The 288,358-nt window shown below is 37.8% G+C and overlaps 14 protein-coding genes, 2 long non-coding RNA genes and 1 pseudogene across 28 annotated transcripts in view; 7 read left to right on the plus strand and 10 right to left on the minus strand.

Moving 5' to 3' along the window:
- Nucleotides 1-2,501, plus strand: part of LOC144642406 (serine protease 27-like) — a 3,328-nt gene extending 827 nt beyond the window's left edge. Inside the window, exons 2-5 of the mRNA XM_078501365.1 lie at nt 736-824; nt 1,103-1,197; nt 2,150-2,192; nt 2,454-2,501. Of these exons, the coding sequence (XP_078357491.1) occupies nt 736-824; nt 1,103-1,197; nt 2,150-2,192; nt 2,454-2,501 (275 nt within the window). The remainder of the gene's footprint in view (nt 1-735; nt 825-1,102; nt 1,198-2,149; nt 2,193-2,453) is intronic.
- A 2,017-nt stretch (nt 2,502-4,518) lies between these two features.
- Nucleotides 4,519-8,520, plus strand: LOC144644833 (MAM domain-containing glycosylphosphatidylinositol anchor protein 1-like). The gene is made up of 4 exons (XM_078504389.1): nt 4,519-4,814; nt 6,237-6,478; nt 6,922-7,009; nt 8,278-8,520. Exons 2-4 carry the CDS (start codon nt 6,245-6,247, stop codon nt 8,283-8,285), a joined length of 330 nt encoding a protein of 109 aa, XP_078360515.1. The 5' UTR covers nt 4,519-4,814; nt 6,237-6,244; the 3' UTR covers nt 8,286-8,520.
- An 11,078-nt stretch (nt 8,521-19,598) lies between these two features.
- LOC144644781 (MAM and LDL-receptor class A domain-containing protein 1-like) lies at nt 19,599-42,521 on the plus strand. Its single transcript, XM_078504314.1, has 16 exons — nt 19,599-19,615; nt 19,719-19,782; nt 21,925-22,032; nt 22,335-22,466; nt 22,592-22,721; nt 23,789-23,880; nt 24,436-24,519; nt 24,669-24,805; nt 25,730-25,811; nt 27,650-27,784; nt 28,400-28,641; nt 36,576-36,663; nt 37,776-37,910; nt 39,366-39,607; nt 40,411-40,498; nt 42,279-42,521. The coding sequence occupies exons 3-16, from the start codon at nt 21,969-21,971 to the stop codon at nt 42,284-42,286; spliced, it is 1,659 nt and encodes a 552-aa protein (XP_078360440.1). The 5' UTR covers nt 19,599-19,615; nt 19,719-19,782; nt 21,925-21,968; the 3' UTR covers nt 42,287-42,521.
- Nucleotides 42,522-42,905: 384 nt separating this feature from the next.
- Nucleotides 42,906-43,582, plus strand: LOC144644846 (uncharacterized). The gene is made up of 2 exons (XR_013569202.1): nt 42,906-43,129; nt 43,188-43,582. It is a non-coding gene; the product is annotated as an uncharacterized LOC144644846 (long non-coding RNA).
- On the minus strand, nt 43,323-57,764 carry LOC144644777 (transmembrane protease serine 9-like). Of its 2 annotated transcripts, none has more exons than XM_078504308.1 (18): nt 57,674-57,764; nt 56,729-56,817; nt 56,214-56,308; nt 55,325-55,566; nt 54,617-54,724; nt 54,210-54,464; nt 53,499-53,552; nt 52,606-52,737; nt 51,998-52,239; nt 51,458-51,566; nt 51,072-51,116; nt 50,390-50,524; nt 48,356-48,597; nt 46,087-46,174; nt 45,507-45,551; nt 44,941-45,133; nt 44,159-44,308; nt 43,323-43,833 (listed from the first exon to the last, which is right to left on the minus strand). In XM_078504308.1, exons 1-18 carry the CDS (start codon nt 57,714-57,716, stop codon nt 43,440-43,442), a joined length of 2,661 nt encoding a protein of 886 aa, XP_078360434.1. In that variant the 5' UTR covers nt 57,717-57,764; the 3' UTR covers nt 43,323-43,439. The 2 variants fall into 2 exon arrangements, with proteins under 2 accessions (XP_078360434.1, XP_078360433.1); XM_078504307.1 differs by having other exon boundaries at nt 53,499-53,557; nt 54,209-54,464.
- Nucleotides 57,765-65,839: 8,075 nt separating this feature from the next.
- LOC144644783 (uncharacterized) lies at nt 65,840-91,572 on the minus strand. Of its 5 annotated transcripts, none has more exons than XM_078504321.1 (21): nt 91,437-91,572; nt 86,586-86,621; nt 84,825-84,950; nt 84,297-84,323; nt 83,983-84,009; nt 83,398-83,523; nt 83,109-83,135; nt 82,564-82,590; nt 80,420-80,545; nt 79,854-79,880; nt 79,321-79,347; nt 76,729-76,854; nt 76,188-76,214; nt 75,359-75,478; nt 75,048-75,080; nt 74,571-74,705; nt 72,546-72,587; nt 71,864-71,977; nt 68,500-68,520; nt 67,298-67,417; nt 65,840-66,084 (listed from the first exon to the last, which is right to left on the minus strand). In XM_078504321.1, the coding sequence occupies exons 1-21, from the start codon at nt 91,498-91,500 to the stop codon at nt 66,068-66,070; spliced, it is 1,395 nt and encodes a 464-aa protein (XP_078360447.1). In that variant the 5' UTR covers nt 91,501-91,572; the 3' UTR covers nt 65,840-66,067. The 5 variants fall into 5 exon arrangements, with proteins under 5 accessions (XP_078360447.1, XP_078360446.1, XP_078360448.1 ...); XM_078504320.1 differs by lacking the exon at nt 91,437-91,572 and adding an exon at nt 86,744-86,982; XM_078504322.1 differs by lacking the exons at nt 84,297-84,323; nt 91,437-91,572 and adding an exon at nt 86,744-86,982.
- Nucleotides 91,573-95,847: 4,275 nt separating this feature from the next.
- Nucleotides 95,848-109,405, minus strand: LOC144644823 (zinc metalloproteinase nas-15-like). Its single transcript, XM_078504377.1, has 8 exons — nt 109,262-109,405; nt 107,241-107,264; nt 106,741-106,875; nt 104,519-104,560; nt 103,325-103,438; nt 99,173-99,193; nt 98,566-98,685; nt 95,848-96,097 (listed from the first exon to the last, which is right to left on the minus strand). The coding sequence occupies exons 1-8, from the start codon at nt 109,317-109,319 to the stop codon at nt 96,081-96,083; spliced, it is 531 nt and encodes a 176-aa protein (XP_078360503.1). The 5' UTR covers nt 109,320-109,405; the 3' UTR covers nt 95,848-96,080.
- A 7,613-nt stretch (nt 109,406-117,018) lies between these two features.
- Nucleotides 117,019-132,222, minus strand: LOC144644779 (matrilin-1-like). 4 transcript variants are annotated; one of them, XM_078504310.1, is made up of 13 exons: nt 132,170-132,222; nt 130,234-130,362; nt 127,935-128,032; nt 127,482-127,517; nt 126,528-126,967; nt 125,347-125,509; nt 124,869-125,051; nt 123,528-123,710; nt 121,835-122,386; nt 120,674-120,706; nt 120,317-120,343; nt 119,114-119,245; nt 117,019-118,428 (listed from the first exon to the last, which is right to left on the minus strand). In XM_078504310.1, the coding sequence occupies exons 3-12, from the start codon at nt 127,993-127,995 to the stop codon at nt 119,115-119,117; spliced, it is 1,809 nt and encodes a 602-aa protein (XP_078360436.1). In that variant the 5' UTR covers nt 127,996-128,032; nt 130,234-130,362; nt 132,170-132,222; the 3' UTR covers nt 117,019-118,428; nt 119,114. The 4 variants fall into 4 exon arrangements, with proteins under 4 accessions (XP_078360436.1, XP_078360437.1, XP_078360439.1 ...); XM_078504311.1 differs by lacking the exon at nt 132,170-132,222 and having other exon boundaries at nt 119,114-119,239; nt 130,234-130,395; XM_078504313.1 differs by lacking the exons at nt 123,528-123,710; nt 132,170-132,222 and having other exon boundaries at nt 130,234-130,396.
- Nucleotides 132,223-141,982: 9,760 nt separating this feature from the next.
- LOC144642407 (uncharacterized) lies at nt 141,983-152,959 on the minus strand. The gene is made up of 10 exons (XM_078501366.1): nt 152,939-152,959; nt 151,916-152,549; nt 149,395-149,579; nt 148,567-148,729; nt 148,143-148,325; nt 147,805-147,987; nt 146,495-147,052; nt 144,467-144,493; nt 144,284-144,319; nt 141,983-142,551 (listed from the first exon to the last, which is right to left on the minus strand). The coding sequence occupies exons 1-10, from the start codon at nt 152,957-152,959 to the stop codon at nt 141,983-141,985; spliced, it is 2,559 nt and encodes an 852-aa protein (XP_078357492.1).
- Nucleotides 152,960-153,593: 634 nt separating this feature from the next.
- Nucleotides 153,594-206,134, minus strand: LOC144644782 (matrilin-1-like). 3 transcript variants are annotated; one of them, XM_078504317.1, is made up of 11 exons: nt 176,910-177,025; nt 167,290-167,404; nt 161,878-161,976; nt 161,457-161,492; nt 160,379-160,818; nt 159,542-159,704; nt 159,118-159,300; nt 156,936-157,484; nt 154,465-154,491; nt 154,186-154,317; nt 153,594-153,680 (listed from the first exon to the last, which is right to left on the minus strand). In XM_078504317.1, the coding sequence occupies exons 3-10, from the start codon at nt 161,936-161,938 to the stop codon at nt 154,187-154,189; spliced, it is 1,590 nt and encodes a 529-aa protein (XP_078360443.1). In that variant the 5' UTR covers nt 161,939-161,976; nt 167,290-167,404; nt 176,910-177,025; the 3' UTR covers nt 153,594-153,680; nt 154,186. The 3 variants fall into 3 exon arrangements, with proteins under 3 accessions (XP_078360443.1, XP_078360444.1, XP_078360445.1); XM_078504318.1 differs by lacking the exons at nt 167,290-167,404; nt 176,910-177,025 and adding an exon at nt 205,444-205,551; XM_078504319.1 differs by lacking the exons at nt 153,594-153,680; nt 154,186-154,317; nt 154,465-154,491; ... (6 more) ...; nt 167,290-167,404; nt 176,910-177,025 and adding exons at nt 197,967-200,881; nt 205,444-206,134.
- Nucleotides 206,135-209,662: 3,528 nt separating this feature from the next.
- LOC144642093 (microfibril-associated glycoprotein 4-like) lies at nt 209,663-212,062 on the minus strand (annotated as a pseudogene). Its single transcript, XR_013568698.1, has 3 exons — nt 211,546-212,062; nt 210,449-210,828; nt 209,663-210,013 (listed from the first exon to the last, which is right to left on the minus strand). The product of XR_013568698.1 is annotated as a microfibril-associated glycoprotein 4-like (transcript).
- Nucleotides 212,063-216,845: 4,783 nt separating this feature from the next.
- On the minus strand, nt 216,846-229,724 carry LOC144644788 (mothers against decapentaplegic homolog 3-like). The gene is made up of 5 exons (XM_078504333.1): nt 229,208-229,724; nt 223,671-223,805; nt 221,802-221,879; nt 220,744-220,779; nt 216,846-220,475 (listed from the first exon to the last, which is right to left on the minus strand). Exons 1-5 carry the CDS (start codon nt 229,599-229,601, stop codon nt 219,856-219,858), a joined length of 1,263 nt encoding a protein of 420 aa, XP_078360459.1. The 5' UTR covers nt 229,602-229,724; the 3' UTR covers nt 216,846-219,855.
- Nucleotides 229,725-241,352: 11,628 nt separating this feature from the next.
- LOC144644849 (mothers against decapentaplegic homolog 6-like) lies at nt 241,353-243,542 on the plus strand. The gene is made up of 4 exons (XM_078504395.1): nt 241,353-241,943; nt 242,118-242,183; nt 242,289-242,372; nt 242,600-243,542. Exons 1-4 carry the CDS (start codon nt 241,544-241,546, stop codon nt 243,187-243,189), a joined length of 1,140 nt encoding a protein of 379 aa, XP_078360521.1. The 5' UTR covers nt 241,353-241,543; the 3' UTR covers nt 243,190-243,542.
- A 4,489-nt stretch (nt 243,543-248,031) lies between these two features.
- Nucleotides 248,032-250,785, plus strand: LOC144642094 (uncharacterized). The gene is made up of 3 exons (XR_013568699.1): nt 248,032-248,323; nt 248,538-248,862; nt 250,417-250,785. It is a non-coding gene; the product is annotated as an uncharacterized LOC144642094 (long non-coding RNA).
- A 3,183-nt stretch (nt 250,786-253,968) lies between these two features.
- On the minus strand, nt 253,969-273,646 carry LOC144644850 (dymeclin-like). Its single transcript, XM_078504396.1, has 17 exons — nt 273,415-273,646; nt 271,992-272,044; nt 271,753-271,846; nt 271,343-271,524; nt 270,411-270,474; nt 268,677-268,802; nt 268,204-268,307; nt 266,313-266,486; nt 262,897-262,984; nt 262,671-262,773; nt 262,253-262,378; nt 261,418-261,531; nt 260,360-260,454; nt 259,862-259,967; nt 258,734-258,916; nt 257,977-258,093; nt 253,969-257,501 (listed from the first exon to the last, which is right to left on the minus strand). Exons 1-17 carry the CDS (start codon nt 273,552-273,554, stop codon nt 257,343-257,345), a joined length of 2,028 nt encoding a protein of 675 aa, XP_078360522.1. The 5' UTR covers nt 273,555-273,646; the 3' UTR covers nt 253,969-257,342.
- Nucleotides 273,647-273,675: 29 nt separating this feature from the next.
- LOC144644851 (uncharacterized) lies at nt 273,676-284,132 on the plus strand. Of its 2 annotated transcripts, none has more exons than XM_078504397.1 (13): nt 273,676-273,874; nt 274,905-274,958; nt 275,829-275,967; nt 276,104-276,178; nt 277,738-277,853; nt 278,528-278,671; nt 279,354-279,539; nt 279,693-279,748; nt 280,169-280,267; nt 280,883-280,956; nt 281,107-281,270; nt 282,219-282,305; nt 283,036-284,132. In XM_078504397.1, exons 1-13 carry the CDS (start codon nt 273,797-273,799, stop codon nt 283,189-283,191), a joined length of 1,428 nt encoding a protein of 475 aa, XP_078360523.1. In that variant the 5' UTR covers nt 273,676-273,796; the 3' UTR covers nt 283,192-284,132. The 2 variants fall into 2 exon arrangements, with proteins under 2 accessions (XP_078360523.1, XP_078360524.1); XM_078504398.1 differs by having other exon boundaries at nt 283,065-284,081.
- A 796-nt stretch (nt 284,133-284,928) lies between these two features.
- LOC144642408 (neuropeptide FF receptor 1-like) lies at nt 284,929-285,774 on the minus strand. Its single transcript, XM_078501367.1, has one exon. The coding sequence runs from the start codon at nt 285,772-285,774 to the stop codon at nt 284,929-284,931; it is 846 nt and encodes a 281-aa protein (XP_078357493.1).
- Nucleotides 285,775-288,358: the final 2,584 nt, after the last annotated feature.

Consider the following 288,358-nt stretch of genomic DNA (forward strand, 5'->3'; position numbering starts at 1 on the left):
TTTAACGAGGGTTGCACGTAACAGTCTTCGACTGACAAACCAGTGGCCCTCGGATTCCCGATCGAATTGGAATTTAGAAGTGTTGGTTTTTGTGGAGGGAGGAAAACCGGAGAACCCGGAGAAAAACCCTCGGAGCAAGGACGAGAACCAACAACAAACTCAACCCACATATGGTACCGGGCCGGAATCGAACCCGGACCACATTGGTGGGAGGCGAGCGCTCTCACCACTGCGCCATCCCTGCTCCCCGTGCTGCCATATACCGTAAAATTTCCCTATCCTCTCCCCCCCCCTCTTCCCGCTCATAAGCCAACACGGATTGAGGTCCATCTACATATATACAACCCCCCCCCCCCCCGCCGATATGATATAAGCCCCCTCTCCCAATATCGTTCCAAATATTGAAATGAATTTAATTTATTTTAATTTTCTTAAAGCTTAATCTCCCCCCCCCCCCCCTCAATACGTGCCCTCCCGTTAATAAGCTCATTCAAAAACCCCATACGAGGTTGTGGTAGCCCAGGGCTTATAAGCGGAATTTTACGGTATGGTTTTTTCCCCTGATTTCGGAGGAAAAACTACCACGTGTGCATCCAAATTATTGACACTCTCGTCTTACGCCTGGATTCAACCCCTTTTGGCGCGGAAATAATAGTTTAGAAACTTGTGTAAGTAGTAAACGGCAATATTTCATATTTTTAAAATTTAACTGAGTTTCCGTTCTTTCTATTGCAGGACAACAACTGCCTTGCGGCAGTACGCCCATCGCACAGTCACGTGTGATAGGAGGCCAGGATGCAAAGCCAGGGGCTTGGCCATGGCAGGTACTCATTGCCGTAGTTGTTATATTCCGGACTACTTCATGAAATTTAAACTTCAATGACTACGCAAGCAGTGAAGTTTGTAGTGGCTTCGAAAAACAGAGGCAATATCCATATATTTAAAAGAAAAACAATAAATGCTACCCTTGATTTTTTTTTCTGGCTTTCACTCTTGCTTCGTTTTTTCGTTTTCATGCCTCTTACTTTGTGCAATCGTGTCAAGTTTATGTGTCACGTTTATAGCAGACTTAGAAGTTATTGACATTGTATTTTTTCTACAGATTGCTCTGAAACGTAGTGGTCGTTTCATTTGTGGAGGATCGTTAATTTCTGCTACATGGGTAGTTACCGCTGCCCACTGTGTTGTTAGAAATTTGTAAGTGTTTGTATGTATGAGCAAAATATGTTATGTACTTGTTTTATACCATACTTACTTGTGAAGCTAATTTGTGCTAATTATTCTCTGCAATGAAAATAAATGGCATTTTATGTACTTGACCAATGTTGCAACTAAGACCTATTCTGGCTCGGGGTCGCAAGTGCAGGAGGAGACGGGGGTACCTTGGAATGTATCATAATAATAATAACAATCTTTTATTAAGAAGCTCCATCACTAAAAGTGGTTTACATAGAGGTCCTAACACTAGATAAATATTATATAATGATACAATTTAAATCTATAAATTAAAGCTAAAACCGAAATATATATAAATATTAAAAAAATACTTAATTAAAAAGCAGAAAAAATACACTTTTTAAAAATTGGCAAACTTGCCGAGGTTCTTACAGTTCTCTCAAACTCATTAAAGTCTTTGAAACAGTGGTACCGCGAACGATGTTTTCCCCAATTGTATTTGATTTTGGGGAGCTTTATAGTATCTTTATTGCGAGTATTGTAGGCGTGCATAAGGAATTACTTTAAACGTTTTTAATCATTTTAATCATTTTAATCGTTTTATCATAATTATTAAAAAATGTCACCAAACTTACCAACTCCAACTTAAATGTACGTGAAAGCAGTTTTGTATGACCTGTCATTTTTTTACAAACCTGATGTTTATAAGTTAACTATTTTACGACAGGTTAGTTTCATTTTTATTTAATGCGATTTAGGTATTTTTGAATCTCAAAAGGCCTTGCGAAAGCTACGGTGGGGTGCATTTTATGAATAAGGTGGTCTAGTTCTCTGCATTGTCAATTCGCTACGCAATTTAGAGTTTGTGATCGTTAGCTGTGCGAACAATGCTACATAATTAAGTTGTGTGACAAGTTGCAATACACCCATTGTGATAGTTAAGCTCAAAAGTGTTCATTTTCTTCTTTTAAAGAAATCCTGCTATTTATAAAGTTGTCGTGGGTGATCACACACACGTTTTCTATAAACGATGGTCAACTCGGCTGCGCCTCGTTGACTATTTGCTCATAGAAAACTCGGGCTCGTAGTCTAATTGTTAAATAGAACTCGAAAATCCATATGACAGTAAAGTATTGACACAAAGCAAGTAACATAAATGTTTTTCATATGCTACTTACAAGGCTAAAAAGGTAAAAAAAGTTAAAAATGTTTAGCCTTGTAAATAGCATACATTTTATCAAGCGAACATTATGGACATAAATGTTTTTCATTTATAGTTCTTGGCTTTAGGAGAACATGAGTTGATGCGTGCGTTTTGGAAATAGAAAAAGAAAGAAACTAGAATAAAAGGAATTTAAAAAGTGAATTTACACGAGAAACGCTGGGAAAGACATTGCTTTTGAACAAATAAAGTTTCAAGTGGCTTAATACTCAGTTATACTCGAGTTTTAAGCCAATGTACTTTCTTCTACTGCAATTTAAGGTGGCTGAACACAGTTTTCGCGCGCTCTCCCGATTCGAGTCGACCGTGCGCGTGCTCAACGCCGTGAGACAAACTAAATTTAAATGCTGCACGTGCGCAGTTGATCAAAAAGCTGCGACCGCCCGTTTTATTGTCTTTCCAGAAAGGCACAATTTCTAACAAACCCGTCATTAGGATTTTAAGAAATTTTGCCAGGCTGTACTTTAGAAAGCAAGAAAACCGTTGATATCAAAAAATCTGAAATTTAACAAAGGAATTTTAAAACATTGTAGGACATCACGATTAAACATAAAGCTGCGAAAAAAATCTCTCTGTCAAAACTTTGCTACTTCATGGTTAAAATCTCAGAAATTTCCCCACTGTGTTATACACAAACGATGAAAAATATCTAATGACTGAATTTTCTGTAATCGAGCTGAATTCAGCATATTTTGTTGGTTTTTTTATTATCTGGGTTGCCATGGTAACGCAACATGGTCTTACGCAACACGCAAAAATTACAAATGCAGTAGCTGATCGTATAAACTGCAAAATTTACCCTTGTCAACTGCAACGGTTTGGGCGTGAGAGCAATGTATAAGTTACGTACTTCAAAGATCGGAAAACTGTGTTCAGCCACCTAAACAGTGACCGTACAGTGTAAAATGCACGTGAAATGCCGGTGAATTTCTAAAAACAAGCATGCCTTATGTATTCTAATAATATACATCCAAAAGTTTCTCGAATCTGATTGGCTTAGAGAAATGCAGTTTTTAGGAAATTCGATGCAGAAATGACGAAATTCAGTGCAGAAATGGCGAAATTCAGTGCAAAAAAAAGAAACAAACGCGGCATCCGGATTGGTTAATAAACAAAGGCAGCCACAGGGGGCCAATCAAACGCTTCCACGCCATTTGAATGGCGCGAAGTTTGGATCTGCTTCGAGGGTCCTTCGAGATGCGAGTGAAAAAAAATGGCTGGCGTTTTGAGCACAGTAGAAGACCAGAAGACAGCTGTAAATGCCATAACACTGAAAAGCACTGGGTTTTCATTCTCGTTTTGGAACATTCTCGTTTTGGAATAACTGGTTTCCTAAGAAGGATAATTGCCGACGAAATCGAAATTACAAGCCGACTAAGCTTCATGCTTTGCTTGAGCAAATTTATTTACGCCGAATTCGCCAAATTCAAAAACAACAAACACATTTAAGATTATGGACCAGATAGCCTCAAAGTTATGCTCACATCGCTTGAAAGACACTGTACTTAGAGAAAAGAACTTATAGGCTTTCTATTGTACGAGACAGAGGATTGATTCGTCCAAGAAAATGTTGAAATGAAAAGCGAAACAGCTTCAATTGGCTGGCCGTGGAGTTGAAACCGCTCAAGCAAAGCTCGACAAGAAGAATGAGCAGAAGAAAATCTCGATCTGAAAGAGGAAAAACCCAGAATCTTTTATTCAGACAATTCGTTTGACTGTTTAGCCAGATTTTTCGACTAAAAAACTTTTAAAACATCGAGAAACCTGTACGTTGTTTGGGCTTTGACCTTAGCTTGTTTTGAATGAACGCGTGATGATATTTGCCGAGTTTGGATAAATTGTTTTTGTACGAGATTTGCGCATGTTATTTTCTCGCAATTTTTTCATGAATATTATTAATAAGTAATCACATGAGTTTTCTCGTGCAATTTGGGATAAATAAGCACTCGTAAATTTGTCAAAGGCTACAAATTGCACTCGCCCTACGGGCTCTTGCAATTTTGTTAGCCTTTGAAAAATTTACTCGTGCTTATTTATCCCTGCAATCGAAATCATGTGATTACCTATACATAAATCTGTACACATGCATGCATGCTTTTAGCAGGCGCCCGAGTATGTTAAATCTCGAATACTGTAAATGCCTTACATATTGTTTTTTCATTCAGTTGTCGTTCAATGTCCTTTCTTTTAAAGATAATCTAGACCCAAACGTAGACCTAGACACCGAACTAAATTTCCGGTCATCGTTATTTATTAACCCTTTATTTTTTATTGTTTTCAGCCGTTCGATGCAATTTCGACACATCGACGTGCGGCTTCGTTCAGGACAGTAATGATAAGTTTGACTGGACGCGAAATAAAGGAGGCACTCCGTCTTCACAGACAGGACCATCTGCTGACCACACCACTGGAAGAGGTATGGAATTTCAATTAAAAAAAAATCATTACATATGAATTTAATATCAGCGAAAAACTTAAGAACTTAACAATTAAAAAAAATATTTTAAAAAAGAGATGCAGTGCATTTTGCAATGCCAGAAACAACGGCAAGTTCGAAATTCCTCTTTTTTTGATCTGCTGCCGGTCAGCGGACATCTGTCTCCAGCAGTCCATTCTGGAATGACCTCCTAGATTTCCTTGCTGAAATAAGAGCCGCCCAACGTTTGAAAAAAAAAAACATTTTTAAAAGCCTTATGATGTAGGAAGGTTTTTTAATAAAGTTCAAGGAATTTTATGGTATGTCATAGCTGATTGAAAAGCCATATTTGAAATAATACTGAAATATTTAGCGAAGTTATAACAACGATTAAATGCCAACGCTACAACGTTTCGCTGAAGTTTTAAATGTTTTGTTCTCGTATACTATTCTAGGATATTACATGTACATAGAAACATCCAGTCCTCGACAGCCAGGTGACAATGCAAAACTCAACACCCCCAATCTGCAATTCAGCGGGAAAATGTGCCTTACGTTCTACTATCATACTCCGGCTTGCTAATGACGGGGATGATCGAAGGATTTTTGGGGGTTTGAAATTTTCGATTCCGAGATTTTTTTGGGTTGGAAAATTTGGCAAGTATTTTTTTTTTTGGGTGACTTGATTTAGATAGGAGATTTTTTGGGGTATTAAAAACGAACTAAAGTGCCTTGGCGTCTTTATGATATGATGAATAAACGAAACGAGCGTCCTTTGTGTTATGTTATTGCCCCTCCTGGCAATTTAGGGGAAATTTGACAAGGGATTTTTTGGGGGGTTAATTTTGGTCCAGGGATTTTTTGGGTAATGTCGGAAGACTTAGGGATTTTTTTGGGTCCTGAGTTTTGCCTCCATTCGATCATCCCCGTCATTTACAAGCCGGAGTACCCCCCCCCCCCCCCTGGGGACAGATTACCTTTTTGCAATTACAAGCATGATTGTTGCCGATCAACTGCTTCGGTTTTTGCAGCTAATTTCCATGGATTTTTTGTCTCGATTTCGTACATAACTAGTCGGTACTCCAGAGCTTAAAGTGTAAAAACTACTCAGCTGGACTGCAGTTGCAATTAACCAATCAAATTGAATGATTCAGGATCCAGACTACCAAGATGCTTAGGAAAAACATTCGCTTACATGCTCTTTCAATCAATCGATCAATCAAGAAATAAAAAAGACATTTTATTTTACAGTTTTTAATTATGTCGATTAATTAAGAAAAACATACTAAAAGGACGTCCAACTAACTATAGTTATAGGTTTTAATGCCGAAGATATAACAAAAATATGTATGCCTGATATCGTATTAATAGTTTTACAAATTGCTGAAGTTGTAAACATTTTCTACTTGTAAACCATTTTAGGATATTACATGTACATTGAAACATCCAGCCCTCGAAAGCAAGGTGACAATGCTAAACTGAACACCCCCAGTCTGCAATTCAGCGGGAAAATGTGCCTTAAGTTCTACTATCATATGTATGGTGCAAGCATGGGGACACTTAAAGTCATCATAAATGGAAATAACGTGTTCACTGCAAGTGGGAATAAAGGCAACTTGTGGTTCAAAGCAACTGTGGATGTCACTTTATCGGGAATGCACGCGGTAAGAAGATTTAAATGCCTTTTCCCAGCCTTGACAACGTTTATGATACTGTATTTTCTAGCTGCTGAATGAGCAAGGCGATATTTAGGTCATTTTAATTTAACGGTTGTCTCTTACCGTGCTATATCGGAGATCCAAGAAACTGATTCCCTGGCAATACACAATATAGCGGATTGCTCTTTTCAGGGATAATTTAAGTTAAAAGTGACTTCTTAATTAGACTATATTCTTTCGTTTAGTATGAGCGATTGTCAAGTCGGCTTCACCTCCATGGATGATTCTATAAATCGGTCCCTGATCGTTAAGTGTAGATCAGCTACAACTCGTTTGTTTTAGACACATTTACGGTCAAGCAGCCTGGCAATATGCAAAAATTTATTATTTAGGTCTTTGATTGTAACCCTGCTTCAGGTGCAAACTTTCATCTTTTGTACTGATTGCAGGTTACATTTGAAGGGATAACAGGAAGCAGTTACCAGGGTGACATCGCCATAGACGATTTCCTGTTGGTCTCGGGATCTTGTGCCTCGAGTAAGTACATACATGTACTTACACACATGTGACTTACTAGCGTACATAATAGCTGTGGTCACAACAAGGCAAATAGTTAAGTTAAAACAGTAATAACTCATATAGCTATTTAAGTAATGTGACCTCATCTCTGTTCACTACTGTTAATCTTTGATCTAACACAATATAAACTAACAAGCAGAATGCATCCGTTAGACTTACGTAACAAAGTGCAGCCACTCACAACCAGCTCTAAGACGTTACATTGGCCAACATCACTTGTTACGCTAAATTAACCGACAGCGACACTTACTGAAAAGAAATTAAAGCCGAAAAAACTTGCAAGTAACACAAATCTTTCTCTAGGAAAGAAAAATAAAAAAGTAACAAAACGAAATTTTTTGGAAAACGACGAAGTGAATAATACGGCTACAATGTGAGCTTCAATTATACAAAACCAAAAGCCACTACTAACACTGTTTAGTGTCTCACGTCATGTAACTAAAGACGTCATGACACTATCTTAAGTTTTCTAAGAGAGTTTTGGTCATTTTCTGGTAATTAAAATAAAATGGCCGTTCCAAGATTGTCGATTTTGACATTTAATAAATCATTCAGGTGGGATATATGTCTTTATGTATTTCACCGCTGTGGTTTCACAGACCATGTTTTCATTGGAAGTAAGGGCATGCACAAACGTGGACGCAAGAGAAGAACGAACACATTCATTCTTCTTGCGCTATTCTCACTAGAAATGAGTATAGGGGAATCTTTGTTTACAATATTTCCCTATTAGCACAAGCGCTTTTGCTTTTGTGCAAAGAATGTATAGGCTCATTAGCACCTTTGCCACCCAGAAAGTTGTCAGTTTTTGAAAGTAATATCTTCTTCAATACTTCACGTAAATGGATAACAATTTTGCTAATTGTTAAGTTTTAGTAGCTTCTTAAACTTCTGGAGTTTTTCTGGATATGGCCGAATGTCTTCTCTACGCAATGTCGTATGTTATAATTAATGATGCAAAATGTAAGCAATGGCGTCAGGAAACGAACAAGTAATTTGTTTTTCTGTGATTATGCTTATGCTTGCGCAATCTGTGTTTAGCAACATCAGAAAAAAAAACAATGTAATCCGTCTCTTACGCAAATTAAAAATACCTGATTAATCAAATATTTATTTTTATTCTTAAGTTAAACAAGATTTGTTTTACATGCTGTTATAATACACAGATGGCAAGTGTAGTGTAGTGCTTTAGTAGTTAACTTTCTTGCTTTTTTGTTGTATTACAGATCCATAGTTTTCTTGGGTGAGGAAGCATTGATGGCAATCATTGACAGACAAAACAACAGCAATCAACTATAAATTAAGTGTTCGCACCTTTGAAAAAGTATTATAAAGAGATTGTACGCATAAACAATGGTTTAATTCCTACTTTAGTTAATAGGAAGTTGTAAAGCTTTCAGGAGCTACATAATTCCACGAAAACCATTCATGATGTAAGGTAAAATTGAAATAAAGAGTGCGATAAATTACGAAGTGTTATCTTGAATACCTAATTCTGCAATTTCTGGGTTCAATGTCAATAATATTTATTTCATGAGCACGTAAGTTACTCAGAGTGAGTAACTAACTTACTCACTCTGACTTACACCATTCTGAGTTACTCAGAGTAACTCAGAATGAGTAAATGGGATGAAACTGATGACAGATACACACTTCAGCTTCTAGCATCTTTACTTCATTTTATTTTCTTCAACGCCGAGATGCCGGGCAAAAATTAATTAATTACTACCGGAAGTGCAAAATATTCACCCCTCCCCCGCTTAGAAGAGAGGTACCGGAGGTAATCGTATTTTTCTAGTCATCCCTGGCAAGGAAATTTTGAAGAGTTCTCCGCTTCAATTTTGCAATATTGACATCGCGAACTGAGATAAACCAAAATTAACGGAATTGGATATCACAGGTGGATTTCGAAAATCCAGTTTTTGATTTCTGATTTCTCAATTTTGAATTTCAGATTTTCTAAAATTTTCACTTCTGATTTCTGATTTCCGATTTCTGGTTTCTGATTTGTGAATTCTGAATTCTGGTTTCAGAATTCTGATTCCTGAATTCTAATATCGGGTTACCTATAGTCTGAAAATCAGATATTCTATAAGTAATATATCAAACACGAGACAGCGTTTTTCATCACATTTCCAAACACCGAGAAGAGAGTTGAAAGTACGACGCGCAGCGGAGTATTTTTGACAAACTTCGAGGTGTTTTGAAATGTGATGAAAAATGCTGTCGAGTGGTTGATATATCTTCTCAATCGAATCTAAAACTACAACAAAATCGGAAAAATAAAATCGTCAAAATCTATGCTAATTAAGATTAGATTTCCAAACTCCGTCACGGTTTTGATTTCCTTTGTTTTAACTAGATGAATTATTAATGAGTTTGAGAATTATCAATTGCGAACCAGAGCTGGTTTACTTCTATTTTATAGTTTTCTTGATTTTAGAATCTTGAAAACAGAATGGCCGCAAAGCATCCAGATTTTTCCTCCTTTTTTAGCTCGGAGAATTCCGAGTTTTGGTGAGGGGGCCGATTTCACTCCTTCCCTCCTTCCCTCCTTCCCTCGATTCCTGTAGACATTTTAATTGAATTAATTAATTAATATCAAATTGAATTAATCAATTAATCTTGTGAAGTGGGTGGGGGTTGGCTAAAATGCGAGCTTTATCTGTGTTACTATATGTGAAGTACACAAAGGCTATATATTTGTTTCTGAAAACCCAATGTTCTCCTTGTGGTATGGATTCTTCCAGGCGTAGACCCAAGCACACGGAATTTTGTGCTGAACGCATGCGCATATATGAAGTACACAAAGACTATATATTTTCAACAAATGTTACTGAGAACTGGTAAAAACTCAACAAAATTGGGGGCTCGATTTATCGCCGAGTATTTCCGAAAAAAAAAATTAGATGGTACTAGAAAAGAGTTCAATTTAAATGAAATATTCATCTATAAGCCGATCCGTCATCAACAAACGAAAATTAACAAGCGTTTGTATTTATTCTTGCTCATTACCTTTTATTTTAGTGGCGGCTCCTAAAATGCCATTTGGTTAATGACGCAACGTTAGGAATGAAGTTTTTATTCGACTTTTCTTCGCTATTTAGGCTGGAACTCGTTGTCCATCGGCTCGCTCTGGAATATTTTTTGTTTTGTCGGCGTACATGATCGTCTTTTGAACTGACGAGGGCATTCGAAATCCCGCATGTCTTAAACAATTTCCTCGCAATCTCTTCTACAATAATTATTTCTGCCTGAGACTGTTTCTGTTCCCTTCCTTCTGTCCTTTCTTTAAGTTTAGTTTATTTGCAGAATCACTGCTAACGTGACTTTTCAAGAGAAGAAGGGTCAAGAAGGAATCGATATGTTTGACTTGTTGTCGCGACACCAGAAACTGGCCAATCAGAAGCGGTCTTTCCCACGAGCTCGTAAACGTTGTAACACGATCTGACAGAAATCGGCTGCATGTAATATTTTTGTTCAAAAGCGAAAACTTAAAATGCCACGACTTCCCTGCTAAAAGAAACCACTTCAGAAGAGTTTGATTGGATTGAGGATACTCGACAAATACTGGTAACAGCACATGTTTCGTTTTGATGACATTTAAAGTTCACCCGCTTGATCTGCTTGATCTTTTCGCTAGCACCTTGGCGAATTGCGACGAACTGAAGATTCACTGAATCATCAGGAATCATCCCGTATTCTCTGGCGATTTTGCAGTTGTTCTGAACTGTCTTTACCTCGGCAACAACTTTCAATTTGAAGGTTTAGTTGTTTGAAAACCAGTAGCTATTCTATTTGCTGATGATACTAATCTTTTTTGTTCAGGTAAAGACCTAGAAGAACTACAATTGTTAATAAATGAGGAATTAGCTCATGTCCAAGAATGGCTAATGCTAAATAAACTAACTCTAAATGTAAAAAAATCAAATTTTATTATTTTCAAATCTCATAAAAGGAAACTGAAAAAACATATGAGTCTAAAATTAAACATCGAGATGCTACAGTGGGTTGAACACACCAAATTTCTGGGAATCATAATTGAGCAACACCTGACGTGGAAAAACCATATCAATTATGTCACTAAAAAGATCATTAGAACTACAGGTGTGCTTTATAGAATTCGCTTTTACATTAGTCAACCACTCCTGAGAATGTTGTACTATAGTTTAATATACCCATACCTTTATTATGGAAATATCGTATGGGCTAATACTTATCCAACGCGGTTGGAAAAGTTGTTTAAATTACAGAAGAAAATCTTAAGAATAATAACCTTTTCATCATACACTGCACCATCCCTTCAACTTTTTAAGAAACTAAATCTTTTAAATATACACCAAATAAATGATCTACTTATCGCCTCATTCAGTTTCAGCCTTACTAGCAAAGTACTTCCACCTTATTTTGAAGACTTCTGCATAGAGAACTCTAAAGTGCATAGCTATAATACTAGAGGATCAAAGCAGCTTCACAAGACATTTAAAAGAACAAACTATGGGAAATACTCCACTAGGGAAAAGATAATTAACATCTGGAATGAAATACCAAAGACTATCAAATGCTCTGCATCTTTAAAAACCTTTAAAACGAAAATGAAGCAATTCTTTTTGCAAAATTGATACTGAAATAGATCTTATTTTGTTAATCGACTACATAGCTTAGCTCAACATCATTTGCAATGGTTTGTTAATTTTTTTATATACTCCAATCTCGATAGCTAGATAGCTAGCGTACTTTTATAAGGGAGACTACTTTGTAAAAGCCCGCGAGGGTTTCCTTAGTCTTCCTCCCTAATGCAGATTGTAACAGACAAATATACATGCTGTATTATTCTATTATGGGAAATAAAGTCAGTCAGTCAGTCAGTCAGTCAGTAACTGCTTAATTCTTTAGAAGAATGCGTGATTGTTTGAGATGGGATTCTGAACTCAGGTGAATGTTTTGTCACGATCGTGTACGGTTCTATTCATAAATTCATTCTTTATCAGTGATTTGTTGTTTTTCAATTACATAGTTGTGATTTAACGAATATGTTGATTCGCTGCACGTGGATTGTTTTATAGTTTGAAGAAAAAATTGGGTCTCGGCTTATAGCCGAGTGATTTAGGTTTATTTTTTGTCAGAGTCTAACTGGTTCCAAAAACTAAAAGTCTAGGGTCTCGGCTTATAGCCGAATAAATACGGTGCATGCATGCTTAACTACTAGCCGAAATATTGTTTTAATGTCAGTTTTCTTGAAATAGACCAAAACTTTATTTTTCTAATGATATTATTATTTTGCCTAACATTCAAAAAACAAAAAGGAAAAATAAAAAGGAAGAAAACAATTTGCAACCGATGGGAACTCTATCACTTGCCCTTTCGGCCTGCTCTCAATGAGCAGCTAGATGACAATGAAACTAAGTGAAGTGAACTGAATTGTGGAAAGTTAAACATCATTTGTTTTAGCAAATCTCTGTTTGTCAGTTTGTTGTTTTCGATTCTTGTTTCATAATAAATTTTCCGAGTTTAGTGGCTCATAGCCACTTTGAATAGTTATTCTTCTGGTATTTAGATGTAATCTACAGCAAGAGCTCCCTGTTAAGATCATCCTGAACACTATATCTTCCAGATATCGAGTATATGGCGAATTTCAAATCCTATCGCTATCTTCATCGAAGCGTGCCGTCGACCAAGAAGGCAGATTCATATTTATTGCTTTATATCATGAAATGGATGTAATGCTTAAACAAATTTAATATATGTTACTGTTCTAAGGGATACACAGACAATATCTATCCCATAGTTTATATTTGATCTTCTTCGTGTCTGTGTTTTTTCTCCAGTAGTATAAATGTGGTGTCGAAAACAGGCAGTTCAGCAATTCGGTACGAATGTCGTATCTTAGCATACCAGTCGAAATAAAATGATAATAAACGCCTAAAATACCTTTTGAAAGACACCTTTATTCGTTTAAATTGTGTATGCTAATTTTTAGAATAATCTTTTGTGATCCTTTACGTTTTTAAATTCTCTGAAGTGACACAGCTTCACGACGGCGATCGAAAGATCTCGTATGGACGTTAACATAAAGCTTGTCAAAAACATCGATGGATTTCGGTTACTAGATTAAGCGATTTTGCAGTAGAAATATGTATTAATATTGTGCATACGAATTCCTGAAGTGCTCGATCGTAATCAAAAAAAGGTCAGAATGCTAACTTCCAAGTTGACATGCCAGAACTTTAGCATGATCGAGTAAATAAGTTACAAATTTTCAAAGGACCTTGCGAAAAGCGCCCTGTTCACAGGTTTGCAAAATTTGCAACCTGTGAAAAGAATGTTTTTCATGGGTAAATAAAAACTGTTGCACCCTCAATATTACAGTCGCTATCCGCTATCCGCGACCGACAACTAAAAAAAGACAAATTCTCCCTCCTCCACATGTTCAAACGTCACATCTTCACCCTCCTTTTCCTCAGATGCTTCTGTTAATGATTTAACGTGAAAATAATCCGTTGCGTCTATGGGCAAGTAGCTTCATATCGAGATCGGTGTCCGCCATATTGGTCAGGGAAAGGGAAAACCCTCAAACCCAGACTTCTGCATCAAGGCTTTTCCGCTCGAACCCGCTCGTTTCGACGCCCTCCCTCCTAACGCCCTGGCTTTTGCCACTGATGAAGGGACAGTAGTCTCGAAACGTCTGGAATGTTCAAAACATTTGGCGCTAGAAATCGAAGAACACGCAAAAAAATGCTCGGACTAAGAAAGGGAACCAACAACAAACTCAACCCACAAATAATCCTGAATCCAGGATTCGAACCAGGGCCACGATGGGACGCTGGGTCCAGGATTCGAACCCGAGACATGGGACCACTCCAGGAGAATGTCCACTTTTGGAAATGTGGAAAACAATAGCGTGACGTAACAACATGGCGGTTGTCAATTCTTCCCGAGTGGACTCCACTAGAATTTTATATTTGCCTTTTTTCAAGTTTTCCCTTGGTGCGTTTCCTGCCAGATGGTAACACAACACAAAGAAAGCATTGAAGAAGCGTTATGCGTGACAATTGTGTAAAATCACGGCGGATTGTGCACGGAGGTTAGAATTTACTTTCGATGCGTATGTTTGTTTTGGTTGTCTTTCGGGTTTTTTTTTATCTTTATTCCGTTTTTTTTTCTTTAAAAAATTTGGTTTTTTTTTTTTTTTTTTTTTAAAGGGGGGGGGCCATGGGGGGGGGGGCGCGCTGGAAGCCATCGTCTACGCAAAGTGAGACTGCTTACAACTAATCTTTTGGGCTTCTTTTGTTCCTTGTCGTTTTGTATTCGTCAACGAACATCTTAATTCTCCGGACCCCCAAATTTTTACGAAATTTAAAAAAGAAAAAAGGAAAAAAGGAAAAGGATGCGAGCGTTGTTTAATTTTTCTTTCTGGTTTCTTTGGACCGAAGGTCGACGTGCGGCTGAAAAGCGCAAAAGCACATTGAAATGTATTAAAAGGAAGGGTATCTGGCAAAAGAAACCAAGCACGGACTCGCCTGAAGCGAAGGAAATTATTTTCTCGATTAGATTCAATTTCTTGATAACCTGGAGTTAGAAAAACATGGAAGGAATGAGAACCCTGGCGAGCTGCGTGTTTGCGCCATGCCAGGGAACTGGCGAAGGAGACTTCAGTCAATGTATTTTCGTTCATTTCAGTGTAGTCAACTTAATTCTAACCAGCTAGGAGTTCTGACGGTCTTGTTGTTATGTTTATAAGGAGCTCCAAATGCCATGATGTTTTTAAATGATTGAGCTAACCTTCGAGTTGAGGTCATCGGTCTAATTGATTTCCTGGCCAGCTATTTTGCGAAGCAGAGTTTGACACCTTTTGACGCCTATTTGTTGATGAAATATATGTTAGAAAGGTTTGCTGTGACTCATTTTTATTGCAAGATAAAACTCAGTACAGCTCACTTTATGTTTTCACTACAAGACCAGCAGATTATGAGCTGCGCGAAGGATTTTTCTTTTCTAATATTTTTATTGTGTTGCCAAGCCAGGCTGTTTGATTTGCAGCAATGTAATGCCACTGTAATGTGTCGCTTCCTGCGACGCGTGTTCTGTTCTGGCACGATACCAACTGTAAACGTTTCATGTCAGTTTGCGACATCGCATTTAATTTTTGAATTCGAGACGCCGCCAAGCTAATGGCCGGGATAATTGTGAGAGTATCTTATCTGAAAATTGGAGTTCATAGCTCCTGTTAATTTACCAAACCAAGTGCTTAGTGTGTCACTGATATGTACATAGCGCGGACGGAAAACGTTCGTTTCCGCTTTACTCACTCTCGCCCAAGAGAGATACTGGCATATTTTTTTCTTTCTGCAAGCCGTGAATAAAGTTAGGCCCAGGATGCTTAAATCCTTGCATGATGTGGCGTAAACTGCGAGAGTATCTTATTTTAAAAGCGGAGTTCATAGCTCTGTTCTTTTAATTTACCAAAACCAAGTGCATAGTGTGGGCATAGCGCGCGACAGAAAAGCATTTAAAATGCAAGCGCTCGTCTCCGCTTTCCTTATTCCTGTCCAAGAGAGGTCAATGGCATATTTTCTTCTTTCTGTAAGCTGTGAATTTCCGCTTAGTTAATAGAACGAAGCTTGTTTCATTCGAATTCGAGTTCTGTACACTTCGCTGTTCTAGATTTCGATCGACAGAGCAGGAATATTTTATGTCAACAGACCTCGCATCATGTGACTCCAAATTCGAGCAATGATTGGATAACTGTTTGTTTTGATCTGCGGATCAAAACATTTCCAAAAGTGGACATTCGTCTGAACTGGGGACGCGAGGTGTGTGAGGCAGGACGAAAGGAAGACTCTCTTGGTATCCTCACTGATGCCCAATTTGTAAGATAAGGGAAAACCTATCCGATATTCTCACGAGTCACTTTACGTGCTGACTAGTAGCGTCAGTAAAAATAGTTGATGCTTTTCAATTATGATGTTATCATTTGCTGTTTTCGAGAATGTCAAAAAGGTCTGGGATAAAAGAATAACAGAAGCCATTTCAATGTAACCCATCACCCACGTCGATTTATCTTGTCTTTATCTTGTCTGTATTTCATCTCGTACGTATGTAAGTGTCATCAGCAACCCGAATAGAAAAACGCAAACACTTTTTTTAACATAACCCACCTCCTCACGTCAACTGGATTTTCAAATAAACCAGCGAACGTCTTAATAGGTTTCAATTTTGATTCTTTCTACTAAAAAAAACGACCGTCCGTTTATTTTTCTTATTTTGATGTAGCCATAAACCTTCGCTAAAAATATTATAGCGTGATTACCACACACGCAACCACATACGCAAAATACTTCAAAAAGTAAATCATGAATGACACCTATTTTGAAACATTTATCAAAAATACTGGCGGTTGCAAGTGAATTATTTTTAATTTCGCGTCTTGTATAGCCTCCTACGCAGACTTTCGTTTGGCTCGTCACGAAATCTGTCCTTTCGTTGAGAAGGAAATATTGTGTTACGAGCCTAAAGAATGTCTGCGTAGGAGGCTACGTCTTACAAGAAAGTAAAATTATTTTATTCTGCCACAATTTTAAATGTATAACTAAACTTCAGTCTCGCCCGCCTTTTTACGTGCTTGTGAAATTCAATACCGTCGCCATAGAAGCAAAGGTGAGTACGTACGCGTTCAGCGCAGAGGAAAAATTCTCATTCTACAAATATATATGTATATAACAACTTCTAAGTTCGAAGTAAAAGGGGACTGCGACCAGTACACAAGCTTTTAAAATGAATTCTGTAAGCCAGTTGCATGACTCTTAAGACGAAAATAGCTGTTTAAACCATAATTTGGAACACTTGACTTTTAAACATCTCGACAGAAAGCGCACTCAAACACTTATCACTAATGTACGTGAACAAAACTTGTACTGGTTACATTGGTAGTTTAACTGAGATCGCGTGCTGTTAGCTGCAATGCTTTATGTACATTTTTATTTCGGGTTGTATGGCTATATATGCTCCCCATCAGTATAAGCAATTTTTACTCGCCATCTGTATAACTTTATGTAGCCCATATAATTTTTGCTTACAGAAAGAATTACCGAAAACGCTCTGCCACAGCGGCGCTAGATTCCTGAGAGTTATGAAATCCACATTTGTATTGATTGAATGCCTGTCAGTGTATTTTATGAAGAACGGACGCCGTAAGACGAGAGATTAAAGGTGTTACCGAGTTACTAAAAACTCTTCTGACGATTGGCTTTTGGAAAAGATGAAAATACCAATAAATAAATAAAATAAAATAAGCAAATAAATCGACCTTGCGAGGGTTGCACTTTACCGTCTTGCGACTGGCAAACACATGACCCTCGGTTTCCCGATCGAATTGGACATCAAAAGCGTTGGTTGTGGAGGAAGGGAAACCGGAGAACCCGGAAGAAAGTCTTCGGAGCAAGGACGGAAACCAACAACAAACTCATGCCACTGGGCCACATTGGTGGGAAGCATGCGCTCTCACCACTGCGCTATCCCTGCTCCCCCTTATATAAAATGAACGGGCTTATACGTATATGTAGACTCAATACAGCAGAACAAATGTTTGAATGTCACCTATTTTTATATATCGGTTATCATGAATACTGATGGCTGCTTGTTTACTATGTTTCGTTTTTCCTAAAAAAATTCTTTATTTCACCACATGTATTTCAGAAAATGAGTTTCGCCTGCGTTAGTCTCGCCTGCTGGCAAAATTCCAATTTGAACTGCGATGTACTCACACTTTCTAACGAGCCCATGGGACTCTTGCTTGTTACTTGGGAAAATAAAATATAGTTAACATTACACTTTACAAATTACACTTTGCGTGCTTGAAACAGGATAACGTGTCAATACCTTAAATCATACACGCAAAATAAAATAAAATTCACAGTTTCAAAAATAGACCCAATACAACAAAAAAGTATGAATTGTGTATACATGTTTATTATGAATACTGGTGGCTGCTATTTAAGTATTTTTCGTATCTTGCATAAAAGTAAAATTTATTTATTTTTACCACGTATTTTCCACTTTTGTGGACACGCCCCAGCGCATCTTCCCACCCGAGAGACGCCCAGAATGATGATGAATACAAATGTATACAGTGCTAAATGATTTGAGAAAGCGTCACGACATAGAGAGTCCTCGCCTCGCATGACCCCGGAACGCTTGTTGACCGTGGAGAGGCCCCCGGAAGAAAACGGAGAGAGATCGAAGACTAAACAGACAAATTGCTCCCTGCGAGCGAGGATAGATGGGGGGACTGCGCGGGAGATGGAGAGACGGGAGAATGCGAGAGAATGGGCCGGGAGGAGCGGCCTGGGGCCCCCCTCTCGTGGATGGGGGTCGATGCGGGGGGTGTGGATGTTGTGGCAAGAAATTAAAAATATTAAAAAAAAAAAAAAAAAAAAAAAAAAAAAAAAAACGTATTATTCAGTATGGTAAGTATGGTCTTACTTCAGCCTCGCCTGTCTGCCTGTCTTTTTACATGCTTGTGGAATCATGGCCGTTGCCAAAGAATTTCACGCAACCGTAAAAACACACGCAAACACACACGCAAAATTAAATAAAGTTAACGGGCACGCAACAGACACAATACAGCAAAAAATATGAACAAAACCACATTTTTAAACATTCGGATCATAAAAACTGCTGGCTGCTATTTAGTATTTTTCGTATCTTACAACAAAGTTAAATTTATTTATTTTTACCACGTATAATTCAGAATAAGCATGGCCTTACTTCAGCCCCGCCTGTCTTTTTACATGCTTGTGGAATCATTGCCGTTGCCAAAGAATTTCACGCAACCGTAAAAACACACGCAAACACACACGCAAAATTAAATAAAGTTAACGGGCACGCAACAGACACAGTACAGCAAAAAATATGAACAAAACCACATTTTTAAACATTCGGATCATAAAAACTGCTGGCTGCTATTTAGTATTTTTCGTATCTTACAACAAAGTTAAATTTATTTATTTTTACCACGTATAATTCAGAATAAGCATGGCCTTACTTCAGCCCCGCCTGTCTTTTTACATGCTTGTGGAATCATTGCCGTTGCCAAAGAATTTAACGCAACCGTAAAAACACACGCAAAGACACACGCAAAATTAAATAATATTAACGGGTTAGCAACAGACACAATACGGCAAAAAATATGAATAAAACCCAATTTTTAAAAACTGCTGGCTGCTATTTAGTATTTTTCGGATCTTATTAAAATGTAACATTCTTTAATTTAACCACACACAATTTATGTGTATGACTGTTAACGTGCTTGTGAACTTCATACCGTTGCCAAAGGAGCGAAATTTTCGTGCACAAGGATATGAAAGAGTTTACGTGTATCCCTAGGCTAACAGAAGGACAGAAGTTGCCATTTCAAGGCAACCAATCCCAAAAGTCGAAGTGTAATCAGCAACCAATAGAAAAATGCGACAACGGTCTTAGCATATCCCACGTCGTCAATTGGGTTTTTAAATAAGCGTCCTTACTTTAGTCGGTTCAGACTGTGTGTTTCCCAGAGAAAGTCAGGTGAGATGCAATTAAGACTTAGCACTTTTTTCAAATTTTTTCATGTTCTTTCTTTGTATTACACTGCCGACTAAATCTGCGACCGTCCGTTTATGTTCTGAAGGTCAGCCGATCAATTGCTTCATCTGAGGTAAAATTTGGTAAAAATCATTCAGCAAATACCCAAGGTAGGTAAGATCTCAGTAGTCCCGACAAAAACTGCATAGATCGACGTGATGAATGGTCCTCAAAAAATGGGCGTCTCGTCGAGTTTTGGCCAATTTTCAGGGGTTTCGTTATTTCGAATTTTCCCCGACACACTCTCGGGTCGTCGGGCTCGCAGAAGAGATATCAGTAATCGCCGGCTCATAAAGTCTCGAGTTTACAATTGTTAAATTTTCAACTCTTTGTCAACTTATCATGTGCTTCCTTAGAGCTATGTTATGATGAAAGGCTATGAAAAGATAAACTTGTTTTGTTATGTGCAGGAAATGGAAGGCGCGGTCAAATTGCGAGTGCGCAGAGCTCAGAAACAATTCTCACTTCACCAATGGATCCTATGTATACATACAACAACTGCCCGTTGGTGCCAGATGCAGGAGCATGACGCTAAAAAAATAATAACATCACTTATGTATCAACAACTATTTGGAACACTCTCTTTTAAACATACGCGCACCGAAAGCACGCTTAAACACTTATCACCAGGGCACCGGTGAACTAAAAAGGGGCAGTTACACTAATTAAGGCACGCTGTATAAAGCGTAACAAGTTCAGCTGAAATGAAGCTAAAAAAGTGAAGTGATCGTTTTGAGCACAAACAACCTGCTTAATGTTGTATGTTATTTTATTTTCGGTTTGGTTTTTACTGCTGTACATGCAGACCAAATTCGCTGTTAGTATGATTTTGATGGAGCCATAAAAATGTCGTTAAACAAAGAATGACCGAAACACGCGCAATCTTAAACACATGCAAACTTAAACACGTAAAGTTAAAAACGCACGCAAATTTAAATACACCCAAACTTAAACACACACCAACTTAAAAACGCACGCAAACGCACGCAAGCTAAAAACGCACGCAAACTCATATGTTGTTGCCAAAATGCTCTTCATAGTTTTTCGACTAGCGCGCTTAATTTCCACGGGCAAAACTAACTTTTTAAATATGACAAAACTGAATCGCGATTGCTGTATTTTTCAAAGGGCTAAAAATAAGAAAACACTATTTAATTCGGGATGATATTTAGCTCGACAGAATCACTATAATGCAAATAACAAACGTTGTAAAAATGAAACGAAGGCAAGCTTTCTTCTTTCTATGCTGGCGTGTTACGCATGCATATGAGCGCGCTAATATGACGCCATGCGTCGCTTGCGATGAAGAACGACAAAATAATCGAATTAATTTGTCGATTTTTTTAGATATCTTTCATACTCGTCCACCTGGTTAAAGCTAAAAACCCCTTCCGTCGCCTCTTCAATGTTAAACTGAGCGTTTTCGTGGTCCTCTCCCAGTTTCTTAAAGGGAAGCAACTGATTTCTCTAAGTTATTGCCTAGAATTATCGAAAAATTTAAACTACTTTGTGTAAGAGAATTCCATACCACAGACGCACTCATTTCTGTCATTTTTGCAGTAAGGTGCTGAAAAGGGTGGTTGCAAAGTTGTTAGTACTGTAAGGCAATTACAAATCCCAGTGCGTTCTTTCGGAATTTGTAATCTATTATAAATCTACTTTGGCACGTATAATGCTTGTTTTGGAGGGCGGATCAAAAACGAAAAAAAGCAGTGCGTCTTTTCGAAACCCTAGTATGTGCCCGGAAAAATATTTGTTTTCCTACAGCGTTCCTACATAAAAAAAAAAACGAAAAAAAATATTTATTTTTGTTTTACGCCACAGTTGATACCTCGTCCATGTTAAAAGTAAGCCGGATACGTGTTTTTCTCACCGAGGGCGCAGCAAAAATGGTATAAAGGGTTTGCTTTACACATGAACTTACATCAAATTAAAATCATCAACTATTTCTTCGAACTAATTGAAAATTTTATAAACAACAGCCGTAAAAAAGGGAGTCTTTCTGCATAAATAGGCAACAATTCAAAACTCTTTACAACTAAATGGAGGCAATCAAAATTTTCGACTTACAAAATACATCAGTGGTGGTGGTGCATTCAAAACGTGATTAAAATTCCCTGTTGTTTGTGCGTGTAACACTAAATGCATGACACAAAAAAAAAACACGGTTCGGAATGCAAATATGGCTAATGGTTATTTTACACAACTAAACAGGTGTATAATAAATCGTAATTTACTCGTATCACCTCTAGGTATCACCAATCCCACTTCAGACGCGATCATCATCGAGTTCACGATGAGGACAATCTTGCTTCTCCTTTTTCTGTGGCTCGTTGCTGTATCCGCATCATCTCCCGAAGGTAGGGAAACTAGGCAAAGTTTAAACGTCCTTAAATGAAGTTCATTATTACGATTTTTCAAAGTCATCGTAAAACAAATGAGAAAGAATATTATACTAATGGTGTTACAATTTTCTTTTTTAATAATCCTTTAATGTTCTTGAAGTTTCATGTGAAATGGAATCGATATCAGAGGAAGGTGATCGAATGACTAAAACAATAAAAATGAGAAGAGTAAACGTTTGCTTTAACGTTGCTGTAATCCTTCAGAGATGTTTTATGCTTTATCTGATTAAAATAGTTTATCTTGCTTTTTTAATCAGAGAATCTGAACAGCAATGACAACGAATTGGTTGAAGGTGACATGAAGTTCTTACCTGGCCAGACGAGAGGTTCGGTTCCATTCAAACTTTGGCCTAACGGAGTGTTCGTCTATGACATTGAATCGTCTCTAAGTAAGTAAGAATACATGGAAAAGGTATTGTCTTATAGGAGGTGAATTGACCGTGACCTAACATACTAATAAATTTGTTTCTTTAAAGTGTAAATTTTTCAGTAGTTTTCACTGGTGTTTTTCCAGGTTCCCAGAGTAGCGCGATGCGAGTAATCAACAGTGCAATGAATGCTTGGAAAGTCAAAACCAATGGCTGCATAACATTTAAACGGCGGACAACGGAAACTGCTTACGTGTCGTTTTATAAAGGAAGCGGGTATGTTTGCTCCTATATGCTGTATTAGAGGGTTAGTGTTTATAATTTTTAGTGTTTGCTGTTACATTGGCCAATTTTTAAAGTGTTTACTGTTTCTGGAGAAAATAGTGTTAAGTGTTTAGAGGGTTTTTAGTGAAAAAGTTTAGCATTTTAAAACATACGTCGCAAGATCGTTCTCCGTGGCAGCCCCCACACTCTGGAATACTCTGCCTTCTGACATCAAGAACAGCTCCTCAGTGTCCGTTTTTAAACATAAACTTAAAACTTTTCTATTTAAAAAGCATTTTTATAACCTTTTATAGCGATTTTTTATTAGTCTTCAGATTTCAAGCATTTTCGCAACTTTTTAAAATATTGTTATATTTATTTTCAAAAGTGTTTTAACGTTACTCCTGTTAAGCGCTTTTGAGCTTTGAGGACATTAGCGCTGTATAAATATGTTATTATTATTATTATTATTATTATTATTATTATTATTATTAAAAAATTGGATGTTGATAGTGATCGCTTTCTTTCGCTTTTGTATAATATATGTTGCTCTTCATTTCAAGACTGTATTATAATAGAATCGTTTATTGTAAATTGTTTTGCGCCACAGAGAGTTATCTTAAATGTTGTTAATAAAGGATTGTTTTGTTATTAATATTATTATTATTATTATTATTATTATTATTATTATCATCATCATCATCATTATTATTATTATTATTATTATTATTATATCCTAATCTATTCTATTCTATTCTATTCTATTCTATTCTTTTATTATTTGATATTCAGTTTGATATTCAATTTTTACTCGAATTTTATTATTCAATTATTATTACAATGTTGAAATCGTTGCAGAGTTTTTGAAATTTAAACTTGTATCCAAAAATTATTTAGTAATAATATTATTGCAAAGACATTTCATTGACTTTTTTACAGCTGATTTTCAATTGTATCCTTTTTTATCGACGTGTGTACATTTTTATAAAAAAAAAATATTATTATTATTGTTATTATTATTATTATTTATTGATATATTTATTTGTTTATTTATTTTTCTGGCTGTTTACACAAAACAGTTGTTCGTCCTACGTGGGCAGAACTGGCAGCAAACAACGGCTGTCCCTTGCTTTTGGCTGCTGGAGACATGGAACCGTTGTTCATGAAATCGGTCAGTTAAAAAAAATATATATCCTTCATGTTTTTCACATTAATGAAGGGTAATCGTCTGTGCAACATTGTTGACACTTTATGATATTTGTTTTGTAAAGCATCAATGCTCACATTTACTTTCAAGTGTCACGCATCGCCAGAGACGTATTTCGTCCACTGATATGTTCCATGTAATTTTTACTTATTGTAGCCATATACAAAACTGCTTTTAAACTGAAATCTCAAAAAACATTTAACTTAAATAGGAAAATATTCCTTAGATAGCAGCCAAAGCTGGACCGGAAAAGCAAGGTTAAGATTTACATATGCTGAATGACAATGTGGGCTATAAGTTACCATGCAAGAGCTACAATGGAATAAATGAACACAGCTTCCCTTCTTTTTCTCCTTAGATGATATATAATCTGGTTGTTTTATTCCATTTTAAACCTGCTTTTTTCTAAAGGGATATATTTTCTGTTCCTTTATTCAACGATATCAACTATGAGAGATTTTATCTTTTTATCATTTAGATATTTTGCTACTGTGTTTTTTTTTTTTGCAATTTCGTTAGGACACGCTCTTGGATTTCTTCACGAGCAATCGCGTCCGGACAGAGACAAATACGTGGAAATCAAGTTCGAAAACATAAAGCCGGGTGGGTTTTTGTTATTATTGTCTTCTTTGAATAAAATATTAAGAAAATGACAGATGTAATATTAGGCAGTGAAATAATTAAAATCATTAAATTGATGTTCAAAACGTTTTAGAATTAGGAAGAGTAGATTTTTTTCTGTTTTCTTGAAGGCAAGGAAGGCAACTTTCGAAAGTCATACCGTGTGAACTCCCTGGGGACCCCTTATGATTATGGATCCATCATGCACTACGGGACGAAGTACTTTACCAAAAATGGAAAGCCGACTATTGTTCCAAAGAAACCAGGGGTAAGTAGAATTCTAATGCTACTTGAGATAAGTAACTACGTCACTGTCACTGTAAGTCAAGTGCTTCTTACAAGAAAAAACTCCAGCACAATTAGAATCTTGGGTTCTCGCAGCTCTAACTACAAACGTTCATCTCTTGGTTTTAAAACACTTAGAATTTCCCCGTTTAAGCTTAATTTACACATTTTGTTAGCATTTTTTAACTCCTGGGTACTTTTTAACCTGACAGAACACACAATAAGAGTCGAAATCAAGTATGCAAAACCGCCCGTAATGACTTGACCGAATGTGTGTGTTCTGGCAGCTATAAATCATACAAGACATTAATATGTAAATGGCAAAATTGTGAAATAGTCTTTCCTATAAGGTTCGACTGTGTTCTTCTCTTAGAAGTTTTAAGACAAACCTTTCAAAATTAAGGTTAGAAATACTTTACGTTTGGTCGGATGCTATTAAACGCTTCACAATTACCAACTCCAGTATGAAAGAGCACAAAATTAAATTTGCCGACTTGTTGTTGAATGATCCTAGCAATATGCAACAGGTTTGTCGTACACAAACCTGGTAAATCACCTACAATGCGGGTCACAAGTGTTGGGACAACAATGCTTGGAGAAGGGAGGCTAATAGATAAAAAAAGGAGTATGGAAAACCATTCTTTTACAGGGGGAGCAGTACACATTTGATATTTTAAAGGTTTCTCAATTACTTTTCGCCAAAATGATACCCTATTTAAGGACCGAGAACCTAAAAACCATACCCTGTCCCGCGGCACATACCCATATAGGCCATATATGGGAGTAACCCCCGGGCTTTTGACCTGTATTGTAGCTCGCCAGTAGTCTCCCTGCAGGTCAGTGACAAGGAAACCCAATTATTTTTTAACTATCATTAATTTTTTCACTGGCATTTAAATAATTTCAGGTAACTATTGGCCAGAGAGTGGGTCTAAGTGCAATTGATATACGGCAAATGATGCTGTTGTATAAGTGCAAAGTGCCAACAAGTAAGTAAGCTGTTGACGGTTTAAGGGTCGGTATTAATATTTTCTTGCTTTCAATTGTTTTTATTTATTGGTATTTTCTTCGGCACAGTTTTTCCCTATACGGACCTCCCAGCCGGCAAATAGTATGTCAAGAAGGGACAGTGGTCCTTACGATTCCCTATAAAATGAATACCTTTATTTTAAGCTCATTAGTCAGTTGTTATCTTTTTTTTTCTCATACACGTCTCGCGTTTCCACAACTGCTTCGCTTCTTTAATTCCGTGTACTTGGAAGGTTCGTGTTGTATAGCAATAAAGTATTTCGGCTACACCTGCTCATACTTGAAGGGGCAAACACATGAAAGCCACTGATAACGGTTCATTCACATCTTGGAGAATAAATTAATGGCTTTCTTCTGTTGTTCAAAGGTTATTTTGTTGATCACTAAGTAATAATAATCATAAAAACAGTGCTTAGCACGCACTTTACAAGTCTCAGTGCGTTTACAATTAAAATTAAATATATAGTTCACCTTCATAATGCTACCATAGCTTACACAAAAACTTAGACGATTTCTTGTGATACTGTCCGTTAAAGATAAAACGTGAAAAGTTACTGGTTGTACTTCCCTTGAATTAAATGTATAAGTTAGATGTGATTTCTGTCATATTTAGCTGTGAATTCCATGTGAAAACCGAGCGAGTACCATGCATATCACTTATTTACAGTCCTTTTTTTTTTATCGTGCGCGAGACATCCAGGAAATCTGGACCAAGACTTTGTGAACGAGGCTTTCAAAACCCTAACAGAAGTAAATGATATCGGTCTACCTCGAGTTTCAGTTTTTATACATTGGTCGTCGTGTTCTTCTATAAGTGGATAGGCATGGGCAGTTATGATTGCTTGTGTTTCAATTATTCTAGAAAGGAAAAATGTCAGGAAAGACCACCTAAAAACTGTAATAATTTTCACATATAATGGTATGTTATAAATAGAGAGGTATGATCCCTGTGGATCTTAATGGGAGGGCAGAGGAAGACCATGGAAACAGAAAGACCGGAAAAAAGTATTTAGATATCCTGGAAGGTCTTTTGTTAAAAACTGTAAAAATACCCAAAGACATATTAAGCTGGATTTTTACCAAAGAGTGTTCATGGGTAAAGGAATATATTTTCTTTTCTGCTAATCCCCTCCACCAACAACTCCTCAACTATCTGCTTTATGTACTAACCAAAATAAACATTTTACCTGGCTACAAATTTAATCTTGTCCTTCTAGAATAACTATCAAAAGCTGTATGTTAGAACAATCTCAAACTTAGTGACTTTATTTAAAAATTGAAATAGGAATGTCATGAAAACATGGCAACATAAAACACTAATCGGCCATGGCTCGATTAATTTTTAATTATTATTTTTTGGCCACTATGACAACATATAAAAGTATTTGATTTTATTTATTATAATTATTTTTTAAGTACTTTTAGACAGCCAATGGACTGTACCAGATTCACAATCTGTGGCCCGGCCCCGCGAGTCGTCCCCGTGGGCCGGGAGCACTGTTGTGATGTACCCCAGCGGCCACTATGACAACATATAAAAGTATTTGATTTTATTTATTATAATTATTTTTTAAGTACTTTTTAGACTAGTTAACCAACTGTGGACTGTACCAGATTTGTCACTATTACTTAATACTGTGGCTTCCTGGCAATTTATTTAGCTCATTTCATCTCACGCGAGTCGTCCCACATTATTACTTAACGTTGCATTAGATATAATTTGCAACTACATCTGGCAGGCAAAAAGGCAAGCTTATAACTGTTTTTAATGCTGATGTGACCTAATTTTCTATTACAGCCTTTTCCTGCGATTTCGATAAGGATGATTGTGGCTTTAAGCAAGGCCAAAACGACAAATTTGACTGGACAAGAAAACGTGGTGCTACATTTACTTTAGGCACGGGACCAACTGGCGACCACACTTCAGGAAAAGGTCTGCTATTTTCGCATAACAATAATAAATGATGATGATGATGATGATGATGATGATGATGACGATGATGATGATGATGATGATGATGATGAAACCGCTCGCAAGTCAACTGTGAAAAAAAATCTTATTGCCCGCTGATTACAACTATGTAGCTTTTTACAGCTCATTGCCCGCCTTTACGATATGGCCGTGTCTCACAAAGACTGAGAAATACTGATTCAACTCGCACGCAGTCAAAAAACCTATTAGAGATTAAATTGCGAAATATTTGCAAGGCAAGAAGTTAAAAGGAGTCAACACCAATAAAAGCGACTTTAACTACTGTCAGAATATTCTGCCAGTCAATGAAAGAGGCTAGAGAAATTGAAAGCATGCTTGTCGGAAACCTCGACCAAGCCCTGCCCTGCCAGACCTGCTTGTCCTGCTCGAAATTACGACGTTGCCATGGCAACTTTTATAAGCATGGTTACAGATTTAAAAGAATACCAAAATATTTGCCGGAGATATAACAAAAATGCCAAAATTCTTATTTGTAGTTTCTAAATTTCTGTCAAAATTTTCACACAACACGCTTCGCTAAAGTTGTAAACTTTTTCTACTTGTGTACCATTTTAGGATATTACATGTACATAGAAACATCCAAACCTCGACAGCCAGGTAACAATGCAAAACTCAACACCCCCAATCTGCAATTCAGCGGGAAAATGTGCCTTAAGTTCTACTATCACATGTATGGTGGAAGCACGGGGACACTGAAAGTGATGATAAATGGGAAGAACGTGTTCACCGCAAGTGGGAATAAAGGCAACAAGTGGCTGAAAGCGGCAGTAAATGTAAATTTATCGGGAAATTACGCGGTAAGAAAAATTTCTACTTTTTTAATTGTATTAAATAGCCGTATTAAATAGCACTATGTTTCACCTCTCCCCAGAGACCTCCATCAACTTAACCAAAATGAAAAACAAAGATTACTATCGGCTCCTCGTAAATAAAGAACAAATTGAACCGAAGGCTACCTCCAAATGGGAAAGAGACTTGCAAATTGGTCAAGCATCTCTACAACCTTTTTTTAGTCGCGTAAGAAACGTATGTAGAGATAATAAGCTTAGGGAATTTTATTTCAAACTCTTACACAGAATAGTAGTCACCAAAAAGGAATTATTTCTCTTTGGTGTGGCAGAGGACGCAAAGTGTCCATACTGTGATTTGAATGACTCCATAATTCACACTTTCTACAACTGTAATTGGAGCCAATTATTCTTCGCAGAGGTTATAAAATGGTTTAATAAAGAAAATGCCACCTCTCTTACCCTCTCTCCAACTGAATTAATTTTTGGTAAGGACAAGGATAACATAAACAAAGAAATAGATATCATTAGAAAGTTAAACTTCACCTTTTTATATGCAAAATATTATGTATACAATCAGAAATTATTGAATGGAAAGCTGTCATTAAATGAATTCTTAGCCAATGTAAAATTTAAATACATCTTCGAAAAATTTAATTGTAGTTAAAGCGAATTTTTTGAAATAAGAGTGTACTGTAGGATGAGTAATAGCGTGTATTAATATTGATGATGTATTGATGTATTGTAATTTCTAATTTAAGATCTAGTGTGCTAATAACTATATTATACTTGTAAGTTTTCTTTCTTTTTTTCAATTATTGTACTTATTTATTTTTACGTTATTCTGTGTGAATTTTTTTTTTCTATTGAAATGAATAAAAAAAAAAAAAAAAAAAAAAAAAAATAGCCGGAAAGGGTGGCAGTAAGATTTGTCAGCATGTTACCCGCTGTTTTTTTTTTTTTCGTAACGAACTAAATTAAAAGGTATAATACAAAATACATAACCTAGATCCGTAAATATTTAGCAACAAGACGCTTAAAGCTTAAAGCTTAAAGCTTAAAACCGGGCGGTTAATGTTTAACTACTTGATTAGGCAAGTACAGCAAAAACTTTTAAAATACCATTTATTTGAGTAACACGCAAGTCTGTGGATTGTTTGTCCATGCTTGGAGAAATTCCTACCTAATTTTTTTATTTTTTTCTGAATACTGAATAACCTAGGTATTGAAAACGTTTTGTGTGCAATCTTGAAAAAATGAACTCAAACCAGTTAAATGGCAGTACAAATGATCTCCGACAGAAACAGACAAACAATTAGAAATATTTCGTTAAAAACTAGGAAGCGTTTTAAAACATTTTTAAAAATGTACCACATCAAAAAATGGGAATAAGAAGAAGATTAGAAAGCTTTTTAGCTTTCAAAGGTGCAAGCTCTTCATGTCAATTTTGGGAAGCAGTCACGCAAACGCGAGTGCTTGATTGCGTGATTCATTGCAGGTCATTTCTCCATCGCCGTTCGGTTCCGACTGAAACTCAAAACCCTTGAATGAAAAACAAAAACTATATATTTATTTCTCGCTAAAAAGAGCGGAGTAACCAGAAAATTACAGTATAGGCTCCTGCTCGAATAAAACGAGTCACATAAATAATAAAAAAACGAATAAAACGAGTCAAATATCAAGAATAACAGAAAAACTTCTAAACTAGTAATAACGATACGTTAAGTAGTGCGACCATGTGTATTTTGTATAGAATTATCTTTTAAAAATGTTGTGAAAATGTTATGTTTTATGTGAATTATTGTTTTTCAATCCGGTCAGTGTAAAATGCAGACTGCAGACCAGGGGTAAAATACAGACCGAGGGAAAAGTAACGAAATATGAGTCACAAAGCCATTTTTCCCTGCCGACTAGCTGCTCCAAATTTCGAAGAAATGTACGCCAGACAACGTTTCACATGAGCTATCATGAAAATGAACTGGTGATAAATGTCATACAAAATAGATGATTTGATCAAAAGCTATCAAATTAACTTTTTGATACGTTTAAAAACCCGATTTAACTCATTTAATGGACGGTTTAAGGATAATTACTCCAACCGCAACAGATTAAAAGTTCCGCAGTAAAGTTATAAATAATGGCTTTGCTTCGCTGACCGTCGTAATAAAACACTATATAAAAAATAAAAGGTACAACACTTTTATGTTTATAGCGAGCGGTTAACTTGCTTGCTTGCGTTGCGAATTGCAGACGATCGAGGATTTCGTGACACGTCCGGCTGCAACACAAGGAGCGATAAACAAATGACTTGAGTTTCAATGAGTTCGTATGCGTAAAAAAATAATCTCGGAAAGGGCACAGCCTGAAACAGCTGAAAGGGCTGTTAACCGTTCAGTTTCATCCAGTTTACTGGTGACGAAGACTTGAAGTCTCAAAAGGTCAAGTCCGTATTAAAAGTAAAAAATTGAACACATTTTGTGTCGGCATATAAACATTTTAATACCGCCAGTCCATTCACGTGTTCGCTCATGCGAAACGTAATCTGACATACATTTCTTCGAACTTTGGAGTCGGCGGAAGGCTTTGTGACTCGTATTTCGTTACTTTACCCTCTGGCTGCATTTTTCTCCCGGTCTGCAGTCTTCATTTTACCCTCAATCTGCATTTTAGTCTTCGTTTTACACTTACCGCTCAGAAAACTCATGAGCGATGTGAAAACATGTTGACATCGTGGGCGCTTTCCATTCGACCAAAAATTACGGAAATGTCGGAACAAGGACGAATGGTATAGAAATTTCCTGGGAAAGTTTCCAGAAAATCCGGAAAGTGTTGACTTTCCGAAATGCGAACCATTCAACCGAAAACCCCGGAAATTCCAGAAGCAAAATCAAATGGATCTGAAAGTTCCCGGAAATTGTTTTCGAAAATTTGGGTCTACCTTGCGAGGTTGTCCTCTTTTCCGGAAATTTTGGAAAAAGCTACCATTTTACACTCAGCCTATGTTCAGGTGAACTCGGTTGTTTTTCGTTGATGTTTTGCAGGCGGCAGCAAAGAAATGTACAAATATTTATAACGCGCGTGTAGGCTTCGCCATTGTTTTGCTCATTAAACTTTTTGGGTTGGCGACGTTTTCGTTGCTTTTAGTGTGCCTTTTTAAAGGTCCCTGTATTTGTGGCCACGATGTCATTCATGGCGTTTATTTTCAGTGCTCGGAATGCTTTTTATTTGCAAAAATATCGAACTATATGTGCAGGAAACCGGCCACAAAGCATTAATTTAATGCACCGTAGAAATTTCCATATAAGACGCACAACCTCTTCATATGTAAATTTTGTTTTGCCTTCCGTGCAGTCAACCGGAAAAGTTGGAAAATCCTGTTCCATTTGCCACTGGAATTTTCCGGAAACTCAAACCAGAATTTTTGGTCGAATGGAAAGCGCCCCGTGACAACACGGGCACGTACGAACACGCCAAATAAGGAATATGGAATTATTGAACGCATGTTTCGCTGCACCAAATATGGATTAATTTAATTAAAATCATATGAGCAGGAACATTTGTTCACGTGCTAAATGCCAAATATAGCTCGAGAACAATACAAGCGCCCGCGAATTTTAGGAGTATATAACGCAACCGCTAGTCAGCGTCAAAGAAATCTTTCCTCACCAACATTAGAGTTGCTCCCAGCGAACTGCGCTGGTGCTTGTTCGCTGGTCGCAACAAAATTACAAAAGAAAATAAATAAACTAAAAAGGGCATGCATTAGATCACACGTATTAGATAACAGATGCTGTTTAAAATCCCAACTAAATGTGAAAAAAAGATTCAAGATGAGGCGAAGAAACATTTGAATTGTATTAAAAATTTTGAATCCTCAAAAGCCGTGAAAATAGCATGCCGTGATAAAATTTAATTAATTATCCGCGCCAAAGGGCGTCTATTATTTCACACGATGGCTTTACCGATTTAAATTTCATTCTACAGTAGTTTGAAGAAATTATTATGTTATTACTTTGCATTTTCATTTTGTTTTCTGAGCTCTTGAAAAGTGTACAAGTAAAATTTTTACATCAAGAACAAAATAAGGTTCTTTTGTTGTGTAAACATTCAATTCGTCTGTGACACACGACTTTGTCGGCCCAACTGTACACGGATGGAAATGGACAAAATGGACACAATTCTTGCTAAATGAAGAACATCTTCAAAGTATAGTCTGGCCCAAAAATGCTTTGGCTACCAGCCGTTTTTAAAAGCAGGAGCTTGCTGCAAAAACATTGCGTGACTGATGTAAAAAATCTTCGACCTGTCGAAACAATCACCGGTTTCGGACTCCAGTACTCGACGCTTGAGTCGAACGCTTGGATAAAAACACAAAAATATATCTTTCACGTTTAACAGAAATCGGGGTATTAGATAAAATTTTAAATAGGAGAGTTATCTAATTGCTCCTGCTGAGTAAATATCAAAAGTGCGGGATTTGAATCCTGGCCAAGAAAGCGGCCGAGTGAACTACTACGACAAACAACGCAAATATGTCTATAAAAAACATCACACGGTGCCTCAATTTATAAATAGATGCCGTGTTTGTTTCAAAAGCCTAAAAAGGCAACTAATATAAACGCGAAAAAATGAAGGAAACATGGAAAAATATGAATTTTTATTCAAAATGGGGTCAAGATCGAAACATTTTAAAAGGCAAAAAGATTAAGAAAATCTCAAAACCGTGAAATTTTGCATGCCGTGGTAGAATTCAATTACATGTATTAAATTACCCGCGCCAAGATTTCATTTTCATTTTGCAGACCATTTGTTTTACTTGCTGGCTTTACGGATCCTTTCACAAATACCATCATAGTTCGTAGAAATACTATACATTACAGGCGCGTAGCTGAGGTTTTTGGAAGGGTGTTCGTATGACAGGAATATTTTTTAGGGGGTTATTAAATACGAGCGCCGAAGGCGCGAGCCTCTAGGGGGGGTCTGGGGGCATGTCCCCCAGAATATTTTGAAATCTAGAGGCCCGGAAATGCTATTTTCAGCATTGTGCACGTCAATATTTCAAACTCAATGGAGTGTAAAATAACACTTATTTTTAGTCATAACAACAATATTTCCGGCGTTTTGTTAACTTGATTCATTCATACATACACACCGGCTTAGTACACTAAACGTTTTACAAAAGCTTGACTTGTGGTACAAAGGCATCTCAGGGTAAAAGCTTAAGCCCCCCAGACCCCGGCTCCACCGTCAATGTACTAAACGCAGCGTCAAAGCGTCAATATGCACTAAATACACGTATCAACTGGGTCCCCCGAAATTGTATTCCCCGCCTTTCGTCTATTGATACTCCATTTATCAAATCCCGAACGCCTGTTAAGGAAATATTTTTCAACGATGGGATTATTTTGACTACATATAATACTAGGTCACTAGGATATATTGAGGCCACTTACTTACTAATTCACTACAGGACTATTCGTAAAGCAAACTTGACAATTGCATTATCCTCGGGTGGAGGCCATGAGAGCCAGTGAGGAGAGCCCATTCTCCTAACAATTTAATACTTTCCCGATACTTTTTGCGTTTTCTTGCAGGGTAATTTAAAAGCTGCAACACTAAATGTTTGTTTTCCATTTTCCCACTATTTGCTAAAAGCTGAAAATCAACAGTTTGTGTTTTCAGTCCTCCATCATTGACCTCCAAAGGGGGTTCGTTCGAACCCCTCGAACCCCCCTTCCTACGCGCCTGCATTACCATTTTGTTTACTGAAGTCTTCGGAAGTGTGTAAGTAAAGCTTTTACATCAAGAACCAAAATAAGATTATTTGCTGTGCAAATATTCAATCGTCTCTGATACGCGACTTTGCCAGGTCAATTATGCATGGATGAAAATGGACATAATTCTTCAGTCCTATTAAATGGAAAGCATCTTCGAAGTCACTCACTCACTCACTGCCCATTGTGCCCACTGGCACGTAGGGCAGCAACAAAGGTCCTCCACTGCTGTCTGTCTTTGGCCAGCTGTTGGATGGTGTTCCAGCTTTGGTTTAAGCCCCTCAATTCTGTCTCTACTGTACGTCGCCATGTATTCTTGGGCCTGCCACGCTTGCGCTTTCCTTCGGGTGTCCAGTATAGTGCTGTCTTTGTGATGGATTCGTTTTCCTTTCGGATGACATGGCCAATCCACCTCCAGCGCCGTTGCATAATAATAGTACCCATGTCCTCCTGTTTGCACCGCAAAAGTAGATCCTTGTTGGAAATTGTTTGAGGCCAGAAGATGCGAAGTATTTTTCGCAGACTTTTGGTATGGAAGGTTGACAGCTTCTCTAGATCACTTTCTAACATTCGCCAACATTCTGACCCATACAAAAGGGTAGACAGGACACAGCTTTGATAGATCGTGAGCTTCGTATGTGTACTGAACTGTGACGACCGCCACACATTGCTCAGCATCCTGAAGGTGTTTCTGGCTTTGTTCAGCCGGCTCTGGATATCTATGCCTGCACCACCATCTTGCCTGACAATGCTGCCCAGATATTTAAACTGCTCGGTCCTTGGGAGGTTCTTCGAAGTATTCCGGCTCAAAAATGCTCTGGCCAGCGGGGGCGGGGGGGGGGGGGGGGGGGGGGGGGTACCAGCCGTTTTTTTTTTTAAAGCAGTTATGCGTAAAGCTTGCTGCAAAAACATTGCGTGACTGAAGTAGCGGTTTGGAGCTGTCAAAACAAACACCGGTTTCGCAATCCAAACGCTTGAATAACACAAAAATATATATTTCACGCTCAACAGAAATCTGGGTTTTAGATCAAATTTAAAATAGAAGAGTGATTTAATAGCCGGGTTTAATAGCTCCGGCCGAATAAATATCAAAAGTGCGTGATTTTAATCCTGGCCAAGGAAGCGGCCGAGCGGGTCTGGAACGATTTACCGACACGACAACTAAAAAATTCCGGGCGATTTATGAACCGGGCCGGCCCAGTCTCCGCCCGGTTAATTATTAGATGAGGCTGAGTATGATGTTATTATGCAGATCGGAGAGGGTGTTATCCGCCAAAACCCGCAGGCTGAGGCGGATAGCATCCTCCGAGATCTGCATAATTCTTCAGAGCTCCAAATGCACAAAATGAATTTAATAGAGTTTTGACAGGCAAAGTACACAATATACAACAACTTTCTTTTTTAAATTTAATTTTTAACTTCAAAATTCGGTTACCTTCATTCTTCATGTCGATTGAAGCCAAATATGATGGCACATAGCGACTTTTTCGGGTTCAGAATTCTATCGTTCTTGCTCACTTTGACGGAGAATTTTCGTAAAGCCGCTCCAAGTCCTCCGCTGTGGCTGAATCAGGGATTTTTTTCCTCTTGCAAATACGCTTTCAAAATCTACTGACTCCCTTTTGTTGCTTTTTCCGTGTTTTCTCTATCCTTGTCTTCTAATAACTTTTTTCCTCTTCGTTATACTCAAATTTACTCATACAGTGAGTGCCTTCTAGCCGTTCGGCATCAGAGCCCGCGTTGCCGTGTGACGTCAGCGATTCTTGGGAACGAGGTTGCGATCGGCTAACTTTTGATGTAGGACAATTGACGTCCTTAAGATGACGTCAATCGTCGTATAATAAATAGGACTTTCTTCCAAATATGGTCCGCGCTAGCCGGTTAGCTGGAATTTACCGGGCATTGAGAGCCAATCAAAAATGGAGAAATATTTTGAATGAATAATAACAACATTTTAAGACAATAGAATTAACTGACAGTTGAATATAAAAAGCTTTCAGCTGCAGGAAATGGATTATTGGACCTGCGCTGTAGAGGGGTGCCTGTTTAGTTAATCAAAGTTCCTCTACATTTGCTTAATTTTTACACATTTATGGTCAGAATATGATTACATTCAGATTATTTATAGTAGTTTTTACCACTCACTTTAATATTTTGGACTGATCGTAGGTTACATTTGAAGGAATAAGAGGAAGCAGTTATCTGGGTGACATCGCAATAGACGATTTCCTGTTGGCTCCAGGAGCTTGTCCCGCAAGTGAGTACACATAAGAATTAAATGATCATGGAATGACATGTGAAGAGAAGACATGTGAAGAGAGTCCACAAATGGGTTTTGAACCCACGACCTTCCGTACACTAGTCTGAGAACTCTAGGATGTGCAGTGGTCATTTGTGGGCTATGTGACACAACTATTGCATCACGCAATCACATTATGTCACGTAGGAAAGCAGATTGTTTCGCTTACGAAACTGCGTGCCGTCTCCCACGCATTTCAAATTTAGTTTTAGGAATTTTATTTCAAATTTTTCGCAAAAAGAGCTCAGCATTGAGTGGTTGTTATTAACAGATAGTAAGTCGAGAGTGTATATAATAATATGATTTGTTATTCATTTGATTTAATATTGTGATTCGTAAATTTTATTATTTACTACCTTTCACTATTACTCTGGAAATTTTATTATGTAAATATTGTAATTTTAAATTCATTTTTACTGTGTATTTTTTTTAATTTAGTTTAATAATAATTATTGTAATGCGCTTTTGAATATTTTTATAGAAAAAGCGCAATATAAGTATTAAATATTTTTATTATTATTATAAACTGGAAATAGAAGTCGAGAATCTGAGTTGTATGAGTTTCTCTGCTGCAAATGTAAAGATAGGCACGCTAAGCGTGCAGGAGTTGGTGGGGTAACTTCGGGTGAGACTGAGTGATTGTCCTGTAGAAGTGATTTATGTCATGGGTTGCGCTTTTTGTGTATGGTGGACTATTGTGCTAATAGTCGGGGAACGAGTGTAGGATAAAGTGCTGAATGTCTAAACAATTAAAATGTACGTAAGGTTTACGATCGGATCTTGTAAGTTGTCCCAATCTGATTAGTATGGCATACATGACTCATCGAATCATTCACGCACGCACTCACTCACACACTGACTACATCGTCCCTCACGACAACTAAGAGGTTTTTTTGCAAACATATTTGCTTGCGAACAAAACAATTGCCATGTGCACTTCCTTACATTCAATCAGTTGTTGTTCAGTGTCATTTCTCTTGGATGTACTATAAGCCCGAACCTCCCCCTCGTGTCCTGATCAAAGCTTCAGATTATTCTTATATTATCCTTCTATTTATTCTTGTTTCCAGCTTTTGCTTGCAATTTCGACACATCGATGTGCGGCTTCGTTCAGGACAGCAATGATAAGTTTGACTGGACGCGACGTAAGGGCAGTACTCCGTCTTCAAAGACGGGACCATCTGCTGACCACACCACCAGAAATGGTATGGAGATTTTGTTTTAATTTAGTTCAATTGAAATTTACTTTTACCCATTACAAATAAATTATATATTAGCGAAGAATATTACATAGACATCCCAGTCAGTTTTCGGCTTAATAGTAACCAGAGGATTAAAGTTAAATCGAAAGAAGGAATAATTAAATTTCATTAATAATAATTCATTTCTTAGATATTATTGTATATCGTAGGTTTTTTAGACTTTTTATTGCATAACTTAGTTTTTTAGATTTTTTAAATAATTGTAAATAGGAGGGCCACAGATTTATTAGCTTTATAGTTATTAAGTGCTACACTGTATAATTAAAGACGCTACTTACTTACTTACTTACTTACTTACTTACTTACTCACTCACTCACTCACTCATTCACTCACTTACTCACTCACTCACTCACTCATTCACACACTCTCTCACTCACTCACTCACTCACTCACTTACTTACTTACTTACTTACTTACTCACTTTCTTACTTTCGAACTTACTTACTTACTTAATTACTTACAAATAATTACGCACAAAGTTAAAACAGAAATAATAACTTAGATTAAATTATGTCATATACTGTTGTACAGTTGATGTGTATATTTTAACTTTTCTGTAAAAGGGAATAAATTAACGTCCTAAAGCTAATGAGGGAGATTTTTATAAAAGATCAGTTACAATAAAAGAAATAATTTGTTTACCGCTCTTTGTTTTGTACACTCATGATCAGTTCATACATTTTTTTTTCCCGGATTAGGTCCTGTATCTATTATTACTTTAACAAAAGGCAAAATGCCATAGTAACATGTTTAAGGTAGTTTTTATTTTTAAAATTTGTCCTTATTAAAGCATGTTTTTGTTTACCTACTTTTTTTTAAGCAACAAACTATTTGCAAACGTTTTAGTGCAACACGAAAAATCCTATTTCTACGATCACGATCGGTCTTATCAGCCTTATTTGCCCTATTCTTGAGAAAATATATTCTTGCATAATGTTACGATTCAATGATTTTTTTATTGTTTTCTGTAATAGATATTATTGCAGGAAACGCACAAAAAGTAAAATACAACTCCGTTTTGTCAAAAAAGGAAATGGTTGGCTAGTTAACCTTACAACATGTTTAATTCGACTGATAGTTACCCTTTTTTGCTTTTATAACCGTGACGGTTGCTAAGGAACTGTTTAGAAAGCGGGGAACAGTTGCTTAGCAGTTTAGAAAAACCAATCACTCGATCGCTCAATCATTCAATCAACTATGTTATCTGTTGATTTATTGCAATGAAACAACATACTTAAAGAATGTCCATCTCAGTTGACAACATAGTTATGGATTTAAAAGAATACCGAAATATTTGCCGAAGATATAACAAAAATATGAATGCCAAAACTCATATTCATAGTTTTAAAAATTGCTGTCAAAATTTTCACACATTTTCTACTTGTATACCATTCCAGGATATTACATGTACATAGAGACATCACGCCCTCGACGACAAGGTGACAATGCGAAACTGAAAACCCCCAGTCTGCAATTCAGCGGGAAAATATGCCTTAAGTTCTATTATCATATGTATGGTGCAAGCATGGGGACACTGAAAGTGATGATAAATGGAAATAACGTGTTCACGGCAAGTGGGAATAAAGGCAACTTGTGGTTCAAAGCGACGGTAGATGTCGCTTTATCGGGAATGTACGCGGTAAGAAAATTTAAATGCCTTCTCGCAGCCTCGAATATTTCATTTTTCAGCATTTGAATGAGCGGACGAGATTTATGTCATTTAAATTATAGAGTTGCCACTCAACGTGTTACATAGAAGATCCAAAACACTTATTTGCTGACAAAACACGATAGCGCGCATTGCTCTTGGATGGAAAATCAATGTGATTTTTTTTTCTCAACTAGACTTGACTTTTGTTTTCTATGAGCGATAGTCAACCGGCTGCACTCCCATGGCTTTCGCTCATAGAAACCTCGGGCTCGTAAGTTGCGTAATTTCATCTTTAATTTCAATTTCTACCAAAGATATTATCCGCCTTTTAAATGCGTATTAAAGACGGTTGAAACGCGTACCAAAGAGTGAACTATAATAATAACAACAACAACAATAATAATAATAATAATAATAATAATAATAATAATAATAATAATAATAATAATAGACAGATGATACATAGGTACGTAGTCGCTAATACCTGGTTTCCACTAGCGACGCAAGCACAAGCGCAATGATAAAAGCTTTCACTTCAACGTGAAAACGGCTTCGACACAAGTAAAAGCACAATTGAATTGTATTTTTCAGTGCTTGTGTTTGTGCTTGCCGCAAGCACAAGCAAAAGCAAAATTTGTCCTTTTTGCGTGATTGCCCTTGCGCTTGTGCTTGCGTCGCACAAAACCAGGCTTAAGTAAAGATCAACTGCGACTTATTTTAAGCGAAGTATTTAGATTTTTTATTGTTACACTGCTTCAGTTGCAAACTTTCATCTTTTTTAATGATTGTAGGTTACATTTGAAGGGATAAGAGGAAGCAATTGGCAGGGTGATATCGGAATAGACGATATCCTGTTGGTCTCGGGATCTTGTTCCTCGAGTAAGTACATACAGAAAACTAATGTGTGTTACAAATGAACTGGCAACAATTACTTTTACCATGAGACACTCAACTTTTCTGTATGTAAATCCAAACGTGCAATTTATTAAACTCTTGCCACAGAACGACGACGGTTGAACAAATGAAGGAATGACTGCTAAACTAATGGTACAAAACAAAATACCGATATGAAATTAATGCAGAAAAAAAACTGATTATCAAGCAACATGAAACTCATTGGTAATTTCTTCAGAAAAAGAAAACAAACGAACAAAGGAAACCAAAAATCTGCGGACGCGAAGAGCTGAATAAAGTGGTGGCAAGATTAACATCAAATATACAACACCAAAACTTATTTATGAACAGTCTGAACTAACTTTAGTTAACTGCGTCCATGTGACAGCAAGCAATGCGCGAGCCACATTCATGCATTTTTTACTAGATTTCACCTAAGAAACTTATTTGACATTTGTCAAGGCTAACGTCGAATTTATATGATTCAAATGAAAAGAAAGCAGAATGATTCAAATGAAAGAATGTAAAGAAAAAAATTCACTTTTTGCAGAAAATGCAATGAAATGTTACAGTTTTGTCTAAGGATGGCGGATACAATATGGTTGCTTTTGACATTATTATATAAATCCTTCAGCTCGGATATGCGTCGTTATAATTCGGTTGTCTTCAAAACACAATATTTTGTCCTGTTAACCCTATACAGATCGGGCTTTTTTGGACCTTCTCAGACCGGGGGGGACTTCGGAAGCCCCCCCCCCCCCTATGTAACTTCCAGAATATTTAAGCAATCACCATGAAACTTATAGGATGTATTGTACGTCCGAAACTCTTTCTTTTGGTATACGTCACGTGGGATGGTGACGTCACATCACGTGATAATTACATCATGATGTCAAAACAGCCGCCATCTTGGATCCGCCATCTTGGATTTCAAAATTTTTTCCAAAATGCCAGAAAACCACCCAAAATCATTGCAAAGTACTCAAAATGAATAAAAATGTGCTTTAAACCCGTAAAAATGTAAAAATAATGCCATTTAAGTTGATTATTATTAACAGAAACACGCAAAATTACAAATTTGGGAAAACATGCCTGTCAAAATGCCGTTGCCATGTTGATGTCAAGTTTCTGACACATCATCCAACCCTACCAATTTGTTGCCAGATAAATTTTAGGAAAACTCAGAAAGTTTGGCAGCGTTTGGTTAAATCCTAAAAAAGGTTATAAAAGTTCAAAGTCAGCGCGGGCCTCAAACCCCCCCCCCCCCCCTCGGGTCTGAATAGAGCTAAGGTTGGTTTTTTAGTGAGCATAAGCACAAAAATAAGTATAGACACACGAAAATGACAAAGACACTCATTCTTCTTGTCCTGTTCTCCCTTGAAATGAGTATACGGCATAAGCACAAAAAAAAAACGAACAACTTTGTTTATCCGTGATTATGCTTATGCTTGTGCAAACTGCGTTTATCACGTTAAAAAGGCCAGGGCCGTATTTAGGATTTCTGTCTGCGAGGGCTCGTTTTCCTGGTCGGGCAACTGGGGTTTTTTAGTTTAGCTTCACCCGTCTCTTACACAAAAATGCCTGATAACTCGACGATTTTTATCAGACGTTGAACAAGGTTGTGTTTTAGATACCGTCAGGTGTACTAAGGAGTACAAAGGATTTATCAACCGATGTTTTGTAGCAAAGTTATAATACAAAGATGTCAAGTGCAGTGTAGTAGTGCTTTAGTAGATAACTTTCTTGCTTTTTTGTTCTATTGCAGATCCATAGTTTTCTAAGGCAAGGAAACATTGATGGCAATTATTTACGGACGAAACGATAGCAAGCAACTATAAATTAAATGTTCGCACCTTTAAAAATAATATTAGTAAAGGGATTGCGATTATATAGGATGGTTTAATTTCTGCTTAAGTAAATGATCAGTTGTTTAGTTTTCAAGGGCCACTTAATTCCAAGAAAACCATTCATGATGTAAGGTAAAATTGAAATAAAGAGTGCGATAAATTACGAAGTGTTATCTTGAATACCTAATTCTGCAATTTGCACGTACTGGGTTCAGTGTCAATTATTTTTTTTATTTCAGAGAGGTAACGTCGATTTCAGAAGCCCAATCCTTTAATAGGTAGGAGGGAAAGGATAATAAATAGTTGATTACGAACATTTTCTGAATTTGCAGCTATAATTCATTAAGTTTTGCCAATGATTATGACTGTAATGATTTTTTGTGACAAAGCTACGCTAGCAGCTCAGAAGAAATGACTCAAAGATTCAAGACATAATGTTTGCGCACCTATATGGTTGTTGGTATGGCAACTGTGTGTTTTTCGTTCCTATCAACCCTCTCCCTCCACCATCCCCAGATCATTCCAAGAAAGTGTGCATGTAAGAAGACAAGCGTAGGGAAATATAGCTAACTTTCAATTTATTCCAACCCAACCAAAAATATCCTGGCAAAATCGAAAACAAATCTACCAACTAGTTTGCAGCAGAAGGGCTTTTATAGGCGTATAAGGTAGCGTGATGTTTCCCCGTGAAATGCATTTACAGGGTGGTCGTTACGGGGTCCTTTTTAATTTCTACATCATGTGTGAGGTAAATTGGCCTTAAAAGACAGTTCAAACATTGCTGCTAGTCGACGTGTTTCGTACTTAATTGCATATCATTTGTCGAGACTCTGAATTGATTTCTATATAGATGGCTGAATAACAGCGAGTAACGGCTTAAGAAGTGGTCACCTTCAAAGCAGGGAACATTACAGTTTACGACCCACTTAGCTGAGATTGTAATTAAGACTCACATAATTATCTTTTTAATGCTTTTATTGATATTTTGCCCACAATATTGTTTTATTTTCTTCCTCATTCAAGGAAGAATTAGGTTTTAATTTAATCACCACCAATAAACAATCACAGGTTAGTTTAAGCTAGTTCTTTGACATTTCGCCGTTGATCCAGCTCAACAAGAATTTCACCTTGGCGTAGACCCCAAACTTCCCAGGACTGGCACATCCGTAGCCCCAGCTGGTGGCGCCATGAACATAGAACTTCCCACCAGTTTCACACACCATCGGTCCACCACTATCACCCTGACAGGAGTCTATTCCACCCTGATCCAGTCCTGCGCAGACCATAGAGTCGTGGATCTTTCCTGGGTAGGATTTATCACAGCGGGCGCGACTAACCACTGGAACTTGGACCTGCTGAAGATAGTCTGGAGTGGCGCCTCCGGAAGCAAGTCGGCCCCAGCCCGTGATCCAGCATTTGGTACCATCAGTTGGTGCAGGCACGACTTGGGGAAGACACACCAGATTGACGTGCCTAGATGACGGAAAAAAAACTTAGGATAAAATATTTTCTTTATAAAAAATATTCCCACTTCGAGTAAGGCACGGTGGTCTGATGGTTTGTTAGTGTGTTGGGCTCACGATCGAGAGGTTTGGAGTTCGAGCGCTGACAAGACTACGTTAGGTTAATATCAGCTGTAATATCAAAAGCGATTTGTCTTTAAATTTGTCCTTTTCATGCTTTTATCACACTCCCTATAAAGAACTTCTTTTAAAACCACCTTTGTGCAAGATTTTAGGGGTGAGACGCAGGGGTTGCTGAACCAACAAAAGATTCCAAATTTAAGAAAGTTACTAACCTGTTAAGCTGAGCTGGTTTTTCCAGTTTGAGTAAGGCGATGTCATGACTGTAGGTTGTCGGCTTGTGGTATGATGGGTGAGTGATCACTTTGCTTACTTTGATGTCCTGTTCAGTGCCAACATTGCTAACACGTCTGTGGGCGCCAAGTCTTGAAGAAAAAAAAAGTGAAGTTTATTGGTTAATTGTTCCATAATTGACTTAATGATTTTTCATTATTTATGCTTGATTCCAACTTTCGGTCAGTCGGTCAGTCAGTAAGTTAGTCCTTCAGTCGGTCAGGTATTCATTCACTTATTTATTAATTTCTTGATCGTTGCCGTTCAGTGTGAGCCATTTTCGAACAAGGTGGAGCTTTAGGCGGAAAGTATAAGTCTCTTTCTCGTCTTCCTCTTTTAGTCTTACAAATTTACAGTAACGCAATGCAGTAGTTATTGTGCCCTTAAATAAGAAAAGCTCACTTTGTTCGCTCAAATCAACTCTCACTTCAAAATTACATTTCACTATGACTTTCGCTTCTACCTGAGCTGTATAAGCAAATAAGTTATCCTTAATCTAAAATGACCGCCATATAGGAAAAAAAATCAACATCAATGGTCTTATCCAGCCACGCAGGCCAGACGTTTTAACATTGCAATTATCGTAATTGAGCCACGAGAAAAAAACTGGAAAGTAGTGACTAATTTAGCAGCCATATATATTTTATTACCAAAGTTATAGACGTGACAGATATACAGTATTTAAGAAGAAACTTCATTCATTAAGTTAAAAAATTCGTATTACCTTATGACGATAGAGCTGGGTGATTTTCCGCGGACACAGTGAGTCGCTGTGAGTATCCACTGAGGAGCTACCAAGGAACCTCCGCAGTAAGGGAAACCGGAAGTGGTACGTAACTGAACTTGCCACGGCCAATCACCATGTTTGGCATTGACACCACCAACAATCCTGGTATGTGGACGGATGCCGCAGGAGCCTAAGGGAAAAAGCTAGCATTCATTCATTTTGAATTAACATATCTAAGCTTACTGTGTATATGTCACCCTTGTTTTCATTGCAGCACCTTACCTAATCAATGTGTTACTCTAACCATTGCAATTTAAATACCGTTTGGCTATTATATTTTTAGATGCACAACGTGAGGAATGTTTAGTCTCTGTGTGCGTCCTATGATAACCCCATAATATAGTTTTAAGATAAAAATGAAACCTATCTCACACGTGTGATGCCATATAGATATTCTATGTTGGTATAGGGCGTTATGTTAGGTCTATTTGACTTTGTCTTCATGATGCAGAAACCACAATGATGATGATGAAGTGTGAATGATCGGATGAGGAACTACCTACCTGGTGGGGGTGGCGGACCAGATGTTGTTGGAGGTGGCGGAGTTACTGCAAAATGAAAACCACACAAGAGCAATTCAGTTTTAAAATTGTTATTATTTTTCTTTTCATCAGCGTCGGTCTCGTCCTGCATTCTACTTTATCTATCCTGAATCTCAATTGGCATTGTTATCAAAAAATCAGCTTCGCTTTCGGCGTTGTAAAAATGTTTTGTAAATTTGAAGTAGAGTAGAACATTCAGTTAGTGTTCTGGTTGTAGCTGCAACTGTCGTCATCCTTGTTCCAATGTGTCCCATCATAGCTCAGTTGGTATAGCATCCACGAAAGTCACCTGATTTTCAGGTGACCTTTGACTGGGATAATCATTTCTTTCCTTTTTTTCTTTCACATGTATTTATTTGTGGCTTGTTTGTTTGTTTGCTTGTTTTTAATTTGCACCAGCCAGTTGCTAATTTAACAGAAGAATCATCAAATAAGCATCCATTATATTTAGCGTAAGTTTAAGTAAGTAATTGTAGAAGTTAAAATAAGTTAGCAGTATTACAAAAGCAGGGCGATCTAAGTTGACGGGATATTTACTTACTGGAGGAACAACTCCCTGGAGCCAGCATTAAATCGTCTATCGCGATGTCACCTTGGTAACTACTTCCCGTTATTCCTTCAAACGTCACCTTAAATGATTAAAAAAAATAATGGACAACGTTAGCGTATTACATAAGCAATTAAGCCATTTAACATTCCTTAACACTAGGTAAAAAAATGCCTATTCCTCTCAAAAACCGCCATATAAGTGCCCTTAATCTCAACAATCAATCAGTATTGGAGGTTCAAATGTATTCACGATCGATCTTTGTTGGTCTGGTTAGGTAAGAATTCTTCCTTTTTTAGGATGAAATCTAAAGCTATCTGTTCTGGCCCGCGAGAATTATACAACTTGTCACCAAATGACCGAGATCAACGCTGAGTAATACAAGACATGTTTTTTACGCTTTCAGTACCACGGGCAGGGGGGGGGGGGGGAGGTGATTCCATTGTTTCCAGTTGTTTATTCGTAACCAACTCATCACTTCCAGTATGGCGTCACATGGGCAACGAGAAAGCGATTACCTCGGTTTGATCAGATGAGCGGGATTAATCGTGAGTACGCCGCAACAGAGGTTTAAAAAGGCTTAAGTTTAGTGGTCATATCGCTTGTATGATCTGTTTTTCGTTTTATGCGCCCGTAATCCTGTAATTTGGGTACCTTTTTTATTCTTGAACGGGACAGAATGTGGGACCGCTATTTTGCTTTCGGAAAAAGCAACGTCCATCAAAAACTTCCACCTTTTCTCCCAAATATTTTTCTCAAATCGGCTTCATAATAGATTTTACTCCTTGATTATTAACGTTTAATCTCTGTGTCGTTCTGTCGTTAGGGACGGACCATTTGAAATAACCGGAGGGGGGGGGGGGTGACTTTTACCAAAAAAAAAAATCCTGCAAGGGAAACTTGTCGGGGAAAAAAATCCTGCAAGCGGTTGTGCCTGAAAAAAAATTCGTGCAACGGAATTTCCTGTAAGTGTTGTATGATGGCATCTATTAACGTCCATCAGAATGCCTAAAATAGCGTTTCTGAGCTTCTGAAAAATTAAAATTTTCCCGGGGGAGCATGCCCCCGGACCCCTCTAATTTGTCATGTACCGGGAGAACAGCATCAGCTCAATCCTATCAACTATTTGGTTGCAAACACACCTGACCCAACCTAACAATCGCGTCCCATCATTAAACAGTTAATCAAAAGCACAAACAGTATTATTATTAACACTTTAAACTGCAATTTTGTCTGAAATTCTAAAGTTTAGCTGTCATCTTTTTCATCTTTTTTGTTGAGGGAACAGGGTAAAAATTTCTAATAAGGGGGGAGGATTATATTAAACAAGCACTACCTATCAAATCCCTTCAGCCCCTCTACCCCATAAAAAGTGAACGGTCCCTAAATGTCGCTTAATTCAGAGAACAAATCTGAGAAATGAAACAATAATACTATTTAATAATGATAATTGTTGCGTAAATCTTAGATGCGTTACAAAAAAAGACCTGTATCTTTGGGCGAAAAAAAAAAAATCGTGCAAAGCTTCTGCCCCCCCCCCCCCCCCCAAAAAAAAAAATTCCTGCAGACAAGTAGGCCTTCAAAAAAAATTTCTGCACCGAAAATTTTTTACCCCCCCTCCGGTTATTTCTAATGGTCCGTCCCTTAGCTAAACTTCAAATCTTTCCGTTTGAGTGCAAATGTATTATTTTCATCCAGAATATGTCAACAGCTCGATCGCTTCTTCGCGATCTTATGCAGAAATTATTTTTCCATATCTTGTTTTAGGCGCATTCATTGGCTTATTATGATGTACTTTTGTTGGTATCTGTGCAGTTCTGTTGTATTTTGTGGCTTTCCTTGGGGTGGTGGCTCTTAAATTTCATTGATTGCATACCTCCTGAAGAAAAAAAACTGAAAAAGAATAGCTTACAACACGGGGTATTTCGAGCCGAGCACCAATCCGGTTGCATTCGCTGACATCTCTGCGTCATCGACTTGAGTAAATGAAGGAAGGAAACGGAGGAAAATGCCACATTCTTAACTCGTTTCTTGATTGACGCTTTGTCCGCCTTCTTTAATATCACTGTTGCGAAGCGTGACGCCTTATGGGCAGTGCTGATTGAACCAACATTTTCCTTAGAGACACCCCCCCCACCCCCCCCCCCTCCCCGTCAAAGGGTATTTTTGATAAATTAATTTCAGATCATTTTTAAGCCAAGATATGGAAGAACATAGAAGTCTCGTTTTCATTTTAAGAAGAAAGTTTGAAATCCTTACTTACCGCATACATTCCCGATAGGTTTACAGTTACAGCCGCTTCCAGCCATTTGTTGCCTTTATTCCCACCTGCACTGAACACAGTTTTTCCATTTAAGATCACATTCAGTGTCCCCATGCTTGCACCATACATGTGGTAGTAGAACTTCATGCACATGTTCCCGCTGAATTGTAGCTTGGGGGTGTTCAGTTTAGCATTGTCACCTTGTCGTCTAGGACTTGATGTTTCAATGTACATGTAATATCCTGTAAAGAAAAATAGTTAGGAAATGTGTTTAACTGTTACACTTTATTTGGAATACGCTTATCTTTAACTGTTTTTAGATCGGGCTTTTCTCAATCTTCTTGTGTTGCAGGGCGAAAAAGCTTTAACAGTATCACAATTGTGTCGCAACAGTTGTGACAATGACTACAGAAAGTCCAGAAATCCGACAAATCGGATTCATTGTTTAAATCTGCAACAATATAATACATGAATACATGTCTGATGCACGCAAAACCAGGCAATGCAATCTCGGTATCTTGGATGGTATCATCCAGCCATGTTTCCGATAATGTGAGAACATCAATGGTTTTGTTATCCAAACCTTCCAGGCGTATGGAGTCGGTCTTTTGTTGAAGACTGCGGATATTTAAATGTGCAATCTTGAGTCCTCGAGTTCTTCTGATATCGACTAGACTCCGATAACCTGGATTGATTTCCACATCGCCAGCCAGGGCTAACAGGACAAATGCTAAGGAAGCATGTTGAAACAGCTTACAGGCAATATATCCCTTCTGAAAACCACTAACTTCTTTATCTCCGTTACGCCCGTGACGTTTCACTGGGGCATGAACTGCTTGAATTTCCACCTTGGAAGCCAACTGGGAGGCGAAACAGACATCCCTGACTTTGCATACCGTATGGATTGAAGGAATTTCCAGGATAGAACTGTTGAAGATTAGAAATAGGCAGAGGAATATGCCAATTTTTAAGGACAGAGAGTTTACGCGTCCGGCCGCCATTTTGTTCACACCTCATTCGTATATATTGTTCACACCTTAAACCTGTTCACACCTGTATATATGTTTATAAGTGTATAAATGGACTTATGGATCACTCTATGGAGTTACTAGCCAACAGGGACATTCATAGCTATAACACAAGGAATAAAGACATGCTTAGGCTACCTCATGTAACCAAAAAATTGGGGAAAGCAGAGAGTGTGTTATCACTCTCTGAAAGACTGGAATAACCTAGACAGAGACACCAGAAATGCACTTGATTTTGTTAATTTTAAGCGTAGTTTTCTAAGTAGGTTTTTTAGTTAATTCTTTCTTCTTCTTCTTCTTTTTTTTTTTTTTTAATTTCAAATTAGTTTTTAATAATAGTTTTTAATTCTTAGGTATTTTTCGTTTTATTTTATATAGTCTTATTAAGTATTTTTAATCTTAGTTAGGACCTTTCTGAAAACCACTGTTTAGTGAATGAAGGATTCCTAATAAAAGACTATTATTATTAAGAAGTTTGAATATTTTATACAAAACAGAATAATATAAAAATGCACTGAAAATTAGTCAAAATAAATTCCCTTAAATATTCTCTTTTTGCCTTTGAACTTTCTTCCATTTGGTTTATGTAAGGAAACACAGCTTTTTTATTCAGTTTTAATTTATGAGCAAAGACCAACCGAATTGAAAAAATACTTAACACAGTGATCTAAATAAAACGTTTTGGGTTGGTTTAGCCGATCAACATGTTCAACAAGCATTTGCCTTTCGGTTGAATTGGTTAAATTCTCCCAATTGGAGAGCTTTCCAAACAAAATTCAACAATACCAAATGAACTATACCCAGCCAACTTAACAAAAATGATTTATCTTACTGCTGCCTTACAGCTGGAAAACGTTTGACGTTTAACAAACTAGACCTGTCCCAATAAAACCCGTTCATTGCATATTCGCAATGTTGTTACAATTATAGTAACTATTTCCTGTTATATGAGTCATACTAAATGGAAATTGAGAAGAGCGATGTAGTAAAGGAAGATATTTCATACCATTTCCAGTGGTGTGGTCGGCGGATGGTCCTGTCTGATAAGACCCAGTGCCTCCCTTATTTCGCGTCCAGTCAAACTTATCATTGCTATCCTGAACAAATCCGCAAACGTCATTGTCAAAGTTGCAACTGACGACTGGAAAAAATGAGACAATTATTACAGTTGACACAATGTTTCGTTTCATTATATCTCTCGGATGTACAAGCTAATTAATTGCAAACACAGTTTGGATACAGGGGACCACGCAACGAAGAACAAAAGTACTTGGCTTGTCTAATTTTTCACTTATGCACTTGGACCAGCCTTGAAACAATCTGGTTTTAATTTATAGCACCCCTAATGATTTCGTTCTAATAAGACCGATATCCTGCATTATGGAGATATCCCTTAGCTTGCATTTCAACAAAGTACAATTTTTGGTGGCTTTGTGGTCATGCGCCGTCGTTATATATCGCTCGTTAAGTCAGCCATCTTGCATCCTCCACCTTGAATTTCAAACTTTTGGGGGCGGGGGTAAGTCAGAAAGTGACACAGATTGACATAAAATAAGGCTAAAATGCTCACGTGCACTAGCACTGGATTATGCTGAGGAAAACGGAAAAAATGAAGAACTTGGTCGACTATAATTTGTTTGCTGTAAATGGCATTAAGTTAGCTATTGAACCAATCAACTTCTTCCTACCTGCAGGTGGTGGGGCTGCTGTAGCAGGGGGAGACACAGTTGAACCTAAAGTTGCGGTGAAAATTAATTAACAGAAGTTTTACAGGGCCATAGTAAATTCCAAGTAGTTTGCATCTGAAACTCTTATAATTTATCGCTCTCTAACAACATTTTGTTTTTGCACCTGCAGGCAAATGAGACGTCACTTATTATCAACATAGATCAAGCTAAATTAGCTTTTCTCAAGAGCTAGACCTTCTATAGTTAATCCATATGACCGTTATTAACTTTAAGTTGATGATTAACTACGATTTAAAATTATCAGCATTGGAATTGTTTTAAAGGTAAGTGGATTTGTCAATAAGTTAGTCATTTTTAAATAAATTGTACAACTTGCAATAACTAACCACATCCTCCTCCTCCACCTCCTCCACCTCCGCCTATTTCCTCCAGCTTCACATTGTCAATAGCAGCATCTCCAGTATAACTGCTTCCTCGTATTCCTTCGAATATCAGCTGAAGAAATATTGCACAACTCAGTTAATGGAAAACTTCATTTTGTGAAACGTGGAAGTACGAAAATTGATCTACATAGCTCATTTTAAAGAATGTGACAAGGAATATATCTACAAAGAATAGAGTAACGAAATGATGGTCACATCATATTTATCAAAAGGCAGCTCCCAAAAACCTTTGCAATGCATATTGTTGAGCAATAATTGTTAGCACATGGCGGGTGCACTTATTCTCAAAACTTCTTGTGAAACTTCTTATTCTTGAAACTTCTTGTATACCGCAGTTTACGCCTGAGATTTTTTTGCCACTTAAAACTGAAAACGTATACAGAAAGAAACCCAGTATTTTGAATGCTTGATATTTAATCATAAGATTAACTCTTCATAACTGATATAATGAAGCACGAACACTCTGTTGATGCTTATTTTTACCTCTGAAGCTCCCGGTTCAGTTACGTCAACCGATGCTTGATTCCACTGGTTTCCTTGGTTACCTGACTTGGTAAATATTTTCTTTTGCCCAACGTACACGTTCAGTGTTCCCATCGTGTTGCCGTACATATGATAGCTGAAGGACAATCGCATTTTATTGTTGAATGACAAACCGCTTTTCATAAGCTTTGCATTGTCTCCTTGGACTCTTGGAGATGAAGTTTCGATGTACATATAGCTTCCTGCCAAACGTCAGAATGCAACGAAGAAAGGAAGGTAAGAATAAATATATTACTTTTCACTAAAGTTTATTTAAAGCAATGAAGCCTGAAAAAATGGTAGACACATTGGGTACAGACTATGTTAACAAGATTTCCGTGGCTAATTTACTTGTCACAGTATCATTGTAATTCATTGCATTTTACGATTCTTAAAAGGTAAATGAATTCTTACATTCAAGCAAACCAAACTCTGCCATTCTGTATATTTGAATATTCAGGTCAGCACAAAAAAATGTGAAACCCATGCTTACTCTCCTCATTTTACATACTCAATTTGACAATTTCTCTGCAGGATACATGTACTACAATATTGACACAATAACTAACCTTGTCCAGAGACATCTCCACTTGGTCCAGTGCTAGAAGAGGATGTTCCTCCTGACTTACGAGTCCAGTCAAACTTGTCGCTCGACGATTGACTGAAGCCGCACAGATCTTTATCGAAGGAGCATTCAAAAGCTGCCGGGAAAGTTTACAAGAATACAAGTTGTAAACCTTATCCACGATAGCCGCCATATTTGTTTTCTTTTAGTATGCAAATTAGACACGTGATCTCATACCATGCTTTTGTTGAAGTATTGCGGTAAAAAATATATATGTTGAAAGTTTTACGCTGTTCCTGCGCTTTTATAAAAAGAAAACAGCTTGCGAAGTTAACAAATCGAGTTATCGAGCAACGTTTTCAAACAAACTTGGCTTAAAAATGAAGTTATTATTCTATAACTCGACTGCCAAATGTGATTTTTGAACAGATAGTCCACTAGTTAGACGACGATTTTTCAAAAAGCGGCATCATTTCAATATTTATCCCCTGGTAGTCAATTTGCATTTGCATTTTAAAAATAAAACCATCATGGCGGCTGTCATGAATTTGTTCTATTGACATGAAATGTAGATAACTTTTTCATGCACAAAAAGGACGATAATAATAAGCCATTATTAATAAACCATTATTACACTGTTTGACAATGAAAAACTGCCTTGCGTCGCATGACTAACAGCATTTCAGCATTCAAAAGCACTGCGCATACTTTTGATTGGCTTTTTAATTTGTTCAACACTATCAGTGGCTAACGTAAAATAACGTGACTCGTCAGAAAAAATTCTGCAAGCCTTAAATTTTACATTATGGTATTGGTTACCTTATATCCTTAGATTTGACTAATTTCAACTTAAATTTTAAATCACAAGGCTTACGTAGTTTGCAAATATTTCCTTACCAATTTTCCCAGGAGTCGTTGGCACTGGGGGTGAGGGAGGCGGTGGTGGCGAACCTCCTATTAATGCAAAGGAAAGACAACTTTAAAGTCACGATGAAAAAAGTTCTTTTTATATTATTGAGTGGAGCGACAACGTCTGTTATCTTGCTTAACGGAAGTTTTTTGTTGTTGTTCTTTCCGCTAAATGATCATTATTTCCGTCGTAACTACTATAACTAAAATAAAAAAAAAACCTGGATCAATGCTCGTTCCTGAAATGTGGTATTTATGGCAAAAACTTAATTGAATAGTTTTAGCACAACGCAGCCTCTTTATTTTGAGGTTCTAAGCTCTAGAGTGGTTTTCCAAGGGAGTGTCATAAGACCGAAAGCAATTGTAAGTAATTACAAAGGCCAGCGCAACAAGCGTAAACGACACAATGAACCAATGAGAGCTCAATGCAAAACCAGTGCCTATCGTAAGGCAATTCTGATTCTGATTGCAGATGATTCGGTGCATTTTTTCAAACATTACTCAATGCATTCATACAAGTTGAAAAACAGTTTTGTGCAATGTGCTGTTATCTACCATAAGGTAGATATTATCTCAGCAAATCAGAAACAAGCTAATCACAGCTGTAATTTGTATAGTTTCCCATTAATGCTGCTTTTTTGGATAAAACAAACTGCCCTGAATAACCAACAATTTTAATATTAAAAAGTGGTTCCACACCTCCTCCTCCTCCGCCGCCGCCTATTCCTGTGTGCTGTTTGATCCAAGCTCGGAACTGTGTCACTCGTGCAAACACTGTGAAGAGTTGCCTTGCATTGCATTGTCCAGAGCCCCAACTGACGGCACCGTGTAGGGTGTATGTTTTCCCGTCTGCATTAAGGCACACATACGGACCTCCACTGTCACCATGGCAACCGCTTAAAATGGTGTTCTCAACGCCCGCGCACAACATTTGTGGAGTTAAACTGATTGAAACTAATGAAGGAAGAAAACAAATATGTACATCATAATGCTGTGAACAGATAAATATAGAAAAAATCGCCAGCTATACTCAATTTGTTTTAGTGCTTAATCTCGACATTTAAAATGCTTTCTAAACTACCCTCGCAGGATACATGCTCGATTACCTCCAGATGCTTGAATCTTCTGTTTGCACTTGTTGTTGTCGATGACTGGCATCATGGCCTGTTGTAAAATGTGGTATGAGCTTCCCGGGTGTTTGATCTTTCCCCAGCCTGACAAAGCAATTGCGTAGTATAAATATACGAGTATGTGTATTGTAAAGGTAAAGGTTTTAAATCCTACTAGAGATTTTAGCAGTGCAGGAATTCAAATTCCTTTTTTGAAACAGCTCAATATTCATTTAATATTTCGTCTTGTTACACTACTTATGCTGAATAAAAAGACGTTTCTTGCAAGCGAGCATCAAGTTCGAGTTTTCTAGTTGTTAGCATGACTAATTACCAGCGGACTAATGACTAACAGCTTCAATGAATGAGAAACTGCACGCTGAAAACAGGGGGCTTTAAGTAAAATTTACAGTGAAAACACGAAAACCGTGGGCACCTTCATTATACTTTGAAAAAGCAAATAGAGGAAAAATTTTAAAAATTATTCACGAAAAATAAACTGTTGACTCCATCTCTGTCCATTTGTTTATATTTCCAGAAGTTTGAGTTATCATTCGATAGTTTACTGGAGAAATTCACATGTACAAGATAGAGAAAAAGTGTTCACGGTTTTCTAGTTCACACTGTTTTGACCTTGATATAAAAGCTAGCGTGTACATATTTGCAGAAGTGGTCGTAAACAGTGCTTCATGCAAAGCTGCTAACCCGTAATGAAGCATCTCGATCCTGTAGGAACATCGGAGTCATGAGATGGTATGCAGATAGGATTCACCCGCTGAGAAAGCTTTACAGGACTGGCTAGTTCAATCAAGGCGATGTCACTGCTGAGTCGTGGATTGTTGTAATTCGGATGAGAGATGATTCGTTTAGCATCAACAACTTCCTCTGTACCCTCGTTTGTGTTCCGGTTATGGTCGCCAACAACTACTTTATAATTAGCAGCATTTCTACACAAAGGAGAAAGAAAATTATATGACATGGTGTGTTATGTGTCTATTAATTTATCTAAACTCACTATTTTATTATCTATTGTCCTTGTAGCTAACAAGCAATGTTTTAAATCCTCTCATAACTCCTGGAATACCCTTGCCTTTGGCTCACCCCAATAAAAATGCTCTTACTTTACTCTCGTGGTCCTTCGAGACACGTGTTTCCAGCACTAATACATACATACATACTAATGGTGTTTTGCATGAACATTTATAAAGTCGGTTTGAATGTGCAAACTTTGTGTATTAAATCGGGAACGAAATACAACTAATAGTGTAGTCGTGCACTTTAATTGATTGTAAAATTAAGAATATAACACTTGTAAAAAATAAAGATGTCGACAAAAATGAATGTCATGAACTGCATGTCTTTAAATAAAATTTTGTTCGCGATCAGGTATCTACCATATTACTGACATAGCAATAAAATATTAAAACGGTTACATGCAGATGGTAACAGAGATGCATATTATCACGATCAGTCATGCATTTATTTGTAATGTTCGTAGTTATAGGATCAAGAGCCACTAGTTTTACTGTCAAGCGTTACTCTTGCTAAATAGAGTTGATTATAATTATTATAATTATTTCATTCAAGCACTTACGAACTTCCTGAAACACAGTGGGCAGCGGTAACTACCCATGTAGAAGAAATCAACGACCCTCCACAAATGAAACGACCAAAACGTTGCAAGGCAATCTGTAAAATAAACAACGTCAAATTCTTAATACTACACTGCATAAATAAAAAAATGGGTTTATGTGATATAATTATGTTATGTATATATATGACGCGTTGGCACAAAATCGGATGCGTGAATCCGATCCACACATTTGACAGGTCCACCGCCATTCTTGCTTGTCATGAACACTTTGAGCTACGCTTGGCAGATTAAAAAACTTCTTTAACGCATAAAGTTAGGTCAACAGGCAGGACAGGACAGTTTTTACCGCATGAAATAATTGTATGGTAACGCCAGGTTGACAGCCTGAAGTAAAGAGGAAATATGGAAGGTCATGGAAGAGATAGAGATAGATGAGGTAGGGCACAACAAGGCAAGTTTCAAAGCGGGCTTGCGCGTTGTTACTGTAATGCTAACTATTGTCATCTGTACCCTACCTGCCATGGCCAAGCCCCTGGCTTTGCATCCTGGCCTCCTATCACACGTGACTGTGCGATGGGAGTACTGCCGCAAGGCAGTTGTTGTCCTGCAATGAAAAGAGAGAAATTTCAATTACCCTCAACTATTAAAGTAGTAGAGACCCTACATATGGGAAGAAACGTTTATATGTATTTGGGCTTTAACGTTCGTTCCAGAAGAAAAAAAAAACCTTCCAAAGAATGGCAAGCTGCGTTAGCGGTGCTAAGTTAAGACAGTTAATACTGATTGTTGGGGATTGCGCTTTGACGCGGAGCGGAAAAAAAGAGTGAAGGATAATAAAAGGCAATAAAAAAGGAAACGATGTTCCTTTTATCCGAGGAAAACAAACTAACGAAAATATTAACATTAGTATACACTAGAAAATCAGCTTTTATGAGATTTTTTTCTTTTCATATCTATGACAACTTTGCGCGATTAATTCACGTAAAGGGACTTAAGGCAACCGATATCGTTACACAACTGAACAATACAATACATTACTTTTTTTAGCGTGGTCAGAACACTTAGCTAAAAAGCTAGTTTGCAGGTTCGCCACCAAAATAAGAATTAAATAGAAAAATAAAAACTTTTTGGAAGTGTAAAAATAAGCTAAGCTATTATTAAAAATGAATACGATTTAAAATATTTATGGTTACGGTATTTGTGTAATTAAGTATAAAATATAAAAATTGTAAAAGTAGCAAAGAGTAAAAATAGCAAAATTGTCACACATCTTGCTAACAGTCCCCAAGATTCAATGTTCGTAAATTGTTCTTCAAAAACCACTTATGTTTTTATCTTCCTTGATTCATCTGGTAAAGAATCCCACATGGTAGATGCAGTGTATCTACAGCATCGTAAGCCGTAACAAAACGTAACTACGCGATTTTTGTAAGAGTTTAAAAAATAAAACCTTCCCTTACCTGTGACAGTGCTTGCTAGTAGCAGTAACACCAGCAATATCATCTTGAGACGATCAAAGATGAATGTGAAAACTCTCTCTGTTAGGGCCGTATTTATGCTAGAGGATGTGAAGTAAGGCTCAGTCCATTAACAGATTAATTGTTCACTTTGCAAATAACAAATGGAACATTGCTAGAACACCCGCCCAAATATTTTCATTCCTAATTGTTGTTAACAAAAGCAAGGAATGGGAACGTTCTCCAAAATCAATAAGTTTGCTGAACTCTTAATTGAACCTGAAAACCATTTTCCAGATGCAACCAACATATAAGCTAAACAGCCGCTGGTTGAATCAAACAAATAGGAAGAGGTTCTTTTGTAATGAATGGAGTTGATGCTAAACAATTGTTGTAAAACTACTACAGTCTCTTTTTTATTTCTTTAGCTGTAGCTAGCATTATTTAATATTGCGAAAGACAGTCAAATATTTTAAATCAGTGGCGAATCGTGACAACACAAGGAGCGGGCAATTTCCAAACAACAATTAACTAACAAATTACAAAACAAATATGTTTTTTATTTAAGGTAGACTGATATTTGTGAACAGATTCACTGATCCAATAAGTCTCGGAAGGTAAATTTTAAATTGATTAATTGTCTTTGCTTTCTTTTATCAATCACTAATTGATCATTACAAAGAAAGGCTTGAAAAAAAATATGCACGAAGTGTTAAGATTTACCCAACTGGACAATCGTTATTTTGCCTGAAAACGTAAGAATTGCAGCTATTACCCCTTTACTAATTTACTCCTTAAAAGCTTTTGCCCAAATATGTAAAATATTCTGCCCTCATTTGTCCTCAAGTGCATTAGTTCTGTTAATACAGCTTACATCTAACTTAGGGGTTAGCTTGTTCTATGGACCCCACTTTCAACGATCTACGAATTTGATCATAATTTTAAAGAAAATACGAATATATTTGCAACTTAATAAGATAACCCTGACCGTACGGATGGCATGATTAAATGCAAGATCCAAAAATCACAAATTTATTATCCCAACAGCACGGACATCCTTTCTTGTTTGAGTGGGCGTTATACAATTTCTAAAAACACGCCGCGTAACAAAAAGCACTAAAAAATTGTTTCTAATTTAACGTTAACTGATTTTTGTGCTTTGAACACTGTTGGTAGATTCTTTAAATCGCAGAATCTATATCAGACATTCCGCATTGACAGAAAGGCTTGTCCTTATTTTCTTTTGTCCATTAACAATTAATCAACTCTAAGGAAAGCTTGAAAAAAAGCTGCACATAGTGTTAAGATTTACCCAACAACTGAACAATCATTACTTGACGTGGAAAATTTTGAATTGCAACTATTAATCTGAATTCAATCCTTGAAACGTTTTTATTTAATATCTCAAATTATTGACAATACATTTTTAATAACAATCGAATGTTGCTTTACTAGTCTCGAGTGCATTAGTTGAGTTAATACAGCCTTTACCAAATTTTATTTTAGATCACGTGTTCTTCTGCCCTCACTTTCAGTGAACTATTAATTTACAATTTTGACAAACCTACTAAAATAGTCTGCAACTATAACAATAAGGAAAATCGTGCAGTTGGGAAATAACTGTATTTTTTTTAATATCATCCCAGGCGAACGATCAACTTTTATCAGTTGATTGAATGATCTGGTACCTTTGTATTGTCTGTTGACCCTTGTAGAAATTTCAAGTGTTAAAAAAATGAAAATTTAAACCTCAATGGTTTTAATACGAAGGGATTACTTAACAGTTGCCTAAGCTTTCATGATAAAATAACATTAAAACGATCCTGGAAAACAACATGTTGTAATGAAATCTTGTTGCCCGCTTGATTTTTATTCCCTTTGTCTCATTTAATAGTTAACGTTTCTATATAATAAAGGTAGAATTGCAAAAGTTACATTCGTGACCGTTCGCTTTTAATCCACATGACCAAATGTAATGTTGATATTATCACTGAGCTTAATGATTTTTAAAATTTTAATTATTGTGTTAGGAACAGCACGCTTTTGCATTTTCAATCGCAAAACGTTTTATTCTTCGTTTTTTGTGGCCTCATTTTCTTTCCCCAGATTGGATAGAGCTTTATTTCCTCCTACAAACAGCCTGAACCATTAACTGTTATAAACAGGAAGCCATTTGAAGCTATGAAATGCACAGATTAGTTTTAGTCATAGTACGATATTTCCATGCTCCATTTGCAGTACTTAAGTAAAAGCCAAGTAAACAGCTGATGATAAACATCCGTTTTATATAAACAAAATTAACTTGTAAGAAAACGGCTTTTATCAAGGGTTTTAATTTTCAGTGAAATAAGCGGGTTTTGAATTAGGTGGCACAAATTCGGAATATTTAAATTTTTTTACAAGCGTGGTTTTTCGTTTTAAAAAATTACATTTATCGGTACATTAAAAAGAAAAGAAAAAAAAGTATGTCACTCATCCGTCTGGCGCTTCCATCCACAAAGTTACCTTTCAGGAGCAAACATAACACGGACATTTTAAAACCCGTGAGTTAACGATGGATGTAAAAATGATATTGGTATTGTTTTTTGTTTTGTTTTGTTTTTTATAAAAGAAGCTCTTCGGCAAAATAAAACGCTGTTTGCATGATCATCTCTATTTTAAGTATTTGCTTTTATGAAAGAAGAAGAGAAACTAGTAAAATCGGTCTAATTATTAGACCGATTTATTAATTATTTTAGACCGATAACTGATAACACAAATATACCGAGTTGTTACAATGACATGATCTGTCCATTCACTAACCCTCATCCATACGCTACAGCTTGTAGAGTACTACTATGCGGGAAAATTCAATAAACGGAATACCTTAAACAGAGGGTACAATATGTTTTGATTGTCCCCACAGTGGTGAGTGCAATGTATAAGTAAAAGGACCGGTAGTTATACGGCATGGTTTTAAGAAACTCGCTGCTATCCGTGTAAAAAACGTGTATAAAATATAACAGAATTTTATCATTTTCTAAAATAATAATGGCAAGTCTGTCACCCAATGAAAAATATTTTCTTATAGGCAGTGCTGTTTCTTTTATTAGAGAAAAAATACATATGGCGTCCAATCAGGTAATATTGTAGAAGGGAATATCCAAATAAATCAAGGTTAGTAACTAAATACTGGAAGGAATACATTAATTCTGCATAATTGAATTTCTCCAAAGAAAAGAAAAAGACATAAAACAGTTTGGATCCAAACACAAATTTGTCCTCTGAACCATTCTATAGGAATAATTTTTCCTTAGGTCATCCCAATAAAATGTTTAGTTTCTCATCGCCCGACCGACCCATTTTTTTTTTTAAATGTAAAAAAAATCCAGATTCACTAGTCAAAAAGGCAAGTACATTAACACGTCCAATCCGTATGTGAAAGGAGTGTCGGAGCGCGTTCGACGGGTTTTGAGCCGCGAAAACATCAAGACAGCGTTTAAACCAATACGAACGTTAGGAAATATCTTCAAAAAGCCCAAGGACCGACCGAATAAAGAACAGATGAAAGGAATCGTATACAAAGTGACTTGCAGGACATGTCCATTTGCATACGTTGGGGAAAGCAAAAGAAACTGGAAATCGCGAGGGGCCGAACACAAGCCCGGCCAAACGGAAATATCAACTCCGCGATTAAACATTATGCAGAAATCGGCCACGACATACATCCAAGTTACGCCGAAATTCTTGAAACAGGTGTAAGCAGCAAGAACAAAAGACTGTTTCTAAGTGGAATCTCTTTACATTCTTTCCTCGACAAAAACGCTATAAACGAAAGAGCGCCCTTTCCAAGGGTTTACACATCGCTAGTTGCTCCCCAGGGGGGCAACGAACAATAACGTCGATGCAACTTATTAGAATTCTGCGAACCTTGCAAAAATCCATCATTCTCTGAAGAAGACCGCAGAAGGCGATCGAAAATTTAGAGTATCCTTTTATATCTTTTTTAGATCTGTTTTAAACATTTTTATATTTTAAGCTATGACCACAGATCGCTCCAGCAGTTTTAAGCACACGATCTTGTTTTATTAACAACAATTGGCATGATGTGTTGTCCTTGCCTTTATTTAACATCGATACTAAGTTTTTCAAAGGCTGTTTCGCGCCAAGGGCATTAACGATTGTTCCAAAATTCTCAGCGAGATCGACTGAAACAAAATATTTCGGTTTGGCATCTCCCGGCTTCTTAATTTTAATGAAATTCTTCTATTTTGGACCAGTCTTATTATACTTTCTCTATCTTCAGTTTCATCTGACATTTTAAAACCAAATTTGGATATGTGAGAGACAAGACATAGAGCTATCTGTCAATCATCATATTTATTAATAAGTTACTTATTACTGATGCCTAACACGTGGTAAAACATTAAGTTACTGTCACGCAACATGATAACATCAATGTTTTTTAGTGCCCTGCACTCTTGATTTGGTCATGAAAATTACTACACATATCGAGATTGATAGCCAATTTATTGAATATTATTTTGATATCAAATTTGCTACCTTTGACTCGTTCAAAGCTACATTATGCCCTTAAAACATTATAGTTGAGTGTCACGACAAATAACTGAAAGCAACTTTTCGTACGAAAATGTTTTGCTGTTGCACTCTATCATGTCCTTTTCTCCCTAGCTACAAAAACGAATGCTTAGTAGCCTTCCTGGATCAGGAGAATCTTCATTGCATTCATAATCTTCAATATTATTACCACGAAGGTTAAAATCCTCTTGTTCTTCAACAGAATTATCATCCTTGGTGGAATAACTTCATAATTTTCATCCTTCTGATCCCTTTGACATCATAATTGAAACCATCGTCGGGTACATCGATCTATTCGTCGAGATAATCGCGAATTTCGTCCAAAATAAAACATCTCCTACCTCCAGATATGTCGGGCCATTAGAGGAAAACTTGTTCTCTTCATAAAAATCGAAAATTTTACCAAAAATCTCGCAGAAACTCGCTCGAAACGGCTCAAAATGGTGGAGAATTGTTCTTCCAGGCGTTTCAATGCAGGGGAAGACTGGGAACTAAATAGAGAGCGTCCGCTGGGCGGAATTGTGAGGCGTGCTTTCTATGGCCGATATATCGGCCATTAGGGCTTTCCACAAGTTGCTCGGCAACTTTTTGGCAACTTTTCAGGATTCGAGCAACTTTTTCCCCTTCGAGCAACTTTTTTCCTCTCGAGCAACTTGTTGCATTTTGGGTAATTTCCAGACCGAAGATCTCCGAAGGTTATCCGAGTGTTGTTCAAAGGCAATACGAACGTTTCCGAATATTTACGAAGCTTGCCGAAGACTTCCGAGGAACATCTGAAGACGTTTCAACTTTCTGCTCTTTCTGCATTAAAACAGTACCAAACTCGTCAGCAAACATGACGTCATCGATATCTTCACGATTTTTCTCAGTTAAAGAAATCCTTGTTATTTAACAAATTTCCCCCTTAATATGTTAATAAGATACTTCTTTTGCTGTAAAATTGTATAAAACTGCTTAGAAATCATACCCTCAAAGGGAAATTAGCATATATTTAGAGAAATTATCTTGATTAGATCAGCGTTTTGGAATTTTTTGGAGCAACTTTCGAGCAACTTTTATTATCAGAAGCAACTTTTTTGGATTTTTGGAGCAACTTTTGAGCAACTTTTTGAGAAATTACGGGCAACTTTTTGGGAAATCTCGAGCAACTTGTGGAAAGCCCTATCGGCCATTCGGTCACAAAGGGTTAAATGAACCCAGACCCCTAAAAGTGTTCATTCTTTTTTTTTGCCCGACTGACCGACCCACCATCACAAGAGACGGGGCGATTGGAAAAGAAACATTTTATTGGGATAGCCTTATTTTACTAAGACCATATTCTTTAAAATAAGGTTAATACATGTAAACCTCTAGGCAATAATACAACCTCCTCACTGACTGTGCAGTTGGTCGTAAAATCAAACAGAAATGAATTAGCTCATCACTGCACTTCATTTGGCTAAGTTCTACGTTTTTTCGAAAATAATTGCCTTCTTTTCAAATGCCACGAAAATGAGATTTTGTAAATTAAAGAACAAAGTGTTTATCATTTTAGCAATTAAAAACGACAACATTGAAAGCTTTTAAAAAAGAAAGAAAAATCGGTTTTGTTTGCCCAGGAATTTCTTTGTTTATTTTCTACACAAAGTGCATAATGGCTCAAAAACATTTGAAAGTAGTCGAGCGTTTGGTACTCTTGATTTTAAAATTCAACAAGTGCAATGTTTAAAGTGAAAATATAGCAAAATGGTGAGAATCCTTAGCAAATTCTTGGTATTGCCATGCCCTATTAATACACCTAGAGATTCCAATTTCTAGGAAAATAAAACCGAGAAATATCGGATTAGCAATTTTACTCGACATACTATATCAACAATCAGGTTAGAGAAAGGGAACGTTTGCCGACATGTACAATGAGAACTAATCTAAAAAAAGAACCGTTATTAAAAGATCATGATAATATATAGATTTAGTTAGGCCTTAACGCAGAGCAGCAAAGTTTGCTATAAAATGATCGAACTTATTCAATTTTGAATTAGCGACATTGCCGTGTCCTAATTTTCATTCTGTTTATTGGTTAAGGAATCGTAATTTGTAATTAATAGTGTTATGCTGAGTTGGATTTTTCCCGTACGGGCGAGTCGTCCTCGTTTTTGCCATATTTTTGTATAAAGCAACGGTTACTTTATACAAAATATTAAATTCGCCTCCAAATGAAAATGAAATGAAAAGGGAGCAGGATTAAGTCAGTTTAAAGCAGTGTGTAGCTTGTAGTATGCGAAGTGTAATCGTAGGGGGGAATTTTTTGCTAGCGAGGGAGGGGGTCGGTGAACCACTTTACCAAAATAAAATATCTCAAGTTGCCCAAATTTTTACGAAACAGTCAAAAAGAAACGAGGGTCATGCGATGCACTAAAAAGGGCCTACATATGAAGTAAAATATTCTTAATCTATAACTTCTTCCTTAGCCGGAGCACACTGAGCACTATTTTACATTTGAATCACCTCGATTTCTGACCTCTCCAGAGCAGTATCTGATGAATTCATTATATCTGTAGTGCTGTCATTCTGAAGATCTGAGCCAACGTTTCGGCGTTTTCAACGTTTTCGATTTTCCTGCATTTAAGCATATTGGTAATTGTTTCATCGCCGCCGGTAAAACCTAGTTGCGATTGATTTGGCGCAAAAGAAACAGTCAATTTAACTTGCTTGCTGATATACTTGGTTCTTGCAAGAGAGTCTGGATTCAACATCTCTAATATGGCACAAGGCGAGTTCTAAACAGAAAAACGCATGTAAGATGCGTATTTGTTTCCTCTATCGCGCAAATTTTTACGAAACAACGGACGTGAATTTCACTGGCTTTACGCACGTAAAGCTAGTGGTAAAGCCAGTTAAATTCACACTAGACCCATATCTTCTGAGAGTCTCCATCGATAATCTACGATATGATTCTAGAATGTTATGCCGAAATTGATTCTATTAAGTTCACGGCTGGAAATACCCCACACCAGCTAGTGCAGTGCAGTACAGTGCTCAACAATAAAAAAAATTACAAATATGTATATCAACATATGATCCTTTTCACTAGTAACAAGAAACTTATCACGTGGTAGGCAAACACTGTCTCGTGTGAAAAAGTTTTCCTGTGCTTATGTTTATGCTTATGATTTTTTTCAGTTTCCTAGTGAGGCCTAGGCAGAATCGGAAGAACATGAGTGTATGCCTAATAAAAATAATCCTATGCCTATTGCTTGTGGCTATGCCTTTATGGCTAGTGTTCTGAATTCTGACATAATACAACTTTCATAACCCTGGCCTATGCTTCGTTTGAATAAACGGTCCAAAAATGTTTGGGCCAGTTTTTTTTTTTTTTTTTTCATTTTTTAACTCCATTCTGTGCTAACACATGAAGAAATCAATCAGGTTATTAACAAGTTACTTAACAATATCCTGTGTGTTTTCCTTTCAGGGCAGTGTTGTGTTTCCACACTAAGGCATTGTCACCCAGAACCGCGCACTCCAGCTCAAGCTTCCCAAAGACCTTCTATACTGTGTTATTATTTTCTGCCAAATTATAAAATAAAACCACCAATGAAATACAAACATCACGTTTTTGCCTGAAATGCTTTATTGTACCCTATGTAACATACAAAACAGAGCCATCCCTTACATTTATAATTAAAGCTGAGCTGGAATTGTTATATTTAACTCTTGGGCAATTAATTTTATACTTATTAATCTAATACAGCTCATGTTTTAGTCCTTGCTTTTAAGTAGCGTCCCATCTAACTATGATACTGCACACGGGCAACATTTCTTTCTTCTTTGTACTGGGCGTCAAGGAGAGTCAGGAACTAAATCAGGGCACAGGAAAAAAGAAAACGTAAATCACAATACAATCTAGAGAGTAAGTGTTTGATTAATTGCAGATATTCTTTTGCAATATAATGTCAGGGGAACATGGCAGATAGAAGAGAAGGGGACGTTTAAAGTAGCGAGATTTATGTGTATCACAAATCAGCTATTAAATAAAAACAAATGTTCAATGTTACTTTAAGATCATTACCCTGAAATAGAACTGAACACAGATTTTTAACAAACTTCGCCTACTGGTTTATTACTTTAAGGGAACTTAAATTTTGAAATAAAAAAGGAGGGTCACCATATTCGTTTAGGAGCAGGAAGACCTTGTATATTCCATATAATTCCTTTATAATTCCTCTGCGAGTACTGGCAAAGTACACTTTTTTAGCGATTATTTATTTTTCAAACATAGGAATTGATCTGTTTTAATTTTAGAGAAAGAATTTGATCGCTTCACCCAAAATATGAGAAAAAATTGATAGGTCACCATACTCGTTTACGAGAAAGCGACTATTTACTTCTCTCGCGGAATAAGCCGCATAGAAAAAAGCCGCCATTTTGTTTATGTGCGCGCGCTCGCGTGCGCTAATTACGCATAAAATTCGGCGTAGTAAGGATGCGCAATGCAATACAGGGCAATGACCTTAAGTTTTTTCTTCCCAACAAACGTGTAACAATGAATAGTCAATTTATACACCCTATCACTCCCCCTCCTCCAAGAAGACAATAGATACCGCAAAATAGTCGTTTCCTGGTAATAGTTTTTTTTTTGTTACACCTAAATGCCAAACCAACGAGTTTCTGTAGCTAGGCACCAGAGGCTGAATTGGTAAAGAAACATTCAGCAAGTAAATCTATTTTGCGTGTATACAGTGTGGGGATAAGTTTCTCCTCCACAATATAAGGTCTGCGTCGAGCATAGTGGCCCATATAGGCCGGAGCTTATCCCGGTTTCTGTAGCATGAAGCGACTAGAAATATTTCTACTCCCCCTGGATGGGATGCTAGTCTACCACAGGGATGCCCCCAGCATTAGTTCGCCGGAACCCCTTTATACACCTGGGTGTAGAGAGGCACAGTGAGATTAAAGTATCTTGCCCAAGAACACAACACACTGACCGCCGCAAGGCTCGAACCCAGACCGCTTGATCCGGAGTACAGCGCGCTAACCATTGGGCCACCGCGCTTCCCATAATATGCTCACCACAAAACTCGCAGGTTTCCAAACAGTTTGTTTTCACTTCATACTCCATTGTAGGAACTGTTGATGCACAAAATCCAGCCTTCTTAAGGTCTTCGCAGTTCTCCTTTTTGTCGTAACACTCTGTTAACAAATATGAACACGATAAAATGTGTAATTCGTATGTGCTCATTTTCAGTTGTATAAAATTAACCAAATTTACATTAAATCTAATTATTTACTCTTCCTCCTTCTTTGTAAGTATCTGTAGTAAGGATTTTTGATAGACGGCGAATCGCATCAATTAACTGTCTATTCTAGACTGGCTGGATCATACCTTTTTGCACAAACTAGGCATCCCAGGCATAATAAAACGTACTAGAGACTCACATCGTAACTTGAGAATAACTGTAATTGCGTTTTATTTTCGTGAAAAGATAACCGGTTAACAGAAAGAAAATGTATTCTGCTGCAGGTGTAGTTTGCGCAGTTTTTAATACTTGTGTACTTCTTTTCATCACGGTTTATATGTCTTTCTTAATGAAGAATATTTCTAAGGTACATTGTATAAATAAAATTAGTATGTATCGAGCAAAAATACGGCGCAGTTGTAATATTGCCACTAACTATAGCATGATTTTCATCGAATATATATGAACTGGTGGGAGGCTGACTTGTTGGCTTGAAGGTTAAATTTAGGACCACCGGAAACAAATCCATGCAGTAGCAGTAAGGTGGATATTTGAACCCGACCACTAGGCCATGCCGCTTCGACTAAATATAAGGTAGCAACGTAGCAGCCAAAACGGTTCTATATGTAAGTAATGTTGCATTTTAATCGTCTATCATTAATACTTGGACGAAAATGTTAATCATGTAAGATGATAGAGCGGTTTTCACTTGAGTGTCGAAAGCAAATTGCGTTTGCTTTGGTTTTGAATTAACACACTTAGTGATTGGCTAAAAAATCACGCGCCACTTTCTCAGCCAATCAGAACTAAAACCAAAACCAATCGCGACTCGCTCGCGCACGTTTTCCCGCGCTTCTTGCCAGCTACATGTATTTGCTTTGAGTTTTGATTGGTTCACTGGATTGTCTGTGTCCTTTGTGATTGGCCAGAGTAATTACTTTGGTTTTGGTTTTACGACACTCAATTGAAAACTGCTCTAATATTGCTTTATCTAATTGCTCGTGCATGCATGTTACCAGCTGAGCTTCTGCTTACCGTCTGGATTAGGTGCCCTACCTGAAAACACAAATTATACAAAAACATGAGCAGATTCCGGTTGATTTTACAAATTTTGATTTCCGAGATGAAATTTTTCATAAAGACGGCCAAATTCTAAAATAACATTAATTTTGTATAAAAAGGTAATAATAATAATAATAATAATAATAATAATAATAATAATAATAATAATAATAATAATAATAATAACAGGTCTGCAATGCGAACATGTGTCTAGTGCAAGATGGATACTGGTAGTCGCGATCACACATGTAACTATAGTTGATATCCCTTCATCTCTCGAGTCCACCTGTGTTTGGTTTCTCCCGAGGGTTAGGATCTTGAGCCTAAAATCTATGCTTTAGCTCTTATTCTTTATGCTCTTTTATTATGGTCGATTTGTAATAATTCTGCAAAACATTGTGTTACTTCCGATTCCATCCAAATTTGGAGCACAGGAAGTCAATAGATTAGCGTGAAGACACTGCCATGTGGCCTACATAACGAGTTTATTGGCGTGGGATTCACACTATAAAATTTTTGGCGTAATCATGTGAGAGATCGCCGCTAGTTGATTGTTTTCATCCAGGAGAAATCCTAATCCTAATTTTAGATGAAGAAGAAGATCCTTGTGTTATTTCTAGTGGCGAAGAAAGCGGTTTAGGCCGGGAGCTCAACAAGGAATTTGCTACATTCCTCCACTAGACACAAAACACAGCTTTTCATACAAAAATAAAGTCAAAACAAGAAATTTGCTACATTCCACCAGATTCCCCTCTCCCCTCCACCAATCCCAATTCAAAGTTGTTTCTGAATTTTGGCAGCCTTCTAATGGCGGGCAATATAATAAACGGCACGCAGTGCATGCAGAGGGATGACGTTTCCTAACGGGATCTTAAATAAGGAAATTTGTCAAAAAAATTAACATACTAAATAAAAGTAGCTGACAACTTCTGTATTGAGTGACTGTTCAACAAAATCTAAACAAAATTTGCGTTGTCTTGTAGCGTGACATTTGGTAATCCATGATAAACAATACTTCTCTCCAGCGACAGAAGTCAAACGTGGTCTCGTAATTGTATTACACAGGCCAATTGTAGCTAACTGTAGAAGTTGTCTTTTTACTGAGTCATCCAATTCAATTTGTCTCCTCCGTTACATTTTGTATAAGTCCTTTTTAACTTTCAAGAAGAATTTTACTCTCATGGCGATTTCTTGTTGTGCTAAACTTAATCTCAGTTCGGCGTTCACGTGTAGTTAATTCGCAGTCCTATTTGGTCGGTCGATCGCTACAAAACCATTACATCAGACGAAAGACTTCACATCATCGCCCAACAAGAAGCCACTGAGTAGCTTGAAACCGGATGGTTAATGTTAAACCACTCTTTTGGCTAACAAGAAAGCCTAAGGCTTTTAGACGTACCCTGTCGCGTTTATATTTCCTTTTGTTCCTGTTCAACAAACAAGAAGTGTGTTATGTTGAAGCGTGACATGCGATATACGATACTTGGCCGTCAGTATTTAAGGTCAAAGGCGCTTTGATCGCTTTTGAAGACTTTGAAGGTAGAGATGTTTTTTTTTTCGTAGTACTTTTAAAACTCATAAAATATAACGTGACGCTTTCATTTATATCTCGTACTGGTCATTTCAAACTGAGCAGCAATTCTATTTTGCTCTGTGGTCTAAGCGATGATTGGTCATGATTTATTGTTGAGTTAAACGCATGGAAAACGCGTATCACGCACGTAATTTTTAATCCCTCAAGTGGCAAGTAATTTAAAACATTTCCTCCGTCCCATTCCCCTTCCCCTATTGAGTAGGTGATAAAAAATGACCAGTTTTAAGCATTTTTGTGCCGATTAAAAGGAGATAATCAAATTACTTCATTTATCTCGCAAGCACGCTTTTTCGCAATTCCGAAACAATACGTGCACGAACAAACTCTGCAAAGCCTAAAACGTTTTAGCCAAGTCTAAATTTATAAAGCGTGAGTAAAGTCAGCGCGCGTACATTCATGCGGCGAATCATTGATAATCACAGATAATCATTGATGCAATTCACCTTAAACCGGCTTTGGCGCGTTTTGCACGTAGTAGCGAGAGCAATAGAGGCGGCTGTAATCGCAGGCTACAACAATACAGTGCAACCTCAATATAACGAATCTCTATATAACGAAGTCCTCGATATAACAAACGACATTCTTCGTCCCAGTAATAGTAAAATGTATGAGAAAGTACCTCGATATAACGAAACCTCGTTATAGCGAACACATTTTGCCAGTCCCTTGGCCCTTAGTTATATCGAGGTTCCACTGTAGTCTAGTAGCGAAACATTTCAGTAGTAATTAGAGTTTTGAGTGTCAAAAAATTGGGGGGGAATTTGGAGGGCATTTGCACGCTTAACCCGAAAATTGTGTGATTTTTAAGTGGTAGATAAACTGCGTTTATAGAAGTGTCTTCAATTTCTCGTGCTTTTAAAGGCAACAGTCCCGTAAATTTCGAAGCTCTCACTTTATAAGCCGTAATCAGTAGACGTAAATAGTAAAATTGACCAACGCTTACATGATTTGCAAGTAGTTTACTACTTCTATTATTACTTTGTCCACATAAATACTCAGCAGCTTTTGCAGATGTTTGGTCAGTCACAGGTGTTTTCAGTCGGGCAGCTTCAGCGTTTTCTTGCTCTACGAAATACACTTATCAATAACTTCTCTGGGCTAGCTAGTTCCGCTGCAGTTCGCTACTAGAGGCAAATGCATTATCACTAAAATAGAGCATCGCAAACGTCGCGGAATATTCGTTCTCAAACTCAATTGGTCCCGAATATCCCTTTTGTGATCATTCTCGAATTCAATTGGCTCCGAATATCCTCCTTGTGCTCGTGCTTGATTTCAATTGGGTTCCGAACATCTCTTTGTACTCGAGTGATTGCGAAATGGTCACGATGATATATCGAGTGGTTACACTTTTTCTGAATGCCATCTTATCCTCATGTAAATGGTCACGGAACGGGAAACCCAGTGAAACTCTATGCGCATTACTTGATATCTTAGCTTACATGAAGTATTTATCTGAGTTTTTACCCCTTCTGCATAGGGTCTAGATGCTTCGCACTAGACACAATAATAATTCACTTCAATATGCTCTAATGCGCCATCAAAAAAATAAATACAAAATAATTACTATAAAATATACAAATGAAATTACAAGGTGCGTAATTATCAATTTGCGAAACTATACCATGCCAATCCTTTCCAATATACTTATTAGCTCCATTTGTCGTTGCATTATTCGAACAAACACATGATCAGTATCAATGGCTTTCGGGAACGAAACATGCACTAAAAACTCTTTATACTTACAGAAGTCACAAGTGACTCCACAGTATATGGCCATGTGTGACTCTTGTTGAGAATCGTCACACAATCCTAATGACTTCCACTTGTCGCAGTTTGCATCACGGTCACGACAGAATGCTGACAGACAAAGGAAAGATACAACAGAGAAAGCAACAAAACACACCTCAAGTTATAAAAAAAAATGGTTTGTAACTGCGTCTTTAACTATACGTTAAGGAAAACAAAGCAAACCAGAAAAATTATGCGATTATAACCATAAGGGAGAAAGCCAGAGCGCTCCTAATCAGGATCCAGCAGGTTTACATAACAACTAAGTAACAACTGGGTAACAACTGAAGCCACGTGAATTCTCATAAATTCCATCTAATTCTCGCTCATGACTTTGAAAATATTAAATTATAAGTTGAAATGAATGAGGTGTTAAATGTTGCTCTCTTTACTTAATGGTAATTAAGGCAACTAATGCACGTTTGTTAATCTTTTTATAGTTGGTAACACTGAGGATTCCGCGTCATCAAATATCATGCCCGTAAATAAACTTGTGACTAGGAAATTGGGGTTACGCTCCGTGGTCTGTTCACAGACCGAAATAGACGCCAGGCGGTCCTAATACCATCACTTATTGCACGGTAAAGAAACCAAGAGGTTTAAAAGCAATTGAGGTTGGTTATCTCTTGCAGTGTACCTGGAGGTGAAGGTGGCTTTGTGCTGGGAATCGGAGATGGCTCTGAAAGAAGAAAAGGAAAGTAGTTAAAATTCTGTCAGAAAAAGCCATTACTAGTAGCAGTGTATTTGTTACTTTACACTGGACGAGAATGAGTCGTCATTTGATCAAGACTTCATGTGGGGTAGATATGAGAGAATTATTTGTTAACAGTTTGCTCATGAATGATTATTAATGCATAATTACCTTTTTGTGAAAGCAGGCAATAGCTTGAACGTGTAAGGCTTTATTTACATTTGTAGTTTAGTTTTAAGGATAATTTTTTATGAGCGGTAGGTTAAAAGAAATACGTCTATAAAATCCTGTGCGCGAATGAAATAAATTACTATATTTAGAAAGGAAGCCACATCAGCGCTAGCTGGTTTTCATGCGGGTCATCTGTCCAGGTCGAATTGGAATTTGGAAATGTTGGTTTTTCAGGAGGGAGGAAAACCGGAGAACCCGGAGAAAAACCCTCGGAGCAAGGCGAGAACCAACAACAAACTCAACCCACATATGGCACCGGGTCGGAATCGAACCCGGGCCACATTGGTGGGAGGCGAGCGCTCTCGCCACTGCGCCATCCCTGCTCCCCGAAAGGAGAGCAGGAGGTCCTTTTGATTTCTGTCTGTCTGCTTGTTAAATGTTCGTTTGTTTATTTGTTGTTGTTGTTTTTCTTACAGTTCAAACGCATTATTAAAATAGTCTAAACATCCCCACTTAGAATTATATGCCAGGGATTAACTTAAAATACTTCAGATTTAATCTTTGTCAATACTTTTAGTATTTGGTGAGTCCTTTTAAACAGCCATCTTCACAGGGAGCAGAGGAACCAAATTCGACCTTTGTAAATATTAAAATGTTCGATCTATTTCGCAGCGCTTTTCACGCCCTGGTTGCTGGTTATCTGATCATTTTGTTTACGCGACGGGTAAACCAGCGGGAATCCTGTTGCGCTTGGCGTAGCCGCAGGCTCAATGACCGTGGGCGCGACAAGATCGTTACACACTAAGAAAAGAGACAAGTTGTCTCTTTTTCTTCTCGGCACTTCGTGCCTTGCTCGGAAAGCTTCGCTTTCCGTCCGTTGCCCTTCGGGCAACAAACGAACGGAAACCCGCTGCGATTACGCAACAGACTATTGAACGAGTTTCCCGCTGGCTTAACCGTCGCGTAAACAAAAAGATCGGATAACGTATGACAAGCGCTACGAAACAGATCGAACATTTTAATATTTACAATGGTCGAATTTGGCTCCTCTGCTCCCTGTGCCATCTTAGGTTCATCATCTTGGACTAAAAAATACTCATACATGTAACAAGAAGCATACGGTTTATGGGGAGCGAAACGCGAGAAAAACTAATAGCTTTAAAAGATGATAATGTCCAAGGACAATTTCCTTAGCATAATTTATATTAAAACCAAACGGAAACTATTGTGTCAATATTTCAAATTACTTAATAACACATTCAAGACCATTCTGTTTGGTATATTTTAAACCACAGACAAAAGTCTTGGGAAGGTTTGCACTTCTCTTCTTACTCGCCCCGCCTAGCAACCGTACTCACACAAAATTGTCATGTAAGATTCCAACATTAGTTGGTGGGGGGAGACTTCCTAGAACAGTTCAGAAAGTGTGGTATGATGGAATGACGGATTACAAACCTCACTGTAATCGGGTATATTTTTAAAACCTTCCCTACTACTTCTGTCTGTTGTTGTCGGCTCAGCTTTTAAATAATTCTATCCGAACGAAAAATGTACAACGAATTTTTTTTTAAAATTGATGTTATCGCTTGAGGTATACCTTCGAGCATTAGCCTGTTTGGGTAGAAGTACAACAAATTGCAGATTTAGTGATTGTGACCACTTCAACATACCCTTTTGTACCGCTGTGCTGCGGTACAAGAGGTTAAATACTAGTTTAAGTTAAATACTTGTTTTTTTTTAATAATCTAATGTCCGCGTTAAACAATTACCACGAACAGCCAGAAGAAATATAAATAGTACCTGGTTTGCAAGGAAGATTGCACGATTTTCTGCAATAATGTTCCATAAAAACTTGTTTCTCTCGATCGTTGCATTCTCCTGCCTCAGCCCATGTAGGACAAAAGGCAGCCCACTTAGGCAGATCTCCTTCACAAACTGTTATAAACAAACATGTGTTTTGTATACAACTTTGTAAATAATAATATAACATTTAGTCTCGGAATTCCTTCACGAACCATTTTATGTGACTTTTTTATTATGTTTTTTGTATTTTATTTGTTTTATTTTATTTTTATTTTATTTTATTTGTATTACTTTAATTTTTATTACATACTTTATGTATGTTTTGTATGTATGTCCCTTGTTCTTTTTACTTACATTTAATTTACGGTAAGTCCCTTTGTTTTTTACTTTATGTATATTACACCAATGTTGATTTTATTTTTATTCTTACTGAAGAAATGAAAAGGCTAAAACACTGCATATAGCTGTACATACTTTCTTCAATAGGGGCCTTGGTTATCGGCGATTCTGCAAATGTAACAGAAAAAAAAAGATGTTATAGAAGTACATGTACTTACATTAATTACCATCTACTTTATCAGCAACTGTGCCAAGAGCCGTATGTGATATTTGTCATTCAAAAATATTTATATTTTATTCACGTTTATTCTCATTCGAAACGAAAAAATGGGGTTGGCAGATACCGAAACAAACGTAGCATGTGTTGTCATTCTTTCGTGTAGTAAAGATAGATGCAACCAGTACTTTCTTTTTTTAACAGAAGCATATTTCCTTTCTCCACTCACCGCACCAGTCGCATGACAGTTGGCAATGCTTCTCAGTGAACTCTTTCTGCTCTTGACAGAAGCCTGGGGTCGCAGCTATGTCTTTACAGTCATTCTTATACTCTGGATCATCTTTACACTCTGTCAATTGCAACACAAATACAATATATGATAGGTTGTTAAAAAATACCATAAGATCGATAGGTTGTTAAATTAATAAATTGATCAATCGATGCATTTGTTCATTCATTTATTCATTCATTCATTCATTCGTTGTTATTTTCATTCGCAATTCATTATTAGAGTGTTTTAGGCAACCATTATATTAAAAAGTCACTTTCGAGATATTTTTAGTAAAAATATTAAGCAAGATTAGTCTTTAAATACTTTTGTACTGTGATTTCCGTTAATGTGATTCATGTTCCTTTTCGTTTCTTACAAAGAAACCTATATCGTATGACTTCGCGTAGGCATTTTTTCCCTCCGTGTGCAAACAAATTTTAACCACCGCATGCTTCCTTTTCATAAACGAAAAATATTAATTATTTTCAGTTATATTTGATATTCTCTCTTATGTGTATTGCGATGTGGATTTCGATATAAACTGTGGGTACATGACTGTATAGAAGGGAAGCACATCCAATGAAAGTTACCTTCATTTCGAGTAACGGAAAATTGTGAAATATAGCGGGGGGCTGGGGGACGATCGGCAGTCTACCTTTTTTGCTCTAGCTCAATATTTTCCTTTAGTAATGTTAACATTGCAGGCGATTATTAAATTATTAAGTTAATAATCTTATCAAATCTACAAAACCAATATTCTAAACGCAAGTAACATGATGCAACTAACCAACTGGAGACGGAGGCGGTGCTGTTCCTGAAAGATACAATCGTACAAACCAATCAATGCAACAGCATTTCACAAATTACGAAATCGCACAACTGTATGTTCCCCCTACATATTTCAACGTGGCGTATAATTTCGTAAAAATGTACTTTCTATTATTAGGGCGAAAAAAGAAACAATAAGCTGACGCCCTGCTTAGTATTACTTCAATGTTCTCTTAATCGTTTGTGTTTCTTGTAGGTTTGATAATAACTAACTAATTCAAGATAATAACGACGAAAAATTCCCTGCGTTTTTAAGTAGTTTAATGTATGACCTTCGAAACGCTTTTTGAAGAAAACGACATTATTTTGCATTTATTTTATTATACCACCTTCTGTGGAGGCGAACGAAATTCATAAAGATAAATTTGCCAATTATCCACAATTGTTTTTGTTTTGAATGACATCTCGACGCTCTTCACTTAAATGCTCTACTTAAAGAAACATAAGATCCTTTCTCAGTTATAATATAGCTACATAAGTGAAATAATTAAGCCTGTTACCTTCTGAACAGTACCCACAAGACTTCGGGCAGTTTTTTCTCATAAAGTCTTCTTGGTCTTTACAATAACCTTCAACGGCAGCCATCTCAGGGCAGCCATCTGCATAGTCCGGGTCATCTTCACATACTGTCAATTTTAAAAATCAAATGAATTCAGAGTTAGCTTATTGCCTTAACCCTATTCAGACCGGGGGGGGGGGCTTTTGAGGCCCGCGCTGACTTTGAACTCTTATAACTTTTTAAAGATTCAACCAAACGCTGCCAAACTTTCTGAGTTCCTAAAATTTATCTGGCAATAATTTGGTTGGGTTGGATGAGGTGTCAGGAACTTGACATAACCATGGCAACGACATTTTGACAGGCATTTCCCAAATTTGTAATTTTGTGTGTTTCTACTAATAAAATTAACTTATTGGAATTATTTTTACATTCTTACGGTTTTAAAGAACATTTTTATTGATTTTGAGTACTTTGCAGTAATTTTGGGTGGTTTTCTGGCATTTTGGAAAAATTTTGAAATCCAAGATGGCGGATCCAAGATGGCGGCTGTTTTGACATCAAGATGTAATTGTCACGTCACCATTCCACGTGACGTATACCAAAAGAGAGATGTTCGGTCAAACAATACATCCTATAAGTTCCATTGTGATTGCTTCAATATTCTGGAAGTTACCTTCTCAAACGCCCCCCCCCCCCCCCCCCCCACCACCCGTTTTGAGAAGGTCCAAAAAAGCCCGGTCTGAATAGGGTTAAAGTTTTTTTGAGTCTAATGCTTGCGTGCGCTTTGCGCATGCGCATTAGACTCTTTGTTATATGAAAAAAGCTGTTAGCAATCCCAAGGGAATGGTTCGGGATCGATAATCGTTCGCTGTAATGTAGAAAACAATGATCAGCTGCAAGAACGGACTCCGTACGGACACGCACGATTAGTTTCAATTAAAAACAGCCAATCAGCGACACGTGTTCCCACGCATAATTAAAAGTTCTTTCTCAAGTCACGATTATTCAACACTTGAACAGGACGAAATAATTTTCCAGTTAAGACATTTGTAAGCTTTTTGTGAAAATAAATCTTCGTTTTCAGTTCAGTTAAGCACTTGTGTTTTCGTCTTGCTTAAAAAGCAAGACGTCTTTGAGAAAAAAATATTTCGACGGCGACTCGCGTTTATTTACACAATGCGACCAAATATTTATTTTGTTTTAAAAAATAGAAAACTTTACCTCGGTTTTTGTATTTAAGTCATTCGAATTTTGACCAATTTTTTCTTTACAGTGCAAACAAAAACCTTCAAAAATAAAAGATGTACATGGATAAATGTAAATCAAGTTACGCGACTAAATCAAAATGCGTTTGTTTGGCCGCTTTGCAGTATTACACTGTCCCGGCCTTTGCCATACACTGAAATCGAATTTCATGCTTTTACGACTCTCAGAGATCTTAAGTTCTTCTTACAGCTAGAAAAATCATAAAATGGTTACATTGATATGGAAGTGATGATTCGCGAAATTTGTGCATCATGATAAACAGTCTTCGCTCCTGTGTATGGTAGCTCGATAATAATTGCCTAGTTTCCAGCGTTCAAAAGGTCATCATTATATTGACGTGAGCATTTACACCCGTTTTTAGGAAAATCTGTCACTAAGTGCTTACAGTACAATGGAGTAACAGTCACTATTTCAAGTGCTTTTATTGCAAAATCTGTTTCAAGAGTCATCATCAAAATGGTGAAAAATCTGAAAGAAAACGATGTGAAGTTCTTCAACCCTTGTTGTAATGAACATGCTTTTTGTAAATCGTCACGCAATCTTGTCAAAATGTTTAATCGTTTCTGCTTTTACGGACAATACGGAAGAAGTAACATCAACTCCTGTTCATACTTTAAATTTTGTGAAGCATATAACATTTATGACTGTTTCGTTTTCATCCATAATCATCCACGATGCCCCTAGCTTGCTATAAGCATTTTAAATTAAACTCCCGAACACAAACCTCTAACCAATTTTAACCGGCTTACGAAAACCGCGCAATCTGTATCACTATGCCATACGGCATTAGACTCATGTCACCCTTGGTGACCTATTTTTAATAATTACATATCATCACGTCAATATACTAGTATTTCGTATGATTTGTGAAAAGATTGTGGTATCTTACTGATTTCTAGTATAATTTATCAGTCCAAGTTCTATCAAAAATCATTACTTTTCGACTTACAGAGTAGGTAACTAACTTATTTAATGTGAATAACACGGAGAGTGCTTGTGCAATTTCTCGAACCAGAAGCTCAAGTTAAAAGTACTTGACAATATTAATTCAAGAGTATATTGGGTATCTGACACATCCATGTGTCCCATTATCTAATAAGGCGATTGTTATGTACGAAAGACGACCTTAAAAATGAATCAAAGCGCAGTTAAATCAATTTGTCAGAATAATGTCCTTATTCATTAGCAGTTATCATGTATAGCTCTTGCAACTCCTTGTTCTTTCTAAGAAGCCAATATGTATAGACGTGTGTATTCTATGCGTATATTTAAATAATAACATGATCGCTTATGAATCCAAAATAAAAGAGAAAATAAGAAATATTACCAACTGGCGCCGGAGGATTAACAGACTCTGAAATAAAGATATGCATAACAATTAGATCCTTGAATGATGAAAGAATAAACTTAATAATCATAGATAACATAAAGAAAGTAACGTCAAAAGTAACCCGGAACTGTTTTGTTTTAATTTTGCTTAACACCACTCTGTAAATGCCTTGAAAATCTCGCACCTTCCACTGAACTGAATCAGACACAAAACCAAACCCAATAGCTACTTCGTCGCATGAAAATTTCGAACTGCAACAGAAAGCAAAATGCACTGGAAGAAAGCACAGGGTTTTTCACATATTATTTTTTTCCTTTTAGATAGAGCTGTTTTCGCGTAACAAATCCAAGGCAATTACAATGTTTAATTACAAGAAACAAAAACAACGGAATAAAACCAACTTGTAAATAAAAGCAAACAGAACAAACCAAAGGCCTGGAGCAGTCTATTTATCTCAAAAAACTGAAGTACCATGTACGTCAACATAGAGAATATAATAAATCACCAACTAAGCTGGTCAAGTGACTTACCAGTCGTAACGGCAGGCTCCGTAGTTGCTGAGAAGATAGAAGGACAGACAGATAAAAAAAATACATTAGTAAAACATACAATAGCATTAAGAATACAATTAACCACTGCTTTGAAAGCTTCGTCAGCCCAAAGAACACCCATTTAAAATTTCAACTTTTTTAATGTGGTTTACGCATTTATTTCTTTTCCTTCCCCCAAACGGGTAAACTATTTCTTTTTTAAGATAAAAATTTAACCTGAAATCATTTGAACTCCTTGAACCCACTGTTAAACTTTTTTTTCTATTATTATTATTTCTTTTAACGTATTTTGAATAAAGATCTATTGAAGAACAGTACTCCTATTCAGACCATAGACATACCTTGAAACTTTACATGATAAATACATTATTTATTTCTGTGGAGTCGAACGCAAAGATAATCATAATGATAAAGATAATATCGTCGAACATTTTCGTTTTGAATGACAACTCGACATTCTTCACTTTAATGCTCTACCTAAAGAAAAATAAGATCCTTTCTCAGTTATAATATGGCTACATACGTGAAATAATTTAGCCAGTCACCTTCTGAACAGTACCCACAAGACTTCGGGCAGTTTTTCCTCATAAAGTCCTCATTATCTTTACAGTAACCTTCAACGGCAGCCATCTCAGGGCAGCCATCTGCATAGTCCGGGTCATCTTCGCAGACTGTCAATTTTACATATGAAAAAGACTCACTCGCGTTTTTGTTTAATGCTAGAATAAGAATGCTCGTCTGTGACGCCCAGAAAGTTTAACATTTTATTATACTTCTTAACTTCTGCTTCCGTAATCAGAAAAAAACGCTAAAGTTTCTATGACTTTTAAGAATGTTCGACAATTATTATAGATACATATTAAAATAAACATAATGGTGTTTAAAAATATATCATCTTAATATTTCTTTGGAAAAATCCCTTTGTAATATAATATCGAAAGCACGCTAAATTAATTACTTGGTTTGATTAAAGTTAAACATTTTTGCTCAATTCCCGATTTTAAGTGATAAGGCCGGTTAACACGTCACGATTTGTCGGCCCGGTTTGTTCCAAGCAAACTTACACGCATCAACGTACTCATCGGCCCGATTTTCTTTCCCTTGTAAGAATTTCAAGGGTGAAAATCGGGCTGATTTCTAGAATCTGTGGCACTGCAACAGATTTTTTTTTTTTAAAAAAACGGGCCTCATTCGGGCCGATTTTTAACTGCGCAGTCACTTTTCTTTCAAATATTGGTCAAATTGGGACTGAAATTGTCTTCTTCTGATTTGACAAACGAATTTTAACCGTATATGAGATGCACAACAAAAATGGAAAACCAACATGTCGTTAAACATTTAAAATAGGTCACCAAGGGTGACATGAGTCTAATGCCGTATGGCATAGTGATACAGATTGCGCGGTTTTCGTAAGCCGGTTAAAATTGGTTAGAGGTTTGTGTTCGGGAGTTTAATTTAAAATGCTTATAGCAAGCTAGGGGCATCGTGGATGATTATGGATGAAAACGAAACAGTCATAAATGTTATATGCTTCACAAAATTTAAAGTATGAACAGGAGTTGATGTTACTTCTTCCGTATTGTCCGTAAAAGCAGAAACGATTAAACATTTTGACAAGATTGCGTGACGATTTACAAAAAGCATGTTCATTACAACAAGGGTTGAAGAACTTCACATCGTTTTCTTTCAGATTTTTCACCATTTTGATGATGACTCTTGAAACAGATTTTGCAATAAAAGCACTTGAAATAGTGACTGTTACTCCATTGTACTGTAAGCACTTAGTGACAGATTTTCCTAAAAACGGGTGTAAATGCTCACGTCAATATAATGATGACCTTTTGAACGCTGGAAACTAGGCAATTATTATCGAGCTACCATACACAGGAGCGAAGACTGTTTATCATGATGTACAAATTTCGCGAATCATCACTTCCATATCAATGTAACCATTTTATGATTTTTCTAGCTGTAAGAAGAACTTAAGATCTCTGAGAGTCGTAAAAGCATGAAATTCGATTTCAGTGTATGGCAAAGGCCGGGACAGTGTAATACTGCAAAGCGGCCAAACAAACGCATTTTGATTTAGTCGCGTAACTTGATTTACATTTATCCATGTACATCTTTTATTTTTGAAGGTTTTTGTTTGCACTGTAAAGAAAAAATTGGTCAAAATTCGAATGACTTAAATACAAAATACGAGGTAAAGTTTTCTATTTTTTAAAACAAAATAAATATTTGGTCGCATTGTGTAAATAAACGCGAGTCGCCGTCGAAATATTTTTTCTCAAAGACGTCTTGCTTTTTAAGCAAGACGAAAACACAAGTGCTTAACTGAACTGAAAACGAAGATTTATTTTCACAAAAAGCTTACAAATGTCTTAACTGGAAAATTATTACGTCCTGTTCAAGTGTTGAATAATCGTGACTTGAGAAAGAACTTTTAATTATGCGTGGGAACACGTGTCGCTGATTGGCTGTTTTTAATTGAAACTAATCGTGCGTGTCCGTACGGAGTCCGTTCTTGCAGCTGATCATTGTTTTCTACATTACAGCGAACGATTATCGATCCCGAACCATTCCCTTGGGATTGCTAACAGCTTTTTTCATATAACAAAGAGTCTAATGCGCATGCGCAAAGCGCACGCAAGCATTAGACTCAAAAAATGGAAAACATAAAAAAAATTACCAGCTGGCGCCGGAGGCTTCACAGACTCTGCAAGAAAGATTTTATATTTAGCAATCAAGTTTTCAAAGGATTGACTGATAACAAATATATATTTAAAAGATAAAAATAAGAAAACGAAAAAACGGTAAAAAGTGATCATCATGATCTGTTCGTTTTTGTCTGTATTTGATCATGAGTTGGTAAGACGTTTGCTTAATCACGCAGCAGTGAATATGACAGTTATACATCATATACGAACATCCACGTTTTCCAAAACAGTGAGGTATGTTGCAACTCATTATTTAATAGATGTGGTCTCAGCTGCCTGCAATATACCCAATAATGCCGAAGTAATTATCTATTATATCTATTATATCTATTATCTATTATAATTAGTGACCCCCCTAAAACCCGTTTTTTTTCTACATTACATGAAAGATTTCAGTCGCTTCCACGCTGATGTTTAGTTTATGGCTGCAATATTCGATATATTTCAGAGAGATAACTATAGGATTTTTGTGGGTCAGTAATTATAAACTCTTCTCTAAGCTGAAATGGTAACTTACCAGTTGTAACAGCAGGTTGAGTGGTCGCTGAAAAGTTAAAGGAAAAGGCCTATAAAAAACATCAAAGCTTCCATTCTCTTGCATTACTCTTACTCCCGTGGTCCTCATTCTCATTTCCTTCAAAAATATTTTCAGTACCAAGGTTTTCCGCATATTTCCAAAGATCTACAATTGTTTTCGTTTTGAATGACGTCTCGACGCTCTTCACTTAAATGCTCTACCTAAAGAAACAAAAGATCCTTTCTCAGATATAATATGGCTACATACGTGAAATAATTAAGCCAATTACCTTCTGAACAGTACCCACAAGTCTTCGGGCAGTTTTTTCTCATAAAGTCTTCTTGGTCTTTACAATAACCTTCAACGGCAGCCATCTCAGGGCAACCATCTGCATAGTCCGGGTCATCTTCGCAAACTGTCAAATTAAATGTCATTAAAGATGTGAAAATTGTTCATCGTGGTTTAAAATAGAAATGAACGTTTATTCGTTTGTCTTACGATAGAATCGCTTTGAGATGTTGATCGCGACGTTCGACTGCAATACTGTTAGTCTTCATCAGGCCTGATGCAACTCGTCGGCCCGATTTTCTCTCTCTTGTTTGAATTAAGAGGATGAAGATCGGCCAGATTTCTAAAATCTGTGGCACAGCAACAATTTTTTAAAAAGTCGGGCCCATTTTTAATTCCGCACTCATTTTGCTATCAAATCTGGGCAGATCGAGCCGACAAAACGTACCATGTAAAGCGGCCATAGGCTTCTTTTGCTTTTAAAAATCGAAATCATGTTTTTAAACCATACATGGGATGCACAACAAAAAAGGCAAACCAACATGTCATAAAAAATATTAAAAGAATAAAAAATAAACAAAATTACCAGCTGGGGCCGGAGGCTTTAAAGACTCTGAAAGAAAGATATTATATTTAGCAATCAAGTTTTCAAAATAATAGACTGTTAACAAATATATAATTAACAGATACAAATAAGAAAATTAAAAACAAAAACGGTGAAAAGCGATACGTCATAATCTGTTTGTTTTTGTCTGTGTTTGATCATGAGTTGGTAAGACGCTTGCTTAATCACGCAGCAGTCAATAATACATCATATACGAACATCCACGTTTTCCAAAACAGTGAGGTGCCGATTGCAACTCAATATAAACTCTTCTCTAAGCTGAAGTGGTAACTTACCAGTTGTAACGGCAGGTTGAGTGGTCGCTGAAAAGTTTAAGGTAAAGGCCCATTAAAAACATAGACAAATCAAAACAACGCTTCCATTCTCTTCCATTCTTTCCGTGGTCCTCATTCTCATTTCCTTGAAAAATTATTTTCAGTACCAAGGTTTTCCCTTACTTTGGAAACGTTTTATTTGTGTTTTTAGATGATTTAATTTATTTCTGACATATAACGTTAATGAAGATAATCCACCCCTTCAATAATTGCTTGTCAACGTCCCAAATGTCTATATGTTATGCTTGTTTTATTTATTGTTCTACTGTAGTTGTCATGTGCAGTTCTTTGTTAATATTGTTATGGACATTTCGTTACTCTTACTTGAGGTAGAATATTGTCGACCTCGTGCTCGAAATGATTAAACGAGCTGAGATTTTCTGTTTCTCTTCGTCGTGATTAATTTGAAGATATTCTCGTCACCGCTCTACCTGCAGAAACACAACATTTTTTCCCAGGCATAAAACTAAAAACAATTTAGCCAGTCACCTTCTGCACAATATCCACACGACTTCGGGCAGTTTTTTCTCATAAAGTCCTCGTAATCTTTACAGTAACCTTCAATGGCGGCATAACCTGGACAGCCATCTGCATAGGCCGGATCATCTTCACAAACTGTCAATTCAACAAGCACTCAAAATAAAATATACATTTTAAAGGGTTTTTTTCTAATTGCAGATTCAAACGGTTATATGCAGTTTTCAAGTACTGGAAAAATGAAGCCCTGTAATAGCCAGAATGCCAAAATAAATATCGTTCTCTAGATTCCAGTTATTTTAACAAAGCGCAGTATTGTCAAACTAATAATTGCCACTTAAGAGCGAGATAAATAAAGGGTTGTATGATAAACAGCAATGTATTCACAATACGATTAAGGATAACTTTGAAATCATTAAAGGTCATAAGAAGCGTTCGTTTCGATTCGTTTCGTTTCTTTTTACTTACCAGTGTTTTAGTTTAGGATAATTCGTTCGGTTGAGATGGTGGCTAGTACGAATTAAATATAATTGCTAATTTGAAAATGTGTCAGTAAAACAGTGTCTCCTAAGATCCAACCCTTTAGAGCTGTTTTCACGTCTGAATAATAAAGATGTCACGGTTTTCCTGTGATATTTACAGTTGTAGAGCTAAATGCAATTTGACAAATCAGACAATTCTGTTAAAAAGAGCTAAAAGTCAGGGTAAAGTTAAATTCAGATGAACAATAAATGAACTTGGGTTTTATTGGACGTTAAATCAGCAGAGCGTAAAAATCCAGCAAAGTGACTCGCTCAACTGTGAAGGCAGCAAACGTTTTGATTCAGCAGAGTCTGCTGTTCACGAAACGTCTTCTTTCGATATAACTGAATGGAATCATTAATTCGAGACTGACAGCAGATTTAGCCTCCTTTTGTTGTGGTTTCGAATTAGCACCATCCTTGAAACATACCAGACTGCGCATAATTTATTTGCGCGGGATGTTCATATCGGCAATAATTTATGCAGGACTATTTTTAAATGAGTTTCTTATTGCCAACATTGTGATATACTCTTTCTTATTTCAGAGTCCACAATTTCATTTACGAAGATTTAAAAGGGCGATTTGTGATACCTTCAAACGTAAAGCAGAACTAATTTCTGGGCTAACTTGGCTATACGGGAGCTAGTCTGCAGAGTTTATGCGGTCAAATTATTATCGCCAAACATTGATTTGAAATAAGCTAATAATTAATGCTATCCCACAACAATTTTTTTAAATTTCAAATGGAGTGTTTTAATATCGTGCGTTTAATAGTAAGTAAGATTTCGAGTTTGTTAAATAATGCGTCAGGATATTTAAGTAACCTCAGTTGTAAAAAAATATAAGTCATGTTGATATTTGATAAATGCAGTTCAGTCAAGCTTAAAATGCGAGAGCCGGAATGAAACTACAATAATCCCCTGACTCGGTTGTTAATGATAAGAAACAGTTCGAAACTTAGTTATACGCGTATAACACTGGAAGGCATAGTGCATAAAAGTGTCCGGGATAACAATATAGTACCTTAGCGATATAAATGCATTTCAAAATTTGGCGGGAAAGACGTTAAATTTTCAAAATTCAACCTAATCCAGGTAAGCAAAGAAACAGCTGAAACATATGACAAATTTTAAAACTTGGTTCACCGTTAATAACGCTGTACACGCGCAAAAAAGTTCTATATACCTAACATTTTGAATAAATATCTACACTGCACTTATGCCAGTAGTAAGAAGCAATATCATACTCGCCTCCATCCAAGAATACGGAGTCTCTAAATGGTATACCTGTAAAAAATAAAAAAAAGTCGGTTGCAAAAACGTGGATATAATATACAAAACGTGGATAAGTTTAATGCTATGATTTGAAAAAAATATAGACATATTAGAAGTTAACCGTCGCCACCTACCAGGTTCGTATTCAACAACCCGTCCACTGAAATATCTCCCACAACAAATCTGAACACAGATGCAGAGAGCGAAAGCCAAGATTGCTTTCATTTTGTTCGTTAATGCACAAAACTCTGAATTTAAATTGCAGGAAGGTATGCTTCAACACTAGAGCCGCCCGAACGTAAACCGTTTGCGAGGGTCAGTTATACTGGAAAAAATGTCTGTGCATTTTAATAAGTTTTATAAGTGCCTCAATGTGAAAGCGTATCCAAACAAACGATGCGTGTATTAATTGTTGAATAACTAATCCATTAGAAAGTTGTTTATACGTATTACCATAATTAGCGACAGAGTTATCGTTGCATACAAATGTTTAGTATTGTGCATGCCGGATTTATGGCGAGAATGAAACATGTCGGACGTGTTATCACGCCCATTAATTGAATCAAAGTTTTGTTGAATTAAAATAGTTGAAAACGAGTATAGAGCCGCACTTCTCAGATGTGGACGCTGATAGACAATACATCAATCGTTTTATCTGAAAACATGTAAAGCCACAGCTAGTTTTGAACCATTAGATTTAAATTCATTATCAAACAAAGTTGTTGCAGAAGTGAATGATCAGTCGTATGAAGAATGCCCGGGACAAATCAAATAGAAATAAAAACGAAATTTTGTCAGTGATTTTTCCTCACGAAATTTAAATATCAGAAATATGGATTTTTTTAAAAAAATTGTTGAGTAAATATTTTCGTTTTGGGTGAATAATAAAAATAGTAGACTAATGAGTGTGTAAAAATTTAAAATATAGATGATCGGCAGCAGTGCAGGTAGCGAAGGTCAAGGGAAATTAACAATCAGGGATCTAGTGCAGGAGAACTTACCATACACTTACAAATAAGATTTGAACCGAACATTTCAACTACTTTATCATTTCTTGTCAACTGTCACCCGCAGGGTCCAATTTGAACGCTAACCGCCAAAATGCTATTTAGTACTGCCAACTGTCTAGCTTGTCCGCCTATCAAAGACCCACAAAACTACTTATTATATCACCCGACTGGTTGACAGGTCTAATTGCTGTTTTAATACATCATTTAAAAAAGTAAAATACCACTGTAGGTGTGAATGTTTAAATTTTCTGATCTTAACTAGCTACAATATTTCGAAAAATATTTTGCTAGAAATTTAGTTTATGACGTGAAGTTCTTAAGTGAATAATGTTAAACGTTGACAAATACTGACCCTCGCCAAAATGGGCACCAAACATACACATATCAAAAATAGCAATGATTCGCGATTGCGTAGAGTCCTTGCAGTTTAATGGTGGATTTTATAAGATCTATATTACTGTATTTGGATCGTCTCTGTCAGTTATGATATTTCAATACAAACCGCTTTTCGGAACGGACAAATATTGTTCCAATACATTATGCATTTTAAAAGTTAAACCAGTTTCGCAACAAGGACGCATTTCTACAAAACAAAACTCCGAATTTCGCTTTTGACTAATAACTTGTGTCATCGAATTACTCATATCTCATTCGCAAGATAGGAAGTAAGTTCATCGTCAAGTGATCATCGACTATAGTTCATGATAGCTGTGTCGATGGGCCTCGTACATTGGGATGATGGGATTTGTACAAGTAAAAGTAAAAAAGGATTTAATCAATTATTTACACAAAATTAAATTCCTTTTCGGAGTTCCTTGAGGTGCAAATACATAGTGTTTGTTCTGTTAAAATACCAATATTGTTATTTTATTTATTTATTATTGCATTACATTATTTTCTTGGAAACTATAAAACTTTCCGCTAGTAAAAATGTTATTACCACCTTTTTGTGCCCCCTAGTCCAGCCTTTCAATTACATTGTGTTGGGAGACGTGTGATGGATTAAAAACCGTGTAACACGTTCTCATATTCGTGCTATTTTCAGCGCGTACTCGCTTTCAAAAATGCTTTGTCGTACAATTCTCGCGGCTCGGCGTCTTTAACGCTGTTTAGCCATTAAGTTTTGTAATTTAAAACTGACAACTTTTTAATTACCAAGATACTTTCTTTTTTGTCATTTACCGCTAAAAAGAAGGCCCTTTGACACTCCGATCGTGACGCCTAGTTCCGAAAATGTTTGAACTTATGGATAGGTTTGTTTAGAACAAATGGCAACAGTGTGTTAATGACGAAGGAAACGTCAGTGTTGCCGATACAGGGAAGTAGATTTGAAAGAAAGCAACCGGTACTTAGCATGGCGTTACTTGGAGTATTACGGCATATGAAAGCATTTGAATTAAAATGACAAAATTAGGAAGTAATTAATAATATACGATTTAATTTCATGATACCTAGGTGTTATTGATATCGTGTCTGAGGTTTTTTTTTTTTAGTGTTTCAGCCAGATCAGGTGTGATCTACACGGTTACTTTCCCCTGTGGATGACGAAATTAACTTTTTCTTGGAAGGAACTCAAACGTTGGAGCCCATTGAGGCCTGCTTTGATTGTTGAGGATAAAATCTTTCGTCAGTCGCCGGCAGGCATTATTTTAAACTATGTCATTCAGAGAATGAAATTTGAAAGAGAAGGAACATCATGACACTTTTTGATTCATCTGATCCGCTTTACAACACTCTAGTTTAAGAGGGATAAATTATAATAGGTTGAAAAACGATATTTTACTCAATCCTGCATGTTACGAACAATATGTTAAAATTTTAAAAGCCTTACCGTAACTTCCGTATATAAAAAGACCAGCAAAGAACAAGAACAAACAAGTGAAGTTTCCCATATCGAAAAAAACCTTTTTTTCTCCTTGCTTTCAAACACAGATCTGAAAACTCGAGCTCACAACAGCTTCTAACGTCAGGATTATTTACTTGTTTGTATAAATATAGAATAGTTATGTTTATATATCCCATCTCAACAAAAACGCCGCGTATTTTCAATTACACGGCGTTTAAGTAAATTACGCCTAACATTGTCCAATGAATGGAGTATATGCTATTAAAAAACAACTAAACAGAGAAGGTTCATTTCTTAATTTTTTAAATTATTACAAAGTAAAAAATGTCTATCATAAAAGCAGATTGAAGCAACTTTGCAATCAACCGTAACCGACAGTTTCCAACTGTCAGAACGTCAAAAATAAATAAATAAAAGATACCACCAAATGAAATATTTCAAACCTTTCTTTTCCTGTTAATGCTGTTACATGACTTTCCTTATCAACCTGAATTTGGTATTACACATGTCGAAAAGAGCCTGCACTTTTTTGCACTATACGCGGCAACGTTTTAACGTTGAACATTTGTGAACACTTTGGCATCCCTTTTGGATCTGTTACAGGCCCGGGAAAAATAGTAACCTGTGCTTGAAGCTGGTTTACGGTCGCTTCACACCAGTGTGGCCTCGGTTCGTTTCCCGAACCCGGCGTCCTTAACGTGGGTTGAGTTTCTTTCTGGTTCTCGTCCTTTCTTACATTCTATGCAGATGCCATTGAGAGCCTCGATCAAAAACTATTAAAGCGAATTATAGTTTTTATTTCGATACAACGAACTTCACCATAGACGAATATCTAGAACTATAATCGTTTTGAAACTACAAGCTTCTTTGAACTTTAAAATGATAACTACAACATAAGCAAATTATTTTTGTTATATCAGTTTAAATTTCTACACCCTGCTTTCAAACACAGAAACGAAATGATTGAGCTTAATGTAAGTTTGAGAAGAACTTAAGTTATGCTCTTCAAGAGTTGTTTTTATTCGAACGTAACTTGTGCTCTCTGAAAATTGTTGCCCTTTATCCATTTCTTTTTCTACAAACACTATCCTGTCTTGGTTGAAAAAATAGTAGATCTAAAACAGTCGAGTTCTCAACAGCTTCCAAAAATTTTAGGGTATTTTAACTCGGTAAAAATATAAATAATATATTTTAGCTATATAATTATTTCAATTACCTTTTAATTAAATCACTAGCTTGACATAAAGTGAAATCGAATAGGTGTTCCCAAGCAAAGTCCATACTTAACAAAAATGTCTTTATTGCTTTTTTAAATAAAATTTTAACTTACCGTATGGAATTATGAAAGTTTCCCACCCAATCGAGCTTGTAAGGTCCGAGTTCCCACCCAACCTTTTTCGAGTGCGCACCTACCGTTCCCTTACAGTTCGTAGCCACTCTTTTCACACGCGTTAAAAACAAAGAATTATTCAGTTTTTCCCTCCCTAGATTTTTTTATTTCATTAATATACAGAAGGTAGCGAACTAGGTCGTACGTAGGAGCGAATTCGGTAGAACTTGGAAACGAAAGCGGAAAGTGTACTCTGAAAGGTGGATGCGAGCTCGGACGTTGCGAACTGGACTGGATTTGAAATATCCTGCTTCCACCGAATGTCTTCCATACACGCACCCAGCCTTGATGAAGGGTAGTAAAACTTTCCGGTTAAGCCTAAATTCAGGTCACTTTAATCGTATAGATTATGAAATTTAAAAGAGAAGGGACAGCAATCGATTTGCGAACTGAATTAAGAATAGCAATTCTCACGACTCAAAATTCAGTCGAGGACCTCACTCAATTGATGTATGAAACTTGCTTCAATATGTGGCTCGCTTACGAGGGATACTGTATTATATTAGAGTCAGAAAACCGTTTCGAATCTTCAATCGATCGCTAGAACTTAAAGCGAAAGTAATTAACATTACAAGCCTTACCACAACTTCCATAAGAGAGACAAACGAGGAGGACGAGCACTAAGGAACAAGTAAAGTTTCCCATGTCAGTTTAAACTTCTACTAACACCTTGCTGTCAAACACACGTCTGAAATAATTAAGCTCGCAATAGCTTTAACAGTCGGCGCTAGTTAGGCTATCCAAATATGAATATTTTATTTTCAGCAAATAAAGCACCGATTTTAATTGCGTATTAGCAGGAGGGAGGGGCGTCTCTAAGAAAATCATTAGTTCAACCATGGCTGCCTTTGTGCAGTCACGTTTCGTTTGGATGAAGTTCAACATGGCGCTCAAAGCCGAAGTCCAAAAGAAATGCAAGATTTTAATCGGATGGTCTGATCCATTTGTCCAGGTTTGCAAATTAAGTTAATTGTGAAACTGAAAAGCCTTTTTTGGTACTTCTTGTCAGCCAAAACATTCAAAAGTTGGATAATTTGAACGAAATGTTTCTTTCATCAAAGGAATTTGTCGAGCAGAAGTATTTGCGCTTGAACTTTCGAGGGTCAGTGCAGAGCGAGGCATTGCTTTTTTTGATACAATACTAAGAGGTTGCATACACAAATGGTATTCTAAACGCGCGTACATCGAGTTTCAGTTCTTCAGCGCTTGTCGTTTATCATATCAATTTGCAGTGTGAAAGGAGAAACTGTACACTTCCAAGGTTTAGTTTACAGCCAACTTTATTGCAGCTTCCATCATTGTTTGAGCATACATCTAAACTGATTCATGAAATATAAGTTATGAGGGAGTCTACAGAAAAGCAAAAAATGCTTGAATTTATAGATCCCTTGTTAGAAATGTGAGTATTGTTTGTTGCCCTATCCAATATGTCGATAAGATATCCCACAAAACAAAGCTTCAAAATCAATTGGTATAGTAAATAAGTGCAGCTCCTACCTACCGAAATCCTCTCTTCGCATATTGAACTGCTCTTTAATTTACCCATACTTTCATTATTGTATTATAATGTGGGCTTCAACATACAAAACAAACTTTCACCGTCTCGTTATTTTACAAAAACATGCTAGAGATTCATTAACAATTCAAGCTTTGATGCTCATACTGTTCCAATCTTTAAAGACTAAAAGGTTGACACTGGCTTAAAATGGACGTTTAGGTTACTCCTGTAACATTCATCATCATCATCACCTTCAATATGTAAATTGCAAAATGGCGTCCCTGGTGTTAAAAGAATAAACAACTTTAAAATGGTGACAATGACTGCTCTGACCAAAAAAAGGGGGTAGAGATGGAATTCTAAACGTGAGTTATAACAAAAGCGTAAAAAGGTTGACAAGTTCTTAAATTATTTAGGGTCTTATATATGTCCGTAGTCACTAAAAGAAGGAATGACCTTAAATGACCTAAAATGATCTAAAATGACCTAAAATGACTTACATTGAGATCTAAAATGATCTAAAATGACCTTAAATGACCTACAATGACCAACATTGAAATCTAAAATGTTCTCAAATGATGTGTCATGCGCCGTCAGTTTCTGACGGCAGAAGCGTTGCGTGATGTCCAACCCAAATAAGGTTATGCGGGTTTTCAGATGCCTGCTGCGGACAAGGCAATGAATGAGATATTATTAATAAATGAGATGTTGATGGATAACACTTGCCGTGTACAGAAGTTGACGCGAACGGAAGTAATTTCACGTGCTATCCCTCTTTCTCTCTCCTCCGCAGAGGTTCCCGATGGGTCTCCCGATGGGGCTTTCGTTATGAAAATCCGCTGGGCAAGGTAAGTGCAGGCGCATAAGAAGTGAGCCGCTCTTGCCGTTTAATTGCGCCTGCACTCACTTTGTACAGCGGACACTCCCCACCGAAAACCTCTCTGAGAGCATCTGCGGAGGAGAGAGCCCCTCTTCCTTTAGATAAATGAAATGTTTGTATCGGTTGTTGTTTTATCGTCACGCAATATTGTTTGACATTACTCAAATCATATCAATCAGCTTTGAGTCAATCCACTAGACGGCCGTACATATTGCCTTATGCGGCTCTTGAATTTTCTTTGGCGACCTCAGAAATTTATAGATTCCAGTAAAGGCAAGGAAAAATCTTTTGCGGTCTCTGCATTAAGCCACATACGAACGACATAGGTTTTAGGTCTTTTAGATCATTTTCGATCTCAATTTAGGTCATTTTAGATCATTGTAGGTCATTTTAGGTCATTCCTTCTTTTAGTGACTACGATATATGTCTGGGAATGATACGTGTTCATTAATTGATTGTTTATTCCGGAATGAGTGCCACGCATCGAGAAAGAGTCTTTGTTTCCTTGTTGACAAAGGGTCAATAATGTCATGGTGTTTTCTCAGAAAATCCTTTGGCGTACGGTAGAATAACCAATTCTCGCTGGTCAGCATCCTTAACACCTGTTTCTCGTTCGATCTGTATTAGACGGGTGACCATTACGAATAAAATGGGAATGATGGTCGTTAGCGGACAGAGCGTTTAACGCACACTTGGATTCTGATGATATTTTTTCCTCAGTATGGAATGTTCATGCGCGATCCACAAGAATGCGTACAACAGAGTGTTTTTGTGTTGGGTGGTGGTGTGATTTAAAGTCCAGATATCGGTCGGTATGGGTGGCTTTTCTGTAAACAGAATCGGCAATCGAACCATCTTCTTCTCTCTTTGTTTTTGTGGCTAGAAAAGCAATGGAACCTTCTGTTTCGTCCACTTCAATGGTAAATTTTAAGGTGAGGATTGATCGAGTTCATGTGTGAATGAAATTCATCTAGGCGTTCCTTTTTCAAGCACACACGACTACAAGGAACTTAAAAATGCAGAAAAGGTGACAATGAATTATCTAAGCAAACAAGAAGGAAAGTTGGAATTTTTTGGTATTTTTTTATCTCAGTTTTTTACTATACCTGGCTACAAACCAGTTATTTTTAAATTTACTCGTAGGAAGAACGGCAACGAAGTCTTAAGGTCTCCGCACACGTGGGGACTTGTCGCAGGGACACGTCTCAGTGACATGTAGCAGCGACAAAATCATGTGTTGTTCACACTGAGGGACCGTGGAGCGGGGACATGTAGCAGCAACCAAATAACAATTTAAAACACACGCAAGAAAATGTAGCGGGGACATGTTCCAGGGACATGTTGCAACGACGCGTCCGCTCGTGTGTGCTGATTGTTTTTGGCACGCGCAACAAGAACTTTAAAGTTGTTTTGTCCCTGCGACATGTTGCATGGAATTCAACTCGTTGAACTTCGTGCAACATGTCGCAGGGACAAAATGTTGCAGGAGTTTGTGTTACGCGTGCCAAAAATTATCAGCATATACGAGGGGACGTGTCGCTGCGACATGTCCCTGGGGCATGTCCTCGCTACAGTTTCTTGTGTGTGTACACATTTTGATTTTGTTGCTGCTGCATGTCCCCGCTACACGTCCTTGCTACATGTCCCCTCAGTGTAAACAACACATGATTTTGTCGCTGCTACATGCTGCTGCGACATGTCCCTGCATCTTGTCTTCACGTGTGCGGAGACCTTTAAAAGCTGCAAGAGCCCTCGGACGAAAAACACTTAACGTAACGACATTCAAAGATCAGCTTCACTTCAACCACTGACTAAAGGAAAACAACGCCTTGCCTAACAGTCTCCAGTTTAACCCGCCCATCAAGGGTAAAGGAGGCTGGAGTATTGCTAGAAAAACAGGCCAAGCCTACCTGAGGTTACGTATCTCAAATTCAGCAACGAACAAATCAATAAATACTGTCAGCTTTTGTCGCATAAAACACTTACAATCTTCAAGAGCTCATTAATCAAGAGACATTCAACACCCTTCTCCAACGCGTCAAACAAAGATCGTAATGGGAAGCGAAACATACTTCTTCTTCGAAGGCATTTTAGACTAAACTGTGCAAGATACCTTTTATGAAGAAGACGCTGAATCTGGAGCTGGGATTTCGTGACGCGTTGACAGGACATCTCAACGGGCAATTAACATAATTAACCTTGCAAAATCTTTATTGCGCAATAATTTCGCGCATAACTAAGATTTTTTGTGAACCTTTTTTGTAAAAGAACGCCCTTGAAGAGTTTTATCTGAACATCACAAAATCCCAAACTCAGAAAAATTGCACTTTTTAACGGTGGGTGATACCCTAAATTTAAGAGATTTGCATGGAGAAAGTCAGCCTGGCCTGCCAAGCCTCGTTTTCATGTTTTGAATAATATAAATATCGCTGTAACTTCCCATTATTTAATGTAAGAGTATTGCTTTGAAACTCTATAGACTTTTTTTTGACTTGATGTTTTAGGTATAGCAGTTTAATTATGTTGACAAATTATTATTCTGGGAGCCAAAACTCAATGGCAGCCATATTTAAATAGGGTCTTTGGCAACTATTAATAAATGAATACAAATATCGCTTGGACCTTCAGTGATTTATTGTAGTCTCAGTTACATAAATTTGAGCCATCCCTTACATTTATAATTACTGATGAGCTGTAATTGTTACATTAAACTCCTGATAACTACAATTACAATTGTTAATTATTTATCTGAGACAGCTCATGCAAGTCTTTATTCATAAGTAGTATCCCATGTTTAGATTAACACTGTCACAAGGGCAACGTTTTCCTCAATGTAGGTACTCAGCTTCATGGGAGGTCAGGAACTAAATAAGGACATAACAAAAAAAGTAAAACGCAATTAATGATGCAACACAGAAAACAAATCTTTATTAAACTGCAAATATTCCTTTACAAGATTTGTTGAAAGTGGGAAGTATTAGAGAGAGAAATTTGATATAAATAACAAATTCGTTTAATGGTGCATCCCGACATATAAGTAACGATAAAAAGTCACTTTGATGAAAAGATAACCCAAAAAAACTTAAAAATAATCTTTTTAATTTCACGTTGATTAATTTTCCTGGCTTTCCATCTAGGGAAGGAGAAAGGGAGGAGATTTCTCGTTAAACTGCACTTGTGAACTACCACAAAATTGTCGAGAAATTTAATCTGTTAAAGTTAATTGAAATTTTACGATTCGATATGCATAACTGGTTTAAAGACACTTAAGAGGCTGTATCTGTAATAGTGGTCTGCCCGATCTGGCTTGTTAAATAGATTTCGCTCTTTTCTAGTGTGTTGCAAGACTTTCATGTACTTATACTAAAAACACAATTCACTTGACCGGATCATTAATTTTTTTCGAGTTTTTAAGGATTTTCGGTTCACCCGAACGAGCACTTGTAACGACCACTGTCAAGGCTTAAATTTACCACAACTTTGAAAATTAATTAAAAAAGAACTAACAACTTCTGTACCAAACAAACACTACAGCCTGTTAAATTATGTCTTTTAAATTTATCACACCAACTTTCACGAACATTGAGCTCGAATCAAGCTGGCAGCAAAACATTAATGACACCCCCATCACACACCTTGATGAAACACTTGAAAACGGCCCAGATTCAAACTTTATTTTTGAAAAAGTGAGGCGGTCTACTTCAATCAAACCAACGCAGCCGAAAAGTAGATGTAATAGAAAATGTTCCTATCGAAAAAAACCTTTTGGTATCGTCTTAATGAAATATTTACAGCTGTGTAAACTTGCCCAATTTCGAAGATCTTCATGTTTGCAGCCATTTTGAGGGACTCGTCAGGACGAGGAGTTTCATCAACTGGCCTCGCAGACATACCTCACACCATCAGAAATAAACAAAGATTAGATATAAATGCAGTGCAGTTCAACTGAAAGAGAATAAATCGTGCTTAAAAATGGAAGCTCGACTTACATTTTGACTGTTACGGACGTCTACGGACGTACGGTTGTTACTATTGGAATTTCGCTCGATGATTCCACTAGAAATAACAATATTTGACATACAAACTTCGACTTAATGGAACCTATGAATCAGCTCAAGGCAGTAACTTTGTGCTTTTCCTTCCTTACTGGCGTACAGCAAAGATTTTCCATCGCAAAACCTTGAACGTCCGAAGAAACAGCTGAAGAAACGGCCTGTCGGTCACTACTTCATGTATGAGGCACTATACGGTACACATACGGTACACAACGGTACTCCATACATGAAGTATATAACCGACCAATCGATAAACATGTCAGTTTGGTCTTCTTTACCTGATGCTTGCTGTTTTGTCGTGAAAACAACTTCGCTGTACGCCGGCAAAGAAGGGAAAGCACGAGGTTACTACCTTTAACTGTTTCAAACGCTACATTCAGTCAAAGTCTGCGTGTCAAATATTGTTATTTGTTGTGGAATCATCAAGCGAAATTCGAACAAGAATGACCTTACGCCCGTAGAAATCGTTGAAATGTAAGTCGAGCTTCCATTTTTAAACACGATTTATTCTCTTTCAGTTGAACTGCAATGCATTTATATCTAATCTTTGTTTATTTCTGATGGTGTTAGGTATGTCTGTGAGGCCAGTTGATGAAACTCCTCGTCCTGACGAGTCCCTCAAAATGGCTGCAAACATGAAGATCTTCGAAATTGGGCAAGTTTACACAGCTGTAAATATTTCATTAAGACGATACCAAAAGGTTTTTTTCGATAGGAACATTTTCTATTACATCTACTTTTCGGCTGCGTTGGTTTGATTGAAGTAGACCGCCTCACTTTTTCAAAAATAAAGTTTGAATCTGAGCCGTTTTCAAGTGTTTCATCAAGGTGTGTGATAGGGGTGTCGTTAATGTTTTGCTGCTAGCTTGATTCGAGCTCAATGTTCGTGAAAGTTGGTGTGATAAATTTAAAAGACATAATTTAACAGGCTGTAGTGTTTGTTTGGTACAGAAGTTGTTAGTTCTTTTTTAATTAATTTTCAAAGTTGTGGTAAATTTAAGCCTTGACAGTGGTCGTTACAAGTGCTCGTTCGGGTGAACCGAAAATCCTTAAAAACTCGAAAAAAATTAATGATCCGGTCAAGTGAATTGTGTTTTTAGTATAAGTACATGAAAGTCTTGCAACACACTAGAAAAGAGCGAAATCTATTTAACAAGCCAGATCGGGCAGACCACTATTACAGATACAGCCTCTTAATGATTACATTAATCTAGTTTACAGTTTAATCTATTTTATGTGTGGATGATTTTTAAGTTCTTTTTTCATTATGTACTCACCACAAAACTCGCACGTTGCCAAACAGTTTGTTTTCACTTCGTACTCCATGGTGGGATTTGTTGCGGTGCAAAATCCAGCCTTCTTCAGGTCTTCACAATTCTGTTTTTTGTCAAAGCATTCTGTTGTAACAAAGTATGAAGACAAGAAAAGGTTTTTGTTTTGTTTAAGATATGTACTTTAATTAATTACTTTATTACATGGCAATCTCCACTTCTCCATGAAAGGTTCAGGGTTGAAATAGAATAACTTAAAGAGTTCGATTTCATGACTGACATTATGTTTTATTGCTATTTCGTAACCTTATATCTTCAGTTAATATATCTTCAGTTAGCGGAGCACCCGAGCGAGCCGAAGGCGCCCCATACCAAGAAAACTTGGTAAACCCATCGAGCTAAGAAAGTTTTGTTGTCAGGTGTACGAACGTACGGTACTAGAGATGACCTTCCGCACACTGGTCGGACGCTCTACCACTCGGGCGTACAGGAAAGGAGCTAGGTCATACAACCAGGTTTAAATGTGACAATCTCTCCATAGTCCTCGGCTTAGCGTTTTCGATGTGTAGAAAGAAGCTTAATTATGTCGGTTACCAGCGGAGCTTCTGCTTACCGTCAGGAGTAGGTGCCCTACCTAAAAACACAAAGAATAAGGGAAAAAATGAGAAAATTCAGGTTAAATTTAAACACCGATGTGTCTCTCTTATCTAAATCACAATAATTTCACCGTATAAAAATGTGCATGATTATTAAATTTGTGGAATTGACAAATATGCTGTAATGAATTTATTATTATTATTATTATTATTATTATTATTATTATTATTATCATCATTATTATTATCGTTATTATTATTATTATTTAAAAAAAAATAATAAAACGTTATTCAACACTCACAAAAATGACCTATGTACAATACTCCGTTAAAAAGAATTTTAAAAAACCAAACTCACACCTTTATAACTATTAGAAAGAAATTCTCAATATTCTCAACCGCCCGCCTAACTTAGTTTTATCGAATTTTCATATTTTTTTTGTTTTTATTTTCGATTATTTCTTTAGATTCATATTTCGCTATTATATATTATTAATTACTTAATTACTTAAGTCGTATTTGTAATGTATGCTCATTTGTAAATTTGTAAATACCCCTTTAACTGTAATGTATATAATCTTAATTGCGAATTTTTTATTTCAACTATACCCCTTTTTTCTGATTTTTTTTTTCTTTTTTCTTCTTTATTGTAAATATTTTTATCTTTTATCTTTTTAATTTCTGTATGGCGGAAGAGCCCCCAAGGGGGAGCTATGCAATAAAGTATGTATGTATGTATGTATGTATGTATGTATGTATACTTACCGTAATGATTCGATTTAGCGCCCTCCTTCAAATAAGCGCCCCCTTCCGAATAAACGCCCCTCTTCGAATGTGTTTTTGTAAATAAGGCGCCCCTATTCCAATAAGCGCCCCCATTCTAATTAGCGCCCCCGTTCTCATAAACACCCCTATTCTAATAAGTGCCCTTATTGTGGATAACTACCCATACCGAAGTCATTGACGTCAACTAGATAAACTCCTGACCGTTCGCCGTTCAGTTCATGTGTATATTTACTGCTAAAATGAACAATTCTTTAAAAAGTAACTGAACTTCAAACAATTTCTAACTGTTAAAGTTTCTGTTATTGTTAGATACATTTGGTTGTTTCTCAAGAAATTAAATAAGCGCCCTGTCCCGAATAAGCGCCCTGTCTCGAATAAGCGCCCTCCCTCGAGGTGCCAAAAGTAAATAAGCGCCCCGGGCGCTAAATCGAATCATTACGGTAAGTCAGAATGTATTTTTAGCCATTGTAAATATTTTAGAAATAGAGAAATAAAATTATGACTATTTTTTATTTAAAATTATTATTATTTACAACAACTTTTAGTTTGCAAGACATGTTTCGATCGTTCCAACGATCATCTTCAGTTGTGGGATCGTTTACAGTTGAAGTTGAATTTTTTTACAAGCAATGGCGTAACATGCGTGATACGCAACATTCTTGATACCTTTTAAATTTAACGTGCAGCATTTAAATGCGCGAGACATGGAACAATGCGCGCGAGTATAAATACACGGCAAAGAAATTAAACAGTAAAAATAACTTAGAAAATTACAATTATTACACAAAATGATGCAAAAAAAATAAATTAAATTAAACGACACTTATTTATAAGAAAATAACATAATACTAAAATGAAAGAGTTAAGTCAGCACGTTTGCGCTGCTTATTTAACGTGGGGTTTTCCCAGTGGAAATGTATTTAAAATGTATCACGAATGTTGCGTATCACGCATATTACGCCATTGCTTGTAAAAAATTCAACTTCAACTGTAAACGAACCCACAACTGAAGATGATCGTTGGAACGATCGAAACATGTCTTGCAAACTAAAAGTTGTTGTACATTTTTTAAAAATAGTAGTTTGTCTGCTTTTATCCAGAAAATTTTATTATTATTATTATTATTATTATTATTATTATTATTATTATTATTATTATTATTATTATTATTATTATTATTATTACTTAAGAGTTGCAAGTTTTTTTATTTATCCATTTTTTTTTTTTGTCTTTTTAATAGACCAACCGTAATTACTGCTTTTGTGTAAAAACTTTGAGCGTAGGCTATATGGAGGAAAGAAATCTCTGCTCTTTATTCCAGTCAATTTGAGTTATTTTTTTCAAACATAGCTCTTAGTCGGCGTGATGGGTCGTGTAGTCAGTGGATGGGTCAGTGAAGTATGTTTGTTTGTCACACCAATCAGATTTCAGGTACTATCGGAACCAATCAAATTGTAGTTTATAAAGGGGAGGCAATCTGACACAGTTGTAGTCAGCGATTTCGTTCGACGTTTTTAGATTAAAAGGAGGCGAGTTGTGAATTAACCCCTGGATCAAAAACGTTTTTCGTACGCTCGCCTGGTTACAACGCACACGCCGTGAGCAAAAGGCCCAACACTAACTTGTTATTCGTCTTGTTCGAGCGTTCGTTTGGAGAGGCTACCTTTCCTGACCGCAGTAAATATTACACGTAACATTTGCACAAAGTAGATTTGAGGAATAATGTTGTCATTACTTTTTCCGCCCGCTTTGCGAAGTTCGTTGGGAAATTGGAAAGTTTGTTACGAAGTTGCCAAATAGGTTGCGAGTTTGCGAATCAAATTGCGTGTGAGCTTCGATACAAAGTTCCCAACTTCAACCCGAATTTATTAAAACCTTCTGTAATTATGTTATCAAAAAAGGCTTTGCTACGCTAAACTGTTAGAAACAAATGTCATAAAAATAAAAAAACTTTAATGTTTAGCGAGCCGTAAACATTGTCTCGAACAAATTAGTCTTCCCTGTCGCGTCGCGTCGTCTTCGATTAAAATCAATTTTACATATGGGTAAACCATTCAGTTTCATCCGGTTTACAAACGCATAAGACTTGAAATTAAAGAAAGTGAAGATTATGCCTCGCAGAAATCGTTTAATATGTGTTTTCATACAAAAGTTAAAATTTGACCAAATTTCTACATGCATAAAATTTATTTATCGGCAAATCACTTGCGTGAGCGAAACGTTATCTTGCAATTCAGCTACTTCACCCTGACAAGTTCAAAATCTCGAGTTTAGAAATCGCCATGACTCGAGCAACATGTCTTGTTTCTCCTCATCACCAGATGGAAAGTTAGTGGGCCGAAGTGGGAACTGATCGAAGTTCGCAATGATGCAAACCGCAACGTAATTAGCAACTCATAACCAAGTCCAATTCCCAGCAAACCGCAACGCGGGCGGCCAAAGTAAACTGAAATCAACTGTAAAACATATCGTTCAAACATTTAATGAACCGGACAAGATTAACTTTGCTGTTAAAAGCAACTACGATCAATAGCAAAAACAGAATAAGAGCGTGCCATACCGTGACAATTTGATAACTCAATTAGTTCTTGTTTGTTGAATAGAATTTACGTTGTGAATGAACGAAAATCTTTGTTGAACAGTTCTGACAGGAAACAAATACTCCAGGTGTCCTGCGCTTTAAAGAACTTTCCCGAAGAGAGTGTTTTTTTATTTGATTCGTTTATTACTTCGTTTATTGTAGTACTTTTCGTTCAATGTCTATATGAGCTTATATGGAGTCGTGGCTTTTTCGAGAAAAACAAGAGTATCGTGTTACAAAAGAAAAACAACAGGATCATGTTACAGTGTTCGGCAAAAAGCCAAAAAGTATTCCGTAACAAACAAAAGTAACACGTTACGGTTGCTACAAAGCTAGCAACAAAATAACCACTTTAAACGGAATAAGAACGTGCAATAATGTGACATTTTGAGAGTTGAATTAATTTTTGTTTTTCAATTAAATGATGAAAATTTACGTATTGAATAAAACAGTTCTGATGTATCAAAATGCACGTAAAAATTATTTTGTTTGCAAGCAAATATTGTGCAAAAAAGTGACTCCGTGGGCCGCCATACACAAATAGCTCAACCCATGGCATAAACCTTCCCAACAGGACAATCACCCAGTTTCACCCCTAGCCACCCCATAAATTGAAAAAATAACTCCTGCACGCTTAGCGTGCCTATGTTTACATATTAGAAGTGATTTTTAAAGACGCTTTTCTCGCTTTTTTCTTATTTCGCATATGCACTTGCACTGCACTGCAGCCTACCAAACACTTGATCTGTACTCAGTGTTGTTTTCGGGAACAGAACATGCCCTTAAAATGCTTTATACTTACAAAGGTCACAAGTAACTCCACAGTAAATGGCCATGTTTAACTGGTTTTTAAGATTGTCACACATTCCCAATGACTTCCACTTGTCACAGTTTGGATCACGGTCACGACAAAATGCTGACAGACAAAGGAAAAACACAACAGATAAAACAGCAATAATGATAAATTATTACTATGATGTTCTCCTGAAATGAAATTTAGGGCTGACTTTCACTTTTTTATCGCATACTTTTTTGATTATTTCCAAATTCAGTGTTTGCTCCCCATTTAATTGGCAAAGAGAAACAACTTTGCCTACTTGTTGATAACCTCGAGGGAACTTGAATTTTCGTGAAATTCTGTTCGCCGAAGCCAAGAAAGTATTACTGAACATCATAATGACATGGGAAAATCTCATTTGCATTTATTTTCAACACACTTAATTAATGTACGCGAATGCTACCAACTGACGAGGTCTTCTGACGAAACTAGTTTTTAATTTGTAGTCGCGTATATTAATTAAGTGTGTTGAAAGTAAATGTATATGAGATTTTCCCATATCATTATGATGAACTTGAATTTTGAAATATTCAAATATTCATATTAGCTTAGGAGCACAAGGACTTTGTATATACCACATAACTCATTTATAGTTCCCTTACAAGTATTGGTAAAGCACGCATTTCCTGTGATAAGTTATTTTTCAAACATAGGAAATTTTGTTTTCGTTTTACAGTGAGAACTTGATCGCTACACCCAGAATATGACAAAAAATTGATAGGTCACCATACTCGTTTACGTGAAAGAGACGATTTATTTTTCTCGCGGATTAAGCCGCATAGAAAAAAGCCGCCATTTTGTTAATGTGCGCGCTAGTAACGCGTAAAAAGTTTGCGCAGAAAGGTTGCGCAGTGCAATACAGGGCAATGTCCTTAAGGGAGCTTTAGACAACAAGTACGTCACGGCGGCTTATTTTGAAAAATTGGCCAAATTATCAAGTTTACTGTCTGTAACCCGACTTTAAACTTCTCTCAGTCGCAACCTTCTACGGATTAATAATCATCATGACAACCTTCGCAAAACGGGCTTCTCGTTCACGCTCGTTACTTTTTAGTAACCGACAATCTATTTTTAGACCGAAATCGATTCCACTCGGCTTGTTAAAATAATTTATTGCACGACAAGTAATCAACAGTCTAGGTATTTCAGCCAGAGTACCTGGAGGTGAAGGTGGCTTCGTGTTGGGATTCGGAGATGGTTCTGAAAGTAAAATAAGAAGTTAATTAAAATCTGTCATAAAAAGTCAACACTTAAAGTATTTGTATTTGTTACCTAAGTCTGAAAAAACATAGGTCAGTGCATCAGAAATATAAAAGTGAAAAATGTGAGAGAATTAACTATTTGTTAAACAGACTGCTTTTCATTAGATTTCGTGACTTAAGGTGATTCCACGGTATTGCATTGCGCATCCTTTCTGCGCATAAGTTTTCGCGTCATTTAGCGCGCGCACGAGCGCGCGCGCACACAGAACACTACGAGATTTCCTTCAGGCTAAGCTCGGTAAGGAAATAAATGGTCATTTTCTCTTAAACGAGCACGGTGACCCCCATTTTTTAATACATTAATTTAAATGTCATACGGTTGTCTACAATTTATCGCGATTTTAAAAAAAGTTTAAAATTCTACATTGGGATATTTTAATTTTAATGCCGTAAAAAACACGTTTTTAGGTAGTGCCGTTAACGTGCGCACGAAGCAAAATCTTAAATTTCTTTCCTTATATTATTTCCTGTACAATAAGAATAGTTTTTAATAGAAGATCAAAGTCTATTTTGTCGAACTAGACTAGTTCTTTAATGCAAAATGTTTTTTCTGGAAATAATAGCGATCCCCATTTGGATTACTAGGGTTCCTAATATATATCTCGCGGGTCGTATATTTGCTATAATGTCCATCCATTTTACACAAAAACTAGCGCGGTGACCCCCATTTTTTATTTCATTTTTTTCATGCTCATAACATAATTGTAACCTGGACCAAGTTTCAGAAAATTTTTAATACTCCTTCTATTTCAGTGGAATCACCTTAAAAGACGATTTTCCCAATTTACACACCCGCTTCCGTCTTTGGTCATAACGGACAACAACTGCAACGCGTTATTCGTTTACTTACTTTTGTATATTTACTTTTATGAGCTCTAGAGTGCCACATTCCCCTTTTTTTTCAGATATCGTTAATTTTTCATTTATCTTTGTCTGAATGAAGCGAAGCGTAATGAAACAAAAGATTAATGGTTTCTTTAATTCCCAAGCACATGTGCATTTGTCAGAAGTATGTTGTAAGTGCCGGTACGAGATTATGCGAAGAAAGTGTGGAATGTAAAGTAGCTAGTATAAATACGCTAAACAGTAAACAAGTTTCATTGTGGATTTTCAACCTTAGCGGATTTGAAATCGCCTAAAGTCGCCTAAATTTAAATTTGTCTCCGTTACGATTTCAGTCTTTTATTTTCCTGATGATCGGCTCGTGTGAATTAGTGTATTTGTTTTTGTTTACTCATTTTCCTTGGCCGGGTCAGATGTATACAGGTTGGTTTTTTATTGTCCAAATGTAAACTATTGTTATTGTTTGTTTGCTGCCGTTTGTTGTATGCAAGGCTATGTGGGTTTGTTTTACAGTAAGTTGTTTTTTTTTTTTTCAATAAATGGGCTAAGAATTGTCTGCTTGTCCCACATTGAATTGTCTACTTTTCCCGCACCGCATTCTGTTTGTCAGTTTTTTGGGTGCAGGGAATTCAAGCCTTCTTTATGTTCCCGCTGTTTTTTCGTGTCTAATAGACAAAATTGTCTAGTAAATAAATCAAACCGCGCTCCTACAAATTTGAACACGAAACGCCATTTATCCCGGAATTGGAAACAGCTACGCATGGGCAGAATATAATTTATAACAAAATTACTGTCAGTCACTGGTGCGCAGGAGCAGACCGTTATTTGTAGGTAGTTCTTGACAGCTCACGTGGTGGGCTCTCGTCCAATTTAAAGGAAAGGAAAAATTTTAAAATTTTAGATTTTCTCTTGCTTAGTATATTACCTATTCCAGGTAGCAGACGGTTTTTCTAGAGCGGAACTTAAGATAAACTGAAGCAGATATTTTTCAAGGACAAATATCCGAGCATATATTTAAAGTTGAATGTGACGTGTTCAAATAATTTAAAACAACTTTATTACACAAGGCCCCTTGGAAGCATTTCGTTCGGGTCGCTTCATGGATAGGCGCCAGCCTGATGGGCCCCTTGGATCGCAGACTTAATCTAGCTACTGCAGTCATTCTGTACAAAAACAATTAAATAAACCTGGATATTAAACAGTACCTTTTTGTTCACCGTATGTCCTTAAAGTTAATCACTAAGATTAAGAAGAAAGATCATATGAATACAGTACCCGTTTCACAAGGTAGTTTGCATGATTTTCTGCAGTACTTTTCCATAAAAACTTGTTTCTTCGGATCTTTGCAGTCTCCAGCCGCGGCCCATGTGGGACAATAACCGGCCCACTTGGGCAGATCTCTTTCACAAACTGTTACATAAAAAAAAAAACATTTTTTATTCAACTTATCATAGAAAATCTGACTTTTTGGAGGATTGAAATAATTATCCTTGGCATTCCTCGATAAACCAACTGTTGTTACTCTATTTGGTTTGAATTTTATTCTATTTTATTATATTATTGTATGACATGGGCGTAGCATAACGTGACGTGGAATGGAATGGTATGGTATGAAATGGTATTTTATTATGTATTATTTGATCTATTTACCTACGTTTTTTTTAATTAACTTACTTTTAATTTATTTTTATTCTCTTTTTATCTAATTCTGGTTTTGTTTCATTTCTATTTATTTACTGAGAAATTAAAAATGGTAAAACAATAGCTGTACATACTTCCTTGATTAGGGGCTGGAGATTCTGCAATGCAACAGAGATAACGTTATTATAGAGTAAGGAGATTTGCACTTAAAATTATCGTCTAGCACATGTAGATCATTAAACGTGTCTTTGGGAAAAGTTGGATGTGACATTTTGCATTTTATTATATACGTACTGAGATTTACTCACCAAAAAGCCGCTAAGTAAATTTTCGTTCGAAAATCGATGTAAACCAATCAAAAGGCGCGTATCGCTTTTTTCACGTGCGAGGAAAATGATACGTCCAATCAGAAGCTGCGTATCATGTTTTTTGACGTGTGAGACGTATCAAGTTGAAGTTTTCATTCAGGGCTGATTCAGGCGGCGTTTATCTTGAAATTTTCAAGTATTCCTCAGAAAAAAAAAATTAAAAACCCCCGGTTTTTTGGGGAAAAAATATGTCGAAGGGGAAAAAAAAAAAAAAAAAAAAAAAAAAAAAAAAAGGGAATAAAATTTTTTGTTTAATTTTTTTTAAAAAGAAAAAAAAAACGAGCTATATCACTAATAGCTATAACTGAACGAGCATCTTGCAGGTTATCCGCTTCAGTTGGCTTGAATAATCAAAACAAAACGAGCCGAAAAAAGAAGGCCGTGGAAGCAAATACAAAGCTGCTGGACGTGCCGTTGTCCGATGAAGACTTTGATCTGCTTTACGATGTTTACGAAAATAACTCACTTGAACATGTTGGAGTATCTTCGACTGAATTGTTCATTAAATGGGGCGTTCAATGAATTCAATGACAATCTCAGTACGTATATAATAAACACAATATCACATGGAAAGTGCTCTGTATGGTATTTACGCACTCGTTGGTTTGTATCAGAAAACTCAACTCGTTCGCTCCGCTCACTCGTTCGATTTCTGATACTTGCTTTACCAACTCGTGCGTAAACACCGTACGCGCGCACTTTCCATGAAGTATTCTATATGAATATCATCATTTTAATTACTTTCAATCTCTATGAAACGAAGCGCTGTTTGGTAGGTATATAGGTCCATGTATAATGAACTCTGCGCATCCATAATCAGCGGATGATTTAAAAAGGCTTAGAACTAAGCTATTAAGCGTGGGCTATTGTTAAGAATCTTGACGGGGGAACAGGGCTAACGTTCTCAATTACCAGTTTTAATATGGGTTATTTTTTAGTTATTAGTTAAATCCCCGGAAAAATTTGAGTGACTAACTTGACTTATGTCCAAAGCCCTAAGTGGGCATAGGGCCGGGAAAAATTCGAGTGGTTTTCGTAAATCTTAAAAGACCTCGTACTTTTTCAGAGATATTCGAAGTTATAACCCACCCAGTAATTTTTGCGTCGCTTGACGCGTCACGTGGGACTCGACGACGGGACAGCGAACCGTCCGATGACCTCGCCGAGAGGCACACCGATGGTACCTCTAGCCCCCCACTACTGCCACGTCGTGAGGCCTGAAGGGCGGGGCCCAGGCTGGATGAGGGAGCCCGCCGAGCCGCCCGCGCGACCCGCCCGGCACCCACCGGCCGAAGGGGTTTACTAAATATTCGTCAGGTCGACATGTCTTCGTCAAGTCAGAAGATCTCAGAAGATATTCCATAATTTTTCGGCAGATCTTTGACTACACAGCCCGTGATGATAGTTAAATTAATCGTAAGGAAATAGGTAGTTCACAAATAACCGGAACCAGTGCAGCATAAACTATCAACCATGGAATTACTTTTAAAGCAATGCTTAGTGGCTTGGTCAAGTGATTAAAGGCGCCTTTTTTTAATCTGGAGCTCTCGTGCTCTCACCGGTAATTCTCAAAAACGCGAAAGAGCGCTTGTTTACGCAGGCTAGTTCGGCAGCGATAACCTGCGCTTCTATCAGTTGTAATAATGAAGCAAAAAAGAAAAACAACAAACAAGGCATGCTACAAACTAAACCTAAAAAAACTGGCATCGCTTTAGATGGCACTCTTCCAAGAATCTTATGCCGTCATAAAGTGGTCTAAACTAATAATTATAAACAAAGCTTCTCACCATAACTGAAGTCAATGAAGACACAAAGCAGCAACAGGAACATAGTATAGTTTCTCATCTTTCCTTGCTTCTGTAATTAAGAACCGATCGTGTTCAAGGGCAGTTTCATATGAACGGAATGAACTGGTCCCAGTGACATTTATAACAAACAACATTTAAAACAGTATTGGGTATTGTACGTACGCCAGAATAAATTCGGTTATAGATACTGTTTCTGTGGGTTATTATAAATTTAATATAGTTCAACTTCCGATACACGCACGGTTACGATATTGTGTAATTATTGTTTTTAAGATACAGTCAAGAAGGATAAGTTACTTGCTATTTGCTTATACTTTGCACACAAAACTAATGTTACAGTATAACTGAGAAGAAATTAATTTATCAACGAAGTTGTTACACAAATAGTCATTGTTATCAGCACTGCCATATTTTTTCATTGTCGACGATATTGTATAGACTTTTATCGTGGGAAAACGATGTGTGGTTGTACAAAATTAGATGCTAAAATATAAAATGTCGACATTATTATCAACACGATTGTTATCAACATGTCGCAGTTTTAGCCCACTATGTTGACGCTGTTGGAATTCTGTCCAACATCACTGATGTTATCGTTACTGTGCTTGTTCAGAATGTAAGCTTAGTGCAGAGATAAATGCATTTATTCTTTCGCGCACGTATTCAAGTTATATAATACTGGATAAAGTGGCAATTTGTTCAAACTGTTTCCTCTCACTTATTAAATTTGAGGGAGAGGGCTGTTTTTTAGTTGGCTTCAAGACACCTGTTTTGAGGGGTCAGCTGCTTTTTTCAAGTCTTATGCTGGATTTCAAGTGGAACATTTTTTCGCGCATGGGCATTGTGTTTTGCTAACTTTTAAGAACCAGTCGACTGTGTTATTACAAATCACCCGCCACCCACGAAATTTCCACGTGCTACCCGCGGGATAAAATACTTCTGTTTATTCTTCGTTGGCATGATAATCGGGCTTGCAGTGATAAAATGTCAGCGAACGACGTGATGGTAAGCTCTTGCGAGAAAGTTGTGAAGGTTTAAAACGATGCATCGTCTGTATGTCCTTGAAGTTTGCACTTTAATACACCTTATCGTCAAATTAATGCCAGATATTTCACCTGCGCCTCATAATACTCCGACTGTCTAGTTTGCTGCCACAGAACAATAAAAATCAGTGTATTTCATCAGGAACCTATAAGAGTTATGAGCTTCTGGTTTTGGTGAACAATATGTAATAAATACGTTGGTTTCTTTCATGGGCGTGAATGATTCTCAAACAACAAATTTAGAAGAAGACATATTTACATAAATTGAAACCTAAAAATAATGGTCTAGCTTTGTTAAAAATGACTATATTAGTCTACTGAAGTAACAAAAAAGATATTACCATGAGTTATATAAGCATGAGATTTTAATCGCAAATTAAAAAAGTCGGGCAGACGTTTTCAAATTCTACCTTTGTGTCTTGGTAAATCGCTAAAAACGTCTTACACTTTGCTCTCCCTTGAGTGATTCACTTAATATCTTCATCTCGTGAATGAGCGAAGTTACTTGATCGTAATTTTAGCTTCGTTATACCATAAATGCAACAAAATCCCCCTGACAGCGCCCCTTGGAGTGTTAAACTGTGTACACCCATAGATTTTTTTTTAGGTGATAAACATTTGAACAATATCGTACGACGATGACAAATATGCAACATTGCTGATAACAACAGCGTTGATAGATCGTTCTCAGGCCAAGTGAACGTCTATACAATATCGTCAACAATGACAAATATGAACCATTGTTGATAACAATGACTATTTCTGTCAGTCTTAAAACAAAAAAATCTTCGTCAACAATAAATTTTCTTGTAAGATAAGTTTTGTGTGCTAGCGATGAAAACATAAGAAATGACTTATCCTTGTTAACTTTATTTTCTCGAAAAAATGATTAAAATGATATCGCAACTAGAGGTGAGTTCGGAAGTTAATCTTTGTTATAATATAGACTGATTTCCGGGAAAAATCACCCAAAGGCTAGATAGGCTATATTTATCAAAACTATGATCTATAACCGAATTTATACTGTCGCAGTTATCGACTTCATTGGGATTGAAGCAATCGATTCTTAATTGCAGAATGAAGCAAATATGAGAAACCTCACTTCGTTCAATTAGACTTTGTTAACCTCCTATTTCCAGCAAATAACAATTCACACTTTTGTTTTCCTGGATTGTTGTTGTCTTAACCATACTAACATTGACTGCTAAAACCTGAAATTCGAAGCTTTTTTTATCACTGGCAAAACATATTGAGCTGAAATGTAGTGGTGATCAGCACAACAGGTAGCAAATGTTCTAGTACGTTCTTCTTCCAAAATCTTAAATCTTGCATGTATGCAGCATCTAGTATTTCTTGTGAACACACAAGGAGAAGAAAGCACTAAACAATCTATATTGCAATTCTGTAACAATGTATGTTAAATCGCTACGTCACTGACAACGCATCATTTTTTTTTTTTTTTTTTTTATCTGTCTTATTTTTCGTCAGTCGAAACCATTCTTGGTTATTCTCGCCTTTTTATCACTCATTTGATGTTTTCCTAAGTTAAAAAAACTATTATTTGAGGTTTTCCTCACTTTGGAGGTGATCCGAAAAATGAGAATGCGAAACTTCGACAGACTCTTAAAGCTTCAATACTACAGCAGATTGGTTTGCAACGGAATTGAACGAAGACGAATTTTAATTAATCGGTAAATCTGCTTATCGTGGCTAACTTTCTAAACCTCACCTGCTGGTCAGGTTCTTCTTGTTTACAACAGCCACCCAATAAACTGTGTGGTGTTGATCGAATACAATTTGGGTTACATTGATTATGCAGTCCCCATAATTTTTCTAGGAAATTTTGTTCTGGATGATAATAAGGAAATGAGGAAAGCCTTTTCTTAATAATCAATCATCTACAGCAAATGGGAAAATAAGGCAACGATTCTTGTAATCTGATTACGTACGCTTATATATTGCTTTTTACAAACTGGAATAAATCAGTGATTAACATTATTTTTTCTGCCTCTGTTTAATATGCGAACATTTTACTGACTGTATAGCTTTACTCGGGATTTGTTTTGCAATTGAAGACTTTCTGCTTTTAGTACAATCTAAAGTAAAAGTAAGTAAAACTAAATGTGTTCACACGCAACTAATTATGGTGAAAATTTATGTCTACGTTTACATCATGTTTTAAATGCACACCAACTCATTGGGGTAAGTGGGTCTTTATTGCCTATAGACCAAACGCGATTCCCCCCTTAACGGGGAGAGGAATACATTTATACTTAACGAAAAAAAATTGATTCGCTAACGCACTTATAATGTTGTTTGCTTGCTGACCGCTTAGGAAATGAATAGAGGCATGGGACTCGCCGTCTTTTTACTGCCTAGGCGTGGCGTGGAATTTCCGCCGCGGTATTTAATTGTGATGAACAGGTCTATCACTCACAATAAAACTTAATACCTTAGCGCACGCGGGTGTGCGACTTTCGATAGCATAAGTTCCAACATAAACCGTTAAAATTCATAAAACGTCTGTACCAACAAGCCTTATCAATAAAGCACATCTGGTGGAAGCCTAAATATATTTACAGTCTAATTGATTGCGGTCTTGTAAAGAATCCCTTGAAAAACTGTGTTTGCCTTTGACAAAAGCGTAGTTACTACATTAAAAAGACGCATTGCTAAAAGTCATTTTTCAAAATCGCAGGTTGAGACTCCAATATACTAATGAATGGCCATCCTTCAATGATAAGATAAAGAGAAGATAACTGGGCAAAATAAATAAATAAATAACATTCGTTTAGGTAATTATTGCTTGTTCATAATTTTATGTTTTCATCTAATATACTGCTTGTGTAACTTAATTAATGATATTAGTATACCTAAATTATTGTTTACAATAGCTTGCTCAAAAATTATTGGCCATATGGGTGAAGGGTGAAGGGGGGGACCTAGGAGACCTCCCCCTGATCTGCGACTTGTGCAATGCCCTTTAACTCCTCTTGTTGCATGAAGGGAGTTTCTGATTTTTGACAATTGCAGTACGGCTCTTATTTGAAGAGTATTGATAGAAAGTTCCTACGGGCTACGGAAAGAGCTTAGCCTTACAACTGTTGCTTGGGTATTCATCGTAATCGTGCACAGGATGAATTCCCGCCAATCCGGGTATGTGTCCTCCGCAAGCGAAGACCAGGTGAAGCCAGGCCACTGGAAAAGGCGAGACGAGGGGAAAACAAAGACAGAGAGAGAAGGAAGAAAGGGAACTGCCTGCAGGCCAGACAAAACATTGGCTGTGTGTGAGAGGTGCAACACTGTTCTTGGCAAGAGAAGAGTCTAGGAAAAGCGTGATTCACTAGTCTGTACTGAAAAGTAGTCAAGAGTCCAAAAATCAGTGAAGTATGCTAAAAGCTGACAGACACATCATAACAAAATATTTTTCCTCTTTGTTTAGACCAAACAGATGAAGCCTTGAGGCTTCTTCGTGATGAGAACTCTTTCACAAGGCTTTTGCACTAAACTTGAAGCTGGTTGCAAATGTTTGGCTTGTTCACAATAATAAGTGCCCAATGATTGTTAACTAAAAGAGCTGCAGACATTTTCTTTATTAAGACTTGCATATACATGTAGTACCAAAAATTTAAAGTCAGTGGAGTGTATGCTGGACAGCTCTTTTAATTAACAATCGCGCTTCACGCTCGAACTTCCCTTCTCCCTTCCCTTCGAACGCCGGCCATGCAGGCTACTTTTAGATTATAAAATGTAAAACAGAAAGGAACAGAATATGTTTGGTTGGATGGAAACGGTAATCCAACACTCGTTACAAGTTATATTCTACCATGTTTATACAGCAAACCTTAATTCCAGTTCGACTCGATCGACCCGAAATTCTGAATGTAACATCAATTTTGTTTATGCTTTTTTGGTAATATACTTCTTCAAACTTCTTCTCTTGCATCAGAAATCAGCTTTCGTGCAGGATCAGCAATAGATTTGCGAATTCAGTATAGCAATTCTTACGACTCAAAATTCAATCGAGGACCCTCTCGCTAAGCAGGCTTACCGTACCCAAATTCGCAAGTAGCCAATCAGAAGCGCGATCTACTGTCCTGATATCCTACGATATTAGGTCACTGACCTGATATGCCACGATATCACGGTCACTTTGAAATAAAGTAGTGTTACCGTACGATGAATTGAAAAGAAGTTTTACCAATAAAAAAGAACCTCGTAATTTAAATTTAGCTGGTGTTTAGCGGTCGTAAAAGGAGAAAACCTTTCCCGCCAAAATGAAACTTGAGCGCGCTCGCCAATTGCGCGATGTTTGCCAACGAGTACTAAGACATTCAGACTGAAACAATGGAGTCAGAATTTCCACTTTTTTCGCTTAATTTGGATATTGAAAATTTAGAGAATGAAACTCCAAACAAACGAGTGGAAAAAAGGCAGAAGAGGAATCAATTATTTCATAAATAATATAAATAAGACTCCTGTATAGAAAATGTGAATTTGTTAAAAGCATTTTAATGTTAGTTTAAAGTTTTTTGAAGATGTTCAGTTGAACTGAACTCACACGCAATGTTGAAGATCACGCGATCAATGGAGTTCTTGTAATGAACTTTAGTTACCATAACAACGACAGTACCAAGACCGAACTGCTGATTCTCCTTATCTAAAATAATCTGTGGTTGATTTTAAGTAATGTCCGTGGCAGGAGAAAGGAGGAAAGCGGGGGCCGGCCGACGACAGCCCAACGGAGCGGGCCCACACCACCACCGCGGACCCGGCAGGAGGCCGGCCAGCGACCACGCGAGCCGCGGCGCGCGCCGTCGCGCACCCAGCCGGCGGCCCCACGGCCACCCGGGGGACGGCCCCGATCGAGCCGGGGGGGGGGGTGGGGGGGGGGGGGGGGGGCCCGGGCGGGACGCCGGGGCGGGCGTCACCGTACGAACAAGGACGCGGGGGGCGGGGGGGGTGGCGGGAGGGACGGGGGCGTTTTTTTTGGGCGATTTTTGACACGGTCATTTTATAGACACCGGGGCGCCTAGTACGCGGACCATAAAAAGCTGCTATGTTATCGCCACCGTTTAGTTTGCAATGTGGTAACATTTGAAGGTTAGTTAGATTTGTGTATCTCTTCTACTGGGAGACTTAGCTTTATTGTAACTATGGCGTGTGATAGTTCTCCACATGTTGATGTGTAAGAGTGTACAGAAAAATCAGTATTTACCTATTGTACAGCTGTTTCGGGAACAAAACCCAGTACCTGATGACAGTTTCAGTACATAAAGGACGAAGGATTACCCGAATAAGTTCATTGTGTCCAAGATCTTGATAAATAAACTGTAATATTTCGGTATAAGCTATACCATCAACTAAGAAAATTAACATACAAGCTAGATCTTAAATACTTTGGGTGAGGAGACGAAAACAATAAGTATCTCTGCTGGATTTCAGTCCATTGTTGAGGGAAGGTGCTAGGCGTTTGATGTAATATGCCTCTTTGTACAGAAGAAGATTCCAATAATTGTCACAATCTAATACTGTTGTATTATCACGGACAACTTGGGTGAAATATTCTTTGTCATAACACAAATTACGAATGAAAAGTAAATGATCACACGTTCGCAAGTGAAGAATGAAAAGTAAATGATCACACGTTCGCAAGTGAAGATGAAGTATTGAACATGACACGAGCATGGGACAAAGAAAAAATCTGAATCGAACCCATGGACTCCCAGATACCGGTTGGGCGCTCTAACCAACTGAGCTACGATAGACTCGTTGTGAGCTGGGCCATTTACTAGGTTGATAAGTGACACGCGTCCTGCATACTGCTAGGATCAGCAATGTCGAAATCATCAAGTTTGTAGTAAACTGATAAAGATGGTCAATTTTAAGCTCGGTAATAAAATAATAATGAGGATGAAGTATTCAACATGACACGAGCATGGGACAAAGAAAAAATCTGAGTCCCCGACGGGAATCGAACCCATGGCCTCCCAGATACCGGTTGGGCGCTCTAACCAACTGAGCTACGAGAGACTCGTTGTGAGCTGGGCCATTTACTAGGTTGATAGGTGACACGCGCCCTGCTTACTGCTAGGATCGCAAGTGTTTGCGCTCTCTTTGTCGGAGATAGCGTTTTCATGTGTTCGGACGAAAAAAGCTCTTTCGAAAGGAGTTGTTTCAGGAACAGTTGTACTACAGAGGCGTAAATGCTAACGAGACAATGTCGAAAGGTATTATAAGTAGCAGTAGCAGCAGCTGTCGTCGTCATCGTCCTTTCGTCGACGTCGTCGTCGTCGTCGTCGTCGTCGTTGTCGTGGTGGTGGTGGTGGTGGTAATTCTCATCAGGCCTCGACTACGTTTGGCCGCGCTTGAATGATAGTCGATGAAAGTTCAACTTTTATCTGGAAAATGTGCGGAAATTATATAGGTTTTGGTTTATAGGGTTCTTTTAGGTTACGGTTTGAGAATCTAAACAAGTGTATAAGTAAAGTGTTATCTACGAACAATCAATATTGTAATCAGACTGACTGTTTAGCAGCTAAGTCGACCCAAATCGAGTCCCATGAAAAGCCCAGAGCCCCTGCCTTCAAGCCGACTTGCCGCAGTCCACCAATTCTGATTTTACTTTAAATTTAGCCAATGATGTCATAAGATGTATTTTTACGGGTTCTGTTCATATACCACAACATTGAATAATGCCGATATTTTTTTAATCATAACTGTTTCATTTTAAATTGCACGAACACTGTGCCCACGTTTAGTAACCCCCTACAGGCTAATCTTATAATCCTAAGTATTATTTTTTTGTAATGTTGCTAAATTGGGTATATGTATAAAACAAATTGCAAAGCATTGCACATCATAGTAAATGAAATGATCATTGGTAACAAACATCTTGTTTTCAGTTAAAATCGTAACAAATATCTGAAAAGACTAGTATAGAGCCTTGAAATGACATATATATTTCTAAGGTTTTTATTGTTTATCTGTCAAGCTTGGTCTAAATAGAGACATTTAGCTTCAGGTTCTCGGCTATAAACGTCAAACCACAAACGTCTAGGAATCACGTGACCAGGCCCCGAGGTCACGTTTGAGGTTTTCAACGCACGTTTTCGACGGCAAGAGGTAGCTGTTTCACGTTGGTGATTTCCGTCGAGGTTTCTGCTCTTTTATTTTTAGTTAGCTCACGTATTGACACTATACATATCAGAAGTAGTTATTTGTCTTGACACAGAGAAAAAGTTCAAGTAGAAAGAGTGGATATTGAGCATTTTGTCTTCTTTTGAAAAACAAGCACTTTTATATGTCGCAAATCCAATATGGCGGCGGAAAACTCGCAAGTAAATTCTCGGAATCTCACCGTATATTTCTCAGAAAACATCCAGTGGAACGGACGAATGTTTTGAAGGCGAACCAGTCAAATTTCAAGAAGGATGTAAGCGTTAAGGTAAACTTCTTCTTTCACAGATACCGACAAAACAGAGCATTTTTTGAGAGAAGTGTATTTATCATGAAAGAAAAAGTAAATTTTGATTTTGCCGTGAATCTTGTCGAGCAGTTTGTGTGCTTTTCTTCCTGTCGCCTTCGACAACCGTCAATAAAGAAAGCGGTGTAAGACCGGATCACTGGTAATTTTGAATTTTAGAATTTGACAAGCCATCTTTCCATTTTAGTAAACTTCTTTTCTACGCGAATTTGCTCGAGGTTGAAGACGTCTAGCTAAACCGGTAGAGTTCATGATACCTCAAACGCCAAACGACTAACCTTAAACTGCCGTTTGCGGTTTGCCGTTTAGGTGAAAAACCTGTAGCTAAATATATATTTTGTTAAACTTCTAGCAGCTTTGTTAGTCTTGTTAAACAGCTCAGAAAAACAAGTTTGAGTTTATTTTCTATATTGAACTTTTAAAATCATCTTTAGTTTACATGTGTTGACCTAGAAAAGCCATTAGCGCCCCCTTATATCCTAGCACTTAACAGAACTTGTTTTGTTGCATGATGAATAATGTCTCAAGACACCTAAGTAACTTTATTTTAGCTTTGTTATCAGTTAATTGATTGGCTTCTGCGTTCCTTCATTGCTTCGATACATGCCACTCAGCTTCTGAAACATCATATACAAAATATATCAAAAACAACTAGTATGTATTCCCATAATCTAAACCTGCAGATTAAGATAGGAAGAAAAAAAAGGAAAACAGCTATCAAACACTAGGGAAAACTATTCAAAAGGCCGCACAGGGCCGTAACTAGCAAGAGGCAAGACGAGGCACTTGCCTCGTCTTGATTTTTGTCCCAAAATTAAAATCAAAAATTGATACACTTGAACCCTCAGTAACTCGAACTCCCGCTAACTCGAACCTTTTTGATCCCCGATAACTCGAACCCTCAGTAACTCGAACTCCCGCTAACTCGAACCTTTTTCGATTCCCCTTCAGGTCGTTTTCTTACTAATTTTACCCTCAGTAACTCGAACTCCCGATATCTCGAACCTTTTTCGATTTCCCTTGAAGGTTCGAGTTATCGGGATTCAACTGTAAATGGTCGAGTTAACAGCAAAATTGTTGATAACTTTAGGAACAGTACAACTTTCTAGTTACAAAGTGGACTTATATAGCGTACAATGTGTTATACTACGTTACATAACAAATGCGAATGGGCCTAGCAAAAATTGGCGACGTGGTATCGCCAATGCACTCAGCATATTCCTTTAACCCATGCTCCGTTTGAGCCATTACAAATTATGGGGATTAAATAACCTCAGTAAATAGATGGAGTACACAACTTACCTTAAACGCAAAGTTTACATGACTTTGGACAGTATGTGGCCGAGAAGTCAGGATGGAACCAGCAAAAGTCCTCGGTAGCTCTCTTTTGACACATACGTGCGTGGACAGGGTCATCAACGCATGAAGCTGAAGCTGAACAAAAGAAAATGAAGAGATAATGTGCTTATATTTAACTCGATATCACGAAATACACGTGCATTTAAAAATATTTACTATATAAAAATACAGTCGAAGCTCTCGTAAGCGGACACCCTCGGGACGCGAAAAAAGTGTCCGTAACTGGAGCTGGACGCTTACGAGAATGGTACTCGTAAGCGGCTACTAGAGGTGTTGGGGATAGATGGCCGCTTACGGGAGCTTTCCCAGCTAACAGTAACCAGACGGACGACAAAACAACCACTGAAATGTAGTCCTGTAATTACTGTAAAATCATTGTCACAAACGGCGATGTGAATTTGATTGATAATAACAAGATACGGAGGTTGTTAGTAGGATTTTCTTTCGGGTGTCCGCCTACGGGAGCTTAAAAACAAAGAAAAAGTCTAAGTCGCGGCCGCTTACGGGAATGTCCGCTTACGAGAATGTTAAAATACAGAGTTTGTATGGGAGTTAATACGGGGTTTCAGACAAGGTGGTCGTAAGTAGAGCTGTCCGCTTACGAGAGTGTCCGGTAAGAGAGCTTCGGCTGTATGTAAAAAATTAATTACAAAACATTTACGATATTCATGTGTTGTCATTTGTGTCTAAAATAGTACTTTTCTCGATACTGTTATATCGTTGTCGTTACCCTGAAGTTGTAAATACGTTTATAAAGGTGAAGCTGTCTAGACTACCTAAGACTGTGCGTTCAACTTTAACACGAAAAGACGTTCTCGATTAAAAAAAAAATATTTTGGCAGCAAACTTGGATGTTCATTTTGAGCTTGAATTGCGCCGGTGCTGCTGTATGGATGCGATGCGTGGGGGTCAGAACTCCCACCGTTTACTGAGCGCCATGTGATAATAGTACATTTACAGGTTCTTTTGATATTCGCAGCCTGTAAAATGTTTCCTCTTTTGCACGCCCAGGAAACAATTCCGTTTACGTGTTTTGGGGGCCTTAAAGCCACGAAAATGTATCGTATGGATACTCAAACGTCCCATCAACTAAAACATAGCAGCTGTACGAGAAGCAGAAAACCAGAGAAAATAGGAAATACTTACGCGATAAAACTGTAGGTTTCGGTGGCGCTGTAAACATAATTGAAAAAAAGATTATTAGAGAAAGATACGTCATATATAAAGTACTGCAACCGATAATAACAGTCTCTTTTGTACGCCCAGGAAACAATTTTGAAAAGCGTTTACGTGTTTTGGAGGGCTTTGTTTTAGTTGAGGGGGGTCCTTGACTCTTTTGCATTTCATCCTTTGGCCTTGTTTTTCTTAGCCTTAGCCTTAGCCATAAATTGTAATAAATTTTAAGCCAAGAAAACGTATCGTGTGGATACTTAAACGTCCCACCAACTGAAATATAGCACCTTTACAAGAAGCAGAAAACAAGAGAAAATAGGAAATACATACTTGGTTGTTGTGGCGCTCCAGGTTTTGGCGGAGCTGTAAACACGAACGAAAAAAGATGATTACATAAAGAACGATCATGTATAAAGTACAGCAACCGAATATAACAGTGTTTACCCAGGGTCAGACTTCACCGCTCTTCCGTTATAATCGTCTTTGTCCCACTATTAACTTACTATTCCGCACTGCAGTGAATATTCAATATTAAATAAGATACAACAGTGGTATATCTTGCCGTCATATTCTTTTTGTTACTCAAATCTCCAAACCAAAAAAAAAAAAACATTACTCTCTGTATCAACAGTGTCACTGCATGTCTGTACATGTGAGTACGAAAAAAATATTGATGTGTCAATTTACGAAGCTTGTTTCCGTAAAATACTAAGGGCGCTTTCCATTAGTCAGGACTGGCCATACAGTTTCTTTTGTTCTCAAACAAGCTTGATTTTCTCGAAATCTAGACTGACACTTGGTGTTTATTTTTTGATATGTTAAAGTTTAGTAGATTGACTAACTGTTGACGAAATTTTAGAAAAATCTGTAAGAGCGTTTTCAAGTAAATCAAGAATGAAATTTTCAATAAAACACCGTTTTACTATAAAATAGGCGCTTTACAATTGTTTCGTATTATTTGAACACAGTTACTCTCACTGAAATACAAATACTTACACCATCAAAGACCATTAACTAAAAGTGAAAGACATTTTGCTTTAATTTGTTAAAATATATCGACTGCCGCTTGTAGGAAACTATAAGAAAATACCAAAAACTTCATTCTTGATTTACTCTAAAACGCTCTTGCAGATTTTCCTAAAATTTTGTGTATAGGTAGTCAATCTACAATACTTGAACATATAAAAAAATGAATACCAAGAGTCAATCTAGATTTGGAGAAAATCAAGCTTGTTTGAGAACAAAAGAAAACGTCAGTGGTTGCTATGGTAACCTTTGTGACAAAGTGACGGGTAAAAAATTAAAATTTGGTCTTATATGATCATTATGGTGTATTTTGGCAAAAAATGAAGATTGGCTTCCTAGATTATTTCAATTTTCAAAACAACCCCCCTTCGGCTAAAAAAACTACATCGAGCCTCCTTAAGCCATCTTTATTATTATTAGAACGTCAAGTTCATAAATACTTATCAGGCTGCAACTGATACTTACTACAGTCATTTTGGCTTAGGTAGTCAAGTATTCCCTGCAAGTGCTCTTGGATGTTCTTAGCATCCACAACATCCTCGTCACGGTCTGTCATCAACCTTAATCTACGTTTATTCTCTCCAGTGCCAATACCAACAGCCAGCACACGAACACCTGCGTCTCGTAAGGGCTTGGAGGTTTGCTTCAAGCCCCTGGCTCCGCTTGACTGGACACCGTCAGTTAGTATTATATCAATCTTATACACACCCTGTCTGGCCGCTGGTAAGACTTGATTAACTGCAACTTTTAGGGCCTTGTCGATTCGTGTTCTGCCGCCCATTCTCGGTAGTTGCTGCACAGCATCTTGAAATTTGTCCACCGTCTCGTATTGTCCAAACTGAGCTACCTGTGAGGCTGAGGGGCCGAAAAGAACCATTGCTGCTCGATTTTTACCTGGTGCTTTATCCAAAGTCGTCACTAATTTCTTGACTACTTCCTTTGCATCGTTGAATTCTGATTCAACACTGCCTGAAGAGTCCACGATAAATACCACATCCGTTGGACACGCACGAGTAACTGAAAAGTATGAAAGTTATAAGAACTTAAAATCAGTTTAACGCTTGTCAGGAGTCTTTAGTTTTAAATTCGGGAATTGGGTAATATTTATTTACTACTAGAATAAAGCTAAGTGCTTCATTGGGAAACATAGTAACAATAAGGAATAGAATATTAAGAATTGAACTTGAATAGAATAAATTTGTAGAGCGCTCAACTCGGAGAGGAGCAGTGATAATAATAAATCAAAAGTAGGAAGATTTCAATTTATCGTTTTTTGCGACAACACTGTTTCGTGTGATCAAAGGATGACCACACTCATCAGGCAATATCAACGAATGACCGTTAGAATACATAAACTGGCAATAAAAGGCTAACTTAAGGTTGCTATGCGATATAAAAACAGTTGCTATGATATATAAAAACTATAGGGTTATAAAAAAACAGAAATTGCGTATACTAAAGATTGCGTTACTTAATCACAAACATTAAGAATTATATATATCATGTAAAATTATAGTAACTTTAGTAACTTAAGTAAAAAAAAATTGGCATTTTTTTCAAGTTTATCATTTGTAATCCGTCTTAATCTTCGTCAGTCGAAACCAACCTAATTTATTTTCGGGTTTTGTTATTCCTTTGGTGTTTTTCTATGTAGAAAACTGTTATTTCGAGGTTTCCTTCAATTTATCTAATCAGAAAAAAAAATGATTTGAAATACCGTGACATTTCCCCGCATTAAACTTGTTTAGTGTTGGAAACGTTCAAAACAAATTTTCATGACTTAATATGTGACACCAAACAAACAATTCAAAGCGAAATTGTTCTTTCAGTGTGTGACCTTTTAGCATTGTACACTACTCACGATCTATATTAATCGAAATGGGACTTATCTTCACTAGTTTCAATCTTTTTCTTGTTTGTCCATCAGCCTACTTTTGCTGTGTTGCATCGACTATTTTCACAATCGAGGCTAAGACTTTTCTGGCATTTTCCCAATCGAAACTAAGATTATAGGACAAATTGGACTGCAAAAAAGGAATTTGTAGCCGCCCTTACCCTGTCCTGGTCCAGGACCTTCTCTACCGAACCCTATACGCTAGTTGTTCTAGCTTCCCAGGGGAAAGCAAAGAAACAGTAACTTGAAAGAAAATCGACTTACTAGGGCATTTCTGTGCATTGCACGAAATAGTCTTTACAGCAGGTCCCCATCTGTTACAATTTCTTCCACCGTTAGATGGCGGGGGATTGGTGCAGGTTCTTTTTACTGTTTGTATCCCAACTCCACACGTCGCACTGCACTCAGACGCAGGAGACCAATCAGTGTACTTTCCGTCTATAGGAGCTAAGAAAGAAAGAAGAAAAAAATCAATTCATAGTCAACAACATCGTTTGAAATCACATCCACAGAATTGTCCATGCCCCTTTCCACGAAACTGTACATAATAGCGTTGCCCTAGCGTCTAAAGTAAGTGAACAATAACTTAGATTAGTAGAAACTCAGCTGTGTTCTTTTGGAAATCTGATTGGTTCTTCCACTGTTTTCTATTTTAACAATAGAGTGTTTCTGTCGAGGAACTATCGGCTGATTCCGCGGATTTGATGTTCTTAAAACAAATAGTAGCCCGAGAAGCGAAGCTTCGAGGATTGCATTTTAGAACATCTCAGGGAACAGACGATGTTCCTCCATTGTTCACACTAAATTTTCCCCGCGCACATAACGAGATCGTGAATTATTTTTACTTTTCAGAATAAAAAACTCAATTGAGAGCCGAAATTTAACAAACGAAACAAAACCAGACAAGAAACCCACGAAATGCAGTGAATTTGGTTGGTGTTTTTTGTCTGCAGGCACGCTTGTTTACAAAAAAAAGTCACGGGCGGGCACTATCGATCCGGGCATTTTTCTCGGGAGGGCACTATGGGCTGTTAGCATAACCACACTGACCTACTATTGGTAATCGCGCAATCTGATTGGCTACACAGGTGCCTACTATCGATCCGTAGAAGGCTCTCGGAGCGCGCGCGTAGTCTTCGCGAATTTTATCAATCAAAACCTTCAATAAATCAATCTAGCGATATCGAGTTTAATGATCGGTCAGTGGGTATGCAACAAAGAGGCCGCTCTCGGTTCTACCGGCTTTGATAGTGGCTCGGGGCCGCCCCCGCCAACTATCAGCCGGTAGAAACCTCGAGCTGCCGTCTAATTGTTAAATAGTGCCCTCCGGCGGAGGGCACTATCGCGTCACGTGTTCAATTTAAACCAATCAGAATCGGAGAAAATTTAGTGGTGAACTATAATCGCCGATAGAAAACAGTCGCGCGCGCGAGTAGCTTTTTAAGTGGTAAATTTTCTTAATTTTTATCTTCAAAGTGCACAATATTGTAGGTTTTGGACTACAATCCTTTAGATGAGCGATAGTCAACTCGGCTGCGCCTCGTTGACTATTTGCTCATAGAAAACTCGGGCTCGTAGTCTAACTGTTAAATAGTATTGACTTACTTGGGCATCTCCCTACATTGCACGAAATAGTCTTTTCAGCAGGTCCCCATCTGGTGCAATTTCTTCCACCATTAGATGGCGGGGGATTGGTGCAGGTCCTTCTTAATGTCTGGATTCCAATTCCACACGTCACACTGCACTCAGACGCCGGAGACCAATTAGTGTATTTTCCGTCTACAGGAGCTATGAAAAAGAACGAGAACACTTCAGTTATATTGTAACATAGCCGCATGCTTACTGCTGTGGAATGGAGCTTAAAAGCCCATTCGCTAGGCATCTTATAGATTTTACGAAGACACTAAAAAACAATCAGTGTAATGTTCCTTCCTTTTAAATTCGATCAGTGTTCGCGTTATATCTATTCATCTATCTATATATATATTTGTTTGCTTGTTAGTTTGTTACATGAATTCTTTAATTTCAACCCTGTACCATTATAATATTTCTATCAAGATTTTCTTTTACAATCCAAACTTACCACAGACGAACTCTTTAAAATCTTCATAAAGCCTGTTCGACAGGACTGTAAAATTGCTATAAAGAACAACTTTTCCTTTTTTACCAGCTGTCTGTTTCATTTTGTCCTCGCTCTGCGCCGCGCCTGGGCCAATTCCAATAACCTTGATAGTGACATTTTTAGCCTGCGTTAAATAAATGGTACAGCATTTTAGAAAGCATTTGATAATGAGGGTTGCGCAAAGCATTTTCTTCAGATGGAGCAGGGCATCTTGAAGGAATAATAATTAGCTTTCATAACACACATCAGTCCTAAATGCTGCCGTTTGCCGTTTGGCGTTCGTACGCGGAAATAAGAATTTGGAATTTTTTCTTTATTTTTATGAGGGATTACTTTGACAATTCCATAAAAAGGAAACAAAATGAAAGGCAAGCTCGTTTGTCGTTTGCCTTATAACGTCATGCTTAATCTCTCTCATATTGATCACAATTACCTCGGGGTAAGTTTTAAGGGTAAAATTTGCAATATGTAGAAGGCTTTCTTCCCGGGGGGAGGACTCCTCGTCGTCTCGCTTAGGGGTGTAAATTTCGGGTTTTTGGTCCCATTCAGGGTGTTGCGGGCAAATCGCCAATAATTTTAGCCTTGAAGATCTCGTTTAGGGCTGCACACGAAGAAATGTACGAATATAAATTCTATTTTTTCGTATTTTGGTATCTTTTAGGGCACACAAAAAGCTCCAGCCAAAACCAGATTAGTCTCTTCAAGGGGTGCTTTTCAAAATTTCCGACGAGCATCCCTTCCCCTTTTCAAATGGAAGTCTTCCAGGGGCTCAATAAAGAGGGTCTCAATGGGGTTAACCGTTAGCCGTAAAAAGGCCAAAACTTTAGCCGTTAGGCGTAAAAATTGGAAAATTTTAACCGCTAGCCGTTAAATGTGTCAACCGTAAAAATCGGCCAGTAATAACAAATAAACAAGACTAGATCACTTCATCGTACCAGAATGGTCCTTAGACCTAAAAAATGTTTTTCAATAATGGAAATTAATTTTTAACTTCTGTTAACCGTTATGGAAATAAATTAACCGTTAGCCGTAAAAAAATCCATTATTTTAACCGTTAACCGTAAAAGCCATTACCCCCATTGACACCCTCAATAAAGGGTGTTTCACAATTAACAAAATCATGTAAAATTAAGTAGAAGTACCTCCAAATCTTTTGTCAATTTCGCAAACGGAATTTGCGGTTCATTATCCCAATCCGCAATATACGGTATTCCATCGGTAAAGATAAGCATAACATTAATGGCATTTGGTCTGTCTCCACCTTCCTCGTCAAACAACTTTGTCAACGCCAGATTCTCAGCCATATCTGTTCGAGTTCCCTCTTTTTCTGGAACAACTTTTAATGCGTCAGCCACGCTTCTCTTCAGGTTCGTTGCATTGTGGTAATTCGTGTTTGAAAAGTTGTGGTGGACTGTTGCACGATCACCAAAAGTGACAAGACCAAAGTGATTACCAGCTGTAGACACACCAAGTTTGTCCACCAACGCATTGACGATATCTACCAGGTGATGGCGGTCAGCTTCCTTCATACTTTGAGATATATCACCCAGAATGGCGATATCCATGATTTGATGACAGTCATCTAAATTGAATAAGAAATCACCATTGTCTGATTCGTTGGGCGCTATTATAAGAAATATTTCCTGTACTGGCCTTTTTGACAAAAAATGCCACTGAGCAAGTTTTATCAAGCATCGGATTAGTTCGTCCACTGTGAGTTAGAGAGCTGCCTCAAAACAAGATATATTCTCTTACACATGAAAAACTTTTTCTTTTTCTTTTCTTTATGTCATATAGAGGCGGTTTTAGTGTACAGTCTCAATTAATGGAACTGTGATAGCTGGCAAAAGGTTAAGCTAGCTTTTATAATTAATTGCGACGATTATTTTGATCTCTGACGGTAAACCCAGGTCGGCAAAGGTTTGCTTTCAGCTAATAGCAAAGCAAAACTAATGGTTTTGACTTTTCATATTTGTGTATCAAACCCCTCTCGCCGACAAAAAAAGATAAAAGAAAAATTATTTTTGACCGCAAAGTTGGACAAATACCCACATTTCACGTATTGCATGCGGTGCATGTAAAGCAGAAATCATTACCTTCATCCGATGATGCCAAGTCTCTCCGCGGTAGACCTGAAATGAATAACAGCGTGTCAATGGGGCATTATCGTAGCAATCAGTTAACAGCAAAAGCAAGCAAAGTTTAATCATCAGAACATCTGAAGGATTGCGCGTAAACACGACATCAAGTCAAAATACATGTACAAGGCAGATTTTTTTGAAAAAATATCCACTGTTGAACTTGTAAACGGATTTTCATTTTCACTGTTTTTCCACCTTTTGCTCCTACGTTCCGGCCCGTATCCGCTTAATAAATAATTTCCTTTCATAAAGTTGGCAGAACATACACTACTGCCATTTATACGTTGACAATGACAAAATATTGTGTACTTATTATCCAACATTAAGTAAGCCAGTCATCGCTCTCTCAAAACTTCATTGAACTTATCATTATCAAAACAGAAAAAAAAACCGGCAATACAAACTTACCATAACTATCGCATATTAAGAGAAAAACGAGGAAAAGGAACGAACAAGTAAAGTTTCCCATCTCAGTTAAACGTCTACACCCTCCTTTCAAGTAGAAACTGTAAAATAAGTGTAACATCATGAGAAATGTTTCAGTTCCAAATGTCAAATTAGCCCAAAGGGACCAAAGGGGGTCATCTTGACAATTTGGCGCAGTTCGCGGCTAATTCAAACATAAAAAAAAAAAACAATTCAGCCATCTCCGAAACATTTTACACTTGATGACTGTTCCTGACGGAGAAAGTCTCTCGGGAAAGTAAGTAATATCCCGTTGACGGGCCCCAGTTACGAATCCGGCCCGATGATGTGAGAGAGGCGACTCGTCGACGAGCGGCGGAATTCCCAACAGTGGCGTGACGTTGAATCCCCTCGAGGGGTCAGAAATGCCTGATCCCACAGAAAATGCGAAGCAAAGAGAAGGGATAAAGTACGATAGTGCAAGGATGCAACTTGTGTCGCATGGTCGGAATTATCCCCGTCAACCGGGCGAAATCCATATGAACAGACGTCAAAACTGTCCGGTAACCGAGACAGCCGTTAACCGGGCTCAGTGAAGAGGCCCTAAGTTGAAGTAAGGCAAGGCAGGCAAGCAAGCCTGCGATGTACAGTTTTTCTAGCAGCCACAAATTAACCAAAACAGGCCACGAGTGAAATGGAAGTCCATGCTTAAGGGCCTCTTCACATGAGCCGGGTTTACGGGCTGTCTCGGTTACCAGGACGGATTTTGACGTCTGTTCATATGAATTTTTGGACTGGTTGAAGGGGATAAAATTCAACAAACGAAACCAAAATAGCGACACATAAAGTTGCATCTTTCGCGACTATCATAGCTTTATCGACCCTTGTAACTTTACTTTTAAAGTTAATTTGCATATTTCTGAAGTGGAAGTAGATACAAGGCAAAATTATGCCATTTTGACCACCCAGTTACGAAAGGGAAGCTATTTTCTCAAAAAAAAAGTTGCGTCACGGCGGCCGGGATGGAGTGTTCATATGGGAAAATTTTCTTCCCGGTTGCCGATATCTCGGTTGCAGAAACCGAGATATCGGTAACGGGGCTGGCCCGCCTTCTCATATGAACACATCAAAAATGTTACAAAGAAAATTGGAGTGAGCCGAGATCTCGGTAACTGGGTCAGCCCGGTCAACCGAGACCATATGAAGAGGCCCTAAGTACATGCCACTCAGCGATTGACTGAATTGTACCGCGTAAAATCTTTTGAAAGCAGCTTTGGAATACATCATCCGGCGAGTAGTTTCACCAAACCGTGACGCCAAGAAAAATACCGACATTCTGCACCAAAATCATTCCATGCGCACAATACGCCAAGATCTCGTCAAGGTTTTAAAAACTCTATGCAAAGCGGCCAAGGCCTCTGAATTCTAAAATCTAAAACTACATAAATTATAGTCCCACGCCGAAGATTTGATGGCACGAAAACAACCCTTGACCTCAATCAATCAATAAAATTTGTTCACCCTCGGACCTGACGTGGGCTGACTAGGTCCCTAGCAAGACATTGTAGCAAAATTGTTATTTGTTCTTCACAATTTACCCGTGTTGAAATAAAGAGTCAATCCCTGCCGTCGGGTCTTTTTCTTCTTAATTTTTTTTTTTTTTTTTTTTTTCAAACCTAAGTTATAGAATTAAAACGTTCGAAGTTAAGATTCTCGTCTCTATCAATCGACCCAACTGCCAAACGTTATTTTCTAATCCAATAAACTCGCTCGTCTTTTTGCCTTCACGTCAGGCAAAAAAGCCGCCCTCCATTTACCGCGCACTTGACCTAAAATGGTTCTTTTTTTTAGAGTGAGAGATACGATAATGTTATTATAAACCTCGTTTGTAGATACCCGTGGATTAACGTCGATTAATGGCCCCAAGCTCGAAAAAAACTCGAACTCGATTAATAAGAGTTATTTATACAAGTGCTTATTTTATTATATTCTAATAGTTTGTTAAAGGAGAACAGAAGCCTTACTTCATGTTTTGAACGGAAGGCTCATTTTAATTTTTGATCAAAATTATGGGAAGTAAGTTTAAAGCGACTTTGAAGCTTCGAAGAATTTAACAACATGTTAGTGACGTTTTAGGCTTAAATTAAATGAACTGAAAGAGAACATCCAGAGTTGGCTTAGCCTGCGCTGCAGACGAACAAAACCCCTGCAACGCAGGCTAAAGTTAACTCGGCCTCTGTTCGAAAATAAGACGCTCTTGTAAGACAAAAGTGTATAGCAATTAAACTACAGTGCTACTTACATCAGCCGCAGTCAGCGCTTATAGTGTTTTCTCTAGTTATTCCAACGGTCCTTTGATGGTTAAGCTAGCCAGTGGACGATTCTCTGGTGGACGTTCATACGCGGTCAACTTATATAGCTTTGCTAAACTCTGCTTGGACACGTAAAATAATAAAAGGAACAATAACGTATTGTTCCACGTAAAAGGAACAATATATCACATTTCGCGGTTGGAAATAGATTCTTGTGGAAAGCATTAGTTGAGCCATTGCGCTCAAAATAAACCAGGAAATAGAGTAAGCTCTGCTGGGATATAACTTCTGCTCATAAACTGGCATATTCTGCCTGTCAGTATTGTTCGTAAAAAAATGCTCATGTGGAGATGGGCAGTGCAACTTAACAAGATAAAGTTACACACAAACGTTCCGATTGACAACAACAACACACGCTTTATTACCAAAAGAATAAATAAGATTTACAATTCAAACATAAATTATAAAAACAAAAATAGGTTAATTTACTCAGAATAACTAAAGAGCTAATCGAGCTGAGTTACAATAAATAAACGTTAAAATGACCTAAGTGACAGTTAAGTTATTGCCACCGAATTCTTTCGTCTACAACGTAATGTCACATCTTTAAGCTCTAATAAGGGCCACTAGTTTCTCAGTTTTTAACTGCAAAGTGTTTTTACCCTCGTTAAATAAAGTTATTATTATTATTATAAACAATACCTTGATAGACAAAAACATGCACTTTTTGCCCTGAACGCACAAAGTAACACAAAAACCGCAAGTTACATCCCTTAACAAGAAGACGAGCACCCAACCTCTTTCAGATAGACGTCCCCCCGGCCCCGGGGGTTCACAAGGTTTTCTACATTCCTGGCCTCCTACGTTTCCAAAAAGAATTCGTTTTATACACTTAAGGTCTAGAGGCATTTAATTCAATGTCAACTTCTGAGAAGGAGTTTCTCGGACTGATTTAGCTCTTTAAAACTAATCGGTTTTAAATCAATTCCAATTACAAAAATCCTATTTTAACCTCATCGTTGACGACTTCGGTCTGTCGGTAGTTTCTCGGCATTTTGGCAGTCAAAGGTTTTTTTCATCCACCAAAACTGTTTAATAGCACCAGACACCCAGCGAAATTTTGTGGCCTGTTGAGATCATACTTTGGTACGTCCCGAGAACCCATCGGTCGAGAGATGTTTCTATCGATCAAGAATTTATCGTCAGTCATTTGATTATTCTGAACACATTTGAGAAATTTTCTTCGCTCGAGACAAAACAGTTCTAGAAGACAACCTTATTAAAATGCCCGAGAAACTTCTGCCCTGTTATCATAATTTACCCCCCTTGTTTTAGGGTCGGTAAATTAAAACCAGTATAATTTTAGCCACCTTATGAAAATGCCTAAGAGAGTCCTGCTCTGTGCAGTTAAGTTAGTCACGTCATTTTCAATCATTTGAGAAATCCTTAAAACAATTAATTTTAACAACCTCATTAAGATGCCTGAGAAACGCCTGATCTGTGTACTTAACTAAGTCACGTCGCTTTAAAATCGGTTATAAACCTGATGAAACTTTATCGTTCAAGAAACGTTTGGTTAGTAGATGGAGAAAGCTGTATCTAATCAGAACTTGTTTTCAGTCGAAAATTGACAGCAATTAAAATATTTTTACTTGTCAAATGTCTGAGAAACTCATGCTCTGAAGTCATACTGATTAGCCTTCTGACCCTGAGTATATAATTATTGTATTTTTTTTAGTATCTTGTTCCTTCTGGATTTATTACCACACACATATATAAAGTATGTTTGCGTTGCTTTGGCTGAGCTCTGTTTCAGTTAAATAATAAAACAAAACATTACGTTTGGGATCTTTTTGGCCACAAATGTGGCTGTTTGATATTAAGGATAGAAAGAACAAATTTGAAAACCTTAAAAGATCCATTCACCTGTTGTAAACATTGAGCAAAAGAGGAATGTACCCACGTGAGTTTCTTTTAATAGCTTCTTGAATAATAGATCCAATGTCCGGAACCCCGAACCTGAATATGGCAAAGGATTTACATTGTTTTAATATCAATACCCTTTGTATGTAGCTTTTTAACGAAAGATTAGTGAGCAGAACACAGCAACACTATTATATTTCAGCTCCGGCGCCTTTTTGATACGAAAGCTTTTCTCCTGTTAAATCTGCGAGAATTAAAAAACAAGCTGTGCATGCCTATGAGAGATCGCAATAATGTATGGTAGAGAGGCGAATGACTTGTGTGATTCGGGCGCCTCGACCATCTTGAAAAATGTTCCAACAAGATCAATGACATAATATCACTCGAGGCGCCCGAGTACACAAGTCATTCGCCTCAATACCATACATTAAAGGCGTAACAGAACCTCTGACCCGTGTTCTCAAAAAGCACGATATCACAGTAGTAAACAAACCACTGACCACCCTCCAACAACAGTTCCCGGCTCCAAAATTTCGACCTTCTTTGGAATCGCAGACAAACGTTGTCTATAAAATTCCTTGTGCTGAGTGTTCATGGTGTTACATTGGTGAGACGGGCAGAGCCTTCAACACCAGGAAAAAAGAACACCTGAGAAATGTTAAAACCGCGGCAAAAGGTTCGAGAATCGCTAATCACGTCTGGTCCAATAATCACGCGATTGACTTTGATAATGCATCTGTCATTGATAAAGGCGGCTTTAGAACAAGAAAAACGTTGGAAGCGTGGCATTCGAAGCTCTCCCAATGCGGATAACAATTCCTGTCCTCTACCTGGACAGTACAACATTCTTTTTCACAAATATTCTTAGTTATTAGCATATTTTACATTTTACCCGTCGAAGGCTGTAGTTCAAACAGCCGAAAGCTCGTATTTTTAAAGTTTTTAAGCCAGAGATCGTTTTAAATTTTATAATATGTTGTATCCTGGCTGCGGTCCTTCAATATTCTCAGATATGATATCTGTTCATGCAGTGGATTACACCAGTCCGCTTTTGCCTCCTTGTTCGAGATTTGCCTCCTTCGCTCTCGCAATTTCAATACATACCTTGTAGTTCGTCTCCATTTCATTTCTTTTATGTCGCTCTTTCAATGCGTGTCAATCGGGGTATTATAAGTCTGAGAACAGTCTAGTCCCAGCGTCTTCTTTTATAAATGCGGTGCATATACATGATAGTTCCCATTTTAGCTATTTGGCGAGATTTTCGCCTAACAATTTGGACTTCCACTGAACTTGCCTCTATTTGAGCAAAACGGTCCACAACGAGAGGCTGTTATTATTTGATTTTAATTATTATAACAATAGGTTGATGTTCGCAGGCGTTAATTTTTGGTCCGACTCAGGGTCATTTTAGCCCAAGCCGCAGGCGAGGGCCAAAATGTGCTCTGAGAAGGGCCAAAACATATTTACCCGCAAGACCAGAACTCTATTACTTTTATATTAATTTTAGAGTGCATGATTAAGTTAAGGAATTAAAAACAGTTAACGATATCTCGAACACTGCAGTTGTGTCGAGTCGGCGGCTATTACTGATTGAAAACCAGATCACAAAGTTTACAAAACTCTGTAGGAAGCCTCAAAATTACTCAAAATAATCAATGCTTGAAAAGGAAATTGCAGAATTATATCGACAGTAAAGAAATAGTCGTCATTTAGAAGTGTTGTAAAGCTTAATAGTTGTTTTTAGAATTTAGTTGTTTTAATTCTCTGTCGGTTATTTGTCATTTTGTTGCTTCCTTTCAAGTCTTTTGTTGTAAGGTCCTGATTGCCCACTCCGATGTTTTGAGTTGTTTATCTTAGTTTATTAAGGGCCCTTATCGTTGAGCTGTAGTCTTTTTCAGTGGTACGTCATGTTTGGGCTAGTTCCTCGAAGCTTTGGTTATTTTGTTATTCAAGTCCAAGGTTGTTCAAGGTCTACCTCACACTAAGAGTTTCTAAGTTTAGGTTGTGTTGGTTATCTTGTCAAGTGTTTGTATTTGAAGGTTCCGTTCCCACGGTAGAAGAACTTGAAATCATCTATCTTGATTTGGGACCTCCGTAAAGGTTCCTGTTTTGGTCTAGTTTTTGAGTGTCTTGATTTATCATTGGTCGTTTACTCTCTATTTAGTTGGTTTTTCATGTAGGTCTGTTTGTATTTGTTTTCTTAAGTCGGTCTTGGCGATGTCTCAAGTTTTCCAAGGTCACAGAGTTTTGAACCCAAACATGTCTACGTTTTAGCTATATTAGAAGTTCACTAGAATTAGAAGAGTTGTGCATAGAAGAGGTCGAACATTAAAGGACTGCAGTTAAGAAGACGGTCAAAGAGTCTCGATACCTCCCCCCTATTCAGCCAAGCAACACAGCTCCCGAGTTGTTCTACAGTTCTACAGAAGTGTTAAAATTAATTGTGATGTAAATAGAACCTGCGTGCTGGCATAATGCCTGAACTGAGCGAGTTTCCCCCAACGACGAAATGTACAAACTTTATACATTCGCTTTTCCGCCTAGATTCCTCTTCGACTTGCTATATTTACTCTACATCTAGCTGAGAAGTTTCAGAAATTTGCTTCCCTGTTAAGTTTTTTAGTCATTTTCTCGTTATGAAGATTCAAAACAGTTTGTAGTTGAAAGCACCTCGAGTAATTAAGAAAACGGCGCGAACAGTTGAGTGGTTTTCAGTTATGATTGGCTTGCTTCGTTTTCTTTTTCTTTCCGAGTGTTTATGACGCCATAACTATTACAAAAATGCAATTTTCATAAAAACCGATACGTCACATGGAGCTTGCGGACGTTCTTTATCTATTGGCGCTGATAGTTACAAATCTTTAATTTACGCCGTTTGAGTTGTATGTTCTGGATTAGTGACTCGTCAAATATGCCCGTGACTTAAAACTCGTAAAGGACTCTTCAATGGAACAACCCTGTGCAAAAATTGTATCCGTATGAGGTCTGGTTTCCAGAATATGACAGTTAGAAACCTTACTTAGCAACAAATTGGTAGTTGAGAGTCACCCCCTTAATAAGCCAAGTTCGATTGAAAAATTCTTACATGTTAGAGAAATAAGACATAAGAGATTGTGAGAAATGAATAAATTGCTTTAGCAGCAACTTAATGTAAAGAATTTTAATATGTCGAAATTGGCCTATTTGAAGTGCACCGAATCGGGCACGCACGAAGCTCAATTTGTTTCAGTGGGATAAAAACGCAGTGGGCGAGAAAACGCAGCCTCACTCCCATTTCCTAGGACGCGTATTTTACTTTCTCCCCCAGCCTCTCCCGAGTTCGAATCCAAAATGACGCTCGCCCTTAGCCGTCATTGAATATTTCCTACCTTTTTAGAGGGTCTCAATGGGGTTAACCGTTAGCCGTTAGGCGTAAAAAATGGAAAATTTTAACCGTTAGCCGTAAAATGTGTTAACCGTAAAAATCGGTCAGTGATTATTAATAACCCAAACTAGTTCACTTCATCGTCCCAAAAATGGTCCAAAGACCTAAAATACGTTTTTCAATAATGGAAATTGATTTTTAACTATTAAAAACAATGAAAATTAACTTTTAACTTCTGTTAACCGTAATGGAAATAAATTAACCGTTAGCCGTAAAAAGGCCAAAATTTTAAACGGTAACCGTAAAAGCCCCCACCCCATTGAGACCCTCTTTTTAGGATTCTTTTACCCACCGCAAAGATCACTGAGGTCTCAAAACAAACAGCGTAAGTGTTGAAAGCATGCTGTTTTTGCTGGCATTCCTCACATGGGCCTCTTGAAGCAAACGGTCACTTGGTACAAAATAACACCATATGCTATGCGCTGGGACATAAAAAACAAAGCGACTTTAACCAGTCATGCTTGACTTTCCTTTGTTTCGAATGTCCCAGACCGTAGCTTGCCCTTCAGCATGGCAGATTTTGTACCATGTGACAGTAAACCGCAAGGCGCCTATTGTTTCTCTCGCGTTTGACTAAGGGGCGTTACCCAGAATTGCCACTGTCAACGGCTCTTTAGCCTGTATCAGGCAGCTGTAGGCTATGTGGAAGATCAAATCAGCCAACGGTAAACCGGCGTGGCTACAATCCACAAACCCTCCAACAAGACCTAGAGAAATAAAACATCTATCTCAGTCCGACGCCCTCAGAAAGAACATCTTAACGAAAGAAAAGGTGAACAGGATTCCCTTGGTTCTCACGTACCACCCTCTTAACAACAAAATCAAGCGAATCCTGCTAGACAACTTCAAGGTAGTCACTGACGACCCTGCGACTACTCCCATTTTCCCTCAGCCGCCGATGGACGCGTTTCGCCGGGATAGAAACTTGCGTTCAACGCTGGTACACACAGCCACCAAGCAAGCTACCAAACGCGCAGGGTCTTACCCTTGTGGAAACTCCCACTTTCGCACTTGTGACCACATCTCTAGTAATATCAACATTCAGGGCCCAAAAGATTCTATTAACATCCGGAGGCCGTTCACTTGTTCCTCCTCAGGACTTATCTACTGCATCTCCTGCCGTCGCTGATCTGCCATTTACATCGGCGAAACTGGGCGCACTCTAAGGGAACGTCTTCGCGAACATCTGCGAGGCATCACCAAGAGTGCGCCTGGCACCCCCGTCGCATAGCATTTCAGCTTTAACGGACACGGCTCAGCCGACGCACAGGTCCGCGGCGTCAAGCTCTGTGGCGGTAACGAGCAAAGAAAGAGACAAGAGATGCGTTTGATTTTCCAACTTGGGACCTGCCAACCGCGCGGCCTCAACTTAGATTTCCGTTTTTATTGAGGTTCTCCCCCGCGTGCTAGAGTAAACCTTTACATGACTTAAAATATTCTCGTGGCGTATTTTTAACGGTCGTTTTATTAAGCCTGGTTTTCACTGGCGACGCAAGCACAAGCACAAACACAAGCGCAAGCATAGGCAGTTTGCTCAAAGTGGAAACGAACGTCGACATAACACAAGTACATTAGCATAAGAATACGATGTTTACTAGTTATAGAAGGCTCCGTTCTCCACTTCGTTCGCTTGGCAATTATTACGGCAGAAACCCCAGGCATCGAGTGTTGTTGTCTCCTGTACTCTTGTAACGAAGAAAGCGAAAGCGACTACAAAAAAAGGAGGACAACGAAACATTTGGGGTTATATATATTTTTAAAGAAAGCACTCATCTCCATTTCTTTCGCTACTCGATTCCGCGCTTTTGCCTTTTTGTTTTTTGTCTACATTCCTCCGAAAAATCTCGAAAAACATTTATCAAAATCAACCGCGGCCTCTGCGACTTTGTTCAAATACTGGAACGAGTGCTTCAATTGGCTAAACACGGCCAGACGTAAACAATTTTCTTGTGCTCACTCAGTATGCGATGTTTCGTTTTCACACGAACGCAAGCACAAGCGCAAGCGCAAGAAAAGGAAAAATTTTGATCCTTGTGCTTGTGCTTGCGCTTGTGCTTATGCTTGTGTCGAAACCGTTTTCACTATGACATAAGAGCTGTTATGCTTGCGCTTGTGCTTGCGCTTGTGCTTGCGTCGCTAGTGAATACCAGGCTTTAGTTGCGACCTTTGTAAAGAAACATTAGTTCTTTGATATGAAATTCCGGCGGCATCCGATCACAAAACAAATGTTGACATTGCGGGAAAATTCCGCGGCCTCACAAAGCAAATGTTGACATAGCGGGAAAAATATTGACATGGCGGGAAAATTCGGCGGCCTCAGAAAGCAAACACGCATGGAATGCAGTTCTCCCCCTGTAGAATTATCTCGTGTCGTCATGACAACGTCGTCATGACGACACGAAACAAAAAGTGTTTAAGTAAAGTATTATCTACGAACAATCAATTTTGTAATTAGACTGACTGTTTAGCAGCTAAGTCGATCCAAATCGAGTCCCATGAAAAGCCCAGAGCCCTTGCCTTCAAGCCGACTTGCCGCAGTCCACCAATTTTGATTTTACTTTAAATTTAGCCAATGATGTCATAAGATGTATTTTTACGGGTTCTGTTCACATACCACAACATTGAATAATGCCGATATTTTTTTAATCATAACTGTTTCATTTTATATTGCACGAACACTGTGCCCACTTTTAGTAACACCCTACAGGCTAATCTTGTAATCCTAAGTATTATTTTTGTGTAATGTTGCTAAATTGGGTACATGTATAAAACAAATTGCAGGGCATTGCACATCACAGTAAATGAAAATATCATGGGTAACAAACATTTTGTTTTCAGTTAAAATCGTAACAAATCTCGGAAAAGACTAGTATAGAGCCTTGAAATGACATATTTCTAAGGTTTTTATTTTTTATCTGTCAAGCTTGGTCTAAATAGAGACATTTAGCTTCAGGTTATCTGCTATAAACGTCAAACCACAAACGTCTAGGAATCACGTGCTCAGGCCCCGAGGTCACGTTTGAGGTTTTCAACGCACGTTTTCGACGGCAAGAGGTAGCTTTTCACGTTGGTGATTTCCCTCAAGGTTTCTGCTCTTTTATTTTTAAAGTAAATAGTTTGAACCCAGGAGTATCAGTAGTTCGTATAGTGTGATCGTCCGGGTGAGAGTAGTTCTGAGAAGAACTGTTGTTGGTGACTGACGTTTCGACAACCTGAGCGGAAGTCATCTTCAGAGTCAAGTGAAAAGTTGTTGTCAGTCGATGATGTTATAAGTCTGGTCCGTTGAAGCTGATTGGTCAGTTAAGCCGTGATGTTATTGGCTGTAAGACTCGTGTAAAGTTAGTCATCAGTAATCTTTGGATGTTGTCCTTCAGTAGCATGTTCAATAAAAAAGTTAAAAGTTCAACTGAGGCCTTACACTACTGTGTTAAAAAGTTTTAAAAAGTTTTAAGATCCAAGCTTTCGCCGATCTACGGCATCATCAGGGATAATAGGAAATATTCCGCGCGAGGCTTATATACAGATGTAAAATAAAACGTGAGAAAAGCGAAAGAATGTGGGCGGTAAATGTAAATGCTAATTAATAAGATACAAATATGAATAAAAATGAAAATGTGGTCTAACGAGCGAGTGTCAAAGTACAAAGAGTCTCTAGATATGTTAAAATAAGTATTAGAATAACAAGTCCGCGAATTCACTGCACTCTTCTCGTGAGTTGAGGGCAGGTTTGTAGTTCCGTATGTAAAAAGCTTCAAACAGTCGTAGGTTTGCGGGGTCGTTTTCTAGTACAATGGTCTTGATTTCGATGCCTTTGTGGACTTTGTTTTGGCACTTTGAAATGTGTTTCTTCACGGAGGAATTGTCATTGTTCAGGTGTTCTCTTACTCGATCGTGGATAAAGCGTGTAGTGCTCCCGATGTAGTATTGGTTGCAATTGTTACACGGGAGTTGGTAAACAGCGTTGCGTAATATAATAAGCACAATTTGGTGTCGGAGACAGGGCAGTTGGCCCTCGTGCATGTCCGTTCCGTGTTGTTCTGAGAGAGAGCTCGTCTAAGCGTGTATGACTTGTGCGCGACCCGTACTGGTATACCCTCTTTCCGGAAAATGTTAGTGATCTTGTAGTTGAGACGTTCGGAGACATATGGGATTTTCAAGTAAGACCATTCTGTGTTGGTAGGTCGAGGGTCTTTTTTATGCTTCTGAGAGTGTTTAGTTTTGTTTATAGTGCTTTCAGGATACCCGTTAAGACGGAGGACGTCGTCGAACATGTTTTGATGTTTTTTGGCGGTCGTTTTTGTGGAACATTTATCGTCGATACGTTTCCGCTCATTACGAATGAAGTTGATCTTTGATTTTTCCGGGATTGCTGATTGGTGATGAACAAATAGTGGTTTCTTTGCTGTTTTTTTGTAGAATTCAAAAGAGCTTTTGCCGTCTTTGGAGATGGTGACATTGAAATCAAGTAGTGATAGAGATAAGCCATTGGGTGTTGTTTCTGGTTTCTCAATTTCAAATTTCAATTTAGGGTGCAGATTGTTCATTGCATAGTGGAATTGGTCTGCCATTTCCTCGCCAGTTGTCTGGAGATAAATGTCGTCAACATATCTCCGGTAGGGGCTTATAGATAAGTGCGAAGAGAGGGCGATGGTTTCCAGTCGGTCCATGAACAGGATGGCCAGAATGCCTGAGATGTTGGAACCCATAGGCAGACCTTCTTTTTGGCGGTAAACTTGACCATTGAAGGAGAAGTACATGTTTTCTAGCGTGACTGTGAGAAGGTCTGATATGTCTTGTTTGGTGAGGCGGAGTATTGGGGCGTGAATTCTGTCGGTGGCGTTGGTAATGGCTTCTTGTATGGGTATTGAAGTGTACAAGGATACCACATCGAGGCTGCATGGATATGGTAGTGTTTTATTGGTGGTGAAATCGCCTACTTGGATGCACTTGATGAGCTCGAGGCTGTTTTCTAGATGCGCTGGAACGTCCTTCAGCCTTGGTTTAAGGGCGTTGGCGAGCAGCCACAAGAGGCGCTGTGTTGGTCCATTGGTGTTAGATACAATGGGTCGTATTTTAATGCCTGGACCAGTTTTGTGGGTTTTGATGAGGTGGTAGAACCTGGGGAGGTCAGTGTTTGTGGCGATGAAGCTCTTTCGGACAAAAGGGGGGAACTGGTTCTGTAGGCAGACGTTTTTCCAAGTAGAGTTTACTTTGTTCTCGACTGTTTTGGCCGACATTCGGGGTATCTTTTGATAGGTGTTGGAGTCGCTGAGGTGAGCTAGGGCTACTTGTGTGTACGTGTCTTGCTGTATTACGCAGAATTCTGTGCCTTTATCGCTGGGGAGGCAGATGTAGTTTTTCTCTTTGAGTTCTTTGATTACTGTCTTGTCTGCGTGGCTGATGTTGGAGCACTTTCTTTGAGGTTGTAGTTCTTTGAGGATTACTTGGAGTTTGTGGTGGATCCTCTGAAGTTTTCCTTCAAGTTCGTCTGTAGATTCGGGTTTGTAGATGTGCCGGGACTGTGGGTAGGTGAGGAACTCTGAGGGTTGGAAGTTTGATTCTCGAAAGTGTTTCCATCGTATTTGGTTGGCTAGTCGATAGAATGCTATATTGATGCCCGTGATCTTGTGCTCGTTTATGCCAGGGGAGAGGCTGAATTTGGGGCCTTTCGATAGGAGATTGATTTCTTGGGTGTTGAGGTTGCCAGTGAGGTCGGTGACCAGATTGGGTTGGTTTGTGGTGACGTTGTCTGAGGAACTTGTGTTGTTAGTATCAGTGCTGTCCAAGTTGTTCTCAGGGTCGGTAGTTGTATTTGTTCGGTCGGGCATGTTATTTGGGCCGTTATTCTCCGAGATGTTGGCGCTGCTCAGATTCTTGAGGTTGTCTAGCATCGTTAGCAGTTTTCTTTTGTGTAGACTGCTAGCAGTGTTGTACGCGAGGTATCTTTGGGAGCGTATTTTAGATGCCACGTCAGGTGTGAAGTCCGATGTTATCCTTTCTTCGGCGTGTTGTTTAATGGCAATGATTCTCCGAAGTGCTCTCTTGCTTTCGTTTAGGACGAAACGTTTCGTTCTTTGTTTGGATTTCTCGGTGATGAATTCAATTCCAAAATCATACGGTAGTTTGAGGTTGGTGATTGTCTTTGGGAAGACGTTGAGAGTCGAGCATTGGCGAAGGAAGAAGAGCCTTTGTTTGTTGGCAGCCAAAGTCTCGCTGTTGCGGAATATTTTCTTAACGAGGACAAATTCGGCTTGGCCCAAGCCTAGTTTAAATAATCTTTGGATGTTGTCTTTCAGTAGCATGTTCAATAAAAAAGTTAAAAGTTCAACTGAGGCCTTACACTACTGTGTTAAAAAGTTTTAAAAAGTTTTAATATCCAAGCTTTCGCCGATCTACGGCATCATCAGGGATAATAGGAAATATTCCGCGCGAGGCTTATATACAGATGTAAAATAAAACGTGAGAAAAGCGAAAGAATGTGGGCGGTAAATGTAAATGCTAATGTAATGTTCGTTTAGGTGTTTGTGAAAGTCGTCGATTTCGTCTTTGTGTACGGCGGTAAAAGTATCGTCAACGTAGCGTAACCAGAGCGGTATCGTTTGTCGGCAAGTTGCAAGGGCGCGTTCCTCGATGTTTTGCATCACAATTTCTGCGACAACAACGGAAACCGGCGACCCCATGGCTGTTCCGTGCAACTGCTTGTAGTGTTTTCCGTTGTACTGAAAGTAAGTCGATGTAAGGCAGAGGTTCAGTAAGTCCATAATGTCTTCAGTCGGTAGCGGTAATGTAACAGTAGATTGTTGAATAGCGGTCTCGGTGCACTGTAGAGCCAATTGAAGTGGAATACTGGTGAACAGTGATTTCACATCAAAAGACACAAGTTTGTAGTCGTCAGGTATCTGTACAGTCTTGATGGCGTCAATAAAGTTCTCAGTAGATTGTAGTTTACGTCTGGATTGGTCTGTAAGAGGTTGCAGTATAGTCGTCAGGTATTTAGACAGTTGGTACGTAGGGGACCCACAGAACGAGATTATGGGTCGCATCGGTATACCCGGCTTGTGTAGTTTCGGTAGTCCGTAAAGTTTCGGTGGTTGCGGTACTGAGCACCGCAGTCGGTAGTAACGTTGATTGTTAAAAGCGTCGGTCTTTTTAAGCGCAAGTAGTTTTAAGTTATCTCACGTATTGACGCTATACATATCGGAAGTAGTTATTTGTCTTGACACAGAGAAAAATTCAACTAGAAAGAGTGCAGATTGAGCATTTTGTCTTCTTTTGAAAAACAAGCACTTTTATATGTCGCAAATCCAATATGGCGGCGGAAAGCCAGCAAGTAAATTCTCGGAATCTCACCGTATATTTCTCAGAAAACATCCAGTGGAACGGACAAATATTTTGAAGGCGAACCAGTCAAATTTCAAGAAGGATGTGAGCGTTAAGGTAAGCTTCTTCTTTCACAGATACCGACAAAACAGAGCATTTTTTGAGAAAATTGTATTTATCATGAAAGAAAAAGTAAATTTTGTTTTGCGGTGAATCTTGTCGAGCAGTTTGTGTGCTTTTCTTCCTGTCGCCTTCGACAACCGTCGATAAAGAAAGCGGTGTTAGACCGGATCACTGGTAATTTTGAATTTTAGAATTTGACAAGCCATCTTTCCATTTTAGTAAACTTCTTTTCTACGCGAATTTGCTCGAGGTTGAAGACGTCTAGCTAAACCGGTAGAGTTCATGATACCTCAAACGCCAAACGACTAACCTTAAACTGCCGTTTGCGGTTTGCCGTTAAAGTGAAAAACCTGTAGCTAAATATATAATTTGTTAAACTTCTAGCAGCTTTGTTAGTCTTGTTAAACAGCTCAGAAAAACAAGTTTGAGTTTATTCACTTTATTGACCTTTTTAAATCATCTTTAGTTTACATGTGTTTTACCTAGAACAGCCCTTAGCGCTCCTCATATCCTAGCACTTTACAGCACTTGTTACATAATGAATAATGTCTTATAACACCTTGATTTACTTTATTTTAGCTTTGTTATCAATTAATTTATTGGCTTCCGCGTTACTTCATTGCTTCGATGCATCCCACTCAGCTTCTGAAACAATACATACAAAATACATTAAAAACAACCAGTATGTATTCCCATAATCCAAACCTGCAGATTAAGATAGGAGAAAAAAGAAAAACAGCTATTTAACACTAGGGAAAACTATTCAAAAGGCCGCTGGCGCAAGTCATGATCAATACTGATGGAAAGTTTTAATACCGCGACTTTTTGACTGCTGTACTGCTAGTATTCATCAGGCGACGAGGTTTACGTGCCGATATTGGTGCATCCCATAATGTCTAAAACAATAGAAATCAAAATGGCCGTCGTTTCGGTAAAAAGGTCTATTTCTTTTTCAAGGACGTTTCATGTACATGTTTGTCTTACACCTTCTTGCTTGTTAGCAAACGTTTGTTGCTAGCTGAAGAATTGATGTGGCAAATATTGGCGAAGTGGTATCGCCAGTTCACTCAGCATATTCCTTTTACCCATGCTCCGTTTGAGCCATTACAAATTATGGGGATTAAATAAATAAATAGATGAAGTACACAACTTACCTTAAACACAAAGTTTACATGACTTTGAACAGTGTATGGCCGAGAAGTCAGGATGGAACCAGCAAAAGTCCTTGGTAGCTCTGTTTTGACACATACGTGCGTAGACAGGGTCATCATCGCATGGTTTTAAAGCTAGCAAAAGAAAATGGAGAGATAATGTGTTTATATTTAACTCGATGTCATGAAATTTGCGTGCATTTTAAAATATTTACGATATAAAAATATTTAACAAAATTAATTAAAAAATATTTTGGCAATCACGAAACGGAAAATACATACCTGGTAAAAATCCAGGTTCTGGTGGCGCTGTAAACACAAAAGAAAAAAAGATGATTACAGAAGGATAGATCATATGTAAAGTATAGCAACCGGGTCAGACTTCACCGCCCTTTCGTTTCAATCGTCTTTGTCACTTACTATTCACTGCAATGAGTATTCAGTATTTAACGATTATTATTCCACGAGCGCGCGTTGAATATGAGATGGTATCGATCTCATATCCAACAAGCGCGAGTGGAGTAATTATTTTATTAAAAACGCCCAAAGAATTGCAATATTTGAGCTCCCAAGCTGTTTTCGTTGACGCGTATCGCCTACCATATTTGTGGTCAATGGTATATGAGCTCAGATACCATTGCCTGTTAACCAATTAAAACTGCACTGCATATCTGTACATGCGAGTAGGAAAAAAATATTGATGTGTCAATTTACGAAGCTTGTTTCCGTAAAATACTAAGGGCACTTTCCATTAGTCAGGACTGGAAGGCCAGACCGGTATATTCTAGAAGAAAATTCCGTTTTAGGTCAAATTTTTCCTGTCAAATCAGTCAGTGCATAAATATGATACACTGTTGTGGTGGATTTGTGGAAGAATCTCGTTTAAACGGGACCATTTAGCATCCAAAAACACCAGACCGGTCGGCCAGTTCTGACTAATGGAAAGCTCTTGCAATTTGCAGATGGCCATTTATGAATAAATTTGTCTGGTGTTTGGAGGCAGTAATTGAAAGGTTGTTGCCCTAGAGCGCGGTACCCTGACCATAAAATTTATACATTTATACGTTTGTCTGCGGAGATAACATGGCGTCGCAAAGACCAGAATCCAAACTCTGAAGTCTTTGAGGTTAATTAAACTTGTGAACGTGATACAAGACTCAGAACTGGTTAATATCGCATTTTCCATAGCTACTTTCCAAAGTTTAATATGAGTATTTATACCCTGCCATAGAAAATACAGCCAATCAGAATACAGGAAAACCGTTGTATATTCGACGGTATTCAACCCAACCTTCCCATAGTGCGCTGCGACTGTATTCTCGACGAAATTTAGTAAGCGTATTTTCTATGGCATGGTATAAAATAGTTACACAACACTTTATCGTGGTATACTTAACAATTATCCTGCGAAATCGCGCGGAATATCGCCTGGTACTTAGCCGACGAGGCCGTAGGCCGAGTTGGCTAAAATCAGACGATATTCCGCAAGATTGAGCAGGATAATTGTTTTATTATTCAACAATTTGTCAACGAAACACATTTTGCAGATAGAAAAAGTTTACTTTTGCAGTGCGTTACAATACTTTGGACGAATTTTCGGAACCTACGTATATCGCAGGATATTTGTTATGTACGGATGACAGATAACGTTAAAATTTTTACCATATATGGGCAGCGCGCGCATTTGTTGAATAATAATATGGAATATCCCACTTGTCACTTGTATTTTCTTGGTATACACACGAGCCTAAAGGCTCGTGTGTATACCGAGAAAATACAAGTGACTCGTGGGATATTCCATAGTATACCACTCGAAAGCGTTGCAAAACTAGTATATATCGTTAATACAAGGCGTTTAAATTACTTTTATTAAACTGCCAATATAATGCCATCTCTATTACAAGCGTCAAGTTTATAGCGGAGCTCCCAGCAGAGCAGAGCCCCATACCCATAGAAAATTAACAGACCTATGCTTTTGGTTTTTTATGGTCATCTTGTCTAGCGGCATGGCTCGCGGGCCATACGCCAGAAATCGGTTTAAGGTTATGGTTAACGCCAGCTTACGTCTTTGATATTAGACATCCATGTCGTGGTCAATTGACAGCGGTCAAAACAAGGGATCCGCTGACCAGTATCACATGACCATATCGCGCGCTCACATATAGAACTCATCGAGGTCGAATGTTTTTTAAATTTAATAATGGTTTACATTGGATCGCGGGCTCAAGTGCTATATTTTATTCTGTTATTGGTCAGTAAATTGGGAGCTCCGCTTTTAGGCTTGGCTAAATCTATTTAATAACTACTTACTGCAGTCATGTTGGCTTAAGTCGTCAAGTATCCCCTGCAAGCGCCCTTGGATGTTCTTAGCATCCACAACATCCTCGTCACGGTCTGTCATCAATCTTAGTCTACGTTTATCCATTCCAGTGCCAATACCAACAGCCAGCACACGAACACCTGCTTCTCGTAAGGGCTTGGAGGTTTGCTTCAAGCCCCTGGCTCCGCTTGACTGGACACCGTCAGTTAGTATTATATCAATCTTATACACACCCTGTCTGGCAGCTGGTAAGACTTGATCGACTGCAATTTTTAGGGCCTTGTCGATTCGTGTTCTGCCGCCCATTTTTGGTAGTTGCTGCACAGCATCCTGAAATTTGTCCACCGTCTCATATTGTCCAAATTGAGCTACCTGTGAGGCCGAGGAACCGAACAGAACCATTGCTGCTCGATTTTTACCTGGTGCTTTATCCAAAGTCATCACTAGTTTCTTGACTACTTCCTTTGCATCGTTGAATTCTGATTCAAGACTGCCTGAAGAGTCCACGATAAATGCCACATCCGTTGGACACGCAGCACTAGGAGGAACTGAAAAGTAAGGAGTCCTTAGTTTTAAATTCGGGAACTGGGTAATGCTTATTTACTCTAATAAAGCTTTATTGGGAAACATAGTTACAAAAAGGAATAGATCATTAAGAATTATAAACTTAAGTCAAAAAATTGGCATTTTTTTGGGCATTTGTAATCCGTCTTAATCTTCGTCAGTCGAAACCATCCTAACTTATTTTTGGGTTTTTATTACTCCTTCGGTGTTTTTCCATGTTAGAGAAAACTGTTATTTTGACGTTTCCTTCAATTTATTACTAATCAGAAAAATGATTTGAAATACCGTGACATTGCTCCTTTAAGCAATAAATTTCTTTAGTGTTGGAAACGTTCAAAACAAATTTTCATGACCTACATGTAATACGTGACACCAAACAAGCAATTCAAAGCGAAATTGCTCTTTCGGTGAGTGACCTTTCAGCATTGCACATTACTCGCGATCTATATTGATCGAAAAGGGATTTATCTTCACTAGTTTCAATCTTTTTCTTGTTTGTCCATCAGCATACTTTAACTGCGTTGCATCGACTATTTTCACAATCGAGGCTGAGATGTTTCTGGCATTTTCCCAATGGAATTGAGGTTGTAGTACAATTTGGACTGCAAAATAGGAATTTGTAGCCGCCCCTACCCCTTCCTGGTCCAGTACCCTCTCTACCGAACCCTATACAGTATCGTTGCTCTAGCGTCCCAAGGAAAGAAAGGAAACAATAACTTGAAAGAGTATTACTTACTAGGGCATTTCTGCACATTGCACGAAGTAGTCTTTACAGCAGGTCCCCATCTGGTACAATTTCTTCCACCGTTAGATGGCGGGGGATTGGTGCAGGTTCTTTTTACTGTTTGTATCCCAACTCCACACGTTGCACTGCACTTAGACGCCGGAGACCAATTAGTGTATTTTCCGTCTATAGGAGCTAAGAAAGATAAAAAAAAACAACTTAAAGTCAACAACATCGCTGGAAATCATATCGACAGAATTGTCCATGCCCCTTTCTACGAAACTGTACACAATAGCGTTGCCCTAGCGTCTAAAGTAAGTAAACAATAACTTGAAATAGTCTTGACTTACTAGGGCATCTCCCTTCATTGCACGAAATAGTCTTTACAGCAGGTCCCCATCTGATGCAATTTCTTCCACCGTTAGATGGCGGGGGATTGGTGCAGGTCCTTCTTAATGTCTGGATTCCAACTCCACACGTCACACTGCACACAGACGCCGGAGACCAATCAGTGTATTTTCCGTCTACAGGAGCTAAGAAAAAGGAACGAGAACACGTCAGTTATATTGTAACATAGCCACACGTTTACTGCTGTGAAATGGAGCTTAAAAAGCCCATTCCCTTGTGTTCCTTCCTTTTAAATTCGATCAGTGTTCGCGTTGTGTTTATTCATCTATCTATCTATATACATTTGTTTGTTACATGAATTCTTCAATTTCAACCCCGCACCATCATAATATCAAGATTTTCTTTTATGTAACAGTCCAAACTTACCACAGACGAACTCTTTAAAATCTTCATAAAGCTTCTTCGACAGGACTGTAAAATTACTATAAAGAACTACTTTTCCTTTTTCACCAGCTGTCTGTTTCATTTTGTCCTCGCTCTTCGCTGCGCCTGGGCCAATTCCAATAACCTTGATTGTGACATCTTTAGCCTGCGTTAAATAAATGGTACAGCATTTTAGAAAGCATTTGATAATGATGGTTGCGCAAAGCATTTTCTTCAGATGGAGCAGGGCATCTTGAAGGAATAATAATTAGCTCTCATGACACACATCAGTCCTAAATGCTGCCGTTTGCCGTTTGGCGTTCGTACGCGAAAATGAGTAGTTTTGTGTATGTCGTGAATTTGGAATTTATTTCTTTATTTTTATGAGGGATTACTTTGACAATTCCATAAAAAGGAAACAAAATGAAAGGCAACCTCGTTTGTCGATTGCCGTATAACGTCATGCTTAATCTCTCTCATATTGATCACAATTACCTCGGGTTTAGTTTTAAGAGTAAAATTTGCAATATGTAGGAAGCGTTCTATCCGGGGGGCACTCCTCGTCGTCTTGCTTATAATTAGGGGTGTAACTTCCTAGGTCTCGTTTAGGGTTACACACGAAGAAATGTGCAAATATAAATTCTACTTTTCGTATTTTGGTATCTTTTAGGGGTCAAGAAAAGCTCCAGCCAAAGCCAGATTGGTCTCTTCTAGGGGTTCTTTTCAAAATTTCCGACGAGCATCCCTGCCCCTTTCAAGTGGAGGTTTCCCAGGGGCTCAATAAAGGGTGTTTCACAGAAGGTAAAATCGTGTAAAATTAAATAGGAGTACCTCCAAATCCGCTGTCAATTTCGCAAATGGAATTTGTGGTTCCTTATCCCACCTCGCAATATACGGTATTCCATCAGTAAAGATTAGCATAACATTCCTGGCATTTGGTCTGTCTCCTCCTTCCCTGGTAAACAACTCGACTGTTGTTGTCTCCTGTACTCTTGTAACGAAGAAAGCGAAAGCGACTACAAAAAAAGGAGGACAACGAAACATTTGGGGTTATATATATTTTTAAAGAAAGCACTCATCTCCATTTCTCTCTCTACTCGATTCCGCGCTTTTGCCTTTTTGTTTTTTGTCTACATTCCTCCGAAAAATCTCGAAAAACATTTATCAAAATCAACCGCGGCCACTGCAACTTTGTTCAAATACTGGAACGAGTGCTTCAATTGGCTAAACACGGCCAGACGTAAACAATTTTCTTGTGCTCACTCAGTATGCGATGTTTCGTTTTCACACGAACGCAAGCACAAGCGCAAGCGCAAGAAAAGGAAAAATTTTGATCCTTGTGCTTGTGCTTGCGCTTGTGCTTATGCTTGTGTCGAAGCCGTTTTCACTATGACATAAGAGCTGTTATGCTTGCGCTTGTGCTTGCGTCGCTAGTGAATACCAGGCTTTAGTTGCGACCTTTGTAAAGAAACATTAGTTCTTTGATATGAAATTCCGGCGGCATCCGATCACAAAACAAATGTTGACATTGCGGGAAAATTCCGCGGCCTCACAAAGCAAATGTTGACATGGCGGGAAAAATATTGACATGGCGGGAAAATTCGGCGGCCTCAGAAAGCAAACACGCATGGAATGCAGTTCTCCCCCTGTAGAATTATCTCGTGTCGTCATGACAACGTCGTCATGACGACACGAGACAAAAAGTGTATAAGTAAAGTATTATCTACGAACAATCAATTTTGTAATTAGACTGACTGTTTAGCAGCTAAGTCGATCCAAATCGAGTCCCATGAAAAGCCCAGAGCCCCTGCCTTCAAGCCGACTTGCCGCAGTCCACCAATTCTGATTTTACTTTAAATTTAGCCAATGATGTCATAAGATGTATTTTTACGGGTTCTGTTTATATACCACAACATTGAATAATGCCGATATTTTTTTAATCATAACTGTTTCATTTTATATTGCACGAACACTGTGCCCACGTTTAGTAACCCCCTACAGGCTAATCTTATAATCCTAAGTATTATTTTTGTGTAATGTTGCTAAATTGGGTATATGTATAAAACAAATTGCAGGGCATTGCACATCACAGTAAATGAAAATATCATGGGTAACAAACATTTTGTTTTCAGTTAAAATCGTAACAAATCTCGGAAAAGACTAGTATAGAGCCTTAAAATAACATATTCCTAAGGTTTTTTTTTTATCTGTCAAGCTTGGTCTAAATAGAGACATTTAGCTTCAGGTTATCTGCTATAAACGTCAAACCACAAACGTCTAGGAATCACGTGCTCAGGCCCCGAGGTCACGTTTGAGGTTTTCAACGCACGTTTTCGACAGCAAGAGGTAGCTTTTCACGTTGGTGATTTCCCTCAAGGTTTCTGCTCTTTTATTTTTAAAGTAAATGGTTTGAACCCAGGAGTATCAGTAGTTCGTATAGTGTGATCGTCCGGGTGAGAGTAGTTCTGAGAAGAACTGTTGTTGGTGACTGACGTTTCGACAACCTGAGCGGAAGTCATCTTCAGAGTCAAGTGAAAAGTTGTTGTCAGTCGATGATGTTATAAGTCTGGTCCGTTGAAGCTGATTGGTCAGTTAAGCCGTGATGTTATTGGCTGTAAGACTCGTGTAAAGTTAGTCATCAGTAATTGGTCAGTTTCGATCCGTCTATTGTTAGTCTAATTAAGTCGTTCTGTTCCGTCTATTGTTAGTCAAATTAAGTCGTTCTGTTGGCGGTTCGTTTGTCGCTTCTGTTTACGTCGTGAATAAGTCGTTTGTAAGGTGCCGGTAGTTGTTGACATCTGTTGATAGACGTCTATTCTAAGTTTGTGTACCAGCTTTCCAGAGTCAGTCGTTGAAAATAGTTAGTACCGTAGGTTAAGCATTCAGCAGAGTCCCAGTCGATTTTGTGTTTAGTAAGTCGGTGGTGTTCAGAAATGTGATTGTTGACATCACCATTTCCGGTCGCTCGTTTGTGTTCAGTCAGTCTCGTGGTCAAGTTTCTACCGGTCTCTCCGATGTAGGAGGCCTGGCAGTCGGAGCATTTGATCTTATAAATCGCTCCCTGTGTTTTGTTAGGTTCGTCCCTGTCTTTAACGTTGGTCAGTAAATGTCGTAACGTTGTTATAGGTTTGTGAGCTACACGGATATTGTAGGGTTGTAGGATCCGCGCAATAGTCTCAGAAGTGCCCTTGATGTAGGGTAAAGTCGCTGTAGTAACAGATGTCAGATTTCTGTCAGTTTCAGTAGTTAATTCTGTGAGTGTTGCGTCTAATAAAGTCAGTATTGTAGTTGTTCTTGTGGAAAACGCGGTCAAGGTATTTGTTTTCGTCAGATAAACTGTCTGGTGTGTCACAAACTAGTTGCGCTCGTCTCGTCAAAGTCTTGATAGTCGTAGCTTTGTGGGAAGTCGGGTTGTAGGATGTTTCGTCCAGTAATCTGTCGGTATGCGTCGGTTTTCTGTACACTGTAGTTCGTATTTCGTTGTTTTCGCGGCTTACCAGACAGTCAAGAAAAGGAAGTTTTCCGTTTTCTTCGATCTCCCTGGTAAACTGAATGTCGGCGTTCTGTTCGTTTAGGTGTTTGTGAAAGTCGTCGATTTCGTCTTTGTGTACGGCGGTAAAAGTATCGTCAACGTAGCGTAACCAGAGCGGTATCGTTTGTCGGCTAGTTGCAAGGGCGCGTTCCTCGATGTTTTGCATCACAATTTCTGCGACAACAACGGAAACCGGCGACCCCATGGCTGTTCCGTGCAACTGCTTGTAGCGTTTTCCGTTGTACTGAAAGTAAGTCGATGTAAGGCAGAGGTTCAGTAAGTCCATAATGTCTTCAGTCGGTAGCGGTAATGTAACAGTAGATTGTTGAATAGCGGTCTCGGTGCACTGTAGAGCCAATTGAAGTGGAATACTGGTGAACAGTGATTTCACATCAAAAGACACAAGTTTGTAGTCGCCAGGTATCTGTACAGTCTTGATGGTGTCTGGATTGGTCTGTAAGAGGTTGCAGTATAGTCGTCAGGTATTTAGACAGTTGGTTCGTAGGGGACCCACAGAACGAGACTATGGGTCGCATCGGTATACCCGGCTTGTGTAGTTTCGGTAGTCCGTAAAGTTTCGGTGGTTGCGGTACTGAGCACCGCAGTCGGTAGTAACGTTGATTGTTAAAAGCGTCGGTCTTTTTAAGCGCAAGTAGTTTTTAGTTATCTCACGTATTGACGCTATACATATCGGAAGTAGTTATTTGTCTTGACACAGAGAAAAATTCAACTAGAAAGAGTGCAGATTGAGCATTTTGTCTTCTTTTGAAAAACAAGCACTTTTATATGTCGCAAATCCAATATGGCGGCGGAAAGCCAGCAAGTAAATTCTCGGAATCTCACCGTATATTTCTCAGAAAACATCCAGTGGAACGGACGAATGTTTTGAAGGCGAACCAGTCAAATTTCAAGAAGGATGTGAGCGTTAAGGTAAGCTTCTTCTTTCCCAGATACCGACAAAACAGAGCATTTTTTGAGAAAATTGTATTTATCATGAAAGAAAAAGTAAATTTTGTTTTGCTGTGAATCTTGTCGAGCAGTTTGTGTGCTTTTCTTCCTGTCGCCTTCGACAACAGTCGATAAAGAAAGCGGTGTTAGACCGGATCACTGGTAATTTTGAATTTTAGAATTTGACAAGCCATCTTTCCATTTTAGTAAACTTCTTTTCTACGCGAATTTGCTCGAGGTTGAAGACGTCTAGCTAAACCGGTAGAGTTCATGATACCTCAAACGCCAAACGACTAACCTTAAACTGCCGTTTGCGGTTTGCCGTTAAAGTGAAAAACCTGTAGCTAAATATATATTTTGTTAAACTTCTAGCAGCTTTGTTAGTCTTGTTAAACAGCTCAGAAAAACAAGTTTGAGTTTATTCACTTTATTGAACTTTTTAAATCATCTTTTAATAGTTTACATGTGTTTTACCTAGAACAGCCCTTAGCGCCCCTCATATCCTAGCACTTTACAGCACTTGTTACATAATGAATAATGTCTTATAACACCTTGATTTACTTTATTTTAGCTTTGTTATCAATTAATTTATTGGCTTCCGCGTTACTTCATTGCTTCGACGCATCCCACTCAGCTTCTGAAACAATACATACAAAATACATTAAAAACAACTAGTATGTATTCCCATAATCCAAACCTGCAGATTAAGATAGGAGAAAAAAGAAAAACAGCTATTTAACACTAGGGAAAACTATTCAAAAGGCCGCTGGCGCAAGTCATGATCAATGCTGATGGAAAGTTTTAATACCGCGACGTTTTGACTGCTGTACTGCTAGTATTCATCAGGCGACGAGGTTTACGTGCCGATATTGGTGCATCCCATAATGTCTAAAACAATAGAAATCAAAATGGCCGTCGTTTCGGTAAAAAGGTCTATTTCTTTTTCAAGGACGTTTCATGTACATGTTTGTCTTACACCTTCTTGCTTGTTAGCAAACGTTTGTTGCTAGCTGAAGAATGGGTGTGGCAAATATTGGCGAAGTGGTATCGCCAGTTCACTCAGCATATTCCTTTTACCCATGCTCCGTTTGAGCCATTACAAATTATGGTGATTAAATAAATAGATGAAGTACACAACTTACCTTAAACGCAAAGTTTACATGACTTTGAACAGTATGTGGCCGAGAAGTCAGGATGGAACCAGCAAAAGTCCTTGGTAGCTCTCTTTTGACACATACGTGCGTAGACAGGGTCATCAACGCATGGTTTTAAAGCTAGCAAAAGAAAATGGAGAGATAATATGTTTATATTTAACTCGATGTCATGAAATTTGCGTGCATTTTAAAATATTTACGATATAAAAATATTTAACAAAATTAATTAAAAAATATTTTGGCAATCACGAAACGGAAAATACATACCTGGTAAAAATACAGGTTCTGGTGGCGCTGTAAACACAAAAGAAAAAAAGATGAATACAGAAGGATAGATCATATGTAAAGTATAGCAACCGGGTGAGACTTCACCGCCCTTTCGTTTCAATCGTCTTTGTCACTTACTATTCACCGCAATGAATATTCAGTATTTAACAATTATTCCACGAGCGCGCGTTGAACATGAGATGGTATCGATCTCATATCCAACAAGCGCGAGTGGAGTAATTGTTTTATTAAAAACGCCCAAAGAATTGCAATATTTGAGCTCCCAAGCTGTTTTCGTTGACGCGTATCGCCTACCATATTTGTGGTCAATGGTATATGAGCTAAGATACCATTGCCTGTTAACCAATTAAAACTGCACTGCATATCTGTACATGCGAGTAGGAAAAAATATTGATGTGTCAATTTACGAAGCTTGTCAGCTTGTTTCCGTAAAATACTAAGGGCGCTTTCCATTAGTCAGAACTGGAAGGCCAGACCGGTATATTCGAGAAGAAAATTCCGTTTTAGGTCAAATTTTTCCTCTCAAATCAGTCAGTGCATAAATATGATACACTGTCGTGGTGGATTTGTGGAAGAATCTCGTTTAAAAGGGACCACTTAGCATTCAAAAACCACCGGCCGGCCAGTTCTGCCTAGTGGAAAGCTCTTGCAATTTGCAGATGGCCATTTACGAATAAACTTTTCTGGTGTTTGGAGGCAGTAATTGAAAGTTTGTTGCCCTATAGCGCGGTACCCTGACATAAAATTTATACATTTATACGTTTGCCTGCGGAGACAACATGGCGTCGCAAAGACCAGAATCCAAACTCTGAAGTTTTTGAGGTTAATTAAACTTGTGAACGTGATACTAGACTCAGAACTGGTTGATATCGCATTTTCCATAGTTACTTTCCAAAGTTTAATATGAGTATATAAACAGGAGGTCCTCACATCAGATAAGAGGATAAATAGAAATAAAACTTTTGTCGCGTCTTTTTTCTTTTTACGCGGTCTGCAAGTTGGTGGTCTGGAGCCGAGTAAATTATTGGCGGTCAGCTTGAACGAGGACTGGAACCGAGAAATATTCGGAACCGCTCGTATCTCTTAGTTTATGACAAGGGATGAAACTGTAAATGACAGCCTTCAAATTTGACAAAAATTCGCAGCCAAATATCTGTCTAAATTTTACTATACTTACTCAGCAGACAGGAGAAAGGTTAAACAAGACATCCATGAGCTTATTTTGCCCAATTGTTTCTAAGGTATACAATATTTTGGCGTCGTCTTTGATTTGGTTCCATTTTCCTACCAGTTGGGGGTCACGGAAGTAAGAATTTCGATTCATTGATTGACAGATTAATGGCGGAAGTAAATGATATTGTTTGTTCTGATTGGTGCTTTTCAATTCCGGAAGTTTTTTCTTTTTGTTTAGGAATTAGAATGATCGACTGAATATTTAATTTAGTTCTCAGATGCGATTTGTAAAATATGCAAAGATTTAGTGCACGTGTAGAACGGTGGTTGCTAATTGAACCTCTTGCTAGGCGTCGCTCATCGTTGCCGATGAAACACATCGGCCGCGGACAAGATTTAATTTTTTTTACCTACCATTCTGTTATTTTGAATTTACTTGTCGAGGAAAACACCGCCATTTCTCAAACTCATCACCATTAAGCCAAATCGAGAATTGCAAATCAGAAGGTCACAAAACAAAAGGCGTAATTAGCTGAACACTGCCTGCACATTCTATGCAAAACAACAACGTGAATGGATAAATTCAGGCTATACTTTTTACAGAACGTGTTAATTTACAGAAATTTTTATTCAGATTTGAACACTGCTTTTAATATCCAACTACAGGGCGAAAAGCATGATTGACTAGTTTCTTTCAATTTTTTTAAACTTTACGCTTCCTTCAACTCAAGGCCGCCGCCGAAGTTTTTAAGCAAACTATATGTAAGGATTTAAAGAACTTTAGAGTTTTGGGGTGGTATTGAGACTATACCTGACAACTCGGGAAGACATTAAGCCATTTTGCACGCATTGCTGTCTCTTCCGCAAGTTACATTTTTACTTCCGGTTGTAAGATGGTATTCCACTTCCGTGACCCCCAACTGGCAGAAAGATCGAACCATGAAAGCTGAGAGTTTCACCCCTTGTCACTATATAGCACTCGTAGCTTGATCGGTTCGTCCCGAGAATTAATATTTACGAATGTTCCTCCCATCCCAGACCCCACACTTTTCTTGATTTCAGACCTCCAACCTGCTAGACCGAGTATTAAACATTCAAAATGGCCGATTTACGTAAAAAACGCGACGATAACAAGTAAGAAGTATTTTTTTATTTATCCGGGTATTTATCCGGGCTCCCTGTGTATATATCGTTAATAGAAGGCGTCTTAATTACTTTTAGTTAACTGTCAATATAAAGCCATCTCTATTACATGCGTCAAGTTTATAACTACTTACTGCAGTAATGTTGGCTTAGGTCGTCAAGTATCCCCTGCAAGTGCCCTTGGATGTTCTTAGCATCCACAACATCCTCGTCACGGTCTGTCATCAATCTTAGTCTACGTTCATCCTTTTTAGTGCCAATACCAACAGCTAGCACACGAACACCTGCGTCTCGTAAGGGCCTGGAGGTTGGCTTCAAGCCCCTGGCTCCGCTTGACTGGACACCGTCAGTTAGTATTATATCAATCTTATACACACCCGGCCTGGCAGCCGGTAAGGCTTGATCGATTGCAATTTTTAGGGCCTTGTCGATTCGTGTTCTGCCGCCCATACTCGGTAGTTGCTGCACAGCATCCTGAAACTTGTCCACTGTCTCGTATTGTTCAAACTTAGCTACCTGTGAGGCTGTGGAGCTGAACAGAACCATGGCTGCTCGATTGTTACCTGGTGCTTTATCCAAGGTCATCACTAATTTCTTGACTACTTCCTTTGCATCGTTAAATTCTGATTCAACACTGCCTGAAGAGTCCACGATAAATACCACATCCGCTGGACACGCAGGAACTGAAAAGTAAGAAAGTTATAATAACTTATAATCAATTTAACGCTTTTTAGGAGTCCTTAGTTTTGAATTCGGGAACTGGGTTATACTTATTTTCTATAATAAAGCTTTATTGGGAAACATAATAACAATAAGGAATAGAACATTAAGAATCATATTTATTATATAGCCGCGAGTGTTTTACTGGAAAATAGACCACTCGTAAAATTCATACGAAACTGCATCCGGGACTGTAGTGGTGTATTTTCCATATCCTCACTAGGGTGGATATCGATGACGTCATTTCCCGCCTTTGCACGGTTGTTTGTGCAAGGCTGCCAAACGCCGATTGGAAATGGTGAGCTATCGATTCTTCAAGTTTAATGATGCCAAAATAAAATGTTGTACTGAGGAGCAGGAAAATGCTAACACGAAGAAGAAAACTTCATATGACTTGAAATTATTTAAAAGAGCTTCTTGCTTGTGGAGAGTCAGACGAAATGAGGGAAAATCAAGAAATTCCAGCTGCCGAACTGCAAGACTTCGCGATCAGAAATCAGAAAAGCGGTGAGTTTTAGCAGAAACAGATTTCAAAACGGCGAATTATTTATTGTCAGTGACATTGATGAAAGCTAATAAACAGACTGTTTTTACAATTACGTTATACATCTTCTGAAAGCTTCAGTTCGCGAAATTTTGCCTTTCAGTTTGGCAATTTGCCCAATTGTTATATTTAGCCGTGCTCGTGTTTATGTTCTAACTTTTACTTCATGCATGATTTTTGTCTAAATAAAAAAAAGAAAATTACACGGAGGCTTGAAGATATGAATTTTATTTTCTCGTGGTAAAAGCAATATTTTGCGAATGAGCGCAGCGAATGAGTAAAATATTGCTTTTACCACTCGAAAATAAAATCCATATCTTCGCGCCGCCGTGTAATATCCTCTATATATATAACGTAAAATTATAGTAACTTTAGTAACTTAAGTCGAAAAATTGGCAATTTTTTCAAGTTTATCATTTGTAATCCGTCTTAATCTTCGTCAGTCGAAACCATCCTAATTTATTTTTGGATGTCCTTTGGTGTTTTTCCATGTTAGAAAACTGTTATTTTGAGGTTTAATTCAATTTTTAGCTAATCAGAAAAATGACTTGAAATACCATGATATTGCTCCTTTAAGCAATACATTTGTTTAGTATTGGAAACGTTCAAAACAAATTTTCGTGACTTGATACGTGACACCAAACAAACAATTCAACGCGAAATTGCTCTTTCAGTGAGTGACCTTTTAGCATTGTACACTACTCACGATCTATATTAATAAATATTATATTATTATTATTATTAAATTATTATTATTATTATATTGATCGAAAATAGGATTTATCTTCACTAGGTTCAATCTTTTTCTTGTTTGTCCATCAGAATACTTTTACCGTGTTGCATCCACTATTTTCACAATCGAGGCTGAGATTTTTCACGCATTTTTCCAATGGAACTAAGATTGTAGTACAATTTGGACTGCAAAAAGGGATTTGCAGCCACCCCTGCGCCTTCCTGGTCCAGTACCCTCTCTACCGAACCCTATACAGTATCGTTGTTCTAGCGTCCCAGGGAAAGAAAGGAAACAATAACTTGAAAGAGTATCGACTTGCCAGGGCATTTCTGCACATTGCACGAGATAGTCTTTACAGCAGGTCCCCATCTGGTACAATTTCTTCCACCGTTAGATGGCGGGGGATTGGTGCAGGTTCTTTTCAGTGTTTGTATCCCAACTCCACACGTCGCACTGCACTCAGACGCCGGAGACCAATTAGAGTAGTTTCCGTCTACAGGGGCTAAGAAAAGGAACGAGAACACGTCAGTTATATTGTAACATAGCGAGACGTTTACTGCTGTGGAATGGAGCTTAAAAAGCCCATTCGCTAGGCATCTTATAGATTTTAAGAAGACACTTAATTACAATCAGTTTAATGTTTCTTCCTTTTAAATTCTATCAGTGTTCGCGTTATAACTATTCATCTATCTATGCACCATCATAATATCAAGATTTTCTTATATGTAACAATCCCAACTTACCACAGACGAACTCTTTAAAATCTTCATAAAGCTTGTTCGACAGGACTGTAAAATTGCTATAAAGAACCACTTTTCCTTTTTTACCAGCTGTCTGTTTCATTTTGTCCATGTTGTTCGCTGCGTCTTGGCCAATTCCAATAACCTTGATAGTGACATCTTTAGCCTGCGTTAATAAATGGCAGCGCATTTTAGAACGTATATCATAATGAGGGTTGCGCAAAATACTTTCTTCGCGAAATTTAGAGAAAGCAGGGCATCTAAAAGAAAAATCATTAGCTTTCTTGAATTGACACACATCAGTCCTCGATGCTGCCGTTTTCCGTTGGACGTTCGTACGAGAAAATGAGTGGTTTTGTGTTTGTCGTGAATTTGAATTTTTTCTCTATTTTTTATGAGGGATTAATTTGAGAATTCCATGAAAATGAAACAAAATGAAAGGCAACCTCGTTTCTCGTTTGTCGTTTGCCATATTACGCCATGCTTAATCTCTCTCATATTGATCACAATTACCTCAGGGTTCGTTTAAAGGGTAAAACTTGCAATATGTAGGGGTGTAAATTTCAGATTTTTGGTCTCATTTAGGGTATTTCGGGCAATACAGCAAAAATTTTAGCCTTCAAAGTCTCGTTGTTCGAATAAATGTACGAATGTAAATTCCATTTTTCTTTATTTTGGTATCTTTTAGGGGACAAGAAAAGCTCCAGCCAAGCTCAGATTGCACTCTTCTTTTCATAGTTTTCAACGAGCATCCCTGCCCCTTTCAAATGGAAGTCTCCCAGGGGCTCAAAAAAGGGTGTTTCACAGAAGGTAAAATCAAGTAAACTTAAGTAGAAGTACCTCCAAATCTTTTGTCAATTTCGCAAACGGAATTTGTGGTTCCTTATCCCAACTAGCAATATACGGTATTCCATCAGTAAAGATTAGCATAACATTCCTGGCATTTGGTCTGTCTCCTCCTTCCCTGGTAAACAAATCGTTCAACGCCAGATTCTCAGCCAAATCTGTTCGAGTTCCCTCTCTTTTTGGAACAACTTTTAATGCATCAGCCACGCTACTCTTCACGTTCTTTGCATTGTGGTAATTCGTGTTTGAAAAGTTGTGGTGAACTGTTGCACTATCACCAAAAGTGACAAGAGCAAAGTGATTGGCAGCTGCAGACACACCAAGTTTGTCCACCAACGCATTGACGATATCTACCAGCTGATGGCGGTCAGCTTCCTTCATACTTTGAGATATATCACCCAGAATGGCGATATCCATGATCTGATGACACTCATCTAAATTGAATAAGAAATCAACATTGTTCTGTATCTTTGCAGCATACGCGTATACTTGTTGCGCGTACTCTTTAAATTAAAAATAAATGCGACAAAAAAAAACCGAATCACCAAGGAAAATATTATAAGAAATATGATAAGAAATATTTCCTGTACTGCCACTGAGCAACTTTTTATCAAGCAAGTTTTATCATGCAAGCTCACTAGTTCGTCCACTGTGAGTTAATTACACTGAAAAAAATGAGAGAGCTGCCTCAAAACAAGATATATTCTCTTACACATGAAACATACAAAAACTAATACAAAAACTTATCGTTTTCTTTTGTTTATGTCATATAGAGGCGATTTTAGTGTACAATTTCCGTTAATGGAACTGTGATAACTAGCAAAAGGTTGAGCTAGCTTATCTCTTTTTTAATTGCGACGATTATTTTGATCTTGGACGGTAACCCCTGGTCGGCAAAAGTTCACTTTCAGCTAATAGCAAAGCACAGCTAATGGTTTTGACTTATCATATTTGTGTTTTAACCCTTTTTGCCGACAAAAAAGATAATGGAAAATTAATTTTGATCGGGAAGTTGGACAAATACCCACAATGCACGTATTAAATGCGGTTCATGTAAAGCAGAAATCATTACCTTCATCCGATGATGCCAAGTCTCTCCGCGGTAGACCTGAAATGAATAACAGCGTGTCAATGGGGCATTAGCGTAGAATCAGTTAACAGCAAAAGCAAACAACGTTTTATCATCAGAACATCTGAAGGACTGTGCGTAAAACACCACATTAAGTCAAAATACATGTACATGCAAGGTAGATTCTTTTTAAAAAATATATTTTGTTGAACTGAAGAATGGATTTTCGTAATCTGTTTTCCATCTTTTGTTTCCACGTTCCGTATCCGCTAAATAAATCATTTGCTTTCATAAGGCTGACAGAACATACCACTGCCAGTTATACGTTGACAATGACATAATATTGTGTATTAAGTTAGCCAATTATCACTCTCTCAAAACGTCATCAAACTTATCATTATCAAAACAGAAAATACAAACTTACCATAACTATCGCATATTAAGAGAAAAACGAGGAAAAAGAACGAACCAGTGAAGTTTCCCATCTCAGTTAGAACGTCTACACCTTCCTTTCAAGTACAAACTGTAAAATAAGTGTAACATCAAGAGAAATGTTTCAGTTCTAATTGCGCAATTAGCTTTAAAACTTGGCCATCTTAACAATTTGGTGCAGATCGCGGCTACATCAAACATCAAAAACCAATTCAGCCATCTCCGAACGACTTTTCCTGAGGGAAGTTTAATTTTCTCGAATCTCAGATATCTCAGAATCTCAAATATTGAGATTCTCGGGAAACAAAATTAACTGGTTTCCGGAGGGATCCAGTCATTGTAAGTATTTTGTTGTATAGCACGACGATGACTTAGAAAAAAGGCGGTCGTCGGTCAACATTCGCGGGCAACATTGCATTAATACCCTATGACGTCATAGAGTTTGTAATGTTGCCCGCTCAGGCTTTGCGGGAAACAATTTTTACTGTAAGATGCAATACAGCTCCAACCATTTGTGTTTGAATAAAGTATTATTATTATTATTATTATTATTATTTTTATTATTATTAATTTTATTTCTCTATTTCTAAAATATTTACAATGGCTAAAAATACATTCTGACTTAAATTTGAGCATACATTATTATTATTATTATTATTATTATAACTTGATGTGACTTTTTCTTCGGGCGTCCTGGGAAAAAAAGCGGTCAACAACAAACGCGAAAGATATGAAAACAAGGTAGATACGCCCGAAGACAAAATAAACGCTCCGCTGGAAGTAGATGCACCGAACACAGATCGCTAAGGGAGGGAGGGCGGGGCGCGACATTTAAACTGTAGTCGTGGTGTTTTACCGTCGAAAGACCTAGAACTGTGGTGCACGTTGAAGGGAATGGTTAATATTGCATTGCTACACCAATGGGAGAGAGGCATTCAAATGACTTTGAATAGTCCCACGTCAAAGATTTAATGGCACGGAAACAATCCTTGACCTCGATCGATCAATCAATCAATAAAATTTATTTACCCTTAGAGCTGACGTGGGCTGACTAGGACCCTAGCAAAACATATGTTTATATGATCATCACAAAATGATCTGATGACATGTGAAATTAAAGCAGCTCAAATTCCCTGGTCGCGATCCATGGGTTTCCTCGCCAACTTTTCTCCCGCACTGCTTTGTAAACTTCCATCTACCTCCAAACTTCAAACTCAATCGATTTTGAATTACAATTTTTTTTGGTTTAAAAGCATTGTCAAGACTATACTGACAAAACATTAAATCGGAATTTAAATTGATATTCTTGACAAGCTCTTTTGAATCCAGTCCAATTTTTGGCTTATGCGCATGCGCCAAAGTACACTTTTGTACATTTCTTCGTGAAATCCTCATTAAAATCTTCCTGCACTGTGGGCAAGTGATTTTTAAGCAAAGTTAAGGGAAATTCAGGATCGCAGCACCAAAAATTCACGGGGTTACGAGCCTTCAATCTTTCATAGGCGACCATTGAATACATAAACTTTTGTAGCTTTTTCTGCACCAACAAAGCGCTAAACATTTTTAAGCCGTATCTGAAGCTTTTTTGAGAAGCTCTTGAAAATTCACCGTTCTCACTTTCTGCATTGTAACATTTTTTGCATTATTTAAGCTTTCGAAAGTTCGACACACACGACCCAGGCAATATTAAAATCAAGGTGATCGCGGCGATGCTTTCTTAGTTGAGTTTCTCTTGTCTATTTAACAAAGTTTAGAAATATTTTCATAGTAGTCCCAGGCTTAACCCGTATCCAGTATTTATCTTTTCACGAAAAAAACTGTACCAATTAATCGTAGAAATAAAACGTTTGAAGTTTAGATCATTGTCTCTATCAATCGAACCAACTGCCAAACTGTTTTTTAAAATCCAATAAACTCTCGAACTCCGTTTAAAAGAGGTTTTTATACAAATGCTTATTTTATAATTCTAAGGGACTGGTCAATAAGTATAGGGGGTGGGCCGGAGCAGAAAGGGGGTGGGTCATCAGTTTTTGAGCCCTCGAAAAGGGGTGGGTTATGTAATTTTGATCACACGTAGGGGGTGGGCCATCTTATTTATTAACTAACTTTAAACTTTTATAGTTCCAAGAAAAAAATTTCTCCATGTGAGCATTTTTTAATGAATTTCTAGCGGTTTCAGAAGTCCCAAATATAAAAATTTCCAGGGGGAGCATGCCTCCTGTCCCCCCTAGATGGCTTGTGATCATAACATCAGGTTTGCCTGTCTCTCTTCAACCTGCATAGATTCACGCTGGGCTTTAAGCAGTCTAATACCAGTAAACTCAAACACTTTGCAAAATATGAATGATGGACAGTGGTTGTAGTTTCTGTTATCAATTTCTGTATAAAAATTTGAACTCTTCAATAGTTGTTTATGGATTAACATTACATACTGTTTCAGTTTTCGCATATGTTTGTGTCTAAATTTTCCCTTGGACTTTACATACAAATATGTAGAAAACTTACAAAAGACTAGCATAAGAAGTGATAAATTCATTCTTCTTTGCTGTGTTATGAAACGGGAAAGACGTACATGGGACAGCAGTGTCCATCATGGAGAATTAGGGTAGTATATGTAGGGAATTTCACTTAAAAAACTGATGTCAAATCAAAAACCTCCAGCTCCTGACAGATAATAAAGAAATGATTGGTTCCTTGATTTTTTAGCAAAGGGGGTGGGTCATGTAATTTTTAACCTCCTATCAGGGGTGGGTCAGTCAGTTTTGAGCCAAAAGGAAGGGGTCGGTCACAAATTTTCGAGCCACCGCTTTTCCATTGCTTACACACACTGCAGTTAGAACTGTTTAATATCGACATACAAAAATTTCTAAGCATTCATTCCATCATTAATGCGCAGTTCACATATATGTCTTTCATATGTTCACTATGTACAACAATACAATACAAATAAAAATGTGCGGGTTGTAGCCAGGCATGTTAAAAATTCGAATTAATAAGTTGACACTGGCTAAAAATATTGTTTTTGGACGTTTCGGCCATGCTTGCACAAGGATATCGTCGCAGAAAGGAATGGTTTACCCTGCTAGACGACTGACTGAATGTTGTTATTTACCCGGAGTTGACTTTGTAGCAAGCAGTTAGCAGATTAGCTGTTTACGAGTTCGTGACTATAATGTTTTACTGTGTTTTTGCGTAACTGAGGGATTTGGTGTAATGGGGACGACAGCCACTCGATTTGTTTAGTGATTACACTCTTACGAGGTCACTTGGCGCAAATCGCCCTCCCAGTTTGGAGACGTCTAACCTAAGGAAGACTCCATTGTCACCAGAAGCAGAAAAGTTCAGACGAGTGCAGGATGCGTGAGTTCTTCACAAGAGACTCTAGTTTTACTATTAAAATGGACATGTCGTTTAAGTAATTGTCACGTTATATTGTGGGCTTTTGTTAGATAGCTTTATTTTTGTTTAGCTCATATGGGGACATAATGAGCAAAAGGAGGGGCGAATGTGACAGTGTCACTTTGCTTGGTTTTGAACAGAATTTCGAAATAAGTTTAGCGATAGTTTTTGTTGTACTGTTGTTTTATTTTTATCCGTGACCTGTTACGCAATGTTGCAGACGTGAGCAGATCAGTTTACTCTCACCGTCTAGAAAGTTGTTGCGTTATTGTGTAGATTACTCTAGAGGTCAGATCACGTAATTATATGATTTAACTCGCTTACTATTGTGCAGGTCTGTGTTGCCTTTACTGTAGGAGTGATTAAGTGGGTAAACACCCAGTTCCTTTAGGTAAATCCTGTGTGTGGGTTTACTGGCCATGTTTCTGTTTTCTGTTGTCAACACTGTTAGTCATCAGTTAGACTTTGGTCAAGGGCGTTGAGTAATCCAAGTGAGTTCCAGTTCCGGTCACATAGACAAATGTGTACTGTAGGATTTGGGTATAAATACAAGTAGTTTTGTGCAGTTTATTCGAGTTAGCTGTGGAGCTTAGCTCCCCAGAGGTGCTTGCTAGACCTCTGGTAGATTGCTGTTTGTGCCGTTGATCAGGCGTATCAAGAAATGGTTTACCTAAGTCTGAATAAAAACGCCTTGTATTACCCGAAGTACGAAAACAACCACGCTAAACTTTTTATTCATACTTGTGAAGGCGCGAAACAACGCTTTGAACTCGAAACCACGCTTAACTTTTTATTGATTCTTGTGAGGACCCGAACCCACGCTTTAAACACGAAACTTTGATCTACTGTTTATTGTTACTTGCATTTGTGAAGACCCAAACCAACGGCATGAACACCAAATTTTAACTTTTTATTGATACTTGTAAAAACGCGAACCAACGCTTTGAACATGAAACCTTAACTAGAGATGCGAACCAAGTTGAACGCTTTGAACACGAAACCTTGCTTAACTTTTTGTTGATACTTATGAAAACGCGAACCAACGCCTTCAACACTAAACTATGGCTTTGGTTAACTTTTTATTGACACTTGTGAAGACCCTAACCAACGCTTTGAACACGAAACCTTGCTTAACTTTTTATTGATACTTGCGAAGACCCAAACCCGCGCTTTGAACACCAAAGTTTAACTTTTTATTGATACTTGTAAAGACGCGAACCAACGCTTTGAACATGAAACCTTGCTTAACGTTTTATTGATACTTTATGAAGACGCGAACCAACGCTTTGAACACGAAACCTTGCTTAACGTTTTATTGATACTTTATGAAGACGCGAATCATCGCTTTGAACACGAAACCTTGCTTAACATTTAATTGATACTTATGAAGACGCGAACCAACGCTTTTAACACGAAACATTGCTTAACTTTTTTACTAAAAGAACTAATTAATCCGAGTGACGGCGTAAAGGCACAGTGCGCTAAAACGGTGCATAAATTTCGCATCCTTGACTACTATATTTACAAGTAAAATATCCGCAGCCATTCAAATAAACACAAAACTATAAAAATATGACATGTGAATTTTACTCTTTTAAAGGATTCCTTCGAATATCTTTTTAACATTTAAAGCTTAAAAGGGCTAAAAACGATCGATCTTCTCAGGATCGGTCAGGACATATCTTGCCTAATAGATTATTGGCTAAAAACGTCCACACGTTTCCTCACTAACAGAATCCAAGAAGAAGAAATTCTAGCATGAACAGTTTTCTTTGACTTTGTTGATGTACGATTTTGCTATAATTTTTTTTATTTGCGGTCGGCTTTGCAAGAGTAAAATATGTTTTGGAGCCTTGTAACGAGTTCCTGAGGATAGTTCTCACTCAAAAGAGTGAGAACTATCCTCATGAACTCGTTTGACATGGCTTTAGAGCACGAAAACGCGAGCAACCATACTAACTAGCTCAGTGTTAATATTGCAAAACTTGCCACAAACATGACTCACCGCAGTGGGATTTTCTCGTTCAGGTGTTTTCTTCTTCTGTAATAAGCCTTCGTTACTGGTTAGCTCTCTGTGAAGACCTGAATGCAATCGGTGGCTTTCTGTGCTTTACGTGGCCCTCGATAGTATCGATCAAATATAAAATTGGCATATGTCAAGAACGAAAATTGTGTTTAATTGCTGGTTTCAGCTATCTTGACTTACTGGCGCCAGTTGGGCCTGCAAACAGCGCATGCTTAGTTGCATTCACCTTCCCATAAATATAGAATTTTCGCCGAGTTCAAAAAACTGCAAATTCTCACTTATCATATAATCTTCAACAAAAGTATAAGCAGCCATAGAGAGTGTGAATACTAGCAGTTATTTTTGTATTTTGAAACTCAAATTTAAGGCTAAAACAAGGCGAAAATAACGCTCAAAAAATTTCATTTTCTTAAAATAAATTAACAAACACTACGAAGTAATGATGACGAAGCAGGGGTGCCAGTTGTTACCTACGAATATCATTAGTTAAGTTCAGAAGACTTTGTTGACATCTTAAATTAAAGGATACATAACGTGACTGTTTAAAAGCACATAGTAAGTGAAACGGAGACGAAACGTTTATCTGAATTGTCTCACATGACATGGCGCTAATTGTTCACCATTACAGGTCACGAAATGAGAAGGCGATCAATGTTGTTTTTCTAACGAAACCGGGTTTAGCGAGAAATAAATTATTTGAAATGAAACCTACTATTTGGAAACTAGGAAACTGTTTCACGATTGCAAATCACAATTTTTGGAGGGTGGCGATATTGGTTTTGAGTCGATGCATTATTTTGGTAAATTTCTGATAAGCTGATTTTTTCCCATAGCAACATATTCCCATTTTACAAAATTTAAAAGGTCTGTAATTGATCCAGTGCTTTGTTTGCTTTTGGGTTCCAAGTAGGGATAGCGAAGGAGGTTTGTTTATGGTTACATTTAAAAATAATTGGTTAAGTTCAGGGAAAGCTTGTGATAATGTTGACATTCGAGTTTCAAGGAAAAATAACGTGACTGTTTAAAAGCAAATGAGAAGGACAGTTAATTACAACCTAATGTGACTTTTCAAGAAAATACTTTCTCGCAAACAGACGAAGCATTTATCTGAATGGTCTCACATGACATGGCGCTAATTGTTCACCATTACAGATCACGAAATGAGAAGGCGATCAATGTTGTTTTTCTAACGAAACCGGGTTTAGCTAGTAATAAATTATTTGAAATAAAACCTACTATTTGGAAACTAGGAAACTGTTTCACAATTGCAAGCAGTTCAGAAAGCTTTTGTTTGCTTTTAACTTCTTGAGCAGACTTGTTTGCTTCTCACATCGTCAGTTAAACCAGTTTTAGAACAAACAACACAAATGTCTTCTTTTGTGCCTGTCCCTTTTAAATCTTACAGAAATGAGAGAGCCATCAAGGGCCTTGAGTATAATTTCCCACAAAAAAGAGAAGAAAAGCGCAATTTTAACACACGCCACAGCGCGCGTCAGCTGCACACGGCGCACGAAACTGACGTCAATACAATAAAAGAAACCCATTCAGTGCACACAAGCATGATGCAATTTTTCGCCGCAATAAACGTCAGCCAGAATCGATTTCCTGCAAGTGACACGAGTCGCTCGTTCCGAGCCATTCCTCGGCAAGTGTCATTTGTTTTCCTTCGCGCGCGCGTTCACAGAAATAAATCCCGTGCGATCTCCTGCGATTTCAAAGGTGATTTTACTCAAGTGGTCTTTCGCGCTTGATTTCAACGCGATTTTATTTAAGGAACTATAAATGCAAAGAAAAAAACGAGCGACTTAGGGCAAGTCTATGTAATACGTAGAAAGAACATGAACAAACTTGAATAAAAGTGCTTAGTCTTAATCTTACCTCACCTGACTTTCTCTGGGAAACACACAGTCTGAACCGACTAAAATAAGGACTGTTATTTAAAAACCCAATTGACGAAGTGGGATATGCTAAAACTGTTGTCGCATTTTTCTATTGGTTGCTGATTACACTTCGACTTTCCTGATTGGTTGCCTTGAAATGGTAACTTCTGTCCTTCTGTTGTTCTAGAGATACATGTAAACTCTTTCATATCCTTGTGCATGAAAATTTCGCTTCTTTGGCAACGTATGAAGTTCACAAGCACGTTAAAAGGCGGGCAAGTCTGATGAACAGTCATACACATAAATTGTGTGTGGTTAAATTAAAGAATGTTACATTTTAATAAGATCCGAAAAATACTAAATAGCAGCCAGCAGTTTTTATGATCCGAATGTTTAATAATTGGGTTTTATTCATATTTTTTGCTGTATTGTGTATGTTGCGAACCCGTTAACTTTATTTAATTTTGCGTGTGTGTTTGCGTGTGTTTTTACGGTTGCGTGAAATTCTTTGGCAACGGCAATGATTCCACAAACATGTAAAAAGACAGGCGAGGCTGAAGTAAGGCCATACTTATTCTGAACTATACGTGGTAAAAATAAATAAATTTTACTTTGTTGTACGAAAAATACCAAAATAGTAGCCACCAGTATTCATAATTAACATGTCTACACAAAGGGTGTAATTCATTATCATTCGAGGTCACGTGATGCCGCGGTTCTGAACACACGCTTTATCAAGTGCTCCGCAAAATCAGCACTTTATTTCAAAATTAACTAAGGAACTACCAACTTTTTCGACCATTTTATTTGCTGACTTGTTGCGTTAAAGCATGCCCGACCCAGTGGACCCAAAAACTGAGAAAAACAAGAGCGAGAAGAAAAGGCTCAGAGTGAGCTCAACTGAAGACAACGAAGACAGCGACGCCATTGTTGAACTGACGGTGTCGGAATTTCAACGCATCATCACCAGAGTTACAAAAGTTGAGGAGGAGGCGAAACACCGCGAGGCACGTATCGCTCATCTGGAGAAAGAATTAATACTGGCCAAAGAAGAAATTAAGAATATTAAAACCACATCAACAGAGCTTGGAGAGTCTCTCCAATTCACACAGAGGGAACACGAAGAGGTTTTCGAACGCATTAACGAGTGCGAACGCGAACAAGCTGCACACGACAACGACATAATTAAGCAAGAAATCTATAGTCGCAGATGGAATTTGATATTCTACAAAATACCCGAGCGACAGGAGGAAAACTGCAAAGCGTTGGTTAAACAAGTTCTCATTAAAGATCTCAAAATGGATCCGTCAGAAGTACAGTCAGTTATGTTCTGCGGTGTTCACCGTTTAGGAAAACGCAGCAGAGGTCGAACAAGGCCCTTAATTGCCCGCTTCACATGCCGTGCCGACAGAGACAAAGTCTGGAAGCTACGACGAAACCTCAAAAACTCTCATGTAAATCTCGGAGAAGATCTTCCGAAGCGCGTCCAAGATTTGAGAAAAGATGTCCTAGTCCCGGCTATGAAGAGAGCGAGAAGAGATCCAAGAAACAAAGCGCATGTAAACGGGGACAAACTTATTGTCAACGGAAAAGCCTACTTTCATTTCAACATCCCTGCCCGCTGGCTAAACGCCGAACAAGAAGATCAAGACGCGGAACATGACGAAGAATCACCGGATATAAACGCTTCGGCGACAGACTTTACATACGAAACAACGGTCGAGTAAGTACTAACTTTCACGAAGCGAACCTTCGTAACACTTATCTACTTATTTATTTGTTTGGTTCCTATTTAAAAAGTAGACCTTTTTTTCCTGTGCGGAGCACCGCTAGATTTTGTCTATAAAATATTATTCCTTGATGACCAACACGCACACCGATTACCGAATTTGCGTTCAGGCCTTTAGAGCCTATTTTATTTTACTTAAAATTATTTCTCGTGGTAATAGTTGTTTCAATGTTTTTGTTCTTTGGCTTTTTAGTTTTGTTTGTATATCATATACTGCTTCCACCTTATGCAAATTCTACCAGATTCATCAAATACCATCTGAAAATGCTAAATTCTTTCTTACACCTTTGCAAATTTATAACCATTCAACAACTATGACGAATCAACCTACTTTTCCTATCTACAAATCCCCAAGAGGAATGTTGTCAAAGGTACATCATGTTTTCTGGTCTTCAAAAGATGCCATTGTTACTTTTTCTTTGGAATATTCACACTAAACCTGAAATGTCTCTCTCTTAATGTAAGAGGGCTAAATAAATCGATAAAAAGACGCTCCATCTTTAGGTGGCTTCACAAACAAAATAAGGATGTTATCTTTCTTCAGGAAACGTACAGCTCCAACGAAACCGCTAAAATCTGGGAAACAGAATGGGGCGGAAAAGTTCTTTTTAATCATGGAACATATCACAGCAGAGGAGTAATGATCCTATTTAACCCCAAATTAGATTGCCAAATTGACGAGGTAGTCCGAGATAAAAACGGAAGGTTTCTTAGCACAAAGATCACTCTTGATGATTGTCAAATCGTTTTAACCAATGTTTACGCTCCAAACGACACTAACCAACAAGTTCTCTTTTTTAAGGAGATTCAAAAATCTCTCAGCAAGTTCGCGCAAGAGAAATTTATTATTGGTGGTGATTTTAACTGCGCTCTTTCACCAAGTGACAAAGAAGGAGGGAATCCTACTTCAAAAAAACAATCCGTCATTAAAGAAATCGATAATTTATGTCACCTTTACAGTTTGTGTGACATTTGGCGCTCCTTAAATCCGACTGCAAAACAATTTACATGGAGAAACAAGTCTTTTAAGGTCCAGTGTCGCCTAGATTACTTTCTAATATCGAAAGAGCTTAGTAGCACTACAATCAAATGTGATATTTTGTACGCTCCAAATACAGACCATTCTGCGATACAATTACATCTATTAAGCGAAGAGTTGAAACAACAAAAGGGACCTGGCTTTTGGAAATTTAACTCTTCCCTTCTTGAAGATAAGCAATACGTTTCTGACTTGCGCAAAAACTTAACAAACTTCATAGAAAAGTACCGAGACGTTGAAGACTTAGGCCTAAAATGGGATCTTGTCAAAATGGAAATTAGAGGTTTTACTGTCAAATTTTCAAAAATCAAAGCAAGAAGAAGACGAGATGAAGAAGTTTTCCTCCAAAAGAAAATCAACGAATTATTTACAAAAGCCGAAAAGAATAGAAACAACAGGCCAATAATTTGTGAACTTAATTCTACTCGAGCTCGTCTAGAAAAAATAATGGCACTTAAAACTCGCGGCACCATCATCAGGAGTCGCGCAAGATGGCATGAACAAGGAGAACGCAACAACAAATATTTTTTAAACCTTGAAAAAAGAAACCACTCCAGAAAGTTAGTCTCTAAACTGAAGCTACCGAACGATTCTGTCATAACTAACCAGTTTGACATTTTAGAAGAACAAAGTAAATTTTATAAATCGCTATATACCTCGCAACACGCGGAAAATGTTAAGAAACCGGAAGAGGGCGTTTTCTTTAATCCCAGCAACATCTCAGCTTTATCGGACCATGAACAGGCTCTATGTGAAGGTTTGATTACAGAAAATGAGGCTTTCAAAGCACTCAAAGAATTTGCAGCAGCCAAAACTCCGGGTACCGATGGTCTGTCGACTGAATTTTTAAAATTTTTCTGGCCTGAGCTTAAATCTCTAATTGTTGAAAGTTTTAATTATGCTTTTCTTAACGGTTCCTTGTCGATATCCCAACGACGAGGTATAATTTCGCTTATTCCCAAAAAAAATAAAGACAAAACCATCCTTGAGAACCTAAGACCAATATCTCTTTTAAACGTTGATTACAAAATTCTCACTAAAGTTTTGGCTAATCGTTTAGAAAAGGTATTACCTAAAATAATAAATCCCGACCAAACCGGTTATGTGAAAGGGCGATACATTGGAGAAAATATCAGATTGATCCAAGATTTGATGTTCCATTTGGATAAAGAAAATTCGCCTGGCATCGCCGTTTTTGTCGATTTCCGGAAAGCCTTCGACACAATTGAGTGGAACTACCTGGAGAAGGCTCTCACACTCTTTAACTTTGGGCCCGATTTCCTACAATGGTTCAAGACTGTATATTCAAATATTTCTAGCTGTATTCTCAACAATGGTCACGCTTCTCACTTCTTTTCTTTAACTCGTGGAGTGAGACAAGGCTGTCCAATATCAGGCCTTCTTTTTGTTATTGGTCTTGATCTTCTCGCAAGAGCCATCAAAAATCACGATCTTATTAAAGGAATTACAATAAGAAACCATGAAATAAAAACCACCATGTATGCAGATGACACCACAGTCTTTCTTAGCGATACAGAATCTGTTCCCCATTTACTCGAACTGCTAAACCAATTTAAGGTTGTCTCCGGCCTAGAAGTCAATTCCACCAAAACCGAAGCTATGTGGCTCGGCAAATGGAAAAATAGATGTGATACACCTTTCAATTTTAAATGGCCCGTCGACCCGATCTGCGCTTTAGGCGTCTTCTTTTCCTACGACACCACAAAAGCGGATAAGCTTAACTTCGACGAAAAGTTGCGAAGTATGGAAAAAGTTTTGAATATTTGGAAAAATAGGAAACTGACTTTAATTGGCAGAATAAATATCGTTAAAACTCTAGCCTTATCCAAATTAATTTTCAACAGCTCTAACCTCAGTTTACCAAAGGACTTGCCTGACACGATCAACAACATGATTTTTAATTTTATTTGGGAAGGTAAACCTCCCAAAATAAAGAAAACTACAGTCATAGGACAAAAAAACAAAGGCGGCCTAAAAATGATTGACTTTAAGGTAATGGAAACCGCTTTAAAAATCTCATGGATTAACAGGATACACCAAAACTCTTCCTCCTCCTGGAAAATTCTCATTGAACATTTCTTTAGGCAACATGGCGGCCTTTCTTTCCTATTAAACTGCAGATACAATTCAAGGCAACTTGATCTAAACAATGCACCACCCTTTTACCAAGTGATATTAAAGCATTGGCAGGAAAACAAACATATTATCTCAGAAGACAATATTAAACGGCAAAATGAAATTATATGGAATAATAAAAACATCTTAATAAACAAACACATGATCTATTTAAAACAATGGCACCAAAGCGGCATTACCTTTATTAGCGACTTGCTTGATGATGATTTTGGTTTCTTATCGCATACCACATTTCAACAAACTTTTCAGCTGAAAATCCCGTTCACAACTTATTATGGTCTAATAAACGCAATTCCACCAAGCTGGAGATGCGAAATCAAAGCAGCAAAAGACCAATTTGAAAACGAAAATGCGTCGCAAGAATCCCCTTTACGCAATATTATTAACACCCGTTCTGTTTATGCAGCTATTACGGATCATTACTTCCAACCTCCAACTGCTGAACAAAGACTTCTACGGTATGGTTTCTCCCAAGAAAGCCTAAAAAATGTTTACAACTTCCCTTTTGCAATTACGATCGAAACAAAGCTTCAAATCTTTCAATATAAAATCATCCATAATATACTTCCTACCAGGTATTCGCTTTTTCGTATGAATTTATGCGACTCTGAAACTTGTCATTTATGTAAAACGCAGCCGCAAACATTGCCTCATCTACTCTACCGATGTCCAAAAATTTCTAATTTCTGGACTGCATTTCAAAAGTGGTGGTCCGAAAAACAACAAAATACAATTACTCTTTCAGAACGCGATATCCTTTACGGCTGGCATGACAACGCCATACAAACAAAAGATATTTTAAATTACATATCACTTGTAGCTAAGTATTATATCTTTTGTACGACCCAAGACTGCGATGATGTACCTTTTGACGGCTTTCCTCCTTTTCTAAAAAACAGATTGGATACTCTACAACATATTGCAGTTAGAAATAAAACTATTAACAATTTCGAATTAAAGTGGAAAGACTTTATGTAAGCTTATTTCCTTGTTTATTTATTTTATATTTTTTCATTTACTTTATTTTCCTATGTACCTGTACCTTTATTTTCATATGTAAATTGTAACAGTTTATAAACTACGTAACTTAATTGTAACTTACGTCTGCTCTTTTTTTTTCTTACACTGTAACATTTGTACAATGTTAAAATGGCAATAAAGATATTAAAAAAAAAAAAAAAAAAAAAAAAAAAGGGTGTAATTCATACTTTTTTGTTGTATTGGGTCTATTTTGAAACTGATAATTTTATCTTATTTTGCGTGTATGATTTAAGGTATTGACACGTTATCCTGTTTCAAGCACGCAAAGTGTAATTTGTAAAGTGTAATGTTAACAATAATTTATTTTCCTAAGTAACAAGCAAGAGTCTCATGGGCTCGTTAGAAAGTGTGCGTGTATCGAATATCAACTTGGAATTTTGCAGGCAGGCGAAACTAAAATATAGCCATACACATTTTCTGAAAGATATGTGGTTAAATAAAAGAATGTTTTGTAGAAAAATGGAACATATTAAACAAGCAGCCATCAGTATTCATGATAACCATGATAGCGCAGTGGTGAGAGCGCTTGCTTCTTTCTTTCTTCCGGGTTCTCCGGTTTTCCTCCCTCCACAGCCAACACTTTCGATGTCCAATTCGATCGGGAATCCGAGGGTCACACGTTTGCCAGTCGCAAGACGGTTACGTACAACCCTCTTTAAGCAAAGTCGATTTATTTGTTTAGTTTATTTTATTTTATTTATTTATTGTTATTTTCATCTTTTCCAAAAGCAAATCCCGCCTGTTCCTGGTGCAGAGCGTTTTCGGTAATTCTTTCTGGGACCCGAACCCACGCTTTGAACACGAAACCTTGATCTACTGTTTATTGTTACTTGCATTTGCGAAGACCCAAACCCGCGCTTTGAACACCAAATTTTAACTTTTTATTGATACTTGTAAAGACGCGAACCAACGCTTTGAACATGAAACCTTGCTTAACGTTTTATTGATACTTTATGAAGACGCGAACCAATGCTTTGAACACGAAACCTTGCTTAACGTTTTATTGATACTTTATGAAGACGCGAATCATCGCTTTGAACACGAAACCTTGCTTAACATTTAATTGATACTTATGAAGACGCGAACCAACGCTTTTAACACGAAACATTGCTTAACTTTTTTACTAAAAGAACTAATTAATCCGAGTGACGGCGTAAAGGCACAGTGCGCTAAAACGGTGCATAAATTTCGCATCCTTGACTACTATATTTACAAGTAAAATATCCGCAGCCATTCAAATAAACACAAAACTATAAAAATATGACATGTGAATTTTACTCTTTTAAAGGATTCCTTCGAATATCTTTTTAACATTTAAAGCTTAAAAGGGCTAAAAACGATCGATCTTCTCAGGATCGGTCAGGACATATCTTGCCTAATAGATTATTGGCTAAAAACGTCCACACGTTTCCTCACTAACAGAATCCAAGAAGAAGAAATTCTAGCATGAACAGTTTTCTTTGACTTTGTTGATGTACGATTTTGCTATAATTTTTTTTATTTGCGGTCGGCTTTGCAAGAGTAAAATATGTTTTGGAGCCTTGTAACGAGTTCCTGAGGATAGTTCTCACTCAAAAGAGTGAGAACTATCCTCATGAACTCGTTTGACATGGCTTTAGAGCACGAAAACGCGAGCAACCATACTAACTAGCTCAGTGTTAATATTGCAAAACTTGCCACAAACATGACTCACCGCAGTGGGATTTTCTCGTTCAGGTGTTTTCTTCTTCTGTAATAAGCCTTCGTTACTGGTTAGCTCTCTGTGAAGACCTGAATGCAATCGGTGGCTTTCTGTGCTTTACGTGGCCCTCGATAGTATCGATCAAATATAAAATTGGCATATGTCAAGAACGAAAATTGTGTTTAATTGCTGGTTTCAGCTATCTTGACTTACTGGCGCCAGTTGGGCCTGCAAACAGCGCATGCTTAGTTGCATTCACCTTCCCATAAATATAGAATTTTCGCCGAGTTCAAAAAACTGCAAATTCTCACTTATCATATAATCTTCAACAAAAGTATAAGCAGCCATAGAGAGTGTGAATACTAGCAGTTATTTTTGTATTTTGAAACTCAAATTTAAGGCTAAAACAAGGCGAAAATAACGCTCAAAAAATTTCATTTTCTTAAAATAAATTAACAAACACTACGAAGTAATGATGACGAAGCAGGGGTGCCAGTTGTTACCTACGAATATCATTAGTTAAGTTCAGAAGACTTTGTTGACATCTTAAATTAAAGGATACATAACGTGACTGTTTAAAAGCACATAGTAAGTGAAACGGAGACGAAACGTTTATCTGAATTGTCTCACATGACATGGCGCTAATTGTTCACCATTACAGGTCACGAAATGAGAAGGCGATCAATGTTGTTTTTCTAACGAAACCGGGTTTAGCGAGAAATAAATTATTTGAAATGAAACCTACTATTTGGAAACTAGGAAACTGTTTCACGATTGCAAATCACAATTTTTGGAGGGTGGCGATATTGGTTTTGAGTCGATGCATTATTTTGGTAAATTTCTGATAAGCTGATTTTTTCCCATAGCAACATATTCCCATTTTACAAAATTTAAAAGGTCTGTAATTGATCCAGTGCTTTGTTTGCTTTTGGGTTCCAAGTAGGGATAGCGAAGGAGGTTTGTTTATGGTTACATTTAAAAATAATTGGTTAAGTTCAGGGAAAGCTTGTGATAATGTTGACATTCGAGTTTCAAGGAAAAATAACGTGACTGTTTAAAAGCAAATGAGAAGGACAGTTAATTACAACCTAATGTGACTTTTCAAGAAAATACTTTCTCGCAAACAGACGAAGCATTTATCTGAATGGTCTCACATGACATGGCGCTAATTGTTCACCATTACAGATCACGAAATGAGAAGGCGATCAATGTTGTTTTTCTAACGAAACCGGGTTTAGCTAGTAATAAATTATTTGAAATAAAACCTACTATTTGGAAACTAGGAAACTGTTTCACAATTGCAAGCAGTTCAGAAAGCTTTTGTTTGCTTTTAACTTCTTGAGCAGACTTGTTTGCTTCTCACATCGTCAGTTAAACCAGTTTTAGAACAAACAACACAAATGTCTTCTTTTGTGCCTGTCCCTTTTAAATCTTACAGAAATGAGAGAGCCATCAAGGGCCTTGAGTATAATTTCCCACAAAAAAGAGAAGAAAAGCGCAATTTTAACACACGCCACAGCGCGCGTCAGCTGCACACGGCGCACGAAACTGACGTCAATACAATAAAAGAAACCCATTCAGTGCACACAAGCATGATGCAATTTTTCGCCGCAATAAACGTCAGCCAGAATCGATTTCCTGCAAGTGACACGAGTCGCTCGTTCCGAGCCATTCCTCGGCAAGTGTCATTTGTTTTCCTTCGCGCGCGCGTTCACAGAAATAAATCCCGTGCGATCTCCTGCGATTTCAAAGGTGATTTTACTCAAGTGGTCTTTCGCGCTTGATTTCAACGCGATTTTATTTAAGGAACTATAAATGCAAAGAAAAAACGAGCGACTTAGGGCAAGTCTATGTAATACGTAGAAAGAACATGAACAAACTTGAATAAAAGTGCTCAGTCTTAATCTTACCTCACCTGACTTTCTCTGGGAAACACACAGTCTGAACCGACTAAAATAAGGACTGTTATTTAAAAACCCAATTGACGAAGTGGGATATGCTAAAACTGTTGTCGCATTTTTCTATTGGTTGCTGATTACACTTCGACTTTCCTGATTGGTTGCCTTGAAATGGTAACTTCTGTCCTTCTGTTGTTCTAGAGATACATGTAAACTCTTTCATATCCTTGTGCATGAAAATTTCGCTCCTTTGGCAACGTATGAAGTTCACAAGCACGTTAAAAGGCGGGCAAGTCTGATGAACAGTCATACACATAAATTGTGTGTGGTTAAATTAAAGAATGTTACATTTTAATAAGATCCGAAAAATACTAAATAGCAGCCAGCAGTTTTTATGATCCGAATGTTTAATAATTGGGTTTTATTCATATTTTTTGCTGTATTGTGTATGTTGCGAACCCGTTAACTTTATTTAATTTTGCGTGTGTGTTTGCGTGTGTTTTTACGGTCGCGTGAAATTCTTTGGCAACGGCAATGATTCCACAAACATGTAAAAAGACAGGCGAGGCTGAAGTAAGGCCATACTTATTCTGAATTATACGTGGTAAAAATAAATAAATTTTACTTTGTTGTACGAAAAATACCAAAATAGTAGCCACCAGTATTCATAATTAACATGTCTACACAAAGGGTGTAATTCATACTTTTTTGTTGTATTGGGTCTATTTTGAAACTGATAATTTTATCTTATTTTGCGTGTATGATTTAAGGTATTGACACGTTATCCTGTTTCAAGCACGCAAAGTGTAATTTGTAAAGTGTAATGTTAACAATAATTTATTTTCCTAAGTAACAAGCAAGAGTCTCATGGGCCCGTTAGAAAGTGTGCGTGTATCGAATATCAACTTGGAATTTTGCAGGCAGGCGAAACTAAAATATAGCCATACACATTTTCTGAAAGATATGTGGTTAAATAAAAGAATATTTTGTAGAAAAATGGAACATATTAAACAAGCAGCCATCAGTATTCATGATAACCAATATATAAAAATAGGTGACATTCAGACATTTGTTCTGCTGTATTGAGTCTACATATACGTATAAGCCCGTTCATTTTATATAAGGGGGAGTAGGGATAGCGCAGTGGTGAAAGCGCTTGCTTCTTTCTTTCTTCCGGGTTCTCCGGTTTTCCTCCCTCCACAGCCAACACTTTCGATGTCCAATTCGATCGGGAATCCGAGGGTCACACGTTTGCCAGTCGCAAGACGGTTACGTACAACCCTCTTTAAGCAAAGTCGATTTATTTGTTTAGTTTATTTTATTTTATTTATTTATTGTTATTTTCATCTTTTCCAAAAGCAAATCCCGCCTGTTCCTGGTGCAGAGCGTTTTCGGTAATTCTTTCTGTGAGCAAACATTATATGGGCTACATAAAGTTATACAGATGGCAAGTAAAAATTGCTTATACTGATGGGGAGCATATATAGCCATACAACCGAAAATAAAAATGTACATAAAGCATTACAGCTAACATCACGCGATCTCAGTTAAACTACCAATGTAACCAGTACAGGTTTTGTTCACGTACATTAGTGATAAGTGCTTGAGTGTGCTTTCTGTCTACATGTTTAAAAGTAAAGTGTTCCAAATTATTGTTTAAACAGCTATTTTCGTCTTAAGACTCATGCAACTGGCTTACAGGATTCATTAAGCTTGTGGACTGGTTGCAGTCCCCTTTTCCTTCGAACTTAATAGTTGTTATATACATAACATAGGAGATATTTGTAGAATGAGAATTTTACCTCCGCGTTGAACGCATGCGTATTCACCTTTGCTTCTATGGCGACGGTATTGAATTTTACAAGCACGTAAAAAGACGGGTGAGACCGAAGTTTAGTTTTACATGTAATTTATATGTGGTAGAATAAAATAATTTTACTTTCTTGTAAGACGTTGCCTCCTACGCAGACATTCTTTTGGCTCGTAATGCAATATTTCCTTCTCAACGAAAGGACAGATTTCGTGACGAGCCAAACGAAAGTCTGCGTAGGAGGCTATGCAAGACGCGAAATAATAAACGTGCAACCACCAGTATTTTTGATAAATGTTTAAAAATAGGTGTCATTCATGCTTTCCTTTTTGAAGTGTTTTGCGTATGTGTTTGCGTGTGTGTTTAAGGTATTCACGCTATCCTACTTTTTAGCGAAGGTTTATGGCTACATCAAAATAAGGAAAATAAACGGACGGTCGTTTTTTTAGTAGAAAGAATCAAAATTGAAACCTACTAAGACCTTCTCTGGCAAATATACAGTCCGAACAGACTAAAAGGGGAAAGTTAATTTAAAAAGTCAGTTGAGGAGGTGGGTTATGTTAAAAAAGTGTTCGCGTTTTTCTGATTTCGGGTTGCTGATGACACTTACATACTACAAGATGAAATACAGACAAGATAAAGACAAGATACATCGACGTGGGTGATTGGTTACATTGAAATGGTGGCTTCTGTTCTTCTTTTATCCCAGGGATGCTTGATACTTTTTTGACATTCTCGACAACGGCGAATGATAACATCAAAATTCAAAAGCATCAACTATTTTTACTGACGATACTAGTCAGAACGCGTCAAGTGATTCGGGAGAATATCGGATGGGTTTTCCCTAACCTTACAAAAAGAGGCATCAGTGTAGTCTCCCTCGCAGCCGTTGTTAGTGTCGTAACGCAACATTCCTCCCCACAAACGGCTGCTCACATTCGAACAACATTCCTTTCCACCATTTTAACCAATCACCATTCGGTTTATATATCTCGTGAACCGTGCCGCCAAAGTTATCTAACCAATCGCTTTGCGTGTTTTATCTTAGAGTTCTCAGTTCAAAATGTCGAAGAGGCTTTGTTGTTAGCAATACATTTCAAATATCAAGCTTAGATGCAAATGCGTTGAGGACCATTTCGATTTTCCGGCGATTATTCTGATTTGTTCATGTCTGGATGTGAATGTGATCTGCTATTCAGCGACCAGCGAGTTGTCAGTTTGCAAAGTGTGCTATCGACGGCTTATAAGACCTTATAACGTTTCAATTGGCCTCTGATCATCTTCAAGAGCTTAAAACTGAATTGAAGGGAATCTTTAAGCATCAGGAAATTCCAAGAACGAAACGCTTATTAAGAGTCGAGAAAGACAATGGAGAAAGCACGGCAGCTCCATGCCGCCGTGGGAAAGCTTCGAAATGTTTACAATCCGATCAATACCACTTGACAATGACTTGATACAGGAGAGACTTTCCGAAACCCGTAGGTAGGTTGACAAAAACATCCTTCTTTTCCTCGACTACATTTCTAATTACTGTTTTTGCTGTGAATTCGCAATGTTATTTAATCCGCTGTGAAAACTTTTAGGAATGGATAAAATATTTTATTACACGTTGGCTGCTTCAGTTCGAACGTTTGATCTGAATGTTCCGCAAAACTTAAAATACTGGAAAACATTTCGCTCTGTTTTAATAAAGACGTCCAGAACCGCAATCTTTCGGGAAGAAGAGACAAGACTACGAAAATAATAATTATATTTGTCGCTCCCGAACGCATACTTCGCCGTGCATGACTTGTTGGATGAACTGGCGACAGGTATTTTTAAAGTTTATCCCAAGACAAATTTAATGTAGTCAACTTTAACTTTTCTTACGCGGCAAAGACATTTAAAACTTTTTTATGAGACTATGGTCTTCGCTTTTAAGTCTTCTGCGTTTGTAAACCGGATGAAACTGAACGGTTTACAGATCTTTTCAGAAAAAATAATTTATCCGAAGCAGACACGCCAGACAATGTAGCGCCGCATGTTGGCCCGTTGCTAAATAAGCTAAAAGATAAAAGTTTGCGCCTTTCATTTGTATGCTGTTTTATTGCAACGGTCTGCGAAGCGAAGCCCTTTTTCATAACTTAACCGCAGAAGGGTTTAATCGGCACCAGTTATAGAGAGTTGTGGCTGCGGAATAAAACTAATTTCACTGTTATTTATCATCAGAACTTGTTGCGAGCGTGCGAAATACATGGGATCGAATGTCATTTGAGACGCAGACATGCAGCATTATTTCAACGCCGCAAAATTACAGGAGTACTATGTGTATTTGATTAGTTTCTGCTCCAAATTCAAACCGAAACAAGTGAGTTAAAAATACGCTGTAGAGAATTTTAAAAGCTGACACAACAGTCCCGTGAATGATTCTAAATGTTCGGTGATTTCGTTGAATATCGAATGCATTGTCAATTTTTTTCGAATGTTTCAAAACGCGTTGGCAATGTTTTGAAAAAAATATTTTGAACTGAATTGCAACGCTTTCTGGTTCCGTCGAAAAAAAAATTGCCAACGTTTTCTAAACGCATCGAAATGTTCTTCTTTACAACTACCGAGTTCGCGGGAAAAACATGTTGATTACAATCTCCTGTGCTGTGATTGGTCACACTAAGAAACAAAGGGAAAGGAATGTTGTTCCCCGTTTGTGGGGAGGAGCGTTGCGTGACGACACTAAAAACGGCTACGAGGGAGACTAGCATCAGTGAGGATACCAAGGGATTCTACCTATCGTCCTGCCCTACACTGACACCTCGCCTGCTATGTCTCGGGTTGGAATCCTGAGTGGACCCAGCGTCCCATCGCATGGCCAGGGTTCGAATCCTGGATCCAGGATTATTGTGGGTTGAGTTTGTTGTTGGTTCCCTTTTCTTAGTCCGAGCATTTTTTTTTTCGTGTTTTCCGATTTCTAGCGCCAAATGTTTTGAACATTCCAGACGTTTCGAGACGACTGCCCCTTCATCAGTGGCAAAAGCTGGTGAAATGAGCATGCGTTATTTAAGTCAACTGAATGTCTATGTAGGTGCTACACAGTTTTATAACCATATTTGATCAAGTTTTGGTCCATTTTGAAATGAAAAACTTGACAGAAAGAGAACTATCGCAATAGAAAATCACTAAGGAAGAATGTAAACAAGATGATATTTCACTTTAGAGGAAAGGTCCACTGAGACCGCGCGAAATAGCGAATAAGTGGCAGGTGATGAAAAGTCAAAATTCTTGATTTGTCGCCCAAAGAAAGCATATGGTAGGCCTAGAAACGCGGTAGGATTTTTTTCTTCAAATATTTCTTGAACCAGTCAAAAAACTTACAAAACCGTTATGCAAAAACACACAACATTTGTTTGTTGAATATTTGTTGGAAAACGGTCCATGATAGAATTTTAATGTACACTGTACTTAACAGTCCTTGTTTTTTACATGTTAAGTGTAACTAATAGTGATAAATGCCTTGACAGAACAGTTTACAATGGCTAATTAGCATAAAAACATGGCAGTCGTCAATACGTGGACTTTTTACGTATTTCCCATGAGTTGATTTTCGTTGACTTTTAGATGTTAACATACATGCCTCAAAAGAAAACAATGTAAAAATAAAAATTCTGTTGCAAGCATTTTGACCTCCTGGCTTAACTTTACTGGGCTATAAGTTATTTTAGTGCGCTTCACAAAATTTGCCGGACTTCGATGCAACCTTAAAAATCTGGCCATATCCCAGGCATACTTTACATAATCTTTAAATGAAATTCGGAATTTTACACAAGTTCCACACATGGGGTCACACATGTTTAATTACGCCTTAGACACAAGCAAAAAAAATTTCTGTTATCGTCAAAGGGGCATCCGTAAAACACGGAATGCGGAATCCTGAATCCAGAATCGGGGAACCGGAAACCGGAAACCGGAATCGGGAATCGGGAATCCGTTGAACTACTAAACTTGTTTTAATATTGAAAATAAGTGACGAGAGAAATGAGTCACTACTACAGCGACGGCCAATAAAGACATAAAGGAAGAAATTTCTGTTGTTTTTCTCATTGTTCTTGAAAGAGCTCGACGTGAAAACGATTTTCAAAAAGTGGCTGTGAATAATAGAATCGCTATCCGATGTAAAAGTGTTCATTGTGATTTATCCAGCACACATATCGGAACGCGATTCTTGCACATTTGACTATGAGGTGTCCTGTGAGTACCACCAGGCCATTCTTAGAACATTGACGTCAGTGCGTTAAACATTTGCGTGGACTGGTGGATCGCGTGCAAGCTGCATGGCGTTCAACATATGGTCAAGGAAATCTAGCGTATCTAGCGAAGAGGAGAATAAAGTAAGTCATTCGTATAGCTTATTTTAGTGCGATAGGGGAAATCAATATTTGGTGGTGATGTGCAACACTGATACATTTTTGGGTGTCAAAATCGTTTTGTGTACAAATTAATCTCGTTCAACGTGAGATGGCTGTATGTTATTTTTCTGCTTTTTGAGAAATTTTAATAACAATGCAGAACGCTCTTGATCCCTGATGCACGATTTAATGGTATTTTGCCGATTTTTAGCTGAAATAAATCACTTTTAAGAGGGTTTCAAGTAATAGATCAAGTTTCCGTTCTGTAGAGGGAAACGCGTTATTTCAGTTCGTGATCTAGAAATAACCAGGGGGGCAGGGTGACCCTGCAGGTCACTTGCTTTGAAGGGAGGGTGACCCTGGGGAGCGAGCCAACTTTTTTCCATATAAACAGTTTGGTTATTTTTGCCTCGCCTACCAGGGACAAGTTGACACATACGGAGCATGCGCAAACGCTAAAAGCGGCAAAAACAAAAGTGCAGATAAATTGAAATCGAAGTCGGCGGTAAATTAGTCCAAAAAATGGTCTTGGTCGACGATTCAGCGTTCCTGATTTTAGAAAAAGCAGCCATAATAGATGTTTCAAAACAACTCTCGCCAGTCTTTTGAACCAAGAGGGCCAAGTTTTGGCTCGGTCAACAGGGACAACTTTCTCATCTAAACGCTCGGCAAAAATGGCTCGCGGGAGAGGGTAACCCTCCTACCAGGGACAACTCTCCTCCATATAAACAGGCCCTAAATATCATCTAAGGAAACAAAGATGGGAAGCTGCCTGTGTTCATTTATTCCAATGTAACTCTTTCGTGGTAACTTATAGCCCACATTGTCATTCAGCATATGTAAATCTTAACCTTGCTTTTCCGGTCTATCTTTGACTGCAATCTAGGGAATATTTTCCTATTTAAGTTTAAAAGCAGTTTTGTGTATGGCTGCAATAAAGTAAAAATAACATGGAACATATCAGTGGACGATAACGTCTCTGGCGTTGCGTGACACTTGGAAGTTAATGTTAGCACTGATGCTTTAAGTCAAAAAATGTTGCACAGACGATTACCCTTCATCAGTGTGAAAAAAATGAAGGATATATTTTTTTTAACTGACCGATTTCATGAAGAACGATTCCATGTCCCCAGCAGCCACTAGCAAGGGACAGTTGTTGTTTGCGGCCAGTTCTACCCACGTAGGACGAACAACTGTTTTGTGTAAACAGCCAGAAAAATAAATAAACAAACAAATAAATAAATAAATAATATCCATAATGTTCGCTTTATTAAATATATACTATATACATATACAAGGTTAAAAAGAGTTAAAAATGGTAAAATTGAATGATAAAACCAAACGTTTTCGGCTGTTTGCCATCATCAGGGTTGAAAAGACCGTCCGCACGCATGCATATATCTCTTATGTAATTCCCGTTGGGAAAAGTTTAGAGACATAAGAAATGACTTGTTTGTTCAAACTGGGGAGGAATTGTCGGATCATTAGACCCTCAACGATTCTACGCTTGTGGAATGTCTGTGCTGAAGAGAGAACACGCCAGGTGATAGAATGCGATGGGTTTTCCCGCAGGTGTTTTGCAGTTCAGAGGTGTGAGCAGGATTTGAATGTTCCGCAATTCGCACTTCTAAGTTTCTCACAGTTTCGCCAATGTAGTCAACGCCACAAGAACAATCTCCTTTGTAAACAACTTTGGATCTGTGAGTGTTTTTGTCTTTGTTATTAAAGAGGCTTTTGATGCGCCTTGTTTGCCACAGGATTACAAAGATGAAGTTGAAATTAGTAAACTTGTTGAGTTTTGCAATAAACGTTTTACTAAGTTTTTCGTTTTTGCCGCAAAACGGGAGCTTGATGAAAACTTTCTGCTGTATTTTGTAAGTCGATAATTATGATTGTCTCCATTTAGTTGTAAAGAGTTTTGCAATTGTTGCCTTTTTATGTAGAAAGACTCCCTTTTTGACCAAAATTTACGTCTGTTGTTTTATAAAATTTTCAATAAGTTCAAAAAAAAAGGTGATGATTTTAATTTGATGTAAGTTCATGTGTAAAGTAAACCCTTTATACCCTTTTTGCTGCTCCTTCGGTGAGTAAATCACGTATCCCCTCTTTGCCAAAAGATAACTGGCTTATTTTTAACATGGACGAGGTATCAACAGTGGCGTCAAACAATAAGAAACATATTTTTTTCGTTGTTTTGATGTAGGAACGCTGAAGGAAAACAAATATTTTTTCCAGGTACATACTAGAGTTTCGAAAAGACTCACTGTGGTTTCTAGAATGTTAAATTTTATTATAAATGGTTTTTTTCCGTTTTTGATCCGCCACCCAAAACAAGCAACATACATGCCAAGCTAGATTTACAATTGATTACAAATTCCGAAAGAACGCACTGGGATTTTGTAATTGCCTTACAGTACTAACAACTTAGCAACCACCTTTTTCAACACTTCACTGCAAAAATGGCAGAAATTAAATGAGTGAGTCCGAGGAAGGGAATTCTCTTACACAAAGTAGTTTAAACTGTTCGATAATTCTAGGCAATGACTTAGAGAAATCAGTTGCTTTCCTCTAGGAAACTGGGAGGAGACTACGAAAACGCTCAGTTTAACATTGAAGAGGCGACGGAAGGGGTTTTTAGGTTTGACCAGGCGGACGAGTATCAAAGCTATCTCAAAATTCGACAAATAAATTCGATTATTTTGTCGTTCTTCATCGCGCGCGACGCATGGCGTCATATGAGCGCGCTCATATGCATGCGTAAAAAACACTATCAACACAGTTGACAGTTATTCTGTCGAGCTAAATATCATCTCGAATTAAATAGTGTTTTCCAATTTTTAGCCGTTTGAAAAATACAGCAATCGCGATTCAATTTTCACACCAAATTTTTTTATGTTTATGGTTTGTCATTGTTTCAGTCATTTTCTCGTTATGAACTTAACAGTTTGTAGTTGCAAATGGAAGCACCTCGATTCAGTAAACAGAGCTTGAAGTGATGTCAGCCAGTAAGAAATCGGCGCGAACAGTTGAATGGTTTTCAGTTCTGATTGGCTTGCTTCGTTATTTTCTTGTTACCGATTTTCTTTTTTCCGAATGTTTATTGGGCTCTTACTTCGTGTAGAAGACACAGTTTACATATAACAGTAGAGAACAAAAGGACAAAAGAACGAGGAATATAATAAAAACAATAGGTTTGCGAGGCAGTATTCTATTGTGACGTGTTCTGTGCTTCTACACGAAGAAGGAGCCGTTTATTGCCATTACTTTTATAAAAATGGCATGCAATGCATGCAGAAGCGATGACGTTTCACAAGGGGTCTTACATAATTCTAAGGAATTTTGTTGAAAACTTAACGTAAATAATTAAAGAAGCTGACACTTGTACGTGATAAAGACAGTTAACCAACTGCAGCTTACATTTTTTAAACCTAAAAAGCAATGTTAGTGATTGTATAAAAAGCATAGTTAGGATCTGATGGAATTCAAATAAATACAGTAGTTATGAATTTTCAGGCCAAGGATGCAAAGTTAAAATACATCTTCTTCGTAGATTTGCTCAGTTGCACAATACAGTGGAACCCCGATATAACGATATGCCAAGGGAGCAGTGAAATAATATCGTTATATCGAAGAATCGTTATATCGAAACTCTCGATATAACGATATGGCCGTAAAATAACCGAAAATATCGTTACATCGGGGTAAACCTAACAAGTACTTTTTACTGCATATTAGAGGAGAATAAAGAGAATAATTTTGATAAGAAGGCTTAGAACACAGTATCAATTTCGTATATCATCGTACAAAGCTGTTTTTAGAAACGTTAGAGATGACTCGATTACCGTAATTTCATTGCATTAAATTCGATGTTTTGCAAATAAAATGTGACTGTGTACTTATAATATCGTTATATCGGGAGGATTTTACGTTCGGTCCGCTAATTTCCCATCGTTATATCGAGAATATCGTTATATCGGGGTCCCGTCCCATACATTTTACTGTAACTTTTGCCGGGACATAGAATATTCATCGTTATATCGGGAGTAGTAATATTTGTTTCAGTAGGCTAAAAACGCAGTGGGCGAGAAAACGCAGCCTAACTCCCATTCCCTGGGACGCGTTTTTTACTTTCTCCCCAAGCCTCTCCCGAGTTCGAATCCAAGATGACGTTCGCTTGATCAAAATGTGCTTGCTCGCTAAAATAAGCCTTCGTTGCAGCCGATCGTTTCAAAGCATCTTTTAGCCGTCATCGAATATTTCCTACATCTTAAGTCTTCTTTTACCCACCGCAAAAGATCACCGAGGTCTAAAAAGCATGTGTTGAAGTATTGAAAGCATGCTGTTTTCGCTGGAATTTCTCACAAAGAGCCCTTTGCTGCTAAACGGTCACTTGCTACAAAATGACACTTTGCTAGTGGGCAAACTACGCGCTGGGACAACCAAAACAAAGCGACTTCAACCAGTCATGCTTGACTTTTCTTTGTTTTGAATGTCCTAGAACGTAGCTTGCCCTCCAGCATGGCGGATTTTGAACCACTTTGTGACCGTAAACTGCAAAGGGCCCATTGTTTCTCATGCGTTTGATTAATTACGCAGAATTGTCACTAAGTCAACGGCTCTTTAGCATCTGTCAGGCAGCTGTATACAGGATAAGATTCCTAAGGCCTGTCTAAACTAGGAAACATTGTTGCAGAGGCAAATGTTTCCCAGTTTAGCCGCGTGGGAAACAATGATGTTGCGGAAAAAAATTTTGTTTCTCGGAAACAAGAAAGAATTTTGGCCTCAGGTCAAAAACATTTTTGGTTTCCAGACACACATTTTGCTTCCGAAACTGCATATGTTGCCCAGTTTAGCCCGGCCATGGAAACAGTGTTGACTAGTTTATGCGCATGCGTGACGCTTTGTTCCCTCGTTCAGCCACCTGCAAAACATTTTTCTTGTTTCCCGCTAATTTAGCCACCAAGGAAACATGACAAAAGACAATGTTTCTGCAACAATGTTTTCTAGTTTAGACAGGCCTTTACGCTGTAACGAGGAAAAAGTCAGTATATTTGTCACACTAATGATTCATTTTATTATAGAAAATTTAACAGAATAATGTAAATTATACCAAGGTCACCTTGCCTAATGTTCAGTGAAATGGAATGAATAGATGACCACCGGTTGCTCTGGTCATGGGTTGTCTAATCGAACCGAAAACCGAACTAAACAGAATGTTTGGGTTCGATAAGAATACACAATATCAGAAGGACTGGGTAAGTACTCGCAGTTAATTCGCTCTTTTAGACACGTTTATTAGCTCTTTTCCACGAACTGGCTACGATCAAAACCAAAAGAAAAAGAACAGCCCGTGGAAGTAAATACAAAGCTGCAGTGCCATTGACCATCAAAGGAATAGACGTGCTTCACGAAACAACTTGCTTGCAGTATGCTCGACCGAATCAATAAACTATTCAAGGGCATTTAATTTCAGTATGTATATATATAAACACAATACAACATGGAAAGTGTTTTGTATGGTATTTACGCACTTGTTGATTTGAATCGGAAATCTCACTCACTTGATTTTTGATATTAACCAACTTGTGCACAAACATTGTACGTGCACACTATTTATACGCGACCCTGCACGAACAGGAAGACCGTCTAGATGACAAGTTGAGTTTTGAGGAATGTCAATCATATGCACTTTCTGTTCTGGAGATACTAGTTTATATGGAACCTCCACTCTTACGACAAGTTTATCATGAATTGTTTAAAATAATGCCTAAATAAAAATGTTACTTGTAATAATAAAATGGAAATTTTTTTTTCAAAACAATGGTCAACCATGACGTCATAAAATCCAAAATGGCGGCGGGTGGAAAATTAAAAGGCGAAAATCTTTTTCTCTTTTTGTTGCATTTGAACGTGAGTTCTCCCTTGTCTTTTAAGAGCACAGGTTTCCTACGGTCAAACATATGTCGGTAAGAGTCCTTAAATGGATTTCGCTCATACTCTTGCCATGGGTAGGTCTCAATATGAAATAAATCACAGTATACTTTGTTTGGCTAAATATTGATTTGTTTTCGAGAAAATCGATAATTCTAAAATCCAGCAAAATTGACGCTTTCGGAGCTCAAAATTTATGCCGAGTTTGTTAGCTTCGCGTCGAAAAATTAAGCACTCTGGAAGAAAAATACCTATTTAATATCGAAGAATAACATCAAATTAGTACGTCGAAAGCAATTTCTGCTCTTGAAGTCCTTTTATCTACAAAATATAATTAAGTTTATTCGACACACTTTTGATTTAATTCAAAATAGGTCAAACTTATCGCTTTATTTAAGTATGAGCGAAGCGAAATAAATGGCCGAAAATTTGGTACTAGACAGATAAATGATTGTTCTTTTCGATACTAAAAGGATTTCCTAGGGAAATGATTTAGTGCGATGCTTTCAGATCTCAAAGTTGCTTAAAATTCGTTAATTTAACCGACCGTGACATTGTTGATCTTATCAACATTATGTAAACAATCCACGCAAAGGTTAATTTTCCCCATGTAAACTTCAACTGAGTAAAATAAAAACATAGACTTGCTTACCGTGGTGTTCGCTGATACATTGTAAATCCTGTTTTCCTCATTTACGACAAAACCTAAGCCCTCGGCGAAGCTGTTATCCTATTTTCTTGACGCGCCATTTGTAACTGATTTCCACGTCTTGAAGTGACAGTTCTTTTCCATGCATTCTTGAAAACAGTCCAGTCTTAACTGATCAGTGTAAACAGGAATACGAAGTACTTTGCTTTAAATCAACTTAAAGCTTAGCAGCAGTGGTAGATAAATCGATACGACCGGCGAATCTTCGTTTCGAAAACCGCCATTTGAGATTTGTCGGCCCAGTTGTCCTGCGGTATGCAGATAATTAATTCACACTTGAGTAACTTCCGGCACATGAAATCGACAACCACCGTGACCAGATAGCACCTAACCTGCGATCAGGCTTACCCCTCCACCGCGAGAAAAATAACACCTGATCGCAGGTTAGATAGCACCCTCCTTTTCGAAATATTGGTCGAGGCACTATTTTTATCATTTTAACATAAGCTCTCAGTGAAAAACTTTTAAGCTGAACTTGCAATAAAGTTTCACTTCAGTTAGCCACCGTTCGGGAGAGTTGTTAAATGGTTGCATGAAATCCGGGTAGAAAGTTCTTCTGTTGCGTTGCTTCGCTTTGTTTCATATTTTTTATCCAGTTCTTACCCTTGTTCAAATTCTTGCCCCTTCTTCAGTGGAAAATTTGAAACGACGTTAAAATCCGAACTGAGTTGTAAATAGTGTGAAATAATAAAAAATCTAATCTAAAAAATCTAAATCTAGTTGGAGCCGGTCCCGAAGGTACCCGTTTCAGAGAGAGTTGGCTGTACACAAAACCTTAGATGGCGTCGTTGGATCCGTCTCCCGTGAATGTCAGTTAAAAATATATATTCTGTGTAGTCTAGCCTGTAAACAAGCTCTCCTTCTTTCTCCTGTGGAGGATTGGGCGAAATAAAAACGGGAATGAAAGGTGGGGAAGGGGTGGGGGAAAAGGGACCATATATCATGTATATGCAGTTGTAATACCAGTCACGGTAAACAATTTATAATAAAACGCTGAACATTTATGACTGTTTACGCCAAGGTGTATATTGGTGTAAAAATAAAGGAAAGGGTGCTTTTCACTTCATTAGATTAAAGCTAGGTGAAGAAAAGTACACGTAATCAGAAGTTTGTTATGGACTTCTGACGTGATGCCATTTTTTGTATTTATTTCTGCAAAGTACAACAAAGCATTTATACCAAAGTAGCATTATTTAAAAAAAATGAGCATAATTACAGTTGAGCATTATAAAAAACAAGCATTGTTAGAAGCATAACATTCCCTTTTTACCAGCGTAATTGGAAGGGCCTCTGGTATTCAGTTAGAAAGAACTTGCATTCAAAAGATACCGCGTTCTAGAAACAAGTCACCCCGTTTTGGCTGCTGATATTTTGGAACTTTTGTGTGTTCAAAATACCATATCTCGTTCTAGATATCGTCTGATATTGAAAATCCCGTTCTAGATCGGGAACCCAAAGCCACGACCTCATTGGACGGCACAGAGCCGTTTTGGGGGAATACCCCAGCTTCGACAACTCCTTCCTAATAAAGTTCGCCTATTGAAATACTTAATTACATGTTCAGCCCAAAAGTTTTTCATTTAGAGCTTATATTAATATAGCAATAGTATGGTGCCTCAACCAATACTATACCAAAACGCAGGGTGCTATCTGGTCACGGCGGTTGTCGATTTCATGTGCCGGAAGTTACGCAAATGTGAAATACATTATTTGCACACCGCAGGGCTGACAAAACTCAAATAGCAGTTTTCGAAAAGAAGATTTGCCGGCCGAATCGATTTATCAACCACTGCTGCTGTCTGGAACGTTTCGGTCCGATTTTCGGATAGGATATGTCTTCTGTTTACACGGGGCCGTTCTGGAACCGGTGCGGGACGGAACCAAAACTAGACCTGCTATTTTGCAGGTCAAGTTATGGAACCGTTCCGGACCGGTTCCAGAACCCGCGTCCTGTGTAAACACATGGATCGGTGCCAAACGCTTCCGTGTAAACAGAGGCCGATCCGGTCCGGTACAGTTCGGAACGGCTCCGGTCCGGTCCCGTGTAAACGTAGCCTAGCTGGTTAGAGTATAAAAATGACTGAAAAAACGGCAAGGACAGGACCAACACCAGGTGTCCGTCTTATAGAGATCTTCAATAAGGGAGAGTTGACTCTACAACTGTTTTGCCTTAGCCTAATCAAGAATTTGAACAAGGGTAAGAACTGGATAAAAGTATGCAGCAAAGCGAAGCAACGCAACAGAAGAACTTTCGACCCGGAAGTTAAAAGCGCTTTCATGCAACCATTTAACAACTCTCTCGAACGGTGGCTTACTGAAGTGAAACTTAATTACAAGTTCAGCCCAAAAAATTTTCATTGAGAGCTTATGTTAAAATAATAAAAATAATGCCTCAACCAATACACCAAAAAGCAGGGTGCTTTCTGGTCACGGTGGTTGTCGATTTCATGTGCCGGAAGTTACTCAAGTGTGAATTAATTATCTGCATACCGCAGGACAACTGGGCCGACAAATCTCAAATGGCGGTTTTCGAAACGAAGATTCGCCGGTCGTATCGATTTATCTACCACTGCTGCTAAGCTTTAAGTTGATTTAAAGCAAAGTACTTCGTATTCCTGTTTACACTGATCAGTTAAGACTGGACTGTTTTCAAGAATGCATGGAAAAGAACTGTCACTTCAAGACGTGGAAATCAGTTACAAATGGCGCGTCAAGAAAATAGGATAACAGCTTCGCCGAGGGCTTAGGTTTTGTCGTAAATGAGGAAAACAGGATTTACAATGTATCAGCGAACACCACGGTAAGCAAGTCTATGTTTTTATTTTACTCAGTTGAAGTTTACATGGGGAAAATTAACCTTTGCGTGGATTGTTTACATAATGTTGACAAGATCAACAATGTCACGGTCGGTTAAATTAACGAATTTTAAGCAACTTTGAGATCTGAAAGCATCGCACTAAATCATTTCCCTAGGGAATCCTTTTAGTATCGTAAAGAACAATCATTTATCTGTCTAGTACCAAATTTTCGGCCATTTATTTCGCTTCGCTCATACTTAAATAAAGCGATAAGTTTGACCTATTTTGAATTAAATCAAAAGTGTGTCGAATAAACTTAATTATATTTTGTAAATAAAAGGACTTTAAGAGCAGAAATTGCTTTCGACGTACTAATTTGATGTTATTCTTCGATATTAAATAGGTATTTTTCTTCCAGAGTGCTTAATTTTTCGACGCGAAGCTAACAAACTCGGCATAAATTTTGAGCTCCGAAAGCGTCAATTTTGCTGGATTTTAGAATTATCGATTTTCTCGAAAACAAATCGATATTTAGCCAAACAAAGTATATTGTGATTTATTTCATATAAAGGCCTACCCATGGTAAGAGAATGAGCGAAATCCGTAACAGGGCTCTTGCCAAGAATTTTCATTTTTGTTTGAAATTTGTGCATATGTCCTCTTAAAATTTTGAATTTAGACATTATTCTAAATAATTCAACATCAACTTGTCGTAAGAGTGAAGGTTTCCTTTAAAAACTTGTCACCAACGTGAATCAGTTGTATCAATCCAACACTAATTGTAATCTTGAGTGTCCTCGAAACTTATGGGATAGGTTACAAAGTAAAAGTTTTGTTTTCCGTATCCTCCTCAAATAAATAAGTACAAAAAAATTGTGAGTGTCGCGTATAGTGAATGACCCTTGAGGAAACCGACACAATTTCTCATAATAAATTCGAGGGTGGAATACACTGGCAGTCCCGTTGTATTAACTGAGCAATTCGGTTCGGTTACGGTCCGGTCCCATAGCCTTAAGTAGGGACCTTAAGATACGAGGACGGGAAGGCCAGGACGGCGACGGCAGTGGCCGCGGGAAATTCACGCGGGTCCCGTCATGTCGCTAAAGATAAAATGCTTAAGATGTGTATTTTCGTACAAGACGGCGACGTCAATAATTTGAGCTTTATAAAAGCACTTTACAAAACTAATCCTTTCGAGTTGGTAGAAATCATTTCCTATCAAACTTAGACGATTATGAACGGAAAACGCTGAATTTGTTCTTCTTGATTTATATAAAGCAAACACCTAAGTATTTAATAAAGGATTCAACATTTCCGTATGAATAAACTAACACGAAAACACTGCACGAAACGATCTGGCCTGGTTCAGATGAGTGACCTAGAAAAAAGGGTACAATCACATTCTCAAAGAAGCAGTGGCTTTCCTTTTTTCACCAGAGCGTCAAAAATCCTGTCGACAATCCTAACTTCGTGCAAATGTTGCATCTGTAATTGTATTTAACAAGAATTTGTAATAAACAAACACAACATCAAGTTCCGGCCGGGTATTCACAACTAAAGATCGATTTTTTTTATGTACATTTATTAAATTTGCTCGACAGATGCTTTCAGTGCACTCGTTCATACATAATTTTCTCAACTGTACTTACACTGATTAATTTTCTTTGCAGGTTTCCTTTTCCGCTTGATCACTCGCGATACCGGCGTGATAGCGACTGAAACTCAAATGAACAGACGAAGAATATTTTCACATTTTGTCGAAATTCAACGTATTTCTACGCTACAATCACGAAAAATGCGAACTCAATAAACATTCTCGTCGGTATAACCGAAAATAACGTCGATTAGAACATTTTCGGAGCTAAAACAAGCGTAAAATACTCACGTTCTCGATACGACGGCAAATCGGGTGAAATGCCGTCCTCGACGAGAAGAGGACGGCCGGGAGATGAGTCGAGAGGTCTCGTGCGCATGCCTGATTGTCTAAATTTACTTCCGGTAGCCGTCCTAGCTCGTCCCGTCCTGGTATCTTAAGGTCCCTAGTATCTGGGGAAGGGGTTTGCTGATCGAGTTTGTGGGAAGAAATAGCCGTCGGGAAATATGCAAATATAAAAAAGATATTTCAAGCTTGGTCAAAAACTGTTTCATGTTTCGTTAAACAGTGCAGAAACCAAGTTTGATTTTATTAACTTTATTGAATTTAATAAGTCATCTTATTTGTTCTAAAGACAATTTGGGACTTGTGAGGCCCTAGCTTTATCGATTAATGTGTCGAGATTACAACATAATTCGCTAAAAGAAATACAGGTTTTTCTTCATACATTTTAAGGCATTGGCTGCGTTCACATCTAGACTGCTAACTATAGTTAAGGCGGCGTTAACTATAGTTAGCTATTTCGGTAATGTGATCGCTTCTCTGTCCACCCCAACTATAGTTAGAAAATTTACGCCTCGCTGATCCAAAACAATGCAGACTAACTATAGTTATACCCAAGCAAGGTTCATGAGTTAGTCTTAAGTTTACAAACGAAAAACCAATCAGAATGCGACAATCGTTTTCGCACGTGGAAATTGTAAATGTGTAGTCATTAAAACGAACGCATTCAAAGTTTGTTTCCTATCATGGCGAGCGTTTTTAAGATCGAATAAAAGTTTCACAGAAGATTGAGGAATCAGTGTCACTTTAATATTCGCGGGAAATGTGTTGTCTTTCGGGCGACTGGCAAACGCCGACAAAGTTGTGATTATGCAAATGAAGGCTGCTAATCCACCAGAAGTTTATTTGCCGTTGAGCGAGATTTTTACTAGGGGTAGTCAATCTCGACTGTGAAACCTGTAGCTGGGACATACTTATAAAGTTATTCGTGGCTGTAATAATTTAACGTACCGTAAACAAGGAAAATGGTCGTTGAAACCGTAAGCCTCCTTTACATGTAAACGCTATCAAACACGGATGCAATTGTACATTTGTTACATTTTCACTGCGTTTTGTTGATAAATACGATACAACAAGTATATATTCGATTGTATTCTCCTTTGCAAGGAGGCGTGTTTGTCAAACAAATAATAATATTACGAGAGTCCACTTGTAAAAATGTTTCTTAGGTGGCCACGGTAAGGCGCCTCCCACTGTATCGCCTTTTCCAGCAATTTAACTAAAGTTAAGTCAAACAAACTGTTACATTAGCCAGTATTTTATTAAAATTGCACATATTTCTATGATTTTGTTGCCACCCAACAACAGATTATATAGCACTTTTAGTACGAATGTTAAAGTTAAAATGTTCTTTCAATGTGGTAGGAAACATTTCATCATTTCCTCACAAAACCAGTATAAATGTAGTTTCATATTATGTTTAAACAATTGTTACAGTTTAATATTTTAAAATTGAAAGATAAATAATTATTTTACAATAAAATCAAGCTATCTTCAACATCTCAATGCCCATCAATGCCTCACCCAGTACCCAAATGCGATAGCCACTCAACCTCGTGACACTAAACCGCAAGCTACAGTTTCACACACATTTAAAACCCTCAAAAATAAACACAAACAAGTTTCCATTTTATTCAAATCAGTTAAGATCAAAAGACCGGGGGCACTTTTAGTGTCAACTACCCCTAGTATAATTAAGGAAGTAGGCATCAGTGACCGGTTCTCAAGGCAGAAAGTAAACCAAAGCTTAAGTTTTCTGCATGTGCATGTCTCAATTCAACTGTTTCTTCGCTTTCTTTAAATGAACGAAATAAACGTAGTCTTTTCTAACTGTATCACTCGACCAGAAATTTCGGAAAATTGAAAATTTCGAAAAATTTGAATGTGCCGAAAAGAACTATCTAACCATCCAAGATTACTCCCTTCCTTTCCTTCCTGAGGCTTGCAGGCTTGTACGTAATGTTGTGCCTTCTACTAATTTTATACTTTCATAGAATGAAGTATTGGCTTTGAGAGTAGTTCTCTCTAATATATTTGAGTTTTTTGTTTGTTTGTTTATATTTGTTTGTTTGTCTGTTTGTTTTTTGTTTTTTTGTTGTTTGAGTTGTGGAGTTATCAAGATTTACGGGACTCGACATGAGTTATGGCTATATTGACCTATTTCGATTCAAAGAATGAAATACGTTTGTATTTACATATTCAGTGGTAAATTTAAAGTTTTCCGCCTAGAAAGTTCTTGAGAAACTAACCGAACTTTGTAGAACATTCTAGATCGCTTAGTATACCTCTACGATCATTAGCTTTGTACTTTCTTCTAGAAGGTTCTAGATTTTATCTATTTGTAGAACAGTGATGTAATTTCGCCATACGTCATAATCTATTTTTAACATCGGTTAGACCATATAACCAGAACCATTTTAAACATGTCAGATTCGCATTTATATGGATTGTTAGATCGACGAGTAACAGCGGACAAAACACCATCGTGAACACTTAGGACACTCGGATCGGACTTCAAAATAATAAATCGCCAACAGTTCAAATTCTGTGGTTATCTCGCGACCAGTTTGTTTGTTTTTTGATGCCCTCTTATTGCGGGCCCAAGAGAGGCCCGCAACCCTAATCTTGACAGTGACCAGCGGATTGCGTATTGCGCGTGCGCGCCACGTTTATAAAAGACTGGCTGCATAGCGGAAGTTGAAAATTTGTTCTTCCACCAATAACGATCAGAATGCGAAAAATGTGTCAATCACAACAGTTTGTCGAAACACTGAAAGTTGAAAATCTGTTCTTCAAGAACGATTAGAATGCGAACAAAAATGTGTCAATATGAACAGTTTGTCACATAAGATCGAGGCTTCTGTCACATGGAAGATTGGAAACATTACGATTTGCAGACGCTTCGGCGTTGGTTTTGAGAAGATTTACTGTGATTGTTTCACAGATAAACCACGGCAAAACGAATGATTCCAACAACGGTTGATCTCGAAAAATCCATTACAACACTGACAACATAGCGAGTTCACCGACCGAGGAAAATCACATCGTGCTCGCCAGTTAAATCATGCATTCCTTGCGTGACGCGTTACTCGGAATAATCGTCTATTGTCCAGTGATTAATATCGACACCGTCTGAGAAATTTTCGCGACCTGTTGGAATAATTGCCGTGAAAATGATATTATTTGTTCTTCCACCATGAACGGTTAAAATGCAAAAGGATCCGAAAATGTGTCGTTCAAACAGGAAGTTGAGAATTTTTTCCTCCACAAAGAACGATTGGAATGCGAAGAAAATGTCAATCACAAAAGTTTGTCAACTGAGATCGAGGCTTCTGTCACATGGAAGGTGAAGGTGAAGGCTCTTAGGTGCATCTAGGCCTAACCTGTGGTTACCACTAGTATATTAGAATAAAGCAAGCTTGCTCCCATATAAACTCGAAAGCAGTACGTGAAACTTGATATTGTCACAAATACTAAGTTCTCAAATTGTTTCCCCAAGACGTTGTAAAACAGAGAAAAGGTAGTCTAGTTTCTGTTTTAGTATATCAACAATAACATTAAAACATTAAAGTTGTTGTTGGCCCAGAATATCTACGTTCATGATGCCGTGGCATGTAATTGTTACTGTTGCTTCTTTTCTTTTGTTACAAGTAGATGTCGCTATTGTTGTTAATTGAACCAGGACCTGAAACAGTCACCAATCTTTTCTAAAAAGCTTCTGTCACGTGGAGCATCCTCATTGGCGACCTTGATATGCTCTCTGCTGGCACCAGGAACATAAACATCAATATCAGACAAGTCCAGGGTCTCGTAGATCTCGTTTGTAATCAGTTCAAACACTGCTTCGATATTACGTCCAGAAAAAGCACTAGTTTCGACATAATGGATTCCAAGTTTCTGTGCAAGATTTTCCGCTTCCTCCTTAGTAATTTCACGTTTACTCTGCAGGGCATCTTGATCAGCCAAATCTGCTTTGTTCCCCACTAAAATCAAGCTGGTTCTATCTGGTGTGTGGGCTTTGACGATCTCTAACATTTTACGAATACCCTCTCTGAAAGAAGACCGATTCGTTAAGTCAAAAACCAGCACAACTCCTTGAGATTTCCGTATTGACTGTGGAATACAGCTATGATATTTTTCTTCTCCCGCCGTGTCTACAACTTGTAAGTGGAACTCTTTGCCGTGGAGAGTGATTCTTGAAAAACGGTTGATTATACCAATTGTAGTTTCCACTTCACGATTAAAGTTATGGTCAACAAAGCGTGAAACTAAGCACGACTTTCCTGCACCAGATTGACCAAGCACAGCAATTTCAAGTTTGGGACCTTTTGTGTAACCAGCAACTTTTTGTTTCTGTTGAATCTTGGACCATTCATTTTGAAGCAACTCGGAGACCTCTCCAGCGCTTGGTCTTTCCTCGCTGGAATCTTGAATACATCGTAGAACAATTTCCTTCAGCTTATGGCCACTCATCTTTCTTATGTCACTTTTGCGACGCTCCTTTTCTAGAATTCTTCGGCCGTCTGTTGATTACAAAGAATGTTTTTAAGGTTACATCACACCACACATCAAAACATGACGTGTGTGGTGTCATGTGACCGGAGCTTAGCAAGCGCGCATAGCCGCAGTATTGGATAAATACTGTGATTATCAACCAATTCAGGCATATGAATAATTTATACCTCCCAAAAAGTAGGTATTTTCAAAAATTACCCCCAGTTTATGTGACTTGCCCAAAATTTTACCCCCCCCCCCCCCCCCCCCTTTTTTTCCCCTACCCTCAGGACGCGACGTGCTCCTGATTGAAAAATTGTGTTCTGGCCGCGTGCCAATAAACCAAACTCTAGTACAAGGCCATTTTCGATCGTACAGTGTAAAAGCACTCAGCAAGGAAAGTAAATTTGAAGCGCCGGCATTAACGTGCGCCCAGAGAAGATCCGACTTGAGAGATAAAACAACGGTGGGAAAGTTTGTTAGAAATTCATTGCAAGGCTTGAACCACGATGATGTACTTCTGAAACTTGAAACAAATTAACAAAATTGCAAAGGTCATGCACACCTGTGTGGGTTTTGCTATTATTAAAAAAGTATCAGATTGCATATAATGGGATTTAAAAAATTATATATTGAAACCTTTAAATAACGCTACTCAACGTCACATTTTCTTGCCTTTCAAACTAAGAGCAAGTTCTTTGTTAATGGACGGATTCTCAAAAAACAGAGATCAGCTTAATGAATATGTCTGCAAAACGGCTACATAAGTGTTAAAACAACAGTTTCTAAAAGTTTTACCCCTCCCCCTTCTTATTTCTACTGTATTTTAAGAAACACTCCCCCGTTTTTTTTCATTGATTTTGAAAATATTACCTCCCCACTGTAAACACCGCTCTAAACACTCACACCACTCTAAACATTGCTGAAGCATACACTCTTTTTATTTTATAAGAATCTAGTTTTTAAGAATATCGAGGCTGAAATTTGCGAATTTTTAAGAATATTTTAAGAATAAACCAGAGGCTGAGATTTTGAAAAGAATATTGTTTTTGGTTGAAACAAAATCAGGTATTTTCATTTCCGTCACTTTACCTCTGTGAGCAATGCTTTGTTTAAAGCCAAAACGGCCAGGCTGCAACGAAAGGCAATGGTACACGGGCACAATGTTTATACCTAATCGTACCTTTTTGGTACGCTTCGGAAGCATATCAGGCGAGTTTGGTCGAGCCATGGTTCGTATTTTTGCGTCTCGCCAAAATACGAACTAAATTTTCAAAATCAAAAATTTTCTAAATTTTCAAAATCAAAATAAAGCGAAGAATTGGAAATTCTGACTCCATTTTTTCAGTCTGAATGTCTCAGTACTCGTCGGCAAAAACATCGCGCAGTTGGCGAGCGCGCTCAAGTTTACTTTTGGCGGGAACGTTTTTCTCTTTTTACGACCGCTAAACACCGCTAAATTTAAATTACGAAGTTCTGTTTTATTGGTAAAATCTTGTTTTTCAATTTATCGTACAGTAACACTACTTTACTTCAAAGTGACCGCGATATGGTGGCATATCAGGTCAGTGACTTGATATCGTAGGATATCAGGACAGTAGATCGCGCTTGATTGGCTACGTGCAAATTTGGGTACGGTAAAACAGCAGGAGGGCATTTTGCGGGCGCATGCGTGCAACCGCTGTACAAAGACCGCGTGATCTTGGGAATAAAAATGGCGCGGAAGATTCAAACTTTGTTTTTTGTACTGTTTATCGTCACATAATTTAATATAGACGTAAATTTCGCTAAGAAAAAGTGTTTTGTGTGTGGCAAGGCTCTTATAAAGCAGATTTTCTGGCCTGCTTCGGGATCGTTGTTGCAAATAATGGGAAAATATGTGGGACAGGTAGGAAAGCCTTCAACGACAAAAATCAAACAGGCCGTAAAAAGAGGAAAACATTTATTCGTGTGCTGGAGTGTGATATATTAGGATCAAAACTTCACATCAAATCAATTGCTGTAATGTAGGCAGAGTGCAAGCAATATTATAGCTTGTCGGGAGATTTTTTGCCTAAAGGGACGGCCACCAAAGAAAAGGGTTTTCCCTGAGGGGAAAGACATGTTTGGGTGTTCTGCACATGATAATACAGCTCACTGATGACTCTAAAGCAAAGCCAACTTGCCCTCGACTGGCAAACAGGGTTTCCTGGAACAAGAACTGCAGTTCTTTAAATCACATTTAGGCGACACAGAAGTAAAACAGTCGTTATAACAGAACGAACATCAAACTTAAAGAAACAAACGTTGAATGAAAATTTGAAAATAACATTGTTTATGGTTAAAAATTATTTCTTAAGACATTTTATGCAGCAGTTATTAGAACGTTTCTGAAAAATATATATATCGCTTGTTCGTTTCATGCCATTTTTTGACTGGTGATCAAGGCTTGATTTTGATAAAGGAGCCAAAAATGTACTAATTAACATAGTAAAATGTAAACAAATAGTCTACCAGCAAAGAATTACCATAACACTTTAAAAATAAGACCGATCCCAGTAATTCTTTTCTTGTTCAACGGAATAATTGTGGTACATCGAAATGTGAAGTTATTTTGACCAATGCTTAAGTTTAAGGAAATAATCACAAACGATAGTTTCTCTGTTAGAATAAACCAGCGAGAACGTAGGTTAAAGAAAGCTAAAAAATACCACAATAGACCATTTTTTTAACGCTACCTTCGCAGCATTAGACGATAGTTCAAGTACTTCAGGCTCCATATATCATCGGTAGACGCTGGAGATCAAGGTTAGATTTTGAGATTTTTGCATCGTGAGAACGATGAAATTGCAGTTTTATGAAAAATCTGAACAAAATCATGACCACTCGCTCAAACCCGGGATACTTGATTATAACATCGTATAGTTAAAACTGCTGTTTTATATTTTAGTACTAAGTAGCCGTAGCGCTTTGTCCGTTTAGATCTCCCAGCTATTAAAAACATGGGCAAGGTATTTAGGTTCTCGACATTCGGTCGCCATTTTGTCCACGCGCAATGTCAGTAATACACATAGCCAAAGTCGATCAGATAAACGGCACGCCGACACCAAAGTATGCTTGTTGTTGTCAGAAGATAAAGCAAGGACTCTTAGTATCGTATACAGCAAATAAATCTTAAAACACCTTTTATTTTGAGCTGAAAATTAGGCCATAAATTGTGAAAAATATGTAAACAATCGAAAGCAGAACTTCTCTGTCGTGCTCACTAGCCCATATCGACGCATGCGCACGCAAAATGCCCTCCTGTTCGGTAAAACATGATACAGATCTGGACGCCTAACACTTGTAATTGATCACCCAATACTTGCTAAAACGGAAATGTCAAACGGTATTTTCTAAGCCTAAAATCGGCAAAAAAATAAGCCGGAATATTCAGCCTGGGTCGAAAAAACTGTGTCCTTATAAAAAAAAAAAAAAAGAGTGTAATGTTTTAGCCAAGCATATACCAGATATAAAGTCAAAAGAGCAAACGCAACTTGTAGTTTTGAATTTTTCGCTTCAAGTTGGATTTGTGGATTGTTCCCATTTCACAATAATATAATAGCATGCCACGTTTGAAAAGAATAGATCGTACTCTCCTGGTTCGCCTTCCCAAACATCGTTATCCGTCTTGTTAGACTTTAAATTCTTGGACCATTAAAACAAAATACTGAAAAGATTGATATGTTCAGCACTATCTGTTTGAGCTTCCATGTGTTTGTGCGTGGACAACACGAAATTCAATTTTGAATTTTTGATTAATATAAAAATTCTGTTTAAATTAATTAAGCTTTTATGGAAAGTATTATTGGTAGTATATGTTATATTTGAGGTTGTTAATTCCACATAAATAAACCGGGATCGCATTTAAAAGCCTTTCTGTTTGAAGACCGTTACAAGCAGAATGCTAGAGGGTCAGCATGGGGTTTAACTGATAGCTGAGAAGTGGTCAAAATGTTAACTGTCAGCTGAAAAAATGAAGCGTTTTTTCTGATAGCGGAGATCCAAGACCTGAAAAATTTAAAAAATTTACTAATAGTTGAGAAATGGGCTGAATTTCCATTCCGATGACATATTTATTTGCCATTTATTATCATGATAATATTTCATTGCTATTCTGTTCGCCGAAGCCAAGAAAGTATTACTGAACATCATAATGATATGCAAATGAGATTTTCCGATATCATTATGAATTTCTGTGCTGCAATATGTTTATATGTTTTTCCTAACGTGTTGTTTTCAAATATTCAATTAAAGTTAAATTGAAATTAAAGGTACGAAGAATCATTTCATTACTCGAAAAATGACATCAAAAAGATATTTGACTGAAGTCGCGGGTACGTGCGTGATGCAGGTTGGATGTAATGTAACGCAACGTAATTTACTTCCTTCTCTTGTCACGTAACAATCTTACAGCTTTCACTTTTCTTTAGTTCGGGGAAAATACAGCTATCGTTTACTTGACGGGAAATAAAAGTGTGCTTATAAATAAATTTGTTTGAAAGAAAAGCGGAATATAGAACCATCGTAACTCTACTGTAAAAAACAACAAAATAAAGCCAAAAATACAAACCAGTCGTAAAGGGTCGTTCTGTTTCCGTGACTGGACGACTGCCATTGATAACCTCCATCAACATAATTCCAAAGGAAAAAATATCAATCTTGACGCCGTATTCGACTTTAGGAGAAGAGGCGTTACCACAGGCCATAGTGGGATACGTTTCTGGCGCGGCATAGGCCGGTGTACCCGGCACAGGAGAGGCATACTGTTTTCTTTTATTTCGTGGAAACACTTTAGCAAGACCAAGATCAGCAATCTTAGCTTGTCTTTGCTCGGTCAGGAGCACGTTTTTACAAGCTAAATCTCGATGAACTATTGGCGGATTGCGTTCGTGAAGGTAAGCAAGCCCTTCGGCTACATCTAACATGATCGAGACTGTCTTTGGAAATGGAATCTTCTCAGGATACAATAAACCAATAGAGCTTCCTAGGTCGCGATCCAAAAGTTCGGTTATGAGCACTGGAGGCGATGAATGTGAGATTACGAATTCCAACAGTTGAACAACGTTCTTGTGTTGTAGTCGTTGAAGAATTCTGCATTCTGCTTCAAATTTAGCAACATGTCCGTTTCGATCGTGAGGTTCAAATAGGTCCCCACGAAGTTCTTTCGCTGCTACAGGTCGACCGTTCCACTTGGCTTTGTAAACGTTGCCAAAACTACCACTTCCGATAGGTTCTTTTTCCCGACGGAAATTTGCTATCATTCTTATTGAGCGGTAGTACTAGTCCTTCGACGATATCAAAGTTTTGTTGACGTTGGCGGCTGTTGACGATGAACATCCACAATTCCATTCTCGTCCCCATAGCCCTTTCGTTTCTCTTAGCCGGCTTGGCACGAGAAATGGAGGGCTCTGGGGACATAGGATTTTTGAATTAATTCGAATTTTTTTGATTGGCTGTTTGGAACAAAAAATTCCTAAACGGAAGTCAAAAACATAACGACTCTCTCATACATTCTTTTGAAACGTCATGACTGCATACATGAAGACCGGAAGTCCTAGAATCTAGGACTGGAAATTCTCTGTCCCCAGAGCCCTTCGTTTTCTCGTGCCAAGGCTCAGCCGGCTAAGAGAAACGAAAGGGCTATGGGGACGAGAATGCCACAATTCTCAGAAACTTCTCAGAATCTCGTTTCCAGGTTCCTCTCTACCTCTCCCTATTCTCTTCGCGCCCTGCTCACGTGTAGCTCGAAAAAAAATTCGCCCGATTCGCAGGTTAAGGTTTCGTATTTCCTTTGCATTCACAATAAAATGTAGCAGGGACATGTTACAGCGACACAACTAAACTAATCACAGCTCTCTATTTTCTCGCGTTTTTCTTTTATCGTTTAACGTGTGAAAAGAAAGCGGAAGCGCGAGGCCTTTTGGTCCTTTTGCTCGCTTCGCTCTTTTCCTGCCCCACCTTCCCTCTCTTCGCACTGGTGTTCTCTAGGCCTTTCTCGATTATGCTAGTAAAACTGGCATTTAATGCTACTAGAAATTCTCGCATAAAGCCCAAAAAATGCTAAAATAATGCCTGATTTCCTTAAAAAATGCCACTTGATTTCCAAAAAATGCTTTATTTTATTTCAAACAAAACGTACAAACTTTCACATTATATGCTCATATCAACAACAGGTGATACTTGTTTGTTTATAAAAAAAATAAAAAAACATATTTATTTTTAAAAAAAAATAAAAAATAAAAAAACACACACAAGTAACACAACACAAGTACACAAGTAACACAACGCACAAACAGTCGAAACAGACAGAAAACAATCAAATTATGTAATCAAAATTGTGAAACTTTAGGATTATTTATCCTTCTGAGTTCTGAGTGCTGAAAATCTGGATCACAGTCATGAAAAGTGACAGAAAATGCTAGCAATTCTTTTTTGAAGAAAAAACGAAAAAAATGCTCGTTTTCCCAAAAAATGCCGAAAAAATGCTAGCATAATCGAGAAAGGCCTAGTGTCTCGCGTTCGTCCTTTCCTGTAAACAGTCTAAGACAGTACATGTCCCATTTTGGCGTAATGGCACATGTTGTGATGCAACTTCGTTCCCATCTACAGATCAAATAAAATCCCTTGTCAATCAAATAAAACAAAAACCTCAGGTGCCTGAGTTCGCTGACTTTGCGGCACCTCGAATTACATTGCTTAAGTAAAATCTTGGTAAGAAATTGATATGCAGCCAAAAAACGGCTGATTTATATATATTGGAAAGCAAAATGTCGTAAGAATAAGCTCGTAAGATACACAACAGACGGAGTTAGAAATTAACAACAGTAAAATTGATATCACCGATGCATTTAAGCTGTTGGGCGTGATCATTGACAAAGACCTTAACTTTACGGAACATATATCGCAGGTTTGCTTGAAGACTAGCAAAATGATTGGCGTCCTACGAAGGCTGAAAAACCTCATCCCCATACATGCAAAATTGAAGATCTATAAGACAGCAATAGTACCCCATCTAACATACTGTAGCTTGGTGTGGCATTTCTGCCGAGCAAGCGACACAAGGAAACTGGAGAGGATCAATGAGAGAGGACTCCGTACAGTATTCTGCGATCGGGTCTCCTCCTATAGTGACCTCCTAAAACGCGCGGGGATGACCAGCTTGTATAACAAACGATTGCAAGAGATCGCAATTTTCATGTTTAAAGTGAAACATAGATTACTGCCTAGCAACGTAGTAGAGCTTTTTCCTAGATCACCCTCGAGCTATAGCTTAAGGAACTCAGATTTTTACGTACCAAGAGTAAGAACTGTCAAGTACGGGAAACATTCCCTTCGTTTCCTTGGGCCATTGATGTGGTCGAAATTAGACAATAGGGACAAAAACGAAACGTCCTTACAGCGATTCAAGGCGAACATCAGGGGAAGGGAACTCAGTGGACTTGTCGGAGGAGACACATGCAAAGGGTGTCACCTTTGCAACTCTTGAGCCGAAACCACCCTATAAGTATTAAATATAGGTTCGATATTCCGTATTTTAAAGTAGTATCTTAATTGTAGGAATTAGATGTAAATACAAAGAGTGTTGGAAAATGTAGCATAATTTAATGTAAATAGACCAGAATCGTTTTTGTACTTATATTATATTTTAGTTTTAAACAGTGTCCCCGATTAGTAAGCTTAAGGCTAGCTAGAAGACTAGACACTTAAATAAAGTTCTTATTATTATTATTATTATTATTATATTATTTGCTGATCGAAGTTAGCGATTTTGCTTCTTTCGAATGTCTTAGTAAAGCAACTTTTACAAATATTCAGTGATTTTTAGAAGGTGGTCCAAAAATCGGCGTGTTGCCGACTCTTCCTTTCGCTTACGGAAAAGGCTGGCTTTGAGCAAAACGGTCTTATTTAGTTTATTGACATATTCAAAGCCAAAGCTCACTTGGAAAAGGAGTGACGGCCTAAAATAAATGGGTGGACGAAACTCCGAGAGGAATGAGGAATGCGATGGTGAAATTAAAAGTCGAGAGAACACAACGAGCAACCAGTTGACTTGTCGCTATCACATCTTACAAATGCAAGAACATTAATAGGCCATCTTTTCAAGAAATTCTCAGCCAAAACAGTGAAAAAAAGGCGGGTCTTTTTATACCACGCGAACAAAGATGATTCAACGAAAAACAAAGCGCTGGTAGTTTAAAAGTACTATTTTCAATATTTTAGCCGGACAAAAATGACCTATGACCGAGCTAAAATCTGTTTAGCCGGTGACCATGACTGGCAACTGTCAAAATTTATTTTGAGCCCTGAATGGGTTCCCTATATATTCTTATTATACGAGACGCTAACACCTTGTGTACGTCTAAGAACAGTCGCCTTTTAATAGTTGTTTTTCAGATAGTTGAATGAAATTTTGGGCATCCGATATGCGCACTAATGGTCCTTGGCTGCCTAATTTTTTTTGTGACTCTCTATTTGCCTTTAAGTGATATAAGTTGTGATATGTGGCAATTCTCGTGACGTTTTGTGGAGCGAGAAATTTCCTTCCTTCCCTCCCTTCACTCTGTTTTCATTAAAAAAAAAAAACGTATCAAAGCATGCATATCAGTTTTCGTCTACTCATCCCTTCTCAAAACGGGATACTAAATGTATGTAATACACGCATTTTTTTGTCGGAATTTGAAATAAGAAGACGAAAAAGAGCGAAATAAAATAAAAGAAAAAACTTAAGTTTGAAACTTTATTTTATTTATCTTATTCCACAAACAAAGCACAACGCTATGGTTACCCAGTGCAGTGGTCATTTGTAAGTTAACAGTTTATTGGCTTTTTTTGCACTGTACCCATCTACTCTACAGGAAACTGGCTTAAAATCCCTTAAAAATTTTCTGGTCTGATTTTCATCTCAGCTCTCTTGGCAGAGTAGTGATATCCTTTCCAGGTTTTCCAGTTGACACCATCAGCGTAAGATGAGTGCGCGCCATGATGATACACACCGTTCAGGTTGGAACCATGACACTTAGTGTACCACCAGGCTCCTTTATACATCACAGCACAGTTACCGCCGGAGAAGACGTCATTATCCTGATCTTTGGTTGAAAAGGGGTAACCACGATGAGAAGAAAGAGAATCACCAGCAGTTCCTGAAAGAGATAGAATAGTTATCAATGATTTAAACTGTATTTTCACACAATATACGAGAACCTGCAGTGCGAAACTATTTGTTTTGATTTGATTTTTTTTTTATCTAGAGGAACGACGCCGTAACAAAGTAATTCATGGGAAATCTGAAATATAGAGGTTTTCATTCATTCATTCATTCATTCACTCAGCTTACTAACTCACTCACTCATTAATTCTACTTTCCACTTAACTTCTGTCTTAAATGAATCTCTTTTTTTAAGTTATGACCAAGAAACGCTATAGGAAGTTGAATTGCTCATTGTCTTGAACTAGTTGCAGTAGCTAGTTTCAATTGGCTCGTCTTCTAAAACTAAAACCTAAAGTGATCTTTGCTTATGGCGGACTAAGAAGACCGGCAAAGCGAAATTTAAACATAAATTACATAGAATTCTCACCGGAGTAACTTCCAAGGCCCAGCTTGTACTTAGTGCTCTCATTTGTAACAGCAAAGTGATCGTACTCAGCATAAGCAGTCTTTCCATTTGTGTCTTCCAGATCCACACGAAGCTTGTATCGCTCACTGCTGGTCAGGCGGTGTATCTTGTCCAATCCCAGCCAAAACTCGCCAGCCAGGTCTCCGAAGCCATTCTTGTAGTCAGCCCAGCCGCGGTAGAAATCAACGGAGCCGTTCAGTCTCTTCTGGAACACTGTCCACCCCCACCGGCTGTTGTTTGGTCACAGAACATATCAAAGGCACCTGAACCATCAGGGTCGATTGTATAAACACCACTGGTTGTTTGACCGGATTTGTACAGGTCAGCACAGTTCTTAAAGACTGTCAGGAAAACCAAAAAATATCAAATTTAAAGGAGGTGCTGCACACGTTTTCCGTTGTTAGTGATCATGAAAAGTACGCAGTTTCATACAAAACTTTGCATTACCTTCACATGCTTGTTGCGCAAAGTTCGGAATTTGCGAGGTGATGATTTTTGCAGCCCGAGCCGGCGAAAGAGCGATGTATAAGCCGGAATGTTAATGAAAACGGAAAATTTTCTCGATTTATTTAAGATTTAAAGTTGAAATATCGTGTTCATAATTACTTAATATTAATATAACTGCTATTAATAACTAACAAACACTTATCTTTTTAGCGGGTAATTCACGGTGCATTTATTTTTGGCAAGAATTTAGTGACTGCACAAAAACCTTTATTAAGCGAGTTTTAGTCTAACTTCGAATTCTAAAGCTAGCTCGCTGGCAATTCAACAATTTAGAAATCAATCAATTGAGCAATAACATGTTACAAGATGAAGAGAAACGATGTAGAAAACATAGACCAGGGCGCATTTCTTTTTAAATTTCAGGGCTTCTTTTTTCTCTTTTTTGGTCTTTTTTGTTATTCCTGGGATTCACCACAACAACACGAACTTTCACGGTATCTTCATAGTTTCGTCGACTGGAGTTAAATTTTTTTTTCAGCATGAATTTTGATCTGCTCTTTTTTAATGTGTCAAAACAAATAAAAAAAACTACTAAAACTATTTGTTTTTACCTTTACATTTAACTTGACAAGTCCTCTGAAGCTCAGCGAGTTGCGTTTTTATTTCCAGCAATAGTGTCTTGACCTCGTTACTGGGTCCGGTGCTACAGCCGTTATAATTGTACACATTGTGACAACAACTGCTCGCTTGGGTCGGTGCTGGAGTTCCCTGGCTGCTGCTGTTTGCTGATATAGCTGGACTCAGAGCAGTCAACAACCACAACGAAACATAACCTGAGATGAGAGAAAAAAACATCATGAGTGTTTTGAACAGTGATCTTCTCAGCAACTTGGCTTAAACACAGTGTTTTCTGTCCTTCAAAGCTGTAATTTTATATTGTATTTTTGTTTACTTTTTACCTTACAAGATTTTGCACGTCATTGATTTTTCACAACAAGCGAAGAATGAACTAGACTTGTTCCTGGCTGGAAATTCTAACACGTTATTTGACAATTAAACTAACATGCGACGAGGCGCTCGCTGTCAGTATGACTTTTTTGACTGATGAAAAAATACAGTAAAAATATAACAACTGTTTAGGGACTCTTTTCTAATTAAGAAAGTGTTTTTTCCGGGCTTGAGTATATCAGCGTAAATCTTCACGATCTGATACGGTTACACTAGCTCTCAAAAAGTCCATTCCAAAATAAATTTTCCCAGTCATATATTGGTTTTGATCGCTCGCAACTTGCTCGCTTCCTCGAGGGCAACGTAAATGTTTCTTGCTTCTTCGTAACTGGATTTAAGTGTCGAAGATTGATCGACTCATAAAATGCATTCTCCCTTATCTATAACAGCTAATTATATTGATAGTTTTGTATTTTTCTAACTCGGATGTATTGCACACGTTATTGAAGTGCAAAAACTGAGACCAGTTTCCTAATAGCATCAGTAAGATTTATTGATGGCCAGAAAAGTTGCGGCTGCTATATCAAAGATAGTGAACAATATATTCTTCTTCCATGCATATCATGATTTGATTTATTACGAATCATAATGTTAAACATTTTTAACCTTGATACGTGGTTTAGCTCTGAAATCTTAGCTTCATGTTGACTGAGGGTAAAGTGAATCAATATACGTTTCATGAATTTGGATACATGACACTGAAGAACTGGTGAATCATCGAAGAGAAGATTTCGTTAAATTGACCGATTTTTTTAAGCTAAAACTTTGCCCACGACCGCGAATTATATCGCTGACTTATAGAAGCCTTTTCCTAGCAATTGAGCCAGTTTATAAGGAGTATCGTTAGGTGGGTATTTTTGAATGAGCTTTTCAGGGAAAACTAAAAAAGCACCCTAAATAAAAAAATAAAAAAAAAATCATGACCATGATAATTCGACACAAAAGTATTCACTTGCGCATATTCAGATATTTTTTTAATCAGTTCAGTTTACTGGCGTGTGTTACAAATTACTAAATGATTTTTTGTCCACTTGAAATATTTCAGACAAATCTGAGGTAGCAGTTGAATAACTGAAGAGAAATGATATTTTTATTAATTCTCGGGAAATTAACTTGACTCGCGATAATAAATAAAGCAGATCAATGTACAAGGCTTACTACAACATATTGCGGCCTCCTCAAGCAGTGAACGGTCGTGGTGTGATTTGTTTTTCAAGTTAGTTTTACTGCTTTGTGTTGCAAATAAAACTGCCATAATTTCATTAAAACAATTAAATCGCAAGAAAACCCAAGGAGAAAAAGGTAAAGGGCATAAAAAAATTCAAAATAAAAAAAAGAGTTTTTACATGGGTGTACGTCGTGTTTTCCGTAATTTGTCCGTTTCGCCCAAAATTAAAGAGTATTTGGCAAATGTATTATGACTTTTATCATTAAGCTAATTATATAATATCCTTTCGTTTCGTTTGGGAAACAAGTACAAGTCTCACTCTTATGCATACAGGTATACACTGATGCATCGACTCTTAGAATTAAAGCAAGTACGCCGAATATTATTTTGACTATAAAATCGTACTGGGGATGCTGAACACGCCACTTACCATTGAAATGATACTACAAGTAAACTGGTGGCTGACGGAAGAGCAAAACAGTACTTTCTTCAGTGCAAAGGACTCTTGTCTTCACGCCTGATGATCGATCCATTCGCCACTGCGTGCGCGCGCGCGTTCGCTGAATGACACGAAATGATTCATGGTACAGCAATCCTGCACATAACTAAATTTTAACGTCATTTTACTTTTCGATTCTGCAAGACGGTCAAGTCTGTGTAATTTAGAAATCAGGCTTTCCACACGATTAATTTTTAGTATACTTTAACATAGAGTTAGTAAAAATGAACCGTCTTCCCTATTTAGCCTTACTCGCTACTTTTTCGCGTCTTGATGTTCACATGATTTGTCTACATTTTATTCATAAGTTTCGGTTCTGTTGCATATATTACATTAAACCTAAAAATAAAATTACAGAAACATATAATACTTTAGCCAAGAGCTAGCTCTAAAGTGCTTCTCGGATTTGTTGGAGGGTTTTTTAAAATAGAATTTATGATGCAAAAATCTGACGTTGTCAAGGCTTTCCAAATTACATAAAACTTTTATTTAACCTATTGAAGCCATCGAAGCTTGAAAACAATAAATTTGTTTTGACCGAAAGCGACACGCGCACTTCAATTTGTTTATAATTAAGAATTTTAGAAGAGTCTTGAGAAATTTTTACATTTACCTTTGTTTTTAAGCTCACTTTTTTCGCTTATAACTGGCTCGAAGTCCCGCGGTTCCCTACAAAATTATATAACTTACAACATAATATTTCTGAAGTTCGGTGTTATATCGTCTGTCATAAGATTGGAAACTTAAACGCAACACAGTTTGTGTCTATAGAAAAACAAAACGTATGAATCTATTGTATTCGTCATCGGTTTACTGACTTGTTCTTCACCGGTACAGTCAGTACACAAAGTCTATATACGTCAGTTTACTCTGTTGATTACAGTTTACTTTTTATTTTCTTAATACAATAGAAAAGTGTTTCTTTAAAGCAATATCCAATCTCTCGACCAAGAAGAAAACCAAGGGAGTAGCAAATTCGTTCTTCAAGATACTGTCTTTATTTCACCCCGTTGAGTAAAGGGACTATAGGTCTGGCCTCATAAAACGGTTTCGCTGTTCCGCCACTCAGCGGGTTGTAGATGAGGCGTGTTCTGGAGGCGAAAATAAGGCCTTTTATTCTCGAAGCTCTTTAGGGCAGTGTTACAAACTCTGCCACCCAGAATTGACAAATGTTATCGTTATTCAGTGATGAATAATTGTTTACAATGTTTAAAAATAATAAACTTCAATCACATAAATACAACGCCCTAAGGGAATTGATTAGAATTTCAGTCGAACACGATGGATGGCATGTTTGCCTGAGCAATCGAGCGTTAGACTGTCCACAGCCCTCTATTTTTCCGTGTTTTTTTTCGATCGATGAGCGCGCGGTGAAAACGGCGAGAGAACTGGACGCCGGCGCAAGACGGAAGAAGCAAGGGGGTCTCTTTCGCTTTCGCTCGCTTCCCTCCCCCATCTCCCCGCGCACTCGCGCTCGCTTCGTTTGCTTTTTTGCGTTGAAAAATCGAGAGGCTGTGGACAGTCTATCGAGCGTTCGAATTTCGAACTCTGGGGAGGGGAGGGACCTTTGCGCGACGAGCCCAAACAACGGCTGCGAAGTAGACTAGAGTTAAAAGGAAGTTAATGACCATTTGTAGCACGTTCACTAAGACCTCTTGAAAGTATTTCCCAAACTGAGTTTTCTGCTTTCGTGATTTACTTCAAATCTAAATTTACACGCCTGCTAATTTGGCATACTCATAACAGCATACTAGGCTTAAGTAAGCCCGAGTCGACATCAAATTAAATTTTCGTCATATTGCTAGAGAAAAACATTGCCACAGACAAAAATTCCCTATAAACGCTTTCCTGGCGTTTTCATGATAAAAAGAAAATTCCCGACTGGCCAAATAAATTCAAAATGTCAGATACAGTAACAACCTCTAGCCTCCGCCTCCAAAAGAAACACATCACGGAAATCCCATTGACCCGAGATGTTTCTTCCAGCCTTCAATGGTATTAGGTCAGAGATAGTGTAATTTCAATTTTCTCTAAGTTTCTTCAAAATGTCAATTCCCCTGACTCAAAATAAAATTCCCTGACTTTTCCCTGATCTTCAAGAATTTCACTTTTCCCTGACCTGTGGCAGCTCTAACAACTTAGCACATACGATTTTCAGCTTTTATATATGTTATGGTTCAATTTTATCCGTGGTTCAAATTTTATTTTTCCTTTATGGGTATTGGTAATGTACGAAATTAAAACAAAGGAAAATAACATTTGAACCAAGGATAAAATTGAACTACAACATATACAGCAAGTTGTGCATAAACCACTTCATGTACTGTTGGACACCCTAAGAAGGGTGGTACCCCTCTCAGAGGGTGGACAGCCCCCTCAAAGGATGGACAACCCTTCAGAAGGGTGGCAACCCCCTCAAAAGGGTGGACAACCCCTCAGAAGGGTGGCAGGGGTGTGCTCTAAGGGTGCCCGGGTAGGCCTTTCTCGATTATGCTAGTAAAAATGGCATTTAATGCTACTAGAAATTCTCGCATAAAGCCAAAAAAATGCTAAAATAATGCCTGATTTCTTTAAAAAATGCCACTTGAATTCCAAAGAATGCTTTGTTTTATTTCAAACAAAACGTACGAACTCTTACATTATATGCTCATATCAACAACAGGTGACACTTAATAATTGTTTGTTTATAAAAATAAGAAATAAAAAAAATTATTAAATTTTTTAAAAAAAAAAATTAAAAAAACACACACGCAAGTAACACAACACAAGTAACACAACGCACAAACAGTCGAAACAGAAGAAAACAATCAAATAAAGTATCAAAACTGTAACACTTTAGGATTATTTATCCTTCTGAGTTCTGGTGTGAAATGACTCAGAAAAATGACAGAAAATGCTAGCAATTCTTTTCAAGAAAAAACGAAAAAAAATGCTCGTTTTCCCAAAAAATGCCGAAAAAAATGCTAGCATAATCGAGAAAGGCCTATGCCCGGGTGCCTCAGGCGACTAACTTTTGTCTTTGGGCTACCAGATAAAGTGTCAAATAAGCCTTATGTTGGGCACCCTGGATCTCATAGTTTGCAACCTTTGGGCTCCTTGTTATTTTTTTAGAGCACAGCCTTGGGTGGACACCTCCTCCCCCTTAGAAGGGTGGAACCCATCCCCCCTTATAGAAGGGCTGAGTGGACACTACCATGTACGATTGGACACCGCCAGAAGACAAAGAAAAGACAAGATTTACAAAGGTAAAATATGGCCATCCTTTATGTTTACCAGCTGGTGAAATGTACCGCATTACAGAGACAAAAAGACGGCCTCGCTTGCTGTACATAGTAAAATAAAATTTGCACTGGAAGCAGAACAAAACGGTGTACAATTCTTCCTAAAATGACATCTATCATATAACATTGTCAGTTTAATACATTAACTCTGTTATTTTACTATTTACATCATAGAATCTATCTACCACAGTGTATAATCATTTAAAACTACTAATTACAGTTTAAAACATCACCCTTCTTTTTTAAAAAGCTTCAAATTTAATTTATAATCCGAACAATAAAAATTAATTTTTTTAGAGGCTGAAAAAAAAAAGGAAACCAACCACAAGTTTGTAGGAAAAACAAAAACTGCAATGAAAAAATAATGCCAAATAGCTTTAACAACCTCAATTAAAAGCCAGGAGCACCGATTGGCGAAATGTCTTACGTTTCCTAATTAAAAAAAAGCTTAAAAAATGAATAGTTTCAAACCTTTTAGCTTTAAGTGATTTCTCCTAAAAAAGGTAAATACAAGTCAAGCAACAGATCACGAGCATGACCGACAGCAGCTCACAAAAAGGGCACTGCCTTGCCATTAAATTCTTTCAACCACAGCAAAAAAAGAAAGAAAAAAGGAAAGAAAAAAAAACTTGTAAATTGACATCAGGCTTTTATGATTTACAATAAGGTTAGAGTCCAATGAAATTAACATTAAAGCGCAGGAGGTATTTGCTGAAAGTTGTGATAAAATGCTGAAAAAAACTAAAATTTTCACGATAGCGAGTGTTATTTTGACTGAAAACATTACCCAAGCATTTTCAAATTTGCCTTTGCTTTTTACCATCACTTTCTCGTAGGCTCCCAGGAAGCACTACATTCTTAATCAGTTATGATCAAAGTGCGTTTCTTAGCATCTCAGTCACGCTAAATTATTGATTGCCTCTGGTATGCTGATAAAAGCTTGGGGAGGTGTAAAAACAGCTGTATAATAACCCACGTTTTAAGGGGGGAGGGTACATATCTGGTGAGCATTGGATTAGCAAATTTTAATGGCTCGAAAAAAAGAGAAAGGGCATCAAAAATCAAGGTAAAATGTCCAGAAGAATTTTAAGGTTTGCAGTTTGATGCATGATAAAGGGATGCATTTCATGGTCACAAGACATGGGTTTGCACTTTTAATTTCCCGTTACGGTGGGTTGCTACCTAGTACAGCTGTCTTCATCGCTACCCCAACAGCTACGGCTAAAAAGGTTTTGAAGTAAAATTTTTACTCACTTAAGTTCCTTTAGTACATTCTTCATTAGGACTCACTATAACATACCCACAGATTCCAAAACTAAAGAAGTTGTAGTTCAACAGATGGAGTTGAATTTACAAGTTCAGAAAACGAAAAAGTAGCAACAATAAAATAAACAACTTTGATGTACATGTATGGTACGTAACAGTACAGACATTATTTCATTACAAACAAAAGACAAACTAACCTGCACCTAAACCCTTAACATGTGGGAGCTAGTGCCTTGCATACATGACAAAAAGACATGTCTGTAATTTAAGTCTCAGCCCAATCTCGTTCCCAGAGCCTGTGTTCTCCTTGACCAGTGGTCGGTAAACTCAACCGCTCTGGAGGAATCCAAACCGGAAACAAGAAATCCTGGTTCCGGTTTGATTGTGCGCATGCGCCAGAGATTGTGGTGAAACGAACAGGTTTCAACAGCCAATCAGATTCAGACACCTTTGTGGCAGCTGTTCAGAATAACCCAGAGGTCCAGATCCCTGGTGCAGACCCGAAGAATCACGGCCTCTGGGGACGAGATTGGTCTCAGTCACTTTAAAATCACTTTAAAATATCTACCCTGGTATGCATTTTATTTTAATTATCCACTTGTGTTAAAAAACTGTACCTTCTTTGATATTAAGTGTTATTTAAACGTAACTTTAATAGCTACCAATGTATTTATCATTTTTTCTTACCTTTGGATATGATTACTAAATCTTTTATAAATGCATAGTAGATGTACAGCAGGACTTGGTTTACAGAGAAATTCTGTTTGGCCAGTGCAAACTTTGAACATGACGATTTCAGCCATCAATGGTCAACTGTTATCCATTTCCAACATGGATGTAATATGATATGAGAAACAACCTAACGCTTTAATGCAGCACAACTGTCAGGGACGGCGGAGCAATTTTCCAAGAGGGGTGGGGCTGACTAGTGACTTGAAGTGGGGGGGGGGGGGCTTAAAAGACCCTTCTCTTAATAAGTCTTTATTTTTTCTGAAATTCTGGGGGAGCTAAAGCCCCCCCAGCCCCCCCCCCCCGGCTCCGCTGTCCCTGACTGTGCAGCTTGTAATGTGGACTTTCTTTTTTGCCCCTCAGTTGATCTGTCAAATGGCCAAGTGCTCATAGTCTTGACTAAGACTGGTCAAACCCTTTTCATTTACAATAATAGGTTTACTTTTTGTTATCTTTCATAATTTCCTGGAAATAACCCTATGAATTGTACATATACATGTATCTTTGAAAACTAATAATGATTTTTCTTATAACAAACAAGAGTTAAAAATTTAAAATTAAAATTATATGCAATTTGGTCCTGATGCATTATCAGTTAAATCCGTCTCAAGCTGTCCATAATCGACTTCGCAGAGCACAATAACCTTTTCAATGTCTCTACAAAATGCAACTGATAATGACATTTTAGAAATGTACTCTATCTTTAAGGCAACAGTGGCACATTTGCGCCATGTGTAATGCATGGATTTGCATAATTATGTAAAATATAGAAAGTAGTAGATAGTAGATAAGTTTCTTTTGAGAAGGATTCTCCCTGTTTGTATGCAATATTTTTCTGTCTGGACATTTAACAGAAACCTGTATACACTGTATGGCCTTAAACATAAGCTATTAGATTTTTTTGTCTAACTTACTTTTCTGAGCATTGCACAGTCATACAATAAATTCTTTATGTTGGCATAAACATACATCATGACATTGATGAGCAATGAGCTGAGGGCGATCCCATCTGTGTGAGAACTTTATCAAGCCACTGAAGAGGACCGTTAAGGTGAAGCTCAATCCAGCAGGGTGTACTTGTAACAGTTTGTCTGCGATATTCAGCACCCCAGCCCTTGACAAATGACATTCTGATTGTGCACATACGAGTTAATGCATACACAGCCTCGAAGCCTTGATTGACAGACTGTGATAACAGCTGAGCAAATTCTTGGTTGTTAAAGATCTTTAAGTTGCAACCAGGAGGAATCTTGCAAACAGTTGCAGGATGCCAGCCATACCTTTGATTACAGTTGGGGCTCTGTACAAATATACTACTGTCACTCAAACACTCGGCAAACACTTCCCCACCAATGTAATACAGACGTACTCCCTTTCCAATGTGTTTCCGTGTCATCTCAATCTGAGGGTTTCGGTTAATGTTTGACAACAGTCCAAGACAGAATCTATCTGAACTAGATGGATCTGTAAAGCCATCAACTGTGAGACTTGGTCTAGCCGCATGATAAATATCACCAACCCTCGTGTTCATCTCATAATACGAAATTTGGCACCAGTACGTTGGCTCTGTGTACTGCACTGGTTGTGCATCTGATAGAAAAGAAAAGGACAATGTGCTTAAACAACTCTTCACATGAAAGGTGATCACCAGCTACCATATCATGAGGTGTTTACTTGGTGATGAAATTGAAATAACCATAAACTTACTGCATGTTGCTAATGTACTTTCGAAGGGTTGCAACTCTCAAGGGATTGTTACCCTCAAGAAACTAAAACATGTCATATAGACTGTATGCACAGTCAACAGTAAAAAAGTTTTATGCATTGACAGTAAAAGCAGCAAAGAATTCTTTCTCACCTGCAAGGGCTGGATCTGGGGATAAAGGGCCAGGATCTACAAAGAAACCAACGAAAAAACAAAAGGTAAATAATAATTTATACCTTTAAGCGTGTCTACAAAAACAATTTGAGTACTTGACCTTGTTTTCTATGAGAAATAGTCAACTCCGCTGCTCGTTGTTGACAATTTACTCATAGAAAACTTGGTCTACATGGTGTAATTGTTAATAAGCACTACATGTATTATCTCATTCTCTTTGAGGTTTCATGCAATCTTTAAATGCTGTCATTGGTTTAATTAGAATGGAAGACCCCATAGAAGTTTAATGATTTGATGCTAATTAAAATAAATTATGAAGATTTAACACTAAACATTTTTGGCTTATAACTGATAATATAATGCATAAATACACCAACGCCCAGTTTTAAATTAACACAACAAGTTTTGGAAAACAAGAACCCTCTGATTCCTGTTGGGGACTCAAATTTGTTCTTTGTTCATTGGTCACGATAACAGAAAACTACACTCAAAACCCTCCTAATCTCAAAGAATGATAAATGTTGAATTATCCTTAAGAAAAACAATTTTAACTTACAAAATGTGGCAATGATGGCCAAAATATGAAATATTGTCTTGGCGTACAAACATGCAAAATGATTCAGTGCCAGCTTTTCCCAACATTAATTAATTTAAGAATGCAGGTATAATTGGTAGTTTTGGGATGCTGTTTACTTGTGGCATGGTTTACAGGTTGCATGTTTTCAGGAAGTAAACAGCTTTAGTAGCTGAGATACATTCCAAAGATGTTGTACCAACAAAGATTTTGGTAAGGTTTCTAGCAAATTTTGCGGTATTTTTGTGAATTACGCAGGATTTAATGGATTTACCTGAATTTAGTGGCTCCACGACTACACAAAATATCAGAATTTTTAAGCTCTGTTTCTTTAGGATCAGTAGAGCGTAATTCAAAACTAGCCCACCGGAGCCGAACCATGCAATCCAAAAAAATAACATGCCCACCCAGGTTTTGAATAAACAGCTCTTGGCGGCAAGATGGTTTCGATCTGTTTACCCACCTGTCTGCATACTTTGTGGCTGATCTCCAGACATGTCGGAGCACTGATCTTCAGACATGTATCCCCCTGTCGGAGTGTCTTTAGAAACAAAACAACATTGAAAGGAATTTAGAACATATACAAGTACTGATGATAAAAACACACAAGTTTACAGTATGCAAGAAGTTGTGTATAAGAGTGCTGCTGTAATGGTCATACCAGAATGGTAAGGAAGTTTTAACTACATAGTAAATATTGACATACAGTATTTATATATGCAATCTTGTTTCTTTGGTATCATTATAATAGGTTGATTTATTATTTTTTAATCAATGTTTTTTATATGCATTCACTGTTTTCACTATAGAGGCGTCCCTGTGCTGACATTCTAACAAATACTTATTTGTTAAGCTCGTCTACATGATATTAGTCTCGAAATTATGTTGCACTAGCTTTGTGTTTTGATAGTCATGCTCACTACAGTACATGAACATGAAAAGTATAACATAACAATATTAACATAACATAACATAGACATTAATTCAAAGCATTAATAACAAAATGTGCAAAGAATACTTTGAAAAGGGAGTTTTTATAGAGGTTGACCCTATTTAAAAAAACTCCCAAAAAAAGTCTAAAAAAGTATTCAATAAATATTAAAATTCAAATTTTAAATGGAGTATGAATAAGCAGGCCAATGAAAGTGTATTTACTGTACTTACTCCTAATTAATGTGACACAAAACTCTATAACTTGTAATGATTTAGAAAGAAAAGTTACAACCACCATGCATGAACTACCCTATGACAGCTTTCATACCTATATTCAGCAACAGGTATAAACAAGAAGTGGCTTGACTCTGTAAACAGGGAGGTTAGGGTAGGGGGAGAGAGTCTGGTGCAGGTGATAAGCTCTCTTTTAGTCTTTCAGCCAGTAAAATTAGAAGGTAGCCAGCTCATACATGAGCTACATTCCTGGATTTCAATATCGCTAATAAGTGTCTGCTGTCCCTCCCTTAAGGTAGACACTATTAAGTACATCACAAGGCAAAATCTAAATTGCTGAAATGCTTTTGCACACAACAGATCACAGGCAAATGGATATTATTACATACACCATAATGCATGTGCTGTCTTGCTGCATCACTAATATCAACATGCACTGATTACAACCAACAAGCACTGTTTGTTCATTTTTTTACTGCTACATGTACTTCTGTTTATTACAGTCAATAATTATTAATATAAAGAGATTTTATTCCAGTTCAGGCTGCATCAAATCTCTACAAGGCTGCAGTTTCTCCAAGGCAGACAGCTGGAGCTGGGCCCCAAAGTTGTCCACCTTGGAAAATGTGAAAAATTATTTTTACATTTGTACCTACCTGACTGTGTATAAGAAATATTACTTGTGTGATAAATTATCACATCCACTTTTTCTTTTTACAAGTCTAAAAGTCATACACTACTTAACAGAAATTGGTTCACCAAATTTCATTTTTTTTTTGTATTTTGTTATGTAACAATAATTATTTCTCACAGTGCAAAAATCCATATACAGTCAACTCCCACTAATAATAACAGACACCTTTGGGACCACAATTTCATGTCTGTTATAGCGGAAATTCATAGTAGCGAAAGTTATTTTTAGTCATTCTTATTTGCCAGGACTTCAGCTCCTGTCCATAAAAATGCAGTGTCCTTAAAAGTGAGGTGTCCGCAAGCCGGGTTTGACTGTTGATACATCGGTCAACCCTAAGTTAGGGTTCACAAAGATGATATACCAACATCTTATAATTGGACTGTGAGAAAAAGGCACTTTCTTGAACCTGCAGAAAATCCAAGAAGGTGAGAATCTACAAGTTTTTTTTAAAAAAAACGTAGTGTTACTTACCAGGTAGCTGAAATGGGGAATTAGTTGGTTCTTGAGTAGGAAATGATGTATTTTCTGGTCGTGTGTATTCAAGCAATGGTGGGCGTTCCCTTGGAATTTCTGTTGTTTGACGCGGGACAAGGACAGGTGGAAGAACTGAAACAAAATACATAAGATAATTTTTCTTATAAATATAATTTCTGCACTTTTATAGGTTGAGAGCCACATATACAATGTATTTACTCGCGTAATCCCAAGGCATTATTATTGTTTCTTTTTTTCATTTTATTTATTTACAAGTATTCCATTTTTTTTTATTTTACTTCATTTCTTTATTTATTCCACTATTATTGTTAAAAAAGTCACTCACAACAAATGTACAAAGAATCCTAAAAATAGCAGTTTTCAAAGGCAGAACAATCCCCAAGTAAAAATAAACTAAACATGATCATGGATGGTTACAACTTTGGAAGATAAAACAGATTACAGTGTACAAAGTTATGAATTTAATTAGAAAAAAGCCTGCAGGCACATTCAATTTTTTTAAATGCACTGTTTATTTAAAAGAGCGAACTTGATTTCTATTGAAACTAATAGCATTTACATAAAATTTGCCTTTGAACTGCATCATCGAGATTTGAGCAGAGTTATAGCCTGAATGAAATTTGGAGCAAATAGAATTTCTCTCTTGCTCTGCTGAAGTACACTTTTAGTGCAAGTTTAACAAGATTAAACCATGCTGCTTTGTCATTTGAAGTCATTCTTTACATGAACATCTTCATTATTTTGATATGCTATTCTGGCCTAGGAATCTTCAAAATTCTTCACGTCTTTTTCTTTTTAGGCTCTCTTTTAACTGGTGAAATGGCTGGTAGCCAGCTCTTTCATATAGCTGCATTCTTTATAGAATGTGTGTAATGAATGACAATAATGTTGCTTCATTTACTTTTCCAATATCTTTTATTAATAATTCATTTTGCCAGGAAAGTACTGTGTTATTTTCCTGTCTGCACATGACACTTGTCACAGTACAGATATTTAGTTACCGGATTTCCGGTTGTAAATCCACATAGTTTTTAATCTTTACATAGATTTTCAATAGTTTAAGTGAAGCGTCTAATCATTGAAGGGTATCTATACATATCTACTAAGTTGTGAATCAATATACAACACCATTTAACTATTTAAGACAATGAACACTTTCCATTTATCTGAAACTACCTTCACATTGTGCAGCGACAGGTTGGCTCTTGATAGCATCAGCAGAGTTATGATAAAAATAATCAAACAGCTTTGATCCAGTTACACAAACAACTGGAGGTCACTGCTCATAAACACTTCATTTATTTATCTCTTGTCAGCACAAAAGAAAAATAAAAACAGTGACTTTTCAAATGTTTATTTTTAATAAGCCATTCAAAGAATTTTCACTGCAAAAAAAAAATGATATCTTTAAGGAGGCTCGATGTAGTTTTTTTAGACTAAGGGTGGTTGTTTTGAAAATTAAAATTACCTAGGAAGCCAATGTTCAATTTTTGCCAAAATACACCATAATGATCAAATGTGACCAAATTTTAATTGTTTACCCGTCACTTAGTCACAACGGTTACCATAGCAACGATTGACGTTTTCTTTTGTTCTCAAACAAGCTTGATTTTCTCGAAATCTAGACTGACACTTGGTGTTTATTTTTTGATATGTTAAAGTTTAGTAGATTGACTAACTGTTGACGAAATTTTAGAAAAATCTGTAAGAGCGTTTTCAAGTAAATCAAGAATGAAATTTTCAGAAAAAAACACCGTTTTAATATAAAATAGGCGCCTTAAAATTGTTTCGTATTATTTGAGCACAGTTTCTCTCACTGAAATATAAATACTTACACCATCAAAGACCATTAACTAAAAGCGAAAGACTTTTTGCTTTAATTTGTTAAAATATATCGACTGCCGATTGTAAGAAATTATAAGAAAATACCAAAAACTTCATTCTTGATTTACTCTAAAACGCTCTTACAGATTTTCCTAAAATTTTGAGCACAGGTAGTAAATCTACTGTACTTGAACATATCAAAAAATGAATACCAGGTGTCAGTCTAGATTTCGAGAAAACCAAGCTTGTTTGAGAACAAAAGAAAACGTCAATCGTTGCTATGGTAACCGTTGTGACTAAGTGACGGGTAAACAATTAAAATTTGGTCACATTTGATCATTATGGTGTATTTTGGCAAAAATCGAACATTGGCTTCCTAGATAATTTTAATTTTCAAAACAACCACCCTTCGGCTAAAAAAACTACATCGAGCCTCCTTAACTCTGCTTTTTGTTTTTTGATTTTTTTAATGTATTTATTTTCCTATACTTTTGCAATACCATTTGTAATTGGGAATGCAAATAAAGTGTGTTGTTGTTGTTGTTGTTGTACACAGCTTTAGGTGTAAATATTTGTACATATACATAAAAACATAATATAACAATGAAATAATTACAACAAAGAAAAGGGCACAGCCAGGGATTTTTTCCAGAGGTAGGCCCCACCCCCAAGAAAAAGAAAAAGCACTGAACCACAGAATTTTAGCAATTGCGCTTTTATTTTACAATCCCTTACTTAACTTTTTTTATTTCTTAATCTTTCTTGATCATTTTGGTAAGCATGTGTACTAGCATACAGGTTGCTTTACCCTTGTAAAAGCAGTCAACTCTGTTTAACCAGGAAAACAAAAACTTAACCTACCATATTCACAGACAACAAAAGATTTATGAACAAGAATTTTCCACCACAGTCAACATGAGCACCCACTTGGGCAGTCAATAACACAAGTCAACAAAAAATTAATGTGAAAATCCTGGTACACTCGGATGATCAATAACTTGGAAATGAGTATTCTAAGGCTAACAATCTAAAATATATCCCAAAACTTGCCACATTGCACAAACAATAATTCACATCTTACATAATTATACATAAGCTTCCTTTTCATATTAGATTTGGCAGTACATGTATTATCTCTTGACCAGAAACAGTGTCAATATTAAAATTATTTTGCTAAAGCAAGCACTTCGAGTCATTCAAAGATGAATTCAAGAAAATGCAAATTAAGGTTTCAGTCATCCAGGAAGAAGTTTCTCACTGCTCACAAACAAAGCATTAGATGCCTGCGGCCAACTGAAAAGCTCTGTAACATGACTTCCTGTTGCTATGGAAATGTGCCAAACAAAACAAAAGGTGAATGAACCTCACCCCAATTAACACAATCTTTAAGTGTTTCCTATCTTTAACTTCTGTTAAAAACAATTCGTATAACAGTTAAAAACAATTCGTGTCCAAAGCCAATATGAATTTGTACACTGTCAACATGCATGTGGTATGGTAAACATCTTGACCAAATCTCCCAGCAAATATAACTAAGGTCAAGAAAAACAATTTATACAGACACAAAGCTTTAGCAAAAACAAGCACCACAAACATCTTTAGAGATAGGACAAAGATACCTTATATTATATTAAGCAGTTATATCTAACAGATCCAAAAGATAAGAATGAATTCCAAAGGGAAAAAAACCTGAGGTAAAATTTCAAGAGCTTTACTTAGAGTAAAAGAAAACATAGGATTTTCAAAACTAGATCAAAGACAGTACATGTATAACCATTAGTGATTGTCATTTATTACTAACTTTAGTATTCTAACAAATTCGTAAACAAAAAGTTCACTAAAAAATGATCACAGCAACCGTACATGTTGCTGTGGTTGAAAAGAAATTGAAAAATACGCAAATGAAATCTGCAATTGATCATGGATGTTTATATCAGATAACAAGAAAAGTATGGAAACTCCCTTCCGGCGTCAAGCCCAAATCTATTGTATTTGATTTCTCATCATAATTTGCTTCTTACGGCATACAAAAACTTGTGTACTGATTCCTACTGTTTGATTTCTATGTGTTCAGTCCCATCGCTGCCAAATTTTGGTATTTGTGTAACAAAAACTTGTTATTATAAGTTCTTTTATGTTACCGAAATAAAAACGGAACTCGACAAAAATAGACTTTCACACGCATAACATACCGTACAAGAGAAATAAGCTTCCTAAAGTCAACAATCATTCACGGACCGAATATTTTAATTTATATTAGGTAGTTTATGAAGTTACGGATTTAGAACAAAAATATTGAATCAAAAGTACAGCATTTGGGAAAATTTCAATCGTTTTAGCTGCAGATACATGTTACTTTGCCAAATTAATTCATGACAAATTCTTGTATACATTTGAAACACATGACAAATAAAGTCGACAATAAATTTTTCAACGACTATAAAATCAATATAAAACTTTAGTGAAACAATGTGTCATTGAACACTGTCAAACTGCTGCTAAAAGTACTTGAAAGTTCGCTTAGCGTGATGCTCAAATTGTCCACGCTAACATAAACACAAAAGTTTGGCAAACACTATCTGCTGAATCGCGCAGTTGAGCTCCCCAAGAATTGTGTATTTTGAACGAGGCGATGGGAAGAAAAGATAAATCGATTTGTTTCGACAGTTTGTGAGAGAGAACAGTAACTAGAATTAAATCTACGTTATGGAAATAACAGAAAATCTAAATGAAAACACGCTCCAATGATAATTGTTTTAATCATATCCATACACGCTAAAAACTGAATCGACCGAAAACAATGTTGTATATTCGCAAACGAAATTTACAAATGTTTTGAAAACGGGAAAAAAAAACGCCAATCGGATAAAAATGCTGTCCTCAAACGCAAGTTAGCGCCAACTACATGTAATAAAGAAACCCCTGGCTGGCCATGCTTCACGGTAAATTACACAATTTTACCCTCAAAAGATGACCTTGGAAAATCAAGGCATCTGTTTTGAAAATGGAAATTAACCGATCAGCTCGGATCAAAGACTCGATCTTCAAAGCAACAATTTAATATTGGACGTCAAAAACAGCTGATACTATGAATCGACCAAAAAGTATTCCGGAACCCACTTTTTCCCTTCAAATACTAAAACTTGCAGGGTTTTCGAACACATGTTCAACGATTCGAAAATACCAAAATACAACGGCCGATTAACACTCTATGGTGGCGAACAAACTCTCGGAAGTACAGAACTCTATAGTGGCGAGTCGTGAAGGACCTTTTAGTCCTCTTGGGTTGCATTTCTCCAGTTAGAAAAATGCACATTACCTTGCTTACAATCTGGCAATTATCGAACACATGCTTGAGCGTTTAATAATCAAGAGCCTGAAACATACGTATTTTCTTCACAACTTAGGCATTAAAAGGATGTTTTGCTTGTATGTTCGCTCGTCATCGCTGCTGGTTTGATGTAGGCAAACTATAATTCAAACTTAAGTAAAATATTGAGACATCCTGACATCTAGAACGATCGCTGAGACACACGACCAGTGTACAAAGTAATGTAACACGCGCGCTCTGATCAAAACAAAACCCGATAGACTAATTGCGACGCGGAGCGAACACAAAGCGAAAAACTTCTACAACCCTACGATGCATAAATATACTTTGCGTAGAAAATAACACAATACAAATTTACCTGGTGTCTCTACTCGCTGATAGTGGAATGGATTCACGCAAACTTCATCCTTCTTCAAGCTGAAAGCATAATCGCAGGATTCGATGGGTCGTAATTCATGATGGCTTTGCAAGTCCGGCCAACGCCACAAACGACAGTAAATCACATGCGGTAAGCCTTTACGATGCGACACTTGCAAACGACCGTCTAAACTGCGAGGTATTGTGACACATTTTGTGGGAATACTCGGGTTAGTAATCGCTCTTTCCAGCTCCTCGAGGCCTCCAGTTTTCTTCAATTTCTTCACCAAGCTCTTCACGGCTTTTTCAGCCCATTTGTCATCGTCGTCCGTACTTCTCTTCCAGCCCAGCAATCTTTTAACTATGGGCGGCGTGAAAGGAAGAAGCGATGTCATTTTACGACTACAGTCTGGCTAATCCAGAACTCCTTTCTTTAAAAACACAGGCCACCGTTTCTTTCCAAGTGCAAAGGTTTTACGCTCGTCTCCTTCTCTCTTTTCCTTGCATAGGATCGAGTCCATTTCTTGACTGACAGGTGAGGTATTCTCATCACCTTTACGTGGGAGGTACGGACAGTAGCAGCCAATCACTGATCACCTTATATTGACGTCATCATGCTATTGACAGTGACACAAAGCTGCGGTTGAAAGATACAGAACCAATCTCAAAGCGTTCCCAGAGTTCCTTTTGGTCGTTGCTCTCCGCTGGCATATGGAGGTTTCTTGGTCTACACGTGACTAACAAAATTCTCGTCCATTCACTTTAATTCTCAATTTAATTCTCGTTCCTAAGTTCTTACATAAGGAATTTCTAAGAAAGATTATTTCTGTCAGCCAAATTTAGCCCAACTGTTGTTTTACCGACCCCTCCCATGGGAAAATAAATGCAAATTTGATCGAAAAACGTGCCGTGAATGTCATTAATTTCCGCACAACCAACATACTTATAATATTTTGGGTGTATACTTATCCACCAAGTAACAGAGAGGCACATGACCCTGGGAACGAGGTTGATTGTCGCTTTGTGTTTTGTGTGGAAATTATTGGATCACGTTCAGGTTGCCCAGTGAAATTCTCATATGGCATGCATATTTTTTTCTTAAAGGAAACTTCTACAAGTGAAAACTGAAACTATAAAAATCAAAGTGCTTCTATGAAACGAATCACTCCCTCAGTTATTTACTCTGCAAAGTGTTAAATGCACAAATTTGAAAATGTGTAAAAAAAAAAGGGGTGTTAAAAACGCTGTATTGTACGAGTCGATACTAGCCCTCATGTATGGTAAACGATGATTACAAGAAATAGAAAAAGGCAGGAGCCCAAAAAAAGTTTTCAATATATTTTGAACGCGTGAAGTTATTTTCACTTATAATATCCTATCTGTGTTATTTTTATTTGAGTGGGATGATGTAAAAAACGGCTTTAAATACATGGCAAAGACCACACCAGTATAACAAAAAAGTATCGGACTAATACTGAGCAAGAGCGGACACCGCCTCAACTCCCCCTCCCCCCGGAGAGTGACTAACTAGTGCGTCAGGCAAACGATATCCCCGATATAAACAAGAGATTTGGCAAAGAAACACTGCCACAATTTTCGAACGTTGTACAGTAGATAGTTCACTGTATCTAAATAGCCTAGCTTGCTCGCGGTACGCGTACAACATGTAGGGTCGTGTGCCAGGGTACAATTTCTTTGGGGGGGGGGGGAGGTAGGGAACGGCACAACGCTAGGGGGTGGAGCCTATTTTTCTAAGGGCTGGCGAGGTATAACAAATTAGTGATTCTAGATCTTGCTAGTTTCTTATGCTCACTTAATTTCTTCTTGGCGGAGTGTGGTAACAGGGGTGTGTGCATAGTTGCGGTTTTATAATAAGTTAACTTATTAATGTTTTTCTAACAGAACAATCGATCAAATATTGGGCTGCAGCGCAAGCGGAAGAGGTATCATAGATTTAGTGGTAGACTATGAGCGGTCCTTCTTTCTTCTCGACGCCTCTCTAAACTAGGAAACATTGCTGCGGAGGCAAAACATATGTTGCGGAAACAAATTTTTTACCACGGAAAAAAATATGTTTCTGCGTCAGGTCAAAAAAAACAAAGAAACATGACCAGGAACAATGTTTCCGCAACAATGTTTCCCAGTTTAGCCAGGCCTTAAAAGACTGCAGGGGGGAAGGCAAATGTTTGGAAACGTATGTTGCGGAAACTAATTTTGTTCACGGAAACAAAAAATGTTTCTACACCTCAGGTCAAAAGCAGTTTTGCTTCCCAGACACAAATTTGCTTCCGAAACATATTTTGCCCAGTTTAGCTACCATGGAAGCAATGTTGTCTAGTTTATGCGTATGTGTGACACTTCGTTCCCGGAATATTGTAAGGAACATTGTTTCCTCGTTTTTTAGCGTTTAGAGACACCAGGTAAATTTGTGTTGTGTAATTCTCTACACAAAGTATAATTATGCAATTAGTCTATCGGGTTTTGTTTTGATCAGAGCGCGCGTGTTGTTTTTGTCTCAATATTTTACTTAAGTTTAAATAATAGTTTGCCTACATCAAACCAGCAGCGAAGCAAAACATTTTCTTTGCTTCTTTTTTTAATTTAGCCACCTGGGAACATGACAACGAACAAATTTTCTGCAACAATGTTTTCTAGTTTAGCCGGGCCTTTAGTCTGTCGAGCGTGAGGCGAGATAAAGCGCTTGTTGAAAAAATGGCGCGCGAGATTGCGGGAGATAGGCGTGGGGACTCCACGCTAGGGCTTTCCACAAGTTGCTCGGCAACTTTTTGGCAACTTTTCATGTTTCGAGCATTTTTTCCCCTTCGAGCAACTTTTTTCCTCTCGAGCAACTTATTGCATTTTGAGCAATTTCCATACCGAAGATCTCCGAAGATTATCCGAGTGTTGTTCAAAGGCAATACGAACGTTTCCGAAAATTTACGAAGTTTGCCGAAGATTTTCGGGGAACATCTGAAGACGTTTGAACTTTCGGCTCATTCTGCATAAAACATTTCAAAACTCGTCATCAAAAATGACGTCATCGATAACTTCACGATTTTTCTCAGTTAAAGAAATCCTTGTTATTTAACAAATTTTCCCCTTGATATGTTATTTAGATACTTCTTTTGCTGTAAGATTGCATAAAACTGCTTAGAAATCTTACCCTCAAAGAGAAATAAGTATATATTAGAGAAATTCTCTTGATTAGAAGCAGCGTTTTGGATTTTTTGGAGCAACTTTCGAGCAACTTTTATTATCAGAGGCAACTTTTTTGGATTTTTGGAGCAACTTTTGAGCAACTTTTTGAGAAATTACGGGCAACTTTTTGGGAAATCTCGAGCAACTTGTGGAAAGCCCTACTCCACGCGGCCACTTTTCCAATCGCTCGACGGACTAAGAAAAAAGAGAGCCTGCTCGAAGTCTAGTGGTACAATTTGTGAAATGACTTGTTTTATAATTTAGTGGGGGTGAGGTTGTATTACGCTTGGGTTGTGCAGCGTTGGTGCCAGGCTGACAAGGGGCTTACCGAGTTGCCGACCGATACTTTACTGAAATAGCCAGCACATATTCGAAATTGTTAAGAGACCCATGCAACCGGATCCTATCCGCAGTTTTCGTGGCGTAAAGCGACACCAAGAAGTACTGGTATAGGAATTAGGTCTACCTTAGCTTTTCACTTGTACAAAATATGAAAATATTCAATTCAGAAACCTCGGACGTTATTTCTGGAGTTGTACTGGACTAAATATACTACTTATTAACCGAGAGTGAGGTCATTACAGGGGAATCTCAGACCGAGGCCTTGATGTATTGACCGAGCGATAGCGAGGTCAATACATCAAGGCCGAGGTCTGAGATTCCCCTGTAATGACCGAACGGACGAGGTTAATAAGTTATTTATTATATGGCCTTTTAGCGCTATTTTAAAAAAATTCTAAAAAACATCGAGGTGAAACTCGCTCTCGCTCTCTGTGGCTCTCTTCGTCCCTCATACTAAAGAAGTATCGGTATGCCAATATTTTTCTTTCAGTTATTGAAAAAAGATTTACATTTTGTCGGTATTTATTGTCGTTTTCGCAATTGCGCTAGTAGCTTTAATTTTTACTCACAACTCAAAAAACCGTCGAGCCGATAAAATTTTTCATAATGCCCGGTCATTACAAGAAAATAATGCCCGCTCAGCAGCCAATCAGAGCGCGCGTACTATTGTAGCCATATAATAAATTGCATTATCACTTTTTACCTCTCTTAATTTTATACCAGTCTTTTATAAATTTCATATAGCCTTTTATCTTTTCACTAAGAAGTATTGAATAAACCATTTTGAATTTATGGAATTTTTAGTTTCCATGTTTTTATCTTTATAGATTAAAATTGTAACGCGCCATTGGACTTGAGGCTTTGGCGCTAAATTAATGGCTTCTTTGCGTCACGCACTATTTGCTAAAACGTTGGTGCATGAGGCAAATTCTGAAGAACTACAACTTTATCTTTCATTATCATCATCAACGACAACAGACAACAACAACAGCAACTTTTACGTTAATGTTGCCTAGTTCTTCGAAACAAGCATTTTCTTTGCACGTATTACGGACCTATATTTTGATACAGATAAAGAACCACTAAACACAAACCAGGGGGTGGCAGAGGGGGTGAAGTGCGGACCAGTATATTAAAGCTTAGAATTAATGACATCGTCTGATCATCGCTATTTAATTTTGCGCGCTTATGTTGATTTGAAGCCCGGGAAACGCCGAGGATAATGCCTATAAATTTTCTTATTTTGGCTACTGTTTTCTTTTAACAAGGAGCTGGATGCATACATAATAAAGTATGAAGTGATTTTGCCCACTATAGCTTTTATACTTGGTATTTCTCAAATTTTGAGCGAAATCGCCGTCTTTGCAGTCACAGTTCCCAGTGCTTTGAGCCTTGCGCAATCAAGGAGAAACATTCTAGGCGCGGCAAGAATGCTACCGACGCAAGAAAGGTATTACTTACTGAACCGTTTCTGTGTACCGTTATGTACATTCGCATTCTCGTCTTCAGAGACCGCGATACTTCTGGTCTGCGTCACGGATCGAGACCTCTGGCCGGTCCCAATTTGTGAACATGCGCAGAGTACTCGTTCTCTATTTTAAGCCAATATTGACAATGAGTCCGTGAATCGCGGACTTCCAGGGTTGGAGCCGGCTAGGGGTCTCGATCCCTGGAGCAGACCAAAAGGATCGCGGACTCTGAGGACGAAATGCCCAGGCCCTAAAAAGGTTTAGCTCTGCGTCTGCGTACAACGACCGGTAGCCCGTGAATCACTGACTTTCAAATCGGACTTGGCCTGAGTCCGCGTTCTTGGTGCTGACAAAAAATAGAGGACTCTAGGGACTAGAATGTCCCAAACCCAGAAAAGGGCGCTTTCCATTTGGAATAACCGGTGAAAATTTTCTAGTAAATGGAACACCACAATTTTTTAACAAACATCAATGGTACGTGGCGAGTGTGTACCATTTGAAAACTTTACAGTGGAAAGGACCGTTCCATTTCATTTCCCAACGGATCCGCAGCGTATTTCATCAGATTTCATCGAGGACATGCAGTAGTAAGCAAAATAGTACAGTGACATTCCGAGTAACGAAAAAAGAGGAATACCTCTGAAGGTATTCCATTCTTCCGAAATTAGAGCATTTTTCAATTGAGTGTCGTAAAACCAAAACCAATGTTATTACTCCGGCCAATCACAAAGGACACAGACAATCCAGTGAACCAATTAAAACTCGAAGTGAATACATGTAGCCGGCACAAAGCGCGGGAAAACGTACGCAAGCGAGCCACGATTGGTTTTGGTTTTAGTTCTGATTGGCTGAGAAAGTGGCGCGAAATTTTTAAGCCAATCACTAAGCATAGCAATGCAAAACCAAAGCAAACGCAATTTACTTTCGACACTCAAGTGAAAACCGCTCTATTCTAGTAGGAACTAGGAACGTTCCATTGATTTTTTTTACCGAAACAACTGGTTTCTCCTTGCAAATGGAAAGCTCTCCATCAGTGAATCATGACTGAGGATCCTCAAACTTTTTGCGACTCAACTCTGCCTCGATCGGTAAATTGAGGGTCTTCTTGGCGGTTCCTTTCTTTTTGCAGCTACAATATTGGAAACCAAAGACAAAAAATGCTCCGAGGAAGATGCTGCGTTAACTACGGCAGGGACCGCGGAGACCATTTTAAAGTGGTAGGGCTAAAAAGCTGGCTAAGACAAGCAAGCATTAGGGGTCACTGTTCCGCCATTTATCATGTAAAAATTCATAGTGGAGCTCTTGCGCGCGCCTTTGGCACGCGCGAGCGGATGATCCATAAGTAAGCAAATGGTTACCCATCGAGCCGAGAAATTTCGGCGGTCGCCGCCACCCCTGGGATATCCAACTGCTCCATTTTGTTTGTCTTTTTTATGCGTGAGTGTATCGAAACCTCGATGCACCTTTACGCAAAAAGATGTGGCTCCCGTGCAATCGCTACACGGCTTAATTTTAATTTTCATTATCGGTCTCTGGACGTTATCTTCTATCGACTGGATGATGGGGACGTTTCAGTTAGATCTAGACGAAGTTATGATATTGAAACGCGGGGACATTTGTTGCACGGTGTTCACTGTGTAGGCTGAATGAAACCGCGAGTAAAAAGATAGACAGAGAACTTTCTTACCCAATATTTCTCCAACGATGTCCTCAAAAGTCATCTACGTGGAAAGTCATGAAATTGTGGAAAACGAAAATGGTTTACGAGGAGACCCGAAATAATTGCGAATTATAATCCTTGTGCAAGTCCAGTTTGCTTGTTTGTGTTGTTTGCTGTTGAATCTGCGGCTGTTATCATCAAGAATGATTGGCCGTTTTTATGCTAGAGACGTTAAAGCTGTCTTAGACGTTAAAGCTGTCTCGAGACGACATTAACGTCTAGTATAAAAACGGTAAATAAGACAGACGCCTTTAACGTCTGATGGCTTTAACGTCTTTTCGTAAGAGCGTCTGAACGACGCTCTTATCGGACAGCTTTAACGTCTCAGACATTAAAGCCGTCTAGTATAAAAACGGGACGTCGTTAACTAGTATGAAAACAGTAAATAAGACAGACGCCTTTAACGTCTGATGGCTTTACGTCTTCGTGTCCAGTGTCCTCCGAGTGTCGAACCCAGTCTTTTTTTATTTTTTTCTGAAAAGCTGTCTACTAAAGGCGTCCCGTTTTTATACCAGACGCCTTTAACGTCTTAGACGTTAAAGTCGTCTGACGACATTATCGTCTCTAGCATAAAAACAGCCATTGTGTTAGAACGAAGCAAACTACTGCATAGATCAAGTCCGCTGAAGAAAGAGACAGGACCCTGGTGCAATATTGTGATTTTATGACAGAAAATTTCATGACGTTTTTACTTTCTACTTTTAATAGATTCCGTGTGCGCAAGGTTTAGATGTTTCCCAGTTAGGTCATTTTTAAATAAATGGGGAGATCCGCTATTATGCTTGCCTTAATCTTTATATCATTTACATTTTCCCTTTCATCCGGAGCCCTAAAATATCAACCCAACCGAAAAAGTGGTAGGGCTATAGCCCTACCAGCCCCTCCCCCTCCGCGGTCCCTGCAGTACGGCAGTGATGTAAAACTTGTAAGCCTTCGAGAGAGAAACTCGTGAACATGGACATTTCTCACAATCTTTTCATGAGATTGTTATATATTATGTCATTGTTTCTTATATCTGTTTTTTTTTTTGCAGTTTGTATCTGATATCCGTTCACACGTTTCACTGTACTTCGAAATATCTTCGCTGAAACAAAAGCAAAGCAATTCCGAATTACTCTGAACACTAAATTGAGAACCGCCCTAACGGCACTAAACAACGGTACAGTCACACTCAGTACAGTAGCAGAACACCTCTGCTAAACAGTGACTCGATTGTGGTCCCCACCAAACACAAATGTCTCGCAAACAGACCTCACCCAAGGGGAATCTTCTTGTGGTGCCAAGGAAGATAGCTAGCTGCGAACACGGAAGAATTTTCGGACCTGGCCAAAGACATAAGTGATTCAATGAAGCAGGCTTCTACAACAGCAAGAAAGCTAAGTCATCGTTCCGGCCTCATACAAACACAAGAGTTAACCTCACGCCTCTTGTAAGTGGACAGCTTTCTCATGGTCCCAAGGTGTCCCCTTAGAGAGATTAATCATAGACCTACTCGTACCCAGTCGATATTTGTGTTTGTGTGAGGATTGGGATACAAGGGTACGATTAAGTACGCGTTGAAGTACGAGTCTGTCGGAGCCCTATACTTCAAACTTAAAATCGCTTTTTGCTCAAACGAAGTAACGAGCCTACCTGTGGATAGGCACGTATACGCACTGATAACGCAGAACTTGGAGCAGAGGAGGGAAGTAACTGACCAGACATTTAAAAAAAAGGGACCCAAAGGCTGAGAAAGTTAGAAATGGGGAAAAAGTAGGTTCGATTACCAGCCGCTGTTCAGGAAAATGAGCCCGCACTCCTTTCCCAAATGCACGGCGGGACGCGTGAACTAGGTATGTGAAACGTGCCTGCCTGAATCGAACTGCAACTTTCACGGATAGATTAAAATAGTCTGTGGTGCAGCCTGACGTCACATGGTCGATATGAACGGCGGTGTAGACTGGCTGCCTGGGATAGGGATACTCCATACAGTGGACTGTACGGAGAGGCTCCACCCAAACGTGGTACCTTTTTTAGGCTGTAGGTATATAAAAGAGTAGGGATTTCATGAGTTAGAGTGTACAAAAGGCAAGGAAAACGGGCATTTAGATATTTAAAAGGTGCTGTCAAGCTATCTTGAACAGACCCACCGAACGCTTGATTTATCTGAGCATTTTACAGTGCAGCTACTCGATCCGAGCCGCTGGGAAGAGGTTTAACCAAACAAAACGTTAATTGAGTACAATGGATGGCTATCTTTTTCGTTAAAAGACGAAAAGCGTTGAAGTTAGGCCTTTTCACAAGTTGCAATTGCTCGAGATTTCCAAAAAGTTACCCGTAATTTCTTAAAAAGTTGCTCAAAAGTGGCTCCAAAAATCCCAAAAAGTTGCTTCTGACAATAAAAGTTGCTCGAAAGTTGCTCCAAAAAATCCAAAACGCTGCTTCTAATCAAGATAATTTCTCTAATTATAAATATATGCTAATTTCCCTTTGCAATTGAGGGTAAGATTTCTAAGCAGTTTTATGCAATTTTACAGCAAAAGAAGTATCTTAATAACATATTAAGGGGAACTGAATTTGTTAAAATATAAAAAATCATGAAGATATCGATGACGCCATGTTTGCTGACGAGTTTTGTTGTAATGTTTTAATCCAGAAAGAGCAGAAAGTTGAAACGTATTCAGATGTTCCTCCGAAGTCTTCGGCAAACTTCGTAAATCTTCGGAAGCGTTCGTATTGCCTTTGAACAACACTCGGATAACTTTCGGAGATCTTCGGTCTGGAAATTGCCCAAATTGCAACAAGTTGCTCGAAGGGGAAAAAGTTGCTCATAATTATTATTTTTGCACGAAAAAAAATTACCTTGAAAACTCGTTTTGTGACTGTTAAAACAAAACTGTTAAAAGCCCCTCAAAATTTAGGATAGAAATTAACTAATCAAAAAATTACAAGTTTCCTGAGAGGTCCGCATATTCCGCAACTTTGTTGGGTTTTCGAATTTTGTTGTAGAACTATTGTTTGTATTCTTTAACGTTATTGGTTCGTTTAGGAAAACTGAAAGTCACCATCTTCTGTTCTCATGTAACGTTTTAATTGGTTAATTTTTTTCCAAGTGGCCCGGTTCAAGAAGTTGCACTGTAAGATTAAGAAATGAGATAGAGTATCCCTCCTGCAGAAATGTGAAAGGGATACCATTTTTTATCGAAGGTATACAAAAGGGTTTCCTTTTCTGTCAAAAACGGTATATTACAGGGTAAGGGTTTGGTCTACGGGGCGAAGCCTTTCCCTCTAAAAAAATTGTGTCCCCCCCCCCCTACCCCCTCTCCACTTACGTCAGGTCCTGGAACTGTCTGTGACGCAGACAGGCAATTATCCTGCTTAATCTTGACGAGTATCGTCTGATTTTAGCCAACTGGACCTACGGCCTTGTCCACAGGATGATTTCGCAAGATAATTGTTAAGAACTCAATTATAAATTCAGTGTTATTTCTCGCTTCGACCGATCTGATGAGTAGAAGAAGACTCACACTAACAGCACCATAGTAATAGTGTACCGGCATTGAAGCACAAAAAATGAAATCCAAGCTATGATCTCACAACTTTGAAAAGCAATCATCGTGCTGTTTATAATTAGCCAGTGGATTCATCATCTGCGCGAAGTTACATTCCGTAGCCTCACTATAGTCTACATTGATAAAAGAAAATTAATTTATAAAATTCTTGGAAAACATGGCGGGTGATGAGCAGGTTTTGTGCATGCGCCCTGTGTATCACAGCACGATTAAAGCCAATCTCGTCCCCAGAGCCCGCTCTTGTTTTGGTCAGCACCAAGAATGCGGTCTCTGGCCAAGTCCGCTGTGAATGTCTGCGATTCTCAGACTTTCGGTCGTTTATTCTGCTGAAAACTGATTGCCCTGCAATTGACCGTAAGAAAAGCGGATTGTGGGGAAGAGATTGTGCATAACGAATAGTTTGACACTTATAGGCAAACGACAAACTGGACGTTGCTGAATCTCGCGAATCTAGAGATCAGCCAGATTGTTAGATTGAGTAAATATAAAATCATTTTTTACCACGCTGTCCTTATTAGCGTTGATGTTGTTTTTGCTTTTACCTCGCTTTTCCCGCTTGTTGTACACTCGTAATGACAATTATTGCCCGCCACAAATTTCGCGCGCGTTGAAAGAAGCCTTTCGAAAACGCCGCTGACCAAAACATAGACTTTTCGCCCCAGGCCCCGTTTACAATTCTGATTGCGCGGTTCACCTAATCTATTAACATCGTGCTTTACAAGAAACCTTTCCCTGGTGGAGGAGGACGCGCGCGTGTCTTGTGCACAGCATATTTGGATGCCTGTTTATTCTTTCTTCACGTGACTTTTATGACTTGATCAGCTTACTTTTTTGTTTTGTTTTGTTTTGTTTTTAGACACTGTTTAGAGGGAATCAAATTAATAAATTAGACCAGACAAGAGGAAACACTGCCTCCCTCGACTTATATGACTCAACTTACACTTGAGGAAAAAAATAGACGCGGCACTTTTACCGTTTTTGACCGCAGTACGTCTTATACAATTACGATAAGATATCAGAGTAATTGGCTGTTGGAAACATATCTTAGTAAAGGGCGGATGATCCTTTTCTCAAGGTCATGACAGAATTTTGTCCCACTGTCGCGTTTGTTCTTGGAAATGAAGCCGCTGACAAGTACGATTTTATTAAAGCAAATTATGGAAAATTTATATTTGGCTTTGATGGTGACATTTATTGCGGCGTGTGTCAGCTACCTTGTTTTTCACTAAATTAACAAAATGCGAAAAAAGAAAAATATTTGTGGGTTTTAGGACTTCAACAGTGACCTCAGCTGGTACATTCATACTGGAATAAAAGGTAAACGAACTTATATTAATCTTGTTAGATTATTGAAACCCCTCCGTGACTGGCGCGCTAATATTGAACCCATCAATTACAACTCGCAATGGATTTTATTTCGAGAATTTGGCATTAAGCTAAATTCCTCTTTATTCTATGATCCGTAATATTGGAAAAGGAATGCGTTCCGAAAACTGGGTCGGTAAAACACAAAAGTTTTCGATCCAAAGTAGAATTTTGAGTTAACTCCAAACATCTGGGCTGCCCACCGGACTGTTTTAGAAAGACACCACATGGTCTATACAAAATACCCCAAATCCACAAAGGAACGAGACAGCTTTCGAACAAACAAGGTGGAATGAGCTCATTGTGAATTCGATCTTTGGGGGGAATCATGAACGATTTCCGTCCATCATAATCCCGACCAATCACTTCGCAGGACAGCTTATTGAAATTGTTATTTGCGTAACACCACATCCAGACAACTATAGACGCGACAAAGTGTCTAGACATGCACGTGACTTCTATTCAGCCAATAGGATTGTTTTCATTCTGCTGGCAAGTCGGCGCTGAGTTACCGTTGTGTGCAATGGTCGTGAGCGAATTAGTTGATGTGAATCTGCCAGTTCTTTACATGTTGTCTAGACATTCGAGTTTGCGACGTGATCGAGGAACTTCGATCCTTCCTTCGCTTTATAGGCCACGCACACCTCTCAAAAGGGCTGGATGTGATCGCTAAGAACAAATGTGTAGCTTATATGTTCAAGTTGTTGAGACTTGTAAGCAAACTGTCCGTACTCGAGAATTACTTCGTTCCCGCTGGCCGCAAGGATTTTTCGCCTGAGGAAAGTGCCGAACTCAAATCAATAACTGACTCGATCCTGAAGCGACTGAAAGAGAAGGAGTTCTCGGTCCTGCGAAGGGCGCTGGAATCGCACGGCGGCCTCGAAACAAGTTGTATATTCTTTCCGACATTGGAGAGACTGGGTTGCAGGCGAGAAGTGGTTGAACCGCAGCTTGTGTTGTACCGAGTATTTCGGCTGCCGCAAGTTCGAAGCTCGGCTGAACTGAAGCGCGCTCCTTGTTGCTCGACACGCAATGACCTCGACAAGAAAGTGTGTATTAACCCTTACCACTACAGTGCAATCATGAACACAGGTTTGTTTTTAAGGATTGAAATTCGAAATCTTGCTCAAAGCGCTCTTGTGTCGGTGTTTGTGTTCGAGATTTTATAATAATATATTTTTTTGCATCTCATTTGCATACGAGACAGTTCTTTCTCGGTTTTTCGTTTCGTTGTTTTTGTGATTTATTCCGTTTTTTCCTTAACAGGGCCAGTCAGTGCGATCTATACGGCGCTACCGAGCACTATGGAGTTAAAAAATGACGAATCTTCAGGTATGTACGCTGGAAACTTTGATGTTAATGAAGTTTCGTGCTTGTGTCGCTTCCAGACATTCAATCCGTCTGCTTCACTTACAGATTTTTCCTTTTACTTTGCAGGGTTTATAAGCAACATAACCCAGTCAACAATTTGTCCCTTGGATAGCAGAACTTCGTACATACAGTCTACTTCACAACCATCAGGTTAGCTTACAAATTTTCAAATATTTTCCAGTGACCTTTCTTTGCGGTTTTGTTGTGTCGCATATTTATCTCTTTCTTTGACCGGGATGCGAAGCCTTTACTTATCGGGCTGTTTCGAGTGTTGTGAGTGCGTTTAAACCCCACTCCATCGGAGTGTCAATTATTTATTGAATTCAGCAACTGTAGAATCTAGTAGCCGTGTTGATAATATTTCGCTGCTATTGCAGAAGCAGACTGCCGTTTGCCAGCGGATCGACACTGGCCCCAGAGACCTTGGTGTTCGATAGCTTACTGGGAGCAAAGCGAAAGAATTGGACCGTCATTTGAAGGAACTACTGATGTTATCAATGTGTTCGAAACACTGCCAGAGCCTAACGGGTTCTGTTTAGCAGCGCTAAATCGGCGAACCGATGTACCCGAGGGAACAAAGAAAGTGCGATCACAAATCGGTTATGGACTACAGTTGACACGCGAAGAAGACGGAATATGGATTTATAATCGAAGCAACCACGCTTTATTCGCAAATGGCCCAACACTGACTTACTCGAATGAAAACAGTCCCGGTGGAAAAACGAGACATAAAATTCTTGTGCATAAAGTTCCTCCCGGTTACTCACTAAAGGTGTATGATTACAGCAAACTCAGTCCTGATGTATGCCGGGCGGTGGATAGCGCTGGAGTTCGGTGCTATCACCCTGAATCGGTTCGAATTAGTTTTAAGAAAGGTTGGGGAGTAACGACATCTTCACAGTATTGCCGGCCGCTTGTAACGTCTTGTCCATGTTGGATCGAAGTACATCTCTTTATTTCGCGGTAGCATGCGTGTTTGTGCGAGGGAGGTAGGGAGAGAGAGAGAAGATCCGGTGGAAGGCGATTTGTTTATGCGGCGTTGTCTTCGATCGATCGTCTAGCATTTCACAGAGTCTTAGACACATGAGTATGATACCGTCATAGATTATATTATGTATATTGTATATAGAATATTGACTGGACCAAAATATAATTTAAGGTACTAAAGTGACGGACCTAGTCCGAGAACATGTCGAATTTGGACACCGAAGTAGTTTTCTCCCTAGGAGAAACAATCCTTTGTACAGCTTATTGTTGTATAATGTTGTTACGCGAGTGAAGAAATACACCTAAAAATGAATATATTATATTTTTAATCAGGCTCGTGTTTTGTGATTGCTTGAATCACTGAAGTATTTTGGCATCCGGTATGGAGGTGTTGAGTACATTTTCGTCCTGAAATTACGCCGATGTCATTCAAGACTAATCTGTCATTCGCGGCTGGCCAGACATTCGATCGAGTAGACTTATCCGTTCCGATTGAAAGAAGAGCTTGTTTCTGCATAATGCTTCGCTTCTAAAGCGATCCGTGAAGCCTGTAAAAGCCTGTGAACGGTTAATGAAGCGTTCGAAATCTTTCAGACAGCTCGCTTATCTTGGGTGATTAATGTTTAGAAATAGTGTCTTTTGACACAGCTAAGCTATATATTCATAGTTATCGCTCTGAGACCACTTTGTGTACATTACGGCCGATGATAAATCATCCATGTTGACTGAGCAGAAACCATTTATGGTCAAAGACTTCAATCAGGCACGCGCGCGCACGGCGCACAGCGCAGTGATGTGTCACCGCACCTCGAGGCATGCAAGCGGCGAGTTATTTTCTGCTGTGACGAAGTGCTTTCGTTCCAAATGCTTCCGAGACTTTCAGTTTGATATTGTGCTTCACTCCCGACTGGTGAAATACAAAAGAAGTTACACGTGTTCGTCAATGTTGTCGTCTGCAACCTACGCACTTGAAAATTCTGCATACCCCAGCGAGTTAAGTATTGATTGAAACACGAAATGAAAAATGCTGAAAGCTCTGTTAATTTGACGAACGAAGTGGTTTAACAGCGAAGGGAAAGGTTAACGATATGCTAATATAAAATTGTTTTGCTCAGTGATGTGTCTGCCACAATGCACGAAATTAGGAATATAACGCTTATGCTTGCACGCACTTTCTATTGACACTTTAAACAATTTTTCTGTTTTTGTGAACTGTCGTTAGGACATGTCGGGATTGCATGCAAATGAGGGCTTCAAGGTGGCTTTCTATAGACATGGGCGGAATAATTTTCAGACGATCACAAAATTAGATCCATGAGTTGATATTGAAAGGGAAAAATACTTGAACAGCTGTTGTTTTCAGCAGAAGGAAGCGCCCGTACTCGTGGGGTTTTCCTTTGCTGAAAAAAATTTTTTTGTGTTGAAAGCATTTATTACAACGGCACTTTTACAGCTTTTGCGTCAGGCCCGTAGTGCGCTCGCGATAGCATCTGTGACCAAATGTATCTTGACCGGTTTGAGAGAAAGTTTGATGTTGATATTAAATTGAAAGTGGTGCGACTTTCTTTGTATCTCGTCTAATTCTTACGGATGAAAATCTTAAGAATCATAATTATTCATATTTCCGCTAATCCATCGTTTGATGATTCTTTTAGCCAGACAGCAAGATAGTGAGAAAAGAAATATATTTTTACTGCATAAAAGCGATAATTAATTGGCTCAGTCGGTGGTAGCAAAATAAGCAAAACATAGACATGTATTAGCTTATATACCATTCCCCCAATCAAGACACTTGATTTTTCTACATTATACATGGTGGAATATGGCTTGTAAAACGCTTTCATTTCAGACATTAGTTTTTATGGTGTATGTATTAAAAGTGTCATCGTATGGCAGTAAGGGTTGTACGCGGTTCGTGAGGCTGGTTTTGTCGTTTACAGCAACAGAAGTTACTCCAGCGAATTTGAATGCGAACCAGACATTACATGATGGACAATTTTAGGAACAAATATTCCGTGCTGATTATTAATGAAAATTGCTTTAAGCAACGTTCCAGACACCAAAGTCTGCTCAAGGCTTTTCACATGAAAACCCAAGTAATCCGCTGAAATTGGTTTTCAAGACCAAGATCCGTGAGACAGAATAAAAGGTTTTCAATGAATTGGATGTCTGAGGGGTTTAGCTGTCTTCCTGTTCAACTTATTTGACAGACAATGGATTCATTCAAGTGTGTTCACCGCATCACGGTCCGCACGAGCCAGCGGAAAAGGATAAGTTAGAGACGAAACGGTTCCTTTACGAAATCCGGCACTAAATTTTCTCTAACCGCGTCGCGTAATGGCGTTCAACCGTGCAATTGAAGTTCCTTATAACTCCATTTATATCATAGAAGCAGGAGATTCAAAGCTTTCTAGGTTCACGTGAAAGTAAAACATGCAACCTCTAACTGTGACATGTTTTAAAAAGTTTCTAGCTTTCAATGCAACTTCTAACTGAGACATGTTAAAGTTTTCAGCTTTTTTTGCTGTTGGATGTTTTTTTCAGTCGCGAAAGCTTTAATTTTTTTCAGGAATATTTGGGTTTCATGACTTTGCACCCGTGTTTTATGCTAATTTTATGCCATGTTTCTGTTTCGATCTGTTTTTGTTTAGTCGCAACCTGAATATTCTCTCTTTTTTGAGCTTCAATAAAGAAAAACGTTTCTTTTATTGCCTGGCTGACTAAAGAGGTGAAACAGTCCATTTTTAGGCGCGAAAATCCCGAAGCGACTCCATGTGAGAAAGACCGAAATAAATTCAGACTATTAGAAATATTCTTAAAAATATGTCAGCCCTCGGTGTACTGCCCAGACAATAGCGAGGTTATTCATATTTAAATTAAGAAACAGCTGAGTCTGGTTTCTTGAACAAAGAAAACAATTTGCCACATGCACGCCTCGCAACAAAACAGACCAAAAAATATTTCAAAACGCGCCGTTAGAATAACTGAAAAGGTACAACGGCTTTAAGTTGATGTGAATAAAAACCAAGCGAATTGGAGTAAGATGGCCCTTGCTTGTGGGGGCGAATGTACGCACATTTCTTTTGTAATACTTTGTGACGCATGGTCGCGACAATAATTGATAATATTTATTCCTACGCAACGTAACAACAGTCTGGGTATGCCAATAAACGAACTATTAACTAGAGTGACTAAAAGCCTTTTTTGAGTTTTAGTGGTATAACCGCCCCATTTGACTTCCTGTTCTATATTGTTTCGGTGTTTTTTTTTTCGCGTGAATGATTTCATGCAACCCTCCTACAGAATACTCGACTAAAAACTGTTTAAGAGCATGACAACGCACTATTTCGGATATATTCTACATCCCCATGCATGGTGGATATGTTATAAGATATTGATGCTAAAACTTGGCCATCGGTAAATTTCTTTTCATTTGCTAAAGAACCCAGTGTGCATGACAGCTGGCGGCTAAGTAGCGAATCGAGACGGTATGGTTAATCGTTTATTAAACATGTACAGCAATCGACCGTCTTCCCCCCCCCCGGGGGGGGGTACTCGAAAAAAGTTTTGTACGGGGAGGCTCCGCCCGGAGATCTAACCCCTTACCCATTTTGATAGAAAAGGTGCCCCTTTTGTATACCTTTTATTGCTAAAAGGCACACGGGAAGTTTTCTTGTCATTTTTATGTAGCGCTTAATAACTTAAGACGGTACAGCCAAAAGTTGCGTCTGCTCGAAATATTTAATGTAAAGGCCTTTTAAAATATCGTTATGGCAGATTTCCCTACCCTTTCATATATCTAAACTTGTGAAATTCCTCCCCTTTTATATACCTGGAGCCTGAAAAAGGTACCCCTTTCGGGCGGAGCCTCCCCGTATAGGCCATTATGGGGAGTACCCCCCCCCCCCCCGGCGTCTTCCAAACAGTGATCACCGCAAAATAGTACAAATCTCACTACATCAACGAATGCTGAGTAAAAATATTACATTTTACGTATCTGATGTTTCTGATGCGGTTAACGAAAGGAAACCCCTTCCGCGCGCTTACACTCCATTGTTAAGGAATTAAAAATTGGATGGCGTATTCAAACATGACTAGCGCGCGCTAATATTATAACGAACTCATTTTTCAATACTCTGATGAAGGTGGACAGAGGCCACCGAAAATTTAGTGTTTAATAATCTCAGATCGGATGAATCATTCTTCTGAAATATCTGATGTTTCTTTCTTTCTTTTTTCTTTTACATGGCATGCGAAGCAATTCAAACTTGAACCTAGGTCTGCTGTGGTTCAGTATGCAGAGATGCCGGCATAACGTTGTTGACCAGTGTATTAATTCGAGCTTTGCCTAGACGGGTCAATTTTGGTCCATTTTCCTATGTAGCGTCACGATTGCCGAAGTGATAACAGAAGTCAGTCTTCCGATGATTTCCGAAAGCACCCGAACATCAGTCTTCTGGACAGTTCGTGTAAACGCTGTCATCATGACCATTATAAACACACAATCATAATGGATCATTTACAGTTTTTATATTTGCATTAACAACTACTTTTTGTGTGTTGTGGGTTAGTAAATTACAGTGGTTTGTACTTTTACGGATGCATGAGTTAAAAACGATGTTTTTCCGTTTTCGAGTTCTGGACCAATATGCGACTTTTAAACCCTTCGAATGCGACATCAACTCGAAAAGATATTAATATTCGACCGCTTTTTTATGGAATAATGTGCATTTTGTTGTCCGCCCCTTTTGCTTATCTTTGTGTCAGGTCTGATATGCGTCAAATAACTTTTCATGTTTGCATAGCATACAGAAAATAACACTGCGGCGCGTAACCAGAACTGGATATCTGATGACGTCATATTTTTTTCAAAATGGCGCCCGCTTCAAGGGACAGTATAGTGGTAGAGTTTTTAGGTCCTGTATACGCGCTGAAGTACCCATGTCCCACAGTACTTTGGGAACGTAGCCTTTGAACAACAAGGTAACAGACGAGTGTGAGAAAATGGCGTCTTTTCACGTGTTCTTTGAGTTCTAGAGGAAAAAATACTGATTTTCGGAGCATTCGATAGCATGAGGCTGCTTGACCAAGCATCAAACATCTAAAGATAAAAGGTGCGTAGCAATTTTTTCCATCTTTGGAAAAATTATTTTAAGAATCTGTATACAATTTGCTTTGATTTCGTACTATTTTCGTTGTAGTGCAAGACTTATTCACATAGTGCTGTGGTTTTGAAGATACAACTTTGTGTCGCGCCATGTGCGTTATTTGTAAAGTGATACATCGACTGGACTGCTTATGCCATGTTCGTTTAATGTTCTTTTGCAGTCTGTCGGAAAAGCACATCGCTTTCGTGAAGAAAAGATGCCGGTTGTGTAAGAAAACCTTATCATAGTGAAAAATGGTCCAGAACTGCTTTAAGACAGCGGTTTGAAACGAAATTTTGGAGTTTTTTGACATCGATGTTGAGTGAGTAAGACACCAAAGATGTTCACCCGAAGAAAGTGTATTCAGCTTGCAGTCAATCCTGATTTGAGCTTATTAAAACCTGCTCAACATTACATATTAGTTGTACAACTAATAGAAGTCAAGTCCCTCAACTAGCTATGGTCAAAAGCATCAATTTCATCTTTTACTGGTGGATGAAAATAAGGTAGGTTTTTATTTGTACATGTATCAGACCCATGGGTAAAAAAAATAGTAAGCTTATACCTGGCTGAAAACAATGCAAATAATTAATTGTCTTTGTGACATAAATCACAGCAGAAAATAAAACAACTCTGCATACTGTTATTGCTGTTTTTTTTTTTGTTCAACCAGTTTGCAAGTTATTTTGTCTGTGCCGCATGGGTCTGGACATTGCGGTCAGGCAATGTCCCCTGTTTTTACCCCTGTTTTATGAGTCAGATGAGTCTGAGTCAATGAGTCAAATCAGTAGAAAAGTGATTTTCACACAAAGTTAGTTATAACCTATTGAACCACAATAATTTTTGCCTGAGTACAAATTACCTTAGAAGCACTCCAAATCATTTGCATGTGGTTAGGTTTTATTTGTTAGTTATGGTTGCACTGGCTTTTTCAAATAACTTCTCTTATATAATTTATTATTTGTGGGAGGTGCAGTGGCCCATTAATGGCTAGCATGCTGGACTCTAGATTAAGCAGTCCAGGTTCGGGGCCCGGCCAGGGCACTACATTTTGTTCTTGGGCAAGAAACGTGCCTCTCCCACCCAGATGTATAAATGGTTACTGGTGAATTTACTGTCAGGGGTATCCTTGTGATAGACTAGCATCCCATCCATGGGGAGTAAAATACTCCTAGTCGCTAAATGCTACAGAAACCGGAATAAGCTCTGGCTGTGTGGGCCACTAGGCTTGCACGCAGACTTTATTTTGAATCATGCACTCATGACACATTGACGTATAAGACTCATATAATATTTATTTTCATTTCTGGTATTTTTGTAGTATTTACGTAATTGTTCATGGGTATATCTTGCTTGTTAAGTTTAGGGTGACTGACTAAATTTAAAATTCATGTTAGCATTTCTTGCACTAAAAATTAAGAATTTCAAATTTGAGAGCATCTATGGTAATTATAATAACCTTATATCCGAAGCTGATCTCCCCTAATTTAACTGCTTAGCTATCGACCATATGATCCTTAATTTATCTTTTGAATCATTGCTGAGAAGAACAGATTTTTTACTATGGATGAAAAAAGATAAAAAGTGAAACTTGCCACTTCACAATTAAGGTGGACATGATTAGGGTATGGGGAGAAACTGGACTGCTGTAACAAAATCTTTTTTACCTTGTATATGTATATATACCCATGGTATAAATGTCAATAAAAATTGTTCACAAATTTTATTATCTCTTGCTATTCAAAAAATATGGGGGGGGGGTTCACATGGTATTTAGCACTGAAATATAGTGAAAGCTTGATTCAACAAATGAGGCTATCATCTTTTCAATTCAGGCCTTGGCCTCATATCCTGAAATCTTAGTGGTTGTGGAGAAATATGTGGGAGAATATTGTTTGGGAGTCTTGCCCTAGCTGCAATCCACAGACTTGGCAGTATGCAAATGCTGACAGAATCATTTTCAATTCTCAGTGATAGCTAATATATGTAAAGGGAAATAAATAATTATATGAGTTGAGCTGCTCTCATTGCATTTGCTAAAATTATACTATTTTTTCCAGGTCATTGCAAGAAAGCTTTAAAAGAGGAAAAAAGGAAGTTATGATATGATCAGGAACATAATAAAATAACTTTTGAATGAGTGGTGTTGAATGCTTTTTTCAAGTTACCATAAATGCTTGTTTCAACCCTGCTTTCACACAAAATACAAACACTGCAAAATTTTGAGTATAAACAGAAAAGTGATTGAAGTTCCTGAGGCAGCAGCAAAGAAAGATACCCTGATATAGGGCTGTTAAAATCCAAATAATACTGGATACTGGATTTTGTGACGGGATTAATTGAAAACTGTAGTGGCAGAACATTTTTGGAACCGAATGATACTAATATTTACATTTATCACCTCAGTGTGAACTTTTCTCAATATACAATTGTAATTAGGATAATCCTGAACAATTGAAGTATTAGAACTTTTGTACATACATGTACCTGGAACATTTTTAAAGACTATATGTTTTTAGTGATTATTAGAACATTGCATATGACACAGAAAAGACCTAAACGATCTGGATTGTATGCACTAAGAGTCGAGTTTGATTTAATTCCCGCTAGTACACATTAAACAGGAGGGAGATTTAAAATGATCGGAAATGAAAACGAGAGTGTACTACAATACTGGCCAATACTTCAACTGTCATAAAAGCCTGATGAAAAAATATATTCACTTGCATCAGACTTCACTTGAAACAGCCTCATTTTTAAGGCTGAATTATCTTTGTATGTGGCGAACTTGAGAACGAGATCTCGTGCAAAAAATCCTTTGTACTATTTGATAAGTTCAGCGCAGTGCGGCGGTGGAATCTTGACTTATCGAACTCAAGAGGAAACGAAAATTGATTCGAGTAAGCGTGCGTTAAATTGAAGCGTTTAAATACGTAACGTAAATCCAAGGAAACCAACCACTGGTTTGAGTTTTACCGAGGTTCAATACAACGTGGGTTAAATCGGGATTCTATTGCTATTATATTCTTTCATGGAGCTCGAGGGCCGACGTCATATTTGCTTACCAACCCACTAGAGCTTAGTCCTTTCGCGATCAGAACAATATTTTGGTCAGTGAGTGAGCCAATCAGATGACAGGAAATCATATATCCAGTTCTGGTTACGCGCCGCACTGAATAATGGGGGTTGCAATTTGTCCCTTTTTTTAAACCGTTTTTGTAAATAATGTGTTTCAAGCTCTTTTTGGTCTCCTGTAGTTCGCTTCCGTGTTGCATGTAGAAAGTTTTTAACTATTTGTTCGCTATTAATAGAAAATCAAGCTGTGTTGTAATACAAATAAGAGTGTTTTGGCTGGAGAAAAAAGAGACAGACTCGGGGTGGACATGATAAGGCATCACGATGCGACTACCTTGTCATTTCAAAGTGGAGTCACGAAATTTCAATTTATTCAATGGCGAGGAATTAAAGGACTTTCAAAGTATGTTGACAAAGATCGAGAATCGATCGAGCACTTAATGCTGATATTTAAGGGTTGCAAGGCATTTTTAAGCACAAATGCCAGTCGAAAAGTTCGCTGACTGGAGCCTGGAACCTTACTAAGTAACCAGGCACATACTCCTTTCTATTTGAGATCATGCTATGCATGCCTCATCTGTAGAATTGCCCTTCAAATTTCATGACATTCATAAATGCAGCCCCGCACCTCTCGCAATTTCTCACAAGAATGGCTCGCCACCCACCAAGAGAACAATAAAACAAACAACAGGAACAATGGCTCTAGCCGCCCAAAGTAGTAGAAACTGCTACACTAGAGGACCAGTAGAATTGCAAGCTTTCGAGAGGTGCTACAACACTGAAGCTAACAATACGATTAAAAAACTCCACATCGCAGTTCATTGGTGTACCAACTGAAGCGGTCTAGTTTTTGCACTACGCTGAGTTTGAGATCTGTTTGCGCGTTTTTGAAATGAAATTGTGACCGACAATTTATTTCCGCATTAATTTTCGGCTTAAAAGTCAAATCGACACGATAGTCTCGCAGCAGTTGTTTGGGCTCGTCACGCAACACTTCTCGAGGGGCGGTGCGTGACGACCCAATTACGGCTAATTACGGCTAAGGAGACGACAAACAGACCCCCCTGAGGACGTACGCCCCTACTTTAGTATTCCATCACAGCTACCTCAGAAGGAACGAAGAACGTTTAGCATTAAACTTCATAGATTGTACCTTCTAACAAAATGGCAACTAACTGACGTTGTCAAAATTAGTTACCAAGGCAACCAAAAAATCTGGTGAAGGTGCTCAGTGCCATCTCAGTTTATAAAAAAAAGTCAGTTCGCGCTAGACCCTTACAACACAAATAATTATAGTAAAAATGTCGTTTGCTGATTTATCCAAAGCATATCTGCATACTTTCACTTTTTACTTATTTCCCAATGAAGTACATTTTACCAAACTTGGCAACGTTCAACGTTGTCATGGCAACTATTTTTCTGACGACATAAGTATCTCATAATAAGATCACAATATTGTCAAAATATTGTTTAAAAACTGTGTAGCGCAGTCTGTTGATCACATAATAAAGTTAGAGTTTCGTTTATGCGCTAATTTTTGTAAATAAATCCAGACGTTTCGGGACTTCTGTCCCTTCATCAGTGGAAAATGATCTATGGAAAAGTATCTCATGTTGTTCATTTATAACTGTTTGACAGGTTTTACAGTGGCTAGCTGTGATGGAATCTCGAGGTCTTAAACAGGTTGTTGAATACGTAGCCACCCTTAAAGGTTTCTTTTTTGTCTAGGAATGGCTCTCAGCTCTAACTGCCTTGTGTCTGTTTCGTGTTGTCTTGTAGCAGATTAAATTAAAGAGCGCGTCAGAGTAATTGGATCACGAGCAGTCCAAGTAAATGTTCTCATGAGCCACTCGAGTGCTCTTAACGGCAATCAGTTATCTCAAGGTACCTCTAATAAACAGTACTAAGGTTATTTGACCGGCTGCAATTTGATATCAGACTCGACAGGCAGTCTTCCGAGGAACCGGGACAGTGAAATATTTCATTTGAATCAACTAAAAGCGATTCTGCAATGCGCAGAATGCTTCAGTTCTACTGATATCATATCGCCAATTGCTATTGCCCTACAGACAGCATACAGCAGCTCTCAATTTTTTTAGGGTTTAGTCCATTCTGAGAGTTCCGACCCATTCATACACGACATACCTTTCATTTGTAGACAAACCTACTAAGGATAACTATCATGAAACCAGGACCCAATAACGGTAATTTAATAAAAAAAATATCTGACCAGTGATCTGATCTGATAGCGCTCGAAATGTTTAACCAAGTTAGGTGAAACAGTTGCAACAAGATTAAGACCTTGAAATGTCCCTGGGAGAACTTTCGTGTTCTATGCCACAGAAAAATAATTCCGAAAAAAACTCGTTGATATAAAATGACCAACAGTGATCAGCTCCTTATTCTCCTTGCAGTAACGAGACATTGTTAACCAGACAAGTAAGGAGAAGATAGAAACTAGCAGGCGTACACCTTGCGATACCATCACATTTTAAGAACTTATTAAAAGAAGTTGTTAGTAAAAGAACTCCTGTAAATTAAACTAGGTTTGGCAAAATGCCACTTTATTTTTGCTGTTTCATACAATAAGATTTGTACAATGCTAAAACAAAATACATTGAATTAGCAGCACATTAATAGCCTTGATTATAAAAACAGACCATAACTTACTTCACCTTGGTTTTTTGTTCCTACCGCAACGGAGAACACAGCAAATCAAATTAAATTAAATCAAGTTTATGTAAGCAGTTGCTTTTGCACGTAGTAAATACGTTGAGTTGTTAATTGGTCTATATATAGAGCGGATTTTCTGCGATTAGTCTATATTAATCGACGGTCTGGGTCTTAGCAGTCGGAAGTCTGCAAATGAATAGCGGTTAGGTTTCAAGCGGATTGCAACAAAATTCCATACTCTTCATACCTCGCGACAACTAACACTGCCAGTTGCCCAGAATGTTTACTGTTTTACTAAATATAACATTCGTAATTGAAGGAATACATTTTAACCAAGTCTGTATGAAGAGTAAGGTATCGCTATGGAACCCGAGGCATTCATTGCTACACCCCTACACAACGTCGACAATTTTTCAGCTTGAACAAAGAAGGCTGTTTAAAAATCCCTACGTTGGTCTACCTTTTGTAAGAAACAGAGTTGATAACAGTATGTCACAGCTTTGTCGGCGGTAAACCTCAGGCGCCGGCAAATTTTAAATCACTGCAAAAATTAATACCAAAACCCTTCCGCACATGCTATTTAAAACTATATGACTCGCCAGAGCTTTAAAATACGGTATCTCTTAATGTGAGGTAATATAAATTCAATATGCAGTAGCCCTTAGTAGAAAGATTTGGCTAAATACCATTTGTAAGTTAAAATCATTATTAAATATAAATATCTTTTTATGTTACCCTTAACAATTTTTATGCAAGTCTTAAGTTCTGCAATGTGATTTATATTACTCTATTAGAGCGGTTTCACTTGAGTGTCGAAAGTAATTTGCGTTTGCTTTGGTTTTGCATTACTACGCTTAGTGATTGGCTTGAAAATCTCGCGTCACTTTCTCAGCCAATCAGAACTAAAACCATAACCAATCTCGTGACTCGCCCGCGCACGTTTTCCCGCGCTTCGTGCCGGCTACATGTATTTGCTTCGAGTTTTGATTGGTTCACTGGATTATCTGTGTCCTTTGTGATTGGCCGAAGTAATTACTTTGGTTTTGGTTTTACGACACTCAATTGAAAACTGCTCTAAAGAAACCAACACTTTCGATTAAATTTGACATCTTTATGTTGGCTTTTGGGAGGGGGGGGGGGGGAAGGGGGGACACTCAACACAGATCAATTGCTACTTCACGTGCGATAGCTTTGCAATTTGATTGATTAAGATATCTAGAAAACCAACAAAAAGCCTTCAAACGATTAATCGAAACATTTAAAGTGTGGCAAAGTTTACTTCCCCTTAGCTATATAAGTATTCCCAAAGTAATTTTTAAGAGGTTATTTAATTACGTTAAATAATTTTAATATTTCTGATCAGCATATCAAATTGCGCAAATTTATCCAAAACTGATGATATATAACTTATGACCCAACCTATCCGTGTTGGATCGTACATTACAATGTAATACCTCTGTAATTGATCAGAATAACTTACATGTATTATTCCTTTTCAGCCTAAACGTCAGCTGTAAATTATCTTCTAGTACTTTTACAAATAGTGAAGATTATTTTGTACCAATAAATTTACTAATTCCCTGTACATATACATGTAAGTACTACTGTTATGAATATAAAGGGTATATCGACCTTTTTCAAAGCTTAATGAACCCATTCTTATACTAATAGAAAAGTTATTTTTTGCGGCATACAAATTTATTCCAAAAAGTGGCCTAAACTATGTGCACGTCTGCCTAATAAGCTGTCTGAATCCCTCAGTAAAGTAAACAGCGGCTTCTTAAAAGTCTTTTGCGAAGTGGATAAAAAAAGGCTTTTCTGAAATTTAACTCTGGTTAATTCTCCTATGAATTCCCACTTATCTTGTAAGCTCTAAAGATTTATCACTAATCTTGGCGTGAATCGACTTCCTTGTCTCGTTTTGTATTTAATTAATTTTTCTGACTCGCTAAAACTTTGTTAGTTACAAAACAGGCACGATCCTACCTCGAGGAGGTATGCTGAGTGACCCGTAAAAATTAGACGGACAAATTTTGTACTTTTGTTTTGGACAGTTTCAGTCTGTAATTGGAGCGATTTTCACGGTGAATAGTTTTGTCTGCTAAGCTTTATAGAAACTGGTTTGAAAAAATCATGCGCAAGCTCTTTCCAATAAGCGCAAATATTTCATTTTTTTAACAATCGTGATCTGCCTCATGTGCATTTTCCCACGCCTGTCACTAATTACGCGTATTTGTTTTATTGGCTTATAATTGCTTTCGTCAAGGCTGTCGTTAGAAAACAGCACCAAAATCCAAACTAACTACAATACATGGCTACAAAGACAGTAAGGAACTAAAGAAAAACGGTCACATTCTTGTTCTCACTGATTGACAAGAGAACATTTTTTTTTTGTTTGGTTAGAGCACATCGCACGCGATCTATACACAAATTACCAGAGCTCGGCAGACGTAAACACTCAATAATTAACTTCTAAATAAATTAGAAAGGCGCTCCTTAATCTCATTATATACGGTCAAGTTTGGATTCCTCGCTGGATTATGTCAAAAGAGCATGTTTAAGCTAACATTCGTTCTAAAACGTCCATGTTGTGTTCTGCTGAGGGCAACTAGGTCGCATAAATTGAATCTCCTGTTTTCGGGTTGATTTGAAAGAACAACTTTATAAAGTTCTAAAAGAAACCCTGAATCAATGGAGTCCATCAAATAACCTTTTCAGTACTGTTAAAGGGATACTCTGTCACGGGGATTTTTCTGCTTTTCAGTAAAAAGGACTAAAATTGGCGATATACTCTCGCTCGTACACGAAATACGCGTCTAGATCATCAAGATGAAGATATAAAGTAAATTGTTGTTGAAGGAAGAGAGGAGCCTTCATTAGTTTTTAGCTGTTTTTCCAGGCCACAAGGGCAGAACTTGAAAAAGTCAGCCTAACTTTTTCAAGTTGAGCTTTAAAGTTCCTTATGGCATCACAACAATATCACTTGTTTATAGCTTCTTTACATTGGCATTGTAATTTTTAACAAAACTGGACCACTATTTGTAGGTTTCCACAAGTCTTTAGGTTCTTGAATTTTTCAAGAAAAGCTCGTGACAGTGCCCCTTAAGATTAGGAATGCGCCCAGTGACACACTTCAGCGAGAACACAACTAGTTTGTTGTTACAATGGCCCTTATGAAAACCGGTTTATTGCAAGACCTACTGGTGCGTTCCCGCCGCGCCGTATTTGAATTGGTTTTCTAAGATCCAGTCTCCTCGGACTGGGGGTGAAACAGCTGAATGTGATCTGGATTCCAGTAGAGTGTCGATGATTTGTAAACAAGCGACCAAACATACGGAATAAAAAACTCCTCCGGCTGTTCCTCCTCCACGTATTTGAATTTTAACTCAGGAAATTTCTGCAGAGATAACAAACAACGGTGCCCAATGGATTAGTTAACTTTCTTTTTGGTGAAATTGAACTTCTTGGAAAAAATGGGCCCTTTGTAAAAATGAAGGGAACTTTTATGTATGGTTGACAGATGAGAAGGACCCTGATATGCATGGTAGTAAAAGACCCGTATACCTAAGGCCCTTAATAGGTGCTGTAATGATGTGGGCGCTTTTCACATTTCTGCAACCGAAGGGAAGGGCGTTTATTGGATACAGGGCACTTGTCAGTTTAAAACCTGTAGATACCAGGGGTTGACAATTAATTTGTGATTAGCTTAGAAATGTCATGAGGCTATATCCGATTTCCCCAAGCATTCAGTTAAAAATAATTTAGGAGTAGGAGTAGGGGTGTTAATTTGAAAACAAATATTTAACATAATTATTTAAGAGGGCCTTAGAACACGCGTTTATTTCGTTTGTACGAGACTATACACTAGTTACCTTTAATCTATCTCTCGGCCACTGAAGAGTTCCCTGCTTAATAACATCTAAAACCACACCGACCGACAGAGTCTGATCAGGGTGCTGTTCCAGGCGCGCACTGAAAAATGCCAGCACCTGAAAATGGGAACAGAAGCAATTAGTATCTCTCCCACTTTATCATCATAAGCAAATACATAACGTGTGTACTGTAATTACTGTAAAAGGCTAATGTGTTAGATATAGGTAAAAATGAGATTATCGCCTTGACTGCAACACTGCGTATTCAATGTGCCTTAAGCTTGGCTTTGCGCACTTTGATTATGCTGTTCTGTGAACTGTCTGCTTTATCACACTCCATGTGTTTTTTATTCAAATACTTTCGGAAAATATCTACGAAAATCCAAGCGCACTCTGATGGCCTTGGTCGATAGAAAGCACATGTCTAGCCAATCAGATAGCGAGCTTGCCGACAGTTAGCCACTGGCTAAAGCTAATCTCTATTGGCCGGCATTGCAGCCTGCTATTGGGCGTTATGTTTTTTCAGGCGCCGGCGAATAAAGTGGACGCCTGATTATTTCCTGCGAGAACGCCCTTTCCGGGCTGAGGTTCAATTCTGTAAATTGAAAAAATGTGAAACACAGTAATATTTTACTTGTAATCATTCGTTCTACCAAGGTTAAAAATACGCAGTTAGCACCAGATTAGGCGTTCTACTTTCTCCTAATTTATCGGCCTTACCTAGTACTAACAATACAAGACCTGATTGGCAACTTACCGTGTCTATATTTTGTATAATATCGTGAAAAAGTGGATGAGTCCTGAACTGTGCAAACAGTTCTCTTCTGTGAAGTAAGGTGTACACCAGGTTGGGATTATGATGAAGAGTGTTCGTGACACAGGAATTGATTATCTCTAGCACCATTCTGATCACTTCTTCTAGAATCGCCAGATCGGACAGCTGAATGTAAACACACGAACCAAGTTATAACAAGATAACCTGACACATGATCATCTCTCAAACAGAAAGGGATGTTACTTAATAAGTGCATGATAGAATTATTTTAAACAGGATTAAATTAATACATTCGAATCATTCCGCAAACAGACACCTTCCATTAGCGAACACTTAGTCATTGTCCAAGCCACATACAAACACTACAATTTAACCTGACATAAGCAAACGCCTCCGAAAAGTGAAAACACTTTTTCTGGCTCCAAGGGTGCACACCCACGGATGGTTCAACATTAGCACTTTAAATTAGCTGATTTATTAAATAATACATTTAACCAGGATAACAAGTAATCCTAATCGGCTCAGTTTTAAAACTCGGAGCCAGGGCGTTAACCTTTTTTCGCTTCAGCGCCAGAATAGCTCCACATTTTTAATGCTGTGAAACAATGAACCGAAAACTCAATCCGTTTAGCAATTGACCTTCAGAGTACTATCACTAGTTTCCTTGAATTGGGCCAATTCAAGGAAACTGGTATAAAATGGGTTTTCCACTTCAAGATGCTCCAGCAACTAACTTAGGCATTAACAAAAACCGTGATTCTAGGAAATCAATACAAATTACCACTTGTCCAACATGTATAGGAAAATTCAAATGCGATCGGGGGTTTTGTTAGGAGGTAAAACACAAATTTAACAATAAGACACCAAAAAAAAAAACTAAGATGGTTAACTTGACTGGTCAAGTTCGAGATGGATCATAGCGAAAAAAATGAAAAATCACGCAGGCCAAATCTTTCAAGATGAGCGGTGCATGTCGTGATGATGTGTTATTCAGTCAACGTCTTTGCAGACTGACAGTTTTTTGAAATTTGTTTGTTGTATCCAAATTGTACTATTAATAATACTCACTCGCCTTAAAGCGTTACGCCAGAAAGTTGACGTGCTACTTACATGGTCGCTGTTTTGTTTTCCCTCGGCATTCTCTTGTGAATTACTTTCAGCTTGTTTTATTAGCTCCGTCACCTTGGCGTGCTTCTTTGAAAGCAGCGCATACAAACTAAGCAAGTAAAACAAATACCATGGAGTAAGAAAACATAAAGAAAACAAAAATGTGGAAAGCATAATGAAATCAACGGCACTAAAATTAGTGAGCAAGGGACAACGATTTGAACACTAAAGAAAAAATCAGACAAGCTGTACTGATAGAATCTGTATTCTTGCAAATGTCGGTTAGAAAAATCCATAAATGTTCTGTTGAGGCAAAATCCTGAAAACTTTCCTTCGCAAAAGGAGAACAGTGTATTTAAGGGTATCCAGCTAACTGTTATACCTAAAGTACGAGAACACAGCAATCTTGGCTGTTTTTTTTTTCTTCAAGGTGAATTACAAAAAGTGTATGAAAAGCATTTATGAGATTTTTCAGTTGATCAAAAGACAAAGGTGTGGTACCTGACTATTCTCTGTGTGACATAGGGATGCAGCGCGTGGAACTGTGAAGACATGTTTGCCAATGTCGCCAGGCAGTTGGTGTGCAGATATTTGTCCTGAAATAAAAGTTTTGTGTTACATTCGTGTTTACGTTTGTTTCTGATTCGGGAGAAACAAGTACAGCTGTTTTTTTTTTTTTTTGCCCAAATTCCAATGATTTGTCTCTTAGCATCAAGCATTCTTTATTTCTGTGGATTTTGACCAGGATACTACTAAGTCAACGTAAGTTACATTCTGATGTCAACAGGCTCACGTGATAATGTTCGAATTTCTGATTGGTCAATAAGTTTCGTCGCGGCTACTTGGGAAGTTTTTTCAAAACTGCACATGATCCCGATTAACTACAAATATCAACTATCATATCAGTTCAAACAAATACTCGGTACTTTTACTTAATATATTTTTGTTTTTCTCTTCCCTTCAAAAAATTTAATTAAAAAAACAGGCGAATAAAAAAAAAAAAAAAAAAAATTAAGTTACCGCAACTTGACATACAAGTGGTGGGTGCGCTATTTGAATAATAAAACGATGACTGAATATTGAAAAAAATACAGTATTAGAGCAGTTGAGTGTCGTAAAACCAAAACCAAAAACAAAGTAATCACTCTGGCCTATCACAAACAACACAGACAATCTGACTAGTGGATCTGACCAATCAAAACTTGAAGTAAATACATGTGGTCGTCACGAAGCGCGGGAAAACCAATGCAATTTTTCCAGTCACAATTGGTCATGTTTGGTTTTACTTTTGTTTGACAGAAAAGGTGGTGGCGAGTATTTTAAACCAATCACAAAGCATAGTAATGCAATTTAACCAAAGCAAACGTGAATTATTTTCGACAGTCAAGTGAAAACCGCTCTAATAACAAATGAAATACAAAACAACCAATAACCTCTACCCTGCTAGCAGAGGTGGTTCGATGTTTCCTGAGAGAAATAAACCTGTAAACAATGACATTGCATTAACAGTGTCCATAATATTCAAACAAGGGGCCGATGTACCTTAAGTATGTACTTACTCTCATCTTTGTCATATTATACTGTATTGTTCTAAGCACAACTAACACCAGTAGACCCCCCAAGGTAATATTTGTAATGACTCTTTCTGTGTACCACGGGATAGAAGGGATAACCTGAAACCAAACAGCAAAATTTACGTAAAATATGGACGATTAGAAACCTTTAAACCTAAAATACAGTCGGCAGAAAAAATGAGAATGCTAAATAATAGGAAATTGATGCTTCAAGTCTTGTCAATTTCATAAAGGGTTTATTTCACCATCCTTTATACAAAAGAACCATAATATAAAGAGAAACTTTAACTGAAAAACAACAGCTTTGTTTGCTTTTAAGAGATTTCAAGTTCCTGCTCACTCTCAGAGGTATCTAAGTACTCACATATAGTGAAGTGGTTCAGGGGGTTCTTTGTGCCACTCATGTTTCAAAGTCTTAGATGACTTTATTTACAAATTTGGCAGGATATCCAGAATTAGTGGAAGATTACATGATCATCCCATGATGGCTTAAACTGTGTGCAGCGTAAGGCTCCAAAGGATACCCCCCCCCCCTTTGGAATGGCTGATTTTCTATGGACTTGTAGTTACTCTGTTGTTTTTTTTTTTATAGCACTTCGTAATAAATTATCCCAAAAGAAGAAAAGAATTTCTGTTAAAAATAGAGTGTCTTGACAGTGGTTGGGGTCTGAACTCATTTTCTTAAATCAACATATAACGGTTTTTTTTAAAACAGATGTAGGTAAAAGTCAACCTAGGAGTTAGTTAACTTAAGTTAAACTCATTGCAGCTGCCGGAGTGGCTGAACTATGAATGATAGTTTATAAAATGAAAATCATACCAGTTCGTGCACAGACTTGTTGAAGTTTTCATCCTGGCTCAGTATTAACAGGATAATAAGTGACATATAAATATGATGAGCATTATGATCATCTGCATTGTATAGTAGCTTAAGAATTGGCATCACCTGGCAACACACAAAAACAAACAAATATATGAGCAACTCTTCAGTGATTGAATTAATTTTATTTCTTTTTTAATTTATAACTACATATACAATGTACATTTAGTTTGCTATTTTTTGTGGCTTCAAACAACAGACAAACAAGTACTAGCCATTTCCACAGGTCATAACTTAAAAGAAGACACCATGTTGAGTAGGAATCTAGTAAGTTCTACTGCAACACTAATTGGAATGTATAGCTACTGTAAATAACATTTCTGTCTTATTTTGGAAAATGCAAACTAATAGCACTTACCAAATTATCAATATCTGTCCTTGAAAGGATAAAAGATGCCACATTGGGATTCCGATGCAGTAATAAATACAGCAGAAGTGTTGTTTGATCTTTGTGCAAGTCTCTGTAAGCAAAAAGCATTGAATTCATGAGTAATTTCTAGATTTTCCTTACCTTTCTGAAATAACTCTACAGTATGCAGGTGGGCAAGCAAGCAAGAAAAATATCAACATCATTATTTACCAACCTGCAGACTGCAGTGAATAGCATTCCTATGTGAACAGTAAAAGAAGGATTCCCTTCTTGCTCTGAATTGTCATCTGCTGCTGCATTTTCTGATAAAAAAAAAATAACAAAAAGTTTGCAGTACTATAAGTGGTATAATCATGTTTTATAACTACTTTTTATGTACATAAAGTAAAAGCATTATTAGATCTTAAATCCTCACAATAGAGTTAAATGCTAGGTGATGAAAAATACTATATATTCTCTATTAGAAGGATAAGTTTGCAATTATTATTATAATTATTGTATAATAAATAAAGTAATGATTATTACTTATAATCATTATAATCTATAGTTATAATAATTATTATTGTAATAATTAATTTATAAATATAAATTAATGTAATTAATACTTAATTATTAAAAAATTAACAATTATTATTATAATTTAGTAATTTTATTATTATTATTAGTTTTGCACCACCGATAATTATCACAGAAGATTTTAATAATTAAAGTTTTTTTTATACCATTATTATCATCATCATCATCATCATCATTATTATTATTCAATGATTTTTTCTGAGGCCACATCTGGGCTTAATCCAGATTTCACAAACTAGGTGCCTTACCAAGTTATGTACGACACCGCGGCAGAACGTCTACGCATGCGCTGAATTTACATTACAACTTCACCGTGCTTTAAATGTGTCTTTCTGAAATGAGCAATACCGCTGGAAATTGTAGTCTGAAGGCTCCGTTTATTCCTTTGGGTATAAGTTTCGGTAGCTGCCGAAACTGTGTCGCACAACTTCGGTTTTATTCGTTTCTAAAAAGGTGAGATATTTTGGAAGAAGCCGCCCAAGTAACTTCAAAAGAGTGTAACAATAGCGCATAACCTTCCTTGAGCGAATGAAGTTGTGAACGTATCCTTTTGTTGTTGAGTTGTGATTGAACTTCCGATAACCACTACAGACATTTTGCAGATTGCAGTCTTTCGCGATGTATTTTTCGCTTTTATATTTGTTAAAAAATAAAGAGCTTGTTGAGAGCTTTAAAAAGAGATCTTGAACGAGCTATTTTGATCGTTGTAGGCGATTTTAGTTTTGTTTCGTCGAGCGCGTAGCGGCGGGCTCGATTTACAAAGTTAATTATGCGTATCCAAATTCTGACACATGTTGATAATTGTTTATGCCCAGATAGCTCCAAAATCGCTTTTTATAGAGTTAAGCGCTTCCTTCTGTTGTTGGTATTTTATTCGAAGCGTTTTTAGTGCACATAAATTAAAGAGATTTTAATCAAGGACAGTTCTCTATAGTCTATCTAAGCTGAGTGATCACTTTGTTTTTTAAAGTTTAGCGTTTTCGTATATCCCGTGCCGTCTATGAAGTATGTATCCCGCAGAATAAAAAACAAACAATGGATTTGATTTGATTTTTTATTTTTCCGCACAAAAATGCGCGTTAAACATTGATTTATAGTTTTGTGAACACAGGAAACTCTTTAAGCGTTTAATTTTCCTAGCCTTGTAATGTGAAACCGTGCTGCACGCGCGTCAAGTTTTAATATTTTTCGCCGACAATTGTTAAGCTTACTAAATATAATCTTCGCTTAACAATATTGTGTGTCACGCCAAACTTTTGATTTACGTTAAACAATTATTTAGTAATTGAAACGAAACGCATTTGTTCAGTCTCGATTCGACTGAGTCGCTTAAATAAACGTGCTGTGTTGCATAATCATGTCACTCGTCTAAATGTCACTATAGTCACGCAAAAACCACGGCCGATCGAATAAAATATTCCAAACAACAAAGGCAAGTGTACACTGATTAAAGGTTCCTGTTTAATTTGTATGTGGTGTTCCTTTTTACACAATTCCTTGCTTTGTTTGCATCAAAAATATTTTCATTCGATAAAAAGAAAATATACTTTAGTACGCGAGCTTGCTTTGTTTATCTTTGCGCGCGTCCACTCGCTCTAAGTAAATGAATTACATTTCCACGCATTGAAAGTGATAGAAAATAAAATCAGTCGAGCAGATTCCCTGGAGATATTTTTCAGTCTGTGAACAAAAGAAATACTTCTCACCTACATCAAAGATGTTGCGCTCTTCGCGATCTTCGGAAGCTTGCCGGCTTGTCGGCAAATACATCGGAATGAATAGGCAATGAGTTTAAACAATAGCTTGAATATATGAATGCTTAATAACCTCAAAATTTGAGGTACACATTCAAAGCGCGGTGGAGTTGTAATGAGCACTTCCGGTCATCTTTGCAGTCACTCAACGGGCTTCACTCGTCGACACTCGTCACGCTTTCCGTTCAAGGTCAATCATTGCCTACGTTTTGTTGTTTTGTTTCGTAAATTGCGGTGTTTTAATCTGCTGTCTTCGTGGATTACAAGCTAAATATGACCGAAACTATACTCGATACGCATGCGTCTACTCGTCTAATACTCGATAGATTTAGAAAAGGTAAGTCGTGGATTCACTAAGGTTTTGATTCTGAATTTGAGCAGTAGATGAGCTTTAATAAGCTTAAGTTTAAGCTTATCTTTCACACAAGGCAGAAGGCGGAGTTTTACTTGCCAGTTTCACCGGAAACCCCCGGGGGGGGACTCCCATATTAAAGGGACGGGGATGCTCGTCGGAAATTTTGAAAAGAACCCCTAAAAGAGACCAATCTGGGTGTGTCTCAAGCCTTTTTGACCCCTAAAAGATACCAAAAAACTAAGAATGGAGTTTATATTTGTATATTTCTTCGTGTGTAACCCTTAACGAGACCCTTATGGCTAAAAATATTGGCGTTTTGGGCGTTTTTTCCCGGAACACCCTAAGCGAGATCAAAAGTCCGAAATTTACACCCCTAAGCGAGACGACGAGCATCCCCGTCACTTTCATATGCGAGTCCCCCCCCCCCCCCGGGGGAAACCCTATGGTGCAAAAGTATGAAGCTACAAAAATAAATAAACTTTTGAAAGAGACCATTCTTTTCCTTATGTTTCTTTGCTATTTCTTATTTTTTGTGTTTAAACTTCGCGCAAGGGGAATTTTGTACTTATGCGACTGGATGACATAGGCAACCGGAAATAAAAAACTGACCGGATGTTAATTTTCCACCCATGCGCAGTGCGTTCTGCCGCGGTGTCGTTATGTACCATGCAATGTACATGTAGATGAATGGGAAAAGTGTATAATTGCTTTAATTTATTAATTAAAAGGTAATGGTAAACCATCTATATGAATCATTTTCAATGTGCAAAATAAATATTTGAATTATACTTTACAAATGTACAATTTAACTCTCCACCCCAAACCATGAAAACATAGCCAGTTTACCCTTGCATAAATTTTGCAAAGCTTGCATCAAAAAACTTCAGCTGGAAATGAATATGAATAATTGCTATTCTATCTTCTAGCAGATCTTGTGTAACTCACCTTTAAGTCTTCTGTTAGTGAAGGAAAACAGAGCATGTCTGTAAGGGTTCAGTTTTCTCTTGTCCTGTGTGCAATGATTGACAAGAACAAGCAACAGTAACGAGCTCTGATTTGCCAGAAGAGATGAATCATCTTCATCTGCACTATGAGAACCAAACCAAGACCAAACACCAGCTGACAAAAAAACAAAAACATAAATAAACAATAAGACATAAAGAATGCAATTTCCAAAAGAGATGTCTATATTTGAATTGCGCTTGCATTAAAAAAAAGATAAGGTACCTTCCACTAGTGGCAAAGCTATCTATTAACCCTTGGATGTAATCAAAGCCTCTTCGAGCCACGACTGAATTTTTTTCACCAAGTTTTACGTTTGGTTTTCATATCTTGAATATATATGAGCGGCAGATGTTCAAACATTTCTTTGATGCAATTAAAAAGCAAAAAACGAGCAAACATGCGTGACAATTGCAGACAATCGGTGGTTGACCCCACAATGCCTATTGCATTGATATAAGATTTTTTCATTTTACGTGACTGAGATTGTCGGATTAGCTCAGTCGTGTAGGTTTCAGGATGGAGGGCGAGAGGTCGTGATATCAAAACCCAGAAGTGTCTGTTCCTTTTTCCTTTTTTTTCTGTTTTTACCCCGCAGCACTAAAATGGTTTGTTTATTCTATCGCTCCTGTATACATTGGAGAATAAAAGCATTTACATGTAAGCCGTAAAGTAATAACGCTGTAAATAAATATGTTGTGGTTTAATTTTTTCTTTGGTTTAAAATTTTTCAAACCAGTTTGATTTTTATTTCCCTTTGTTTCAGATTATGTTAATGAACATAAGACAATAAAAAATAAAAATCAAACTGGTTTGAAAAATTTTAAACCAAAGAAAAAATTAAACCACAACAAATATATCAGAACATATATACGAAAGAGATTGATCGGTGCATCACTTTTGCGGCTCTTAATGTGGAAGATAAACTTGTTTAACGTATTTGAAAATTCCGGCGTTATCTTTGCAATAGGAAATTATGTTATGCGAGGAATCTTCTATGTATAGTATGAATGCGCGAGTGTCAGTTTCATGCATGCGTTACAAGCAGCTGTAACGCATGCAAATATCGCATGTTGCATCGCTTTTGCGGCTCTTAATGTCCACTTTTTCGGCGGTCAAGTACCTTTCACACATAATTTTCAGCCGTATTTTGTTTCTTTGCTTTTGTCTTCCTTGTTAAACCTTAAAAAATAGCCTTATTACGGCCGCCTTGCTACACTCTTACTTCTCTTATCAAAATGTTTACAGCTGATGGACCAACCAACCTAGCTTAAAACAGTGATACATTGGAGAATAAAGGTATTTACATGTATAAATCCGTAAAGTAATAACGCTGTACGAAAGAGATCGATCAGTGCATCGCTTTTTGCGGCTCTTAATGTGGTGGATAAACTTGTTTATCGTAGTTGAAAATTCAGGCGTTATCTTTGCAATAGAAAATTATGTTATGCGAGGAATGTTTACAGCTGATGGACCAACCAACAAACCGACCAACCATGTGAGTGAAGTCGGGCTACCCACTACACTCCTTCATTGAAAATTCAGTCGTAAAAAGGGGGATGCCACCACCTTCCAATTTTGAAAACGGGATTTATCTTATGATGCTGAAACTTTCAGTATCTATAAAATCTATTCATTCATCCCTCACGGAAACCTTAAAGGGGGTCCATCAACCCCCTCCAGTGCCATGGTGGGGTTATGAATTTGCTTGTAGGTTATTATTAAAAACTAAAACTAAACTTACTTTACAGTTTTTCAGGCAGTTTTAGCCATTTCATTTAATTCATATCTACTTATAAATAAATTACACCTAGTCCTTTAATTTTGAACTTACAGAACCAGCCTCCATTGCTAACTCTTGTGAGCTCTGGGGGAGTTTTCTCTCTTTTGATAAAGTTCTTCAAAAGAACTCTGACAAGATCATTTGCACTTGAATTGCTGAAATCAAATGACAATATAATAGGTAAATTAACAAAAATAATTACTGACAGTAACTGCACATAATCATTTTTGTACACTCCCTTCAGGAACCATTAGTCAAGAGTGGAATTTAGCAATAATAGGAATACGCAATGGGTTGGAAAATACTTAATGTACTCTGGCTCAGTGACTCAAACTTCACAAAAAAAATTATTAATAGTGTGTTGATTAATTATCTTGAAATTTGATGCTGAAGAAAGAGAACTGTTCTTGTAAATAACAAACAAAATTGAACCCAGTCTTTTGACTTCAAAAGCTGTACGTGGATTCACTTATTTATATTTACCGGTACTTAATATACTGTTGGCCGTTAACTTTGATTCTCACCATTTTCCTTTCATGATAACTTGATAGAAGATACTACTGTGAGAAGCACCAGGATCAAACATTTGAACTGATAACATAACTAGCAGAGTGTTGATGGCTTCAACGTGGATAGGATATGTCACCTCACTAGCAACAAACAAAGCATTGAATTATTAGATTCATAATTTTATAGTATCTTATTATTTATAGGATGTGTACATGTATAATTTATTAAAAATGAAAAAGAAATAAAATAAAAAATACAGCTTTGTATTCAGCTTAAAGGTAACCAACAGGATATCATTAAATACAATTCAATTTATTTGTTTTAAAACAATTTTTAGTTATAATTAACTTGTCATCGGTCATGCCAGTCAGATTGTTATGGAAGACTAACTTCATGTACCAAGCCAAAACAGCCAGACTTACTCCGTAGTTTCTGTTTCATTTGAGAAGGTAATTTTATATCAAACACTTGAGACTGTGTTCCATTGGCTATCCAAACACCTCAAATTTCGTCAAAAATACTCCGCAGTGCGCCGTATTTTCAACTCTCTTCTCTGTGTTTGGATATCCTGATGAAACACTGTCCCTCATGTTTGATATATTACATCACATGTTCATGCTTAGAGGCAACCAATGTTAATTTGATTACAATAAATAATTTTATTTTATAGTCAAACATCATTTTTAGTATGCCCATTATACCAAATAACCCATAACAGTGTTCTCCCCAGGTATTTTAGGCCAGGCGGGCCGCCTGGCTTGATTCGGTGAAAAATCGTTGCCGCCTGGCTTAAAACTTAAGATTTATCCAAATGCAAGCTTTTTTGAGATTTGGAAATGGGTGTTCCTATCCAGAACTAAAGGAGAAATCACTTAATAAAGTTGATGAAACATTGCCTGGTGTATATTTTACTGTGTTTTCTCACAATTGTTATAATTATTAAAGTGATTTATCCTTAAATGAATATGTTCAAACCTGTGATGCATTCGTTTCGTTGAACGGCGGCCATCTTAAAATTGTCCCGAAAACACAAGGACACTTCACAGAATCAAGGTGTCATTCATGAAATACTAAACCAAATTCCCGCGTTCGTGAAAGGAGTGTCAAAAATGGCAAGCCAGTAGACGCAGCGGGTCCAGAAAAGAAAAGAAAGGCTTCCCAAAGTAAGATAAGTTCATTTTTTTTTTCTCTGGAAAAGAGACAGAAGATAGAAAGTAATGCGGTCGGGTACAAAGTTCCGAGTCGGAGCTCTCAACATCTGTTAATTCAAAACACGGAAAATCAGGTTTTGACCCAGCTTGCATTGGCTGAAGGACATTCCGTGGCTTAAGACTACTAGCAATGACAGTGGTATGTTATGCAAGTTGTGTAGAAAACATAACCAAAGACCCAAAAGAGTAGGCCAAGGATGTGCTGTTTGGGTTGATGTTCCCTGATTCAACTTGTTTCAAATTAGAACATGAAAAAACAAATCACCACAATGTTGCAGTTAAAATGTAACCAATGTACAAGTAAGTCGTAAGTTTGGAAATCTTTATTAATTTTCTATTCAGGCCACAGAAAGATTCTTACACATAAATTTGTCAGGGTCTCTCCTCGTTCCCCCATCTGTCGCTCAGGAGGGTGGGGGGGGGGGTGGGAAGAGACCCTGGGAGCAGGCTTAGAGAGAGTACCCCCTGGCCTTCCAAAAATCCTGGGGAGAACACTGCATAACCCATACAAGTCAAATATACAAGTTAAAATGCTACCTGACTGGCACATTGACAATAACATCTACAAGACCACAGATAAGATCCTCAATAATACCACAATCTGGAGAAATGATAACAAAAAATCATGATTGCCTGAAGACAATTAAAATCCTTAAGTTTTTTTTAGTTGCTGAGCAGTCACCAACACTATATTTTCAACAAGCGACCTGTGTTGCTTAAAATCTGCAGATCTTTACATGAAGCCATGATTATAAAGATGAAATTACTGTGTAAGCAAGATCATAGGATGAGGTCATTCTAAAGGTGAGGTCATTCTAGGTGTCACATTTAGGTGACACCTAGCTTCACTTATTGAAAGGCATTGATGTTGAGTTGGTAATCTAGCATATTGACTCACTGCATTCCATACTGTTGCCACTTGACAAAGTTTCTGATTAATTTTTGACAACTTTGATGCTTTTTTAAAATCTATAGCCAATCAAGATGCAAGAAGTAAGGGTGGCAGAATTGACAATTATAATTATTGTTGGAGCCCGGCAAAGGTGGAACTTGACAACTCCTGACCACCTCTTATCAGATGGTTCTTGCATTTTAATTGGCAAGTTTGAACCAAAACCATTAGAAAGGTGTCAGAGAGATATAAAAAAGTTGTCAAAAAACCAAAAACTTTGCCTAGTGGCAACAATACAGCAAACAGCACTGTAAATGGTATGGAACTTCGATGCAGAAACAAATAAATCAAGAACCACACTCAAGCTGAAACAGTTGTGTCTGTAAACTCAGAAAATCAAATTCCTGAGTTTCTTTAGACAGTGTGGTTTGAAGAACAAGTTCAGTACTGTTAAATTTTTAATTTTTAATTAGCAGGACCCCGTTGATAACAGTACGCATGTACTGAAGGGCTATCCTGGATAAACATTCGATTATTATTATTATTACCGGTATTATTTTTTGTTATATACAGTCACCTGTACAGTGTAGTACTTGACCAGTGAAACCAGACGGCATGTCTTCATCACCTTGTGATTTCACTGTCACAGAGCCACCCAACTGCCTTATCACTTCTTCATTGGGTAATAACTCAATAAAATACTTTGAAAAACTGCGAACAAGAAGGATGGCATTGTATGTTTCCCAGGTGAAGTCATCACTGAAATAAACAAAATAAAATACATTACAATAACTGTACAAAACATGAGAAGGTGAATCAGGGAAAATGAAAGCGTTTACATGATAAATTATTTTCTAGTCGAGTACAAAGGACAGTGCCACTACCTGGCACAAAACGATGGGACTTTTCCACTCACAACGATGCTTTAAAAGGGTTTCTCATTGAAAATTTACTAACTACCACATGTATGTCATTACCAATACTCACTCGTCACCCTTTGCACTGTCTTTTAAACCAGGAATCCTTTTCAGAAACACTTTAATGAGGGTCACAAAATTGCTTGTTTTCAAATTATTCCCAACTGAAAATCAATAAGTTAAAGATAATAAAATACTAGTAACATTGCCAACTTGTGTAAAATAACAGAGGATTGAAGAGTAAATAATAAATATTCTGAATATGTGTATTACATAATACAACTAAGTCTTTAGATGATATATACGCACCTAGCCTTTGACAGATTGGCTCTGTCGCTTCTTCCAACAATCTAGCATCAGCACTGAATAAAAAGAAAATATGTTTTAATTTTTTTTTTTTTGAAAATATGTTTTAATACTTAACATGCCTAGAGGCAAGCTTTGTGTGCTCTGAACCCAACCAAACAGGTGTACATAAAAAAATAAAATGTTTTTAAAGGAGATAAAGCCAGCTACTGATGTGAGAATGTACTGGTAATAGTACAGACCGACAAGGGAGAACTACTTATAAAATTTCTCTTTCTCTTATTGGCTATGTTGTAGTTTCTATTGTTTCAGATTCTGATATGTGACATTGAAAAATAAACATCAAACTGGATTGAAAACCAAAATTTAAACCAAAGATAAATTTAAACCACAACAGCTACAACAAAATTCAAATTTAAAGATTGAATCATAACAAAAACAAGGGAAAGCGTTTGCAGCACATGATTTCGCACCTATTTTGTCCATTTTTTTTTGGGGGGGGGGGGAATTTTTGGGTATTTTTTCAGTTTATGGACTATAACAAATTCTATTTAAATCAACCATTACATGTAATTTTTTCTTTCTATATAAGTATAATATTACATTGTTTAAAAAATGTAATTCTTTATATTTATGTATTTATCTTATGTTGAATTTTTACTTTCTCTCACTGGTTTTTTTAACTTTTTGGGGGGTTATCTCAAAAATCCAAAATTGGTGATCTCCTGGGTATTTTTTTAGATTTGCATCTCTGCTATAATCATCACAAAATCTCCTGGTAGAACAAGTACACCAGTGTCAGTTCAATCCTCAGTAGAGATTTATATACAAGTCACTGCATCAAAACTTCTGGTCCTCAAGTTAGCATCATTTAATAAATATTATAGTACATACAATATAAAAAGTAAAGCTAATATTTTTAGAGTAATTGGATCAAGCATATATCACAGAATGCCATTGGCCTTTGTCTGGCAAAGAAAAGACATGACATATATCTTTTAACTATCTCGTGACTGGCAGTGGTGTAAGTATCAAATACTTGTAATTTTGTCTCGTATTAGTCATGAAACTAAACAGGCGTCGTTTGTGAAATTGATTCTGTTGTACTGGCTGCTAAATGTGTTTTTTTCTTTAACGGTAATTACCAACAACTCAGATACATAAAGCTTAGTGATATTCTATGTTGTCCCTAAAAATAAAAGCAAAGCTTAAGTCTAATTAACTTTCTGTTTACATCCATTGCAACGTTTACTACTCTCCTTCACTGACATTTCTGCCATCCAGCTAGCTTTGGGAATGCTTTCCCTCCAAACAAAAATCTATTAAATGGAACTGTTGATATTTAACGTTTTATCTAGTGGCAAAAACATCAATTTAAACTTAAAAGCAAGCGATTAATACGCAAATATTGTTTAATTGCGTTTACCTGTTGTACGGAGCTTGAAATGAAAATGCCAGAATATCTTCCCAGAATTCTTCCTCTTCCCCGATCGCTGTGTCTCCAGTAAACTTTTGGAGCACGGGGTTATGTTGTAAGTCGCTAATAGATGAGGGTTTAGCCCCCATTTCAAGCCAAGCTTCAGCTACAACAAAGTGTTGTAAAAAGCTGCATTTTTTAGTTGAGCTTCTTTTCGCGAGTGCCACGAATTCTTCAAAGGTAATCCGCTGACACGGGTGAGCCTGCTAGGTGAAATTCTCGAGGATCCTCGAGGTATCAATATATAGGCTATGGTTGATGGCTACGTTTCCGAATTGTCGAATGTCACGGTTTTCTTGGACCTTTTTGAATGAACTAAGATTCAAACCTGATGGGAAACAAGCAAGCTGCTCAACAGGAACCGGTCAAACGATCGCCACACATTGAAAGCCTGACAAGATTGTATGAGGTACTTGCACCTTTGCACTTTACTCCACTTTGTAGATAGAATAAACAGATAACTTGTGTTGATATTGTTTATTAGGTTTTCTCCAGTTTCTCTTTGAGACAGTGGTTTCGTTTCTCTTTGACGTACGTTGTTCTCAATAAAAGAACTTGCTTGTAATGTGTGGCTCGAACCATATTATTGAGGAATTCAGAGGAATTGGTTACACTTTTTATAGCCCGGGCGGGGGGGGGGGGGGGGGGATGATGCATGATGATGAGCAGGGGAGCGGTAGTGCCGTATTTTCTGTCAGTCAAGTCAAGTTGACCAATCTTTATTTATACATTGGTTCGATTGGTTACAAATCATCAGATAAAAATTAAGAAATGCTTACAAGAGATCGTTGAAGTTGTTCTTGTTCAATACCTGTCTGGACCCTGTGGCAATATTTTGTTATTAAAAATAATTAAGAAAATATTCACAAAGTAAATAATAACTCTAAAAAAATTAATTGAAATGAAAAGAAAAATTTACATCTGGGCTGCATTGTCCGAAAGGAAATTAAACTAATGAATCCAGGATTAAAAGTGGGTTGAGGGTTCAGTTATTTTGTACATACAAAAGTGTTTTTAGTAAATAATATATATCTTTTTTTAAGAGCTCAGTAACAAATAATAAAGATGAAGTGTTCAACATGACACGAGCATGGGACAAAGAAAAATTCTAAATCCCCTCTCCTGTTATTGCTTATATTTTGTGGGGTTTGAAAACTGGAGGGCAATCTTTATATCAAAATTCACACTTATCTTGGATTAGCTTAATCATGCTTTGAACAACCCCGCCCTGGTGCAGGACTGTGCTCTAAGGGCGCCCGGGTGGCTCAGGCAACAAATTTTTTTCTTTGGGCGACCAGATATTTCTATCATATATTTAATAAATATAAGCTTTATGCTGGGCACCCTGGATCTCATAGTTTGGAACCTTTGGGCTCCTTGTAATTTTTTCTTAGAGCACAGCCTTGTGGTGGACTTGACTTAGTATTTTTATCATTTAGGAGCTTGCTGAAGCTGTAGATGGAATATCCACCTTAAAAAAGGAAGCATTTCAGGTAGAATACAATTCCATAATCAGGGTGTTCATTAGGCATCGGAGATCGGAGAATTCTCCGGCTAAATTTTCAAAGGCCTGCATGAAACTATTAATTTTTTTTTTTATAAAGATGTAGAACCTTTAAAAATCATTCTCTGGCTACTATATATTATTCTATTGCTATTACAATTCTTAATGAAAACCCTGCATAATGTAATGATATTCAGCTTTTGCAACTCCAGTTTTATGTAAAATAATGCAATTCATGATGTTAACAAATTATCCAAAGTCAAGAGTAATTTATTAATTATAAAATAGTTATTTTATTATTTTTATTCCCATCTCTAACATGAATAGGACCAAACAATTTAATGGCCTTTCTAACAAGTCACTGAAGACAGTCAAGTATACCATTCAAAAATTGCAATACATGTTACATAGTTTTACATGTATGCATATGTTAGTTATTACATCTATGGCATGAAATTTTAAGCTTCATGACCTCTTTCAAATTAATTTTACGTAGAAAAGTGTTTTTTTTTTTGTTAATACTGTTAATAAATAAATACAATTTTGGAACTTTCTAAAGTTTTTTATTCATCTTCAATGTCTTGTCAGTAACAATAAGAACAACAACACATTTATACTTACAATGTACCTTCAGTTTACCAGAAAACATTCAGTATAAGAAACCTAGTTAATCCAGTACAGTCATATCATCATCATCATCATCATCATCATCATCATCATCATTTATCTTCATACCAGTAGGCACACAAGGTCGTCCATACTGGAAATAAGTTAGACAGTCTAAATGACTTGTGCAAGACATGCATGCAGTCCCATTAGAAATAAGAAAAAAACTCTTGTAAAATTAATTGTGTTTCAGAACTACTTCAGATCTAAAGTAGATGACTTTGATGAATTGCTCTTCTCATATATTGCATCAGCTGGAGGAGGCAATAGGAATTCTGTGGAATTAACATGCGATGAGTTTGCAGATGGATTTGAAACATTCCTGGACAAAGGTACGTGAAGCTAACATTAAAATTATGCATGAATTACTTGACATTTAAGAAGCCATGAGACGACTTTCGCGTATTCTATTGGTCATCTCTAACATCTCATATAATAATACTGGCTTGTGTTACATTGTGTTCACAGGAAAGACATCTGCAGGAAAGTTAGAGTTATATTTCTCAGTGTTCAGTGATGGCGAATCATCCATGTCATTTACAGGTAGTGCTAATTGTACTGTGTGTAGTTTGAGCTTTCTGCAGGATTTCATTGTTTTGTTACATGTACACAAAATTTGAAAAAATAATAAATAATATGTTGTAGTTTAACATTAAATGGTTTGATTTTTTTAGTCCGGCGGCTTAGCTCGAAATTTTAGTCGAATTGTGCACTTTTTGATACAAGCATGAAACTTGGCACAATGAAAGTGGTCACCAACAGAATTTTTTTCAGATATAGTGCCAAGCCCGAAAGACACCGGTTTCCATGGAAACCTTAATTTATTAACCCTATTCAGACCGGGCTTTTTTGGATCTTTTCAGACCTCCGTAACTTCCAGAATATTTAAGCAATCACAATGAAACTTACGGAATATATAGTATGTCCAAACAACTATCTTTTGGTATACGTCACGTGGGAAGTTGACGTCACATGACGTGACAATTACACCATAATGTCAAAACAGCCGCCATCTTGGATCCGCCATCTTGGATTTCGATCTTTTTCCAAAACGTCATAAAACCACCCAAAATTACTGCAAAGTACTCAAAATCAATAAAACTGTGCTTAAAAACCGTAAAAGGATAAAAATAATTGTATTAAAATTATTTTTCATTAATAGAAACACGAAAATTACAAAATTGGGAAAACATGCCTGTCAAAATGCCATTGCCATGGTGACGTCAAGTTCCTGACACAACAACTTACCCTACCAAATTATTTCCAGATAAATTTTAGATAAACTCGCAAAGTTTGGTAGCGTTTGGTTGAATCTTAAAAAAGTTATAAGCGTTCAAAGTCAGCGGGGGCACTTTCCGCCCCTCCCGGTCTGGATAGGGTTAAAATCAATGAAATTTCGTGAAATATTTGTTTTTCCTGGTTTATAGACAAATACTATTATACAAGGTAGTGATACCAAGTCGCACGTACAAAATTTAGAATGAAATGCTGTAATTTAGACTGTTCACAGCTCTATTTTTTCTATTTTTCTTCTGTTGGCGAACGGTTCACCGATCGCGAGAGACCTGGACGCTAGCGCAAAACGAAAGACGCGAGGGAGCAGAGGGCGGGGAATGAAAAATCTTTTCCCATGCAATAATTTCCTATTAAATTATTGGTATCAAACAGATGGTAAAAAATAAAAATTGTAAGCCTAATTAAAAGCATTCATATCTGTATTTATGAATAAAAATCAACAATAAAAGGTTTATAAAAGTACAAGAAGAAATACTTTGTGGGGAAGGGGCAGGGGTGCCTCTCGGCTGAAAATTTCATTGCTGTTTACTAGCTGAAAATAGGAAATTGGCGTTGGCACTATATCAAGAATTGATTAGTATGCGAATGCTTGTAATCCTGCAAAGTTTGGTGCTTGTATCAAAAATCGCACAATTCAGGAGCTAAGCCGCCGGACTATTTGGACAGCTATAATTATAAAACACAGTGATTTTAACTTTTTTGATGCTCACATCAGGATAATGTTAAACTTAGTAGATTCAATCAAGCAGATAAAAGCTCAAGGTTTTTTTTGTTTTCATGTTATGTATGTTTTACCAATGGAATAGATTTGGTGGAGATGTTTCACATTTCACGATATTTAGCCATGGCTGTTACTGACAGTGCTGCGCAGGGACCAAAGCCTGACACAGAGACAATAGCAGATGTATGGGCAAGGTCTATTGTGAGTTTAAATTGACTATTTTTGTATTCTCGGTATTGGACTGGAACTAGCTTGCAATGGAGGCTAATGCAGGGGAATATCATTAAAAAGAGGGTCATGTCATTTCCATTTCTAAAGATTAGTAATACCCACATTATAGCTAAGTTCCAGTGCCATACGGAAAATACGAAAATGGTCTAAATATTCAATATACAGTACTTTGCTTTAATTAAACTGTGAATTATTTTACTCACACATAAAATTCTGTTCAAAATGATTTTTTATGGGACAAGGTTTATTTTCCATGTGGGGGAAGTTTTGTGAAAGGGCTTAGCCTTAGCATGTACTGAAGGGTTATCCTGGATACACATTCGCTTATTATTATTATTATTATTATTATTATTATTATTATTATTATTATTATTATTATTGGAATAAAGTGAATTATTTAAAATCTAGTTAAGCTCAAGGGTTAATATATTCAGAGGCATCTTAGATTTGGGGCTGGGGTAGAGATTATTATGAGGGGAGGGGTATGAGCGACTTCCTTTTTGAAGTACTTGTGGTACACTCATTCCAGCCCTACATCTGTCTGTTTATTAATTTACCTCTATTGACTATGTGTAAAATCTACTGCACATGCAGTCTAATTCTTTTAATTATATTAAGTATTAATAGTGACTTTCTTTGGTTAGATGGGTGATGAAGGTACCCATGTAGACTGTAACAGATTCTGTGGTTGGGCAAAACAAAACTGTCCAAGAGTGTTTGATGGAATTCACTGCTGGGTGATAAAGATGTTGCTGTACAGAGGACATTTACCTGACACCACCCCTGAGGTACGTAACAAAATTATTGCACATGTAGTTTAACCCTTAGATGCAGCTGCCTACTACAAGCAAATTCATACCTCCATTCATGCAAAGTAGGAGGGAGGGGGAGGTTGATGCAATTCTGCTTTCGAAAAAATTGAAAAAAAAAACAAGAATAAGGTCAGAGAGTTAAAATTTGGCAAAACCAGCATGTTAAGATGCAGTTGCCATGGTAATGTTGAAAATCATGGATAAACAGCTGATCCATTAAAATGCTGGCAAGGGATAAATGGACAGCTGCTGACTGAAAGGTTTGCCATAACAGAGTAAATCACCTTTCAAATTTTGAAAAGATAAACCATGACAGGGTAAATTCCCTTTCAAATGTTAAACAACAAAAACCTCAGAGGGGGTGGCATCCATCGTCCCTGCCCCCTCTACGTCTTCTATGAGGGTCAATCTTTTTTGCCACATATATATAATTTATACCAGTCTAGCTTATATTACCTTGTTTCTAAACGAATCCTGAGTTTTATCTGCATGTTCGCTTTTGTGCAAATGATTCACTCATTTATACACCAAACAACTGGACTTAGGTAATTTGAAACAGAGAAAGAAGCAAAGTCAGTAGTTCTTTGAAATGGCTTTATTGAAATTAATTTTCTTTAAAGTATTTATTTATGTTTAATGCTGCACATCAATGTTGTAGGGATTTCCTGCCATACCTCATCTCACCAATCCACTAGACAGTCAGTCCTTGTTGAACACAGAAACCCTTTGGATCCTCTCTACAATCCTTCCACCATGTTTCCTTGGTAGTTTAGCTCAAACCTCCAGTTCAGGAGGCTCCCAAACAGCAACTGCAGATGAAAAAAAGGCAAAACCACTGGAAAGAGTAAGTTTATCTTGTTTTGCAATACTTCTGTATCGTTTGTACAGTGGTATTTATTTTTTTACAAAATTTGACAAACATGACTGTACACTGATCAGTACATTATTATATTAGTTCTTGGTTAACATTCATGTTTCAATTGTTGATTTGTTTTAGTGTAAAGAATGGACACTGCTCTATGATAGTGTACAACATGGCCAGAGTTTGAACAGGTATCTTAAATGATCATGCATTCCATGCTGATATGTTGTCAGTCATTTCCTGTTATCTCTCATGGCTTGCCGCAAGTCAATATTCTATGTGCAATTTAATTAAAATGCAAACTGTTTATGATCATTTTCATCACTTTTGGCATAAGGAATACAGTGATAGTTTACCATATGTATAAGTTAGCAGCATTTTAAGGCTCTTCAACTGGGAACTCTAAAAAATAATATATTATTTTTGTGAATGGCATATTGTCTGTGAGTAAGATCCTGGTGGTTTTGTATCCTAAAAAGAGGACATTGTTTGATGAATTCTTTTACAAGAATCAGCTTTATAAAGATCTCATACGTATACACAGTCCAGGACCAATAAAAAGGTTCCAAACTTGTCATTAACTGCTTTGATTGCTGTTATTGTGTTTGTAGGTTCAAGCATCATTGTATGGCATACCATGGACCTACAGTCACTCTGTTGAGGCTTGGAAAGGAAGGGCTGCTCATTGTCGCTATTGATGTAGAATGGAGGTAATAGCACAAATTGTAATTAATTGTTGCAATTTTGACATCCTTCTGTCATCCCAATCAGTTTACCAGCTTTCAACTTGCTGTCTAAGAACTCGACATTTAACTCTTCCTTCCATGAGTGCCATGTTGCAGATTTCAAAAAAATCACAGGTTCAGTTTGTGCAAACTATTGCCAAACATAGAGCATATTATATACGTGGCTTTTTAGAGAGAGCCAAGAGGGCCACTGCCCTCTCTTTTGTCTGACAAATAAAAACTACCATTCAAAGCCTTGGTAAAAACTTTGTGAGCACCCTAGTGCATGCTTCTTTAAAATTAAGTTCAATGTTATTTGTGGTCACTGGTTCGTGAAAAATAATCTAGATAGATACAGATTGTGGAACCACCACTTTTGGTGTGCTCTCTGCAACTTTCACCTCATTGCAATAGCTAGTATTAATTTGGTCCCAGAGTGACCAGCTGAATCCTGTTCACAAATCTAATAGCACAACACCCGATACCAGAGATGATGATTAGTAAGAGGAATTTTCTTTTCAAGTTTGCAAAACCAAACAGTTATTACATGTAGTTAGTCGGTTGGTTCATAACAACTAAAGAATAATCTTTGTTTTTTAGAGAGTCCTCGTCTAGCTGGGGAAACTCTGACTGTAGGGTTATTCAAGTGAGACCCAAGTTTCAGGTTTTGAGAGGTAAGTTTAACTAATACAAGTACCTTTCATTTTGTGAGACCTTTGATGCCAACAATTTTAACTTAACAACAGAAAGAGTAGAAACTATACCCAGCTAAACTAATTGTTTTGTCATTTATCACATTCCTTTCATATTGTTTGTTTAATTAGCTGGTCCAAACTTGATCTTTTTCAATGAGCGAGCCAGAGGTTTACCATCTGGTATAGTGTTGGGACAGACATCAAGGCCTTGTGTCACACTGGACACTGGTTTATCAGCAGCGAAACTTCATTATCAAACTGATTTGACGCCACAGACAATCAACAAAATAGAGGTGAAGAAATAAGCTGTCTTTGACATGTTACTTAAATTATAGCAGTTTGTATGGAAGAAGCGTGGTGGCCTACCGTAAGGTTACAATTGTTAGCGGCTATTTATGTTGGCAATTTTAGCGAATTGGTCAAAAATCGCTAAATTAAGTGCTCGCTAAAATATACTCGTTATATCTAAATACCCCCCCCCCCCCCCCCGCCCCAAAGGGAAACAAAATTAATAAGCTTAAAGATAGATGCCCGTAACTTTGTTCTTTTTGGCAATGCCAATGTTCGTTCAACTTCCATCTTAGTTACATGTTCATTAAAAACTGGTTCACACAATTTCACTAACTTTTTAAATTTTTCGGAAAATCGCTAAATTAAATAGTCGCAAAATCTTACTCTGAAAAAATCGCTAAAATTAGTAGCCGGTAAAAATTGTAACCTTAAGGTAATGGTTATAGTACTGGGCCTATAGTTGTTCAAAGGGTGGATAACGCTATCCGCAAACCTTACCTTATCTTACAAAACCCACTTCGTTATCCACCAGATAGTGATTTATCCGGTGGATAGTGTTATCCACCCTTTGAAGAACTGGGGTCTGAACTGCAGTTCACAGTTCTGGCATGTAAGTCCTAGACAGCGTTTTATTTTTGGTTGGGTGGCACGGTGGTCTAATGCTCTACACGTTAGGCTTCGAGTCGAGTGGTAAAGGACGGTTTACTATACTCTGGCGGTTTAGCGGTTTAAGGCAATTTGAGTGTCGGTTTGCGGGTAAATTTGTATTCATCTGGCGGTTTACGGTCAAGAAATTATGGCAGTTTCAGCCTTTATGGAGAAAACGAAAGCGGTTTGCGGTCTAGGAAGAACAACTAATATGGCGGTTTGCGGAATGTACAACCCCCTATAATAGAACCTCATTAAGGCTCTAACTACTTTGTTAAACATTTCTCGATATTTCTTGTCAGGTTTGGGGATGTGGAGGACAAGGATTAAAAGAAAAACAGGAGAAACAACAACAGTGGGAACGAAAACAAGCAGAAAAGCTGCAAAAGGTTAGGTCTTATATTTACATAGATTCTATGCCACAGTTTTCTATTGGTGCAATATGTAAGGTGTAATACAGTCAACTCTCTCTAAAACAGACACCCTCGGGACCGGTGTCCTAGCGGATTTGGACCGGGGGGTCCAAATCCAGGGCCAGGGGGTCGAAATCCGCTAGGACACCGGTCCCGAGGGTGTCTGTTTTAGAGAGAGTTGATTGTACAGTCAACTCTCTCTTTACGTACACCTCTATAAGACAGACACCTCTTTAAGACGGACACCTGGCGTTGTCCCTTTTTGCCAGCTCCAACTGTCCATTTTAGAGAGGTGTCTGTCTTATAGGGAGTTTAGTTACAGTAAAATTACTACAAAACGGCACAAACAGGACCAACACCAGTTGTCCGTCTTAAAGAGGTGTCCGTCTTATAGAGGTGTCCGTTAAGAGAGAGTTGACTCTAAATGACTCCTCTATAAGACAGACACCTCTTTAAGACGGACACCTGGCGTTGTCCCTTTTTGCCAGCTCCAACTGTCCATTTTAGAGAGGTGTCTGTCTTATAGGGAGTTTAGTTACAGTAAAATTACTACAAAACGGCACAAACAGGACCAACACCAGTTGTCCGTCTTAAAGAGGTGTCCGTCTTATAGAGGTGTCCGTTAAGAGAGAGTTGACTCTAAATGACTCCGAACGTCCACAAATCAGGCATCTTTAAAATCGCCCATATAATTTATTTGTTTCAGTATTACACAAGTGTGTTACTTCTTTCCAGGTCAAACGGCCAGGAAGGTGGGATGACAACCCAGATAAGGCAATCCTGGAAATGGCTGGCGTCACTACAAACCATAGTCAACGATAATGGAACAATTTTAAAGAATTGCAATGATATGCTTCGATGATGCTTAAGGAACTTGTGCTGTTCAGGGGTGGGGGGGAGGGAGGGGGGCTTGGACGTGGTGGGGTTGGAAGGTCGAGTGGCTAGGTTAAGTCTTTGTCACTGTAAGATTGTTCTCACATTCTGCCGCACCCTCGGATTTCGTTATATAACAGTGTGTATCTCTAAAAGAGACCAAAATAATGTTTATATACAACTGTGATAATTATAATAACAATATTACAAAAAAATATTTGAAAAGGGAATTATAAGCCTTTCCAATCTTAAAAGCGAAAGTTATTTATTGAAGTTTTGTAACGGTTTTGAAACTTGAAAAGGCACTTTATTTGGATTATTGATAAATCTTTACAAATAGTGATGTTTACTGCATATCTAGGACATTCGACTTTGGTTAAGCGTATTTATTTTATGAAAAAATAAGCACTAACTATTGCTGTTCCGATGCTGTTACTTACTTTCTCACTATTCAGTTGCAAAGCCTATTTGAAGCATCTGTAACCACGGTAACAGTACTCGACTCACAGCGGTATTCGCGGCGGCTATATATTGGAGGCGTTAAATTATAGACTGATTGGAACTTATTGTAGTAATATTGTTTGTAAAATTGTGTAAAACAGAATTCTCAATTTCATCGTTGTGCAGCTCCAATACAGTCACTGTCAATAACTTGTATAATTTCCTATTTTTTTTTTTCAACGTCGAAGGCTTCGAATTTATGTTCGTTTTGTCCAGTATGAATTTATTTTCATAAATATTCAGGATCCAAATAAGTACATAACAAATACTTCAGAAATATTGTAAGTTGTGCATACATGTATACATCAAATAAATAAAGAATAATATATATATTTGTATAAAAATATAAAATGGGTGTTCAGAGGTTATCGTGTAAAATATCTTCATTCATTCAATCAATCAATCAATCATTCGTTCGTTCATTCATGTTCGTTTGTTCGTTCATTGACATCTCTTCCTTGATTTAAAACATCACCAAAGATATTGTCGCATGAGGTTCTTTTCAGTCAGATTTATGTGATGCTTTTGCCAACAAGCACATATTTATCCGACTTGAAGTTTTACAACAGTCACGTGCTCATCACACATCCACCAATGAACAACATCTAACTTAATATCTGTTAACGGTGGCAATCAATTTTAATGTATACAGTTAATGAGAATCAAATGAGAATGAATCGTCAACTAGGCGATGTTTCGAACCTTTGCTTCTCAGTTAATCGTCTGCACGCATTACGTACCTACAATCATTAGCACTTGCAACCCAAACAGACGCACAAGTGAACAAGCACAAGCATGAGAACACGATGTTTACTAGTTACAAGGCTCCAATGTTCAGACGCGGGGGGATCTGGAACGCGTGCTTTAATTGGGCGCGCAGACAAGGCTATACGTCGTAAATTTCCTTGTGCTTTTGCGGTGTTTCGTTTTCACACGGCATAACGCGAACGCAAGCACCAGCACTAGAAAAGAAAAAAATTTAATCCTTGTGCTTGCGGGTGTGCTTATGCTTGCGTCCAAGACGTTATCACGGTGAAATAAGAGCTGTTATGCTTGTGCTTGCGTCGCTAGTGCAAACCAGGCTTTACTGAATGAGGAGGCGGTGACTGAGTGCGGAGGCGGTGGCTCCTCTGACTTCTTAACCTCGCTTCCATTTCTTTACTTTACTTAGTTGCGGTCTGTTTCTCTTCGTAATTCGTCGTATGTGTTGTCGGAAGTTCCGACTCTAAAACGAGTAGATGACAGGATTCATACTCGAGTGCGCAACAGCCAATAACGCCAGACCCGACTGCAAAACTTCGGAGCGCCCGAGCTCCGAACCGAATGATAACAGCAACTGCAGGACAAACCACGGAAGCCAACAAACATTGAACAGCAATATAACACTGCCTAGAATCCGTGTCAGTTGTTGTCGTGACTTCAGAAGCACTTGACTTGTTGAGGGACTTTTACAATCGCCACGTAACCAGAGTTGAATAAAAAATTTTCCAAAGAAATACATCGTTACGCACATCGGGAGGAAATACATGATCGCGAAAATGGTGATCCTGTAAGATACTGGTAGTTCGTCTTGAGGCAGAGTCTCCCAGCAGATCAGCTTATCTTTCTCAAAGTCATAGATCTCAATAAAGTACATAATTGATCCGAAGAATACAAGAGATGCCATCCATATGGCCGGAAGAATGATTTTTAACTTGCCTTTTGTTAATTTTGCTCGGCGTATCATTGGCTTCACAATGGACAGGTAGCGATCATATGCCAAAACAGCCATAGTGTAGATAGAAATAGACGCACTGAAAAGAGTGATTCCGTTCAATCTTCCGCAGAGAACAGCGTTTTTGTTACTCCCTGATATGAGAAACCAAACTTCTAAAACAATGTGGATCACACCAGATACTCCAACTATCAGATCACCAACTGCCATGTTCACGATCAAAATGGAGGTAAAATTTTGAAGATGCCTATTTTTAAGCACAACTGCGCACACAAATAAATTCCCCACGATGTTAGCAATGAAAATAATTGCATAGCCAACACAGAGAATTATTTCTTCAGCTAGAGACATCGCCATGATAAGATGCTGTTGAAAACTAACGTTGTGCAGGGATTAATCTGCGTTCTGCCTTAAATGCTACCGAGCAGGTATTCACATTTTTCTCACCACAATTTTTAATGCTTCTATGACGTAGTCGATATTGGATGAAACTAAATTTAGTTTTTGTCAAGTGGCTCTGAGAAGATCTCGGAAACTGCATTTATCAAATAAAGTTCTGCGATAAGTACATAATCCGGCAATACTGTCAACCGGGTTTTTGTTTATAACTAACGCACAAGATGTCAAGATCGCTTGTGACGTCATATGAGTTATTGACTGAGTGGAAAGGCCGGACGAAAAGAACATTCGGCTCGAGGTCACGGTCACGGATCGCAGGAAGGTCCAAACAAAATGACAGAGAGGCAAATATTTTCCCGTATGGCCCGAACTAACTCAGTCAATATTTTTTTTTTATTTCACCTAGGGTCAATTCAATAAAACATTTACAAGTGTAATCTACAAGTGTAGCTTTTGTTTTCGATCTCTTCACTTGTAAATTACACATGTAAATGTTTTATTGAATTGACCCCGTGGAAGTCACCGAGTTTTCTTTCATTGGACAAAATTTAACGGTGCGTGTGTGTGAAGCCTCTAGTAAGGTCTTGTAACTGGCTATAGCGTATCAAGAAATGCGTTTCAACTTTGCTAACAATAGGCTTTGTTTTGCAAGCGAAAAATGACCCTATATGGCCATTTTTGAACAATGGCGCAACAGCTTCAGAACACACGAGGGATTCGACGAAGTTTCCGATTAGCATACGAGCGGGAAATTTAAACGCTCGGAAAGATGGAAGAAAAGACAAATTCTCCCCGGGAGGGTGATACTGGTAGGTTTTGTTCAGGTAGGGGCAACAGTTCATGAAGGTGAACAAGTGGAAATAAAAATTACGAAAGGCGTCTTTGCAAGTATGACTAAAAGATTCAAGCAAGGCTTCGAGTTCTAAGCGTCGGTTTTTTTTTTCACAAGTGTGAATAAAATCTTTACAAGAGTTTGAGTTCAAAGCGTGAGTTCGCGTCTTCGCAAGCGCGACTAAAAAGTTTCGAGCAAGGCTTCGAGTTCTAAGCGTCGGTTCGTTTCTTCACAAGTGTGAATAAAATCTTAACAGGAGTTTGAGTTCAAAGCGCGAGTTCGCGTCTTTGCAAGTATGGCTAAAAGATTCAAGCAAGGCTTCGAGTTCTAAGCGTCGGTTCGTTTCTTCACAAGTGTGAATAAAATCTTAACAGGAGTTTGAGTTCAAAGCGCGAGTTCGCGTCTTTGCAAGTATGGCTAAAAGATTCAAGCAAGGCTTCGAGTTCTAAGCGTCGGTTCGTTTCTTCACAAGTGTGAATAAAATCTTAACAGGAGTTTGAGTTCAAAGCGTGAGTTCGCGTCTTCGCAAGTGCGACTAAAAGTTTCGAGTTCAAAGCGTCGGTTCGTTTCTTCACAAGTGTGAATAAAATCTTGACAGGAGTTTGAGTTCAAAGCGTGAGTTCGCGTCTTCGCAAGTGCGACTAAAAGTTTCGAGTTCGAAGCGTCGGTTTGTTTCTTCACAAGTGTGAAAAAAATCTTAACAAGAGTTTGAGTTCAAAGCGCGAACATAACATACATAACATAAAACTTTATTTATCCTCGAATTTGATATAGCTAAGACAAGCTAGTTTCTTCGAGAAACAAGTGAAATACGAGTTCTTGTCTTTGCAAGTATGACTAAGGGCCTGTTTACATGATTCCGGAATGACTTTCATTCCGGAACGAAACTCGTTCCGGAATGAAGTTCGTTCTGCATTTACATGACAGAGTCGACCCGTTCAACCAAAGGCATTTTCACGTGCGCGGTTTTCGCGCGAGATCAAAACAAGATGGCGCATGCTTCACGCAAACTTGTTTTTGTGCCCATTTATTGCCGTAACTGCAATTTAAACGAGTAATTTGACCCTAGAGCTGCTTCTTTGGGCTAAACAGTAATTGCTATTACGTTTTTTCGCTCTGAATTCAAACTGTGGAGTCCGTATGCGGTTTTCGAGTTGCGATTTCATCTCGGAACGAAATTCGTTCTGTGTTTACATGATACCAGAATGAAATGTCATTCCAGAACGAAACTTTCATTCCGGAATGAAAACCGGAATGAACTCATTCCGGAATGACTTGACTTTCGTCTCGGTATCATGTAAACAGATACAAAGAACTGTATGGGGATGGAATGAACTCGTTCCGGAATGAAAGTCATTCCGGAATCATGTAAACAGGCCCTAAAAGATTCAAGCAAGGCTTCGAGTTCTAAGCGTCGGTTTGTTTCTTCACAAGTGTGAATAAATCTTAACAAGAGATTGAGTTCATAGCGCGAGTTTGCGTCTTCGCAAGTGCGACTAAAAGTTTCGAGTTCAAAGCGTCGGTTTGTTTCTTCACAAGTGTGAATAAATCTTAACAAGAGTTCGAGTTCATAGCGCGAGTTTGCGTCTTTGCAAGTATGACTAAAAGTTTCGAGTTCAAAGCGTCGGTTTGTTTCTTCACAAGTGTGAATAAATCTTAACAAGAGTTCGAGTTCATAGCGCGAGTTTGCGTCTTCGCAAGTGCGACTAA

This window comes from Oculina patagonica, chromosome 2 (assembly GCF_052425735.1).
Source record: "Oculina patagonica isolate OP01 chromosome 2, crgOcupat, whole genome shotgun sequence".
NCBI classification, from domain to species: Eukaryota; Metazoa; Cnidaria; class Anthozoa; order Scleractinia; family Oculinidae; genus Oculina; species Oculina patagonica.

Bases quoted from the DNA above. Each gene is read 5' to 3' on its own strand.
- LOC144644833 (XM_078504389.1), top strand. From the start codon at position 6,245: ATGTACATTGAAACATCCAGCCCTCGAAAGCAAGGTGACAATGCTAAA. The intron at 6,479-6,921 runs GTAAGAAGATTT...TACTGATTGCAG, and splicing joins CTTTATCGGGAATGCACGCG to GTTACATTTGAAGGGATAAC.
- LOC144644781 (XM_078504314.1), top strand. From the start codon at position 21,969: ATGAGGACAATCTTGCTTCTCCTTTTTCTGTGGCTCGTTGCTGTATCC. The intron at 22,033-22,334 runs GTAGGGAAACTA...TTTTTTAATCAG, and splicing joins ATCCGCATCATCTCCCGAAG to AGAATCTGAACAGCAATGAC. The intron at 23,881-24,435 runs GTCAGTTAAAAA...CAATTTCGTTAG, and splicing joins AACCGTTGTTCATGAAATCG to GACACGCTCTTGGATTTCTT.
- LOC144644777 (XM_078504307.1), bottom strand. From the start codon at position 57,716: ATGATATTGCTGGTGTTACTGCTACTAGCAAGCACTGTCACAG. The intron at 52,240-52,605 runs GTTAGTTATTGT...GACGTTTGGCAG, and splicing joins TGGAGATGTCTCTGGACAAG to GAAGCTATATGTACATCGAA. The intron at 48,598-50,389 runs GTATGAAATATC...TTTTCTTTACAG, and splicing joins CGACCACACCACTGGAAATG to GATATTACATGTACATTGAA.
- LOC144644783 (XM_078504320.1), bottom strand. From the start codon at position 86,834: ATGAAAGCAATCTTGGCTTTCGCTCTCTGCATCTGTGTTCAGATTTGT. The intron at 86,622-86,743 runs GTAGGTGGCGAC...TATTTTTTACAG, and splicing joins GGTTGTTGAATACGAACCTG to GTATACCATTTAGAGACTCC. The intron at 74,706-75,047 runs GTATGTACAGCT...TGTTTATAACAG, and splicing joins CAAGGCCCCTATTGAAGAAA to TTTGTGAAGGAGATCTGCCT.
- LOC144644823 (XM_078504377.1), bottom strand. From the start codon at position 109,319: ATGAGAAACTATACTATGTTCCTGTTGCTGCTTTGTGTCTTCATTGAC. The intron at 106,876-107,240 runs GTATGTACAGCT...TTTATGTAACAG, and splicing joins TCCAGCCCCTAATCAAGGAA to TTTGTGAAAGAGATCTGCCC. The intron at 104,561-106,740 runs GTACTGTATTCA...TTTTACTTTCAG, and splicing joins CAAACTACCTTGTGAAACGG to AACCATCTCCGAATCCCAAC.
- LOC144644779 (XM_078504310.1), bottom strand. From the start codon at position 127,995: ATGGGAAACTTTACTTGTTCGTTCCTTTTCCTCGTTTTTCTCTTAATA. The intron at 126,968-127,481 runs GTAATGATTTCT...TATTCAATTTAG, and splicing joins CTTGGCATCATCGGATGAAG to ATGACTGTCATCAAATCATG. The intron at 125,510-126,527 runs GTACTTCTACTT...TATTTAACGCAG, and splicing joins AATTGACAAAAGATTTGGAG to GCTAAAAATGTCACTATCAA.
- LOC144642407 (XM_078501366.1), bottom strand. From the start codon at position 152,959: ATGTTTTCTGAGAAATATACG. The intron at 144,320-144,466 runs GTATGTATTTTC...TTCTTTTGCTAG, and splicing joins AGAACCTGGATTTTTACCAG to CTTTAAAACCATGCGATGAT. The intron at 142,552-144,283 runs GTATGTGTCAAA...AACCTCTTACAG, and splicing joins TGATGACCCTGTCTACGCAC to ACCAATCCAGACGTAAACTA.
- LOC144644782 (XM_078504318.1), bottom strand. From the start codon at position 161,938: ATGGGAAACTTCACTGGTTCGTTCTTTTTCCTCGTTTTTCTCTTAATA. The intron at 157,485-159,117 runs GCAAGTCGATAC...CTTACTTTTCAG, and splicing joins CAATGTGCAGAAATGCCCTG to TTCCTGCGTGTCCAGCGGAT. The intron at 154,492-156,935 runs GTAAGTAGTTAT...TTGTGTTTACAG, and splicing joins CCTAAGCCAACATTACTGCA to CGCCACCAGAACCTGTATTT.
- LOC144644788 (XM_078504333.1), bottom strand. From the start codon at position 229,601: ATGACATCGCTTCTTCCTTTCACGCCGCCCATAGTTAAAAGATTGCTG. The intron at 223,806-229,207 runs GTAAATTTGTAT...ATTTTGTTTCAG, and splicing joins TCAGCGAGTAGAGACACCAG to TTCTTCCACCTGTCCTTGTC. The intron at 220,780-221,801 runs GTGGGTAAACAG...GTTTCTTTGTAG, and splicing joins GCCACAAAGTATGCAGACAG to ATCCTGGCCCTTTATCCCCA.
- LOC144644849 (XM_078504395.1), top strand. From the start codon at position 241,544: ATGTTCAAGTTGTTGAGACTTGTAAGCAAACTGTCCGTACTCGAGAAT. The intron at 242,184-242,288 runs GTATGTACGCTG...TTTACTTTGCAG, and splicing joins AAAAAATGACGAATCTTCAG to GGTTTATAAGCAACATAACC. The intron at 242,373-242,599 runs GTTAGCTTACAA...CTGCTATTGCAG, and splicing joins GTCTACTTCACAACCATCAG to AAGCAGACTGCCGTTTGCCA.
- LOC144644850 (XM_078504396.1), bottom strand. From the start codon at position 273,554: ATGGGGGCTAAACCCTCATCTATTAGCGACTTACAACATAACCCCGTG. The intron at 268,803-270,410 runs GTAGCATTTTAA...GTTTGTTGCTAG, and splicing joins ATTGTCAATGTGCCAGTCAG to TGAGGTGACATATCCTATCC. The intron at 266,487-268,203 runs GTAAGTTCAAAA...TTTTTTTGTCAG, and splicing joins TAGCAATGGAGGCTGGTTCT to CTGGTGTTTGGTCTTGGTTT.
- LOC144644851 (XM_078504397.1), top strand. From the start codon at position 273,797: ATGGGAAACAAGCAAGCTGCTCAACAGGAACCGGTCAAACGATCGCCA. The intron at 273,875-274,904 runs GTACTTGCACCT...TTTATCATTTAG, and splicing joins GCCTGACAAGATTGTATGAG to GAGCTTGCTGAAGCTGTAGA. The intron at 279,749-280,168 runs GTATCTTAAATG...TTGTGTTTGTAG, and splicing joins CATGGCCAGAGTTTGAACAG to GTTCAAGCATCATTGTATGG.
- LOC144642408 (XM_078501367.1), bottom strand. From the start codon at position 285,774: ATGGCGATGTCTCTAGCTGAAGAAATAATTCTCTGTGTTGGCTATGCA.